This window comes from Pantherophis guttatus, chromosome 2 (genome assembly GCF_059756535.1).
Source record: "Pantherophis guttatus breed Tessera chromosome 2, ASM5975653v1, whole genome shotgun sequence".
In the NCBI taxonomy this organism is placed as follows: Eukaryota; Metazoa; Chordata; class Lepidosauria; order Squamata; family Colubridae; genus Pantherophis; species Pantherophis guttatus.
This window is the reverse complement of record NC_142064.1, coordinates 117,759,693-117,966,712: the sequence shown is the minus strand read 5'-3', so window position 1 is coordinate 117,966,712 and position 207,020 is coordinate 117,759,693. Positions and strand designations below refer to the sequence as shown.

The 207,020-nt window shown below is 39.4% G+C and overlaps 9 protein-coding genes and 2 long non-coding RNA genes across 21 annotated transcripts; 6 read left to right on the top strand and 5 right to left on the bottom strand.

Moving 5' to 3' along the window:
• Positions 1-23,781: 23,781 nt before the first annotated feature.
• Positions 23,782-27,457, bottom strand: LOC117675520 (uncharacterized). The gene is made up of 2 exons (XR_015731919.1): positions 27,362-27,457; positions 23,782-26,318 (listed from the first exon to the last, which is right to left on the bottom strand). It is a non-coding gene; the product is annotated as an uncharacterized LOC117675520 (long non-coding RNA).
• An 11,627-nt stretch (positions 27,458-39,084) lies between these two features.
• Positions 39,085-43,314, top strand: OPN1MW3 (opsin 1, medium wave sensitive 3). The gene is made up of 6 exons (XM_034434251.2): positions 39,085-39,335; positions 39,755-40,051; positions 40,441-40,609; positions 41,127-41,292; positions 41,784-42,023; positions 42,212-43,314. The coding sequence occupies exons 1-6, from the start codon at positions 39,227-39,229 to the stop codon at positions 42,326-42,328; spliced, it is 1,098 nt and encodes a 365-aa protein (XP_034290142.2). The 5' UTR covers positions 39,085-39,226; the 3' UTR covers positions 42,329-43,314.
• A 372-nt stretch (positions 43,315-43,686) lies between these two features.
• Positions 43,687-72,094, bottom strand: TEX28 (testis expressed 28). 6 transcript variants are annotated; one of them, XM_087888627.1, is made up of 7 exons: positions 71,653-72,094; positions 50,243-50,314; positions 48,562-48,641; positions 46,648-47,300; positions 45,152-45,287; positions 44,285-44,375; positions 43,687-43,927 (listed from the first exon to the last, which is right to left on the bottom strand). In XM_087888627.1, the coding sequence occupies exons 3-7, from the start codon at positions 48,634-48,636 to the stop codon at positions 43,914-43,916; spliced, it is 969 nt and encodes a 322-aa protein (XP_087744753.1). In that variant the 5' UTR covers positions 48,637-48,641; positions 50,243-50,314; positions 71,653-72,094; the 3' UTR covers positions 43,687-43,913. The 6 variants fall into 6 exon arrangements, with proteins under 6 accessions (XP_087744753.1, XP_034290140.2, XP_087744752.1 ...); XM_034434249.3 differs by lacking the exon at positions 50,243-50,314 and adding an exon at positions 49,670-49,814; XM_087888626.1 differs by lacking the exon at positions 50,243-50,314.
• TKTL1 (transketolase like 1) lies at positions 54,049-72,160 on the top strand. Its single transcript, XM_087888624.1, has 14 exons — positions 54,049-59,152; positions 59,715-59,832; positions 60,039-60,152; positions 60,761-60,858; positions 61,067-61,258; positions 61,340-61,467; positions 61,550-61,743; positions 63,956-64,120; positions 64,209-64,365; positions 65,269-65,399; positions 67,709-67,792; positions 69,260-69,356; positions 69,469-69,588; positions 71,138-72,160. The coding sequence occupies exons 1-14, from the start codon at positions 59,043-59,045 to the stop codon at positions 71,308-71,310; spliced, it is 1,881 nt and encodes a 626-aa protein (XP_087744750.1). The 5' UTR covers positions 54,049-59,042; the 3' UTR covers positions 71,311-72,160.
• Positions 72,161-74,566: 2,406 nt separating this feature from the next.
• Positions 74,567-103,914, top strand: LOC117675657 (protein bicaudal D homolog 2-like). 2 transcript variants are annotated; one of them, XM_087888622.1, is made up of 9 exons: positions 74,567-74,955; positions 81,194-81,413; positions 81,537-81,749; positions 86,712-86,864; positions 88,914-89,330; positions 95,926-96,699; positions 99,843-99,994; positions 100,932-101,133; positions 102,271-103,914. In XM_087888622.1, the coding sequence occupies exons 2-9, from the start codon at positions 81,201-81,203 to the stop codon at positions 102,274-102,276; spliced, it is 2,130 nt and encodes a 709-aa protein (XP_087744748.1). In that variant the 5' UTR covers positions 74,567-74,955; positions 81,194-81,200; the 3' UTR covers positions 102,277-103,914. The 2 variants fall into 2 exon arrangements, with proteins under 2 accessions (XP_087744748.1, XP_087744747.1); XM_087888621.1 differs by lacking the exon at positions 74,567-74,955 and adding an exon at positions 77,065-77,149.
• Positions 102,907-107,977, bottom strand: LOC117675527 (uncharacterized). The gene is made up of 2 exons (XR_004594226.3): positions 107,557-107,977; positions 102,907-105,906 (listed from the first exon to the last, which is right to left on the bottom strand). It is a non-coding gene; the product is annotated as an uncharacterized LOC117675527 (long non-coding RNA).
• On the top strand, positions 106,635-130,562 carry LOC117675524 (5'-nucleotidase domain-containing protein 2-like). Its single transcript, XM_034434252.2, has 14 exons — positions 106,635-107,237; positions 112,962-113,146; positions 115,536-115,610; positions 116,204-116,259; positions 116,908-117,001; positions 118,206-118,334; positions 119,906-119,966; positions 121,830-121,932; positions 122,675-122,776; positions 124,404-124,485; positions 125,352-125,438; positions 125,578-125,718; positions 126,024-126,088; positions 129,554-130,562. The coding sequence occupies exons 1-14, from the start codon at positions 106,967-106,969 to the stop codon at positions 129,813-129,815; spliced, it is 1,713 nt and encodes a 570-aa protein (XP_034290143.1). The 5' UTR covers positions 106,635-106,966; the 3' UTR covers positions 129,816-130,562.
• Positions 130,563-132,527: 1,965 nt separating this feature from the next.
• Positions 132,528-138,674, top strand: LOC117675526 (uncharacterized). Its single transcript, XM_034434256.3, has 4 exons — positions 132,528-132,773; positions 133,684-133,813; positions 137,983-138,121; positions 138,241-138,674. Exons 1-4 carry the CDS (start codon positions 132,620-132,622, stop codon positions 138,532-138,534), a joined length of 717 nt encoding a protein of 238 aa, XP_034290147.2. The 5' UTR covers positions 132,528-132,619; the 3' UTR covers positions 138,535-138,674.
• A 378-nt stretch (positions 138,675-139,052) lies between these two features.
• EMD (emerin) lies at positions 139,053-155,842 on the bottom strand. Of its 4 annotated transcripts, none has more exons than XM_034434255.3 (9): positions 155,454-155,842; positions 151,814-151,903; positions 150,124-150,216; positions 149,973-150,053; positions 149,435-149,512; positions 146,699-146,779; positions 146,355-146,458; positions 145,226-145,284; positions 139,053-139,815 (listed from the first exon to the last, which is right to left on the bottom strand). In XM_034434255.3, exons 2-9 carry the CDS (start codon positions 151,893-151,895, stop codon positions 139,485-139,487), a joined length of 909 nt encoding a protein of 302 aa, XP_034290146.2. In that variant the 5' UTR covers positions 151,896-151,903; positions 155,454-155,842; the 3' UTR covers positions 139,053-139,484. The 4 variants fall into 4 exon arrangements, with proteins under 4 accessions (XP_034290146.2, XP_034290145.2, XP_087744746.1 ...); XM_034434254.3 differs by having other exon boundaries at positions 139,053-139,876; positions 155,454-155,829; XM_087888620.1 differs by having other exon boundaries at positions 139,053-139,876; positions 155,019-155,472.
• Positions 155,843-160,229: 4,387 nt separating this feature from the next.
• On the top strand, positions 160,230-163,913 carry TREX2 (three prime repair exonuclease 2). Its single transcript, XM_034434257.3, has 2 exons — positions 160,230-160,320; positions 163,114-163,913. The coding sequence occupies exon 2, from the start codon at positions 163,116-163,118 to the stop codon at positions 163,788-163,790; it is 675 nt and encodes a 224-aa protein (XP_034290148.2). The 5' UTR covers positions 160,230-160,320; positions 163,114-163,115; the 3' UTR covers positions 163,791-163,913.
• Positions 163,914-175,306: 11,393 nt separating this feature from the next.
• On the bottom strand, positions 175,307-202,141 carry SYP (synaptophysin). Of its 2 annotated transcripts, none has more exons than XM_034434259.3 (7): positions 202,044-202,141; positions 196,644-196,709; positions 187,908-188,032; positions 186,735-186,933; positions 185,278-185,469; positions 181,973-182,273; positions 175,307-177,992 (listed from the first exon to the last, which is right to left on the bottom strand). In XM_034434259.3, the coding sequence occupies exons 1-6, from the start codon at positions 202,059-202,061 to the stop codon at positions 181,977-181,979; spliced, it is 897 nt and encodes a 298-aa protein (XP_034290150.2). In that variant the 5' UTR covers positions 202,062-202,141; the 3' UTR covers positions 175,307-177,992; positions 181,973-181,976. The 2 variants fall into 2 exon arrangements, with proteins under 2 accessions (XP_034290150.2, XP_087742689.1); XM_087886563.1 differs by lacking the exon at positions 202,044-202,141 and adding an exon at positions 201,565-201,622.
• Between the last annotated feature and the right edge of the window lie 4,879 nt (positions 202,142-207,020).

Here is a 207,020-nt window from a genome sequence, read left to right as displayed (position 1 = left end):
AAACCCCTGTATTAAATAGTAATGAGTAGGACGTAAATCTGCATAAGATTTCATCTGCCCACCCTATTATCCCAGTTTGCAAATCTGATAAAGGAAACAGCTGAAGAGTCAGATTTTTATATGCTGAATCCAACCACAGGGAGTAAAATGCTGGTTTCAGTTGGGCCTTCTCATGTTTGGGTGCTATATTATAAAAAAAAAACAACAACTATACCACAGTTGTAGATGAGGAAAAAAAGAGGACAATTTATGTATTCCAACATTTCAGAGATTTTAAAAAAAGTTGTATTACATCTTTAAAAACAGAAAATTTGTTGTAGCTGTCCTTGCCACATTGTGTATTATTAAAAATAAGGTATTCATAAAATGTGAACAAGTTTATTCTAGTGAACATATACATTTGTATCAATTTTTGATTTTATAACTAATACGTTTCAACCATTTAGCATGTGATAACAAAACAAGTAGTGAACAAAAAATACTAATGTTGACTTTCTTTAGCATAACTTATTAAAAAAAAAAACCAAAAAGCCTGCATTTATACCACACACTAACCATATACCATTGTTTACAAGCTCATTAGCTAGGTTTATGAAAACATTAAACTACAAACATGACATTTGGAATCTCACATGCTAAAGAATTAACAGTGGTTTATATAAACCACAATTGGCTGGATTTGCGCAATAAATTTAAAAATACAGTTCACAAGCCAGAAGGGCTAGGTTGACACAACATTATATCAAACTTAAAACAATACAACTTATACAGTTGCATGACTCAAGTTATTCTGGCACAAGCTTTATAACTAGTACAGTCAGGCACTGAGTTTGCTTGTAGAACACAGTCCTATACATCTGCATCATGTCAGAAGTTGATTCAAATTTATTTGGGATTAAGCTCTACTGGAGCTTTTCTAGCCATGCATCCTATTACGCTCAGGCTGAATTCATGTTAGTGTTAAACACTTCTAATTATGGTGAAATTATTTTAAACAGGCATGTGATCTAATCAAAAATTCTTTTCATAACAGAAACATGGATTAATTATCACACTCTGCTCATATAAATCCCAAAAGCATGGTTTCTGATCTTCCTCCAAGTTGTAGGAGCTGCTAGCTGTGCTGAATACTACTACATTCTTGCAATATAACAGGATTATCTGGCCCAGTAGGTAGGTTATGAAAGTTATCTGAGCCTCACTTTGATAAGAAATGTAGGCAGGAAATAACGCAAAAAAGAAAAAGGTGCAGAAAACAGCAGGAAGTTATAACTCCCACATCCTTGACATCCCATGCACATTAGTTATAGTTGTATCTGCCCCCTAGTGATGCTAATGCAAAAGTATACAAAAATGCATTTTATCAACTTATTATATAGCTTCTTGCTAAGCAATACATGCACTACATAGCAAATCCAATTAGAAACTGGGATCTTTGATTAGATCATGTTTGGGCAGAGATTCAAAACAGAAAAGATCTGCAATCATAGGAGAATTCTATATATTTTATGCAAAATTTTTGAATAGAGTTATTTAATTTATATGCTACCATTCTCACTGTTGGGACTGGAACCTCACTAAGCAATGCAACTGGTGAGTTGCACTTGATTTTATTACTTTTTTGCCACAGTCATTAAACAAATCACATGGTTGTTAACTGAATCCAGCTTCCCCTATTGACTTTGCTTGTGAAAAGCTGCCTGGGAAGGTCACAAATAGTGATCACATGACACCCCACCCAAGATGCTGCAACTGTTGTAAATATATACCAGTTGCCAAGTACCTGAATTTTGATCATATGATTATGGAGACACTGCAACAACCATAAGTGCAAGGATGAGTCATGTCAGTTTTTTCAACACTGTCATAATTGTGAATGGACATTAAATAAATGGTCATAAATTGAAGATTATCTGTATTTATTAGAGTTTAAAATAGACTTTCTATCACTAGTTTGCAGAAAAATAAATATTGTTGTTTAGTTTATTTTTTCCCATGTTCATTTGCGAATAATAATTTTCTTTGTTTGCTGATTCTCTTTTGTCCAACACCACCCAAAGTTTTTCTACAAGGTTTTTATAACTAACACGTATATGACAAGACTTCAATAGGAGAGATTTTTCCAACAATAAATATGGTCAACAGACACACTGGATGTATCACATAGCATATCACACAAACATTGCTATAAAAAAAAGGAAGGTACAACCTAATCTCATATACATTGGTACAACATCATATATTTACAAATCCTTTTTTTTTCTTACCAAACCTGAAGTTATATTACCTAAGCCGCTATTTTTACATAAGCCCATGTCACTGTCAGTGATCTCTAATACATTGAGACAATCACATGAGTAATATGTCTTACATATACCTCAAAATTTGATTTTAGTTTGCTTAAGTGATTTATATGAACATGCAATTTTAAACCAAAGGTATTTCACAATCCAGTACTCAATTGTATACTTATGTTATGCAAATTTTAATAGAGGTTTCACTGAGTTCAGAGGGTCTTTCTCCTAAGTACCTTCACAATAAAAACTAATTGAAAAATTCTTTTGTGAATACTTCCCTCTTAGTAGTAATTATATATATATTAATCTTTAATGTGCCACAAGACTTTTTGTTGTGCCTGTTTCAACTTCTGCCTACCTCTCTTAAATTAATCTTCCCACATAATAATTAAATCTGTATCTTTTTTGGGTGTACATACATGTAGAAAAGCTAGGAGTATTGGGACAAGAACAATTTGTTTTTTCCATATCTGTAATGCAATAATTCTTTCTCTCACTAGTGCTACATATGGGTACAAGAGGTAATTTTTGATATAGGGTAAAAAATAAACCCTACAACTACTTTAAATTTTGAATAATCACTTCTCTCAGGATTTGAGTTTTTTCATCCAATATCTTGCAAGATTTCAGGAGAACAGTACAATTTAATTAAATTATGAAAATTAGTAAAGTCACACAATTTCATTGTGTGTTTTATGTCTTGGTAGCAACAATTAAGAGATAACACGTGCATTGCCAAACTTTAATGATGTCATAATTAATCTAAAGGAAAAAGCTGGGATGAATTCTGTAAATTTGTTGTAAAATTGTCTATATTCACATATGGTGTTAATTTCCTTTCCTACATTAGCAAAAGTTATCTATATTTTAGATCATATTCAGCTCTAAAAAGATACAGGCAGATAAAAGGGATTTAAATACATATTCATTTGTAAAAAAAAAATCCTTAAATATTCTTTTCATTAAAAAATAATATCTAGATTTGTCAGTTTAGATAACATAATGCTTATTATAGAAAGTTCCTGCACTTGAAGGGTATTGAGTGCTTTGCTTACCATTCTGAGACGCCCATATATAAATAGGGGACAATCCATATCTGTAACAATAGAAAGCTGCTTCCAATCTGAAGAAGACAGAATAGAAATCTAAACTGGAAGACAATATATATGCCTAACAGTAAGAATATAGAGGTTTTATTAATCCAAGGAGCTGCAATTGCATATTTTACATTGTTGTTTACAAATAACAAGCATAATATTTTACTTATTAAAAGTTATAAACATCCACCAATTAAATACAATATTAATATATGAATAATGAAAATCTAAGAATGTTTACAAGATTTCTGAAATGAAAACTTCAAATACCACAAGAATTCTAAAATATTTCAAACCAAAGAAAAATATAGTATTAAAACAGTGATGATCAATTAACTAGTTGTTTCTTTTTCTCAGACATGTATAATTTGTGTATAAGAGCAAATCAAATACTTTAAAATACTTCTTGTATAAAGAGTAAATTGAAAATGTAAAAAACTACAACTGTAAAAAGATTGGGAAAAGTTAAAGAAAGTAATAACAATTCAGCTAATATTCATCCAGGATAGTTTGTACATGAAAGATGTAAGCAGGTGTTTCACATATGGCATAATTCTATAATTTTGATTGTTCTATATTGGTCTTGTTTGTGGACTTTTAATATTTTATTATGAATTCTAGTAGCTGCAACCATATAATACACAGTTGCTTAATTTTATTCTTTGACTGAAATAAAAAAACTTTTTCACGGTATCATCAGATGCCAAGTATATTGTATGTTTAGTTTTCAAAAAAAGCCTCAGAATTCCAACATGCCCATAATTCAGAAAAATTGTTGAGAATTTAAGGAAATAACTTTCTGGAGAAAAAATATTTATATGCATGAACAATTTTCAGTGTTGAAAAAGAGTTAATTCTGAAAGAAATGTGATGTACCGGTATATACTCATATCAGAAATTATTTTTTTAAGACTCAATGGAGTTATTCCCCTTCTAAAGGCTCCACTCATACAGCCTCCTAATATGCAACCATGAGTTTTTATAAATAATGGATTTTTTTAGATTCAACATTTAGCATGAAATGCAATACTTTAAGATTCCAATCCTATTATTATTTAAATTTGGGAGTAAGCTCCACTACGATTTAGTTCTGAGTGAATATATTGTAGTTCTGTGTATAGTGGTTCTGCAGAGCTACAATCACTAGAAAATTATCATTATATGGACTTTGAAATTGTGATAATAATATTATTTGGGCCATAGAATAGAATCTACCATAATTTTATTGGTGCCTTTAAAAAAAGAGCTGATTGGGAAATGCAATGTTTGAAATAAATATATCCTAATTCTTGACAGCTATAAATTAGGTTAAAATCTTAATACATAAAATCATCATTCCAGTTAAATAAAAAATTTCATATAACATGGTTAGAATAGCACAGTACATCCAAGCTCATAAAAGCAGATTACATAATTTTGTTTTCTACCATGCTTCATTAAAATTGAAACAAAGGTGCTTCTAGAAAGATGCTCATATACTGATACTTGGATATGAAATACCATGAAAAAATGTTACAACTGTATTTTAAAGGATTATGAGAGAGAATCCTTTTATTCATTTCTGATATTGTAAGATGGTAGGTGATGGAAACTGAAGCAGTTTATTACTATTTTTCTATTATTTTCTGCATTGTTATGCTTTCATTATGCTGTAATATTTTTATTCAGAGCATACCTAAATTTAATTTATTATTTTGAAGTTAAGTTTGTTTTACTATTTTATAATGAAATATATCATGTACACTGGAATTTAAGTTATAAAATAATATTGTTTGATCTATTTTTTTCAGAATGCAAACATGAGTTAAAAATATACTCACTGCTACAGTCAATACAAAAATTTCTGCATCCTAGCAGCATACTTTAATTTTTGCTAGTGAAAAAGTAGGAAAAAATTGGAGTATTTTTTTTAATAATTGAATATCATTTACATTGTAATATACAAAGGTGGTTTATTATATGTGTCTGAAAACTTTCAATATAAGAATTAATTTAGTTAATTTTCATTTAGAAATGGAAGAACTATGTTTTAATGACAATAAACTATCAATCTGTTAAGGGTTTATACTATTTTTCCTCAAAAATCTCGTTAAAAAACCTAAAATGGTCAAATATTTTTTCTTAAACATTTGGATATCCCCCTCCCCAGGCTGCATACCCTTATACATGTATAAAATAAATATATTGGTTATACCGTATGTGTTACAGATCATAGAGTCCACATTTTCCAATTTGTTTTATGCCCTATCAAAATAATCTTATTAATTTCATGAGACTAAAATTCATACATATATGGGAAAACCCAAAAATATAGTAATTTATTATATTCCACAGATAGTATAAATGTTGCATTTCTGAAAAATAAAAATCAGATGTCTCTGATTCACTATAAAATTTGAAATATCTGATGAATTATGTTAGAAAAATAAGCATACTGTAAATGTTCATGTAATTCTTAGTTTTGATCAAGTTATTGTACAACCTTAATTCCTTACAGTATTTTTCCTTCAGCTCTCCACTGACCATCTAAGAACTGAGTATTCTAATCTAACATTGTGTTTTATATGGGTGCTAGGAGAATCCAGTATAGTTGTACTGTAAAACTATATGTAACAAAATTAAAACTTCGAACCCCAAGCAGTATCTTTGTTAATATCTTCTGAAAGAATATAAATAATACCGGCAATATAATAAGCTAATTTATAAATAGCAATGGCAAATACGGAGTTAGTTACTCAGATAGCATGCCATTCAACATTTTAGTGCCACCTTTTTAATTTGATCAATTATATTTTTTTTCAATTATAGGGCATACATTAGTTTTCATAATTTATATACTATAATTCAGTGAAGAGAGAAAATAAAATATTTTTGTTTCTCTAAATTGACCTAATTACAAAGTCTGAGGATGCAAATTATTTTCAAGAAACTTATGCTTACCTGGAAATATAATAAAGAAAAAGACTGAAGATTATAGAGTTCCTACAACCACAGACATATAAAAGATGAATATTTAGCCTCTTGAGAAATATGTTACATCTTCTCTATGGGACGGATCCATACAGAAAGAAATAGTAAAGCAGGGGAAAACCTACTCAGCTGGATTCTCTCATCCATTTCCCCCACAAATTTCAGTAGATCTACAGGGATTTTTTTTCTTCATTTGTTTTAAATAATTTTAATTGTATTTTATTTTAAATTCTTCACATTGCTTATAAATCACTTTGAGAGATTTGTTATCCTGCAAGATAGGATAGAAATAATAACTAAAATGTAGAAAAAAATGAACCAAAACAAAGAATCTATTATTGACAATATAGTATATGAAAGATTGTTCTTCAAATCCAATCACCCCAAAAAGAAGAACAAAATCTAGCAATCAAAGTGCAGTCCAACAAAAATATATTACAATACATACCAGAATTCAAACTCGGTACATGAATGGAAATAGCAATTATGTGAAGAAAATACTATATCCTATATATATTACAAACTCAATCACTTTATTTTATTTTATTTTATAATTTTATTTATTTTCTAACTACATTATTAAAATATTTCAGATTTCATTTGAGTCTGTAAAAGTTAAATCAGTAAGTGGAGAAGACATGCATTTTGTAGATTTACAAATAAGACAGCATGTAATGCATAGACTGTTATATTACAGCAAGATGGACTAACTTTTAACTGGTAAGTGCGATAATATTAAAATGTATTTTCTATGCCAATTTTGACAAAAAAAATTATTGTTGATAGTGATAGAATCTAGTTAAACATTCCTTTTAAAATAAAAGAGAAATGTTGTAATCAATTTACTAAGAAGTTTCCACACTTTTCATTCTCAGGTGAATAATATTATCTTAATTTTTTAATAATTTCAATGAATTTTTCACAAAAGAAATTCAAAATATAAGAGCCAGAATGTGAATTATTATTATGTATGTTAATGGCAGAGATATTGATTCACAAATTTGCATTAAGAAGCCATTTTTCCATTTTAGTTAATTTGATTAATGACTAAACTTGACAAGTATATATCTGCATATAAAAATACAATTTCTATATTACAGTTTTTCAACAAGTTACTCAGTTATCTGGATTGGGTCAGTTCCTTGTTTTTTTGTCCTAATGATGGTGGTGCCTACTAATGCAATCCACCACATATTTACCAAAAAAATGAATTCCATTGATTTAAAAGGGTAAATTACGAATTCCATTAATTAAAACTTGTAAGTAGGATATATGATATTATATTTGGTGTTTGTTCATCTTACAACTAATATTATTACAAGAAGAATTGTTATTATTTTTGTTAGAAATCAGATTTTTAGGTTTAAAAAAACCAGTTCTACCTTGGCTTTTTTAATTGCTTCAGTGAACTTCACCTCATTGTGTTGTAATTAAAAAGTCCAATTTTTTTATTCTTGCTATTTGATAAAATAAATGTGCAGTTGCTACTATGTTACAAATGATGTAAGAATCTTCTTTCAGCAGAATATTTTTGTTTTCGGAATGTTACATTTTTCCAATAATGTTACGTTTCAGTTTTTGTTTTTCTTTGGGGAGGTATTACTACGTTCATCCTATCAATTTAGTATACAAGTAGGCAAATTAGTACCTTTCAAATGTTATGGATGGTAATTACCTTTCACTCCAGCCTGCATGGGTAATGGTCAGAAACTTTGGCAGCAGTCCAAAATATCTCTCATTTAGTACATAATTTGTGTTTTCAAGTTCTGTATTGGGTGATTGTGCTAAAGACCATTAAAATGTGTACAGGCAGTTCCAGTAGAAAATCCAAATAGACATCCACTCTGATTATTTAAACAAGATGGCTATTCCACAGAGAAGTTCTCCTACACATGATACATTGAAATGAACAGAGTAAGGATAGTTTGGGTTCCATTGACCATATTGTAATTATCTTCTCTCTACTTTGCTGTTTTGATGATGCCTAATATCTGTTGCCTTGGGTAGTGTTGTAGAGATTGCCAGGTTGTGCAAGGTGAAAACGAAGCCTGGTTTTAACAGTAATAACTGAAACCTTGGAGGGATACTGGCAGCATTGAATAGCAGAATCACATAGTTGCAGGAGATCAGAACACTGGACAGCTCCCTTAGGGAGCAGGTATCACAGCCCAGATGTAGTGCAACCACAAAAGCAGGCTTCCTCTAGTAATTGTCTATTCCTACAACCAAAGTGTTCCTCTGAAAGAACAAGTAAATGCGGTCTAAAAGGGACACAGACTATTTTTAAGGTATTGATTTAACAGGTCTAGAGAACTTCCAGCTGCCTCTGGCCGTCAAATTAAAGGGACAGGTCACACACCTGGAATAGAGAGACTCTTGAGGACTTTAAAAAGGATGGCAGAAGGGATAGACATAGCAGCAGAAATCTCTAGCAAACTAAGCATTCCAACTGTTATCTTTCTGTCTCTGAAAATAGTTCCAGCCCTTTTTGTTGTTCTACCGTATCAAGGTTCAATACCCATTAGATTAATTACTGTACAACAATTAGGATTTACTAAGTTTTAATTATGGAAATTTGTTTTTTTCAACAGGGAGTAGCAAAAGCAAAAAAGCAATTTAAACTCTTCTTGTCAATTGCTTTTCCATTCAAAATCAACTACCACAACAGCTACTTTCACCCTTCAGATGACCAGATGTGTATTATAATTATGTATTTAGAAGCATAGGAAGAATAAGAGCACGTAGATTGATTTTAAAGCAAAAAAATCAACCAAAATAGTAAAGATTAAGCAGCCTCATTCTGTCACTCTTTCCAGCCTTCTTTTATAGCCATAACACCGTAAGGTTGGCTTTCTTTTGGGGGGGGGACAGATTCACTACATATATTTTAATGCAGTTTTTCTCTCTGATTAACCAGCATTGTAATAAATGGCATTATTAGTCCATTATAATTGTAGACTTACAAAACTATGCACACATGAATATATCTAGAAAACTTCAATTAATACTAAATTTGCTGCACATCTTGCCATAGAGCTACTATAGGTAGCTTATATCACAGTAAAAAAATAAAAAAATAGGAAGTTTAAACAAAGCAAAAGTAAAATAATAGAACAATAAAATAGAACAAAAAAAGAAAACAGCAACTTGATCTTTCAGCAAGAGACATGAGTCCAGGAGGATCCCCAAGTTTTGAACTGGGCCAGACTCAGAACCAGGGTCCATTATTGAGCCAGCTTGAATATTCAGTTTGAAAATTAATATTGATAAGTAGACCTGCATAGAAATGGATTAAAGCAGAGCCATAAATGGTTTGGCTAGCCCCTTCAATAGTTATTTTTAGTCTGAAATACAAATGTTCTTTCTTCCATTTTCAGTATGGCAGTGTCGTTTCTTTGAGTTCTCAATCAAGGAAGGAGTCTGCTGTGTCTTCAATAGAAAAATCAAATCAAATCTGGATTGATAGTGTAAACTCTATAAGGGAAAGCAGTCTATGATTTCCTCTTTTTCTTGATTAATATAGAATATGTGACTAAAACAGGTTAAAATATGAGATTTTAAAATGTAATTCATTAATTGGCATCACAATTGGCATCTGTCAGATGAAATCTTGAGGAAATTGCAGAATTTAGCATCATATAAACCTGCTCAGAAATGTTTCAGTCTTAACATTGAAGCCTTAGATTTTATTTTAAAAAACCAAAAACTGCTTAATGTAACCTAACTGACTGAAATACTACTACATTAACAGCAACATTTTGTACAGCTTGAAATGGCAAATAAATTTTATCAATAAATAACAGTGCAAATATTAGTACAAGATAGAAAGATTGTTTGAAACTGAGTGATTGGGCAAGAGAATGACATGTGAGATTTAACATTGTTAAGATCAATGCATGTAGCTTCCTAACTTATAAAATGAGCACGTCTGCACTGCAACCTCTATAGGGGGAAGAACTGTGAAATATAGCGCATCAAACAATCTTGGATTTTTGAAGTTTTGATCCTGTAGAAATAGCAGTGGTCAAGGACTGCATATTTTATGGTGAAACAGTGATGGCAAGGGGCAGCCTTTATTAATTATCTTAGATTTCTTAATTTTATATTTCCCTACATCCTAGTTTTTGAATTGTCCCAAACTGATGAAAACCTTTATTGGGCAGATGTGGAAGGAGAAATTATTTCCATAAATCCAAATTAATCTTAAAAAACATTTTAACAGTGAAAACTTTGTTTTAAAAAATGGGAAAGCATATTAGAGAAGTACTTTCTAGTGCATTTTCTCCAAAGCGATTCCCTATATTTCCATAACAATTTTAAATCCTTTCAGAAGGAAAAGAGAATGTTAAAAACATAGTATAATAATATTTCAAAATAATATATGGATGGATGGGTAACTAAAAGTTTATCCCTCTTCCAGTACAAAAAGCTAAAAATATGAAACCAACCTCTTCCAGCACTGAAGAAAACAAATTTGCAAATTGCAAGTTGGCAAAGGGAAGCAAAATTATGAACACAAGTATTTTTATTGTTAGCTATTATTACATTATATTATGCTATATTATTTATTCAAAAGTGATATAGCTACCCAACTCCAATGAAGTCTGGATGGTGTACAGAACCAGAATATAGTAACATTTTATCATAATAAAATATATATTATACTACATAATAATTCACATAATTATATAGTATATTTTTGTAATAATAATAAATAGAAGAATTGTTCAGAACTGCACTAAAGTGTACTAATCAATATAGATATCTTGTCACTACATTATGTGTTTGCCAGCCGAGCTTCCATCCTAAGACTTATGGTAGCCTGCCAGAGAACTTTATCATGTCTCTGTAGCAACAGAGATAAGACTGTCTTGTGATTTTTGAGCTACTACGCATGTCCAAGCTTAAGGAAGAAACTTCCTGACTTACTTTTTTCCTTTGTCTGTCTGTGTGATAAAACTGCCGGTAACGATGTAGTTAGTAAGTTTGTTTTATTTCTATATAATAAAATGTTTCTTAGAATATATTTAGGGTTTTCTTTCTTTAAAGTATACAGCATGGAAAACAAGATCCATCCATCTCTAATTAAGTGCAATTACCCCAGGGGAGTATCGAAGCTGATTTACGCTCTGACATATCTGTTAAAAAAGACTTGTACTCTAGGATTTTAGATTTGTAGGTAATCCTTTCTCTTACAACTGTTTGTTTACTGATGGTTCAAAGTTATGACAGCCTTGGAAAAAGTGAGTTACAACCTGTCCTCAAAATTTCACACCACCTAAACAGTCACATGATTGCAATTCTGGCACTTGGTAGTTCCTCACATTTACAACAGGTGCAGCGTCTTGTGGCCATGTGATCACAATTTGTGACCTTCCTAGCTGGCTTCCAATAAACAAAGTCTGTTAAGAAAGTTGATTCACTTAGTGACCATGTGATTCATTTAACCATTTAACGACCATTGTAAAAATTGTTGTCAAATCGGGTCCAGTTATGGGTTGACTCGTGTTATGACTACACTGACTTAATGATAGAAATTCCAGTGCCAACTTCAACCATAAGTAAAGTGCTACCTGTAATGATATGTGGGAATGACCTGGAGGGATGAAGGAAAATGATGTTGCATAGGGAATGATCAGAAAAGAGAAGGAGGAGCCCATAATGGTTTAAATGTCAAAGAAAGAGATTTAGGAAGGACCTGACCTAATTGGTCAGGCTGTTAAAAGTGATGTGGGAGATTTGTACTTTCAGACTTAGAAGATCTGTTAATGTAACCTTACAATAGAGTAGAACTCATTCATCTGGTCATATGGCTTGCCAGGGAAGACTGATATTAAATTATTAATATCAGTTAATATCAATAATTATTAAATTATTAATTAGATATTTTAAAAAACAATACATATATCAACCATTTTCAGATTTACAATAATAGTATACTGTAAAATTTATTTTATTTGTTATAATCACTTCTATAGTAGGTAAGAATTAGATACATTTGAATTGATGAATTCATCCACAATTATATATTATGACTACTAAAAACAGCTCTTTCCTGATTTGATTCTTATATAACTGGATACTGGACACTGTAAAATTGGTTATCAGGTTGGTAAGAAATCTAGCAGCTATTTCCAAAACAATAAATGGATGCAGACTGCTTGGTCCTTCATAAAAGAGACAAACTTCCCCTCTTTTACATAGAAAGCAGATAAGAAATATAAGCATGATCTTCCTATCTAACCATACATAGGTTCCATATTTGAAATTTTATTAATCAGAGCTCAAAGAGATTTGTTTGGGAGATTAACCATTCCCATTCCAGGCTGTTTCTAGAAGCCTACCCAGAGATGAATTGGAAGGGAAGAATATTGTAATGTTTTTAAACTTATTTTTTTGTGAGTGCCTTGGGTAAATCTGTTCTCATGCCAGAGAATGTACAGTACTTAGAGGCAATTGTATTTGTAGCCTGTTCTGTTTCCCTATTCCATAGATCAACAAGGACATCCACAGGATCACTGTCTGTTGCTTCTGGAAAATCCCTCAGAGCATTAAATAATTAATTGGATTCTGTAAATCTCCAACGATTTAAGATGCTCTTCACCCTGCAAAATGAAATAATGCTATGAAATCAAACGTCATCCTTGGAAAACATACTAAAACATAAAACAACTTTTAAAAAAGCAAATAGAATAGAAGCAAGAAATATACTGTATTACAGCCGCAGTATAAACAGGTTTTTGCTACAACATATTCACATATTAACAATAAGCACTTAAATGATTGTTTCACACTTGTTAATTTGCAAGATTCTAAATGCTATCACATGCTTGTGACACATGCAGGAGAAAAATCAACTGCAATAAAAACAGTCAATGTGACATTTGTTTAATTAATTCTGTGGTAATAGTATAGAATAAACACAACATTTTATAAGAAAAAAGCAGAAGAATACAACAGTAATTTAATTTAATTCTAAAAAGTTGGAATTTAAAAAAAATATATAGCCTAGATAGACAATAAAATAGTTTATGGGCTTTCCATCCCATAACATTGGGGATACCATTGAAAAAAGCTGCTATGCAACCCAAGAGATCTTAAATAGAAAAGTTGTAAAGTGGAGCAGATCCCACTGGCCCAAAGAGATGAAGAGACTAATGTAGGAAAATGTGTAGTGGCAACAGTCATGAACTCCACTAATGCTTATACAGACTCAGTATTAACCATTGGCTTTGGGGTGAAAGTGCTATGTTAGCTCTTATACCACATTTTTTTCAGGTTTGACAATAGTTTGTAAATCCCTTTTGGATAATTCTATTTTATTAATGAAATACATGTCTATGTTCGTGTTTGTGTATGTATGAGACAGAGAATATGTGTACGTATAAGTATTTGTATAGCATTTGTACTTTATACTGCTATTCAAAGTTTATATTATCTAGATTTTAATTTTAATTTTAATTTTTTCTTGCTGTATCTGTGTAGCCTGAGCAAGACTTTTATCTAATATTCCAATTTAATAGTCTTTTAGCCAAAAATGTTTGCATGTATTTTTCATAACTATCCTGACATCCATTTAGTTTTGGATGTTTTGAATATTTGAATATCAATTCAATTCTCATGTGCTGGTTAATGCCCACAATAATTTATTATTACCATTGTTATGTTTGCTTATATAGTTGATTTTTCAAACTGCCATTTAAAAATTAAATTGCTTTGAAAGATGTTATCTAGGAACGGGGGCCTTAAAGCCTGTTCTGCTTGCATCTTTCCTTGAGATTATCATTATTACAATTTTTGTTGTTATAACTTAGTCCATTTCTGGAGATTATGATTGGTTTATGGTATAGCAGAAAATAAAAATTAATCAATGATACAATTATAACTAATCAGTCTAATATGCCACCATTCATGGTAGCATATTGCCTGTCTCCAAATGTCTTGTAGAGCCATGTTTTCACAGCTATCTTAAGCTATCTTCCTCTTAAGGAGGAAGTGGTCCAAGTATCTAGGGATCAACAATTCCAAAGGAGAAGGGCCATCATGGGGAAGATTCAAGCCCAGGGGCACTGAAAATGGCATTTCCTCAATAGTAGGACCCTCAACCTTTTCTCACAGATGGTATTGGATGGGTAGTTTGAGTTTAAATAAAGTGGTCACCAAAATATCTTGGAGACATGGAGAGCTTTGAAGGTAACTATCATCACTTTAAGTTATATCTGGAAGCCAGATATAGCTCCCATCATAATGGTGTTACATAGACAAACCCATAACTACTTGGGTCATTGGATGCTGCAATAACCAATCCTAACTCTCCAATATGGTATTTTCTGAGTTATTAATGTCATTTCGCTCTCTGATAAGGATAACAGCAAAATTTTGGCAGAAAGTTAAATCTATCTTTCCTAGTTTCTTTTGCTATAACTGCTTGAGACTTCCTTGAGAATAAGCTTACTTAGATCTTCCAGTCTTAAAGGCTGTGACGCAGGGGTGAAATCCAGCAGGTTCTGACAGGTTCTGGAGAACCGGTAGTGGAAATTTTGAGCAGTTCGGAGAACAGGCAAATACCACCTCTGGCTGGCCCCAGAGTGGGGTGGGAATGGAGATTTTGCAGTATCCTTCCAGTGAAGTGGGGTGGGAATGGAGATTTTGCAGTATCCTTCCCCTGCCACGCCCACCAAGCCCGCCCACAGAACCGGTAGTAAAAAAAATTGGATTTCACCATTGCTGCAAGGACAGAAATGCTGGAGTTGGAGAGTAAGGGACTACTCATTTGTAGCTGTACCAGAATATATCTTCAAGGATCCCACCCCCCTTTCGTATACACTCAAGTCAGTTTTTCACTCCTGGCAACTGCCTGGACTACTCCCTGTAAATTTCTTGGCAAAATTTCCAAAGAGGTTTGCCAGTGCTTCCATCCTAGGACTGAAAGGAAGTGGCTTTGTGCCTAAGGCAGAACTAGAACTGCGAGTTTCCCAGACTCCCAATTTCTAGCCTGTTGTCTTAACCCAGGGGTCCTCAAATTTTTTAAACAGGGGGCCAATTCACGATCCCTCAAACTGTTGGGGGGCCGGATCGGTTGGGAGGGCATGGCTATGTGGTCATGTGACTAGGTGGGTGTGGCCAGGTCATGTGACTGGGTGGGCGTGGCCAATTTAAGAGTCCATTGAACAATGCACCCAAATTAAACTTTTATTTGTTTTGCTCCTGGGGGTGTTTTATTTGCTTTTGTTTGCATGTTGCTCTTTGGGTTGCCTTATCGTTTTACTAGATCGTTTTTTCAGTTCTTTAGGAGTCTAGTGATCCACTTCAGGAAACTCAGTTTTGCAGCAATTCTTCCCAGCCCAAAGGAGCTTGAGAAATCTCTCTCTGTCTCTCTCTATCTTTTTGTCTCTCTCTCTCTCTCTCTCTCTCCCTTTTTCTCTCTGTCTGCCTGTCTCTCTCTCTCCCTTTCTCTCTCCTTCTCTCTGTCTCCTTCTCTCTCTCTCTCCCTCTCTCTCCCCTCTTTCTCTTTCTCTCTTTCTTTCTCTCTCTCTCTCCTTCTCTCTCCCTCCCTCTCTCTCTTTCTCTCTCTGTCTCTCTCTTTCTTTGTCTCTCTCTCTCCCTTTCTCTCTCTGTCTGCCTGACTCTCTTTCTCTCTCCCTTTCTCTCTCCTTCTCTCTCTCTCTTTCTTTCTCTATCCTTCTCTCTCCCTCTCTCTCTCCCCTCTTTCTCTCTCTCTCTCTTTTTCTCCCTCTCTCTTTCTCTCTCTCCGCCTCTCTCTCTCCCCCCTTTCTTTCTCTTTCTCTCTTTCTTTCCTTCTCTCTCCCTCTCTTTCTCTCTTTCTTTGTCTCTCTCCCTCTCTCTCTGTCTCTCTCTCTTTCCATCTCTCTGTCTGTCTCTCTTTCTTTGTCTCTCTCCCCTCTCTCTCTCCCTCTCTCTCTCCTTCTCTTTCCCTCTCTCTCTTTCTCTTTCTCTCCCCCTCTTTCTCTCTTTCATTCTTTCTCTTTCTCTTTCTTTCTTTCTTTCTCTCTCTCTCTCTATTTCTCTCTCTCTCTCTCCCTCTCTTTCTTTCTCTTTCCCTCTCTCCCTCTCTCTTTCTGTCTCTCTCTCTCTCTATCTTGTGGAGGCGGTGAAGGTGAAAAACGGGCCGTTTTTGCCTGGTTTTTTTGCCTTTTCCCCACCCCCACCTCCACAAGCATTCTGCAGACTAAAACCAGGCAAAAATGGCTCATTTTTGGGGCAAAAATGGGCCATTTTTGCCTGGTTTTTTGCCTCTTCTAACCCTCCCCCCACAAGCATTCTGCAAGCTAAAATTGTTGAGCTTACCTTTTGGTTCCAGCCTGCAGGTCCCCCAAAGGCAAGTCCTGCACTCTGCTGAAGGGTGGGTGGGGTGATGTGGGCGGGGCAACCTCATGGTGCTCCACAGGCCAGATTAATTGGTTCAGTGGGCCGCATGCAGCCCGCAGGCCGTAGTTTGAGGACCCATGTCTTAACCACTATACCAAATAGTCTCCTGAGAATGCTTAATGTATTAAAAATACACAATAGACTGTATACAATCAGTCTGTGTTTCATTACTCACTCACTATGATGCCTTAAATTGTCAGAATAGTTATGATCTTATGCCAACTAGAGGCCAAAGAAATCAAAAAGCAAATTCTGTGTCCTTTTTTAAAATATCTTGAACACTGTATCATTTAGTTGACTCATATGTAACTGTTATCAATTCCACTCCATGCAATTTTTTCTGGTCTTTTTCTTGAGTCTATCCCATCTATTCAATCTTATATATAATGTACATCTTATAGTTCTTTCAATCCTCCACTTCCTTCTGCCATGTCCCTCCATTGTAATCCTGACTATACAAAAACGAATTTATCTCCATTATTTATTTATTTATTAGTTCAATTTATATGCCACCTTTCTCCGGAGACTCAGGGCGGCTTAATTTTTCTTCATTCTGATGCTCTTTGAAATTAGCAATATCAACCACTTCCTTGCTCCCCAAAAGCTTAGCCCACCCAGATGAGTTGGAGATAACAGGAACAGACTTAGATTCTGATACTGGCAATCTCTAAGGGCATCAATTTTCTCACTATCTTCCATACCTTCAGGTATAAAAAAAACTTTGTTCCCATCTCAGCTACATCTTGCATCATCAAGAGGTGCTAATAATCTATATTGGCTCAAACTCTGTCCTCTACAACTAGTGTAGTAGTTATGCTTTTTTAGTGTTTCCTAACAAATCACTGTGAAATTCATCTTAAATTGATAATGCTAAGTTTCAGTCACCTTGCCCCACTCCTGTCTGGACCACTGAACCTTTCATGGCCATGGCTATATATGAAATTCTGCTTTTTGTGTTTGCATTGGAAACATGCTGCTGAATATTACCTAATTTCCTTAGGAACATCTCCAAAGAACTACTATGCTCATATGGACCAGGCTGGTCTATAACAAACAAATTAAATAATGTTGTATGTGCTATTCATTTTCTTCTGCTGTTTCGGAGTCTTATTGTCTATTATTGACTTCTTATACAATTATCTTCTCACCTTAGAGCAGAGGCTACTAGTACTATATTTCTCTTGTCTTCTATTTCCCGTCCTCCGTGAGACATAGCATTTTTTAAAAAGGGCAGCAGATAGTACAATCTTGAGTAAAAGTATGCAGAATTTTAATTGCATAACCTGAGAGTTATGTCTGTGGAAAATTCCTCCTGTTCAGTGCATTTTAGTTCAACAAGCATTATCTTCTCCTAGCCCAACTGTCAGATATTCTTTTAATAAGAAAAGCCCAGGGACCAATCTATACCAGTATTCTTTCCAATCAATAACCTCTAGCTCACTTGTACAGCACATAGTATATTCCCCAACCAGTTTTTCTGATGCTATTTTCCCCATTTGTTTCATTTCCCACAAGTTCTTCATTATTTATTTTAATCATTGCAATTTCCTTATGCTATGTGTGATGTATGTTCCTGGGTCATGATATTACACTATTTACCAATGAGAATAGTTTAAAGTTGTAGATGCTGTTCAATACTTTGTCTATCTTTTCCTTTGTCCTCAGGTGGAATGGAGAGATACTATATTTGAAGGCAAGAAATCGATGTGTTTGCTGCGGTTGTTATTTTTAGGGTATTTTTTTCATTATGCACATATACAGCTGTGCAATCAAATAATGCACAAAGACAGCATAAATCAAAACTAGAAACTGAATGCATTGAATGTTCCTCAAAAATGAGTTGTCTACACAAAACAGCATTATTCTTCCATGGTTATTGAGGTGCACATGTTCTTGTTACTGTAGTTCAGTGGTGGGTTTCAAATTTTTTTACTACCGGTTCTGTGGGTGTGGCTTAGTGGGCGTAGCTTGGTGGGGTGGTAGGGGAAGGATACTGTAAAATCTCCATTCCCTCACCAATCCAGGGGAAGGTTATTGCAAAATCCCCATTTCCTCCCGATCAGCTGGGACAATAGATGCAGACAATAGATGGGGTTGGGGCCAGTCAGAGGTGGTATTTACTGGTTCTCTGAGCTACTCAAAACTTCCGCTACTCTCCAGAACTGGTCAGAACCTGCTGAAATCCACCTCTGCTGTAGTTCTATAGGTAGCTTATGGCAGGTAGTCCCAAAGGTACTTTTCAAAAGATAACTGAACTTTCTTAGTTTTTTCCTTGAAAATATTTTGCGTCTCATTCAAGAAGCTTCTTCAGTTCTAAACTAGGAACTGTTTAGAGGAACTGTTCAAGGAAAAACTAAGAAAGTCCAATCGACCATGGTATCTTACTGCGCCGGCTGGAGGGGTTAGGAATAGGGGGCACCGTGCTTCGGTGGTTCTCCTCCTTCCTCTCTGACCGTTCGCAGTTTGTGTTGGCAGGGGGGCAGAGGTCGACCTCAAGGCACCTTATTTGTGGGGTGCCGCAAGGGTCAGTCCTCTCACCCCTTCTGTTCAACATTTATGTAAAACCGCTAGGCGAGATCATCCGTGGTTTTGGGGTGAGTGTTCATCAGTATGCTGATGACACACAGCTATACATCTCCACCCCAGACCACCCCAATGATGCCCTTGCTGTGATGTCCCGTTGCCTGGAGGCCGTGCGGATCTGGATGGGGAGAAACAAGCTCAGACTCAACCCCTCCAAGACCGAGTGGCTGTGGCTTCTGGCGTCCCGGTATAGTCAGCTGGTACCATCACTGACAATAGGGGATGAGATCTTGCTCCCCACAGAGAGGGCCCGCAACTTGGGTGTCCTCCTGGATTCACGGCTATCTTTAGAAGATCATTTGACGGCCGTGGCCAGGGGTGCCTTTTATCAGGTTCGCCTGATCCGCCAGTTGCGTCCCTTTCTGGATCGGGATGCCTTGCGCACAGTCACTCATGCCCTAGTTACCTCCCGTATGGACTACTGTAATGCTCTCTACATGGGGCTCCCCTTGAAAAGCACCCGGAGACTCCAACTGGTCCAGAACGTAGCCGCGCGGGTGATTATGGGCGCAGCTCGTTACGCCCATGTAACACCTCTCCTATGCGAGCTGCACTGGCTCCCGGTGGTCTTCCGGGTGCGATTCAAGGTGTTAGTTATCACCTTTAAAGCGCTCCATGGCTTAGGACCTGGGTACCTACGAGACCGTCTTTTGCCACCAATAGCCTCCCACCGACCAGTTCGTTCTCACAGGGAGGGACTACTCAGGGTGCCATCAGTCAAATTATGCCGACTGGCGACTCCCAGGGGGAGGGCCTTCTCTGTGAGGGCTCCAACCCTTTGGAATGAACTGCCCCCGGAGATACGGAATATCCCTGATCTCCGTGCTTTCCGCCGTGCCCTCAAGACCCTGATGTTTCAACAGGCGGGGCTAAACATATGAACATGTGAATGATTTTTTTTTTTTTAAATGTTATCTAATTCTGGGTTTTATTTAATTGACCAAACTAAGTAATAATTTTAATTAGCAATTTTATGATGTTTGTGTGTCTATATTTTTCTTGACTGTACACCGCCTTGAGTCCTACGGGAGAAAGGCGGTATAGAAATATAATAAATAAATAAATAAATAAATAAATAAATCAATAAATAAATAAAATTGCCTTTCAAAAAACACCTTTGGGACAACCATGTCCTAGATCAGTGATGGCTAACCTTTTCCAGATGGAGTGCCCAAAGCACATGTGCGCCCAAACCCCCCAAATGCAATACGCACACAGCCCCCGCACAAACAAAGCACAAAGTGTGCCTACAAAACAACAGAGATCCAGCATAGAAAATGCCTTGAAGTTAACAAAGGAACTTATCTATGCAAAACATCTATTTTATCACTAAACATTCTTCTTATCACTAAACCTTGTTCTCTTTTGCAGAGGAAAATTTCATACCAGATTAGAAGTAATTGTCTAGTATTGTATGAGATATGAGCCCATGCCTGTGATTTCCCGAGGCAACACTTTTGATCTCTGCTTCACAGCTGCAGGTCAATGCACAATTTTTCTGGGATAAATTAAATACGTTGTAAAAAATATACATGCATTTTAAGGTGTAGGATTTCTCCATTCAACGTAATAGTTACAGTAATACCTAATTTTATTTATTTATCAAATTAATTAAATGTATATGCCACCCATCTCACTGTCAAGCAACTGGGCTGCTAATTATATTTATAAGGAACAAAGGTGGATCATTTTATTTTATTTTTATTTATTTTATTTTGAATTTGTATACCGCCCTTCTCCCTGAGGACTCAGGGCGGTGAACAGCCAAGTAAAAACATCAAATACAAATATTAAAATACAGTTAAAAGATATAAATAAATTTGGCCCCATTAATTAAAAACGATAAACATTTCTCCCATCTATAGCCTAATAGAAATTCTGTTCCCTAAACCCACATGCTGTATGTTTTTTTGTAGAGCAAAAGTAAACAACTTTTGATGCAGGAATCTGGAAGCCGAATGCACGCACCAATTGTGCAAAGTGCCAAGGACTCATGGATGAAGCTTGGCTTTTCCATGTTTTCTTTGCCTGCTAAATGGAATTTGATTTTTTTAAAAAAAACTTTACTATGATGTTTAGACTGTTTTAGAGCTTATTCGACCATTTTTGTGAATTCACTGCCTCAAAATAATAGGAAATAGAATCCTGATTTTTCAAACAATCATATCCCCAAAACCTGGTGGTATAGTCAAGATATGCTTCCAGGGATTATATACAGGACCTCTGTTCAGGGGCAGGCTTTCCAACTTTGTTGGAGTCTCGTGGAACTTCTATCAACTTCCAGCAGGAAGGAAGGCAACATTCCCCATATTAGGATGAGGATTTAATTTACATCCCTTCTCAGGCCTTTCTTATCCATTCCAAGAGTTCAGTCTTTGCCTATGTTTAGATGAAAAGGAAAGTAAGGCTAAGTGTCTTTTGTATATTAATAAAAGCTCAATCCACATCGTCAGATGTTTTCTCACAATAGTTTCATGCAGATGCAAAGCAATAATCTCCCACCCTGATATTCTCACAATGGCCAGTCAAGTTGGAACAGAATTGCTGTGAGTCAGTACCCCAACACAGAAAGTTGGTCCAGAAGGATACTGTGGCTGATGATATTAAAAGCTGGAGGAACAATCAAGCAAATCATCAGGGTTGCACTCCACCACCCACTCTATATCTCAAAGGAATAAATATGTAAACATGTAAATTTGTGCCAGTACTTAACCCAAGGCTGTGATTTCTCCTTTGTTGTTTCCCCCTCTGCTGGCTATTGCAGAAAGTACAATGAAAACTTCTGAAGGAAGTAGAAATGAGAAAGAGGTTGATTGTGGAATACTCAAATATGAGAATTAATTTTTAAATAGGACTTATGAAAAAGAACATCTCAATGAGCTACAGTATATATGTATTCTACTTAAATGTTGAGATAGGACAGTTTTTCCAATCTGGAGTCTTTCAGATATGCCAGATAAAAATTTCCAGAATTCTCTCCCAATGTGAGTGAGAGTATTGGGAGTTACAGTCCAAGAAATTAAAAGCAGAGGAGGTCTGAGATAAGACCATAATATAGGTTGATTTAAAAGTTAGATAAACATTCTGAGAGTTCCTGTAACAGAACCCGTATGAATATTACATCTTGATGACTTTGCAGAAAAGATTGGAATAGCAAGTGCATTGTGACAATTAAAATGAAGCCCCATGCCCAATTGAGATCATGCCCATTGGAGGCATCTCTAAAACATTGGTCCTTGTACTGTTCGGTTTGTTTCATATTGTGTGGGTTACCATCAACAGGATAATCCCTATCTAGTGGGCATTCTGACACCTGAGCCTCAGTGACTCGCATCCATAGCTAAAAAGGAAAGAAATATGTAAAGAAATGACTTCCCTCTTCTTCACAACATGTATAAACCATTTTAGTAATTTATCATCTTCTCTCAAAATGTAACAACCATTAAAGGATTGACTTGGCTCTGGTTTCCTATCCCAAACTTTTTATATATTTTTATTGCTGACTTTTGGCAGTATCACTGTAATTTTAGTATCAATACTCACTTTTCTTTCTTTTTTATGATATTTTTATTTTAAAAAAATCACAATTAAAAAGATAAAGACAAATTGAAAAAGAAAAAATAGAAAGTGCAGAAAAGAAAAATAGAGAAGGAAGGAAGAAGCACATAATATAGAAAAAGAAATTAAATATATAAAGAAATGACTTCCTCCATCACAAATAGAAACAATTTTAATAACTTATCTTCTCTTAAAATACAATGAATCTTTGTCTTCCCATATCCTATAATATAAGACCTATATCTTATTCTTAAACACATCCATAAAAACCTTCTGCTCAGCAAAAGTCCATTAAATATTTTTTACAGAAATAACAATATAATTATTTTAACCTTAATCAAATAAATCAACTTTAGATTCCTTTCTTTTATTTTTAACAATCTTGATTTTTAGTCCCTTCAAATAATGTCCTAAAGCTTGATTTCTTTTCATTATTTTATTTATCCTCACAAAAATCTTCAAAGCTTTAACAAGCCTCTTTTGTAAATCCAATACAGGAAGATTATCCAGGTCATTCTCTTGGTTTGTTATTTGTATATCCCTTTTAATTATTAAGACATCAGCCGGCTTCTTTTGTATGTCCAGTGTAACATCTTTTTCCATGACATTCTTGTAGCTTGTCATTTTAAAATTCATTTTCATATCAGTCTCATTCTTGTCCATTAAAATTTGTTCCGCTTCCATAACAATTTTTAAACCCAGTCTATTTATAGAGATACCCTTAAAATTAACTTCTGCATCCATTGTTTAAAATATCCTTCAAAATGTCAAATGTTAAAATATTTTGTTCCATTATGTATTGGTAAATCAAATTAAGTTTTCTCATTTAATGGTAATCTTCAGTTCCTTCTAGTTCCCTCTGGTATTCAACCTTCAAAATTCCATCCTTTTTTTTTTTTTAAGAATTCAATAGAAATTTATTTTCCCACTGGAAGAATTTTTATAATTCCAAAATTATAATTTCAAATTATATGGAATTAAAATCATTTGTAACTTTTGTCAAGTGCTGACAACTTTCTTGAATCACAAATCTAATCATCTCTTTTTTGTTTATTCCAGAAAAAAAATCCTTAAACTTATACTTAAAACTTCTTTCGCTAAGGTTTGAAGGAAATTCACCTAGTGTGGTAAAAGTTGTTGATCCAAAGATTGCTAACAGTTGAAAAGCTGTTACACAATTTCCAAAAGTGATTACAAAAGGAAATATGCAAGCCCAGTGTCCTGAGTGCCAACCACGATTTTAGCAAGATGGCTATTCCCTTGTCTCCTTCTGCAAAATGCTGTTTCCCCTTTCCTCCCCTTCCCTTCAACCTTCTAGAAAATGCTGTCTTGTGGTCTCCCTGTGATGAGCAATTGCCTGGAGCACTTGCGGGCAATCTCAAGTTCTCTTCTTGTCCAAAGAGGAATTACAAAAAGCTGGTCTATCTCTGGTTCTTCATTATGCTGCAGTCTTCAGTTTTCCACTTCTTTTGCTGAAGCCCTGATCAGCTTCAACTGGGTTCAACCTTAGTATGTACTTCTTCATGAAAAATAATCAACCTAGACAGGAAGCAGTTAAGAATAAGCCAAACACAGCAGGAAGACAGCGGAGGATTCCCAGTATATCCCACTGGCTATACCTGAAGTAACTTAAAATCCTAGCATTCATTTGTTATTGCCCTAAATGTAACTTTCCCCCCATATTATTACTTTACAGAATGGGTATCAAACCCCTTGTTTCATTTATATATCAATCTCTATCTATCTATCTATCTATCTATCTATCTATCTATCTATCTATTATCGTTCCCGTTTCTCAGATCCTAGCAAAATAGGAAAGAAACAGAAAGATGGTTCATAATTGTCTTCCAGGTTTTCCTGAAGGCAAACTCTCCACTGCTGCCTATCTTCCTTAGCAATGTTCAGCCATTGGAGAATATTAGGCTTATTCTCAGTTCACACAGACTTACAAGAAGTCTGAGAAATACAGTATGATCCTCCATAGCAGATCAGTTGGTCAAATAAGGCATTCCATGAAGCCTGAAACCCAAATCTTGGTCCTTGATGTTTCCTCTGGAACTATTGTTGCACATTTCTTAAGCCTGGGCTTCTTGTGACAGCAGAATAATGTGATAAGAGCCTTGGTGGCGCAGCAGACTAAAGTGCTGTTAAATAGCACCAGCTGCCTGCAATTACTGCAAGTTCAAATCTCACCAGGCTCAAGGTTGACTCAGCCTTCCATCCTTTCGAGGTAGGTAAAATGAGGACCCAGTTTGTGGGGGCAATAAGTTGACTTTGTATAAAAAAAAAAACACTGCTTAGGGGGGGTGCTAAAAACCCTACTAAGCAGGTATATACAACAGTATGAAGACTATTGCTTAATGCATTGTAAGCCGCCCTGAGTCTCCGGAGAAGGGCGGCATATAAATCAAACCAATAAATAAATAATAATGCTTCTGCTGACCACCTCTCATATGTATTGCCATTTGGGCAGGCAGTGCTCACTCTACACTACAGTATTATCAAAGGGGAAGGGAATAAAAAGTGCCATTCTGTCCTGAAAGATATTCGATGAGTTCCTCCTTGGGATAATACTCTAACTAAAAAACGAAGACAAAAAAGAAATCAATGTACTGGTAGTTCAGCTGGCTGAATATGGCAGAGGCAGAAAGAGAGAAGAGGAAATAAAACATTAAAATATAGAAATGGCAGAGGAGGAGGATCTCTGCAAAGAGTACTAAGGAAAAGCAGAACAGAGTGTAGAGAAAACCCAAGGAGAAGAAAATAATAGAAAGGGCAAAGGAACACAGGGGTGACTACACAATGATCCCAATCCAAAACTCACCCTTTCTCTCACATGTTATAAATAGATTTCTCCACCAAACCAAGAAACAAAACCCTTATATGTTTGCTTTCTTTTTAAAATTGTTTTTAATATTTGTTTGCATTTTGTAGAATATATATAGCCATTTTATTCTTTGTTATGTTTAACTTTTATTATATATTATAATTAATGTTTTGTCACCTCTGTAAGAAAATAAAAACAGACTCAGAAATGACGTTATGGGAACTATACATTTATTAAGGGTATACAATAATCTTTGTTGACCCTAATGCATCACGAAGGCAATCATTTGAACTTTGGGTACAATTATTCACAAGTTCCCCTCTTCTCTGTAGCTTGAGCATTTAGCTCAATGCTAAAAAAATCTTAAACATATTACACTGAAGGATATCCTTTCCATCCACATTCATATCCAGCAAATTATGTTCCAAATCTAACAGTCATCATCAACTAACCTTGCAGATAGAGAAAATAAATAATTACCAAAAAGTTTGGCCTTTTGAAGGAAAAAATGGATTCATAGTTGATCGTCAAAAACAGTATATCATTTCTCCATGGTTGTTCAACCAGAACTCCATCCATCCAGGAAGAATGTTGTCTCTAAAACAGTGAGAATCCTAGTGTTTATTTTTAAAATAGTTTTGATACTTAACTTTAAACATTAATTTTGCCCAGATCTGAATAATTTACATTGCTTCTTTTCATGAATATTCATGTAGCTCAGAGAAGAAGGTAGATAGAATGAACAGCTAAAGACTTTGCTTGGAAAAGTTCAAAACAGGTTTCAACGTTCATAGGGAAATACTAGAGGGAGGACTTTCTCAACCTGTAAGGGAAACCATTGATCTGTGCCAGAATTAATTAATTTTAGCAGAAAAATGATGAAATAAATGAAGCATCCCATAAGTAGCACACAAATACTTTGCACTGAGTATGCACATTTGTGTTGATAATTCCCATTTATATATTTTATACTACTTCATATAAAATATCCTGGAACAGGACTAATGTCCATTAATTTCTTGCCCCTGCTCAGGCATTTCTAAAAAGTACCAAGGAAGAGAAAGAGAGCTCATCCCACTATTTCCAACAGCATGGGATTAGCTATGTCTTTGCTGTTAGAAGATATAAAAGATAACCACAATAAATGCTCTTAATTCCTCCCCCCCAAAGTTGGTCTCAAATTCTTCCAACAACAGGGAGATTTTTCTCTGAATGTTTCTGCCTTCAAAAACATCCTGAGATGCCACTTCTGAACACACAAATTAACTTCTTTCACAAGTCAGAAAAGCACCTTCATTGCACTGAGACGCCCAGCAGCTCAATGTGCAAGATGGCATATTAACAAGTCACAAAGCACTTTCCCCCTCAGAGTGAACAATCGCCGAAACAAATGGATCTCCCTCCTTCTTTGGCTAGGTCATAAATGTGCATCCTGCAAACACCACCAAGAAATTCTTCCCCCAATCATATCACACGAAAGTGCAAGGATTAATTAAATTTTCTAGCCTAACGTTCATCTAATTAAATTTCCTCATTTTCCTTCCTCCTTTGTTAAACTTATATATTGCCTTGTATGTTGTAGTTTTTCTTTCTTTTTGTATACTACATCAATAAAACAAAATAAACTAAACCCAGAGTACCTGTGGGCTCTGGTCCCTGCAATGGCCCTGCTGTTGCTGGCTTCCTAGCTGTCTGATTCTGGCCATCTCACTCTTCCAGAGTTCTGCCCTTCTTCCATAGATGGGAGATTAAAGTTTCCAGTGTCACTTAATTAGGCTTCCCCAAGTGACCCCCAAATCCCATGGATTAGAGGGGGTCCAAGCGGTGGGTGTCACCTCATAATCAGCTGAGCAGCTTGGAAGCTCAATGCAGTTTAATGGAGCGAAGGTGGAGGAGAAGAATTAGGGCAAGCTTGAGCCTGTATGGCAAAGAAAGGTGATCTAATGCTGTCCACTATAGACCAGCAATAGCAACTCAGGCCTTCACTGTCATCTCTAACTGGATAACTGCAGTCCACTTTATATAGGGCTGCCTTTGAAGTCTACCTGGAAACTACACACATAGAATGCAGCAAGATCCCTATTTGAGGCAGCATGGGTGTGTTGGGTGGGGGGAGGGGGGAGACATTTCTACCAAATAATGCTGATATTGCAGATACTACTGCCAGTAGGTTCCCAAATACAATTCAAAGTGCTGGTTTTAGCCTATAAAGCCATATAAGATTTGGCTTCTTGGTATCTCTATAGCCATACCCCATGCAACCGGGTAAGACTGAAGAAGCAGGACCTACAGAGATTTTTGGAAGGTCTTTTTAATGCTAATATATGCTAATAAAATGAGACTCTTGGAAAGTGTAAGAATAATTTACTACCCTCAGTTAGTTAGTTATTAAATTAATGAGTTAGTTAGGATAGAGTCTTATGATTTGAAGATGCTTGTTCCCAGGTGTTTCACTTGGATTAAAGTTGCCTTTTATGAGATAAATTGATAACTGACATGCTTGCTATCTCTTGTCTTTTCACAGCCTTTCACATACTTTCCTCCTAAACTGAATCTAATTAACCCATGTTGCCCATCTAGGAAGAGAATGTGCTGGATTCCTGCCTTTCAAGAGGTGCATGTGAAAGAGAGGCCTAGGGGCAGATCTTGCTTATGACCCCATTCCATAGGGGGCAAAGAGGTCTAGAGTGGGTCTACTTGTTTCCAAGTAGAGTGGATTAGATTTGTGTAGAAGTCTGAAGACAGACAGGGCTGTCTTTCAGGAAAATGGTGGAAATTGTTTTCAGAAGGCCTTCTGACTGATTTGATAACATCTAATGTCTATTGTGACCTGGATAGCTGAATTGGCCTCCAAGGAGGAAAAACTGGCAGATTGGGGTACAGACAGTCCTAGTGTGCCCCGTGCTTTCCCAGATTCACCTGTGTAGACATCCTTTCAGCAGACATGAACTTGCAAGAAGACTATAAACACTTCCAGAACCTGACACTATTAACTGCATTGTTACCAATAACAGCTGGGGGAGGTTGTACAGTTGTGTGAGCCTAGATAGTTACTAAACCAAGCTGTCAAAGATGCCCAGTTGCTGGAAATTATCCCACATTCCTGTCCATACAGTGAATCTGACTCAGACCTTATTCTAAAGGATACAGTTTTCTCTGCTCCATTGACTCAGACTACCTGATCATCTCCTCCTTAGTTTCAGAAGAACTTTGCATGCAAAGGCACCCACACAACTTTCCTTTCCCACATTCTCCATTCTGGCAACTCCATATGCAGGCAGACGGATAAAATGCTTGCCTAATTCCTGCTCTTTGTGGTGTCACCTCCATACGTATATGCCACACATCCACTCGTATCTTCTTCAATGGGCATTTCAGCACCTTCTGTAGTTCCCTATGGCTGGACTATGAAATCATCTTAGAGGACATTGTTAGATATTTTTCATCATGATTTCATTTTTTATACTTTCACACAATTATTAGATAAACTTTTATTTAGTGTTTTTATTTACCTGTAATAAATTGCCTGGAGTCATTTTGAAATACAGAAAAAATAGAAAGATTTGGGTGTCTGAATTCACCCCCTTATCTGCTACCATGAAGAAATGCAGTTCACAGTAAGAAGGGCTTTTCCAAAACTTCCGTTGAGAGTAGCCATCCAGCATTAATACTGCAAGTTCTTAGTCTAAATGCTGGTTAGTGCTTGAGTCAGAATACACATCTTCTCTCAGGCATGGGATATAGCTTATGGATTCAGGAGAATCCCTCAGCTTCAGATTAAGCAGAAGCTTTATTATTGCAAAAGACAAAGGCAGAATTCTGGGTATAGGAAAGAAAACAGCAGCTCTGATAAATGACCGGTTGTAAAGATCTGTGGCATGACTTTGGGAGACAGGAGGAAGAGCCACACCCAAAACAACTATCATGCAAAAGGTATCGCAGTTCACAGGAAAAAAGTGATATGGGAAGGATCTCAGAAGGAACTCTCCTTAAATTTTGGGAAAGTAAAAGTAAAGGAGAGGAGAGTCCTCCCAAACTTGCAAGATTAATGTCAGCCCTTCAAGGCAATCCAGACAAGGAACACAAGCTATGAATACTAATACTACTTTTAGGTTACTTACTACTACTACTGTTAGGTTACAGTAGCAGAATCCTTCTCTGGGCTGAGCTTCCTTTTGCATGACAATTGTCTAAGCTGTAGTATAGGCATGTTGCAGATCCTATTGGCTAAGGAGTTCCATCTGGCAGCAGGAAATGAATTTTTTCTGTTCTGTGCCAGCCTCTGGAACCTCATCCCACCTGAGGTGAGGTTACCCTCAAAATGTTTTTTTTTTTCATCAGACCTTGGGACCCATTGGCAGCAGAGAGTCTGTATGTTGATTGCACCAGATACATGTAACCCTTTCCTTGTGACTGGAATGCAGCCTGCTCATTACAATTGTAAGTTGTGACAGCCATAAAGCGGACCCAAGTTATGATAATTGCAGGAGTTCTACACATTTTCTAGATAGTTCAGTCTTTGGAAATTTGCATGGTAACTTACATTGCATTGCTTTTAGTGTCAAGTTAAAATTGATTTGCCTCAGAACTAGTATGCCGGACTGAGACTGATCTGCTGTACCCTAGTAATTTGGGAGAAAGGCAAGTTAAGAATATTATGTATAATGAATGGACAACTGAATAGATCAAAGAAGGACCTACGACCTTGTTACTATGACAATCTCAGTTCAGAGTTAGATCATTTGACAGCTTGGATAGTTTGCAATCCTTTCACTCAGAGGAGCTCTAAAGGAAGAATAGTTCACAATCCAGAAATAGATCCTAAAAATCTTTTTTATGACTTTTAGAACAATCAGGAATTAGGCTGCTGAAATATCAAGGCAAGCCACTAGACAACCAAAGTATAATTTTTGTCTGATACAGTATTTGGAACATTAAAAAGGTACAAGAACACAGCTTTTAAAAAGTAGAGAATATGCATGCATACATTCAACACGACACACAGAGAGATACAGGCCCACCTGGCAAATGCCTTAAAAATTCTGATTCAATCAATTTGGGTAAATGAACTTGTCATTCTCTGCAGTGCTCTGAAAGTAACTGCATTCCAAAAACTACATCCATCAGCCACCCAAAATTGTTGGTCCCGGTTGCTTTTGGGATAAATGGGATAAGTGTTTTAATTGGCAGAAAGAAAACAGGCACAATTCCATTCTATCTACTACCCATCCAATGGAATTAGATATTTAGGAAATAATTCACACTCACAGTAAAACAGAAAAGAATATACGAAAATATGAGAGGGATATTAAGCATTACATAGCTGAGGTAATAACAGGAAACATTGGCTATCGCAACACTTTGTCAATAGATCCACTCATGTAATTTTGTAATTGCTTTTTTTTTTATTGAAAAAGTTTTTCAAATACAAATTCCCCCCCCTTTTCCCCCCCTCCTCCCTAACCCCCCTCCCCCTCCCCTCCCCCTGTGGCTTCTTCATAATAAAACCCAAATTCATAACAGATTATATAATACTTTACCATCCCCTTACTCCATCCCCATATGCTGACCCTTTCTTTCTAATAATATTATTATATCCCCCTTATACTATACATTTCAAAATGACATTCTACTATAACATTATATAATAACTCCTAATTTAGCATAATATTACTATATCTCCCAGTTTAGCGATTTCTGCTCATAATCTACCCTTTTTCTACCCCCCATACATATATCTCTTAAATCAAATCTTTTATGTATATTAATATAACATTTCAAAGCAACCTTCCGCTATAAAACTATATAATAAATCCTAATTTAACATTTATTCAATTCATAATCTACCCATTTCCTTCACCCCTATCGATATATCTCTTAACTCAAATCTTTTACATATATTCATATCTAAACATAATATCCCTTTTCTTAAACTAAACAATCAATAAACTAACCTGTCTCCACCCACTTTCCTACAAGACTACCATACTTAATAATTCGTAGTATCTTTATTCTTCTGCCCACACCACTAAAAAATATTCCCTTATGTAAATAAAATCCTCTTAAAAAAGACTTTAAGCTTGTAATCCATATGATATCTTCTGTAATGACTTTCAGCTGGATTGTTAACTCCATCGCCCATGTTAGGGTAACATCACATCCTAATTCCAACAGTATGTTCGGTATCTTCAATTACCATCTGCCCCCATCAATAGCAAATATCTTCATAAAAAAAAAACAACAACAACCACCCGAGTGACTTTATATTTGTATTCCATATAGTGTCTATAGAGGTGTCTTTTATCCAAATTATTAATTCCAACCACCGTAATAGGGTAACAGCCAGATCATCTGCGTGCCCCAATTCCATAGCTCTCTTGCCTTGTAGCTCAGCATAAACGTAGTATATTTATCAAAGAGTCCAAAAAAAAAAAAAAAAGATAGTTCCAATCATTTCAGTTTAAGGCCCTTTTCACATCCCAAAAGTACAGCACTGCAGAAGTCTATCACTCTCCTCAGGATAATATAAACCAATACTTTGCCTCAGCTATCTTTTCATGTATTCAATCATCTCTTAAATAACTGGCATTACACTGTTGTTTAGTTTAAAAAATTTTGGTTTTGTGTGACCTGCTTCTTCTTTTCTTGACTTTTTGTGGGTTAGATCTCCATCCTGATTTCCTTTCTATAAATTGTATATCAACTTTGGCTTTCATGCTGATCTATAACTTGATCCTATTGGTTTTGCTTTTGTGGCTTAAATCTCCATTCTGGTTCTGTGAGTTTTATATCAACTGATTGATTTCCATGCTGGTCTGTAACTTGATAAGTCATCATTTTAGAATCCAGAGCCGCCTCTCTTGTATTTATATATAGTCCAGCTGAGACCTCTGAAGGAGAATCCAGAAGCGGCTCATCTACAAGGACCTCTGTAACTTGTTGTTTTTCCATTACTTCCACCTCCTTTTGCTTATCTTGAATTTCTATCTCTTGTTGGTTTTGCTTTTGGAGAACCTTGTAGTAAAATTCTTCCGCTTTTTCAACAGTATTTAGCTGATATCTTTCTCCTTGATATCGCAATATTATACCAACTGGAACGTCCCACCTGAATGAGATATTTTGTTTCTTTAGCTCAGTCACCAAAAATCCAAATTTCTTTCTATCTTTTAGAATCTTAGGCGGCAACTCTTTATATATCCAGATCTTTCTTCCATACAATTGTAGAGTAGAATTAAAAGATTTTTGCACAATATCATTTCTTATTTCTTTATCTGTGAAGTAAATCACCACATCTCTAGGCAATTGCCTTTGCTTTGCAATCCAAGAATTTACTCTATAAGCCTTGTCAATCTTACAAGATACCTCCTCAGGATGAACCTTTAAAATCCCGGCCAGAACTTGAGCAGATATTTTTCTTAAATCATCTCTATTATTTTCCTGTAACCCTCTCATTCTAACCGCAAATTCCGTGAGCCTGTATTGCATCATTGTAATTTCTTTTTCAATCCCTTGCTTTATATCTTCTGCATTGTAAATCTCGTGACCAGCTTTCTTTTTAGACTTTACTTCTAAACTATTGTCTTGAATATTTATCAAATCATTTTCAATTATTTGTATTTTATTGTCCAAATTATAAATCTTATCATCAACTTCCTCCATTTTAGACTCTAATAACTTGATATTTGTATCCATCTTTATAACAATTTCTGAAAAAGCATTAGTCACTGTTACAATCTTTGGTTGCAAATTATCATACTTTAATTGTATCATTTCTTTAATTTCTTGCCTAAATTTTTCAAGTTTCTGGTTCACAGTCTCGTGATATCTTGCCATTTCCTCCTGGAGAAATTCTTTTAAATTAAAGCCATTCTGCTGAGTCTGTAAGCTCAGAACTTGTTCACATAATTGTAAATGGGGAAACACCCCCCCCCCCACTGCTTGTTTATCAGGCTTTATTAGTTTTAACGCCATCCTGCCACACAAACTCTTTTTAAAGAAAGAAAACTTTTCCCCAAGCAAGATCAAGTACAAATCTCCAAGAAAAAAGAAACTTAAAATAGATATTTTTCTTCCAGATTCTAGCCAGCACTGTTTATTCCGCTACTTTGTAGCTTGTTACAGAAGGACTTTCACTTTCGGCTTTCTTCTTCTTCTCAAGCCTCAGCAGTCGCCATTTTAAACTTTTTTTTTCCTTCACTCTGAAATGCTTGTAAAATCATTAAAAATACTTGCGATTTAGGGTCCCAAGTCCAAATCTCGTCCTTTTTAATTAATCCATCTGTTAGTTTCGTTGATTGGTCCGGTTCCAGCGCCTGGCTCTGCAAAAAGGCAGAGTTCTCCCGAAGCCCGGAGCAGCGGCGAGCAGAAATAGGGAGCCACAACCTGCTCGTCCCCAAGAGTAAAAAAAAGAACTCTGGGGACTTCGCAGAGGGCTCTCCCTGCCCTTGCCTGCTCTGTCTCACATTTCCTTCAGGAAATGGAGTTTTTCGAGCCGCCTTTCAGATGTAAAGGCGGCTCTTTACAGGCAACGGGGCTGGCGGTCTCAGAGGACCGTCTGGCGGCGACGGAAGCCAGACCGGAAGCCGCTCTTTTAACAAGAATATTCTATATTGCTTTTCATGTGAATTGCACAGGAAAGCAGCCGGAGTACCACAGAGACCTGCAAAGCCTAAAGTAAAAGATTTATTATCTTCCTTTGAAATTTAGCAGTCATAAAATTTAAGACAAACTAGAAAAGCTATTCATACTGTCAGTAGCTTGGACCAGTGATAATGAAATAGATGCTGCACCACTTTTGTTCCAAAGATATGAGGAATCTCTGGTTCTCAAGATATTGGTGACTTGCCATTCCTAGCATATTGGTTGTAAACCATGATTTACACATTGCTTCAAGTATGTGTCTGCATGTGTGGGGAGGGGGTTCCTGTCTCTAACTACCTGTCATTTAACATATTACACACAAAGAACAAAACCAAAATGAACATTAGTGTTGAATTGTACCAGCTACAATATTCCTGTCTCTTTTTCTTTCTCTCTGCTCCTTTCTCTCTTTCTTCCCTCTTCCCCAAATGTTTTTATATTTCTTTAAACTTTGGGTTCTTCCAAATCTGCAGTCACTTCCTACCTGAGCACTGATGGTAGTATTTAGTAATGAGTTTCCTATTAAAATATATTCATATATGCCATATATCAAAAGGCTGCCCTGAGATTTGTTTCATTTATCCATTGCAAATACATTGTGAATCCCCAAGTTAGCTCATAATTTTTAAAACCAGATTTTTGTATATGCAAAATAACCTCAGGCAAAACCACCAGGTTTAATGTAAAAAATTGTTTCTGAAGTCAGTTAAGATCAACAGAATGGAAATTTCTACATAAAGTTCGTTGGCTCTCAGTCTTGGGTGGTATTTGTGTATCCAAAATATCTGAAAGGGAGGAGGGCTCCCTGTAGGCCCATCTGCTGTGGGAATGTTGTCATCTAAGACCATGGGGATGGATGTTCTCTGCTGGTACCCCCCCGCCCTTCTTTGGAACTGCATCCCCCCTAAAATTAGACAGCAAATAATTTTCTAGGGGTTTAGTAAGCCATATGATGGATCCCATTCTACACAGTTCTTTCCTTTTTTTTCCTATTGCAGATTTGTATTGTTGCTTGGCAAACCATGTTATGTGAGAACTGTTGTTATTTTTATCATATTTATTGCTTTTAATCTTTTCTACTGGAACTGGCCACATAATCCACGTACATTGGTTCATGTTTGAAGCAGCCTGTAAACCAGAATAACAAATATATTAAATAAGACTTGTTTGCCTTCAAGGTGAAAATAAATTTTTGGATAGACTTGGTCACAATGGAGTTGTGTAGCCAATGAAGTATTCCCTCTTATTAAGGTATGATACAATTTATAGAGAAAGGAAGAGTACTCTTACTCATGTAAACAGGGTCTAGTCTCACAAAGATCTCTGTGGACTGTATACTACTCAGATTTTTGTTCCAATGTACATTCCAAGTCAATTCCATTTTGTTTTTTGGAAGGTTAAGCACATTAAAACCAAATTAAATTACTTCCACCACTGCAAATGTAGATATCCTATTAGCACTGTATGCATGCACAAAATGTAACCTAGCACAGATCTACCATAGTTTATATACCCTGTTTTCCCCAAAATAAGACATCCCCTGATAATAAACCCAATCAGGCTTTTGAGCGCATGGCAATAAGGCCAAGCGCTTATTTCAGGGTTCAAAAAAATATAAGACAGGGTCTTATTTTTGGGGAAACACGGTATGTGTGTGTGTGTGTGTGTGTGTGTGTGTATAACTTTTTTCATCCTCATAGATGCTTAGCAATGTTAAATATTCTAAATATATATTTAAACCACTTATTAAATTAGACAATGTGCAGTATAACAGAATGAATTTATAATGGGCAGAAAGGAAGACTCTAATGAGAGAAACACAACCAAATTCACCCAGTTCCCTTATTTATGTGGAAGTGTATCATAAGCATGCAGAGAAGAGCACTGGCTGCTGGAAGCCATTCAAAGAGGCAAAAACCTTTTTGCAAAACTTTTACCTAATGTTTTTTAGTAAGATAGAGACAGTGTAGGCTACATTACCAACCTTAACTATGTCCATGCTGCACATAGCATTCCCAGTTAACAGTAAGGACAGTACCAATTAGGTTTGGGCATATTTAAACCCTAAGTCACAAGTAAGGACCCATTTTACCCCAAGTATATTCATAATGTTCTGTGCAAGCTAGGATCTCTGATTTAGAAACTATCTTGCAAACCAGTTTATTTTATATGCTACATTCCCTCAAGTATGAGTGCTAGGAGTATACTCAGGATGTGTTACATTCAGGATGTACTACTTAATGTATTATGTTGTTGTTGTTGTTGTTTTAGGAGACAGGTATTTACAGAATTTTCTGCCTAGCAACAAAACTAACTTGACAGCCTGGGACTTAATGTATCTTGACTAGGGATTAAGGGATGATGACACTATTCTGCCGGTTGGTATCAGGCAGAAAAATGTCTCGAGGAGGTCTTAGCTATTTAAAGGTTAAGGAATTGAGGGTTTTTTTTTCCAAAGAATCCAGAAATCTAAAAAGTTTTTTCCTTTTTTTAAGAAAAAAATTCAGGGAATTTTTTCCCTGAATTGGGAATTCTGAATTGGGAATTCAGAATAGGCTAATTTTTTTGCTAAATCAAAGAGAAATACTTTTTTTTAGAAGAGTTGAAGGATGTCCTCAATTCTGAAATAGATAAACTCTGGTTGTGGAGAGCAAATTAGAGGGCTAGAGAGGATAGCATGAAGCATCTTTGTTAAATGGATATTTTGAAGCTGATAGTACCCACCGTGGTCACTATTCTGTGTAGGTACACAGCATCTGCTTCCACATAGATCTGCCACTTAGTATGCTCTCAAATTTCCACTGGCCTAAAATGTTAGTTTTTCTTGTAAAATGTTTGTTTCTTACTTGTAATATGATGGTTTCAATATAGATAAAGTGTCATTATACATATGATCCCTGTAGAATCACTAACAAGGTAGAAGAATTAATTTAGACTTAGTTGATTTCAGAGGATATGGAAAGATGCCAAGATGCAATCATAAGCAACAAGTATGAAAATGTTAGACAAAACAAAACAAAAGGCATTTCAACAGATGTCTAATATTTTGAAGCTAGTGGCCATGATACCACTTTGAGAAAATACCATGATGCTGATGCATGTGAGTCTTTCACAAAAAAGACATTGATGCTTTGATGGGATTTATCTTGTTATAGAACATCTGTTGAACAGAGGGCAATGTGATAAAGATGAAAAGGCAGCATTTCCAAGAATATTTCTTTACTTATCTTGAATGATCTCCCTTTTTTATTTCTTAACCCTATTACTTCATGTACAAGATCCAGTTATTTCTCTCTCTCTCTCTCTCTCTCTCTCTCTCTCTCTCTCAAACACACACACACACACACACACACACACACACACACACACACATACACATGCCCCCTTGATTCTTCTCTCCCTTCTTTCCACCATCCTGCCTTCATAAACATTTCCCAACATCACCTTTTCATCTTATTAGATCATCCTATCCCTCTCTTCTTACTGCCTGACAGGCAACAACTCTGGGTCTATCCTTTCTTATTTCTTAGTTTGTGGGAAACTGGAAATGTTCAAATCAAACTACTGACCTCCACTTGTTCACTGTCGTCAATTCCAATTATCCCTGGATTTATGAGGATACAAAGTGGTATAGAATGAAAGATGGCAGTATTGAAACATACATTTTGCTCTGAAGAACTTCCATCTCAAATTAAGAATAACTTGAAAAGTTAATATTTAAAAACCACAGGTATCAGCCAGGATTTTGTAATAAAGGGAGACTTGCCAACATGCACAATGAATTACATTATTTTTATTTACCTCATAATTTCAATTAACTCTCTGTAAGAGCAATGCATATATTGCAATGAGGTTAGATTTTCAAAAATTATTTGCTAGGTCTTTAAATTGATTGTATGTCAATCAATAATAGTAGTCTCTTGAGTATGCGTTTAAAATTTCTTGCTGATAAAGATCCTGAAGACCCCTCAATAGTTGTTGGTCTACGATATAATTAGTATCTAGTGTTGGGAACGAGAAAGGTTACTTTGTGCTTGATGTGATGAGTGTTTGGACATCATTTGAATAGGCTAGGGATAATGCCACTATACTTGACAAGTTATGTCCATCTAGGACATTTGTAGGTCAGGCTTGAAATAAGTGGTCCTTGGTGAACTTGGTTGTTTTCTTGCAGATGTTTCATTACTCAAATTAGGTAACATCTTTGGCTAACGAAATGGCTGCGAGAAAACAACCAAGCTCAGAAAGCACTAAAGACCTCTCATCTATATTTGTAGATCTATGTAAAAAGATTTTGAAGTTCATTTCTTGGGATAGTTGCCAGGGCATTGTCTTTGGTAGAAAAAACACCACTTCTGTTACAGTAAAGTTGGAGTAAGGTACAAAAATGGGACATTCGGAAATTGGAAGGAAATTCCATTCTGAATCAGCTTAGTGGAGTTTGACTTTTGACTCTCTAATCCCTCCATCATGCTCATCTCTCACCTGAAGTGTCCGGCAAAGATACCATTGGTGATATAGGACACGTGCAAGCTGTTAATGTGCAACCAACAGAGCAGGGGAGGAGGGGAAGAAGAAGGAAAGAAGGAGGGGAGAGGGCCAAATTGTAGCATTGTAGCCCAATTAAGGGATAAAACGTTTAAGAGCTTTGGGGGATCTTGTTCTCCAAGATGAAAGCTTAATCTTCTGGGGGGGGTAGATATATAAATGGGTAGGACTTTGAACCTTATCATAGACTATTGGATGGGAGAGGCTAATCAAGGGCTGAGAGAAAGAGCAACAAGAAAGAGAGAATTGAGAAAGAAAGAGAACGTGGGAGAGAGGGGCAAGAAACGCAAACAAGAGGGAAGACAGTAACCAAGGCCATGACAGAGGCCTGGAATGTGGCAGTATTTGCTGCTCGGCGGCACCATGATGACGAAGATACCACTAAGGAGAGTTTATTTGTTTATACCAACAGCAACAATACCCGTGGTGAGTTTGGCAAGGGCCTCAGAACTGGGGTAGGTGGGCAGGCTAAGGTTGATTTACAGGATAAACTTTTACAAGAGCAGGGGAAGGAGGTGGGCTTTATCCAGCTGACTTCAACCTTGGCAATTAAATGCTTTTGGAAGAGGGGTCCCAGAAATGGAATTTGCTAGTTGCCGCTGAAACGGTTCTGGATAAGGAAGGGCTCAAAATGGTCCCAGTAGAAGGATGGGAGTGATGGTGATGGTCTTAGTATACTGTAAGTCATAAAGAAGTATATACTTTCCTATGGATGAACTGTTGAATTATTTACAAGAATAGGGACTTTAGTCTTATTTTAGCAGAATGCTAAAATTGATTTGCCCAAGATGCTATTATGCTTGCTGAGATCCTCCTAATATTTAACTTTGTCCATCTTCTGGCAGACCCTTTTGAAGGTCCAAACTATCATATTGCACCACGATGGGTTTACCACTTAACTTCACTCTGGATGATCTTTGTTGTCGTTGCCTCAATCTTTACCAATGGTTTGGTATTGGTGGCCACAGCCAAATTCAAGAAATTACGGCATCCGCTCAACTGGATTTTGGTGAACTTGGCTATAGCTGATTTGGGTGAAACAGTTATTGCTAGCACTATCAGTGTCATCAACCAGTTCTTTGGCTATTTCGTCCTTGGCCATCCTTTGTGTGTTGTGGAGGGTTATACTGTCTCTGTTTGTGGTAAGAAGTACTTATTCATCATGTTTTCTGCTTGATCCCTTTTTACCCCAATCCCTTCCCTCCAGGTCATAGTTTTATCCTCTTCCCCCTAATATAAGCACATCCTATAATCCTGTTGTCCTCAGAGATCACCCATCATGCTGCTCCTTTTCCCTCCATGTCCCTGAGTTGCTTCCCTATTAATCCCATGGACACATCTGGCAGAATATTTAGTAAAGGTTTCAGTATAACCATTACAGCTTTCTGACCCTTGATGCTATTTTATATAAATGTTTTAGCAGGCCAGAAACTGAATTTCTACAATGTAATGATAGATTACATATAATTCACACACACACACATCTAATAGAACTATGTCATTATTGTCCTCTTCTGCTCTTCCTTCCCAGGCATTACAGCTCTCTGGTCTTTGGCCATTATTTCCTGGGAGCGCTGGATTGTTGTTTGCAAACCTTTTGGAAATGTCAAGTTTGATGCTAAAATGGCTATTGCTGGTGTTTTGTTCTCCTGGATATGGGCTGCCTCCTGGACAGCACCACCAATCTTTGGCTGGAGTAGGTAAGTATAAGGAGGGGATGGTACAGAGCAACATTCCTGGAAACAAAGGAGCAGGGTGATGTCCTTCAGGTGTGTTGGACTAAACTCTCATCATTTTCAGCAGCTTTCCAACATAACTAAAAAATAAACTTACGTATATGTTTACATAAAGAGTGGCTAGCTTTCATCAAGAATGCTGATAGGGAAGTGTCAGTGATTTGGCTTTCTTTCAATGAGAAATGAGTTATGTGGATCATTGATCTTTTTTAATCTACAAGTCATTAAATCTTTCATTTGGCATTTATTTTTATGAGATGAAAAATGAGCAGGATATGTCTACAAGGGTACTCAGGTGTTGAAGCCTGAAGCAATTTTGAGTGCTTTGTCATGTGTATGTCAAATCTATCTTAGTCAAAATATTGTGTGGCATCAGAAATTCTTTTGTTTTATTTTATACGAGCAAACATAAAACATGCTAAGAGGAGTCAATAGGTTATTCAAATCTCAAATGTGAAAATGACTTTCTTCTCCCAACCAGATACTGGCCCCATGGTCTGAAAACGTCATGTGGTCCAGATGTATTCAGTGGCAGTGAAGATCCAGGTGTCCAGTCTTACATGATTACCCTGATGATTACTTGTTGTATAATTCCCCTGAGCGTCATCATTATCTGTTACTTGCAAGTGTGGATGGCTATCCGTGCGGTAAATACACACATTATATTATATCACAGATGTCATGTATTCTTCCTTTCCTCCTTTGTGTCCTTTGTGACTGGATCTCTCTTCCTTATAAAGCACACTTTCTCCCAAATTAAAGTATCACTGCTATAGTCTCTAATTGAGAGCTATATAGAGAATTAACCTTTTGTTAATGGATCCCCAATTCTGTCACTGTACTTGAAAATCCTTAATCACATTGCAACACAAATAAGATCTCCTCACTATCAATATATACCTAGCTAGTTTCCCTAACGTGATCTCCACTTCTATAAAAGTCCTCTGGCTAATCTTTGTTTCCTAATAAGGCCTTTGCCAGGAATGATTCCCAATTTTCCTTAGTTCATCTTCTCCATACTAATTTAATCTGGATCCAATTTCTATGGTAAACTTCTTTCTCTCTCTCTTGTTCCAAATCACAGCCTAGGGATCTGAGAGGTACCTTATTAACCTTACTTCTTTCTTTTCTCTTATAGGTTGCAGCCCAGCAGAAAGAGTCAGAATCAACACAGAAGGCTGAGAAGGAAGTGTCAAGGATGGTAGTGGTCATGATCATTGCCTATATTGTCTGCTGGGGACCATATGCATCTTTTGCCTGTTTTGCTGCTGCCAATCCAGGCTATGCCTTTCACCCTCTGGCAGCTTCCCTGCCTGCCTTCTTTGCAAAAAGCGCCACCATTTACAACCCAATTATCTATGTCTTCATGAACAGACAGGTAATTTGCTCTGACCCCAATGGAATAGCTAGAAATTATTGGAATTGAGATAGATGGGTGGATTAAGAGTAATGAACAGAAAGCAACTGGGGGATGTGGATTATATCATTTGGGGATGATGTTATGTTATGTGGTGGAAAAGGGTAGAACTTGTAAATGCTTATTGACATTTGTCTATCTCCTGGCAGTTCCGTAATTGCATAATGCAGCTCTTTGGCAAGAAAGTGGACGATGGTTCTGAACTTTCTTCTACTTCCCGCACTGAAGTCTCATCTGCCTCTAACTCTTCTGTATCACCGGCATAAAAGCTATTTCTTGATAGATATCAAGACAGTTCTGCGTCCCAGGAGAGCCCTAGTGAGAATTTCTCCTTCTTTCCGCAGCATATGGAGTCCCTATGCATAGCTAACATATTGGGCTGCTATTGCACAAACCCGTTCCTTGGACTTAAGACTGTGACCCAGGTCGGGTGCTTCTATTTCTCCTAGGGAGAGGGAGGTGTTTCTGCTTTCCTTTCAGAATTGTTTAGGGGGTGGCAATGAAAAGTTCATATCTCTATATTCAAATATTCCATCAATCTGAAATTTTCCTGGGGCTTCAGGGGTTGTTTTGATTGTTGTTTTCATCCCCTATCATTGTATCTTTAATTAATCTTTCACTTATCCTTCGGACTGCAAGAGAGGCAGAACAAAGGGGGCTCCTGTGGAAAGTTTGTGACTTTTGTGAAGCAAGTCTATCCCATATTTTTTTTATATAGAGAATCCACTCATCTTCAAGATGCCACTTCCTATGAATGGGTAGATAGTTTGATGTATCCACAAAAGCTGATAATCTAGACATCAGCCACAGCAGTTCTGTTTTGATTATCTTTTGCTCTGCCCCTCTTATGAAGTGTTTGGGTGGGTGCAGGGAGTCCATTGAAAGGAGGCTGGAGAATGAAGTTGTTCCCTGCAATTTCTGTGCCTCCGCAGGTTTGGAGATACTGATTTCTAGCTATGCCTAAGAGGAAACATAATTCTGGCAGAAATCATAAATGAGAACTTGCAGTAGCACTTTGGCCATTCTAGAGCGCTATATATCTCCTCAGCATGGCTCAACAGGACCCACTCTGTACATAGTATTTGATATTAAAATCATCCATGTTCCATGGGATATTTAGCTAGAAATGCAATGGATAAAATTATTTTAAAAAACCTTACAGCAGTGAGACAGAATAAATTAATGTATAAAAATGTTTACCTTCTGTATAAAAGCTGAGTTTGTATCTTACAAATGATATTGCAAAACACTACATTTTGTCCACAATGTGTATTGCTTGAACTGTATCCAGGCATGTGGTAATTTGCCTTAGCTGCCAGTATAATGAATGTGGATTAGTGGAAAAAGAGAAATATCAAAATGTAATTTTAATTTTTGACAATGGATATCTGTAGAAATCAAGCAGGGTGAAACTGGTTGCTCAAACTGAAAAGTATGGGTCACCCCTGACAACAGAAAAGTGTGAGAGAAACAAATCTGAGCAATGAGATAAAATATTTGGGAAGTTTTCTTGTACAAACCTTAACTGATGAGAAGAGCACTGAAGGATATAATTTCTGTTATTATATATTATTTCCTGTCTCAGGTACCAAAAAAATTGTGGGCTGAATAGCTTAAACAAGGATTTAAATCTATCAAATTCCATTTGTTTTCTTTCATGTGCAATCATGCTTTCAAATACACAACATATGTGCATGCACGTGTTCCTCTCTTCCTCTCCAAAAGTTGAACCTCCATACCAGACATAAACACCAATCCTCAAGCTTCCTGCAGTGTTTTTCAGCTCATTTGGGATGCTAGAATTCAGAGGTGAATTGTCATGTGGAGTTATTTTTCAAGCAGTTTTGTAATTTAGTTCTTCATAGCTATAGAAACAATCAAGGAGAAAAGAAAGAAGAGAAAGAGAGACTACTTTTTTATTTTAATAAACAAATAAATAGTTATATTGTTGAGAAGCTGCAGCATAGGTGCAGAAATAGCAATGCCAATGTTGTCTGACTGTCAAGATGAAGGAAGCCATGTTTTCCATTCTGACTCAGTAAGGTCAGGGAAGTAATTCCATGCAAGAGTTATGGTGGTGATCACAAAGAGAGTGGACAGGGCCCGCATACGAGTATGCAGAAGAGGAACTATAAAAGCTGAAATGGTTGAAAAAAACACCAGGATAATGGCAGCAATGGTCAATAGGAGGTTCATGAGCTGTCCATAAAGCTTATACATACTGGCCTGTGGCATCTCCATTGCCTCCTGTTGTTGGGCTTGCTGCTGCTGTTCCAGTTTGGCAAGCCGGGTCTGGTAGGAATCCAGCACCTCCTACCACAAAGACAAGGAAAAGACAGGAGGTCAGGACAGGACCAGCCAGTTTCCAGACACTGGTTTAGTTAATCCCAGGTGGATTTCCACAGTGTTATTTTTCACCTGCCATTTGCAGGTTCACATGCTCTAATTCTTTGATGGATCTATTTATATCTATTTATATCTATTTATAGAGGAAGATCAGTTTTCTGACTCCTGGGTAACCCAAATGGCACTATCTAGACAAGAAAGACAGATGCCAACAAGTTCAGAAGGCTGCCAGGGTTTACAAATGCACAGAGAGGAAATACTTTAGAGGGAAATGTTGAGGGCACTCCAAAACAGCCCAATTAATACTATGCTCATTGGTCATAGAATGCTGATTTGTACAAAAGGGGAAGGCACAATGCAATATTTTGTTGTAGATCCCACTTATGTGCATTACTAATGCTAACTTGCTGGTGTTGCAGTATGTGCAAAATCAGGTTCCTGGTACCAGTGTTTGTACCATTCATAACATTGTTCTATAATCCTTCATCCTCTGAGTTTTCTGGCACCCTACATTGACAGTCATTGCAACCTTCATTTCTTATTGCAAAAATACACTCTCTCTCTCTAAAGACAGTTGTCGTACCCTATTGAGTAAGATGGGATATTATTACAATTTTTTCTTTTGTTCCATTTCTATGCACTCTGTCAAGCTAGCTACATGCAACCTGTTCCAATGACCTGTTCTTTGCTGCCAGAACAATACTGTGCACAGCACCCATGCATTTAGTTAAGCAATCTCTTACCCAGACATCCCGGGACCTCTCATAAGATTGATACACCATCTTCTCCTCAGTACAGGCCAGATCATGTTTGAGGTTGGTGATTTCGTTGAGATTTAGCTGTACCGCATCATTCACTTGTATTTCCAGGTTATAGTGCCTGAAGAAGGGTGGCATTAAATGAGGTTCTATAATCTGATCCTCTGTTCTAAGTCTTTTTTCTCCCCCCCCCCACACCTCCCAGCCAACTGATCTTGTTACAGTCACCACTTTAGGCATTGCTGTAAATGGATTATGATGAGCTGGCTCTGCTTCCTGATTTGACACTTCCAGTACAAGAAATGGGTGACTATGCTCATCTTGGATTGGGAAAGGGAAGAGAGAGGATTACAAATATCCAATGCCATCTGGGTTTGGGAATGTGAAAACAAAAGAAATCAAACATTCTGGGGTACATCAAAGCACTGAATCTAATACTGGTGGGGAAAAATACTTTTGGGAGCCCAGTGAGGATTGGAACTAGAAAGGCACTATTGCTGCCAAAGATGTGACAACAAGTAGATGAACAATTTGGTAGGCTGAATTATTATGTTAAATATGCTTCTGAACAGTTCTCTACCAGATATTCTTTTATCTAAATGAATTATCTGAAAGTAAAAATAGACATAATAAATATGAATTCAAATTTCTTCATTTGCAATGATTGACTTCCTTTTGGTTACATAACAGAAATGACAGAGATATTTACTAGCAAATGGAATGGTAACTCAGCCTTCAGTCTAGTCTCTTATTTCATGCTGTAGGTACATTATTTTATTGTTTTTTTAAAGAAAAATATGAAGAATTATCTGTTCCTTCATTGAAATTACTTTTTTACAAAGGAATCTTTTAAATAGTCTACTTTAGTTATAATCGAATCGAATCAAATCGAATCGAATTGAATCTAATTTAATGATTGGAGGATTATGGGATGGGAAATACCAGCAAAAAAACCAACCTAGTACTAGTGTGTTTTTGCTTTGCTCTGAAATCACATCAATAAATGTGGAGTGACGGCAGTGAAGATATCCCAAGTGAGATTAATTGTTGTAAAAATTTTCTCATTTTCTATATGCTTTTGCATAGAAGATGGATTTTTTTCTAATAAAAAATATTGCAACATTCCTCCTAGCTAAGGAGGTTGTGGCTATGCCCTTTTCATATTACAAGAAAAGCAGGAAGTTTCTGGGTAATGTCAATAAAGCATGGAGAAGATCAGAAGAAATAGGCAATTTATAATCTGTATTGTGATACTACATTAGTAACACAAAGGGGAAAACTGCTTGCTTTTTTTTGTGTGTGTAGTATATGAGGCAAAGAGCTTCATATCCAGGAAAGACATAGTGGATTTGTCACTAAAGACAAAGCTGTTATGTTCTAAGAGAATGACTGTCAGGAGGAAACAGGACACCAGGGGCAATCAAGCCTTCAATGGAAATGGAATACTGGGAACCACTGTTCTCAAGAATTTGGATGCCCACCTTTTCTTTTCCTCCTGTAGGAGTTCCATAATTTGCTTTTTATCAGCTTTCCAAGCTTCGTCTAACATGTTCCTCTGATTGTCCAGGGCTTTGTGATATTCCTTTAGCTCCATGATCTGGCTCTTCAGCTCTTGAAGCTTCTGTTTTGCCTCCTCTTCAAGATACTGTTTTGGGGCTGCCTCTATGATAGACTCATTTTCTGTGCTCTCTGGGATGGAGCATTCTTCTATTAGAGGAGCTTCTGTAGGGCGGAACCTGAATATGTTATATGGCCCTTGATGGGCCACATTGACCTTGAGAGTTTGGGGCGGGGGAGAAGAACTGCTCTCTCCAGGTGAGAAATTTTTCTGCTCTAATCTCTTCAGTTGGGCTAAGCAATCCTGCAGACGCTGTTCAAGGTGAGCAATATTAGCCGAGGAGCGTTGGTTGATACGTTCAAATGCTTGACGGATGGAAGGTGCCTTTTCCCGATCAGCTTTGCTTACCAGTTCCACATAAGTGGAGAGGTTCTCATCACGATTGGCCTTCTCCACCCGCAGCAATTCAGACAAGTGCAATATACGATGGCGTAGAGCATCTTTTGGACTTCGGTAACTTGCCTGGGAAGTTCCAGAAGCAACAGAGGTCCTGCGGTTCCGACTGGAGTCCACCTGCTACAAGGGTGGAGCAGGAAGACAGGAGTATCAGAGAAAAGTATACTAATTTAAGTTACCTTAGAATTGTCATATTTTACATGGAGCTCCCATTAGGTAACTAACAATGTACTTATCTTGAACTATCCCAGAATGTAAAGCCTTATACTATCTATTTTGTATTTACTCCCATATTCTTTGCTCTGCTTTCATCTAGAATAATCAGTTTCTCTTTCTGTAAAGAAAGATGGAGTGCTCTAATTTGGAGATCGTGAGAGGAACAGGGATGCTGAATAAGAGATAACTGTCCAATAACTCTCTTTCCAGGCAAACCTATGGCAACGTATAACTCTGGATATTGAGTGCTAGTTCTTGCTGTCCCCTTAGTTCAAATTTCTAAATTAAACAGGATTCCTAATAGAATTATATTTTGAACCTTGTTCATTCTCTTCCACCTGATTGCCTCTCTTGCTTCACCAGTGGATTTAGGCACTGATTCCTCAGCATATCTCAGTGTGTACAAGCACACTCACATTTAATTAAAATCTCTAATTTCTTTATTGGGGAAAACCAAGGTGTTTGGTTTCAGAGAAATGTTCAGCAGCTGGCTGCCTTTTCAGTTTTCTGGTGAACTTCCCTTTAACTCAACTACCCTGTCTCTTAAAGCATCCCTTAACAAAAGAGAAAAAGCATGGAGAGATTGGCTATATATGGTACGCACTGCTGTTCTTGGGAGACAAGGAAGTGGTCAGAAACCTTTTGAAATGCCTTCTTGGATTTGAGGAGAGATGATGAAGTGTGGGTATAATGCTTAAGGGATGACATTCTATTTTGGTCCTTTTTGACTGGCTGGTAAGGTGCAAAAATACTAGTGTTTCTTATCTTTTGCCCTATCTTCTGTTCTGTTCTGTTCTGGAAGAGTACCCTTGCACAGAAAATTCCCTTTCATTAGAACAATGCAATGACATCATATATCATTCTCCCTGAATCATGACAACTGCCATTACAATCAGGGGTCCTTACTGCTTGGAATCTCATTACATTCTGATAGACTGTGTTCAAACTTAGAAATATTTATTTACCCATAGTTTACCAAAGTAATCCAACTTTTGAGTTCATCTGATATGCTATATATATGGATTGGTTTATCAAAACATCTTAGGCTACAATCTAATTGTGATCTAGATTGTTATAGTTTGTGGTCCAGAATGTCTACAAGAGAGCCACGTGCTAGATAAAATGCATTTTGAATGTGAAGAAATGTGTTTTATTGGTCACTCACTAAATTGGGAGCTTGACTTGTTGATGCTTCTGACTGCTGGGAAGGTTCTCCTTTGGTTAAATTAAAGTCTACCATGAATGCTGCATGGAAATAGACAAGTGCACAAAAGTAACATTAATTTGTGACCTAATCTTTTTATATTTGTTGTTTTATTTGATTGTTGTAAGTCAGCCAAAGTTGCTTTTGGTGAGATAGACAGCTATACAAATTTGACTAGCAAAGAAATAAATAAAATTGTCCTTTGTTGAAGCTAAATTGTAACTTCCTCTAGCCTACTTAAAAATGGTGTTAAGAGATAACTTTTATGACTTTCTTCATCCTTCTTTCTAAAGAGGTTTTTAAATTAACTAAATAAAAAAAGAAAAATAATACACAAAATTATAACAGAAGAAACAAAAATATTTATATGTCTCGATAGAAAAACACTTTATATATATAAATAAATTGTGGCCATGATTCCTTACAATCATCCATAGCTTATCTATATTAATCTAATCTATAGTAATTAATTAAACCACTGAATAGTTGGAGCCATTTGTTTGTCTTTCAGATGCTGAACCGTAAGTTATTTGACTGCAAATCTATACTTTTTGTCCAGGAGTCAACTTTCATGTGAGAATACAGAGCATAAATATCTAAATATATTAAATCTCAAAGTTAAGTAAATACATGTGATTGTTTCTTACTGAAATGTTATCATATATTTTAAAAGAGCATTAATTTCACATCATTTTCAACAGCATAAATGCAATGAGGTTGTTTTTAAAATATTATTTCTTGTTCAAAAGGATGTAATCTAAAATTTATTATTTTTAAAAATCTTGTTAAGTAAAACATGCAGGCAAAAAGAAAAACAAACATACTTAAAGAATTTTGAAAAAAAAATGAAAATACAAACCAAATTAAAAAGAGTTTTAAAAATACTATAAAATTGCATTCTAGCAACTCCTCTCTCTTTTTTCTCTCCCCATCTGATTGCTACTTGAATATTTTTATATTTCATTTTGGACATTACTCATTTCTGTTTGAATTATTTTGTTATTATTATATTTTAAAACTGTATATTTTTCTTCAAAAACTATACTCTTAGTGCCTTAGTTTGCCTTACTGTGTGGTACAGTTTGTTGCATATAATGGAATCACTCCTGTTGAATTTGATTAGACAACTCCTGTAAATGTACAATTTTCCATTGCTGCATACTCTTCAATGTACTGACAGCAAGATTTCTCTTTTCCAATGTTGTGGCAGACAACTGCAACATAAATCTTAATAAAATAACTTTCTTGGATAATGCCTAATAAAAATATTTGTGGTTTTAATTTTATTTTCAGAATTTTCTCTATGTTTTGTAATAATTTTATTAAAGATTACATTGTACAAATAAATGTAATACAAGATATACAACATAAAATTGTGTGTATACACAAAATAACAGACATAAAGTATAAAGGAAAAAATAAAGAAAAAAATTAAAAAAAGATAAGTAACTTCATCTCAGCAAGTATAAACAACTTCAACAATTCATCACCATCTATTAAAATACAACAAACCATATCTTCCTCCCATGTCTTACCTCATTCTCTATAAACAAATTTTTAAACCTCAACATCTATCCTAATCAGTAAAAACCCATTAAGAGTTACCAAAAATAACAAGTGTATTACAATCTAATAAACTCACCTGAATTCCTTCCTTTTACATTTAAATCTCATTTTCTATCATTAAACAAATTCCTCCAAATCTCATCCAAATCTAGTCAATAAAAATCCAATAAAAGTTATTAAAGATAATAACACAATTTACATTGTAACCAGATAAATTAAAAATACAGCAAATGAACTTTTCCCCATATAACTCTTATATATATAAACAAAACTTTAAAATATAATCATCTTATCCTGATCAGAAAAAAAATCATTAAAGGCTTTCTGTTTGGTTTCCGCCGCCACCGGATGGTCTTTCAGGACCGCCAGCCTCGCCGCCTGTAAAGAGCTGTCTCTACAGCTGAGAGACGGCTCGAAAAACTCCGTCTCCTTAAGGAGACATGAGATAGAGCCGGCGAGGACAGGTAGAGCCCTCTGCGAACTCCCCAGAGTTTTTTTTTTACTCTTGGGGAGGAAGCAGAATGTGGCTCCCTATACAGCTTGCCGCTGCTCCGGGCGTCGGGGGAACTTTGCTTCTTGCAGAGCCAGGCGATGGGACCAATCCAATCAACAAAATCTAACAGATTGTTTGAACAAATAGGATGAAATCTGGACTTGGGACCCTAAATCGCAAGTATTTCTAACAAATCCTATGAGTGATTTTAAAAGTGAAGAAAGAAAGTTTTTAAAATGGCGACTGGCTGAGGCATGAGAAGAAGAAAGCTGAAAGCGAAAGTCCTTCCGTTTGAATAGCTTAATATGCTACAAAGTATCTGAAGCAATAGCGCTGGCTAGAATTGAAGAGAAAAATTTCTATTTTAAGTTTCTTTCTTCCTGGAGACTTGATATTGATATTGTTTGGAGAAAAGTCCTTTTTTCTTTTTAAAAAAAAGAGTTTGTTTGTGGGGCAGGATGGCGTTAAAACAGACAAAGCCAGACAACCAAGCTGTGGGGGGAGGGGGGTTCCCCCATTTACAAATCATATGAGCAAGTTTTGAGCTTGCAGATTCAGAAGAATGGCTCAGACCTAAAGGAATTTGTTTTGGAGGAGATGGCAAGACATGATGAGATTGTGAACCAGAATCTTGAAAAATTCAGGCAGGAAATTAAAGAGTTGGTACAACGAAAGTATGATAATTTGAAACAACAGATTGTAACAGCTTTCAAAACTTTTTCAGAAATAGTTCTAAAGATGGATAAAGATACCAATTTATTAGAGTATAAAATGAAGGAAGCTGATGATAAGATTTATAATTTGGACAATAAAATACAAAGAATTGAAAATGACTTGATAAATATTCAAGACAATAGCTCAGAAGTAAAGTCTAAAATAAAGGAAGCTGACAATGCAGATAATATAAAACAAAGGATTGAAAAAGAAGTTACAATGATGCAATACAGGTCCATGGAATTTGCGGTCAGAATGAGGGGACTACAGGATAATAACAGAGATGATTTGAGAAAGATGTCTGCTGAAGTTCTGGCTGTGATTTTAAAGGTTAGTCCTGAAGAGGTATCCTGTAAGATTGATAAGGCCTACAGAGTAAATTCCTGGGTGGCAAAGCAAAAGCAGTTGCCTAGAGATGTGGTGATTTACTTTACTGATAAAGGAATAAGAAATGATATTGTGCAAAAGTCTTTTAACTCCACTCCAAAAATGAACAGAAGGAAGATTTGGATATATAAAGAACTGCCGCCTAAAATGTTGAAAGATAGAAAGGAATTTGGATTTTTGGTGACTGAGCTAAAGAAACAAAACATCCCATTTAGGTGGGATGTTCCAGTTGGTATAATATTGAGATACCAAGGAGAAAGATATCAACTAAATACTGTTGAAAAAGCGGAAGAATTTTACTACAAGGTTCTTAAAATGGATCCAACATCTTCACGTATGCCTTCAGTGTTAGGAACACAGGAGGGGAATAAAGAAAAGCAAAATGAACAAGAGATTAAAACTCAGGCTAAGCAGATGGAGATGGAGGTAATGGAAACAACAAGTTACAGAGGTCCTTTTGGACGAGCTGCTTTTGGATTCTCCTTCAGAGGTTATAGCTCGATTACCTATAAATATAAGAGAGGCGGCTTTGGATTTTAATGTGATGTCTTATCAAGTTACGGACCAGCATGGAACTCAATTAGCTGATATACAAGTCCTAGAAAGGCAACTAGGATGGAGATCTAAACCACAAAAAGTTAAGAAAAGAAGAAGCAGGTCCTACAAAACTAAAAAATTTTAAACTAAACAACAGTCTTATGCCAGTTACTTAAGAGACTATTAAATATAATAAGCGGGATTTATAGATGGCTGATACATGAAAATATAGCTGAGGCAAATTATTGACATAGACTATTTTGAGAAGAATAACAGATCTCTGCAGTGCTGGTGCTTTTGGGATGTGGAAGATGGCCTCTGATTGAGTGGACTGGAACTTTCTATTTTGGACTCTTTGAAAAATGGATTACGTATATGCTGAGTTATAAGGCAAGAGAACTATGGGATTGGGGCGTGCAGAAGATCTGGTTGTTACCCCAATGTGGTGGTTGGAATTAACAATCTAGATAAAAGACACTACAGAAGATATCATATGGAATATAAATATAAAGTCACTCGGGTGGTTTTTTATATACGAAAATATTTATTATTGATGGGGGCAAATGGTAATGGAAGATACTGAATATACTGTTGGAAGCTGAACCTGATGTTGCCCTAACATGGGCGATGGAACTAATAATCTAGTTGAAAGACGTTACAGAAGACACTATATGGATTATAAATTTAAAGTCATTTGAGGATTTTATTCATATATGGAAATATTTTTTTAGTTGTGTGGTGTGGGCAGAAGAACAAAGATATTAAAAATATTATGTATGGTACACCTGTAGGAAAATGGGTGGAGATGGGTTAGGTTATTGATTGTTTAGTTTAGGAAAAGGGATGTTATGTTTAGATATAAATATACGTAAAAGATTTGAATTAGGAGATATATGCATGGGGGAGGAAATGGGTAGATTATGAGCTGAATAAATGTCAAATTAGGATTTATTATATAGTTTTATAGCTGAAGGTTGCTTTGAAATGTATAGTATGGGGGGATATAATAACAATGTTAGAAAGAAATGGTTAGCATGTGGGGGGTGGTGTAAAAGGATGGTAAAGTATTATAGAATTTGATATCAATCTGGATTTTATTTTTGGAGAAGCCATGGGGGGTGGGGAGGGTGAGGGGGGGTTAGGGAGGAGGAGGGGAAAAAAGGGGGAAAAATCTGTATTTGAAAAACTTTTTCAATAAAAAAAAGAGAAAAAAATCATTAAAAATTCCAGAAATAACAACTTATCTATTTTAACCTTGATCAAATAGATAAATGTTATATTCCTTCCCTCTGTTTACAATAATCTTAATCATTAGTCTCTTCAAATAGTGTCCACTTTTTTTTCTTTTTTTTCCCTTTCCTCTTCTCTCACAAGATCGTTGATAATGTAACAAATTCTTTTTCAAAATCCAATGTAAAAAGATTATCCAAGACACTCTTTGGACTATTATTTCTATGTCCAAACATCAGCCTGGGTTTTTTTCTGTATTCAATATTTCATCTTTTTCCATATCCTTCTTATAGCCCGTCATTTTTAATTCACATTGAAATCAATTTCAGTCTTGTCCAGAAATGCTTGTTCCTCTTCTGTAACATCATTTAGTCTATCAATAATTGCAGAGACCTTTAAAATTAACTTCTGAGTTTATTGTTCACAAATAGTTCTCAATGTACCCATTGATGAAGATTTTGCTCCATTCTGCATTATTAGATTGAGTTTAAGTATGCTTCTCTTTCATTATAACCTTTATTTCTTTCTTGTGTCCCCTAGTGTCCAACTTTCAAAGTCCTATTTTATCATGTTGTTTTTCTTCGAAGTGCAAAAACATGGATAGTTTCCCTCGGGAAGGATTTTTCAGAATGTTACTAAATCCATCTGGACCCTTTATAATATTCTAAAATTAACTCTAATCCCCCTTTTGCTATTAATTTTTTTAAATTAAATCCTTAAACTCATACTTAAAACTTTTTTGTAAAGGATTGAAGGAAATTAATGCAGCGAATACTATGAAACTTGCCATTACAGAGGTTCTGAATATTTAAAAAACAATAAAACAATAAAAAGTAATGCCAAAATGATTATGAAATTAGATTCATGGAACTTTTCCCCCCATTCCCAGTCACTCAACACACAAGCAGATCACAAAAATATTGGTTCTTGACACCTACTCACAAAGAGCCATTATCCAGAATACATGTGGGCAGGCACATGATTTCTCCTTTATCCAGAGAGATTTCACTAGTCCGGATCCCTATGCAGCCGGCAATTTCGGTCATAACTTCATCCCCCCTTCTTCAGGGGTATCTTGAGTTTGCCATATCCTCACCAGAAGTCCAGAATGTTCTGAATATTTTGATATATTTCTTTCCAGTATTTTGGGGAATTTGCCTAACTTAGCTGATGTTTTTTGTGAAAAATTGCTAATAGAGATTTTTATCCCATTTTTTTTCAGAAGAATCAGAATAATAGAAAGCCTAGAAATATAAACATATTGTTTTTTATTGTGCTGCTAAGAATTAAATTACATTTTCAAATAAAAAATGTTGGTCTGTTACAGTTTTTGAAATGAAGATACTACCTATATATAATGCAGTTTCTCCATCCCACTAATTAATATGGACCTATGTAAATTAATAGGAATCACAGACAGCTTTTGTGAACTAATGGGGTTAGTATAGCCATCCCATTTAGATGAAGCAATTGCTCTTCCAATGGGATTTTTCTACCAAGAAGTTCCTAGGAGATAAATCTATTAGTTAAAGAATATCTTCCATTTGATTACACTTGCTATTGCCCCAAAACTCCTGCCTGAAATAACTACCTCAACTGCTCTTACAATAGACCCCTTTCTGAGTGAATGAGGCACATATTGTAACTGTAATGTGCTTCCCATTATCATATCCTTAGAGATTGTTGGATGCAGCTGCTCCAGAATGCAGCCTGAAGTAGTTAGATGTGTATCTCAGTTTCTGCATATCACACATCCTGTCTGAGATAGTTACCAGTTGGCTTTCAAGTGCAATTCAAGATGCTGGATCTCATTTTAAAAGCCCTTTATGATTTAGGACCTAAGTATCTTTGGAACTGCATGATCTCAATTACGGTATATTTCCTCACCAAATGATATCAGGAAAAATTAGTTCTTTTGAGGTTTTGTCTCACAGGGAATCCCATCAGCAAGATCCACAAAGCAGCCCTTGTCAAATGCTGCCCTCTGCCCCTCATTCACCTTGTCTGTATAGTCCTGTATGGTCCTGATGCTGCTGAATTTTGGAAGGCAGTTAAAATCTGACTGTCCTAAGGGCTTGGGATGGATATGTTTTAAGGTAGTTCTCTCCTGTAGTGCAAAGCTATTTGTTGTAAACCATCTGCAACCCAAAAAGAGGCTATACATTTCTACTACCCCTGTCCAGTATTTATTTAATGGTGCAGTTGTTCATTGACATATTGTATAGCTTGTCCTGCTTAGTGACCACTCATTCAGCAATCCTTTGAACTTACAAAGATGCTGAACAAGTTGTACCTATGTCTGGTCCTTAAAATTCTGGCCTTTGCAGCATCCCTTCAGTTATACGATTGTGATCTGACATACGGTAACTGGCCCACAATTATGACATTGCAGCATCTCACAATCATTGGGAAGCTGGACAAGCATAATTAATGGAGAAGTTGGCAGGAGGTAGCAAATGGTGACCCCATGATGTTGCACTTAATGATGTAGCAGGATTTGCTTAACAATAGCAGATGCCAGAACTGCCATCATTAAGCAGCATGTTCACATGACATCACACTTTACCACCATATTGGAATGGAAACTCTGCTCCCTACTGTTGTTGTTAACCAAGGACCGGGCACTGGTTGATTGTTAGGATTGATTTATTCCTGGTTATTTAAGGTATGGAAGCTGCTCGAGTTGATTACTATTGGAGAAACATATAAACTCAATCATTTATATAGAAACCTATGCGTTGGTGGGAGTGAAGAACCAGTACTTGAACTGTATTTGCAAAAGTGATCAACCACGTTATATGACCAAAATTCAACCACAGATGGCAGGCAGATGATGTCACTTAATCTAGGAAGATCGAAGTAAATATGACTTTATGGATGAGATTGTATTTAAAATGTTATCTGATAAAACCGTTGCCTAGTCAGAAATCAAAGATGGCACTGAAAATAATGTTTTCTCCTCAGGCAGTGTCAAGATTAAGGCCATAGTGAAATCCAATCGCATCCAATTCTTTGTTTGTTTACACCTAATAGGCAGAATCTTGCAGTCCACATCTAGAATAATCAGACAGTGAGTTTTACTGTTAAACATGCTATCTAACACAATGTTTTCTGTGAAAGTAATTTTGTTGTGATTTTTTTAAATACATTGTACAAAATGAGTACACAATATAATCCATTACTCCTAAGCATAGGTCAATAGCCCCGAGTAGTCTTTCTCCTCAACCCACCTTTCTATCTGTTATTATTATTACTGTTTATCAGCCAGATGTTTAGACTGGATGTAAGTTGTTCCAAGTACAGTAAAGCTGCCTTTTGCAATTGACTGATGGAGGCTTTATGGCCAATGGTGTTCAAGTGACACTCCAGTTGTTTTCAGATTGCACCCAAGGAGCTTATTGCTATTAGTACTATCTTTGCTTTCTTTTGCCACAGTCATTCTATTTCTATTTACAAGTCTTTGCATTTTGTGATTTTCTCCAGGTGTCTCTTCTATTCTACTATTGTCAGGTACTGCCACATTATCAGACTAATATTATGGTTCATCAGTCAGCCAGATGTTTAGACTTGATTTGGCATTTTTATCCACCTATTGTTATTGTTAATTTTATATTAAATTAATCAGGGGCTGAATTAATATGTCTTGCAAGTGCTGTACCTGCATCTTGCATTCCAAATCTTGAACGGAGTAGGAGGTTACATTTACAATAATATTTTCATGGAAAAAAAGGATAAATCTGAAAAGGGAGCAAATCTGGCAGAAGTCTATAAGGATAAAAGATGTTTATAACTTTGTTTTACAAAGGAAAATTCAACAGCAAAACCACACAAATAATTAAATTAAATCTAAAGAGCAATTATTTGAAATAAAGGACAGATAATAATAAAGGACATATAATCACTGTTGTCATATGAAATTATCTCTGATTGCTTCACCTTCTAATCTTTATTGCCTTTCGGTAGCTATGAAAATAAACAGGGATCCATGATGTGCTTGGTGTCTTGACATGAAGGCAGAAACATTTCAGAAGACTGAGAGGATCATTACACAAATCTAGCTCCTACTGGCACAAGCAAAGATAGTTCAGGACATTTTGATGTCTTATACAGAAAGACAGTATCCACTAAAATTAATACAAGTTGTAAAAGAGCATAGTGTTATGGTTTGTGGGGAGTGGGAGGCTCTTCCATGGTTTTTGCTCTTTCAACTGTGGCTTGCCCAGGACTTTCAGACCCTTCTATGTTCTTAAATGTCTGTAATGGCACAAAATATTACTAATAATGATGGTTTGCCGTCACAGACGGCAACCATATGTGGTGGATCTGTAGCAAGGTAGGATGTGGCTGACTAGTTTGCAATTTTGTGTAGGGCACAATCACAGCCATTGCAGCCCAACATTTCCTCCAAGGTATGATAACTTACTCCACTTTAGGGTCCACTTTAATAGTCAATGGTACAAATAAAGATGCATGTGTTTAGCAAAGTAATTATACTTCTATATTCTAACTTAAAAAGGAATGCTATAATTATGGCACAAGATAGAGTGACATATTCTTTCTTCTCTCTCTTCTCATATCTAAAAACGAGGATGGCATACAAACAAACTTGAGGCCAAGCACTTTGTCTAAGCATGCTGTCAAGTCTCTTGGCAAACAGACACTCTGGGCAAGCTGCCAGTGGCATTCTTCCTCTTCTGCAATGCCAAACCTGCAAGACTACACATAGAGAACTTCCAGAGAGGAAGTTCACCACATTCCAGGCTGCCTGATGTTTCTGGACAGGCCATATGTCAATTCCTTCTTGAAATTAGGCTCTTAAGGTCAGCTCTGCAGCCCTTGCAATTTGATTGGGTGAATATTGCGTTTTGGTATTGAGCTCAGCAAGAATTATTCCCCAAGTTGTAGGTAGGATTTTATAGTCAGTACCTGGGGAGGGGAAAGGGAATTCTTTCCTGCAATGTCAGAATGGGGAAATAATTTTCTCCTGCATCCACACCTCTTTTAAAAAAGGTGCTCATCAGAAACCAGCCTATGAAAGGTAAGCGGCACTCCTCCGACGTCCTGTGTGAAGTTTCACACAGACGGAAAACATTTCTTTCATTTTCGAGCACAAGTAGTAAAAAGTATGGATCCCATTCAAGCACCCTGAAAAAGCTGCTTTCTTCAGTCCAGTCTAATGTAGCGACGTCGGAACAAGATTCTCGGGCTGTACCACATCTAATTCACTCCTCGTCCATTCGGCTCCCACCCTCCGCGAGGGTGGCTCCAGAAAGCAGAGGGCAGAACCTGGCGAGTATCATGTGAAGAGAAAGTGCCCAACTGAAACTGATGTTTTAGCACGCCCTCAGGCCAGGCAATTGCTTTTACGCATGGGGTGACCGACGCAAACCCCACTCCTCGCCAATTTCCCCAGCCTCTGAGCTCACTTCCTCTTGCAGGCGGAGCGCCGGCCAGCCGGATTAAAAAAAAAGAGAGCAAAACGTGCTTAACGCATCGGGATATTAGGAGGTTCATCATGGCCAGCAGCTACGTTAAACCGAAGGAGAAAACGCTGCAAAACCTACGAGATATTGCTAGTCGCCTTCGGATTCACTCTATTCGGGCAACTTGCGCTTCGAACTCCGGGTAATCGAAGAGAAGGGATGCGTTGCACTCTCTTTTCTGAGGGAGCTTGTGATATTCCCACCATTGTCCTGCTCCGGGGATTGTATTTTCTTTTTTGTTTCTTACATCTAAATGTAATAATGGGAACGTTTCCTGGTACAATATATTGCCATCCTCTCTTAGGTTCGCTTGCAGGGAGGGGGCAATGAAGGTTTTATTGGGTTCCAGTCTCAGAAGGGCTAACTAGCGGCTTCCATCAAATGAGATGATGAAGCCAAGAAATGTTCTTAATTAGTTTGCAGAAATCCATTAATTTGAATCGCTTTTTTCTAGGTCGGTTAATAGCTTTACTTGAAATTTATGGACTACTGTACTCTCATTAAACTAGTCTTCCTCAGACTATGGGTGATGTTGTGAGGCCTATCTGTAGATTTTTTATTGCTTCTGGTGAACACAGAAGACACGGGTGTCTTTTAACTGAACATTATGCTCTGAATTGTAAATTCAATTCTAATAGTAATTTTGTATCTCTCTGTGGGTAGCTCCTATTCAATTTTTGTCTCTCTGCCTTTTGACCTTGCAGACACCCAACATCATGTTGCAGTGCCGCAGAGATCATGTCTGTGTTGTTCTTTCATACCATGCGCTACAGGCCAAATGAACCAGGCCACCCCAGCAATGACCGCTTTGTGCTCTCTAAGGTGACAGGAGTGCGAGGAGTATGGGGGAGGTGGTCTTTGGAGAATGGGACTGGATTATAATGCTCAAGTAAGGCCACAGTTTATTTCTTCCTAGCTGAGAGTTCGACTCAGTTCTTTCTGCAGCACCACATCCAGAGTAATCGTCTTAAAAACTAGAGAGATTACAATTTCATGGTTGTGATGGCTACTTTGTTTGCCCCTCGCAGGGCCATGCTGCGCCTATACTCTATGCTGCATGGACAGAAGCTGGTTTTATCAAGGAGTCTGAGCTGTTAAATTTGAGGAAAATAGACTCTGACCTGGAAGGTCACCCAACGCCTGTAAGTACTTTTCTAAGAATAGTGCTGGGAATTTTGGGGAGCTTTGAAAAAAATAATAACTTGACCTATCCAGTCAAAATACATACATACATATATACGGATAGATAGATAGATAGATAGATAGATAGATAGATAGATAGATAGATGATAGATAGATAGATAGATAGATAGATAGATAGATAGATAGATAGATAGATAGAACTTAGATGGTATAAAAAATTTTTTAAATTAATTGTACAAGATCAGCTTTTTAGGATGTAACAATAGTACTGTTGCTTCTTTCATGAAGACATCTGGATCCCTGATACAGAAGCTTAGCCCATAAAATTGGCTTTGTTCTACTGTGCAAACTAGTATTAAACATATGTATAACAAAACTGGAATTTTATGATAGAATTACAAACTGGAATATATTTTGTTGGAATACAAAGGCACTAAAATAAGGTGTGTATTTATATATTTATATTGGAAAAGATCCAGATTGTGTTTCTGTCCAGAAAAGATAGAGGACAAAGGACTAATTTCATAAAGACTGTTTTCAATGAAATACCTAACAGATTGTATTGGTATTTATTCCGTTTGTAAAACTCTTTCTTTTTGCTTAACAGAGACTTCCTTTTGTGGATGTGGCCACTGGTTCCTTGGGGCAGGGCCTGGGAGCTGCCTGTGGAATGGCCTATACAGGGAAATACTTTGATAAAACAAGGTGAGAAATCTGGCAAAAGTCCACATAATGAAGCCTGTTGCTTCTTTCACAAGAAAAGTTTCTTGCTTCTTTTTTGTTTTTTGTTTGCTTTATTGCAAAGTCCACTTGATCAGAGAATGGCAAAGAATGTATGGTAAAAGAAACTTATCCTACATGCATGCATACACACACACACTTGTTGGGACTCTTGTGTCTTGCTATCTTCTAGTTACCGAGTTTACTGCCTACTGGGTGATGGTGAATCTTCTGAGGGATCAGTATGGGAAGCCCTACAATTTGGGTCTCATTATCAATTGGATAATCTAGTGGCCATTATTGATGTGAACCGGCTGGGACAAAGTGAAGCAGCACCACTGGGCCATGATACAGATGTTTATCATAAGCGCTGTGAAGCCTTTGGGTAAGCATTGCTGGCTGTTTTTGTTCTAATTCTGGTAGGAAGCCTGCTGCCTTTTGCCCCAACCTTTTCCTCTTCTGCTAGATGGAATACCTGTGTTGTGGATGGTCATGATGTGGATGAACTATGCCAGGCTTTATGGCAAGCAAGTCAACAGAAGGGGAAGCCCACCATGATTGTGGCCAAGACTTTCAAAGGACGGGGAATCCCAGGTGAAAGTAGTCTCTGAATCTTGGGAATGGGAAAAGGTAATAAGAGTCCTTGAATGTCACTTACTAATGTTCTCTGTTTTAGATGTGGAGAATGCTGACAATTGGCATGGAAAGCCCATTCCAAAAGATAAAGTGGAATCTGTTATCTCTACCATTCAGAGTCAAATCCAGACTAATGATGTTCATACTATCCAGCCACCTGCTCAAGATGTGCCTCCAATCAATATCACGGATATCAAAATGCCTTCTTTTCCTACCTATAATAAAGGAGAAAAGGTACTGCATGGGCTAAGCAGATTTTTCTTTCAGTATTGCCAATTCTCTAACTACCATATTTTTTGGAGTATAAGACACACCTTTTCCCCCCTAAAAGGGGGTGGAAAATTTAGGTGCGTCTTATACACCGAATGTAGCCCTGCCCACCCACTGGCCCCCACCCTTTGGCCTCTGACTCCCAGCAGTTTACTTCCTTGCAGCAAGCAGCAACAGCTCGTTTCAGCTTCAGCACAGCCTAATTAGCACAAGTTGATTGGATAGGCCTCCTGACTCTCAGCTGTTTTGCGCAGGCCTCTGCTGCTTGCTGCAAGGAGGTAAATTGCTGGGAGCAGATTTTTTTTTTCTTGTGCTGATCAAGCTATGCTGAAAATGAAAATGAAAGTAAAGCAGGCTATTTGCTGTTTGCTGCAACGAGGCAAAATTGCTGGGAGGCAGAGGTAGATTTCTTTTTCTTGTTTTCCTCACCAAAAAAGGTAGGTGCATCTTATACTCCAAAAATGCTGTATTTTTCTTCTGTCCTTTTTGTGCCATGCATTTTTTTCAAAAGGTCTGTGCGACATGGATTTGATGCAGAACACTCACAAATTCCATATAATTTTTTTTCTCTCTGAATCCATAAGAAAGGACTAAAGAAGTCCATAAGAATGTTCTGTTCAACTTATTTATTGTTGACATTTTGATAACATGCATCTTCAGTGTTAATTTGGATACTGAGCTGAAATCGACTTTTCTCTTTCTGTCACATTCCATTTTCCTAACCCTATCTCCTTTGAGATACCTTTCCTTTCGTCCTCAAATCCAGTTTGATAGTACCCCTTATCTGGTGGTGAAATCTAAAATTTGTTACTACCGGTTCTGTGGGCGTGGCTTGGTGGGGTAATGTGACGGTGGGCGTGGCCATTTTTTTTTTTACTTTTAAAACCATTTTTTCTACAACCTCTTCGGTGAAGAGGTTGTAAAAAAAATGCTTTCAAAAGGCTCTAACGATCCAAGCTGAGTTGCCTGATTGGTAGAGGCTTTTTAAAAAACCTCTGCCAATCAGGCAACTCAGCTTGGATTGTCAGAGGCATTTAAAAGAAAAAAACCCCTTTTTTCTTTTAAATGCCTCTGACTATCCAAGCTGAGTTCCAAACTGAGTTAAAAAGCCTCTGCCATCAGGCAACTCAGCTTGGATCGTCAGAGGCATTTAAAAGAAAAAAAAATGGTTTTTTTCTTTTAAAAGCCTTTGATGATCCCAGCTGAGCCGTGAGATCATCAGAGGCATTTTTTTTTACTTTTAAAAGCATTTTTTGGCCAAAGAGGTTGTAGAAAAAATGCTTTTAAAAGTAAAAAAAAAAAAGCCTCTGATAATTGTGCGGCTCAGCTGGGCATGGGGTGGGCAGGGATTTTTGCTACCGGTTCTCCGAATCACCTGCCTCCATCGCTACAGGATCGGGTGATCCGGTCCGAACCGGGAGCATTTCACCCCTGCCCTTATCCCACAGAGAAACCCTGCAAAGGACCCACAATTGTATGTGAATTAAGTAAGCTTTATGCAAGACAATAAGCCTGTGCATGAGAATAAAAGGCAAATTAGTATATTAATTTGGAAAATGAAAGCATAACTTAGATCAGGATTTGCATTCATTTTTGGAATAGGAACTACACTTAACCAGGGCACGCACACAAAATTAGTTGGAATAGATGGGATCTGGACAAAAATGAGCTTTAATTAAGTAAAAGTACTTTATTATTTTCCATGTTTGCAATAATTTCCTGCTTTTATGTAACGATTAAAAGGGTCAGTGCAGGAGATTCTAGAGGCATATCCAAAGTGTTTGAGGACTGCATGCAACTCTGAGCCTCAATTTAGACAATTTAGAAATACTGTATAAATTTTAATGCAAAATTTTAATCTCTCCTAGTACAGGAATTTAATATATAATGGCTGTATTCTAATGTCAATCCTCCACTGCTTTTCATGCAGTGACTTCTTGGAAGTTTTTCCTAGCTAAAATAAATGGAGTTTTTCCCAACTTGTATCTAGACATATGATAAGAAGAATGAAGATGTTTATAGAAATAAATTATTAATAAATAAATAAATAAATAAATAAATAAATAAATAAATAAATAAATAAATAAATGTAATATTTATCAAATGTGATTAGAATGTCCTTTTGACTTGGTGGTAAATTAAATGACCTGCAATGAGATTTTCTTTTTTTTGTCAGGTGGCTACCCGCAAAGCCTATGGTTTAGCCCTGGTAAAACTGGGAAAGACTAACAAACATGTGGTTGTTTTGGATGGGGACACTAAAAACTCCACTTTTGCTGAGTTTTTCAAACAAGCCTATCCAGAACGCTATATAGAGTGTTTCATTGCTGAGCAGAACATGGTGAGTCTGAAAACATGAAATGGATTGGTGAATCTTGTGGCATGACCCGTTCCAATGACATTTGTGTGTGTGTGTGTATGTGCTCTAGGTAAGTGTCGCTCTGGGCTGTGCTGCTAGGAACCGCACCATTGCATTCGCCAGCACCTTTGCTGCCTTTTTCACTCGAGCATTTGACCATATCCGGATGGCTGCTATCTCCCAATCAAACATTAAGCTTTGTGGGTCACACAGTGGGGTTTCTATAGGTATGTTCTGCCTGATATCTAAACCCTTTTACTTTAATTACTATAATTAGACTTAAAGATTCTTGTTTCTCCAGCAGGGTGAGAACCATTACAAATTGTTCTTCCTGTTTATCATTACAGCAATCCTATACTATAATTTGACCCAAAGTCATTCAGTAAGCAGTAAATGGGAATTTGAACATAAATCTTTATAGTCTTCTTGACTATGATGACCATGCTGATACTTTCCTGTTTATTTACATAGCCTGCAGTTGATCAAGATATTTAAAAACAGAACATTGTTATTAACTGAAGATCAAGAGTATGATATAGCAAGGAATCCTGACTTTTTCCCAGTTCATTTGGTTTTTCTTTCTTCCAGTGATCTTGGACATACATATTTGGGAATCAGCTGCTTGGGCAGAATGCTAAGTTGTGAAAAAATGTTGGCTTTAGTAGTCCAAATACAACATAGTCATCCTAGGAAAAATCTACTTTTATGTTTATGCTAGCTGTACACCAGAAGTGAAGACTGGTTATTATTAATAATTCAATTTAATGATAATAGTTAAGTTTAATGTTAATAGTCTAATGTATAGGGAAAGTAGAAATTGTTTAGATGGAGTGCTTGAAGTGTTTTGGGATTTCTGCTTTATTCTCTTTGCTGTTCATCTACTCAAAATACCAAATGCCTGAACTCAGCTAGCTCTACCTGAAAGAGAGATTTTGATTTGTAAATAATGTGATTAGCCTTTTGTCGTTTTCATAAAAAACTAAATTAAGCAATTGTATGCTAAATCTCAGTGGCCTAATATTGGGATAAGGTTGGGGTATTCATACTCTCAAATGCATAGTATATAGTGTTTGAATGCATTCTTTTCTGTGACATGGCAAGTGTTTTATTCAACTGCTTCTTCATCCCAGGAGAGGATGGGCCCTCTCAGATGGCTTTGGAAGATCTAGCCATGTTCAGAACTATTCCAGGTTGTACTGTGTTTTACCCAAGTGATGCAGTCTCCACTGAGTATGCTGTTTCTTTGGCAGCAAACACCAAGGTATGTGGATAAAGGATATTATCTCAGGTATTGGTCTTGGCCTGTCAAGATTGAGGTATTATCATTAAATTAGGGAAGTAAATTGTGGTGTGCTAGAGTAAGAAGTCACAATTTGCAATAAAGCTTCTTGCTTATAGCATTTTCTTTTACCCTGGCCCTCATTTTCTTGCAGGCTATTTCATTTATTTATTTCAAGCTGTTTTACACCATTTGAAAACAAATCTAAGCATTTTAAAAAAGTTATTTTTTAAAAAAAATTTGATTTATATGCCGCCCTTCTCCGGAGACTCAGGGCGGCTTACAATGCGCTAAACAAAAATTCATAATAATACATCCAAGTAACAGCAGAGACATATTAAAACATTCAACAAATACATCCATATATCAGAAAACAAAAGTTGTAACAATTGTAAAACCTTATTAAGCATTAACTGCATACATTCTAGATACATACTTCACAGAATCTCTTAAATGGCCAGAATTTCACAAGCTGATTAAGGCTATAGCAACTTTTCCAAATCAATGTAGATTCTTACTGGTTGGCATCCTAATGTTTTTGTCAATTTTATTTTTTATTTGAGATTATAATTAACACATATCTTTCGTGAATAGTTCCTCAGGGTATTCTGTATATTTCCAGTGTGGTATCGTTCATTATTTACTTGAATTATATATAATACTGTGATATTTATTTATTTATTTAGCGTATGGCTGGTCATACACAATATTAAAACACTTCCTTTTTACAGGTTAAAACAATTAAAACAATTTAAAAAAGCAGTAAGAAAACCTAAGAAGAAAACAGAAATAACATTTCAGAGTTTAATGTCGAGTTTGGAGATCCAGTCAGTAGCTGTCGTTGTTACACAGAGGAAGTCCCTAAAATCTCCTGGATACCTTCTGTTAGAGCATTCCCTCACTATATGTTGGATAGTCTCTCGGAGGCCTTGCAGTCGCATTGTGCTGAAGGTGTCTTTCCCCATTTATACAAGGAGTCGGCACACACCCCATGAGTCGTTCTAATTCTATTGTATGTCACCCATATGTGTCGGGGTAGATTAAATCCTGGAGGTATACTATTAGGATTAATATGCTCAGAAATATCTTGGGGGGCATAGCTACTCCACTCTTCCATCCACTTTTGTGTGGTGTTCGGATGATCGGCCAGCAGCTTAAGCGCTGTCAAGAGTGGTGGGTTTCTTGACTTTAATCAGCATTTTAAGAGATCAGGAATGTAGCCATGAATGGGTAGAGAGGAATTTAACAGGATCTTACTATACTCCCGAATGAGAGCTTCTTGTCATCGTAAGTGCGGGGGGAAGTATGTGACTAAGAACTGGTAGCCAGTAACTAGGTGTAGATTTTATGCACCCAGTAATTAGCCTCATCGTATGGTTGAGTTGAACATCAATAAGTCCTGTATGTGAGCTGTTTATCCATACAGGTGTGCAGTATTCCGCTGCACAGTAGCAAAGCCCGAGGGTTGCACATCGAAGAGTTGGGGCTGAAGCTCCCCAAGTTCCGCATAGTTTTTGTAGAATGTTATTTCTGCTGTTAACCGTGGCAGCCATATTCTGAATATGTTTTTTAAAAGACAGAGTCCTGTCTAAGGTGACCCCCAGATATTTTGGTGTTGCCTCATATGGGAGCAGTTTGTTGTTTAGGTATACATTGAGTTCTCTTTTTGCCAATTTGTTGTTAAGGTGAAAACATGATGTAACTGTTTTACTTACGCTTGGGATTAACCTCCATTAGTGGAAGTATGTACTCAAAATTCTAAGGTCGGCTGTAAGTACGCCTTTTGTAGCTTCGATGTCCTTGTGGCTATATGCTAATGCCAGGTCATCAGCATAAGAGAACTTTGTTGATAGTGTGGGTGGTATATTGGAAATATATAAGTTAAATAGAGATGGGGCCAGCACGGAGGCAAAGTTACTCGCATCCGTGGCAATCCTTAAGCCACACGTGCCTCCTGGGTAGTGCTAAATGAGTAACAGATGGACTGGTAGCCAGACATCTGCGAGGATCTCCTGGCTTCACACACAATCTCTCAGTCCTTTTAAAGACCTTTTAAGTACCAAAAAAAATAGCAGAAACAGCAGAAATAACAGAAATTCTGTGATAGCATTGCACTAAAAAATGGTTAAGATGCTTTGCATAAATTTAACATGTTTTATATTGCTGTGTTCTTTAAATAACATTTCAATACAATTATTTAAAACCATTCTATGTTCTATAATGTTTAATTTTGGTAAGATCTCTGTTTCTTCTTCTGAGTATTCATATTCTTCTTGCATATTGCTCCTTAGGGAATATGCTTCATTCGTACCAGTCGTCCAGAAACTCCTATCCTTTATTCTCAGGAAGAAAAGTTTGAGGTTGGCCATGCCAAGGTAAAGGATTTGAAACACATGATTTCTGGTTCTATTTCAGCTTTCAAAGATCCGAAGAAAGAACTCTGGTATTAGGCAATTTGGCCTATAATGGTAGTCGAACATTTAGTATTCCTTTGAATGGTGCCCTATACCATGAACTGAAATGTGCTGAGTAAGAATTATGGCATCCAAATATTTTTTTTCCCACGTAGGTAGCTTGGCTTCAGATAAAATACAGAACACAGTCTTAAATTATTTAGAAATGTTATGAAATAATCAAAGGAGATTATATACAGAAGAGCGATCCTATTTCTAAAGCTAAACCTTTAACATAGACCAGTGTTGGCGAACCTTTTCAGCACCGAATGCTGAAACGGGAGTGTGTGCATGCATGCATGCGTGCTGGAAACTGGAAGACCAGGTGGCCAGCATGCATGTATGTGCCAGAAACAGCAAGATCATCTTCCTAGCGCGCGCATGCACACCGGGCAGCTGCTCTTCCAGTTTCTGGTACTCCCATGTACTTGAAGACCAGCTGGCCAGCACGCTGGAACCCAGAACAGAAACAGGTGACGGCTTGTGTGCCTGGAGAGATGGCTCTGTGTGCCACTTTCGGCACGCGTGCCATAGGTTCGCCATCACTGACATAAACCATCCTTGCCTGCCTGGCCAATCAAGAGAATGTAGAAGTTATTGCATCAAGTACTGTAGTCTACCATTAGATGGCAGAAGACTGATACTATTCTGACAATAAGAATTTTTACTTATCCTAGCATCTATAGAGACTTTCAACAAATGAGAAGTGAGTTGAGTTCCTGTTTTTCCTAGCTGTAGAGATAAATCCCTGGAATTTGGATTAAGATTTAGTTCAAACAAAGCAATATTAAAGAGACTGCATCCAGTTAGCAACTGTTTAAAGGAAGGCAGTTTAGTTGTCTTGGGTGGAAAAAGAAAGTTGATTTTTCAATATTTTCCATTGTTATCACAATTTTTTATCATCTTGTTGACTTCAAAGTTTCATTTTGTGCATTTTGGATCAGAGATGAAGTCTAAGGATTAAGGGCAAGTTGTCCTCCATATGCAGTGCACTTTCTCATAATTATTTAGAATTTGATCTTGAGAAAACAATTTCTTTTTGGATTGGATAATAGTCCTTTTTAGGGATTTCAATGTTGCTATATCTCTGCAGTAGAAATAAACCTACTTAGTGGATCAGTTGTGAACCATCAGGCCTCTTTAGGTAACCTTTGATGATACGCATGGAGAATTCTTGGTAATGGCGTTTGCAAGCAAGTATATTAGGGAAGGTACATGTTAACAGTGGAGTTCTGTCTATACTTGTATTTTCTTCATACTTGCTTAGAATACATTAATTCTCAGATCTAAAATACTCCCGCTTCCCTTATTCTGTATGATTTTAGTTTAGTATGTTAGTAGGCTAGGCATCTTCTAAAAATGCTTATGTCTATTGATTACTTTTTATAGGTAGTTCGTATAAGTGATGCTGACAGAGTAGTTGTTATTGGAGCAGGTGTCACACTTCATGAAGCCCTTTCAGCTGCTGATGAACTAGCCAAACAAGGTACTGGACACTGAAGCATTGGAGATTATAAATCCAATTATATGTCGACTTGATCAGCAATTTTAATAGAATTATCTTTCATTCTTCTCATTAGTATTTTGCTTTTTTCTAGGGATCTATATCCGGGTAATTGATCCATTTACAATCAAACCTTTGGATGCTGATACCATCATTTCCAATGCCAGAGCCACTGGGGGACATATCATTACAGTTGAGGATCATTACAAAGAAGTTAAGTAGTTACCTAAGAACATTTTTTCAGACATTGTTGAGAGAAATTGGATATGGCTAAAGATGCACTTGCCCAGATCCCCTATATTAGTAACTTTTTTTACAAACTAGTTTTGCTTCTGCTATTGCCAAGATTGATTATATGTTGTTCCTACCACTTTTTCATGTGCTGCTCAATAGTTTAGAAACACCTATTGCTGTGCTTTGTAGAGAAAAATTATACATTGGGAGTACAACCTACTATGGCCTATGAATGATTGCCTGATGGTCATTCAATTTCTGTTAAAACAAGTGTGGTAGCCTGTTTATATATGTGGGCTACCTGTGATGCTAGTTGGTGGGTCGGGGGCCATATATCCTTTTCCTCATGTTGAGATCCCCAGTGCAATATGCTTCCCTGCATCTCACCAAATAGCTAGTCAACAGGCTCTTATAAATGTGATATCACACTCTTCAGCTTTAGCAGTATATATTTCTCTCATATCATAAACAATAGAGGGCTACAATCAAGACAACAATTCAACAGCCTGCTTATCAGCCATTTGTCATATGCCTAAAGTGTCATTAAATACAAGAGCTCACCACACATTCTTTCTGCCCACCAAATGGTTGATTAGGAAACTGTCAAAAGTGAGACAGTAATTGGAATGGGACAACTTGCCATGGGACAATTCAACATGGGAAAACTCAGAAGAGGGACAAGTAGAATTGTAGCTCATCCCAGCCTTGAGGACTACTGACTTGAGAAGGGTCAAACCTAAAGTAAGACAAAGCCTGCTGAAATTCACTTGTGCCTCTCTTGAGTTCTCCCACTTTGAATTGTCTTGTGGCAAATCAGCTGGAGCAAGATGGCTGGGGCATATTGGCCACAGTGAGTTGTCCTAGTATATATTGGATACCGGTAAATAATACTTGTAGACTATACTGGAGCCTTTTGGATTTTAGAAAGGCGGTAATTTTTCCTTCTTGTGATTTAATATGAAACTGTAGATCTCTTTAACATATGAATTATCTGAACCCTATGAAGTCAAGTTGAGCTTAATTAATTGGCATTCATGCTGTTTAAGCTTGCAGCTTTCTCCTATAGAAAGAAGCACAATCTCAACTGCTCTATAAAAGAAGCTACTGTATTTGTGTGCTTTTATTTGTTCATAGAATGCAAGACAATGCATGGGTAAAAGAGCTTCTATACAGTGGAAAGAAAAATTAATGCTTTTCTTTGAACTCTCGGCACCAAACAAGAAAATAAGCACATCTTTATAAACTCCCTGTTTTAATATTTCTTGCAATTCTGTTTCTCTGAATTTCTCTGAATGAGAAAGACAAAAGGTAGATGTCTGACTGCTGCTAAAATACGCAAACCTATTTCTTGATGAGCTTAATTGATAAAGGGAAGTGCATATGTAACTTTGTAACTTTGAGTTACATACGAAGTACATGTACTTTGTAACTCAAACTTTCATATGAAGTTGTTAAAGGGAGCAGATTGCACCAAACATGCTCTGAGTGAAAATCTCCATTTATGACCATCTTTTTCCTTCTCTCTCTAGGTGGTATTGGTGAAGCTGTAGCTGCAGCTGTCTCTGGAGAACCTGGTATTTTAGTCCAGAGTCTAGCTGTGTCAGGTGTGCCTCGGAGTGGAAAACCTGCTGAGCTCTTAGATCTCTTTGGGATCAGTGCAAAACACATAGTAACAGCTGTGAAGAGCACCTTTGCCAATTGATTTGACAGGGATGAAGGAAAGAAGAGTTATGAAATTATGAAAACAGATTCTGAAGAACAGAGTGACAACTGTTGGTTTTCTAGGTAGTCAACCAAAAGTAACCCCTTATGAATCCAAAACATGCATTGTTTAACTTTTAAACTTTTAACAATTGCAATTAATATTAATTTCCTGGGTTTTGGACCAGATTTTGAGTGCAAATAAGCTTAAATTGTTTTGTAACACAGTTCTCATCCCATCAGTATGTCATTCCTTCTAATTTTTATCTGTAATTACACATTAATTGGATCTGACTGTTCTACATGGACCAGTAATGCTCATCTTATTGGAGTTTATGGTTACCTTTTCGTGTGCTTGATTCCTATCCTACTTGACTTTCTCCTCTTCAGCCTGACATTCCAAAATTGAGTTGGGTAGATTTTCCATGGGCTATTTCCTGCCTGAAAGAGTTCATGCGTAATTAGTTTTTAATTTAACAAAAATGCAAGTACCTCTTATGGGAATGTGATCATCTAAATTCTTCAAATATATATTAATAATGGTATTGTCTTAAGATATCTGATGTAATTATTAAGTATGGAGTGGTTCCAAGGAGATGCAGGCTTAAGTCCAGCTTCCTCTACAGCAGCTCACAGTGATTTGGGTCCATTCATACTCTCTCAACCCAACCTACCTCACAAGTTGTGGGGAAAATGGAAACAGGAAGCTGCTTATATGCTGCTATGAGTTCCTGAAGGAAAGGAGGATATAAGCTTAACAAATAAGCAGACTTAAATGTGACCAAAATAATGTTTCTGTATTACATGTGCTTTTACTGTCATTAAGGAAATCAATAAACTATCATTTCTTGCGGATGATTTGCATTCATATTGGAAATACTTGTGTGAAATATTTGTGTGTATTTACACATACTTGCATAAGTATGTGTAAATACACATACTGCCACCGGTGGTGGGATAGCCTCCCACCGTCCAGTACGCTCCCACAGAGAGGGACTCCTCAGGGTGCCGTCGGCCAGACAATGTCGGCTGGCGACCTCCGGGGGGGAGGGCCTTCTCTGTGGCAGCACCTGCCCTCTGGAACGAACTGCCCCTGGAGATATGTAGGATCCCAGATCTCCATGCTTTTCGCCGTGCCCTTAAAACTTTTTTATTTCATCAAGCCGGGCTGGCTTAACCCCTCCCCCCTTAGATATTTTTAATTAATTGATTTTAGTTGGGGTGTTTTAAATTTATTGGGCCAAAATTTGTTTAATTCTTTTTATAAAAAATTTTAAATTTTGTATGCAATGTTTTTAGTCTTGGCTGTTCACCGCCCTGAGTCCAGTGGGAGAAGGGCAGTATAAAAATCTAATAAAATAAAATAAATAAATAAATGTGTGAAATAGTGTGCAATAGTCTTTAAGACTGAGTAATATTTTACATGCAAAATTATTACATTTTTAAATGTTTCCTTTCTCCCTAATAGGAGCCTCATATTTCAGTCCAGCTTTCTAAAACCTTTAGAATTTGTTCTAAAACAAATGTATACATTGTTTCCATTTGACTTCCTCAAATGGGAACAGCAAACAAATGATGCAAACTCATCATTTTCTGAACTTCTGATTACTGCTATTAGTGGACTAGCAGCTAATCTTCAGTTGAATACATTGCATTGAATGAAAATATTGAGGAATATACAAAGCACAGTAGCTCATGGTATTTACATGACTCAATTTTCTGGGTCAGAAAATTCTGGGCCATCACAAACTGAACTATAAACCATGTAGTTTGGGAATACAAAGATAAATTGTGGTTGTATAGACTATTTGTGATACAATCTGTGTACCTCACAGGGCAGAAACCATTAACCAATTTTGCATGATAAAACACATCAATTTGCAAATTATACAAGTGGAGCCATGTCTGGTTATTATATTATGGATAATAAATGCTTATATCATAAACCTGTCTTTCTATAGGCCCTTTTTTATTTTGTATACTATATGTGTTGTATTGATGCTGTCACTGTTAAAGGATATGATGCTCTTAAAATGTTAAACTACTGGAGACCTACTACGTGATGCAGAGTACTACATATTTAATATTCTGGTCTGATGCAAATCTGCTAGGATAAAATGCTGGGTAGTTTGTAGTTTTGAATGTTGTGCTAATTCATCCACTAGCTTACACTCTGCAAAGTCAAGCAATTAGGCTAATAAACAATTCTGTTGCGAGTACACTCTCAAAACATACACTTACTGTTATGTATTTATATTCTTTATATTTGCAAGTGGGCAATTAATATTTCCTTTCTCCCTAACTATCCAATTTGTGAAAACTAATTTAAGTAAAGGGATGTTTAATTAGGAGAGCAAGGGAAAGATCTTGTTTCACAGGATAGCACTTTTTCAAAATAGGAACGTATAATAGTTTATAATCCTTTGTACTGTATATGCTTTTGAGTGGTTTTATAGTTCTCTACTTAGAGCAGAGGTCACCAACCAGTGGTCTGTGGACCACTGGTGGTCCACAAGAAAATTTTGGTGGTCTGCAGAAAAATTATTTGCATTTTTTATGTTGCACTAAATGCTATTTATCTTTTTTAAAAATACACGTTAGTGGTCCACGGGATTTAAAATTATGAATTTTGTGGTCCCTGAGGTCCGAAAGGTTGGTAACCCCGATTTAGAGGGATTTCTATGAAAAAGAACATTAGTTAATTACAAAAAAAGGCATACAAGATCAAAAACTGGAAATTTCAATTAAAACGCTAAATATGCGCTTTGATCCCAGACAAGTTTACAGAAAGTAAACATCTTCACCATCTGGAAAACTTTAAAATGCCTTCCCCGCAACATACTACAACCCATCTACTTCAACTAGGCTGCTTTTCTCTCTAGGGGGAGAGTCATCACCACTCCCTCACCTCGCTCAAATTTTGCAGGACAGAGCACGAGTAAGCTTTCACTAAAATCTCTTGCAGAAGTTAATCTGTTAAAGGTAGAGTCTCATTGGATAACGAAACTGTCAGTCATTTGCGAACCGTTAGAAAAAAAACCGCGAGGCAGGAGAGAGGTGGGATAACAGTTTTTCCAACCGATAACTGAAAGGTGGGACCTATTGGTGGAACCCTTTAGGAGTTCAGCCAAACAGAAAGCAGGAGGGGCGGGATTTCAGAATCTGTAACGATTTCTTAACCTATTAGATGAGAAAACGGTCAGTCTGTTAAAAAAAAAAATCCTATCCAATTAGAGCTGCCCCGAGTGTCGTAGACCAATCAAAGTCTCACTTCTCACTCTATATGTCATATAACGGACAGCAGAGTGTTTCGTTTAGGCGCGCGAGGAATTTCAAACGTGCGGGGAGGGGGAAGGAGCGGGGTTTATAAAGAGAAGGGGGCGGGGTCGGATGAAAGTGAGCCGCATATTTTATTGGCGGTGGCTGGTGGGGCTAGTCGCCGGACGCCAAAAGCGCGAACGCGTTTGATCCGTAGACTTTGGAGGAGAAGGAAGCTCTGTGGCTTAAACACGCCCGAGTGGACGGTTGCTCTGTTTGTGCCGAAAAAACAGAATTGAGCCCAGATAGTTTTTCGGAAATTCCCTTCCCGCTCAATGGGCTGTTACTATTGGCGAAGGCGAACCCCGCCCCTTTTCTGAAAAGAAAGGTGAGAGAAGTTTTGGCGTGGCGGCTGCTGGGTGGGGCGGGCCGGCGGGAGCGGGAAAGACCGTCCATTTGGGTTGACGGGAGTCGCCTTCCGCAGCAACAATCACGTTACTCATAATTGTCAGCGTGTATCCGGAGGGTGTTAGGCTGCGGGGGCGGAGTGTAGCCTTGCAAAAGCAAAAAAAAAAAAAAAAAAAAAAAAAAAAAAAAAAAAACCCGAAAAACGCCATCCAAATCCCGTACAACTTGAAAGGACTTTGGCTTGAATGGAGAATTCTGTGACGGAGTTGACGGTGCATTGGGTTATAGTTTGGGATTTACAACGTTTTAGAGTTTTGTTCGAAAACCTCTTTCAAGCAAATCTTGTGTTTTGCGTTCCGGTGAAATGAGAGGACTCTGGGCACTTTTTAAAACCAGCGAGCAAATTCTGCTATGTGAAAGCCCACTATATATTAACAGCGGAAAAAGGGGTCTTGGGAGCTTCACCACTTTCAAGAAGAGACTGGACTGCCATCTCTCAGAAATAGTGTAGGGTCTCCTGCTTGGGCGGGGGTTGGACTAGATGACCTACAAGGCCCCTTCCAACTCTGTTATTCTGGAGTCATCTAGTCCAACCCCACCCCCTCCTCCCTTATTGCAGAAATCTGCACTCCAGCGTGAATGCTTCTCTTAGTTATGTTGTAGGGAATGTGAGGCAGCATTCTTCAGTATCATATAATGGTGCAACCATTGTTGATTGTTCAAACTTACTAAGACTTCGTTATTTTAACAACTATGGCTTATCACATGTTTTTGGTGAAATGGGTATACGGAAGATTCAAGCAGAAGATACGGGCAGGCTGTTCTGGCTTCAGCTATTTTTTTGTATTTATTATGAAAAGCTATTATATCGAGTTTGCCAGGTACTGCCTTGTTCCAGTCGTTCTACTACTGTTATGGTCTGTTTGCTTCAGATATTCAGTTCTTGACTACAGTAGGTTTCCCTACATAGCAAACGTAGATCATGGCTATGTTAGCTCATATTATTTTCATCCCCAAGCGCATGCACACACCCCACTGTCCATAATTAGCTTTTGGGAAAAGTTTAGGCTGACATCATGCTAGCTAGGAATGATCCATTGGGAGGAAATGCTGTGTATCGGGAGTATTTTCACATCTGAGACCATTTCCTGACATTTTGAATTGCTACAGTCTAGTTCTACCATCTCTAAATGATAGGCCTTTGCCTACTTAACACTGTGTTGCACTTAGTCTTCAGATACAATACATTTTTGTTCTTTTTCCGGTGGACTGACTGGAAAAGGAAGTGATTTGCCTCTGAAAGCAGAAATCTTTTTTAGAGGTTCTAAAAATGAAGCAATACTGTAACTTATTTCCCTATGGCTAGTTCTTAGCTAACAGTTTGGCAACACAGTTGCTTTTCAGGAGGCCATGAATTGTAGAAGATTTTGGCCTTCCCCTCCTTTAATAAGGAGCTCCTCACCTATTTCTGAAATGGTAGAAAACTTTTACCGTAACAAGCTATTTGTTCCCAGTGACAATTTCTTAGGCTTCTTCAGGAGATGCTAAAACTAGAAGCAGGATTAGGTAAGTGGGTTGTTGTTGTTAGGAAAAGCTAATGAAGTTGTTCCCAAGGAATTGCAGCAATTGTTATCTATCACAGGCAAGCTGGGTTTACAGATAATCTCAATTTATGACCACAATTGGGACCAGAATTTCTTTTACTATGCAAGGTGGCTCTTAACTGAGTCATGCCCAATTTCATGAGTTTTTGCTACAGTTATTAAGTGAATCTGCAGTCAAGATAATTAGGTAGTTATTAAACAAATCCAGCTTCCCCTATTGACTTTGCTTGTTGGAAGCAAGCTGAGAAGGTTGCAAATGGTAGTCACATAACTTGAGTTCATAAATACGTGCCTGTCGCCAAGAGCTTGAATTTTGAGTATGTGATCATGGGGATACTATGACTATGAGGGTGCTACAACTGTCATAAGTGTGAGGACTTGGTTGTAATTCACTGTTTTCAGTGCCATTGTAATTTTGAACAATCACTAAATGATTAATTGTAGATCAAGGACAACCAGTATAGTGAAATCAAGGCTCAGATTCTTGCACTTTTTTTTCTGCAGTGCAACTAACCTGAACATTTTCGTTTGGGGGACTGGAGAAGCAGTTTATACCTGCTGCTTGTTGTGGTAGGGGAATTATCTGGATTCAGACAGTTTATTATTGACATTGTCATAATTAAATTTTTACACAGTACTGTTGTGTCTCTATTGTGTCTGATTTGACTTGCTGATTACTGATGTCCAGATTTTGCATGTGCAGAGCACGTTAAACAAAGTTATTGGTTATACCTCAGCTTTTATTGTCCTCACATGTACTGTACATCACTGTACATTGTAGTAAACATTCTCCAATCCTGTTCTCCAATCAGGACAGGAATTGAGTTTGTGAGGGAGATACTTTGATAGCTGGTTAGTGGGCTGTGGACAGCTGCCGAGTGCAATAGTGCCAGCCACAGTGCTTGGATCTTTCTGTGGGAGAAAAAAGCATGGCAGCAGAAAAGATGTTGAGCGTATCATGTTAGATGCAAGCAGAGAAAGGTCACAGGTTCTCTGTTCCAGAGCCTTCATCTCTGGCTCTTGGCACACTTACCACTTGCTTCAGTTCCTATCCCTGGATAATTTAGTTTCTTTCATATTCTTGGAGCTAAAAACGGGCCCGGTGGCTCAGCTGACTGATAGCATTGTGATTAACACCAGCTGTCTGCAATTACTGTAAGTTCGAATCTCACCAGGCTCAAGATTGACTCAACCTTCCATCCTTTCTAAGGTAGGTAAATTGAGGACCCAGTTTGTGGGGGCAATAAGCTGACTTTGTATAAATATACAAAAGTATGAAGGCTATTGCTTAACGCATTGTAAGCTGCCCTGAATCTCCGGAGAAGGGCGGCATATAAATCAATTTTTTAAAAAAATAATAATAATTGGTTCAGGCTGGAGGTGGGGGGTAGAGGTGCAGCAAAGTTTTTCCTAATCTGCTTTTGCAACTTGGTCGATGTCCTATGTATATTTATCCTCTTGCCCTAGATACCGTATGTACTTTTAAGAGTTGCATTCCTAGATGGAAAAACAAACTAATGGACTGATACTTTTTCCACCTGGTAATGTGTTTGCAATTCATTTATTTAACTTAGTCTAATTCTTTATTATGTCTTATTTATGCAATTCTTTGGACTAATACAGTTTAGTTGCTGCTACTATCTTTTCCCCCTAAGTCAGTGTGTGTGTGTGTGTGTGTGTGTGTGTGTGTAATTGTTAATTCCCATAATGCAGTTTTTGGCGGGAAAGCCTTAACTTGACTTTCATCAAGGTTGGGTCCCCATAATGATTATTACCTCTGGAGAAAAATTATCTTTTGTGTGTTAAGATAAGCAACTTTCCATTATAGGTTAAGGTTAAAGTTAAATCTTAAATTTAAGTCATAAATTTATGTCTAATTTATGTATGCTGTGGGTTAATTGCTTAGGCTTGAGCATATTTTTGTGTAGGTCCTGTCAAAATCAAATGCACTTACTATATGTGTAATTTAATTCTCATTAAGTCAATAGTTGTTAGAAGTTTAGAAATCAAAAAGCCTGAATTAAGCAGTAGAATAAACACTAAACAGAGAAATCAGATTGGAGAAATACTATGGATATAATTTACTTGGACTTCATTTGATAAAGTAGACTACAACCTACTATTTGATAAGATAGAAAAATGTGGGATAGACAGCATCACCACCAGATGGATTTGTTATTGGCTGACCATTTGCACTCAACATGGAACTGCATCTACATGGAGGGAAGTATGCAGTGGGGTACCCAAAGTTCTGTCTTAGGCCCAGTACTCTTCAATATCTTCAACAATGATTTAGACAAGGGGATAGAAGGAACAACATCAAGCTGGCAGGAATAGCCAATATTTCAAAAGATAGGCTTAAGATCCAGATGAATCTTAACAGACTTGAATACTATGTAACAAAACAAAATCCAATGGTGAGAAAGGTGAGGTTTTACACTTAGGTCTTGCCCCATTTTACAACCTTTTTTGTCTCAATTGTTTAGTGAATCACTGCCATTAAGGGAATCTGGCTTTTTTCATTGACTTTGCTTGTCAGAAGCCAGCTGGGAAGGTTATATATGGTGATCACATGACCCCAGGACAATCATAAGTTGCAAAGTGTGTGGATTTTAATCGTGACCATGGGGATGCTGCAATGGTCATAAGTGTGAAAAGTGGTCGTAAGTCACTTTGTTCATTGCTGTTGTAACTTCGAACAGTCACTAAATGAATGATTTTAAGTGGAGGACTACTGTAATTGCACAACCTTAGTAATTATCTGTTAATAGATAATGAACATCTTTGTTTTAAATAAAAGGATTACAATAAGACTAAAAATAATAAAACAAACACAAAGTATTATTTTACTTAAGAGGAAAATGAATATATATTTCTATCTGTATATGATGCATTGTAAAAAAAACCTAACTGAAAACAAAAGAAACAAAAAAGCAATAATATTATAAGTAAAGAAACTTGTGTAGATTAGAAAAAGTAAGTCAGGGAACATGATATTTCTCTTTCAGGAAGTATATTTTCTCTTCCTTTAACCCTTGCAGCAGCCTTGTGAGAGAAGTTAGCTTGAGTGTGTGTAATCAAAACAAAGTTTCCTAGAAATATTTGAATTTGGCTACCCAGTCTTAATGTGAAATACATCCATTAAAGAATGACTTTTATATTTTTTAATCAAGAACATTAAGAAATAAATAACTGCATTTGTGCCTACTTCTGCTTTTCTGCCTGCAGTTTTAACTTTGCTGAGGAAGAAGAGGAGAAGCTTTGTGTGCTGCTAAGTTTGTACTGAGTGCTGCAGGACTAGAAGAAAAAGTTTTCTTTGCTAACATAAGAAAAAAAAATCTGCAATCCAAAATAACATCCATGGAATATTTGACTTTAGGCAATTAAGAATTTGTGAGCTGAGAAAACATACTGACTTAAAATTACCTACCAAAAAGATCTACATTTAGTTGAGTTGATTTGCTGACAGTGATATCTGTTAATTTATTCTGCTCAAATACATAAATTCAAAGTTTGCATATTTTCCATGTATACAGACAGACTATGGATGCTGATCCCATGTCTTTAGTTGCTTCTTTATTTCATATTGAATTCGAAGCTGCACTAATTAGATTACAGTGTGTTCCACAAATCAGGTTTCTAAGATATAGTTTTATAAAACTTCAAAATAATCGACTCTTAACATCCCTGAAAGTTCAAATGACAAGCATTCAGTATTGTTGTCTAGTTGCAGTGTCTTAGGATGATCCACAGAATAGGAGTGCTCAGGGAAACATTCTCAATGAATATGCAATAGCTTATTTTTCCAGAAGTCCTTTAAGGATAGAAGCAGTGTAGGATACATGTTAACTTGCATATCTTTTAAGGGCAGTCTTGTCTATCGTTTAATCTGGCTCCTTTTTGCCATTAATTCTTAACATTTGAAAGTCCTGGAGGAACAGATAGTGCTAGTAGAAGTTAAAGTTCATGTTGTATTTATCTCAGATGTAGGTGTAGCCATGAGCACAACTTGGCGTAGCAGCTATTGCTGTATTATTGTTATTTTTTAAAATATTTCATTTGTTTATCATATATGCCACCCATCTCATAGAAAAATGACTCAGCTGCATACAATAAAGCCATTAAAGACAGTAATTATAAAAACACACTACAATTAAAACTTTATTATAAAAAGGAAGGAATACGGAGCCAAGGACTCCACCTAACATTTATTGAAATGGCAAAGTACTTCAAAATGGGAGGCTTGCATCATAAGGTGGATAAGAATAGATGAAGGACTAAATAGGACTATTTTTGGACATGTTATGGATTTTCCCCCAATTACTGCTCTCTTAGTGTTCACAAATCATGGCAATGGTTCTCACCACTGGACTGCAAGTTGCCCTCCTTGGGCTATATAATAAGTGCATTAGTCTTACATGGAAAACTGGTCACTTAACTCTAAGGTTGACTAGGTTAGAACTATAAACACTATAAATCTGGTTTGGGCTGTATAGGGATCATATGCTTGAAATTAAAGGGAATTGTTTATGCTGACTACTGGATATCTCCTTCATTCTATCTAACTTGTATTTATTATTTCCAATCTCCTACCACATTTTCATTTATCATTAGGTATAGCATGTCAGAAACTCTCATGGACCAGGATTCTACAAAGCTGCAAGCAGAGGTGGAGCGTCTAGCAGCTGAGCTGCAGGAGGCAATCCAAGAGAATGTCCAGGCAGCCCAGTATGGGCTAGCTGTGCTGGAGGAGAATGAGGAGCTCAAGCAGCGCTGTGGAGATCTGGAAGGTCAACTAGAGGTCCTACGTGTAGAATTGGCCTGCATGAAGGAGGTACATATACCTATACACTTAGTGAACAATTTCCCTGCTCTGCCTTGAACTTTTAATATGACCTAGGCTGGGCAGTGAGGATGCTGTTTCTTACAATGTCTTCCATCTTCTTTTTTGCCTTAGGCTTTAGCAGAATCTCATAGCAGCCATAAACGAGCAGCAGTTGATGGGGAGAACCGGGAAGAGTCTCTACTCAGGGAATCGGCTTCCAAAGAAGCCCATCTGACTCAAACCATTGAGGAGTTCCAAAGTGAAGTGAAATTCCTGAAATCCCAGCTTGACAATACAGGGGTGGAAAATGAGCGGCTCAATGTAGCTCTGCGAGACTTAAGGAAGGTAATTTGGGCAAGGCCTGATTAAGGAGGGATATGCTTAGAAGTCTCAGAATAAAGTAAATCATATAAAGTTAAGTGCATTCATATTAAGCAAATGACTATGTTCTGATACCCTTACCAAGAAGGAAAAACTTGAAATATGGACACAAGTTTGAAAGTATTATAGCTGAGGATCTCATTACTGCACAGCTGGTTCTGTTTTTATTTGTCTTGAAATTTGACCAGTTACTGTCCAAGTGCTTTAGAATTTCTGCTGCCATAAGACTTGGATAGTCTACTTTTCATTTTTAAACTGGACCTTAATTGCTCCATTTGGGTTTCCAGGATTTATAAATATACTAGTGTAATGTCCTGTTCATTTAGGAAAAAGTGATGAAACCATCTCTCTCTGCTCCTTTTCAGACTTAAAACTGGGGAACAGTGTGGGAGAAATAATTCAAGCATTTAAATTTTCACTTGAGAGCTTCTCTTAAGAACAGAAAAAAAATGTAATAACAATTTTCCTACAGAAAACACCTCTGGAAGGAGGCCATGTTAATTTAGTCTCATATCGCAAGAATCTGAAATATATTTTATCCATACAATTGTACTGTGGTTTCCATCTGCATGATTCAAAGTAGTGGTGGGTGGTAGTTCTGGAGATACTTCTGGTATCTCAAAAGTGCGATGCAGCAGACTATTTCTGGCCCTTTTTCAGTCTTGGAGCTGGAGTCAGTTCTGGGTCCAGTGCGGCATTTCTGAGACACTCAAAAGGTCTGTGTAGCCACAAGTTGGAGATAAGCATTTGGCTTTCTGTTGGGAAATTAATATTCATGTGTCTACTTACCGTATTTTTTGGAGTATAAGACACTCCAGACTATAAGATGCCCCTACCTTTTTGGGGGAGGAAAACAAGAAAAAAAAAATCTGCCTCTGCTTACCAGCAATTTGCCTCCGTGCAGCAAAACAGCAAACAGCCCGTTTCAGTTTCAGCACAGTCTGATTAGCACAAGCAGCTGATTGTCTGTTGGATTGGCCTCCCGAGGATCAGCTGTTTCAGGCTGCAGGGATTGCCATAGCTTATTGTCACCTCTGTTTTCAGCCTCCACGCGCCCCATTCTCTGCTTGTTCCAGGCAGCGGGGATCAGAATGGGGTGGGGGGAGTGTGTCTTATACTCTGAAAAATACAGTAATTCTTTCTTGAGAGTTAATTCAGCAATAACTCTATTCTGTGAACTGGGGGAGGGGGTTACTTTTCCAATCATGTTAGCCTATGCTCCTTCTGTTCCATCCCTTAGGGAATAATGCTTTTTGCCCCTTTTCAGAGACCAATCAAATATGCTAGTGTATTTGCTGTTTGTATTCCTTTCTTTTGCATGCTTCTCTTATAAAGAACAAGACTTCCCAGTGCTAGGTTATGTATAATTAGGTCCAGTTTAGAATGCTGAATTTATTTTTAAGGGAAGCTTTTTATTCTACGTAAATGAATAGCAATGTTGTTGGTTTGCGCTCCAGGCTTGGTGATTTGGTTGCAAACGTTTCATCCCCATTTGAGGAGACATCTTCAGTGCCCTTAGGATTGTGCTTGTCTGGGAGAGCACTGGCCTTTAAGTACCTTTCTGAGTCCTGGTCTGATTTCAGGTTGTGTGATTGGCTGTCTGTAGTTGCTGAGTCATAGTCCTTGGTTTTAGGTACTGTTTGTGTGATGTAAATTAGTACTGGTGTTGTTGTTCGGATGTCTTCTGATGATGTCATGGTCTGGTTTCGGGTTGATTTGATCGGCTGCATGTGATGTGGTCTGATTTCTTGTGATCTGTCGAGTTATAACTTTGTTTGCAGTATGGTTCTTCGTTGGTCTTTAAATGCCCACATAGTTAATATTAAATGCAAAACAGTTCCAAAAAACAAACAGATTTTATTAAAACGGCTCAGAATTAACTCATTCTCATCTTACTCGAAATTAAATGAAAGCAAAGTTCTCAAAACACCTTCAGTTTATTATTATTATTATTTATTGAATTTATATCCTGCCCTTCTCCCCGAAGGGACTCAGGGCAGTGAACAGCCGAAAATTAAAATAACATACAATATAAAAGTTAAGATAACTAAAAATAAATTAACTTAATCGGCTTCCCAATTTAAAACCCCAAGCTATACAATTAAAAAACTAACCCATAAAACCTATTCAGGCCAGGCCGGCTTGCTGAAATAAAAACGTCTTCAGGGCCTTACGGAAAGTGCGGAGATCCGGGATCAGCCGTATTCCAGGAGGTAGCTCGTTCCAGAGGGCGGGTGCTCCCACAGAGAAGGCTCTCCCCCTGGGGGCCGCCAGCCGACATTGCTTGACCAACGGCACCCTGAGGAGGCCCTCTCTGTGAGAGCGTATTGGCCGGTGGGAGGTTATCGGTAGCAGAAGACGTCTCGTAAATACCCTGGCCCTAAGCCATGGAGCGCTTTAATGGTGAGAACCAACACCTTGAAGCGCACCTGGAAGACCACCAGGAGCCAGTGCAGCTCGCGCAGGAGAGGTGTTGTATGGGAGCGCCATGTCGCTCCCGTAATCACCCGCACGGCCGCATTCTGGACCAGTTGGAGCCTCCGGGTGCTCCTCAAGGGGAGCCCCATGTAGAGAGCGTTGCAGTAGTCCAGGCGAGAAGTGACGAGAGCATGAGTGACTGTGCATAAGGAATCCCAACTCAGAAAGGGGCACAACTGGCGTATCAGGCAAACCTGATAAAAAGCCCCCCTGGCCACGGCCGTCATGTGCTCTTCTAAAGACAGCCGTGTGTCCAGGAGGACGCCCAAGTTGCGAACCCCCTCTGTGGGGGTCAATGACTCGCCCCCAATAGCCAGCGATGGCACCAGCTGGCTATATCGGGATGCCGGCATCCACAGCCACTCGGTCTTGGAAGGGTTGAGTCGAAGCCTGTTCCTCCCCATCCAAACCCGCATGGCCTCCAGACATTGGGACATCACTTCAAGGGCATCGTTGGGGTGGTTTGGGGTGGAGATGTACAGCTGAGTATCATCAGCGTACAGATGGCACCGCACCCCAAATCCATGGATGATCTCACCCAGCGGCTTCACATAAATGTTGAACAGGAGTGGCGAGAGGACCGACCCTTGTGGCACCCCACAAACAAGGCACCTCGAGGTCGACCTCTGCCCCCCTGCCAACACAGACTGCGACCGGTCGGAGAGATAGGAGGAGAACCACCGCAACACGGTGCCTCCCACCCCCAATCCCTCCAGCTGGTGCAGCATGATACCATGGTCGATGGTATCAAAAGCCGCTGAGAGATCTAATAGGACCAGAACAGAGGAGCAACCCCTGTCCCGTGCTCTCCAGAGATCATCAACCAACGCGACCAATGCCGTTTCCGTGCTGTACCGAGGCCTGAAGCCGGACTGGCACGGGTCTAGATAGACGGTTTCATCCAGATACTGCGGGAGCTGTTGCGCAACCACACTCTCAACAACCTTCGCAATAAAGCGAAGGTTGGAGACAGGACGGTAGTTAACCATAACAGCCGGGTCCAGAGAAGGCTTCTTAAGGAGGGGCCTCACCACCGCCTCTTTCAAGGCAGGCGGCAGGAAACCCTCCCACAGAGAAGCATTTATAATCCTCTGGAGCCAGCTTCACGTAACCTCCCGGGTAGCCAGTATCAGCCAGGAGGGACACGGGTCCAGTAAACACGTTGCGTTTAACCTCCCCAGAATCCTGTCCACGTCCTCAGGAGTCACAGGGTCAAACTCGTCCCAGATAACATTCTCAAGACCTGCCTCAGCCAGCCCGCCGGAATCTACCCAGTCAGAGTCCAGGCCTTCTAGAATCTGAGCGATTTTATCGTGGAGATACTGTGCAAAATCCTCAGCCTGCCCTTGCAAGGGGTCCTCCCGCGCTCCCTGAAGGTCCTTATCTCTGACCTTGGGATAATTAGGCAAACTGCCAAAGGCTTTTCTTGGCAACAGTTCAGGAACAGAAGACGCTGACAAGAAAGAAATACATCCAAACACGAAACAAATCTCTCAACGGTTGTTTTCCGGCAAAGAGGCCAAGAGCCGTTGCTGGTCTTTTAAGCCTTATGGGACGGACCAATCATCTCTTGGCCCTACTCCTGAGTTGTCCTCTCTGCTTTAGCTATTCCTGCCTTCTGGCAGTTCTTCTCATACATGCACTAGGAATAGGTTCCTCCTGTTTCTCTGCCCTCTACTGTCAGCCTCTAGAGGCTCCGAAGTCCACGCATCACTCCCCGATGGCCCCGGCCCCATCTCTGCCTCTGACGCAGAGCCCTCATCGGGCCTTCCCCAGCCTCCAGGACTGGCCCATGTTCTTCCTCAGCCTTATCACTGTCTGATTCCGCTGCCAGCTCCACAGGCTGCTGGCGGACCACAACAGTTTTCAGGATCGTGGTTGATGTTCTTTTGTTCTAAGTGATGGGTAGATTGGGCTGATGTCAATGTGTATTGATTTATTGGTGGAAAACCAGGCTTCTAGAAATTCCCTTTCTCTCTTTTTCACCTGGGTTACAACTGTGGTCCCAGTTAGATTGAATTTGTGTCAATTGTGGGAATGAAATGTTTGCAACCAAATCATCAAGCTTGGAGCTCAAACCAACAACATAACTACCAACCCGAGCTACTAATATTCAAATGAATAGCAATAGCACTTAGACTTATATACTGCTTCATAGTGCCCTTCAGCCCTCTCTAAGCGGTTTATACAGAGTCAATAAGCATATTGCCCCCAACAATCTGGATCCTCATTTTACCAACCTCGGAAGGTTGAGTCAACCTTGAGCCACTCAGGATCGAACTCCTGGAATGAGCATTGAGTTAGCCCTGCAGTACTGCATTCTAACCACTGTACCACCACTGCTCTTGTAAACATAATGGGCAGCCTTAAATTGCTTTTGGTGTTAGTTCTGTTTTTATTTTAGGAAAGGAATAACTTTACCATACCCTTCTCATAATTCCTTTCCAGGAGTGCCAGACTCTGGAGTCTGAAAAAAATCAATTGCGTGAGGAGATGAAACAAGCTAAGTCACGGGAACTTCGCCAGTTGCAGGATTGTGGAGAGCTTGAGGAAGAAAATATTTCCCTGCAGAAACAGGTCTCCATCCTCCGGGGAAATCAGGTATAGCGATGTCCACAATGTGGATACTTGGCATTAACCTCATCTGTATGTATGCATGTACCTTTCATTGTATCTATCTGTTATGATAGATCTACTGTTGATTTGATATAAAACAGGTTATTCGGTGCTTAATTCCTATATTCTAAGGATGCTATTCAGATGTCTACAACTGTGTGCTAAGTATGCAATTTCATTAGCAATATTATCCTTGTCCTGCGCTAGCATATAATTGGAGAGAGAGAGAGAGAGCTGACTCAGACATTTTTCTGTGCATGGAGAGTATCTGTTTTCATACAAGATGAGATTTGGAAGAAATTAATATAGGAAGAAGGTTGAGTGGAAATAAATAGTGGATCCTTTTGCAGAAGCAAGGGCCTCTTGAATTTTTAACTGGTCACTTCATATCCTGCTCTTCTAGCTTTCATCCTCATTGCATAGTTTACCTGTTGTTCCCTGGGCCTCCATGAGTAAGAAATGCCTCAGTTAGTTCTTTACTTGAATAGTGTACAAGACATGGAGAAGGTGTAAATCAACCTTCTCCAGCCTCTGCAATCCAGGTGTGTGGAAACTACAATTCCTAAATGCCACAGTGGTTAGAAATTTTAGGAGTTGTAATCCCTATAGTTTAGTGAATAATTGTATATTGGTGGGTGGGGTGGGAGATAAATTTCCCTTTTCTTTAAGAGTATTGGTGGTTTTGGAAGATTTATTCTCTACTGCAGCACCCGCCTGGTAGAATCTTCTCCCTCTAGGAAAAGTGAGATTAGATCCATCCCTCTCTACATTCTGCAAATCCCCAAAATACTATGTTATCAGGCCTGAGGGGATCAGAAAGATTTTGCAATGGCTCTCTTACTGCAGTTAATATCATCTTCTCCTCTTTTGATTGCTTTCCTATAATTATTTTTAACTGATTATTTTTATGTGGTTTTTTTTTTTAATTAAGTGGTGTATGCTGTGCAGAGTCACTTTCATGTGAGATGGATAGCTGTAAAAATGTGATAAATAAAATCCCTTTATATCTAATGCAATTATGTTCTAACTGGCAAATTCCAGGTATGTACACTTCAGCTTCCACAATTCTCAGTAATGTTCATGCTGGCTGGGGAATTTTGAAAGCTGCTCCACGTATCAGGAAGGCGTCATGACAGAAATTTGCCTTAAGAGCTGTTGGTGTAGTTGGATATGACAAAAATTCTTAACAAAAGAATTTTTAACAAAAAATTCTGGAGAATGCTTCTTAACTGCAAAGGGTCAAAGCTCCTGAAAGTTTCTATGTATATGAAGACAAGGTGTTAACATTATTCAGAGCATTAAGAAATTAATATTTTCAGAAAGCATTCTGAAAAATCTAACTCCTCCCTCATTAAAAACTGCAAATAGATACGGTTTTAGTAGACTAGTTCATTCTTTCCCAACTTGTTTTCTGATCTTTTCTTCAGTTAATGTTTACTTGCTTCCATTTCTTGTTCATTTGTATCTAGATTTATGATACAGTTACTTAAAGTAATCTTTATAGTTTTCCAATAATACAGAAATTCCTACAATGTTTATCAACTTTGTAGACAATTGTAGACAATTTAAAACAATTATGATTGTTTTTAGAAAATAGAAAGTTTTTTCCTTGTGTAGGTCATAGAATAAATATTTTCAAGACCCAAACCTATCCATTAATGCATTTTTATTAAAGTTTTAAAAATGTAACCTTATCTTCCTCATCCACATTCTAAGTTAAACTTTGACTAGTGTAAGATCACTGAGTTCAGATACTTTGTTCTGCTACTAATGGGTCAGGCAGTGAAATTCCTTGAGAAAGAATTATACAAGAGGTGCTGCAAACAAATGTTTGACATTTTTTAAATGGAGTAAGACCTTAGTAGCAGATTTTAAGAACAGTGTTATTGGCCCAGAAAAAAAGGCATATGCTATCCATCTTACTATCAAGAGTGACCTAATCTAATTGTGTATGAATGAAAAGAGATATAGACTTTACAGTGTGAAGTGGAATGCAGTTGCGGTGCCAGTACTAAGTCCCTGTTTCATCCTAAGGTGGAATTTGAGAGTGTCAAGCGTGCCCTAAGGTGCCATGAGGAAGAGCTCATGTTGGCTGGTTCCCAGCTACAAGAACTGGGTCGTCTTCGGGATTTGGCCGAACAGCAACTTCAGGAGGCCCTTGAGACTGTCCAGGCTGAGCGTGAGCAGAAGCAGGAACTGCGGCAGGAGCTAGCCGTCTATGCTGGGGGCCGTCATGATTCTCTGAACAGCTTGCAGACCAACCTGGAGGAGCTCAGCCACAGCCACACCACAGAGTGTGAAGAGCAAGACAGTGGTTTTGCCAGTGGTAGCAACATAGGGGGCCTGACATCCACACCTCACAGCTTTCAGCCTGCACCTGGTCTTGTTGCAGACCTCTTCAGTGAACTTAGCTTGGCAGAGATTCACAAGCTACAGCAGCAACTCCAACAGGTATGATAATCAAAGCTTTGGTTAGGGGTGGGGAACGGGGACTTGATAGAGTAATGATTTGCAGCACTGATTGTGTTCTTATTGAACAGAAGTGAGCAGATTTGTTTCAGTTGCCAAGAAATTACTGATGACCAGGGTGGATAAAAATCAATGATTTTTTTAAAAAAATCAAAAAAATCAGATTTTTTTTATTTAAATCGGATTTTTTTTTGATTTTTATCAAATTTATTTTAATAAAAAACTTTTGGGGTAAAAATCTATCATAAGATAGTTTTCTATTTAAGATACATAAATAATTTAGTTTATTCAGCATGAAATGGAGCTTAGTTATGTAGCATGAGGCTGTATATTCTGCAACACTGGGACTATCGGTGAGTCAACAGTGGGTCAAAGGAGTAGCAGAGATGACAGTTGCTCTTTAAAAATTATGATTTAAATTGAGTTGATTTAAATCAAACCTTTTTACTAGTGATTTAAATCATGATTTAAATCACTAGTAAAAAGGTTTGATCATGATTTAAATCAACTCGATTTAAATCAAATCCACCCTGCTGATGACCAACAGTGTTCATTCAGATATACCACTTCAAATGAATTAAAAACAAAGGTGAATGGTCAGGTTATTGTAGAATAAATTAGGATAATACAGAGAAAATTCTAGCCAAGCTGTTCTGAGATCTGGCAGATTTGAATATTAAGGCTTTTTCATTTTGATGTGATTCTCAAAACACCCTGATATCTCAAAATCCATCCCAATAAAACTCTAGTGTAGGCATGAGTTTCTGGGAACATACAAAACTGTTATCTGATCATGTGTCCTTTAATGAAGGGTTGAGATGTTGGGAAAACACATCTTTCCTACAGGACTGTTGTCGCTGCAAATGAACTTTTTGGTTTTTGATCTCCCTGGTTGCAGCCCGGAAGATTAACTCCAGTATCTGATAATATCATTTAGAATTATAGGTAGTCCTCAACTTATAACCGTTTGTTCAAAGTTATGATAGTGCTGAATAAATGGATTTATTACTTGTGCCTGAGATTATGGCCATTGGCAGCACCCCCTACAGTCACGTGATCAAAATATAGGTGCTTGACAGCCCATCTGCACTTACAATTACATCTCCTCCCATTATGGCCTTCTGACTACCTTGCACCCTTCCTTGAAGGATGGCAAGCAACTGCAAAACCACACAGCTCTGGGGCTGCTTGCCATGCCTTGTGAAGCTTCGGTTGCTGCAGCCCATAGAAGCAAGCTGCTTGTATGGGCTGCAGTTCATACAAGCAAGCACCTACCTGCCTTCTCTCCCAGTTCCTCACAACAATCTTTCACCTTTTGTGACCAGCCACTGAAGCAGAAGCGCCTTGCTGCCTTTGCTATCTCCAGTTTGAATCTGCAGTTGCCATGCTACCCTGGGCCCTCCTGCTTCTCTGTTGAATGCTTCCCATATGTAGCTCCCCAGCTGGCCCCAGGAATGCATCACCAGGCCACAGTGTCCGTAAAGCGCCAACACCCATGAAGCGCCAGGAAGCATTTATTTGTCCAGCTGCCTTCTCTCCCAGTTCCCTGAACTGACCTTTTGCTTTTGTACCAAGCTACCGAAGCAGAACCACCTTGCTGCCTTGGTTCTCTTTTTTTAGACCCAGGTTCTCCAGTGAACCTTTCCTGCATGTGGCTCCCTGAGCCTTCAAAACACTCTGCTGTCTTGGGAAGGACAGAGTGGCATTCCAAAGGCTATACTATCTCAGGAAATGAATGAATGCTGGCTGGAGTCAGCTGGGACAGGCTGAGGCAGTTGGGGCTTCATGGAGCATAGCAAGCAACCCCACAAGGCAGGATGCATGGCAGCCAAAGAGCAGAGATGGTGGGGAGATGGGCAGGTGAGAGGCAGTCCCTTACCTTTCTGAGGCTCAGGGCTTGGGGTGAAGAGGAAACAGCCTGGAATGGCTTAGATTGGGGTGGGTACTCAGCAGGGGTGGGTTCTAAATTTTTTTACTACCGGTTCTGTGGGCGTGGTTTATTTTTGTGGGCGTGGCTTGGAGGTCATGTGACTGGGTGGGCGTGGCTAGCTGGTCATGTGACCGAGTGGCCATGGCTATTTGTATAGGGACTACTCAGAGAGCTGAAAAAAGTCATTTCTGACAGGTCCTCGCACTATTGACTGGTCCTCACACTTATGACCATCCTCACATTTATGCCCGTGCAGCATTCTTAACAACCATGTCACTCATTTCACAACTGCTTCTCTTCACCGTGGTGATAAGATAGGGCAAAAAACGTAAAATGTGAGGACAGTCGTAAATTCAAGGACTGGTCAAAAGTGCGAGGACCAGTCAAAAATAACTTTTTCAGCCCTCTGAGTAGTCCATATGCACAAAAGGACTACCCAGAGGGCTGAAAAAAGTGATTTCTGACAGGTCCTTGCACTTTTGACCAGAGATGCGCACCAGAGATACGCACGATACCAGACCTCCGGACTTTTTGTTGGGCCCTGAAAACACATTTATTTCATCTAGCCGGGCTGGCTTGATCCCATCTTTTCGGTTTTAATTTGTAATTGGTTTTAACTGGGTTGTTTTACATTGAGGGCCAAAATTATTTAATGTCTTTTAAACTGCTTTTAAATTTTATATGTTGTGTTTTATCTTGGCTGTTCACCGCCCTGAGTCCTGTTGGAGAAGGGCGGTATATAAATAAAATAAAATAAAATAAAATAATAAAATAAAATAAAATAAAATAATAAAATAATAATATAATATAATATAATATAATATAATATAATATAATATAATATAATATAAAATATAATAAAATAAAATAAAATAAAATAAAATAATAAAATAAAATAAAATAAAATAATAAAATAATAAAATAATAAAATAATAAAATAATAAAATAATAAAATAAAATATAAAATAAAATAAAATAAAATAAAATAAAAAAAATAATAAAATTTTGACCGGTCTTCGCACTTATGACTGGTCATCATTTATGCCCATTGTAGCATTCTTAACAACCATGTCACTCATTTCACAACTGCTTCTCTTCACCATGGTGACAAGATAGGGCAAAAACATAAAATGTTAGGACCGTCGTAAGTTCGAGGACTGGTCAAAAATGCGAGGACCAGTCAAAAATAACTTTTTCAGCCCTCTGAGTAGTCCATATGCATAAAAGGATACAGCAATAGAGAGGGATGAAGGAAGGGAAGGGAAATTAGAGTAGGAGTGAGGGTAAGAGGGAGGAAGAGAAAGAGAAAGGAAGAAGAAGTAGGGAGGAGAGGAAGAGGGGAGAAGAAGGGAAAGTAAGAAGGAAAGAAAAGAGAGAGGTGGTAGGTTTGAGGAGAAAGATTGCTGTACAATAAAAAAGATGAAAGGGAAGAAAGCCAACCCCAAACAAATATAAAGATATTAAGATAAAGAATGAATTGTTAAACTTTAAAGAATAAAGGAGAACAAATATGAATAAATAGCAATAATTAGAAACACACGTACAAACATACAATGTATTTTCTTTGAACAGAATATTTGGCCGGTTCACAAATTTAAACAGTGTTTAGTCATTTCAATTAAATTTACAATTTCTATATTTCCTTTTTGCCATATTTATTCCTCATCTATTTTTTTTAAAAAAAACAATATTACCCTTCATCCTCATCTCTAATCTTAATCAAATTCAATTTTTCCCTTCTATTCTATATTATACCTCTTCCCATTGTCATCTATTTTTATATCCATCCTCACATTGGTTAATTATGTAATATTACAGTTGTTTAATATAAATTCAACATTTTAATATAAATCAATTAGTTATATAACTATCTTTTTTGTATATTAATCAATATGAACATGAATATTCCAATTATTTCCATGCAATCCAATTTCTTACAAATCAATTAATTATATTTACCAATAATAATAAACTAAATAATTTCCCCCATATATTCCTCCAAACTACAACTTAACCATTTCTGCTTTCAACACAATATACAATTAATAGTATCTCAATTATTACAATTCCCTAGTTAAATAGAGCTTTTTTCTTTTGTGTTTTAAAATCTTGAACCCTCCTCTTTTGCCCTAAATTTCCCATTGTTTGCAGTTTTGCACCTATCTTTTTTGGTGAGAAAAAAAGAAAAAAAAATCTCTCTGCCTCATTTTGTCACATTGCAGCAAAGACCCTGCTTTACTTTCAGTTTCGTTTTTTCAGCATAGCTAGGGGGAAAAAATCTGCTCCAGCACTCTGCAGCTAGCAACAGAGCCCTGCCCAAAACAGCTGAGAGCAAATCAGCTGAAAGTCGGGAGGCTGATCTAATCAACTTGTGCTAATTAACCTATGCTGAAGCTGTAAGGGGCTGTTTTTTCTATTTTTGCAGGCACCGGTCTACTCATTTGCTTTCTTTTAACACTGATCAGCTGTAGGGTGGCCCTTTGAAGCCCCACAGCAAGAGTTTAAACAGTTTTTTTCCCTCTAGCCATCAGCTGGGACTTGGGAAGCAGCAATAGATTGAGAGTGGGGGGGTAAGCGAACCGCGACTGGGCCGGGAAGCGGTTCAGAGGCGTGGCCAGCCAATCTTATTACCGATTCTCCGAACTATTAAAATTTGTTACTACCGGTTCTTGCGATCCGGTGTGAACCGGGAGCAACCCACCACTGGTACTCACTTAATGACCCACAGTCAGAAGTGCCTGGATTGTCATTGTAAGTCAGTGCAGTCATGTGACATCTCGTTTTATGACTGCACTGACTTACAACAGCAGTTGTGCTCCCAATTATGTTGTAAGTTGAGGACTACCTGTACAGGCAAAGAATACAGAAGTTAATGTACAATTAGCGGGTTGCAATGAGATTAAAACAATTAAGTCCTGTAATGTTAAATCTAACTCATCAAAGCTTAACATATCACAGAACTCCTGTCTGGAGATTGAGGGTCAGAAGAGCCAATTAAAGGCTAGAGATACTTAAAACGTTTTAATCAGGGAGTTACAGATGAAAATGACACTTTGGTACCACGAATTGGCACTCTGTGCAAGAAGTGATTCTGATTGTGAGCTTTTCAGATGTTAGTAATTACCTTTTCTTGGACTATATAATGCAATTTTTTAGATTTAGGCGCATCACTGTCAACTGTAGAACTACCTACTTTGTTTAGTTCATGTTTGCCTGATTGGGCTGCTTGACTACCTTGTGCCAAATATTCACCTTGTGAAACAGGTTCTTGAAAGATGGTTTACACTTCCTCCTCTGCTGAGTATGTTTCTCCCCACTTTCTCCCCATTTAATAGTATACCTAGTTTAACAAAGAATACTGTCAGGGAGTTTATTTCCAGCTCACTATGGCATCCCTATCTTTGTCTTTGAGTGAAAATTAACCTGTGGTGGCATATCAAGGTCTGAAGCTCAGTGCTTTTCTGTCTGAGTCAAACACTGGTTCTGGGAAACCCAGATGGAAATTTGGCAGGACAGTTAAGGAGATGGGAGATCCTCTCCTTCCCATCTCAAGATGGGTCAGAGCTTAAAGACAGAAGAAAACAGCCTTGGTCTCAATGAAATCAAGACAGCATTTGGTAGTTATGTATTTTAATTTATCACATTTAAATATCCTCCCTGAAGCCTGAAGTTCAGAGCCTTTCCCTGTCCCTGTTACCACCTGCTGTGGAGCTTAACATCAATCTTATTTTAAATTTTTTTTAAAAAAAATTGATTTATATGCCGCCCTTCTCCGGAGACTTAGGGCGGCTTACAATGTGCTAAGCAATAGCCTTCATCCTTTTGTATATTTATACAAAGTCAGCTTATTGCCCCCACAACTGGGTCCTCAATTTACCTATCTTAGAAAGGATGGAAGGCTGAGTCAACCTTGAGCCTGGTGAGATTCGAACCTGCAGTAATTGCAGGCAGCTGGTCTTAATAACAGGGTGCTTTAGACCACTGTACTAGCAAGGCTCCTTGGTACTTTTGGGACTTAGCATTTGAAAGAACCCAGTGATATTCCAAACAAAAAAAACTTTTTGAGCAAATTTGAGCTAATCTGGGATTCAGAATATGGATAGATTGCCTCTCCCCTCTGCAGTCATATATTGCATTAAGGCACAATGTGGTTTGTTTTATGCTATCTTGCTTTAGTCTGCCGTGCCTCGTGGTGCGGCAGACTAAAGCACTGTTATTAACAGTTATTAACATCAGCTGCCTGTAATTACTGCAAGTTCAAATCTCACCAGGCTCAAGGTTGACTCAGCCTTCCATCCTTTCTAAGGTAGGTAAAATGAGGACCCAGATTGTGTGGGCAATAAGCTGACTTTGTATAAAAATATACAAAAGTATGAAGGCTATTGCTTAACGCATTGTAAGCCGCCCTGAGTCTCCGGAGAAGGGCGGCATATAAATTAAAAAAAAAAAAAAATGTGTTGCATGAAACCAGTTATTGTAGTTTGTTAAACCAGTGTTCATGGTCTGCTGTGATGAATCTAGCCAGTGTTTCTTATTGAATAAATTATTTTTAATACATAATATCTTTAATGCATAGTATAATATGTAAATCCAATTTAACATCTTACCATAGGAAATTATGTCCTTATCTTTTCTTTGTTCCCATAGGTAGAAAAAGAAAAAGCTTCACTAGCTTCAGATCTGCAGGATCTCAAAAAACAGCTGACGAGGACTAAGGAGATCTTGGCCCAACAGCAGTTGTGCAACAGCCGTCAAGTAGATCAGCTTCCAGCCCCAGAGGCTAAGCCTAGCGCTAATAACGGTGGAGATAGCCTGTCACCCAATAATAGGGAATGCTACCGTGAGGAGCTGGACAGGGCCCAACTGGCAATCCGGCAGGAGAGAGAGGCAGCTGCCCACTTAGAAGCTGAGTTGAGAGTTGCTAGACGGATTACCAGAGAGTGTCAGTCACGGCTGGCTGAGACTCAGGAGGAGCTCCTTATTTTTTCTGAGGAGATGGCAGCTCTCTACCATCACATCTGTGCCTGCCACAACATAACCCCTCACCGTGTAGTATTGGACTATTACAGGGAGGGTCGTGGTGTTCAAAGTGTGTGCAGGAGGCATTCCTCCAGAAAACATATGTTCACAGAAATAGAGACAACTAGCAGTGGAGACAGATCACCAGTCAGTAGCCCTGGCTCCCTGTGTGGTTTGGAACCTCTTTATGTCACTAATCTGACAGAGATCTTGAAAGAACAGCTGGGACATCTGGAGATGGCACTGTCCATTGCACATCAACAGAGCCCAATGGGGCACAGAGCTGAACTGGAACGTGATAAAGAAGTTCTGGTAGAAGAGGTGCTGAAACTGAAGTCCATGTTGAGCACAAAGCGTGAACAGGTTGCTACACTGCGCACAGTGCTTAAGGCGAACAAGCAGGTAAGTGCAGGAAGTCCTAGTTGCAGTACAGATCTCCCGTGGGCTAGCAGGATGGAAAGTGGTCCTGAGAGTCAGGTTTGGGAGCATCCAGTCCCATGCTCTTTAACATCTGTATGAAGCCACTGGGAGAAATCATGTGACAGACAAGTATGGCACTGAACATACCCAGCTTTACATGGCAAATTTAGGTTATAGGCCAGGGATTGGCAAACATTTTCTGTAAAGGGCAAGATCCCAATCCTTTTCCACCTCTGTAGGTACAGTTAGCAGTTCTGCAGACTAAAGTCTGTGCTAGCCATCGAACAAGGTTGATCTACGAAGGAGGCTGCCAAACCACATTGGCTGAGACCCTTAGCTAGTAGGCCATATGAAAACAGGCAGCAGGTTGGATTTGGCTCATGAGCTGTAGTTTGTCGACCCTTGCTCTAGGTCATCCCTTCATCCCCATCACTAAACATATAGGTAATCCTCAGTTTATGACCATTTATCTTATGACCACTCAAAGTTATGATGGCACTGAAAAAAGTGACTTACAATTGATTCTCACATGACCATTGCACCATCACCACAGTCACATGGTCAAAATTCGGGTGCTTGGGAAGAGTTCCAGGTTCCAGAATCATGTGATCACCATTTGCAATCTTCCCAAGAGCTTCCAACAAGCAGTCAGTGGGGGAAGCCAAGTTTGCTTAATGGCTATGTGATCTGTTTAACAATTGCAGCAAAAAAGGTCATAAAATTGGCCATGATTTACTTAACTGCATCATTTAGCAGAGAAAGTTCTGGTCGCAATTGTGGTCATAAGTCGAGGACTACCTATAATTCACCTGTTTTGGAGAAAGTTAAACCATTATAAAAAAATAGCTCCCAAGACCTCTGCAACCAGTTTAATAAGTTCCATGGTCTATGGCAGGGCTGTCAAACTCCTGGCCCATGGGCCAGATGTGTCACACACTGGCCATGTCCATGCCCGGTTTAGCAAAGGGGGAAAAAGTCCATATACTTTACGTGACGACGCAAGTTTGACACCCCTGGTCTATGGTATTGAAAACTGCTGAAAGATTCAGAAAGGCTGAGAGAAAAACACTATCCTCATCCAGTCCTGATATAAGGACTCCAGGAGAGCAAACAATACTGTTTCCATCCTATACCTGGGCTTAAACAGAAACTAAAAAGGTTACAGATAATCTAATGTTTCTTGGGTGCTACATAATTGGTCCACTACCACCATCTAAGCAACCTCCCCTTTTTGAAGGGAATTTTGCCCAAAAATTATCTAAGACCATTGGATCCAAGACTGGCCTTTTCAAAGAAGGATGCACCACAGCCTCTCTCAAGACTGTTGACAACTCCCTTTCCTATAAAAAGGAATTGACAGTCATACTCCAGAATCAGTGAGGATCCAAGCTACAAGTGGCAAAGTACTGTCTAGATAGCGCTCTGTCCATTTCTCAGATTTTACAGGCCAAAAATGATCCCAGATGATTCAGCAAGTCAGAGTATTGGTCACCAATGAAGTTTGCCCATGAGGAATCAAGGGTTTGGTGAATATAAGTTATTATTTTTTTCAACAAAACACTATTGGTCACACCGGCCAAGAAGAACACAATATTGATTTCTCCAAAGGGGGATGTGTAACCTTAAGCAAGGCAGGCAGATGGTAGGCTACAAATGGAATATGAGAGCAGTGAAAAAGCTTAGCTTCCAGTGTGGGCCCAAACATGAGCATATACCCATGCTCAGTTAGATTCGCTTTTCATCTTTTTCTACCGGTGCTCCAGGCATCATTTCTATCTTTTCCTTTTCCTAAGAGCCTCCATCAACCATGGCACCAAACAAGATCAAACTCCAGGGAAAGACAGCTCAAATGACTTCAAATACTAATGTTGCCTCTTGTTCCCAGAAATACACCAAGCTGTTTTCCAGGGAGCTGGGAAAATCCTCTGGAAACAATTGGATCCATTGGGCAACTGATACAATAACCCCCATTACATGGAGGTTTAGATCAGGGTATGATCAGACCATGGCAATAGGGTAATGGGAATCGCAACTCCAGATTCCATGACATTTAGTCAGAAACAAACATGAGGTTCAAGGTGTGATCATCTAATGTGTCAAGCCAGGGATGTGTTGTCATCTTGTGAATTCTTGTGTGTTGTGTTGCTCCAAGTTTAATATTGTACATTAGCTGTCTTCGGATTTTAATTATTTTTGTATTGCAGATGTTTTTTCTTACTGGATGTTTTATATTTGTTTTTGTATTGTGATGATATAGAAATTTAATAAATAAAAACAGAAAAACTAGATCCTTATCTCTCATTATATTATGACTTTTAAAAGGTTTTGATACAGACCTTCCCTGATATTTTATGAAATAAATTTAAACAAAAGAACAATATAACTCCTCTGAAAGGGCTAAATAAGGATCAAATAGAAGTCATCAGAAAACCAAAAGGAAAGAAGTTAAATGGGTTTATTCAGGAAAGTTACAATAAAGCTATGTCCATGGTTATAGGACGTAGGATGCTAGTTACAGTTCTGGGCCTTCAAATATTGATGCCATAAAAAGCATGTCAGTCTGTCCAGACCTTAAGAAAATGCATTCCTTAGCTTCCATCAGTTGTGTCAATACAATTTGGATGGTAATCATGATAATTGTGTATCTCCTTTTTTATTTGGAAGCTGTCTGCTGCATCTCCCAATATCTCCTCCCATCCTCTTGTGCTTGCTGAGCCCTTCTGTTGCATTTTACTGTTGAAATTCATGAGGTCTTCCCATTTGCAAATATACTAGGTTGTATCTGGAGTACAGACATGTCTTTTCCTGCCTATTTTTAAAGCCAGCAAAAGCCAGAATGAATGCTTCCAAGCGTATAACTGTAGAAATGGGCAGTCAATTATTTTCTGGGAAAATAATTATGCAGATGTTGTCCAATCTGCTAATCTAGCAGCGCAGTTGCCCCTCAAGGAGTTATTAACAGACTGAGCTTCCCAGGAAAACTTCATACACCCATGGTTGGAGTGGCATTTGCAGGGTGATCCAGAAGATTTGGGGAAGCATTCAGCTTCTAGGTTTTCTATAAATGATGCAAATGAAGGAGGATATTTGTGTATCATGTGAATGTGTACAACCTTTCTTTGCAGACAGCAGAGGCAGCCCTCTCAAATCTCAAAGGACAGTTCGAAGGTGAAAAGGTGCTGGTGTCAGAGACCATGATCAAGTTGCGTCATGAGCTCAAGGCCTTGAAGGAGGATGCTGCTACTTTCTCTTCCCTACGTGCCATGTTTGCTAGCAGGTTAGAAGCAGGGTCTGCTCAGTGAGGCAAGAAATGAGCCTGTTTTAGAGTAAAGAGTCAAATAGGATTGGATCAGTTCTTCCATAGCTACCATTGTTCTATAATGTAGTGCAAGGATAGGGTGACTGCGAACTACACGGAACAGCCAGTAGCTTTGCTGGATTTCGTTCTTTATTGACTACGAAAACTCAGCACTGAATTTTGATGGTAAACTGCTGTAAAAGAATCTTTAGTTACTGAATACAGGGTTAAGAGGAAAATTGAGAAACAAAAATAATGGTAGCATGTGTCCAAAACTAGTGATGAATTTTATATAAAGTTAATTTCAGAAATATTTTGGAAATGATTCATTTTTCTTAGGTTGCATCTTTTTATCTTTTCCAAATACTTTATTTAATACTACAGTGAGATTAGCATTTTAAATATTTAAATATTTATTTTTGCCACTTATTTATTTAACATCAATGTGCATTTCTTTTCTGCTCTAGTGTGTTTTACCCTGGTTTTTTTCTGGCTATGCCTGTGCACTCCTTGATAGAGTACACAAGACTACCAAAAGCAACAAGGGCCATTTAAGCCTTTGAAATGGTACAGCAGAAGGAACTAGAGTATATACTTTAAAAATGCACAAGATACTGAGACATGAAAACATAACATAATCTGTTATGAGGAGCGGCTAACTTTTTAGCAGCCTTATCTTGAAAACCATGTTCTAGCTCTCTGGCTTCTGAAACTTTATCGAGCATGAAATTTCTAAATATGCCTTTAAACTATTGTACATCTTTTCTTCCTTGATATAAAACAATCTGAGATGTACCATATTTCAAATGAGATTTCATGCTGTTTCTGGCATTTGAAGGGCCACTGGATATTAGCCTTGCAAGGAATCGTTTCTCAACATATACCTGAACCTATTGCCTTCATTTTCTGTCCCCAGGTGTGATCAGTATGTGAGCCAACTAGACGAGATGCAACGGCAACTGGAAGCTGCAGAGGATGAAAAGAAGACTCTAAATTCCTTGCTGCGCATGGCGATCCAGCAGAAGCTGGCACTCACACATCGACTGGAGGCTCTTGAACACCCAGTGGAAGAGTTGCGGAGCAATAGGAGGATACTCAGAGCAGCGAAGAGTAGTGCGGTAAGAATAAAAGGGACAACTGAGAGATGATGGAGGAACAAAAATCACCCAATTCTTAAGTTTGCAATAGATGTAACATGATTCACCTGGACAGGCTGTAATGGACAGCGTTCCACAGCCCTACATACTCATCTCTCTTTTTTGTTCTTGAATGTAGTATGTAGGTCTGTGGCGCCAGGCAATGTTTGTGTAGAGTTGAGCTGAGCTGTGTTCATACCAAATCTAATTTGCAAATCTGCTTCTATGCACACTTTCTGTTCATTAGTTAAATGTACAAATATCAACTGACTTAAATGTCTAAATTTTAGTGGACTGTAGCAATCTCATTATTTTGCAGAAATAGGAGCTATGGGCAAATTATAAAAATTATGACCCTGGGAGGAGCAGATGCAAATTGTTATTGTAGATGAAGCCACTCAGCAAAACACAAAAATTATTTTGTCTGCGTGCTTGAGCATTTCTGAAATGCTACTTATTTTTTAACAAAATATTTCCCACAAGCAAAAGATGATGTTTTTAAGAAATAAAAGGCACACAGGATTTATAAGAATCTGGGGCAGTCAAGTAGTCATAAGCATAAGTGTACCATAAGTACAGTGACCATATTTTCTTGGAAAAAATAAAGGACAAATCTGAAAAAAGGTCAAATCTGAGAGAGGTCGTAAAGATTTTTTAAGATGTGTTTATTTTTTTAAAAAGGGAGCAAAATTATATTTTTTATAATAATTTCATTATCAGCACATTTTTCTGTTATCACTAGGATATTGATTAGCTGAGCAGTTCTTATCTCACAGAATTCATGACAATATATACAAGAGCCAAATTTGTATTGCTATCACAGGTTGGAGAACTGGGATGTTACAGATAAAAATGTTTCTTAAAACTAAAACTGCATGCACAGATAAAACTGTAACTGCATGTTCAAGAATTGGTCATATGGTCTTAAGCAAGCCTCCACATCTAACCTCCTTAATATAGGATACTAATCTTGGCCTATTTAAATGTTAAATAAATGTCACGCAATATGGTAATTAAATCCATGCCATGATCAGCATAAAACTCTAGAAAATTGATGAGATTATATGGATCCTCCTGATCTTTTTTTCTTCTCCCCAATTCTTCTCCTCCTCCTTTCAGAGATGAGAGTAATGGGATTCGGTACAGGATTTCTTGGTTATTCGGGATGCTCTGTGACGACAGGACTGCAATTCTCTTGTGTAACCAAAAACACTCAGTACCAGCAACCTGCAGCCAATCAGGAAGGAAACTGGATAAGGAGACTCTAGCCCGAACATATGTCTTAATTCCCCCCTCTTCCTCCTTTTCCTTACTGCCTTAAGAAATCCCAAAGATATACTTTTTCTCTAAATATTTCTCTGGAACTGTTTTGTAAAGCACCTGTAATACCTTTTTAAAGCTCTGCTCCAATAACAGTACTGTCAACCTTGAATAAGGCTACACACTTAGTGTTAACTGGTTGAAAGAAATTGTGCAGGGATTGCTTTTTTCACTACCCCGTATTTCCTTCCCCCCCCCCCCCATTGACCCACCATTTATTCTGCTTGTTTGCCACAGGTTTTACAGGTAATTTGAAACAGGTGTGCAATTAATGGACAGGTAACAATGAGATGTGTTGTCAGATGAAGATATACCTGGAAGAAATTTTGCAGCTTGGAGCTAGGCAAGCCCCTGGTTTCCCTTAAATAAATTATGTCCCCTGGTTTCTAATCTCTTTTTAACTAAAATCCAGGAAATAAACATTGCATAACATAAGGAATATCAAAACACTTTATAGTTCTAAATAGATATATGTAATTAACATACCAAAAAAGATTATCCTTCTTTACAGTTGCCCTGTAATTCTGTCCCAAGATAGTCTGAAGCCTTTTGCAGAGTCTTATCACCTGATCTTTGACATTTTTTGTGCCTTTTCATCATTTGTTAATTCTATTCTTGATATATTTCCATTGTTCTAAAAACACCTACCCATCTCTGATAGTTTCATAATATATTTTTTCTCCCTCCCATTTTTTACTGACATAATGTGTATGGTATTTAAAGGGGAAGAGTGTTACTGAAATGAATGGGGGTCTATATTTCCTGAAATATTTTCTTATTTTTTTCTGATCACAATGAACCAGAAATAGATAGTATTTATTTTTTGCAATATCTGAATGTCAGAAATGTCTCGGTAATATAGTTCAATTGGGAAAGTAATATACCGTAGAATGGTCAATCACTAGTTTCCTGGGCAGTTTTCTCTGTGCTAAGAAGATGCATATAATTACCCCTTCCCCCTTTGGCTTGGATGCAATTGTTTTTGAAAGCTATTTCAAGGATATTGTGCCAGGCACTGGAAGAAAGGCAGAGAAAGATATTTGAGGCTTTGTTTAATTATAATATTGCCAGACAGAACAGCATTGTGTATGGTTGGGTGATGCCCCCTTCTGGTAAAAATTGATCAGTTGGGTAGTATAATATACTTATTTAAAGATGGGTTTTGATCCCTTCTTGACTATATACTTGATAACAAACATTGGTTTTATTGTTAAGTAATATTGTCTGAAATTTTCCTTCCCCTCTTAACTGAATGATATCTGGGAATTTGATAAAAGGAAGGGGGCTAAGAAATAAGAAAAAAAATGACCATGCCTTTGGATTAAAAAAAATAGAATGTTAATATATAAAGCTTATTTTGTGTTTCTCAATAAAGTCCCTGTAGAATAGTATGCCTTCATCCCTCAATATGCAATAATAAAAGTATGTATTTTTAAAAATTAATTTGCATTATCTATTTTAGCTACTGTAAAGAAGAGCTTTTCATTGTTCCCTATATCATTCAAAACACACTGTCAGCAGACAGGGGAAAGTTATGCTTGATTCAGAGAGACAGAAAGCCATGGCTACTTTTGTCACATACTGTTTAATGCAGGAATTTTCAAACTGGTTCATGATATCCTGGGGATTTGTGAGCAAATCTGGGAGGGGTTGCAAAGTTTTTTCACCATGCACAGGAAAAGCTGGAGCCTATCAGACTATACTCCTTCTCTGTCTAGGTAAGCTAGTTTATCCATTCATTATCTGGCTGATTGTTTTGTTGCCACAGTGGGGCAGGCCCTGGACATCTAAGATCTTGAGCCTACCCTGCCTAGTACTAAGGACCCCACATTTTAAAAATTTATTTAAATTTATTGACTGCCCAACTCCAGTAGACGCTGGGCTTCGCACAAAACTAAAAAGACATTAAAACAGCTAAAGATATTAAATTACATTTAGATGGTGATCATGACAGTAGATATAGAAAAGAGCTGAGCAAGGCTATTTTGAACTTTATTCTACATTGATGCCCAAAAGGGGAATACTGTGAATCACAGATAGTCCAGGGTACTCAGCTGCTGCTCTGTTGATAGGGGAGGGAAAGAAAATGTGGCACTAGACAGGACAAACACAATTGGCTTGTCCAAGTAAAACCGGACCACGTTCTGACAGAACTCGTTTTGCATATGAAGAACTAATAGTTTGTATAAAGAATTGGCTGGTGCAAAACCCCCCAAACTTTAGCTGCATTAGTTGTTGATACACTTTTCTTTTTTCTCCTCATTTATAGGGGACTATATATACTGTATATTTATTCTGGGAAGTCATAGATATCACAAAGTTTAAAAACAACTGGCTTAGTAAAGTAGTCATTGACTACCAGCTGTGGAGAACTTGAACACTATCCATAAAGTCATAGCTAGTTTTAGTAAGGCCTATACACAAAGTTAGGGGAGGTAAGAGATGATCCTTTACTTCACTTAATGGGACTATGTGACAAATTTATGACCCTGAGCTCTGCCTTGGACTTGATCATTTTCCTCTTAAAAATAGCATTGATATGAAGCTGGGGCCATTTGGGTTAAAAATTTATGAACCATCATGTATATCTTCTAAAATTATTTATTCCTAAACTATAGTAGTTTTACTGAGCTATCCACACACAAATAAAGGAGGTATGTAAACAACTGCGTGGTTCTACTCCCTTCCTCCATAAAGGGAAACTGATAATACTGTAGCTTAATGAATAAGTATATATATTCTTGCCAATGCTGGCTGTTGCTGAAGATGTGCTGATGGCAAGAAGTTAGTCTCTGTCATTAACAATGGCAATGCCATATCCTTTGCACTGGCAAAAGCAATCCAGAGAAGGTACATGCGAAACAATGTGACACAAATGAAGGACTGTATATGGAACTGTGTGATGCTTCCAAAAAAGGTGCGATGGAATGCAGAAAGATACAAAAGCACTTGCCTACCTTTAATGTTTATATCACATGAAGGGAAGAGCATAGATAGAACTGAGTGAAGATACTTTTCTGGCTGAGGTGGTGCCCCTTCCAAAGTCAAAAGTGCAGAATATATACATTAACTATGATAACTGAAAATGGGAAATTCCACTATCATCACTTAATAGGAGTGAAAGGATTGGGCATAAAAAGTACTGCCCTTTCATGTCACCTAAAAACTAGGTTTTTGCCTCAGAGATCAAACCAATACTCCCATCCAACATTGATTCTGAGAAAGATGGTTTAGAGGATCATAAGAATTAAAATGGTGTAACTTTACAAAATCTGCATACAGTAATGTTCAGATGGAGTAAGTACAATTCAAGGAAAGGATAAGGTAAAAATTATTGATGTCCAGTTTAGGTCTGGCTGAGTCACTCATCTTTTCAGTTCTACTTCCAATGTTGCACCTCATGTTTTTCTCTCAGATATCTTCATTGAAGTGACACTGAGGAAACAGTACATATTTAGGCTTTCATTGATTCTTTCTCCAAGATTTCAAAGAGCAGTAGTGATAAACGGCTTTAGATGAGGCCCAAGAAAATTTAGAATTTGCTCCTATCAATAAGAACAGTACAATTTGATTTCACTGCTTTTGTAATCTTTTGTCAGGGGAGGACAATCTTTAGGTAAATAAAATAGTTTTATGACACAAGTCCTGATAAATAATGCAAACTAGCTTAACCATAATCTGTTATAGTTTACTGTGCTGTGTGAATTCAGTAATTCACTCAACAAACCATGTCTTTAGCTTTCATAATACAGAAGAATGACTTAAAAATTATCTTGGCCTCTAATTTGAAAGAATAAGCCAAACCCTGGTTAAGGACAATTCTGACAACGGGACTGAAAAACTGTTGGGTCATTTTTCCAGCCACTTTTAGGGCAATGGTCGACAGTTCAGCAGTATGCCAGAGGAAAAATGAACAAAAGTCGCAGGAAGGATCTGGCTGCATTATATTGACCATCCTTTAGTTAATCCAATGTTATGGGTGAGCTATGAACTGGTCGCACAGGCTGATTGGATTCCTGGGCTAAAATACGGCTGGGTAGTTGTTTACTACTCAGATACGGCTACGGGGTTCCTGACCAAGCAGGAACAACCAAAGGAAGGGGAAACCCCAAGGTCTCTGCAACCACCATCCTCACCTTTCGCCGCTTTTCTTTACTATGTTTAAGACCCGACGCCTTAGACCGCGATCCCATACAATAGATTCTTCTCCAGGAGAAAACGCCTCCCCTGAATCTCTGCTAATCGTTTTCCAATAGCCCAGCTGGGGTTAAGAGCGAGGAAAGACTGAATTCCAAGCAACGAGGACAAGCTGAGGCTACACTAGAATGAGGTGGGAGGTGGGGCAGCCCATCCGCGGCCACGGGCGTACGAGCGGGTCGGGGGCCTGGAACTAGGCCCTTCCCTCTCGCGGGGCGGAGCGACCTCCCCCTGCCCAGCCTCTTGGCTGCCTTTTTCTTCTCCCGCGGAAGGTGGCTTCCCAGACGCTTCTTGCAGCATGGCTGGGGCCGCCGTGCGTGCCGGATGGTTCGTGCGCCTGGCGGCCCCCTCCGCTTCCTACTGCACTCGCTTCGGGACCGAATTACCCGCCGCAGCGGCGCAAGCCCCGCAACCTAGCCCACCCTATGGCAGCAGAAAGCCACACGCACGGCGGGTCCCAGCAGACGAAGACCCGGCCGCCCGAGCTTTCTCGAGCGCTCCAGCTCCGGGGCCGGACAACAAGAGCTTTCTCTGGGCGCGCTACGGCGAGATGAAGCGGCTGGTGCAAGGTGGGTCTCCGAATAGAGCGAGACCTTTCCCCGCTTTTCTCTGCCCCCCTCCCCAGCGGGCAACGGAGCTTGTCGGTGAGGTAGAGCCCCTGCGGAGGTTGCTTTGGGAAACCGGGGAGGTCCTCCCGCCCAGAGGGGCTTTACTTCGCCTCTCTTTCCGTCTCCCCCGCGGCAGGGCTGCTTCATTGTCCTCTTCGGTCTCCCAACCTTTGGTAACCCTTTTGCACAAGCTCCCGTTTCGGGGCGTTAACTTCCGAGATTTCTCCCTTCCTAAAGCTTTCAAAGGGGCGATTCGTCTCCGAAACGCCATCCGGAATACCTCGGTGATCCACGTATTCCGCTTCTCGTACTCCTGCGTGCCAAGTTGGATGCCAGACTTTGTGCGCACGCACCAGCTTGCACGTCGAAGATGTTTTTGGGTCGTTTCTTGAGCCCCCATTCCTTGTTTTGTCGCTTCCCGCTTGATCAAACAGAGCTTTTTTTTGGGGGGGGGGTTGTCTTCGACGGAAGCTTTCTTCTCTCGCTCCCCTTAATCTGCTTTCGAGAATTGAACGCCGGCTAATTCGTCGCCCCTTTAAATGAGAACTTCGGCTTCTCCTGCACACCATTGTGATGAATCTGATTGCTTTCGCGTCGCTCCTCTCCTCCTCCTCCTCCTCCTCCTCCATCTGTTTCTGGAATTCGTGGTCTGCTCCGGGGTCTGGTATTTTTTCCCCGGCATTCAAGCTGGGATATACCCCCTCCCTCCTTTCCCCCTAGTTGGCAAGGACGTGCTGGAGGTGGGAGGGAGTGATTTGTAGCAAGTTTATACAGTATTGCTTTGTGTCTGGTTCCTAGGGAGGATTTAGTGGGAAGAAGAGAAATGACAACAGAGAATCCTATGGGGTGTTGAAGGTCAATTTTCTGTGATATGTTCCCACAATCTTACTTACATTGTTTTTTTTTTCTGCTGACTATATATAACATTTCATCCATCTAATATCTCCAGCTGATGGAGTGTTACAAGACTCTTGATATTAAGGAATTGTTTTCTAAGGTGCTTTAAGTGTCAGTTCTGGCTGCAACAGCTTTTCTTACTGCATCTAACCAATGACAACATTTTTTTCTTGCTGCATCCAATCAGGTTCCCTTGATCTCATCTAAAGCCCACCAGAAATATATTTGTTCTGCTTTCAAGTAGTATTTTCTCACTCCAGTGCCATTTATTTTAAGAGTTTCAAAGTGCATGTACGTTGTTCTGCAAACTGAAAGATGGGTGAGTAGTGCTTCAACTCAGCAGTAGAGAAAGCCCAGAAACTGCAATTTTAGTGGACTTTTCCACTGAGGTTAGCACTCTTTCAACAGACTAAAGTCTGCATGCAAAACAACAACAATTTGGAAGGGTATATGAAAGCACATTATCTTTGCTTTGCGAAAGCTGGTATGTCTAACCATCCTGTAAACACAGGCCTGGAAAAGGAGATCCCACTTTTGTGGAAGGAAAGCCTCTTCTAAGATGATAGTTGCTAGACCTGGGTTTTGAAAGCATTTCTGTTATTTTATCTCTTTATCGTCTGTTGTCTGTTATCTAGAACAGGGATATCCAACCTTGGCAACATTAAGACTTGTGGACCTTAGTTCCCAGAATACTCCAGCCAGCCATGATCTAAAAGTTTGGAATGTTCCCTCTGTGTAGTAATCCTAATCTCTACTAGAGCAAAGGAGATTCAGATTCCTATGTAAACAGTAGAGTTTGGCTTCAGATGTTGGTTAGGGATTATTGAAGTTATGGTCCAAGTACATCTATCCAGATTAAAGAAAATTGCTCCAAGTGCTTTGAGAGTCTACTCTATCCAGAACACAAGTGGTCAACTTTTGAGGAGTGTTGGGGACTGCACTTAACCCTTAGAGTGGGTGGTGCAAAATATTTCAGTTAATAGGGCTGCATTATGCAAGGGACAATCTCTTCCATTCTTACTTGTTTTACCGAAATGTAGTTTTCTACTTTTTTGGGGTGAATAAAGTAGTAAGTCTATGTACTACTTTTTTCTGGATTTCCCACCTGACTGGTGATAAACAGCACTAATATGGTTGGGGCCACTGCCAAATTGCAGTGGCACAAAGGGCCTAGGATGGGAGTAAGGATTACTAAAAAGGTGTTTGAGAAATGTGTGATACTGAGATTATACTTGCTGTAGGTCAGCCCATGCTCTGTGAGGGTGCTGGATAGTTAATGCAACCAACAAAAGGAAAAAGAATACACTTATGTGCTCCATAGTTGTTGCATGATAGCTGTTATCATACCCAGCCAACACAACCTAAAGCTAGTGACACATGTTATGTATGATTCTGTATAAGGCACCATCTTAATGTTCCTAATCCGTAAGAATTATCTACAAGGCTTGACACTTCTCAGTTCCTTTCTGATATAGCCATGCCATGAGGGAATCATATTAATGCTGGGTGTCGCAGCAGTGATTTTTTTTTTAATTACTATGCAGTGAAAGAAAGTTGATTGGTTTTAGTTCTGTGTGATCAGATCAAAATATTTATTTTGGAAATCCACAATTATCCAAGTATCTTCCTTATTTGCTGACTTCTTTCTTTCTGGCTGCTAACAAGTGTGCCACGTCTCACCCACTCTTTTCTCCTCCTTCTGCTCCCTCAGCATTGCATATGTATACAATATCTGCTTCCTTCCTACATATTGCCAGTTCTTTCCCAATATGCTGTGCCATCAACCGTCTGTATAGTATTGCATTGTCACTGCCTGACTGCCTGACCCAGAAATTTCTGATTTGTCGGGAAAAAGATCTTACTCATCCTAGGGGTTGTTTGGGGTTTTTGGTTTAACTGAAGAGACTTATTTTCAGAAAAATCTATTCCAGGGAGTAAAGCGGGAAGGATTGAGAAAAATTCCCCCTGGACTCTGAAATTAGCTGACTCATCAAATGGCAAATAGCAGCTTCTGTTATTAACGGGTCTGTTTGCATATGAAAAGCCAACCAGTTCAAATTTCCAGTTGCGGAATCACAAGACAACAGAAGCATCAAAATCTATGCTATGTTAGTAGTCTGGTGTCACTAATGATGTGTAGGTAGCTCATCCTTGAAAAATATAATTGCCTTGATAAATTAAACTAAAGTTGGATTTTGATTCCAGCAATGACTATCCAGTTTGGAGGAAGAAGCAAGAATTTTCAAGCAAGTTCTGAAGTGAGGGGAGGAGAATGTTCCAGGAAGGAAAAAAAAAAGTTTAGGAGAAATAAGGAGACAAAGTCCAATATTAGGGAAACAAAGATTAATTCCTGTTCCATTCATCTTTAATATATCATGCCTGAGAACTAGTAGAAAAGAAAATAATTTGAGCTATTACCTGCTTTTTCTTCAAACTATCTCTACCCCAATATCCAATATTCCAGGAGAAATGAGCCTATATGTGAATTTTTAAATAAATAAAGCAACAAACATTGCATTTTGGCTATTGCCACTAAAACTTAGTAGTAGGTTTCTCCCAGCAAAAGATAATTCTGAATTATGTAAAGAAATAATTGTTGTTGTACTAAATTAAAAGTCTTTTTTATTTTCACTTTTTTATTCCCACCATTTAAAAAAGTCTTTTGTAGCTTTGATCATAAACAACTTTTCACAGGTTTTTAAAAGTTATGTGACCAGTTCTATACATAACTGTCTAAACCTGTTAGGCTACATATTCATGTCTTTTCATGTTTATTTTTAATCTGTTCCTTAATTCCCAAAGAAACAGAATTGCTTCCAAAGAACTCTTTTTTGTTGTTCTTGAAAATTGATAGATATTAATAATTTTGAACATTGATAGATATTAATAATTTTATTAATAATTATTATTTACAAGGGGAGTGCATTGATACTATTTTAGGAGGTCACAATTTCATATTACTGATTTACAGATAACTCAGATCTGTTAAAGAGCCATTGTGGTATTTCTACATATGCATGGAATCTGCTTGTTTTATTTACTTAGGAGAAGACCTGCTGCAATTGATGAAAGCCATATAATTTTGTATGTTTCAGAAAATGTAGCTGTGTACTAAAAACAGATTCAAGGATTATGATAAAGCCCTACAGCAGTGATGATTTCTAGCTATCAAATGTATCAAACAAATAAATTTCATAATAAATTATTGGAATGAGAAATGATTAGAAGGTGTATCTCTGTATATTAAATGCTAGCCTATTTTGTGGGAAAGCTAATTAGAAACATCCAATTTTCTTTCTGGTCATGACTTGATTTTATAAAAAACAAAGGAAAAACTGTTCTAATTTAACATATCTTTGCATCTTTTCTTCGTCAACATTCTTTGCAGTAGAGAACTCATAGAGTGACTGCTGATTATTATATAGTCACAAAGGTGATATAAATGTGCTTGGGGATAAATAGGTAACTATAACCAACAAGGGCAGCATTTTTTAAAATTGATGGTTGAAGGCCACAAAGGCAGGGGCACAATTGTATCATTGAGCAGGTTCAAAATTTGTAGATTAATATTTGTTAAAATATAAGATATGCCTGTGTGCTGGCCTGAGTATTTTTAAAACTGAAGTTGACATGCCTGCCCTTGGGGGAACCATGAACTTTGCCATTTTAAATAAGAAAAACACATTATGTATACCCATTAAGACAAGCAACCAGTCTTACAAGAATTAAATATATTAATTAAAAACAAAATGTAGGTTGAGAAACACTGGAAGGGTAAACAAAGTTATATTTTGGACTAAAGCTCCATAAACCCAAGGCAGCATGGTCGGTGGCCAGGGATTACGGAAGTTATATAGTCCAAAATATCTAGAAGGACCCTGGGTGACTCTCTGAATTAGAATATTCCTGAAGTGTTTGGGGATAGATTTCTATTTACCACAATATAGTGTACCATGCAATATTGTTGTTTTTGTTGACCATTTTTCTACTTGGTGAAGGAGAGGACTTGAGATCACCCACACGTGCTCCAGACAGTTGCTCCTCCTCCTGTTGTCTGAGACAGCAGAATCTGGCAGCTTTAGAACTCTGGGAGACGAGAGAATAGCCATTTTGCTCAATCCATAGTTGGCACCTTTGAAAGAACACTAAGTTCACATACTTTTCTCTAATTACATTAAGAAATCATTGCTAGCTGCTATTAAGAATCTTGGATCAACAGGTTTTATAGAACCAGGCAAGTTTCTTTCTTTCAGTCCTTAGCAAAACACATTTTAGTACAAGGTTAAGAATTTAAAACATATTTTGGAATAAATAGCAGAGGGGTGATTAAAACTTGGGTTTTACAATGTTAGAAATGGACTAAATAAATTTGAAATGAGATTTTGGAATTAATTATAAAGAAATGATTCCAAGGGAAAATGTTTTGAATTAAAAAAACAGTATAAGATAATACTTTAAAAATTAGTCCCTAGAGGGAAATAGAAGAAACTAATGATTACAATTAAAGAATATTTACATTTGACTTACTGACATAGAATGGGGCAAAATACCTTAACATTGGACATATTGAAGCATATGTTTAAACTATTAGGGAGAAGCCTGAGTCACTTCCAAATGTTATCTGGTTGTGGATTTCAAATAGGTTTTGCCCTTTTCACTTTGGCAATGGAACTTGTGTAATTTAGTCAAGATCATCTTCCTTATGTCCTATGAAGCCTTAACCAAACTGGCTTGTAGCAACCATATGCTATCATAGCTTGTCCTCCATACTTTTCTTTCTTGATTTAGATTTGCTCCCACCTGGTGTCTGCAACCTTCTGAATCCTTCAACCATCTACGCCAACAATGAGATTTCACTGAATACCATCGGTGTGTACGGCTTTGATTATGACTACACCCTGGCATTGTACTCCCCTGCACTCCACTCCCGCATCTACAATACTGCTAGGGACATCCTAGTGGAGCAGTATAAGGTACAACCTGACCTGGGGTTGTTTTCTTCTTGTTGACAGAATATCAAAGCAGTTAGGATTCTGGTGTACTTAGCTTAGAAACTGGACAAATAGGGAGCAACGTTTAAACAAAATTTTAAACTTAGTTTTAAAAGCATTATAATTGTAATTATAATTATAAAAAATATATACAGTAATAATATAACAATAACACATATCTATCTTATACAGTAATTATATAATAAGCTGCCTGTTTTACAGTAAATCCTACATAATAATAAAATAAGTGAAAGAAAGCAAAAGAAAACCTCAACTAACTAGAATAAAAAAGGTGCTAATAAAAAGAAAAACATAAGTTTAAAAAAAGGCTATTACACAATGCCACACAAATAAATGAATGTAAACCGGGAAGAAACCATTTTTAATTAAAATATCAGGTTAATCAAGTTTCAGAATTATCCTACAGTTTTCAATCACATTGCTACTATTCAATTTTTAGACAGTGAATATAACCTAGATATATGGAATCATACTGTCTGGTCTGGTCTGGTCTTTTCAAATATAACTAATTGAAAGACTGACAATTGACAGTTTTCATTCATCCATAACATGAGCACTGAACTTCCTTTAAATTTATTAAATTTCCAGCATAAAAGGAAGACAACCAGCCGAGTTTTTCAATCACATGCAACATATCTGACATTCCATAAAACTTGAAATCATTAACTGGGCTTTTGTGTGTGTGGAGGTGAGTGGGCTTTGACTGCTGGCAACTGCCTTGATAACTCCCTGCAGTTTTCTTGGCAAGATTTCCGAAGTGCCTTTCCATTGACTTCTTCCTAAGACTGAGAGAAAGGCACTGGTCCAAGATCAAGGTATGTAATAAGATGGGACTAGAACTCACAGCCTCATGGTATCCAGCCTGATGCCTCAAAGTGGCACTCTAATTGGGTAATATAGGATACTTCTAATTCTTTGTTCCAGTTCATGCATATTGTCCAAATTTCTATAAGTGACAATTGCAGTAAGTGTTAAACTCATTAAAAACCTTCGGTATGCTCGGTGCTTCTAGGGCTGTAGTGGGATCAAGAGCAAACAATAAAGACAGCAAGCACTATATAGGTAATTCCCTACAATGCCTGTTGTCATAGTTCAGTGAAAATTGTGGCTCATTAAGCAAGCACCTCCTCAGAACTTCTTTGCAGTGGGGAAGCTGATAGGAAATTGCAAGTTCCAGATGGCTTGCAAGCAGGGTAGCAGGTAAGTAAGTGGTTGTAGCTGGGTGGGAGAGGGAGCAAGGAATTAGCACATGGTGTGAAGGTATGGCATGAGTGCAGTGGGTCTTGGGGTGGCTGCTGCCAATTGGGAGAGAATGCAGAAGTGGTTGGGGAGATGCAGCACAAGTGCAGAGGCACTTGGGGAGAGGGAGTGGGTGGGGAGACCATAAGTGCAAGCCAATTGCTAAATGCCAGTTCACGATCACATGATTGCAGCTGGGAATGCTGGAAGTTGGAACCAGATGTAACCATTACTCATTCAGTGCTGTCATAACTCTGAATGGTCACTGAACAAGTGGTTGTTAACCCAGGACTACCTGTAGTTGTATTTGTTGGCATTTAGCCATTGTAGGCAAATTATATTCCTTTTGTAAAATCTCAAAAGTTTATTACTTCTGAGATTAGAGCTGATTAAGAGTAATACTGTTTTTAAAATCACATTTTCCAGCCATTTTAACACAAGAATTCCTCGAACAATTACTTTCTTGTAGAAGCAAAAATAAAATAAGGTTTTGCCCAGTGGAACTCAAATATGTGTAATTATCTTCAATACTAAGAAAATGACCAGATTCTTACTATAAATAGAACTAAGAATTATACTGAATGACAGAGCTTATATAGACAAATAGTCATTATCATTCTCCTTACACTAGTAAATAAAGTTAGAAAGTATGTGAAGGAAAGTAGCTTGAATGCATTAGGGCCCGGATAGACGTGATAGAGCAATATTTGTTTGCTTACACGTCCACATGTAAACTGGTCATTTCTGTTCTAATGTTCTGGTTTTTATGTCAAAAAGAATGTTCAGATAAAGAGAAGCTCAATCAGATGAGATTTTTGACTATGCTCAAAGGTGCTTTTCCCCCTTAAATGTACAGTACTTCTTCCATGTCCTTTTCAGTGAGAGAAGAGATCCAAAATGGTTGCCTTACTTGATTCTTCATGCACATTCTCAATTCCCCTATCACTCTGTTCATGGTTTGGTTTGGAAGCCAATGATTATGTGCCTGATAAAACTGTAGCCAATGGTTCCAAGCAGTTTGCTATGTTGATTGTTCAAGAAAAAATTGTTAATTTAAATTTCTTAGAAGATTGCACATGGTGACATATTTCTCTTCCTTTCATCACATCAGTATCCAAAGGGCATCCTGAAGTATGAATACTGGCCTAACTTTGCTGTTCGAGGTTTACATTATGACATTGCAAAGGTGAGAGAGTCTTTGTCATTTGTGTTTCTGGGGTTTAGCAAATTTGTCTAGCAGGTCGGAGGTCTGTGTGTGGTTGCTTGATTTTTCTGTGAACTCCCCAGAAACTGTTAGTTCAAGGATCCAAAATGGTGGATATCATAGGTGGAGGGGTGGAGAATGGGAAGGAATAAATCCATGAAGCTCCAAATCTGGTGCAGATTTATTTCCTGGAATGAGGTTGGAGGATCTTACATTTCAGAATTCTATAGTACTTTGGGGGCTCTTTGCATAAATGTAAGAATATTCAAAATATCCAACCCAAATGCTACAGGATTACAGTCTTAAGTCATGTAAATATTACTACCTTTATTATCCAGTAGCTACTTTTCTGAATAACTATTACATATATAAGTCATCAATTGAGGGTCCTTTGTAAGCTTAGGACAGAAAAGTAATGTTCCCTTTTTTTTCTTGTGGCTGCCAGTATAGAACCCAAGGGATATTGTTGAATGTGAGCTAATCACCTGAAAACATTTGTAACATTTATTTGCAACGATTAGGAATCCTAAGGTTTCTATGTGGGTGCTAACTCCACTTTCCCCTGTCCCCTATAGGGCTTGCTCATGAAGATAGATGCATTTCACTACATTCAGTTGGGTACTGTGTATCGGTAAGTATTCATCATGTTGGTTTCCAAATGGCTGGGTTGGCCAAGTTCAGACCCTACCCTAGCTTCTGGCAATTCATGGTTTGCAAGTTTATAATTGGCCTTGGGAAATGTTGGGTTGTGTTTCTTCTTTGCCTGGCTTACACTGATAGTATTTAGCAGTAATAAATACGTGATCAAACAAGGCAAGGGAAAGACGAATTTCTTGTTCTGCATGAAGTGGGCTAGAAGCATTGATATAATGTTCTGGCTTCTAATTTTCAAACTGGTTGGCCTAATGACAACATGTTGGGTCAGAATTTAACTTAGCTGTTATATGTCTGCATTGGAATGTATTTTATTATACCTGTGAAAGTTCTTGTCCTTTTGTAGCTCACATTTCATTTTGTGTGACCCAAGAATTATGTTGAGTTGCAAAATGTCTGATCCCTGCTGTGATGCTGTTACAAGAATACTTTAGATATTGTTATGTTCTAATTCAGTGTCTCTCAGCCTTGATATATGGACTTCAATTCCCTAGAATTTTGGCTCGGGAATTCTGGGAGTTAAAGTCCACACATCTTAAAGCTGCCAAGATTGAGAAACACTGATCTAATTGCTAAAAATACTGTTAGTATAATTCTAAGCACCTCTTTTCTAAATCTTGTGCAGAGGCTTGAAACCTGTTCCAGATGATGAAGTTCTGGAGATGTATGATGGCACCCATCATATTCCCTTGCACCAAGCCAGTGGCTTCTATGGAAAGGTAGAATTTCCCAGCGCTGTCTAAAGCTGTTATTCTCATGCTGAGTTTCCATTCCCAGACAAGCTGTGTGATTGGATGATAGCTGGGCTGATTGTCTTTATTTAATCTTCATATTAATAGTGTGCATGAAATGGAAAAAATATATTCTTTTGAACCAGAGCAAAATGTATATCATGTTCTAGAAATTTGGATTGCTTATAGTTAGGCAGAGCCAAACCTGGGATTTTTTGATTGCTGCAGATATTGAATGTAAGATGAAGCAAGTGGGTCAAAACAGTTTTGCCTTACCCCTCTTAGTCTTATCTTTTTTAAAAAATTCAAAACAAAAGCATTTTTGCATGGGAAGGATTCTTTATAATAAATTCCAAAATCTTATTTCAACTTATTTGGACCCTTAATTATTTTCTAACTTTCTAAAATCAAAGTTTTAATCACCTTTTTTTGCTGTTCATTCCAAAATAATTTTAAGTTCTTAAACTTAACCTTATTTTGCTAAGGATTGAAGGAAACTCATCTGGTTCTGTAAAACCTGTGGATCTAATGATTCCTAATAGGCAAAAAGCATTTACCAAAAGTGATTAGAAAAGGAAGTATGCAAATCTAGTGTCCTTTCGAAAGGTGCTGACTGTGGTTTGAATGAAGATGATTTTTCCTCATCCCCCAAAGCTCTGAACTCATCATAGACCACTGTTTTGTGGTCTCCTTGCAAGGAGCAACTGTCTGGAGCATTTGTAGGCAATCTCAAGTCCTTGTGTTTTCTGGGGAGGAATAGCCTAGAGCTGGCCTACTCACAGTTCTTCATTCCACCATGATTATTAGCTCTGCTTTTAATGTAGCTGTCTTCAGTTCTCATTTCTTTCCTGGAAGTTGCTACTCACTTTTCTTCTAATAGCCTATATCTAATCTCTCTCTCTCTCTGCACTTTCCTTCTAATCTATCTTTGTCCAAATTCCAGATTGTTTTGGAACAATCTGAATGTTGACTTTCTTAATTCTGCTTTTTAAAGGTTAATGATGTGTATGTGTTTTTGCTAAAAAGCCAGAGTTAAACTGAGTAACCTTTAATTTCTACAGAAATCCTTCAGAGTTAACACTAAATGAATGAAGATCAGAAGGCGTTCTAGTCTTGTCTTCTTATTTTAAAAAGGAAGGGCCTAATGGTCTAATAATTTGTACCCCTCTCCTTCTTTCTCTTTTCCTTCCAGGGCCCTGCTGTTAAGCAATTCATGGACATCTTTTCTCTGCCAGAAATGACACTCCTGGCTGTAGCCAATGACTTTTTCATCAGCAATGATATTGATTATGACCCCATCCATCTCTACAAAGATGTTACGGTATGTACTTCATCCCCCTTGGCAAGTTTCTCCCTTTTCACTCTTGTTTGTCTGGGAGAACTTTTGTGTTGAAAGTTAGGAGAAGGAGGAAGTGCTGTTGGCTGGCAGTTGTGTGTTTTCTTCCCAGTTCTGAGTGGGGGTAGGATTCTGGCAATTATTTTTGGGAGGTTTTGCAGGACATAGCGTCCTGTGTGATTTGTCCTACAACAAAATGACAAGATTTTAGGGCCTGGAGTTCTAAAGACCTGCATTAGGTCTGTTGGTTCCCGATTCTGTTTTTAAATAGACCTTTATTATAGAAGATTGTGACGTATCTCACCAGAGAGGAACAGGCTGTCCCGAGCTGGAGGAGGACTTGGGACGTGTTGCCTGCAAAGCTGCCAGGAAGGCTTATCTGTAAGCCCAACTGCTCCAAGGCGCACGTATTGAGGGCCCCTCAGCTTGTTTTTAGCATGTTTTTTTTTTTTTTTTTAAGTTAGAGACCAGAAAAACCATCTGTTCTGGCTGTTTGCCTCTCTGGAGGCTGCCCAGCCCCTGATTTTGAGCAAGAGGTCAGAATTGGCATTCTCATAAATAATGTTTTTGATCCATTCTTTTCTGCTCCTGTCCTTTTCTTCAGCTCCCACCTGCAGAACCTTAGTCTACCACCGGAGAAATGTGAATGGCAATTCTGAAGTTTACTTAACATTGAGAGGTTATCATTTAACCTCTGTTCGTGTGTATATGTATGTGTGTGTGTTTGTGAGAGAGAGAGAGAGAGAGAGGGAGGAAGGGGGGAGGAAGGGGGGAAAACAAGATCAGGTTACATGCTGTGCTTACAAATTTGGCTAAACTCTATAATGCCTTTTTTCCTACATATTTTAAAATGATTAGAAACAGCCTTGGGGGTTTTTTCAGATCAAATGATCCTTCTCAGTTGTCCCACAGGCTGCTATTTGCACGTGTGCAAAACATACAAATACAAGTTGCTTAATGTTTTGTTCCAGAAGGACAGATGAAGGTTTCTTTTCCAAGCCTTTTGCTTTCAGTTCTTTCTAAGATTGTATTTGTCTGTGTGTTTTGGTACTATTGTTATATTCTGATATCGTTTTAAAGGTTATATCTATTTTAATGTTTTACTTTGTGGTTTTAATTGTTACTTATGAATTACCCAATTACTTTTTTTGTTGATGGAACGTGTATAGAAATACTGAGAGCAGAGAAATAAAAAAAGATATATTTGACCATTATCCACAAAGTAGAGTTACGGCGAAGAGTTACTTTCACTCCCTCATACCACAGTTATCTACTGGTTACCCAAACCACAAACACACAATCATTACTGCTATTAAAAGTATTTTAATTTTTAAAGAGGAGATCAGATCACGAACCTTGAGTATTGTTTTCTGGTTTATTCTTTAGAGCATAACCAAGAAATAAAAAGCAGAGGTGAGACAGAAGGCATAACACTGATGTGGTCTCCCTACTCATGTTGTATTTGAAATGCAGCCCAGAGGTAGAAATGTCAAGGCCTACAATGTTAACATTTATTTCTGGAATTCATTTCTTTTTTTCTCCCATCATTTCCACAGGATGCCATCCGGGATGTTCATATTAAAGGTTTTATGTACAAGTGGATTATGCAAGATCTGGGTGAGTTGTCTATCTGCTATAGCAGTATTTTTAAGCCTTGGAAACTTTAAACTACATGGATTTTTTAAAACTACATGGACGGTGGGGCGGTGATTAGAATGCAGTACTGCAGGCTACTTCTGCTGCCTGCCGGCTGCCTGCAACTTGCCAGTTCAAATCTCACCAGGCTCAAGGCTTCCAAGATTGGTAAAATGGAAGACCCAGATTGTTGGGGGCAATATGATGACTCAGTAAACCGCTTAGAGAAGGCTGTAAAGTGGTATATAAGTCTTAAGTGCTATTGCTATTTCAGCTCCCAGAAATACACAGCCATGCTGGCTGGGAAATTCTGGGAGTTGAAATTTGCACAGCTTAAAATTGCCAGGGTTGAGAAACAGTGATTGATATAGGAAAAGCAAGAAAAGAGCCTGCTGGTGTTCAGCCCACAGGTCTGCCCTTATGGCATACAAGTAGTTAAGCCGTTGACTTAGCGACAGCAATCGGGACCAGAATTTTGGTTCCTAAGCAGTGAGATTGAAAAGCAAGCTGTTGTTTTACTGCATCATTTAGCGACTGCAATCCTGGCTTTCTCAGCAGACATTGTTATGTGAGAACCATGTGTTGTTAAACAGAGGGAATTCTAGATAAGGAGTGAAGGGGTGCGTCGGGGAGGGGGAAGCCCTGGAAAACTAGGTGCAGGCCATATATGAGTTGGGGAGTGCTACAGTGCAGTACAAAGCTGCAGCCACTCCTGGAAACCTTACTCATCCCCAGCTCGGCTCAGCAGTGTGGCATAAAGCGAGCGCACCCCAGGAAACCTCAACTGCCCACTCAGCCCAGCAGCACTTATGAGTGCAAGGGCACTGCTACTCTTCCATCTGCCTATCTCCCTCCCCCCCAAAAAAAATCTATGCCCTTTTTGTCACCCTGCACAATGGCACTCATCAGTGGTAGCACTGGAGCTGGTGCTGAAATAGAGGCCCAGAGCCTTCAGCAGTCTCAACCAGCTGTCCCTGCCCCCAGATCTCTACTTCAGACCCAACACTGCCCCTGTGTTGGGGGGCAAGGGGGCAATGATGGGACTTTGCAAAATGCTGCTGGCATGGCTGGCCACAGTGTGGGGCTTGAGGTTGCATTTCTCAGTGGCAACAGCCGCTGGGGCTGAAGTAGAGACCTAGGAGTGATGGCAGCTGGCTGAGACTGCTGAAGGCCCTGGGCCTCTACTTCAGCACCTGTTGTGGTGTTGCCTCCGCCAAGTGTCACTGTGCAAAGTGGACAAAAGTTATAGATGGAGGGAGATTGGCAGGTGGGTGGGAATAGCAGCACCCTTATGGTCATGGGCCACCAAACACCCAAATTTTGATTACATGACAGTGGGGGTGCTGCAATGACTGTAACATTAAGCATGGGTCACAAGCAGTGGTGGGTTTCAAAAAATTTTACTACCAGTTCTGTGGGCGTGGCTTGGTGGGCGTGGCAGGGGAAGGATAAAATCTCCATTCCCACACCACCCCAGGAGAAGGATACTGTAAAATATCCATTCCCACCCCACCCCACGGGAAGGATACAGTAAAATCTCCATTCTGTCCCCAGTCCAGGGGAAGGTTATTGCAAAATCCCCATTTCCTCCTGATCAGCTGGGACTCAGGAGGCAGAGAAGAGATGGGGGCGGGGCCAGTCAGAATTTTTACTACCGATTCTCCGAACTACTCAAAATTTCTGCTACCGGTTCTCCAGAACTGGTCAGAACCTGCTGAAACCCACCTCTGGTCACAAGTCCATTTTTTAATGCTGTCATAATTTCAAATGGTCACTGAAGAAATGGTCCTAAATCGAGAATTGCTTGTAATTCTTAAAGGCGTCTGTCCATCTTCCTTCTTCCAGAGCAATATATCCTGCACGGGGATGAGACCTACGCTGTGCTGCACCGTTTGGCCAAAAGTGGCAAGAAACTCTTCCTCATCACCAATAGCCCCTTCAGCTTTGTGTGAGTTTCAGCATGCCCGGACTCTAAAATACGTCTGGGCTATTTGGGATTATTTTTGTTTTTCTTAAATTACCAGAGATTTAACATTTTTTTCAGGAGTTTAACTTTAGCTTTAGTTTGGCTGGTGAGTTGGATTGCATTCCAACTTTTTTATCTGGATGCAAGTTTCTTATTTAATTATTAGGTTTGCACTCATCAAATCCATTTACCTGGCTCTTTTTTATCAGCGTTATGCATTTTTATGTTGTTAATGTTTTTATGCCTTTTGCTGTATACCCCAGAATATATAGCAAGATTATATACTAAATATATAATATTAAGAGTGAGATGGGCGGTACCCAAATTTTATCAATAAAAATCAGTTCTCCCTTTCATTCAAGAGTTCAAGATTGCATACATGGCATTGCCTTTTATCCCCACAACAACATAGGAGAAAATATTTAAGGTCGATTAATTAATTAAACTGTTTTAATTTAATCATTTAATTATTTTAATTTAATCTAGATGGGCAACGTTTTGAGGTGCTACTGATAGCACAACACCCTCAGGTGTCTTGTTGCCAGCTCTTGTCTAGCATTTCTGAACCTTTGGAACTTTAAGCTCAATGGACTTAAACTCCCAGAATCCCCCAGCCAGCATGATAGTGGGAGAGATTCTTGTTTCACAGTTGCTCCCTACTCTGTACTTTCGGTACCAAAATACCCCTCCTAATTCTCTTCCTTTTTCTCCCTGTTTCCCCTAGTGATAAAGGAATGCGCTACATGGTGGGCAAGGATTGGCGAGACTTCTTTGATGTGGTCATAGTCCAGGCAGACAAGCCTCATTTCTTCAATGACTGTGTCAAGTGAGTGTTGCATTTCCGCATGTGGGGATGAGCTAATGAATGTCCTGAGGGCATTTGATACCTTTCTGGTTAATGGAACTGGCACACTGCTGCACGTACATTCTGCTGAATTACACCCGAGTCAGCAATTTGTGGGCTATGTTTAGCCTCCTTGACCCCTTGTTTTGTGATATTTAGAGCCCCTGAAGATTGTGCTGCAGAAATGCAATTGTACACCAGGATTAAAAAAAAAAAAACATGCTAGGAATCTAGTTCTCCCCTACTGCATTTTAAAAAGGCAGACAGAAGATTGACTTTTCAATCCTGCCTCTGCCAGTAATGTCACTGTGTCACCATCATGCTCCCTACAGTTTTTTTTAAGGCATGGTCTGTGACTGCAATATTGCAAAAAAAAAAAAAAAAAAGGTAGTGTGTTTCTCAGTCCTGCCATTGTTGCTCAATTTCTGTGGAGAGTAGACAGATCAGCGCATGTTGTGTACTGATAATATGTGGCTTTGGGGGAGTGCCCTGAGTAGATTATAGCTCAGACCTGAAAGCACAATGAAAACTACTCATGCTAAAAATGAGGGAGTTGTTCCTTTAAGACCATGAGAGCAAAATATCCTACCTCTGACTATTGGCAGAGTTCTTTGGTTGCAGCATTTCATTTGCTGGTTGTTAGAGAGGATTTTTTTTTTCTCCTGCATATATTTTAACTTCTATATTCTAGCACTTCCTTTGTTTTTCTTTCATTTTTAGATATATTTTTTTTGTCTCTCTACCCTAAATCATCATTGGTTTCTTTTTCTGGCTACAATAAAAAGTAGAAATAGAAAATTTGACGAACAATTGCTGACTGTATGAGAGAGGCTACGATGAACTATACTTGAACTCTGCATATCCTGATTTCCTTTCCTGATATAAATTTACATCACTGGCCATTACGTAGGGTTTTTTAAAATTCTTTGTGCAAGACTTATTTAAAATGCTGTACCATGTCTTTTCAAACCTCTAGATATGTCAAAGGATTGTGTCATGGGTATCCAGCATTCCCGGAGGGCACTTGATTGGGGGAGGCTGCTGAACAAATAAATTATAAAATCAAGATTCCTAATTTCCTTTAGACTTTAGGCAGGGGTGGGTTCTACTTACCTTTACTATCGGTTCGCAATGGAAGCGTGCATGCGTGCTTGCTTTGCTCACACGCACGTCTGTGCGTGCACAGAAGCTTCTGCGCATGCGCAGATCACCCTTGATGATGTCAGTGCGGATGGGCGGAGCCTCCCGCCGTTTTTACTACCAGTTCTATAGAACCGGACAGAACCGGGAACAACCCACCACTGCCTTTAGGATCATTTGATACCCACCTGAAATTTGCAGAAAATGTGTACATAGGTGTAACATACAGCAGTGTTAATGTTTCCTATAGAGTAGTGTTTCTCAACCTTGGCAGCTTTAAGATCTGTGGACTTCAACTCCCAGAATTCCCCAGCCTGCATTAAAGAATTTGTGCCTATGTGTGTGAGAAAAATATCTCTGGATTTTGGAGTCAGATGTTAGAACTCCTGTGCTGCCCTCCCCTTGTATAGTGGAAAGCAAAAGGCCTTCCTGGCAGCCTCTCCAAACTGATACTCATTTTTCCTTCCAGGCCTTTCCGGCGACTGGATAGCAATGGAGATCTGCAGTGGGACAAAATAAATAAGCTGGAGAAAGGACAAGTGTATAAACAGGTAGGGAACATTGACATTAGGTGGTCTGTGTTTTTGGAGGAAGCAAGGTAACACTTACATGCGATATGATTTTAATGCCTTGATCCTTGAGTGTGACTAACTCCATCAGCATAAAAAAAAATTAAGACTGCTGCTGATACTTGATGGTGTCTCCTGCTAAATTACTAATTATCCACCTTCAACCTTCTCAACCCCTTTGAGCTTCTTTGCAAACTTTGGAGGGAAAGTAAGTCAGAGATGTAATGAGATGAAGGAGGAATCTCCACTCTAGTTGCTGTACTGAAAGGGCATATTACCCAGTTAGCCCGAGTAAAATAAGCTTTGAATTATATATGCTCCCCACTTCCTCCTTTGAGATTTGCCCTGTGGGTATAGAGACGAGAGAAGAAGCACATGAGGACATGTTTCAGGAGTGGCAGTACTGGGCATCTGTTGTGACCTACTTCCAAGAAAAGTGCCACCTTCCTGGAGTCTTGGACCTCCTCCTACTGCTACTGATGTTCCTCTTTCCAAACACCCAGTCTACCTACCATCTCTGTCTGGGACAGAGGGTGAGGTGACAGAAATAAGAACAGCTGCCAGCTCTTGCTTGGGTCTAATTATTTAAGTTTGAGGTGGAGACTTGGCCAAGGTTGGATAACTAGGTGAGAGAAAAGGCAAAAGGGGGATTGAGTGTTATATGGTAATTTGCTCAGAGGTCTCTTGAGTCCTGGAGACAGTGTAGAGAGCCAGCTTTTCTGTACCTGCAAGATATGAAGGGGAACCTTCCCTTTTTCCTCTGTGATATAAAATATTGTCTAGGAATGTTGGTCTTGTATCCGTGCAGTTCTTCTAATCATTCTAATGCAACATTTCTACAATCTTAGGGCAACCTTTTTGACTTCCTCCGGCTCACAGGCTGGCGTGGATCCAAGGTGCTCTATTTTGGGGATCATCTCTACAGTGACCTGGCGGTGAGCACTTTGGGCATAATCTTCTGGGTCACCAAGAGAGGGTTGTGGGGAAGTTGGGTCTTCTAGATTTTCTTCCCAGCCCTGTAATGTCTCTCGTGATCCTATAAATCTTACCCATTATTATATCTCTCTGCCCCAGGACTTGATGCTGAGGCATGGCTGGCGGACAGGGGCCATCGTTCCTGAACTAGAAACTGAGACAAAAATGGTCAACACAGAGCAGTACTCCCAAGCACTCACTTGGCTACAAGCCTTAACTGGATTGCTAGAGCGAATGCAGGTACAGATAAAAATTAGGATGCTTGCTTGGCTGCTGGGAATGGAAGGGGGAAGGCCCCAAATTCTTGATGGAACCAGTGTGGAAGAGAGGTGCTCCCTGAGTAACGTAGAGCAGGGAATACTTAAAACAGCATCGCAGTCAGTCGCTCTCAAGCCAGTTAACTCAGAATAAATGGGACCTAAGGGACTAAGCAGCTTCAGGGGAAGGTAAAATTGGTTCTAAGAAGCTAGTTTAGTGAGTTTTGGGAGAAGGGGGAACAGTAATTACAGGGCTCTCTTAACTTTTTGGTTCTTGTTCCTAAAAAGATGTTTCAAGATCCCGAATCCCAGCAGGTGTTGCAGGACTGGATGAAGGAGCGCCAGGAACTCAGGTATTTTATTTCTTCTCCCTCCTTTTCAGGGACTTCAGTATGCTAGTTCAGACTTACAAATTAGTTACTTTCCTGCTTGCCCGATTAACAAATAGGAACTGCCTCCATCCTACTGAACATAAAGATTTTTATTTTTTCTTACGAAGTGAAATTGTATGCACATACTCTGTTACCCTTTTCAGAATTAAAATAAAATTCAGGCCTCTAAATTCTGCAGAGTTAATTGGGACCTTAATTGGTGGTTTTGCCTATTTTTAAAAAAAATCTAGTTCCTTTTTATTTTGACAATTTATCACTGCTTTTTGGTCTCTTCACCTCCTGGATTCATGATTTTCCACTTCAGCTTTGTTACAGGTGGTATAATTTGAACCCCACTGAATTAATTGATTTAATTTTTTAAAAAGTTACTTATCTTTAATTCAGCTTAGTCAGGATTCAACCCATCATTCTCTCTATCCTGTTGAAACAAAACTTAGAATTTATTGACCTTTTTCCATTTTCTCTCCCCAGCATCAAATCTACATTTGAATTTATCTTGGATGTAGATTTACCTCAACATAGTGTTACTTTGTAAAGTATTACAAAGATTTATATTACAGCATTGTACATTGTCCAGTTGTGCTTAGGCTGAAGCTCCCATCATCCACAACTAAGCATCCACTCCAATAGAAAGAATAAAACTTTATTTTGGTTATAGACCACTCAGCAGCAAGACGTAGTTTTTGCTCTTCTCTCTGGTATTCCTTATTTTCTAAAACACATTTGATTAGCAATGTGGGAAATAGAATTGTGAATGAGATAAGTTTCACGTAAAGTTTTAATAGACTGGTTTCAGGCTGGTTTACACAGGTCCAAACATGTCCTTTATTGCATACTTGTAATTCCCTCATGGAATTCTGTTTTGTGTTTACTTGACTGACTCATTTATCAGCCTCATTGACTCTTTCTTGATGGGCAAAGCCATGTAAATAGAATCTCTCATTGTTCCCTTAGAAGCTAAATCACCAGTTGCAGTATCTTGAAAAACAGAGCAAATAAATCTTCTATTAATCTGGAGCATCTAATTTCTCCTTCTCTGCAACAACTACAGTGAGCTATTGGCCACAATAACATTGTCTTCTTGGTTCTAATGATTCCCCCCCCCCCCCCTGCTCAACCATGTCTGATTCTAAAGAGATTGCGTGGATAAGTCTCTGCAGTTTTCTTGGCAAGATTTTTCAGAAGTGGTTTGCCATTGCCGCCTTCCTAGGGCTGAGAGAAAGTGATTAGTTCAAGGCCATCCAGCTGGATTTGTGCCCAAGGCAAGACTAGAACCCACAGTGCCTGGTTTTGAGCCTGATGCCTTAATCACTGCATCAGGGTGGCTCTTATGACTTATCCTTTGCCAGATTCTATTACAAAGCCAAGCCGTAAGTGGCTAGACATGGAATCCTGCTTGAGCTCCAGAAGAGAAATCCTGAGTTGATGGGGATTGGAGAATGGGGAGGGAAACATAAATTTCATCTCAGCTCGCTTTTTTTGTAAAGCACGCATTAAATAGTCAAACAAAGCCACCTTTGATGTAAAAGTGAAAAAGTGACAAGAGAGGCAACAGATCCTTTTTTGAAAATAGTGTTCCGGCTTCTATACAAAGATTCCACAGCAGAGAGAATGACCTTCATACTGTTTTGGGAATTCTTTTCTGCCTGTTCATTTTAATATAGCTTCTTAAATGGTATTGATAACATCATTTGTGAGTTCCCTTAGTGCTGTTCGGAAGCCTGGGGAGTTGCTATTTGTTTAAAAACTATGTTCTGTTCCTGCTGTCCTTTGATGCTTGGAGCTAGTTGAAATGTCACAGATAGTTTAAAATAAATATACATTAAAGAAAATCCCAGGCATGATTGACAGTTTCAACAGCTCTGCTCCTGCCTTATGCTGAGAGTAGTTATTTTGGTATGAGCAATAGCTTCCTTTTGCACATGTGCACCTTGGCACGCACAGACACTGACAATTTCATGAAAGAATTGCAAGCACAGGCTTTGCTGTTGAGAATCATATCCCATTTAATAAAGGTAGGAGTTTATGTCTGTAGACTTGCCCTCTCCTTGGGACTGTATGCTCTAGGCATGACATAAACTCTTTTAGATTATAGTAAGGCTTCGTATTGTTTTAACCTCTGAGTTGCATGGAAAAAAAACCTAGCTCAGATTGTCTAATAATAAAGCAAAGGAACTTAAAAACTATAATACAGAAAATACCTTATCACAAAATATCCAAGTTTAATGATACAATCGCTTGGTCTTATTGCCATGCGCTCAAAAGCCCGATTGGGCTTATTTTTTTTTTTTTTTTTTTTAATTTGATTTATATGCCGCCCTTCTCCGGAGACTCAGGGCGGCTTACAATGCGTTAAGCAATAGCCTTCATACTTTTGTATATTTATACAAAGTCAGCTTATTGCCCCCACAAACTGGGTCCTCATTTCACCTACCTTAGAAAGGATGGAAGGCTGAGTCAACCTTGAGCCTTGGAGAGATTCGAACCAGCAGTAATTGCAGGCAGCTGTGTTAATAACAGGGTGCTTAGACCACTGTACTATCAAGGCTCTTGATTATTATCAGGGGATGTCTTATTTTGGGGGAAACAGGGTAATATGAAATGGAATTCTCTGATGTACTGTAAAAATAACAGTGCAGAATTGATGGAGATAAATGGAAATGTTCTATCTGCAGTTTTGTAAGGTAAAACATTTCTTTGATTCTATTTTACTTGGCTATGGAGAGGAATAATATGTTTTATAAGCTTTGTCACTCCATACCTCAATCCTATTCTGCAGCAACTTGGTGTTTTGAATATTCAGGTGTAATGTCCAGACCTTAGTAATCTTCATAACCATAAAATAATGTTAGATCAATTCTAGAAATTAAAATACAGTTTGGATCTGAGGGCAGGCAATGTATAACCTTAGTGCCCTCCAGTATTTTCTTTTAAGAAGAAGCTATATATTGCGAGATAAAATGCAACCTTCTGTCATCTTCATTTGGAAAACAACCACTGGCCACACTGCAAGATTGTTAGAAAATAGATGCTCAGAATAAAATAGGAACACATACTCATACACATATATTTGCTAGGAATAAAATAGGAAAATTAGTTGCTTGATAAATAGAAACTTGGTGGAACTCAACCTTCTGATGCTGGATATGCTATTATTGGCTATGTCCACCCTAGAGACCCTGAGAATACCTAATCTACAGTTACGGCTTCAAGGTATAAAAATAATGCACAGTAAAATCTTGCATCTTAAATATTTATGTTAAATTCCAACCTCGATTCTTAGAAAATTCTTTAATATAATCTTTGTAGTATTTTATTCAGATACTCCACCTTGCCAACTGAGTCATCTCTGGAGAATGAAATTCCAGCAATCCTGATTGTTTGATCACTTTTTCTTTTTCTTTCTCCTCCTGCATGCTCTTTCAGGGCACTCACCAAGAACCTCTTCAACCCGCAGTTTGGCAGTATCTTTCGCACGTGCCACAATCCCACATACTTCTCTCGCCGCCTGTGCCGTTTTTCGGATGTCTACATGGCCTCCCTCAGCTGTTTGCTCAATTATGATCTCAAATACACCTTTTACCCAAGACGTACCCCCTTGCAACACGAGGCTCCCCTTTGGATGGATCAACTCTGCACTGGCTGCATGAAGACTCCCTTCCTGGAAGAGATGGCACATATCCGCTAGGGACTAATTGGGGAGATGTTTGCAGGTGTTCATGCTCCTAACTTTAGGGCAGTGATGGGATGGATTTAAAATCTTACATGGTTCTTCGTATTAGAATCAAACCTGTGGTCTGTGGTTACATGTCAGATTTACAAAGCAAGGGGCCTGCTAAGCTTTAATGATTGCTCTTTGGCATTCATTTTTGCTTATGGATTTAAGACCTTTGTGGCTCACACCGAGATCTAGCAAGTCTGGCCCATTGTTCTTTGTTGGAACATCAGCAGCTTCCCAGTGAGACTGCAAAAGTTCGAACAGGCCCATTAATGGAGCATTGTCTGCCCTTGTTGCCAGCTGTGCTGCAGAATTTGGAATTTCCATGTACACAGAGAGAAGGGGCTTTGAACTGGCCCGGAATCTGTTTGTTGGTTCTCCCTTAGGGTTGGGTGCTTCTCCTAGACCTAGACAAATATGCTTAGTATATGCTAGGTGGAAGACCTTGGTTTTGTAGATCGGTACACAAAGTTCTCGTCCCTTGTAGAAATACATATATTTTGTAGTGTTTGAAGTTTACATTCCCTCCCCAACTGTAAGGTCTTTTTTTGCTTGGAGCGGAGAACAGGGTGGGAAAATGGGGCAGTGGGGTGGGGGGAGTTTCCTGTCCTGTCTCCCCATTGAAATGGGAGGGATAGGAGGTGCTATAGAGGGGATGGTATTTTTAGCTGATCACTGGAATTTTATAATGTTAATAAAAGAGCAGTGTGAAATCCATGACTGATTTGTGGTGTGAAGTTAAGGAATGAGAGCAGGAGCTAAGTTTGGCTTGCTATCGTGGTCGTCTTCTTTCTGCAAATTTAAATTTTTATCAAAATATAAAATACAAAAATACAAAAAATTGAAAACAATGGGAAATTAGGGGAGGGAAAGGGGAGGAGGAAAAAGTGTAGAGTAAAATGGAAAAGAAAGAAAAGCATTGACTTTTGAGTCCTTTTGGCACAGTAGAAAAAGGTCCTAACATATAACCTTGATTTTTTTACTTTTACATAATATATACTAGCCATTTCTATAACAACAAACCTATCTAATCAGCAAAATGTAAAATCAAAGATCCCCTTTAACACCACAAGCACAAAGTCCAAAAACTGTTTCAAAGTAGAAAAAAAATTAATTGTATTCTTTTCTTTGGTCAAAGCAGTCAATTTCATCACCCATGGCTAATTCCATCAGCTTTTGCAGCCATTCATCCATTGTGGGAATGAAAACATCCTTCCATTTTTGTGCATAAAGTATTCTTGCTGCTGTCAACATATATAACATCAAAAATCCAATTCTTTTTCAAGTTCTTTATCCATCAAGCCCAAAAGAAAAATCTGGTTATATCGTTATATTCATTTAAGAATTTTCTGTATTACGATATGAATCCTGCTCCAGTACTTCTTTGCTCTGTTACATGTCCATCATAAGTGATAAAAAGTTCCTTCTTTACATTTACAACTTTCATATGAAGTACCTTTATACATTCTTGACAATTGGTTCAGTGTTAAATACCAACAGTACATCATCTTATAAAAATCATACAATGCTTTACATACTCTACATACATTTTCAGAGTGTCTACAGGCCTATAATGAAGACCTATATAGGATTGTAATGCCACCTACTGGTTATATGTATAATTTACAAGCAATATCCATATACTGGGGAGAAAGGTTTTATTCTTAAACCCTATTAAAATCTCATTTGGAATTACGATATCTTCACTTTGTATTCCATTTATAACTTATGATTATCTATCTCTAGATCTTAGTAATTTGTTTCATGGCAAGATTGCTCGTAGGCAGTGCAAGATGATTAGGAAATCATTGCATGCTATATCATTCGCCAGAGCCCAACTCTTTGTACAAACCTGTGACTACTAGATAGTAAAGGCATAGTAAGTCAATTGATAGCTTTTCAAGTAGGTGGATTTGATCCTGCATCCAGTTAGCAAAGTTAGAAGGGTGCTTGTTAGTTGTTATGCAGTCATATGACTGCTGTCTTAAATGGGTTTATGTTTTAAAGTCTCAAATTATTTTGAATAAAAGCATCTTGCGCCTATGCTTCTAGCAAAAACATATATATCTCTTTGGCTGAGTCCTGATCCAACTCAAAACAGTCTTCTCCCATCCTGCTACACTTTATACCAAAAAAGTCAATAGCTTTCTTGTTTATTTTTTTCCATTGCTTCCTGTGGATTTTTGTTCTTTTGCAACAAAATAAGGAAGCTTGCACTGTTTGGATCTAAAAACTAAAGTAAAACTGAACCTACCATCTTGAACTCAATACTGCAAGCTTTATTGCCTGCTGTGACGTATAGAATCAAAGAGGTGATCAAAGACGGAGCTCACAATACGAATCTGTGCATTGTACTTAGCACAGTAGTTCTAGAAAAGCTTTAAGGATGAACTGAAAATAATAGAAATTTTATTAAGTCATTTGACGATATCAAATCAAATTAAAAGATGCTAGTTCCCCTCTTGGAAAAAGACCCTTCCAACTTGGTGGACACCACCTATTGATCCCCAGTGGTCACTTTGTATTCAACAATAGCTATCTACCTGCCATCAGTCTTAGCTGTGATCTTGCCCTTGCAGCAAGAGGCCTGAGGCAGGTTTCTGGACTGATCATCTTTAGCAATCCTGGCTCTGTTTCTGCTCGGTTGCCTAGAGTGGGATCTTGTTTCACTCTTGCTGGCTTTCTGCTCCCCCAGCACATGCTGGGGGTGGCAGACCAGAAAGACGCAGCAGGAGAGACAATTGGAGACCATGTAATTGTTTCACTTGGTTGGGATGGCAGCATCTGGGCCACCCAATCTCTTTGTGGGGGAGATGGGAGCTAGGGAGCTTCCAAACCTCCATTTGCCTGGATCCCGGGTGGAACAGACAAGTAGTGTGACATGGCAGCAGGACACGGCCGGCAACTGGACACGCCTGGAAGGGTCTGGTGAGAACAACCAGCTGTGGATTGGTGAGGTGGATGCTGTTGCAAGGAAGTAGCTAAGAGGATGGAATGATATAAGTATAGTTTAGTGGCTAAAAAGTTCGTAATTGTTTTTTTTTTAAAGAGTATCAAAGTATGTCTTGAGGGAAGTTTAAGAAAACATTTTAAGTGGGGTTGTGTTAATTTATTTCCTTACCCCTTCACCTCTACCTAAATAAATTTTTTAACATTACCAAGATTCATTTAGCAGAAGTGAAACTGAAATGAATACTTCTGCTTTTAAATAATATTCATGTCTCTTGGGTATTTAAGCCACTATAATTTTTTCCACTCTTCAGTAGCAGGGAACCTAATTTCACTCACAGCTTAGATAAATATAGTAATGTACTTCTAAAACAGAAATCAAAAACATAAGCATTAAATATATTTTCTAATAAAGAAATATAGCAGTTTGATTGATTAAAATGGAAAATATCATGTAAGAGCACCATGCACCAAGGGATACTGACACTAAGGTTTGAGAAATACACATGCTTTGAATCCAATTTTTTAGTTAACCAGAAGATGTACAGGTATTTAAGGAACTAAAACCAAACAGGTGACTCAGGTGTGGTCCTAATTTTAAAAAGAAGCATGGTGGTACATAGGAAAAAAAAAAGTGAGAATGAAGCCATCCAAATGAGGAAAGGTTGACCTGTCCTCTCCCAGGAAGAGCCCTGTCCCCCATTTCCTCCCCCTCATTAGGACTTAGGCCAAATCTCAGGTCCTGGCTTTGCATCCCCCATTCCACAGCATGAAATCCATTATTTATGGTGAGGGCTTGTTAAGGTGTGTGTATGGGGAGGGGAGTCTAGAAGTAGTCTCTAGCTTCTACAGCCCAGTGAACTCAATTCCGCTTCTCCCTTCCTTCTAGCTACTCGCTCAGAAACCACATCCAGGGGTGCTGAGGCTCAGCCTGTCACCACTTTGCGGGTCACAAACCCCAGCAAAACCGCTGGAAACCAGCAGCACCTACACCGGGAGTTGCTGTTCACCCATCGCAAGTATGGCTTGCAGCTCCAGGCTGCTATTGCTACATAAGCTTTTCAGAAGCTGGACAGAATAACTTCTCTCTGGAAGCTCTGGCTTCTGGGGACCTTTGTTGATGTATTCCCTAAGACTTTTGCAGATTGTCTGGGTACTTTCCCTCTGAAATAAATTACAGTTTATTGTTGGGAGAAAGCTTGATACCCTTGCTGGAAGAAATCTATTTTAATTATTCTAAAAAGGTGGCATTTTGCTGCTCAGAAAATTCCATTTGTGTCTTGCTCCTCCAATTCTGTTTACTCTTTAATTTAAGACATTGTGCAGGTGACACAGAGGAATTGCCCCCCACGATTACCAACGCCTCACTTTCCTTGCCACTCTTGTAGAGGTATCCCTAAACAGTTCAGAACTGCTTTAGTTTAACATTAGGCCAAAATGCTGTATACCTCTTATCATGTACTGCTGGGAAGCCACGTTAGTTGGCCGAAGCAAAAACATCAGTGAAGCTTGCATGTTGAAGACCAAAAAAAATATGTTCAGTTTTATAGCCGTATATTTTCATGAACTATCATCCACATTATCCATTCTGCCAGCTTTTGCCAGAGCAAGGTTGCTACTCTTTAAAATGCTACATTTTATACATAAATATTTCAACTTGTTTAGGGGTCAATGGTCTGAGTTTTGAGGAGATGCATGTAACTTTTTTTCCTCCTTAGCAATGGAGAAGATGTACCAAATATGTACCTCATGGGGAAGTACTTTTCAAAGTAAGAAACCTGGCATGCTCTTGTGTAAGCTGATCAGACCACTCCAAGCCACCATGCAGTTATTATTTGAAGATGAAATGCTCTCTCCTAAGATATCACCAAAATATCAGGGCATCCACGGAGCCTATTAAAATAAAAACAATAACAATGTACTTTCTGCAAGAGAGAGTCTTAGAAACCATGGTATAAGGCAGGAGTCAGCAACCTGCAGCTCTGGGGCCGCATGTGGCTCTTTCATCCCTCTTCTGAGGCTCCCTGTCGCCAGTCAGCTCCACAATTGATAGGGCTGTCAGTTAGGATAGATAGAGGAAAAAGGACGCCGTGCTAGGAGGAGACACTATGGTGGGGGGAACTGGACTTCCGGTTGGCTCCAGAATTGAACGGGGAGCTTCTGGTTAGAGCCTTTGTGGCTCTTTGAGTGTTTAAGGTTGCTGACCCCTGGTATAAGGTAGCAGAGCAAATATTTTGGCAGAGGTGAAACAGACAAAAACCATTTTCCTTAGGTAATTGCAGGATAAATAGGGTTAGCTGGCTCAAAGTCATCTAACCAACGCCTGTGCATAATGGAGGAACTCAATATCCTGGTTTTTAATCCGACACCTTAACCATTACATCAAAAGGTTCTGCAACACGATTGCCCCAATCACTGAAGTACCACTGATGCCTAAATGTATTCAAATTGATCCCTTGTTTCAGGTGAATATATTTTACCTTGTGTTTTCAGTTCCCACCCCACCCCCTACATTGATATAAATAATGAACAAGGGTTATCCACATTCCTTATCCACATTTGTGTATCATGTGTGTGTGTGTGTGTGTGTGTGTGTGTGTGTGTGTGTGTGTATGCATGCACATTTGTGTTAATACAGCATTAATAATATATGTGCCTGGAGGAACGTTGTCCATGGGGTTGCAATGGGATGGACACAACTTCGCAACTAACAACAAATATATGTGTCTAGTAGGTCCTTCAATTGTACAGTATATATGCCTGTTTCTATCTATGAATGTCGTTTCATCCTCTCCAAAGTGTTAACTTCATATTCAGGATGGCCATATAGGCCAAATAATGCTCTTTCTACCCACAAGATCCTCCCAGTGTCAACCCTATAACCTCCACCCTGGGAGTAAGACACCCCCCCCCAACACAGTCTGGACTTACTTCTGACTGGACGTGCATAGGATTACATGAATTGTAACTTGACTCACATTCCCAGCCCATGAGACACAGTGGGAGTCACCTTTCTTTCCTTTGCTGGCCTCCGATCAACAGCAGGTTTTTCAAGCCTCCTTTGCTGGCCTATTTCTTGAGGTCTAAATAGAAAGGACAGTTTTACATGGATGTCTGTTCTGCTACTTCTCTGTAGAGGGAGGGAGACAAACACAGCCAAATTCTTATATATCCCTTCCCCCTTAAGGCAGAATAACACATTATTTCTCCGTTATTTTGCTTCAACTTTGTTCAGTCACTGAACCCAGCAGTAGATAAACAAGAGCTAAAATGTAAAGCAATGGTGGTAGGACATTTTGTTTTTTTCCCACCCTCATAAACCCCATTTGGTGTAAATAACAGGCCTCTCTATCCTCCTGCTCCCTTTTTCTCTTCCTGTGGACTTGTTTAGTAGAGGCAGCAGGAACCATCTGCAACCACAGACTTTCATCAGCTCTCCCTGCTTGTTAATGCTATAAGGAGAAAAAAAAGACAAGGAGCTGTCTTTTTTTTTTTCTGTGGAGATTGTCAACCAACCAGGTCATTGTTGTCCCAAAGGTGCTTTTCCAAAGACAACTGGACCTCCTTGGTTTTTTTCTCTGAAAACATTTCGCTTCTCATCCAAGAATCTTCTTCAGTTTGTGAAGAAAAAGTCCAGTTGTCTTTGGAAAATCGCCTTTGGGGTGTCCTTTTATTTACAAGTTAATTCATCCACTTGGTGGTGGTATCATTCTAGAGCAGGGGTCTCCAATCTTGGCAACTTTAAGCCTGGCGGACTTCAACTCCCAGAATTCCACAGCCAGCTTTGCTGGCTTCTGGGAGTTAATTCCGCCAGGCTTAAAGTTGCCAAGGTTGGAGACCCCTGTTCTAGAGCATCAGGTAGACACTCTTACAAACCCAAAAGGAGGCTGGCAATGGAGGTAGACTGGTGGTGGTAGGTAATGGATGGAGCAGTAAGCTATCAATTCTGAAAATTCTGAAGCCAGCATCAAAGTTGGAGACTCCACTATAGGCTAGATTAGGTTAGTCGAAAACTCATTCTGGATGAAGGCAACAGAATGCCACTTGCTTCTTGTTTTTAAGAAATTGGACAAATCTAAGGAACCAACAGGACAATTCAAGGGAGTTGACATCATGTTGCAAATGAGTGGCTTAGATACCTGAAGATAGGTTGATAGGTTTGCAATCTTAGCGACAACAAGGTGAGATTTGAGTGCATGTGATTGAAGGAAAAAAATCCCATGTAAGATGACCAGTTCTTGAATACCTTTAAGGCACTTCAGACCTCGGCTGTTTATTCAGAAATAAATCTTGGTCTTTGAATGGTAGCTGTACTCAAACATTAAATGTACACGTACCAATTGCAGTCCAATTTGTAAGAACGCCAAAATACATAGCAAATTTCCTCACAATCCATAGCAGGTTTAAAGCATTTTGGACTCAGGAAGCCAGACAATAATTATTGTTTCTTGTCTTAAAGAAAAATGGAATATACATAGTAGGAAGGGAAATTTATGTTATTCCACCAGTTTCAGTACCAGATCTATTTACTGTTAAGTTATAAAATTAACATTATCTACATATCCACTTTGTGTATTTTTAAAGGGCTGGAACCATAAATTGATATAAAACCAAACCCAATGTTTGTTGATACATCTAGGAACATTTCTTCTTTTCTTAGCATGCTCAGTTTCAGCTTAGATGGACAATGGTTTTCAGCTCCCACCAAAAAAACCTTGTGAATCATTGTTTTGTGAGAGATAATTATGTATTTTTAAAATATGACCTTATTGCCAATCATTCTTTACATCTGATGATTTTGAGAATTCTGAATGAGTTGTTCACCGACTTAGACAATATATGGAGTGATTATCCTGAAATATGGGAATCCTTTATTGAAGCTTCATATAGTACGTACAGTATACACACACACACTCACACACAATTTTCTTCTCTTTGTTCTGGTTGCTATAGCACTTTTCTGCACTGTTCCCAGTCTAAAGTGTTACATTAGTAGGCAAACAGCCTGACTGAGGATGTTTATTGTTAAAAGGAAACAACCGTTGTCTGCTTTTATGCGGGTTTTCCTGATTTCATGTATATATTATCTTGTTGATGGGCTCAGTGAAGGTGGATGCTTGTCACAACCATTTATCTGTGCAGGTTAGGATGAATGAAATCCCCGTATTGTGTCAATCTCCCTTCTCAGAGGCCTGAGCCTTCGATCAAAGCCAGAGCTGCTCCAGGTTCTAGAGCATCGGAACCGGCGCCGGGATGGGACAGAGAGTGGCTTGAAACCATCCCCCCTTGAGCAGGAGCTTCTGCGCTGGCAGCAGAGACGGGAACAGGTAAGGGCCAAGCCACCAGGATGGTCTCTCTACTACAGTTCTTATAGGCAGCGACAGGAAATGCCTTGCAGGTGGACCTTTCAAGGATATCTGAAAGGAGTATTCTTTCTTATCTGCAGCATCAACAGCAGGAAGCAACAGGAGATCCCGGTGGGAGCCAACCAGAGTTCGTAAAGGTCCGGGAGAAATTACGAAGTACACAGCAACGGGATCCCTCTCCCCAGCATGCATCCCCTTCCGTGATATCTGTTCCTTTCCCACGCCTTCATCACCCCAACAGGAAGCCCACTCAGTTCCCAGTCAAGCACTCTCCTGTAGCCCTACAGGCTGCAGCTTCACATCCTCTGAGTTCCCTCAAGGCCTCTAGTCTTCCCTCAGTCCCATCAAAACATTCCCTTGCCAATAATACATGACTGCCTCCCACACATGCCCCTTCTACCACGAATGCCTCATCAGGTGGTTAAACACATAGCACGAAGCTGCAATATGTTCATGTTGAGGTGAGGGGCTTATTCAACAAGCTTGGTTTAAAAACTTGGCGTAGCATCACATGGGAATGCAACTCCTTCCTCCTGTTCTTCCAGATTTGGGGAGGGAATCTCAGAAGGATGTGAACTTTGTCTCCACTCACATTTGTGAAAATAGAAAGGAAAAAGGTTGGTCAAGTGTGTGAATTCCATTTCTTTCTTTCTTTTTTTTTTTTTTGTGATCTATGAAAGAATTAAAAAAAAAAAACCATACACATTAAAAAAAACTTCTGGTTTAATGTCGTCTTTATTTACATGACTGGCCAAATAAAAATGATATAAACTATGGAGAAACCCTTCAGCTATTTGACCTTAAAAATATTTGGAATTATGGGAGGGTGAGCAATGTCTACAAAGAAATGGTGATTATCTAGACTGAGGTAAAATAATGAAATAAGACAACCTTAAAAAATGGGAAGGTTTATTTAGATATTCCATACATTTGTATATTTAAAACAAAGTAGTTGAAAGGCTACATTTCTTCCCTCCATGCCCGCCCACCCCCTCATAAGAAGCCACCCATTCTCTTGATATAAAGACGAGCTTATAAAATCAGCAGATAAAAATGCCCCATGTTAGCTGGTTTCAGGAAGGGGATGCCCCCAAGTATGGAGAGCAGCTTTATCTCTGGAAAGTTGGTAGAAACCTTTCCATCCCTGGCCCTCAATATACCACTTCCTTTTTTTCTATTAACTGACAAGAAGGCACTTACTGTCAAAAAAACATTCTACACCCCTCCCCCCCCAAAAAACCAAAAAAACAAAAACAAACCCCACACAAAATTCTAGGCCACACCTGGCCATTTTGGTGCCTTCTGGCTGGGTTAGGACTGCAAATCACAGCATGTCAGCCAATGGGCTGTGATTTCTGGAAATTACAGCCCCAACCAATCTGAAGGGAACCAGGTCAGCTAAAACTGGCCTAGGCTCTTGGGGAGCCATCTTAGTAATAAAAGCCAAGACTTTACTGACTAATGTACTTGACAAAGGGGTTATCATCAGCCCCTCCCTGTAAGAAGTAGATGAAGGCCAGGAATGCAGCCAGCAGCCCAAACACCAGGAGCTGGAGCCAGAGGGGGAGGTATCGCTTGGTTTCTCCACTGCTCCCCACAGCCTTCTCCGCCGCCTGGGCCTGGCGTTCTGGATGTATGGCACGGCGGGGCTGCACCTGCAGCGAAGACAAGCCAGATGATTTTCGTTGGAAAACGCTCTGGTAGGAACTGCTGTCTCTGCAAACATAAACCCAAAACAGAAATGTAAGTGCACATGCCAGCATCTTCTTTAACTAGAGCTCAAGGCATGTCCAATCCTTCTTGGCCCCGTGGCCAGTTAAATCTCCCTGATACAATCTATGTTAAAACTTGGTTCTTAAGGTATGAAGAGATGTCCTACATAAATTTTATTAAGCTCTTGGAGAATCTCTTTAATGCAGTCCACATTATGAATTCTTTTTCACTGTAATATAATTTTCTGGCAGAAGCCCTAAGAAATCGCTATCATAATATAAATACGCAGTCAACTCTAGACGTTTAATAGTCCTAATATAGGCTTGCTCATATTGCTCATATTTAAGTCTGCTGCTAAAAATGACAATATTTGCTTGCTTTCTTTTACTGGAAAATACTGTCATCCACAAGAATTGTTATAGGAAGGTATAATGACTGGTATGTGGGAATGACCTTGGGAGGCAGAAGGAAGAGCTGCAGCCTCAAATGACATTTGAGCCTGATGGAGGAGAGGGGGCAAAAGAATATCAGAAGATTGATGTCAGCCTTTCAGGTTAGCCAGACAAGAAGCACACCAGGAGTACCAACTCTACATTTATTGTAAGGTTATATTAACATCTTTCAAGTCTGAAAGTACTCCCATTCCTTACTTTTTCTCTCCTGAAAAGGAGAAGGAGGGTTCCTTCTGAGATACTGTCACCATCCCTCCTCCTTCAAGCTCAAATTTTATCGAATTATGTCTAGGCTGCAGTTTTTCCTCTTGTCTCCCAAGGTCATTCCCACATACCAATACAGCAGGGCATTCAGCCTCTTCTGCTCTCATCTCAGAGATAGGAATTCATTGCATTCCCATGGGGATCAATTTGCCTACTTACATACACCTGGGTACCCACTTGCCTCCACATAGCTTTAATTATTTCTGAATATTCACAATGTTAAGCTAGGAAAAAGTGACATTTTCTTTTTGATTTACAAGAATCCCTTGGGAACCCCATAGGCATTCTTGGCAATCAGAAAGATAGCTGTGGTCCATTGCTTCGTCCCCAAATGCAGCTCCCCAGGTCAGAGAAAGATCAACAGGGATAGAGAGCACTCTGGATTGTTAGAGGAAGTGTCAGAGAACACCTTCACTCCTTTTGCCTTCTGGAAAATGGGTGCCCTGTGACTGGCTCTGCCCACTGTGGCAATGTGGCACTACAGGTAGTTGTTCTGCCCCAGCTATGGATCCCAAAGAACACAGCACACACAAACTCTGAACAAAACTTAGTTTACTCAAATAATGCAGTTTTATCAAATGCTGGCTGTTAATAAGCGTTCTTAACAGCCTGCCAGAATTCCACAGATAAGATAGTCAGAGTCTTACTGGAGTTGGCAGAAAGCCCAGAAGCAAGGTTGCAGAGAAATCCCAACGCGATGATTAGCGAACTAAAGTTGTTTCCTGCAGCTTCTTACAAGCTGCGTTCTTTCTTAAATAGGCTAAGGGAGTGGCCAATTAGCTCCAAGCCTTACTCTCAAGGAGACCTCCTCCTGAGGAACCACTCCTGCCTTTTGGCAGCTCTGCGTGCCCGTGCATTGAGAAGAGGCTCCTCCTCTTCATCCTCTTCACTTAAAGAAGCCTCTGGAGGTTCTGAAGGCTCTGACTAAATCCCTGCCTCTGGCACCACATCTTCTTCAGCCTCCTCGCTGTCCGACTCAAGCGATGGCTGCACAGGCTGCTGGCGCAGCACCACACCAGCCTCCTCATCGTCGGGATCAGCAACAATCTGCGCAGGCTGCTGGCGGGCCACAACAGTAGTCCTTGATTTACAACAGTTCGTTTAGTGACTGTTCAAAGTTACAATGGCACTGAAAAATGTGACATATGGCCATTTTTCACAGTTACAACCTTTGCAGCATCCCTATGATCATGTGACCAAAATTCAGATGCTTGGCAATGGATTCATATTTGTGATGGTTGCAGTGTCCCAGGGTCATGTGATCCCCTTTTGCGACTTTCTCACAAGCAAAGTCAATGGGGAAGCCAAGTTCATTTAACAACCGGGTTACTAACTTATCAACTGCAGTGATTCACTTAACAACTATGGCAAGAAAAGTCATAAAATGGAGCAAAACTCACTTAACGAATGTTTCACTTAACAACAGAAATGTTGGGCTCAATTGTGGCTGTAAATTGATGACTACCTGTATGTGGTACTGTGGCAACAAGGGGAAATTTCCTGACAAGTGACAGCAATCAACCAGTGGAACAGCCTGCCTCCAGAAATTGTGGGTGCTCCATCACTGAGGTTTTTAAGAAGAGACTGGACAGCCACTCAAATTGTATAGGGCCGTGATGGCGAACCTATGGCACACGTGCACAAGCGGCACATGTAGCCATATCAGTGGGCACCCCAGCTCAGCTCTGGTGCGCATGTGCGCGCCGGCCAGCTGATTTTCTGGCCTTCTGGGCCCACCAGAAGTAGGGAAACGGGCTGTTTAACAGACTCCTAGAGAGGCTCTGGAGGCTGGGGACAGCAAAAAAGTCACTTCTTGTCCCACCGGGAGTTGGGAAATGGGCCATTTCAGGCCTCCGGAGGGCCTCCGAGGGAGTGGGGAAAGCTGTTTTTGCCCTCCCCAGATGCATAGAGAGGATCTGGAACCAGGTGAAAAAGAAAAACAGGCCTACCTGGCCAACGCGTGCCAGGAGCAGGGGGGAGGGGGGGTTGTGCACGCATACGCAGGGCGGGGCGAATAGAATTATGGGTGTGGGCGTGTGCGAACCTCCCCCGCCCCCCCTCCTGGCACGCGATGGCAAAAAGGTTAGCCATCACTGGTATAGGGTCTCCTGCTTGAGCAGGGGGTTGGACTAGAAGATCTTCAAGGTCCCTTGAACTCTGTTATATTGTTATTATCACTACACTGTTACTCATATTGCTTCTGTAAATAACCTCCTCCTAGTTACTCTTTCCATGGCAATCACTACTGAGAGCTCCCATGACACACTCCCAAAATGCAAAATACTTTTCCGAATGGAGTAAGAAGCCCTTTTGTCCAATCAATGTATTTTTAAAATAAGAGGGTAGTCTTGGATTTACTGAGAATGCATGTTAAGATTTCCCCCCACTGCTTTGGTGGTGATAGGCAACCATTTTAAATTCCAAGTAAACAGAGTCTGCAAAGTCAAATCCTTTGACTTTCCCTAAATCCAGGGAATATTTCTCTCTTTTGAGGTTCCTCTGTGACTACACAGAGCCAAAAATTTGTTTTCCTAAAATAAAGCCTTCCAGTGATGCTGGGAAATTAGGTTACGGAGAGAAAGAGAATGAGCAAACTGTTTCATGCTAAAGACTAACTAGTAATTTGTTGTTATATTGAGACAATCTAAAACATTTGGATGACTATCAAAAGACAAAAACAAACGCTTTGTCTTTTCGCCTTAATTAACACGAAGTAAACCATTGCTGACAAGATAAAACTCCATGGAAATGAAATGCAGGGATGCAGTTCATCTCAGTGAGTGCTGTGCAGAAGAACCTTATCAACCGAAGGCACTGCGATTTAAGGCCTCCTAGATTAGATTTTCTATCTGGCATGATACGAAATTTCTCTTACTTTCACCTGATCTCCATGTTGATGCTACCTTGCCTTTCACATTTTTCACGAAGATTGCAAACGATTCTCATTTTGATAATTGCACTAATGCTGATAATTCTGGTGGTGTTTAAAACCTTTGCTACTATATATGTTGACAACAGCAAGAATCTTAGATGCACAAGGATAGAAAGACAGACTAATTCCCACAATGGATGATAAAGATGATGGAGTTGGCAAAATTGATTGTGTGGAGATGGCAAAATTGATTGTGTGAATTAAAGAGAATTTATCTAACTGGTGTTTTCATTTGGAAACCGTTTCTGGTTTTTGAACCAAAACTGGAAAAAAATGAAACTTTAGTTTTAGGTTTTATTTATTTATTTATTTAATTTTGATTTATATGCCGCCCTTCTCCGGAGACTCAGGGCGGCTTACAATGTGCTAAGCAATAGCCTTCATCCTTTTTGTATATTTATACAAAGTCAGCTTATTGCCCCCACAACTGGGTCCTCAATTTACCTACCTTAGAAAGGATGGAAGGCTGAGTCAACCTTGAGTCTGGCGAGATTCGAACCTGCAGTAATTGTAGGCAGCTGGTCTTAATAACAGGGTGCTTTAAACCACTGTACTACCAAGGCTCCTTTTGATGATCAGAATGACTTTGTTGTTATAGAAATAGCTTCAAACATTTTAAAATGTAAAGCAAAAGACTGAGGTTGCATACAAGTAGTCCTTGACTTACAACAGTTCATTTAGTGACTGTTCAAAGTTACAATGGCACTGAAAAAAAGTGACTTATGACCGTTTTTCACGGTTACGATCTTTGCAGCCTCTGCCATGATCATGTGATCAAAATTCAGACGCTTGGCAACTGATTCATATTTATGACTGTTGCTGTGTCTCAAAGTCATGTGATCAACTTTCGCAACCTCCTGTCAAATAAACTGAATAGGGAAGCCAGATAACTTATCAACTGCAGTGATTCACTTAACAACTGAGGCAAGAAAGGTCATAAAATAGGACAAAACTCACTTAACAAACTTCTCACTTAACAACATAAATTTGGGGATCAATTGTGGTTATAAATTGAGGACTACCTTTATTTTTGTTTTGTATTCTACTATACTGAAAAAAAATCAGAACACACTATTTTTTCCTTTTTTACCTCTTTCTGCACTTGTCTCTTTAAGGTTCCTCAATTTTTGTTTCTCTTTGTATCTTATAATAAACTTTAATAAAAATCCAAAAAATAAAAATCCTGACGATGCTCAAAACTCACTGCCTGAGATAGAAGGCTTACTTTAGCATAATAGCCTTCATTGGACTGGTTCTGTCAAAATGTGCTCGGACTGCAACTTCTAACACTGACAGCTGGCAGCTATTCTGAGAATGGCAGCCCTGATATATCAAGATGGAACCAAATTGGGGAAAACCGTCTCAGCTGATGGGAGCTTTAACATCAATTTTTCTTTAAAATCAGAAATATTTGGCAACACTGAGAGGATTCCCCATTATAGATAAGGCTGTGCAGCATTTCCAATTCAAAGTCTACAAATTATTTTGGTGCACAGAAGTACGTGGGCACAGAACTTCTTTAGGCAACTCTTTGAGGTAGCTCTATCTGGACTTAACATCACCTGCTACCCTCAAGGTCATCAAATCATGCATTTTCCGAAGGAACCACAGAAAGGCATCTACCCACAAAGCAAATAATCCATTCCACGAGACGTTCCTGGGAATATTTTTTCTTACTGATGCCTCTGCACTGACCCTACTTACCGGTACTTCTCAGCTGTCGTATCCTTCTCACTGGAAGAGTAGGGATATGGCTCTGCAATCTGAAAGAAAACATGGGTAGTAGTGAGTATACAGGTAGCCCTTCACTTATAACTATTTGTTTAGCAACCATGTGAAATTACAACAGTACTGAAAATAATGACTTATGACCGGTCCTCTCACTTATGACCATTGCAGCATCCTCCCTGGTCACATGATCAAAATTTGGCTGCTTGGCAACCCATTTGTATTAGCAACAGTTGCAGCATCCCGAGGTCACGTGATAGTCATGTGTGGCTTTCCCAGCTGGCTTCTAAATACCAAAACCAATGGGGGAAACTGGATTTGCTTAACGATCACATGATTCACTTAACTGCAGTAATTTGCTTAACAACGGTAGTGAAAATGTTTGTAAAATTGGGTGTGACTCACTTAACAACTTCCTTGCTCAGCAATAGAGGGGCTAGTCCCAACTGTGGTCATAAGTTGAAGACCATCTATACAGAGTTGTAAGGAGGAATCTTTCCTTGATTGTTTCGGATGTTAACCCCACCTGGATAGCTTTCTTGTTCTGTCTAGGGATGTGTGATGGGATGTGTACCTTGGGGAGACTGTGCAGCCCAAGCTGGAGGGGGAAGAGGCTCAAGGTAGCCACTCCCTAGAATCTCTCAAGCTATATCTAGTAGGCTAGAAGCTTATAGCATTAGTTTGGCAAGATTCTCGGTTCAGTGGTTAAGACACTGAGCTTGTCGATCAGAAAGCTCAGCAGTTCGGTGGTTCGAATCCCTAGTATAGGTCTCCGGCGTGAGCAGGGGGTTGGACTAGATGACCTACAAGGTCCCTTCCAACTCTGTTACTGTTATTAGGTATAAGCAAGTAACAGATTGGATTCAATTAATGTCATGCGCCAGGGAAATCATGAGATTCAGGCAGAATCTACAAGAATCTGACCAACTAGCAGTCAAGGGAAATGAGCGGGAGATAAGAAAGGCATTCAAGGTAGGTTGGACTTAGATCTACTGGTGACTTATAACACATATGATCCCTCCCTTGGGCTCAGCCTGGTCATCTCCTACAACTAAGAGTTCTTTGTGTTGTCTTCGGTCTTGACAGCATGTGAGGAACAACTTACTGGTTGGCGGGCGCTCACCGTCCCCGGAGATGTAGTATGGCTTAATAAAGATGAGTAACTCCGATAGGAAGATCTGGAGGGCTCAGAAGTGTTCACATCCTTATCTGTCATAAAAGAGACAGGTTTATCAAAGACTCTGATGGTATGGCATATAATTTTTGTTATATATCAATATAAAAATAATAATAAAGGCAAAATCAGATTTCTCTGATTGGGTGCTCTCTGGATGGGTGTTTTCTTTTGTTCCCAGATTTCTCAATAATTATCAGTTTGACCAAATGTTATGATTCTAATCTTACAGGGTTTGTGAATTTTCAAAGCCCATTTTGCACTTTTCTTCCTACCTTCTGATGCATATGAAGAATGCTCTTCATGGTGGGGTAAACTGTAATTATAACTCAGATACGACTTCGTGGGACTGGAATCTAGGAAATCACAGGAAAAAAATTACTTGAAGCAAAAGCTCTTCCTCTTTCTGGAACATATGTGTGTACATGTATTTATAGTAAAAATCAAATTGAGCTATTTAAGTTGAGAACATGTTGCAAAGGGACAAACAGTATCTGCAAATGTTTTTGGATCTGTTTGGCATTCTGTTGCATATGACATAACACAATTAAAGGTAATCCGAATTTCACAACATAATTGGGATCAAGCAATGCAGTTGTAAAGCATAACATCATATAACCATGCCACTTAGCAAAGAAATCCCAGAATTTCTCATTGCCATTGTTAAGGGAATCACTGTGGGTTGTTAAACAAGGACATCACGTGGCCACTATTTGCTAACCCCTGCTGTCTTCTCCATTGATTTTGCTTGTAGGAAGCCACGAAAGATCACAAATGGTGATCATTAGTCCAAAGACCAGTCATAACCATCATTTGTTCAGCACCATCTTAAGTTTGAACAGTCACTGAACAAGTAGTCATTAAGCAAGGACCACCTGTCCTTGCAGAATTCATTCCTGAGATAAGAACACAACATTCCAGAAATTCTGACATTTTAAAAAATAAATGATAACTTTCATCATAATTACCAAAGCAACATTATAAATATTTCAAAGAAATATTTCCCGCCTGGACTACTGCAACACTCTCTACATGGGGCTCCCCTTGAGGAGCACCCGGAGGCTCCAACTGGCGCAGAGTGCGGCCGCGTGGGTGGTAATGGAAGCAACATGGCGGTCCCGTGTGACACCTCTCCTGCGTGAGCTGCACTGGCTCCCGGTGGTCTTCCAGATGCGCTTCAAGGTTCTGGTTACTACCTTTAGAGCGCTCCATGGCTTAGGACCTGGTTATTTACGGGACCGCCTACTACCACAAGCAGCCTCCCACCAGCCGGTACGTTTTCATAGAGAGGGGCTCCTCCTCCTCCTGCCGTCAGCTAAACAATGTCGTCTGGCGGCCCCCAGGGGGAGGGCCTTCTCTGTGGGGGCACCCACTATCTGGAACGAGCTCCCTCCAGAGATACGGAGGATCCCGGATCTACGCACTTTCCACCGTGCTCTTAAGATTCTTCTATTCCAGCAAGTCGGCCTGGCCTAATTTTCTCCCGTTTTAAAATTCTTTTACATCAAAATTTTAATTTGTTTTAAATTATTGGGATTTTTTAATTGTCTTGGGCTAAATTATTTAATCTGGTTTTAATTATATCTTTTAACTTTTGTATTTATGTATTTTATTTTGTGCCTGTTCACCGCCCTGAGTCCTTTGGGAGTAGGGCGGTATATAAATCTAATAAAAGACAAAGACAAAGACAAAGAAAGAATAGTGAATCAGAACAGAATTCCTGCTAAAACATTGTAGACCTCTACATCTAGCCCAGGGATCAGCAACCTGCAGCTCTGGAGCCGCATGTGGCTCTTTCACCTCTCTCTGCGGCTCCATCACTCAAAATATGTGTCACAACCGCCAATGTGCGACACCCGCCAGCACACGATTTATTGATCTGTTCAACCCCTGGTAGGCCAACCATGGATAAATCCAAGAAAAGAAAAGTTTCAGAAGAAAACAGAACATTTAATTCAACTACATATGCTAGTTTTGTGGCTGCTCAAGAAATAGTCAGACACAGGAAGGGTTTTGTGGCTCCTGGTGTATTCTTTTCTGTGTGAAATGGGTCTAAATGGCTCTTTGAGTGTTTAAGGTTGCAGACCCCTGATCTAGCCAATCTATGGACTGTGGAGATGTTTGTATTCCTGTCGATATTAACTTGTATGAATTACATTAGGTTATAGTAAGTAAAGACAAACAAATCAAATGACTAATTCCAAACTAATAGAGAAAGTGGAAGACCTTCTTTAATGTTGTTTAGTGTTCTTTAATTTTTGTACATCTGAGTATAAATCTCCCCTCCAAAAAATGCTTATAAAATGTGTTAAGGAAAAATAGCATTCCAAAAGGTATAAACACAGGGAAAGAGTATTTTGCAAAAACACAAATGTTAAGGGCAATATATACAAAAATGTATATGAATGTTCAGGTGTTATGAAAATCAGCACTGAATTAAGTATATGTTATATAGATTTTTTTTAAAAAAAAAAATCACAGTTTGTTATGAAAATAGGGTGGAAGTGACTTTTGCCTGAAAAAAAGCAAACATCATAGAAAGCAAAAGGGATCTATCCTCATGTTCTTAAAATGTACCTGTTTGTGATGTAGGGTATTAATTTTGGCAGTGTCAGTGACAACAAAGTTAACCTTGATGTCAAAATGCCCCAAAAGCTCAAAAATCAACCTTATAGGACAAATACAGCATTGATTGCACACAATCTCTGATTTTAAAATAAAATCCCATCAATCTATTTGTGATTTTAGGCTTAACCAAACCAGGTTTACCAGTATATAGAAATCCTTGTTTTGGGAGTTGAGTTCCAAATATGAACAAGACTGAGCATAGTTTGACATTAATTATGTCATTTTTTTGGTGAGAGAATGCATGCATTTCTCTTGCTATAAAAATACCAATAAAATATATCTTCTTCCCAAATGAAAAACTCCCAGCTTTTCAATATCCTCATCCCATGTCCACGGCCCATAATCCATCTTCCTTCAGTCAAAGACTTTCCTCTCACACCTACCTTCATCTCTGTACTCAGAATAGTATTCCTGTCTTGTTGGGACATATTCTTTGAAGTAAGTTCTTGTGGAGCCAAGAGCTGCAGGGTAGAATGAATGAGAAGGTATTTAAATTTGATCCAGCCTCAATAGGAAGTCAGTACCTGGGTCACCTTTTCTAGGCTGGGAAACTAAAAAAGGTTGGGTCTGTTTAGTATTGTTACAACATACCTGGCCTGTAGACTAGACTGAAAAGTTGCAAAACACTCTCCAAGGAAAGCAATGGCAAACTATTTCTCTACTGTTGTCATGAAGACAGCATGGATATACACCCACGTAGTCACCCAAATGTTGATCTCAAATCAACGGAGATTTTCCCTTTTTAATTTAACTTGGATTGTTCATTTCCTTAGAGCACCAAGAACACACATGCCATTGCCCCGCTAATTTTCACCTGTTTGCTTGTTTGTTTCTTGGGTTGCTCATCCTTCTAACTAACATCTTTTGATTCTTAGTCCAGGTCTGTCTTTTACTCCTGTCTTAGCAATTCATTTCACTCACCTTCTCGTCCATAACTGAAGTCTTCCCTTTTCCGTGGACTCACAAAGGTCTCTTTTACGTAGCTTTGGCTGGTGGCTGGCTCTGTGTGGGTGAGAAAAGAGGTTAGTGCCTGGCAGGGAGGCCTTTCTCCCTTGGGTCAGTTTCTTCTTACCTGTGTGGGACACATATCCTCCAGGCGAAGGATATTGAGTCCGCTCAGTCTCATATTCATAGATTTTCTTTTCATAAAGTTTCCGGGTAGTTCCTGGGAAACAGAAACCAGGCTTGGGTTATAGCTAAGCAGAGAACAATATACAACCCTTCAGCCTTCTCCATATGTTCCTTCTACTCTTCTATTAATACTTCCAGATATCTTTACTGATTTTGCTTTGAAGTCTTGCCAACTCCAAAGGAAAGCTCATTGCTTAACCTGTCCTAAATATCTTTCAGAGAGGACGTTAATCTGTTGCAGTGGTGAAATCCAAATTTTTTTACTACCGGTTCTGTGGGCTTGGTGCTTGGTGGGCGTGGCAGGGAAAGGATACTGAAAAATCTCCATTCCCTCCCCACTCCTGGGGGAAGGATATTGCAAAATCCCTATTCCCACCCCACTCTGGGGCCAGCCAGACGTGGTATTTGCCAGTTCTCTGAACTACTCAAAATTTCCGCTACCGGATCTCCGGAACCTGTCAGAACCTGCTGGATTTCACCCCTGATCTGTTGTGAATACACGCCCAAACCACACTTGTCCAAGATAAATATGGGTTGTATATTTCACAGGAAAGCAATTCCTGGCTAGGTGTGCAGCACTCCCTTTAAGCATTTTAAGACTCTTGACTTTTCTTCTTCTTAAGACTCAATGAACGTATCCACATTTGTTATTTATGCATGTTTCCCCTCAGCAGAGAGGCAGAATTTTATCCCCATATGCTCCATCACTTCAGGCAGTTCACTGTGAAATTAGTGAAAAACTGGAGGAAGGCAAGAGTGAGGGGGCAAATAGAATCTTCTCTTATACACTTATCTCTTCTGCTGTAAAAGCCAGATGCACAATTTTTATGAACTAAGAACTATTCTTGGCTTTCAGTTCTGTGCTGAAGGGTGGGCCTGGCTATGCTCCAAAAGGGAAAGGATCCCGAGGAAAATAAGTGATTAGAGGAAAATGAATAATAATAGCCTTTATTGTCATTGTACTTCAAGTATACAATGAAATTGGTTTAGCCTCTACTGGTGCAATCCATAACAGAACTTGATGCAATGTTAATTAACTACAATTAATTAAGGGTAATCTTACATCGAATCTTCAATATTTTAGTAAATTTCCCACCCAGCTCATTAAAAATTACATTTTGGAAAAGGGGGCTTGCACATAAAGTTTGGGGAAAATAAATCACCTTTGCTATAAAACTTCATCTTTTTTGCTTATTTTGCTTCCTCTCTTAGCTTGCTACTTCCCCACTTCCAAATTCCAAGGCATATTTACAGACAGTCCTCATATTATAACAGATCACTTATTGACAATTTGAAGTTACAAAGGATCCTGAAAAAGGGAGTTATGCAAAGTTCTGATATTTGGGGCCACTCACATTTATGGCTGTTTGTAGTACTCTGTGGTCACATGACAGCCATTTATGAAGTTTTTGCCAGAACCTGGCCTTTACTTCTTTCCAACACAACCCACCGCATAGCAAACAATGGGTTCACTTAATCACCACCACAAAAAAGGTAATAAAATCAGGTGTGGTCACTTTGCAACCATCACAATTTAGAGCCAAAATTGCAAGCTCAATTAAGATCATAAGTCGAGGACTACCTGTACTTATTTTTTCTGCTCTGGGTAAAAACATTGTCACAACACATACCAACAACTGGCCCATGGGGGATGCTGTATTTTTTCAATCGTGCGATAAGTTCCTTGTCTGTCATGCCTTTATATTCATCCATGGTATTACCTAGAAAATGCAGAATCAGGGTGGGGAGAAATAAGTTGCAGCCAATATCCCTAAATAACAATTAATTGTGCAATCAGAAAACACTACTTTTAAAACTAAATGAAGATCTCTCACACATGATCACACCAACCACTAAAATACTTTATCTTAAAAGCATAAGTAGCTTCAGTACCAACATTGCTACAGGTTCTCTGCAGAGAATTATTTCAGTAGAAGCACATATTTTGTTTTGTTTTTTTCCGAAGGGGATAAAATGTAATCAAGCTGTTCCTAAACGAGTTACATATGAAGGGAAGAAATGAGATGGGGAAGCAAAACCCAACATAAATGAAGTCAATATTTGGAAGTGATTATATCTCCCAGAATAGGAAAGGACTAAGGACAATGTGGTCTGTTATAACAAGAGGAGCTAAGCAATAACAGTAAAGGCAATGTTGCCTCAACAAGAGCTAATGTTCTCAACCTCTTACAGCAGGGGTGAAATCCAGCAGTTTCTGACAGGCTCTGGAGAACAGGTAGCGGAAATTTTGAGTAGTTCAGAGAACCAGCAATGCCACCTCTGGCTGGCCCCAGAGTGGAGTGGGAATGGAGATTTTGCAACATCCTTCCCCCAGGAATGGGGATTTTGCAATATCCTTCCCCTGGAGTAGGGTGGGAATGGAGATTTTGCAATATCCTTCTGACATATCACCAAGCCACACCCACCAAGCAATGTCAGGTCCACCAAGCCACGCCCACATAAACGGTACTAAAAAAAATTGGATTTCACCACTGCCTTACAGTTCTACAAAACTGGCCATGTCTGTGAATAGTTGGGCAATGTTGGATTAAGCCAGGCAAGGCAGTGGTGGGCGGATCTAATCCAGTGCTAGACATTTACTAACACAGGATTGCTAAAGCCTCCAGGAGGGGCACATAGTTTCCCAAAGCACAGTTGCCGAGTATGGGAAAAGAGGATTATGTTCTTCCTACTCCTCTTGATGAAAAAATAAAATCAAAGAAACCCATTTGGTGACTCCCTCTGAATCAGGATAAAGATGTTATTCCATTACATGTAACTTACAATGAATGCACCCTTAGGATTACTGTCAGCAACAAATATTTTATCATGTGTACTTATTTTAGTCAGGTTTTATTTAATGCTACAGTCTGCATTTTTGTGTATCATTTCCTTCTACACTTATGTGTACAGATTTATTTTATTCATTTGAATTTATTATTGCTGCCCAACTTCAATACCTGCAAACTTTGGATAACTCTTAATGCAGCTAATAATATTCAATCTAGTACAGTGGTTCTCAACCTTTCTAATGCCGCGGCCCTTTAATAGAGTTCCTCATGTTGTGGTGACCCCCAACCATAAAATTATTCCTAAAACCATTGAAAATATGTGTTTTCTAATGGTCTTAGGCGACCCCTGTAAAAGGGTTGTTCGACCCCCAAAGGGGTCCCGACCCACAGGTTGAGAACCACTGATCTAGTACATAAACATATAGGCCTTCATAAATCTTTAAAAAGCAACAAGCTTTTTGCATTTTTGCGAGATTATAACTTTGGCAAAAGAACCTGGGGGGAGGGTGTCAGACAAAAGAATTATAAGCCACTCCTTAAGTTTTTCACCATATTCTTTGCCTGAGCATGAATACAGAAAAATTTCTTTTCAGTCACAAGAGGCCATTTAAACAAATTCCCCGCAAAATCTTCAGACCTTATTTAATCAGTACAAGCCCCAAATGGAATTCATGCATTCTAGATACGTATTACAATTACGTATATGTCTGATTAGAATCCACATGTTGTACAAAGTTATGCATTGTTTTTATCATGGTATGTCGAACAGCCGTAAATTACATCAACATATTCAATCACTTCTTATTCTGGGTCTTTGTCCAATTCAAATTCTCCTAAAACCCAACATAACTGAAAAAAAAAACAACAAGACAAAAAGCAAAACTTCAAGTAATTATTGTACTTATTAGATTTGTCTGAAATTCTGTTTTCAAAATTCAGGTTCTATCTTATGAAGAAGAAATGGAAAAACATTCAGAGCTGGGGCCTGAATCAGTATCAGACGTAGTTTGCAAATTTGTTTTGTCTCAGATGCCTGGGTGTGCCTTGGCTTTCCCTTGAATTCCCCCTCCCCCCAAAAAATCAAAATGCAGACGGAATACTGTAATTCTTTTTTCGCCTAACAATTTGGGATAGATAGGGCTTTGGAACACATTTATTCCATAACAATGAAACCTATTATTACAGTTGCATGCTTCCTATGCCTAAGATTAAATAACATTTTAAAAAATAATTTAGGCAAGCAAATGATCACAGAGAAACATTGTGCTAATTAGGAGTTTCGGTGTGTAATAACCAACAGTAGAAGTCCTGTGTTCCTTTTTAATTTGGGAACAGTTAAATAGGGACAAGGGAGAGATAACCAAGAGAGTCAGTTTGGTCTAGTGGTTATGACACCAGTCTAGAAATCTGGCTGGATGACTTTGGGCCAGTTAGTCTCTCTCAGCCGAACTTGTCTCAGGAGGTTGCTGTTGTGAGGAAAAAGAGCATTAGATATGCTCACTGCTTTGGGTTATTTATAACGCAGGGGGGAGGGGGGGCTTTATCAATCAGCAGCTTGCATGCCTGAATTAAGCTGCACAGAAACAAACCCTTGGTTATGCTTTCTTTCCAACTATAAATGGGGTGAACTGAAGTCTAGATCGCGTTGAATGGAAGAAGCAGATTCACGCGGGAAAAGAAGGAAAAGTCAAGCCAGCGTGTAAACTGAGCTCCTGAGTAAATTTAGCAGCGGGAAGAAAGTAACCCCGCCCAAAGCATACTTCAGGGTCAGCTAAGGAACCCGAAAACCTATCCCATCAGCCACTACCTGCAGTCCTCTTGCAAGGAAAGCAGTTTGGTCGAGCTCCAGACCCTCCAACACTACCCCATCCTCTGACGGTACAGCAAATGCCGTGGGCGCGAGGGTCAGAGGGACGGACGGAAGAGTCAAAGCTTGACAGCTGCCAACTTTCAAAAGGCCGGGGCGCTCCGGGCTCGGCTCTGCCTTGCCGACGGAGGGCCAAAGCGGCGGGAGACGCGTCTAAAAGGGCCAAACGAAGGTTACCCTGTCGCCCGGTCGGTCCTTAATCCCCCTTCAACTCCTTCATCGGGGCCCGCCCTCTACTAAACGAGAGACGTGCAGTTGCTGCCCCGGGCAGGCTCGGCGTGGGCGATGCCTTCCATGCCCTGATCCTACGGCCCAACCTTCTTTCGTAACACGCGGATCAGACGATTCTCTCTACTCCCCGCCACGATACATCCAGTTGGCGAAGGGAAAGGGAGGAAAAAAAAAAAAAGGCGACGGAGCCCTTTCTCCAGTCCAGCTTCAGGGGGGAAACGAAGCTGGCTTTGCAACCGAAAAGAAAGCTTTAAAGAGGGCCGGGTGGGGCCGGGCAGAACTTCTCCTGGCGGCCAGGCTGCAAGGAAAAGGAGCAGGGAAGCCCCTCCGCGGGAAGAAGGCAGGGTGGGGGCACAGAGGGCAGCGGGGGCTCGTTCCTACCTGCTATTCCGGGCGCACTGGGCTGGGCACCGTAAGGGAAGTGAGTCAGGCTGCGCGGGGAGGGAGGGCCCGACAGGCTCTGGATCTCAGCGCCGCACACACCCTCCTCCTCCTCCTCTGTAGCTGCCGGGCGGGTTCGGGGCGGGTTTCCTTTTCTCGCTGGCTCTCGTTACCGGCCTTTTGCGTTTCAGATCTTTTCACTTCTTGACACTGGTAGCGCAAAGTAACGACGCGCGTTTGCGCGTTTCCAGGCTCAGGAAACGGAGGAAGCAGACGTTATAGGCGAGGCGGAATCCCTCGGATGTAATGATGGTAATAATAATTAACACCGCCAGCGATCAAGCTATCCCAGATCCTTGGGAAGGACTCCATAAGTGGATACAAATGCCAAATCCAGTCGTCTAAACATCTGGCTGACTGTCTGGCCATCCATAATAGAAGTAGAACGTCGGTGGCAAAAGAAAGCAAGGACAGCACCGATTGTAATAGAACAAACATTCTTTTATTGGCCAAGTGTGATTGGACACACAAATATTTTGTCTCCGGTGCATAAGCTCTCAGTGTACATACAAACAACAAAGTAATACCGGTAATCGTAAGATATCAATAGGAGAAGGTAATACGAAAGATAAGGTATAATAATGCAGCCCTGCTACATGGGTAAATATCCTTAGACATAAGGCAGTGCTGTGGGAATTACTGGTAGGTGTTTAGTAGAGGGATGGCATGAGGAGAAAAAACGTCTTTGTGTCTAGTTGTTTTGACATGCAAATTCCTGCAGTGGCGCCCCGAGGGGAGGAGTTGAAACAGTTTATGTCCAGGATGTGAACGGTTTGTATATATTTTTCAGCCCTCTTTCTGGCTCGTGCAGTATAGTATACAGGTCCTCAATGGAAGACAGGCTGGTTGCAATTGTTTTTTCTGCAGTCCTAACTAGCTGTTGAAGTCTGTACCTATCCTTTTTGGTTGCTGTACCAAACCAGACAGTTACAGAAATAGAAATGGCAGACTCAATAATTCCTTTGTAGAACGGTATCAACAGCTCCTGGGGCAGACTGAGGTTTCTGAGTTGACACAGGAAGAACATTCTTTGTTGTGCCATTTTAATGATGGTTCTAATATTATATGTCCATTTCAATAGACAATAATAAGTGCTTTGGGTGCAATTTTAAAAGATCTGGAGCAGCAGTTGTATACAATCAGCATTGAGAAAATTACCAATAGTCAATTACAAAATGTAACTTTATTTGGAACACCTTACATCCTGCTACAGTACTTTTGTATTATTAAACAACATCATATCCCAGGTTCTTGGGAAGGACTCAAAAGGTGGACAAAAATGCCAAATCAAGTCTTACATCTGGCTGACTGTGCGACCAATCATAATAATATAACTGACCTGAAATAATGCAGCCCAATCATACAGACTGATTAAAAGGCATGATTGAGGCATTTATTTTATGTGTTTTTTATTGCTTTTGTTTTTATTATTGTTGTTAGCCACCCAGAGTTACAGATAGACCTTACAACCAATTGTTTAGCAACTGTTCAAAGTTAAAACACTGATAAAAAAGCCTTACAACTGATTCTTGTATTTACAACCATCACAGCAGCCCACCACAGTCAAGTGAACAAAATTCAGGTGCTTGACAATTGGCATGTATTTAAAATGATTGCAGTGTCCTGCAATCATTGCAAATATACATCATTTGAATTGCCATTTGCAATCTTCCTGGTGGCTTCCAACAAGCAAGGTCAGTGGAGGAAGCCAGATTCACTTAAAAACCACATGAATCACAACTACATTGATTAAATTAACCATGGCAAAAAAAAATTGTAAAATCAGGCACAATTCACTTAACAATAACCTTGCTTGGCAATGGAAATTTTGCTCTAAATTGTGATTGTAAGTTGAGGACTACCTGTATATGCCACAGGATGGGTGTTGATAAAATTTTTTAACACAAATGTTAAAAATATGATTCAGCCATTTTCTGGAAATATTAAATCACAGACAAATGACAGTGAAACTTTCTCGGATTTTAAACATGCTGATGGATACTTGATTCATAGCACACCAGACATTACTGTGGTTGGACACAACCATGTTGGGTTTATTGAGGATTTTTTTCCCAAGAGACAGTAACATTGAAAACATGGAAATGGACAGGGTTATAAAATACCAAGATTTGCGATTAGGATTGGTTCCAAATCTGAACAGATTTGGGGCAAATTATCTTCTGGTTGACCTCTCCTTACTCAAATGGCTCTGCCTGGCTAAAGGTGGCACTGCTTCAAAAAGTTGGGTGGGTGGGGCTAATCTTACACTTTTTAGATTTCCCACATTTCCTCATAACTGCAACTCAAGATTGAGAGCAGTACAAAGAATGTAAAATGACTGATGTTGCCAAAAGCGCTGAAGTGGTATATCAAGCCGAACAGGGTACTTGCTAGGAGGCCATCCTCTGTCTTGGTTTGCCTTTTGCTTTTGTCTTTAATTTTTTGGCCTCTTCCTCTTCTTTGAACATTATTTGCGAAATCATTAAATGGGCGGTAGATGTGAGTTCAAGAAAAATTATCACTTTTCTGTTAATATTTAACATTTTTACTTCAGCTAGGAAAAAATAGTTAAGTCGTTGCCAAGTTAGCAATTTTTGAGCCATTTGATAATCCCATCAGTGTTCCAATGAAGATGGATACCATACTTTGAGTGTGAGGATTAAACGCAGTGATTTTGAATATCTAAATGATTGCTGGTTCAGCCCAGTTACTTCTTTTACTCACTTTTCTCCTGCAAGATGAAAAGGGGAGAGTATTCCCATTCCTTTTCTGATCCTAAATGGTGGCTTGCCACTGCCACCATTGAAGAGGGGCAAGGTTTAGGAAGGCTAATTTATTTATTTTTATTTATTAAATGTATATGCCACCCGTTTCATTATCCAAAATGATTCTGTTTTAATATAATGAGCCAACCTAGTCAATGGTTCAACACCTCAGTTTATATTTTGTTTATTTGTGTTAAAGTAAGCACTACTTAGGGGATGCAGTGGCTCAGTGGCTAAGACGCTGAGCTTCTAGATCGAAAGGTTGGCAGTTCAGCGGTTCGAATCCCTAGTGCCAGGTAACGGGGTGAGCTCCCGTTACTTGTCCCAGCTTCTGCCAACCTAGCAGTTCGAAAGCACGTAAAAAATGCAAGTAGAAAAATAGGGACCACCTTTGGTGGGAAGGTAACAGTGTTCCGTGCGCCTTTGCCGTTTAGTCATGCCGGCCACATAACCATGGAGACGTCTTTGGACAGCACTGGCTCTTTGGCTTTGAAACGGAGATGAGCACCACCCCCTAGAGTCAGGAACAACTAGCACATATGTGCGAGGGGAACCTTTATCTTTTAAGTATTACTTAAACTTATGTCTTCAATCTTACTTGCTAAAATTGGGGAGTGTTCAACTTTACAGTTTCCTCCAGTTTAATACAACATGCAAACATTTGGGGAAGCTTTTCTTAGATTGATACATTCTTAATTAGTTGATGAGAAATCATGAAATAAGGATGGATTCAAAAGAATTTGGGCTGTACTGATGCAAGATTGCCAATAGTGCTGGAGATCCTGAAAGTTGTGCAATACTTTGGGGTGCACCAGTATATAAATCTGGCAATCATATAATTATCTTCAATTAAACTCTGAAGGACCTGTTTGAAATTGATTCTAACAGCTCTACTTTATAACACATTCCTTTACATGTCTACCAGCAAATAAGTTCAAATCTTGCAATCTACTTGAAGAGAATAAGCTTCACTGGCCTCAGCAAGATTAATTTCTTAATAAATGTATTTAGATTTGCATTATTTTGTTTTGTTTTGACCTCTCCAGCTTATAATGCATTTTCCCAAATCTTATAAGCGATAAGCCTGAAGAGAATAATTTGGAGGTGATAGAGCAAGTGAAATGTGTAATATGTAAAATCTTGGGCTAAAATAAAATGTATGGTATAATTAATGGGAAGTTTTCCTCATGATTTTGGGTGTGACTGAAATATTTCAGCTGTTCTTTGCTTGTATCAGGTTAGTAAATAAGCAACTTGTCTAGCAAATATTGATTTATTCACACATTACACCTAATCAGTTTAATGAATCTTCCCCAACTCAATATGTTGGGACTGTATCTCCAGGAATGTCCAGACAACATGGGGAAAGTTTATATTACTTTCTAAAGAAAAGTAAGTGCTGATAGAGTTACCAGATGACTTGGGAACACAAGAAAGGCAAGCCCTGTTTGCACAGCTCAGGGCCTTCAATCTGTATCAGGAAGTTTTAAGTATCTGAGCGTAACACTCTGTAAGGACACGCGATGGCAGCATAGACACAAAGAAACCTTTAGCTCCTTGCTGTCATTTGATGGTCGTCCAGAATTTTATGGACCAGATACGGTAAGTAGGCAGCCCTAAACGTTTCTCTTCTCGTGGTCTTCCTCTGCCGGCACCGGCTATGAATCCAGCCAGATATTGCGAACGGAGCTTCGACACTACAGTATTAGTTGCATCCTCCATGAGCCCAGTCTAGTCTCAAAATGGGCCCTTGCGATTTGACGCCAGGAAACAGGAGAAGCCGCATCCCCTCCAGAAGCTTTCGGCGGACAAAGGGAGGCCGAATTGTAAGAACACCTTCCATTGAGCAGAAAAGACTACATCTCCCATCAGACTCTGGGCTGGGAAAGACTGCCCTTCCCATCTCCTTCGCCCCTCCCACTGGACAGGAGGATCTTGTCCAGAACTTGCCCGGGCATGAAGCTTTCAGTTTCTCTAGAGAGCGAGCGAGCGAGCCGGGAGTTCAAGAGTTGCTGCTTCTGCGCCTGGAGAATCGCGGTGAGGTGAGATACATAACGCTTCTCTCCTGTCCATTTCCAGCATGTGAGCCGGGGAGATGTTTTGTCTTATTCAGGAGAGAGGAAAAAGACGCTTCCCCTTTTCATTTTGCCCCTTTCCGTGAGTTTGAAAAGCGAAGGACCGAAATACGGCAGTGGCGCTGACGGGCGTTGTTGTGTCAAGCCATCGGACACTCTTCCCCAGTTATTGCAGGAGGAGAGCCGGGTCAGTTTGTGGGGGTAAAAATCAGGAGGAGTCGGATGACACCTGTTACGACTGACAACACTATTAAAAGCATCCGCTTTGGCGAACTGCAGCTCAGTTCATCGGATGCAGAGAGTGCGAGGGTGATGTGGGATTTGTTTTTTGCAGATTGCAAAATATGACTTCGGCAACAGAGTGGTCAATGCCTGGAATGCACTACCTGACTCTGTGATTTCATCCCACAACCCCCAAAATTTTAACCTAAGACTGTCTACTGTTGAACTCACCCCATTCCTAAGAGGTCTGTAAGGGGCTTGCATAAGAGCACCAGCGTGCCTACCGTCCCTGTCCTAATCTTTCCTCTATTTGTATCTATTTTATGTATCCAATCTACGTTTATACTTATTACCTAATGTGTTCTTGACAAATGAAATAAAAAAAATTAAATTGGGGGGGAGGGGGAGAAATAGATGGTTATGTAGGTGCAGGATATATGCGAGAGGGGTTGCAAATATCTCACCCGTTAACAAGCGTGAAGTGTTACAAACTCATTGTATTTGTGGAGACCTTCTAAGGTTGCCTAGAAACGTTTTGATGTGAGTTCAACCATTTCTCACTTGATGGTGCTGTTAAAGTCCCGCTTTTGTAAACTAGCCACTATGAGGTCTGCTAGGGAAGATCCAGGAGAGCTAAATGCTCTGATATAACATGGTTCTGGTTTTGAGTCCTGATGCGAAACCTGTGTCCATTAATTCTTTTGCACAAAGTTTACCCTGTCTGGCCTACTTAAGAACCCAAAGGGGCATTGCTGGCAGATGTCACATTGAAAGAATTCACATTATTTCCCCTGATTGGGAGAGTAACAGGATAATGGAAATAGTCTTTATGGGTTGAAAACGCTTTTCTAGACCATTCCTACAAGCTGATGTTCTAGCTGTAGTAATTGTAAGAGTACAACATGAACCTGAGGACTTCTCACTTATTGTTTGCCTTGCCATTTAGAATCCAGTTTTACCTTGTTTAGAACAAGATTTATTTATTTATTGTCTGCCTTTCTATTCAAAGGAGTGCTCATATTTCCTCTTTTGAGTCATTGACAATGGCATATTGTAAGCTATTGATTGTGAAACTTACATTAGTGGAACAGCTCACCTCTGGAAGTTTTGAGTGCTCCAAAACTGTTTTCAAGAACAGACTGGGCAGCCATTTGTCCAGAATGATACAGGATCTTCCAGCCCTATCATTCCATGTTCTGTGTTCTAAATTACGGTATATTAATAGAATTCTGGTAATATGAGAGACAAAGATAATTTATTTCTCTGTCCTGTAATTTTATAAATTTCTTGTTTCCTAAGTTTTATCCACTCCACTTATTTTTAACCCCAGCATTTTTGTTATTCACTATATAGAATCATAACCTAACATTTTTCTTTGCATCTGCTCATCCTATAATGCCTGTAGAGGGGAATATTTGGACTCTGAGGTGCATCCTGTATCTTCAAGACAGGAGAAGACAACTTGCAACTTGGCCTGCAAATTATTACAACCTCTTTTTCATGGCCTTAGAAGCCCCTTTGATCACAACTTGTGTCATGATTTCCTGTTACAAAAAACATACAAAAACTATGATGTAAAGTTTGAAAAAAAAAACACAGAACTTTCAAAATCTCACCTCAGCTTTAGGAAACAGAAAGTAGAGCAATGCCCTTTGGTACATTTTCCTTCTGTAATTTTTTAAAAATAGATGTCTACTCATTGGTATGCAGAGCCTTGGAAATAAAATTACTCAAAAAAAAAATTCAGAACTGGAAAACAAGTCACTTCATAACTTGTGTAGGCAGAGCATGATGAAAGGTTTATCATGAAGCAGCAACATTCAGTTGCTTTATGAAATGTAGAGGAGGAAGAACATTTATCTGGCTATGTATGCAGTTTTAAAAACAACCTCAATTCTAGTCCAGAGAAGACATTCATGTCATATAGCGGTTGACATCCTGGATTTGTGGTTATAGAGTTGAACCCAGTTTGAGGCTGACTTCAGGCATGAAAGCCCTCTGGGTGATTTGAGGCCAGTGTCCCTCCCTCAGTCTAACCCCCTTCACAGAGTTGTTGTTATGGGGGAAAATTGATAAGAGGAAGTGCTGTGTGTCCATCACCATGAGTCCTGGACGAAAGGCAATAACAGGAACCAATAACAAAATTCTGGGCATCTTGGTTTAGAGCAAAGAATATTAAGGTCATACTAGGCAACATGGACTGTTTTGTCAAAATGCAATATGGATATGAGTTTCTCCTACCTTACAGGAAGGCCATTAGCAATATTAAACCATGATTTGTTCCTAAAGGGAAATCTCACTTGTACAATTGAACAATGACTTTCCTCTTTTGTGTGTCAGACTGTGGAGCATTATTCATTAATATGAACATCTGAGTGCGAGGCGTGTCTTTTCAGATGATGATGATAGTAGTCAGGGGCACTTTATGGCACTTGGGAATACAACCCAGACAGGTTCTTGGTGGATGAAGCAATGCTTGATAAAGCCACTTAATTGTTGCTAACAGTGATTCTAACACGCTTTGCTTTTTTGTGCCAGCCATGACTGAACCTTGGAACTACTACCAAACTTTTGTTTTCCTTGATATTGAGTCCACCGGGTTGCCCAGGGACCAACCATGCATAGCGGAGCTGTGCCTCTTCGCTGTTCACCAATCTTCCCTGCAGCCTTCTCCACAGACAAAAGAACTACAGCTCCCTCGCATCATAGACAAGCTGACCCTCTGCATCAACCCCCAGAAACCTTTTACTGTGGGTGCACAGATTATAACTGGGCTCAGCAACCAAGAGCTAGAACAGAACTGCAAGCCGGAAATCAACCGTTCTTTGATGGAGACCCTGAAAGGATTTTTAGACCGGCAAGCTCACCCCATTTGCTTAGTGGCCCACAATGGTCTCCGCTTCGACTTTCCCCTGCTGCGTAAAGAACTGTTGCAAATAGGCACTGACTTACCTGCAGATACAGGATGCCTCGACACATTGCAGGCTTTGAAGAATGTGCTTAGAGAGCCAAACCTGAGCTATAATCTGGGAAATCTGTACCAGTACTTCTACGGAGAGGAACCATCGAGAGCCCACACAGCTGAAGGAGATGTGCTTACTCTTCTGTTCGTGTTTCTTGCTAAGGCCAATGTGCTGAAGCATTGGGCAACCTATGGGGCCCAGAAGTGGGGGGAAATTAAACCTATGGATTTCCACCACTCAAACAGATTCTGATCTCTGGCCGGGGGGGGGGGGGGGAATTATCCTATCACTGCCTGTCTTCCATTATATTGAACCATGATTTTTAAATGATGATTTATTGAGTAAACCATACCCTATAAACTTGTTCTTGACAAACCAAGCTCTTTTTCTTTCCTGGATGTAGAAAACCACAGCAAGGACCATGGAGAAGATATGCTGTGGCAGTTAGAAAAACATGATTTAAGCCTGGAACAGGAAGAGAACACTAGAAAGAAACTCAATCTGATTCTGCCTAAACTTTCTTTGGTATAACATGGAGAGAGACAGGGAAGGAAAATGCAGTTAACTTTCAGGATTTTAATACTAATACCTATATCAATAAATTAGAGTGCCAATAAATCTTGTGGGCTCTGCCGATCTGGACTTGAAGAGGGTGACACTTGGGATCATGTGGCAACTGTCTGATCCTGGGAGAAGATGCAGCTGCTTTAATAAGTGGCCAACACATGCTGTGTAAGGTCCCAATGAAATTTTGCTCTTCAAATCTGAAATGCCACGTGATCCTAGAAATTCCTTTTCATTTGCACATTTACGGAGTTTTGTCTAATTCTACAAATTTTCATCATTACTTTTGAGCATAATGTACATAGTTGCCATAAGGCTAAAATTTAAAGATGTGTGTTTCAGTTTCTTAGTCAACTTTTCCAAGAGCCTTGGTGGCGCAGCCTTAAACTGCTGTTAAAGTAGCACTTAGCTGCCAACTGCCTACAATTACTGCGAGTTCAATTCTCACCAGGCTCAAGGTTGACTCAGCCTTCCATCCTTCCGAGGTAGGTAAAATGAGGACCCGCTTTTGACTTTGTATAAAATAGAATACCGCTTAGGGTGGGCCAAAAAGCCCTACTAAGTAGGTATATACAAAAGTACGAAGGCTATTACTTAAAGCATTGAAAGCTGCCCTGAGTCTCCGGAGAAGGGCGGCATATAAAATTGAACTAATAAAAAATAAATAAATAAATAAATAAATAAATAAATAAATAAATAAATAAATAAATAAATAAATTTTAAAGGAAAGGGATTCTCCTGAAGACATATATTTAAATCTACTTTGAGACAGATCTGGATTTTGAAAATATTTGGAAGGAAACTTCAGGAATCCTTTTTATGTGCTCTGAAGGAAAATAAATTATTGGTGATAAGAAGAACAAGCTTTAGATAACAAATCTGCCACTAGAGTTCCATTATTTATTGAAGCTATGTTAAATTTTGAGGATTTGGATTGTTTATATTTGCTCTGGATACAAATGCCAACTCCCCTCCCCACAATGTATCCTGAAGTAAGGTTGTTAAGTGTCTGTTCTTCAATTATTGAATGCCTTTTTAAATTATTATTATTTTTATTATATATTTTCCTTTGTTATACATAACATTTCCATTTGGCAGTGTGCTATCTGTATCAAATCTCTTGAATACACATAATTTTATATACCCCATAATTATAACCGTTATTCTCATAATACTTACAATATAATCTTCCCTTCTAATCGCCCTATAAAATTTAATCTACAATCAAATATAATCCAGTAATAATATTGCTTATGGTATTTTTGATTATATATATATTTACTTTTATTTGCATTTGCATTTATTTTATTAATCATCCTTAATTATAAATTACTAACTTCTGCTTCTATTTTTAACCATTTATAAAATAGGTCCCAAGTTAAATAGTATTCTGTTTCCTCTTTATCCTTAATTTTCATTGTTAATCTATCCATTTCGGCATAGTCTAATATTTTCTTTATTACATTTTCATCTATAGGTATATTTTAATTTTTCCAATTTTGTGCGTACATAATTCTCACCATTATCACATATAATATTAAATATATAATTCTTTTATTGTATTTTCCCAGTAATATACCAAGTAAGAACAATTCTGGTTTTAGATCTATTTATTGTGTTGTCATTTCTTCAAATCACCTTATCTTTACCCAATATTTTTTCGCCATTGGACAGGTCCACCACATATGGTAATAGGAACCCGGTATTTGTTTACATTTCCAGCACTCTGGCGATATGTTTTGGAACATCTTTGCCATTCTTGCTGGTGGCAAATGCCATCTGTAGAACATTTTGTAAAGGTTTTCTTTATTTATTGTTGACATCGTTAGTTTGTAGTTTCTTTTCCATGTTTTTTTTTAATTTGGTTTATATGCCGCCCTTCTCCGAAGACTCAGGGTGGCTTACAATGTGCTCAGCATGTAGTTTCTTATTCATTGTGATGAATAAGTATTGATGAATACGGAAGTAGCATTTCTAAATAATTTTGGCATAAGGAAGTAGTTTCCTAGCACAGTACTTATTTAAACTCCCACATGCTTGCAATAACTTGTGAAAAAAAATTCTAAGTAAACAAAATGTGTTGTTCTAGGAAGTACTTCCTGTTGCTTATTTGTTTATCTCTTAATTATCAGTTACATTTGATGGACTGTTTTGTTATTCTCTTATTTTTTTATTTTTAAAATCCCTTTATTTGATATATGCACAGTTACGTAAAAAAAGAAGTCAGAGACTGAAAGGTACAATTGGTGAATTGGTTAGTTTAAAATTGTCCCCTAATTAAATTGGCCACATATATTTTTTTTACACCTAGTAAAAAAAGTAAAATTTACTTTCTTTAAAAAAATTATAAAAAATTGGCAGAGGTTTTCTTAAAAGAAACTTTTCTCCCTCTCTCATGCTGGAAGATGCAGCTTCGTTGCTACCTTCTCCAAATGTGTGGGATACACCTCCTTGGATGCGGCCTAAGACATCAGTAGGAATTATTATTCTGCGTGCCACAGGTTCGCCATCATGGGCTTATACAATAAATTGGTCCCAAAATCATGCAAAGTTGCCTTCTTTTTAACTATCATAGATTGAATTGTACACCATAGGGGGGGAGGGGAAACAGTTCTTCACCTGTGAAACTTTCCTCAAATTATATAGTGACACTCCAATTTGTTCTGACTTTTTAATAGAATATGATTTAATAGATGAATGTATCTGGATGGATAATAATCTATGGGTTTTGAAATGAATTATCAATTCTTAGTTAATTTAAGGGTTTGTTTGACTCTATGTATCTCAAAAATTGGTAATTCTTTAGAATTCTTTAGAATCATTGTGTAGTATGAAAATTGCATATGGTACTTTAGTGTACTAACTGCTGGAAAAAATAAATGAATGAAAGTACATATTTCAAGTAAACTTGTGTATGGAGTTTTCTTAATACAGTACAGCAATACTTGCCAAACTTTTTCCTTCATTCACTAAAATACTATGGTATGACATACTGTGAAATAACTATGGGGAAATGCTGAAATACTAAAGCTGATTTTCAACAAACTTCCTGCTTGAAGAAATTATTCACACAATTGTAGGAACACAACAAATTTGCTAAGAAAATCAGGAGAGATATATACCCAAATCTATATTTAGTTATGATGTTCAGTTAGTTAGATGGGATCATCACTTCTCACCTACCTTTCAATTGCCATGTGAGGATAAAACAGGAAGTAGTACAAATCCCATTTATGTCAAGAGTTTCTCTGTGGACTAGAGAAATTTGTTTTCTTTAGGAAACATTTGTGATTGACTTTTCCAATTGAGATTATCGCAGTGAAAGGTAAGATTTATAGACCTATTCTGAAATTTTCTCCCTCATGTCCTCAAGTTCTGAGAACCTACCTTAGCTATAGGCTGCCATGTACTAGGTCAGCGGTTTCAAACTTAGCAACTTTAAGATTTGTAACTATAACTTCCAGAATTCACCATCCAGCAGAATTCTGGGAGTTGAAGTCCACAAGTCTTAAAGTTGCCAAGTTTGGAGACCCTGGTACTAGATTTATGTGGACTTAACTGGAGCAAAGTTTGAGCAGAGCATGTGCTACACAACAAGATAGCATCCCACACCGAAGATAGCATTCTCTACAGCAGGGATGGGGAACTATGGCCCCTTTATGACCTGTGAACTTCAACTCAAGTGGAGTTGAAGTCCACAGGTCATAAAAGAGCCATAGTTCCCCATCCCTGCGCTACAGAGAGAGATATGCTACATGTTTCATCTTGCGCTCCTCAAGCAAGCCTGCTTTTTATCTAGCAGTGATGCTCTGTTTCGTCACCTCTCCAAGCAGCTCCTGTCATGAGGTGGAAAGGAAGTAAGGCCACCTTGTCCTTCACCAAAAGTTGCTTGAGGTGGATCTGCCTGTGCATGTTCTGACCTATAACTTTCTGGAGTTTGAGATTAAGGAAGTAGTTCTTGCCCTGAACAAGCAATTTGGCAGAGGAATTGTTCACTGAATGATGAACAAATGAAGAGAAGCCACACTAGCAAGAAGGAAACCATTTAAAATGGAACATACCTACTCTTACATGCTATTTTACCAGTTATAACAGGCTCCCTTTCTTCTAATAAAATGTCCTCCAGGACAAGTGTACAATATATGTTACATTTTATTGAGTGGGAATCCTGCACATTTAAGAATTATTTTCTCAACATCTTTTCTGCATGACACAAGCGAAGATTTAAGATGTTCCTCTTGTGAATCAACAGGGTACAGCTTGTCACTCATGATAACAACATACTGGTTAGGAAAGTTATCGCGGATGGGTGGCATTTCCCAGAACCAGAGCAGTGAACAGGAAGGGTATTGCACAGAAACTTAGTTGTGGGGTGTTAAAAACTTTTGACTCTCAGATGCCAAAGCTTTAAAGATCTTGTTTACTCTGGTGATCTTTCATTGCTTTTCCTTATACATCAGTCCTTAACTCACAGTCTCCAGGGTTGCTCTGAGTCCTGTTGACAAAACTGTGCAACAAAAAGGAGAACATAAGTCCCTTGGTCAGAAAATGCAAAAATGCCTTACAGGTAGTCCTTAACTTACAATCATTTGTTTAGTGACCTTTTGAAGTTATACCAGCACTGAAAAAAGTGGCTTATAATCAGTCCTCACACTTAACTGTTCTTAACTAACATGGTCATTTAATCAAAACTTGGGTGTTTGGCAACCAGCATGTATTTACAATGGTTGCAAGGTCCCGGGGGTCATGCAATCACCATTTGCAATCTTTCCAGCTGACTTCAGACAAGCAGTCAATGGGAGAAGCTGGATTCACCTAATGACCACGATTCATTTAACAACTGCTGTGATTCACTTAACAACTAGTGAAAAGGTCATAAAATTAGGTGTAACTCATTTAATAAATACTTTGCTTAACAACAGAAATTATGGTCTCAAATCTGGCTGTCAGTCAAGGACTACCTGTATTTGCTTGGGCTTCTCTATTTTTCTTATTTGATTTATTTATTTATTTATTTATTTATTTATTTATTTATTTATTATTCAAACTTCTATACTGCCCTTCTCCTTTCGGACTCAGGGCGGTGAACAGCCAAAATAAAAACATCTATATATAACATTTACAGTTAAAAATGGAGTTAAAATAATTAATAAATTTGGCCCGTAATTTAAAACTTGTCAATTTAAAATCAATATCAAAATTTTAAAACTAACCCTAAAATCAAGACAGACCGGCTAACTGAAAAAAGCAAGTTTTTAGGGCCCGACGAAAAGTCCGGAGGTCGGAGATCACTCGTATCTCTGGGGGTAGATTGTTCCAAAGGGTAGGTGCCACCACAGAGAAGGCTCTCCTGGGAGTCGCCAGCCGGCATTGTCTGGCCGACGGTACCCTGAGGAGGCCCTCTCTGTGGGAGCGAACCGGCCGGTGGGAGGCTATTGGTGGCAGAAGGCGGTCCCGTAAGTACCCCGGCCCTAAGCCATGGAGCGCTTTAAAGGTGATCACCAACACCTTGAAGCGCACCCGGAAGTCCATTGGAAGCCAATGCAGCTCGCGCAGGAGAGGAGTCACATGGGAGCGACGGGGCGCTCCCATAATCCCCCGCGCGGCCGCATTCTGCACCAGTTGGAGCCTCCGGGTGTACCCCAAGGGGAGCCCCATGTAGAGAGCGTTACAATAGTCCAGACGAGAGGTGACGAGTGCTTGAGTGACCGTGCGTAGGGAGTCACGGTCCAGAAAGGGGCGCAACTGGCATATCAGGCGAACCTGACAAAAAGCCCCCCTGGCCACGGCTGTCATGTGCCCTTCTAAAGACAGCCGTGCATCCAGGAGGACACCCAAGTTGTGGGCCCTCTCCGTGGGGGCCAATGATTCACCCCCAATAACCAGCGATGGCGTCAGCTGGCTATACCGGGACGTCGGCAGCCACAGCCACTTGGTCTTGGAAGGGTTGAGTCGAAGCCTGTTTCTCCCCATCCAGACCCGCACAGCCTCCAGGCACTGGGACATCACTTCCAAGGCATCGTTGGGATGGTCTGGGGTGGAAATGTACAGCTGAGTATCATCAGCGTACTGATGGAACTCCACCCCAAAACCACGGATGATCTCACCCAGCGGCTTCACATAAATGTTGAACAGGAGGGGCGAGAGGACCGACCCTTGTGGCACCCCACAAACAAGGCGCCTTGGGGTCGACCGCTGCCCCCCTGTCAACACGGATTGCAACCGGTCGGAGAGATAGGAGGAGAACCACAGCAAAACGGTGCCCCCCACTCCCAGTCCCTCCAGCCGGCGCAACATGATACCATGGTCGACGGTATCAAAAGCCGCTGAGAGGTCTAATAGGACCAGGATAGAGGAATAACCCCTATCCCGGGCCCTCCAGAGATCATCCACCAACGCGACCAATGCCGTTTCCGTGCTGTACCCAGGTCTGAAGCCGGACTGGAGCGGATCCAAATAGACAGCTTCATCCAGGTACTGGGGAAGCTGTCGCGCCACCACACTCTCAACAACCTTCGCAATAAAGCGAAGGTTGGAGACTGGACGATAGTTAGCCAAAACAGCCGGATCCAGGGATGGCTTCTTGAGGAGAGGCCTCACCACCGCCTCTTTCAAGGCGGCCGGCAGGACACCCTCACTCAAAGAAGCGTTGATAATCCCCTGGAGCCAGCCTCGTGTAACCTCCCGGGAAGCCAGCACCAACCAGGAGGGACACGGGTCCAATAAACATGTGGTCGCGTTCAGCCGTCCCAAGATCCTGTCCACGTCCTCGGGAGCCACAGGATCGAACTCCTCCCAGATAACACTCTCAAGGCCTGCCTCAGTCATCTCGTCTGAACTAACCCAGTCGGCGGCCAAGTCTTCCCGAATCTGAGTTATTTTATCATCCAGATACTGTACAAAATCCTCAGGTCGGCCCTGCAAGGGGTCCTCCCGCGCTCCCAGATGGAGAAGGGAGCGGGTCACCCTAAACAGGGCGGCTGGGCAGTTATCTGATGATGCGATAAGAGCGGCAAAATAGCTAGATTTCGCCGCTTTTATCGCCACTAGGTAGGTCTTAATATGAGACTTTACCAGTGTCAAGTCAGATTCGGAACGACTGGCCCTCCAACCGCTCTCTAGGCATCTTTTCCAGCGCTCATCTCTCTCAACTCCTCGGAGAACCAAGGAGCTAAGTGAGTTCGGTGCCGGGTCAGAGGCCGCAAAGGCACGACCCGGTCCAAAGCCCCGGCAGCCGCTCTATCCCAGGCGGCCACCAGGTCATCAGCCGAGTCATGAGCTAGAGTCTCAGGAAATGGCCCAAGCTCCATCTGGAACCTATCAGGGTCCATCAGGCGCCTGGGGCGGAACCACCTGGTCAGCTCCGCCTCCCTGCGACGGGGTGTGGCGGTCAGAAAGTCAAGTCGAAGGAGTGAGTGGTCAGACCATGACAAGGGTTCAATATCTACATCCCCTATATCAAGGCCACTCAACCACTGACCAGAGATAAAAACTAAGTCCAGAGTGTGTCCCCCCATATGAGTAGGGCCGTGAATTACTTGGATCAGGTCCATGGCCGTCATGGAAGCCATGAACTCCCGAGCTACCTCAGATGTTTCACCGATGGATGGCAGGTTGAAATCCCCCATGACCACAAGTCTGGGGGTATCAGCCGCCACCTCAGCTATAACATTGAGGAGTTCGGGCAGGGTCATTGTCACGTGGCAGGGAGCCAGGTACATGATCAACAGACCCATCTGCACCCCATGACCCCACTTCACAAAAAGGGACTCACATCCGGCTATCTGAGGTACAGTGGTCTCCCTCGGATCAAGACCTTCTTTTAAAATGACCGCCCCCCCCCCCACCCCTGCCCTGAGCTCTCGGCTGATGAAATGCACGGAAGCCTGATGGGCACATCTCCACGAGGGGAACTCCCCCCTCATGGCCCAACCAGGTCTCCGTGATACCTGCCAGGTCCACTCCCCCCTCCTGAATAAGATCACAAATGAGGGGGGCTTTATTTACTACGGACCTGGCATTACACAACATCAGCCGGAGACTCGGGCCCTGAGACTCTAAGCAGCCTGGGGAACGGGAAGAGCTAAGGGGACCGGGGCATGCAATCGCTCGGAGATAGCGAGCACGTGTCCCCACCACATGATACGGCCCCCTGCTCCCGCCATACCTGCCCCTCCCACTCAGCGTATTAATAGAGAAGCCCTCATTAGAGGGCATTCTAACAGTCCCCTTTCCCCCAGAGTCCGTACCCCCTATGGCACCATTAATAGCAGCCGGACTAGTCTCCAACCCCCGTGGGTTTTCCCCCAAACCCACGTAACCTCCCCACCCCTCAGAACCCCTTAAAAGTCTATTTTAAAATGTCTTTAAAAAACCCCTCAATCCCCTTTTTGCGACATGCCACCTCTCGGGGTCCCAAGATCCGTCATTAAGGTGGGCCCTCGATAACATAGAGGGCCAGGCCTGCGAAAGGGGGGAATCTCGCAGCGCAAGATTCCCCCCTCTTGCAGGCCTGCTACCTTAATGATAGCAGAAGGGCCAATTAATTACTGGCAGGCTATAAGTACATACAGGTAGTCTTTCAACTTTCAACTGTTTAATGACCATTCAAAGTTGCAATGGTACTGAAAAAAGCTTAAACTCCCTTCTTTTCAATGTATACATTAGCGATTGGAGAAGGGCATTAACGGTCCAACTGGATTATAACCATGCCCCCAGATTAGCTAACTACAGGTGTCCGCTCCTGCTCTATGCGGACGATGCTGTGATTCTTTCATTCTCTTGGGTGGGTCTTTCCAACTATTGTTGCGCCAACCAAGTGTCTATCAACCATTCTAAGTCTAAGATTATGATTTTCTCAAGAAGCAGGAAAAACTATCAATGGAAGCTCGATAGCATACCAGTGGAACAGGTCCATAGATTCCAATATTTAGGCATTCTTTTCCAATCTAATGCCATGTGGCTTGCACAGGTCAAGTCCCTCCGCACCAAGGCCAAGGCCACTACGCATGCCCTTCTGCAATTCTTTTACACGGAGGGAGCCCAACATATTTCCTCAGTATTAAAAGTATATAGGGCAAAGGTGATAGCTGCCATTACATATGGCACCCCCCTTTGGGTTCAAACAAATATTTCCCTCCTCGAGTCAGTTCAAAGCCAATTCTTACGCCGTCTAATGGGAGTCCCCCCATGTGAGTAATGCTGCAATCCGCTTGGAACTGGGCACACCATCTCTCACTACTGTTCTGTGGAAGTGTGCTATTGGCTACTGGCTGACCCTGTGGATCAGACTTCCAGACTACTATTTAGGCCAGTGCTTATGGCGGGACGATTTCCACAGTTCTTGGGCCCGCAATATTTACACCAAACTTATGAAGATAGGTATTCCCCCTATTGAAGCCCTTGTGCTTGGCCCAGATGCAGCCAAATCACTGATATTCCAGCGATTGGATGATATTGAAAGACAACAGAATCTGGCACTTGGTGCGGGAGTATGTTCTCTGATTTCTCTTGGTATTACTCCCTGAATGCACCCTCCCAAATATCTCTCTATGCTATTCTTTGTTAAATACAGGTTGGCCTTTCTAAAGGCACGTTTTAATGTGATCCCCTCGAATGTCCTAGATAGCAGGTGCTCGGGGTATGTGAAATTCACCCACTGTTCTTGTGACGGTCGATCTCCGGAATCGTTGGCTCACATCGTATTTACATGCCCCATTATCGGGAGGTAAGGTCAGAACTTATCTCTCCCATTTGCCAAAGATTTCCTGGATTATCTGAAAATCTTAGTCTTCGCTTCTTACTCCAAGATACTGATTCTTAGATTACACTAAAGGTAGCAAAATTTTTTGCTGCAGTCTTGGGATGTAAGAGCCGGGGGAAGGATGGGCTGGACCCACTGACTGAGGTCAGCTCTATTGATCGTCAGCGGTTGAGTTAGCTGGTGGTTGTATAAAGTGCCAATGTGTGGATTTTATGTAAATTGCAATATAGTATTTTCTACCTATGTACAATTTTAATCGACTATAGTCCATATTGATTGGAGTTAAAAATTTAAAATACATGAACTGTGAGTTTGACAGAGTGATTTTCTCCACTGATCTTGTTGCCGTTTTGCACTTCAGTCTGGTTGTGTGCCAGTTATGTGTCTTGGATGTTTTGGTTTTTTTGGTCTATGACCGCAATAAAGTATTCTTATGCTTATAAACTTAAGCTCTCTGCAAGAATCTGTACTACTAACGGTGTCAAAGCAATTTGGTGGTAGATAAGAAATTCAAGGTAGGCTGGACTTAGATCTCTTGTGGGTGCAGCCTGATGATGCGTTTGACCCTTCCCTTGGACTCAGTCTAGTCCAGTAGTTCTCAACCTTCCTAATGCCACGACCCTTTAATGCAGCTCCTCATGTTGTGGTGACCCCCAAACATAAAATTATTCCTAAAACCGTTGAAAATATGTGTTTTCCGATGGTCTTAGGCGACCCCTGTGAAAAGGTCGTTCGACCCCCAAAGGGGTCGCGACCCACAGGTTGAGAACCACTGGTCTAGTCATTTCCTGCATTAACCTTCTCTTAGCAAAACAGCAGGTCTGGCTGGCTGCCCTATCTCTGGCTCTTTGCAATTATATTAGGTTCCTGCTCATCCCATAATCTTCCTTCCCACATTAGTTAATATGCTAAGAAGCAAACAACTAAGAAAAGAAAAGGCCATGTTTATAAAGGGCTAAGAAAAATTCTGTGACTCTAATCAATGGCAGATGACTCCTTTTTTTTTCTGAACTGATGTGAAGTGGTTGGGAAAAACTAATTTCACAGATTGCGCTTTTAGCTTGAAGTGAAATCATTCAAGAACAATTTAGAAAGCAGATTTTCCTTAGTTTGGGGTTTCAGACATGTCAAGAAGATGCTGTGGCATTCTTTTTTCTTTTCTTTCCCTTGACAATCCTGCTTAGCCAAGGGAACACAGGTGCTCATTTTCAAATGCTAACTCTTAGTTTAATAATGTAATTTCCCCTAACCAAGTCAGCTTTAGTGGCTGGGATTTGGAGAGTTACAAGCCCTTTGATGATCACTTGGATTTACATGTAAGGATAAATAAATCTGGAATACACTGTGGGGAGTGGGGAGCTTTTATCAGTCAAAAAGATACATGACTAAAATATGTAGCTAGGCAGCATGATTAAAACATCAAATAAAGACACATCAAACATTTACTTTTAAATTCATTTTCTTTCTGTTTTTATTTGGTTTTTATCCATTTTTTCTATAATTTTTGGGGAATAAGGGGGCATTTTGGGGGAATAATGCATATTTTTCTGAAGTTTTGTTGCTGTTCTTGTTGGTTGGTGTTTTTGTTTTTTTTTTGTCATTTAAAGATGGAAGAAAAAATCACACAATATCGACCGGGGCAAAGAGCTGGACAAACCGAAACGCACAATTACGGCACAATCAGATACACAGACACTGAGTAATATATAGTCAGAGTGCCACTGGGGGTGGGGAGGGGGAGAATGAAGGGGTCTGGGCTGAGGGGGGAAGCTTTGGCTGGTATGGAAAGTGGAGCAGTTGGAGGCCAGAGGTTTTAAAGGGAGAAAAGAGGAGCAAGAATTAGGGGATGGCCTAGAGAGGATAAAATGAGTAAGTGAGGAGATCCATGTAAACGGTGAATAAATTTAAGAAAAGTTAACAGGGCTAAGGAAAGGGGAGAAGTCAGTGGTAGGGCTCAGATTAACAGAATGAATTAGAGAATGTAAGAGCAAGTGGAAAAGAAAGAATCTGAATGATAATGCATATTTATTTGGAAACAAGCTCACACGGAATCAATGTTGTTTATTATGCTAAGAGCTACTACCTGATACCAAACACTCCAGATCATATTGTATAAGCCTGTATTGATTAGAATGATTTCACATGCAGCATGTTTGCAGTTGATTAAATTCTGCCAATTGATCTATAACTTCCAGCCTTCAGGAGCTTGGTTTGTGAGAGAATGTGGTATATCCAGCATGTGGGTGGTTTTCTGAAAACCGCAGAGCTCAGAGATGGCATTTGAATAGATTTCTTTCTTACTCTTGGGTTTGTGTAATTTTGGACCACCATGGTGATTGCTGAGAGCATGGCAGCTGATAGATGCCCTGCGTAGACAGGGCTCTTGGAACATGCCACCATGTAGGTCTCATTGGCTTCTGAAGCCTGAGGGCTGGTTGATACCCCTGTCATAAGCAATCATGTATGGAGGCTTCTATGTGAACCAGACTGGAGACAGCCCTGATGATTGAAAAGGTTCAGCGGTTAACCATCCCGATGAGAAGTATGGTGTCTGGATGGATTAAATTACCATATCTTAAATACAGGTTTTAGGAGAGAGAGAGAGAGGGAGAGGGAGAGGGAGAGAGAGAGAGAGAGAGAATGCAAATTAGGAAAAGCATGGGGAAGGGATGGATGGATGATAGTGGAAGCCTCCCCTGCAATCTCCCCGTCCCTTAACTATAGACCCCTGGTGCAACAGCTCACTAGGAATATGTCCCCCACCCCTGTTTTGCTCTTCCCTCCCAACTGGGCTAAAGCCCTCTAAAGAGATGGTCAATACACATCCCTTCAAAACAATAATGAGCACCCCAATGCTGTGGATCTTTCTGAGGCTTCCCCATTTTAGCATCCCTCCTCCCCTGATGTAATGGGCTGTGAGAATATCCTTGAGGAAGAGGAAGAACAGCTGCAGCCAAGGTAATGGTCAGATACGAGAAACATAGGCCCAAACTAGAATTTGGGAAAGCATCTCAGACTCTACCCTCCCTGGTTAATAAAGAATAATGGCGGGGTGGTGGTGGGGGGAGAGAGAAGGCACAGTCAGAGGTGCAAGATTCTATTACTGTAACCCTAAAATAAAAGTAGCTTCAGTGTTCACGACTTTGGTATTTTAGTCAGGTCTACCTCAAAGAGCTAAGATCAGTCTTGCAACTCTGAATGTGCCTTCACTCCTCCCCTCCGCTGTGCCTTTTATCCTGAAGAGAACTAGAGAGAATAAAGTCTGGGATGCTTCCTTAAATTCCATTCCTGCTTTGGACTCAGATTTCTCTTATCTGGCTTCTGCCTTGGTTGAGGCTCATCCTCAAGATTATTCTCACAGCCCATTATAGCTACCTGGACTCACCTGGAAGGAAAGCAGGGGATAATTTCCCCCAAATATATTTGCCCTCTATCCTACCCCATAGATCAATGGGGTGAAGTCAGGAATGGAGGGTATGTTTTTTAAAAAAAACTTTAAAGTGCTGCTAGAGGATTGAACCCCCAAACCTCTTAAACCCCAAACCTGCCTGGCATTTGCACACTCAAAAGAACAACCCAATTGCCCTCCACCTCATCCCCTTCCGGCCCATCTTCCGGCCCATTTTAGAGACATGCAGAGGAGAGAGTGAGGAAAGCTTGGCATCAGATGAGGGTCAAAGGAAAACTGAAGTCCTGGGATGCCTTCCACTATACAGAAAGCATGGGATGGGGTTCAAAGTGAATGGCGAGAGAAAGGGTACTTCCGGAGGAGATCTGACAACCCATTTTGGCTGGAGAGTGTAGGAGATAGGCCTGGAGGGGCCAAAGGTCAAGAAACTGTCCTGGGGAGGGCAATGATGTGGAAAAGTGTGTTATGCATGAGGCATTGGGGCAGTGGGAGAGGGAGCGGTCTACCTCTAGTTATAGTTTCTCATATATATATAATATATATGTATATATAAACAGCACAAACATCTACATTCATCCTGGGGGGTTGGGAGGGCTCCACCAGCCACCTCCCAGTATGAGCACCCACCAGCCCTCCCTTCCCCCGCACAAGGGACATGGGGAGCCAGGACGGGATGGCTGCTTCCTTCTCACAACGCCTTCTATTTGTGGGTAGGAACCTGTGGAGAGAAAAGGGAGAAAAAAGAGCCAAATGAACACAGAATGAGTGGCATCATCCTGCAATCGATGGACATCCTGATATAGCAGAGAAGGACAGACAGACATCTTAGCCAGATCTTAGCAGAAATCTGTAGAAAGAGGCACCATTCTCTAGCACAACAATGGCACTCCTCCAAATGTTATCCTCCATCCCCAGCTCTGGCAATTGTCTTGGCTCAAGAAGACTATGAGCACTATGTCTGTCATGGGGCCTGCCTGGCACTGCAGACCAGAAGAGAAAACCAACTCTACCAAAAGACTGGAAAGGGAATGTACAAATTCCCACACGCAATGATAACAATTTTCTTTCCTTTCCATTAACTGTTGCTTGCTGCGCAAAGTTAGGCATGCAGCAAAAAGAAATTAGATGGTTTGTTAACTCACATTCCTCTGGGAATTTGTTAGCAGGACAAAACAAACCAGATGCAGCACGAGTAACTGATCAGGTGGTCAGTTTTAAATGGGGAAACTCTAGCATCCTGGTCCAGATACAGCTTGGGCTGTGAATAAGTTGGTATTCAGTTGGTATGAATTGCACACAGTATAATTTAAATACAGGTTTTTACAGAATCGTGATACAGTTTTGTATAATTATATAGCGTGAACTATTTTTTTGTTTATATACTTACACCTATTATAAAAAAATGTGATTTTATCAGAGATAGGCAATCAGTTGCCATCCATATGGTCCCAAACACTAGTTCCAGTGTCCTTACTCTGGCTATACTTTCTAGGGATATTGGAAGTTATGTTTCAGTAACATTCAGAGTGCCATAAATTGCTTATCACTCCTTAGAAGATTGATAACAGAGAAGTGGTTTCTTCGTTCCATGAGCTGAGGAGAGCATAAATGTTTTTCCCTTGGAAAGAAAAAAGACTTTAGCTACATTTTGTAAGAACGGGTACTGCAAAATGAAGTTTGGGGTTCAAGAGGAACCTGAAACATTTGGGTTAATGTATGTAGTAATGTATCTAGTAAGCAAACTAGCAAATTTCCTGTATGCAGATCTCACAGCCCAAACATTGATCTTACTTACTTCTTTTCCACAACTTTTTAATAGCATTTTATTCCCAATTGCTGTCCTCCCACCACTAGCAACACAATCTCTCTTCTCCCAACCAGTGGACTCATTATTGTGCCCAAGAAGCTGTCATTCCCCGCTTATTTCAGACAACAACAACAAAAAAAAAAAAAAAAAAAAAAAGGGGGGGGGGGAGATAAAGCATGATAAAATGATTGATTTCTCACTTTTTCACTCCTTGTGTGGTGGTGCGAAGACCGAAAATTGAATCTGACCAACTATGGAGTGGAAGTAGTTTAATCTTTGTAAGACTGAATTTAAGGCTAAAGCTAAACACATATGAGTTAGTGACCAGGTTAGCTAACACCTTTTCAGTTATCCTTGGGTACCATTAAATATGTAATGGGACAGGATTGCTGCTGAAAACTAGTTAACCAGTTGGACTATGATTACTAACCATAATTAACATATCACAAAGGCTGTGTTCATATAACATGCTAAACCAAATAAACAACAGCTTAACAGTTGATCTGATTCATTCAACACCTTGTTTAATTTTAGATTAGCTACTGCATCTTATAACCCATGGTTTATGTTTTAGTTGTGGGAACACAGCCGCACTACTTTCCTTTTAGTGTAGGCACAATCTAAGGGCAACTGTGGTGAGATGCTGTCATGGATTGAATTATTGCACTACTTGGGAGCTTAATCTCTGGGCATGGATCAATTTTACTGTATGGTAACAAGCCCAAACTCTAAATGCAGGGCTGCAAAAGCTAAAATAGGACAGAATGATAGGCAGAAGGATAATACAGCTGAACATGCTGCATGAACCATTAAAACTGTTCTGCATAGATGTAACTCTCCTGAAGTTACAACCTCAGTCTCTGTGTATATGTACAGCACGTATCAAAATGATGATAGGTAATGAAGTTATAATTGAACCCCCATCCCTTTTGTACAGAGGTGCTATATTAATCCAAGTATAATGGGAAGAGCTTTGTTCACAATACCACAGCTGCCATTTTGTAGATTTTGACCCTTCCCATAGACACTACTAACCACTATGCAGAGTTATGCTGCATAATATTGAAACTTAGACTGGTTTCCTGTCTCTCAATGGAGCCCCTTTTGTACTTTATCAGAGCTAATAAATCTTGTTAGCATACCCCTCATCCTTTCAGAATCATTATCTAGGATTCTCTCACATCCAGCTATTGGCTCCTTTCTCCCCAGACGTAAAGAAAATAGCAATAGCAATAGCACTGTGCCACCATGGCTCCTAAAAATCCCCTGCTTTCCTTTATTTCTCTCTTTTTAAAAAAAAAATTGCTTGTATACAAATACAGTTTCATAGTACTTTACAGCCCTCTGTAAACGGTTTACAAAGTCAGCATATTGCCCCCAACAATCTGGGTCCTCATTTTAATAACCTCAGAAGGATGGAAGGCTGAGTCAATCCTGAGCCGGTGAAAACTGAACTGCCGAACTGCAAGCAGTCAGCAGAAGTAGCCTGCAATACTGCATTCTAACCACTGCGCCACTATGGCTCTTAAAAATCTCCTAATATCAGGGTTCCGAGTAACAGCCCCAACGAAAGATCCAATGCAAAAGATGGCTTCCAGGCCTGACACCTGCTTTCCTTTATTTCTCTCTTTTTTTAAAAAAAATTGCTTTTATGCAAATACATCCAAGCAAAAATCCAAGCCAATAAATGATTCCTACAGAGATGTTCCTTGTGATCTTTGATTGGGACTGGACTCTGTCATCTGTGTTTGCCTGATGCTGGACTCCTATTTGCATGAGGCTTACAATGTGTAAGACATGTTGAACCTCATCAACAGTCTGTATGCCATCATTTGGAAGTGCTCAAATGCTAATTCTAAGGCAGTTATGAAAACTTAACACATCACAATGAATAATAAAAGATTTTCCAGTTATTGCATACCTGTACAGATGTTACTACTTGCTTCACATCAATTGTATGGTAGCTACAGATGTCACTATGCAAGCCACCATTTCCACTTAGCAGATACATATTTCTACAGAACTTACACATTTATTTGTAGGATACATGGCATGGCATGCAGACAAGCTCAGATAAACAGTGAATGGTCTTTGCTGCTACAGAGCACATATATAGCTTATCACATCTCTATAACAAAACTGTACTGAATAATGCCACATATAAATAGATTCTATATTTCAAACATGATTGGTTTTAAACCAGTTTTTATCGTTATTTTTTCCTCTGGAATTGTTTGAGCTTAGAAAGTTCTGGGGATTTTCTTTTGGTAGTCCTCTGTGAGGCTACTGGATTTGTGAGGATTTGATCCTGTTAGGAAGACATGTCACAAGACGGGGTAACTAGGGCTGAAACAAACTTAGAATAAAGAAACCATATATTCTAGTTAGATATGGTAATTGGAACTCAACTACTGCTATCCTTATATTTATTGAACTGGAACGTTTATGAGCAACATTAACTATGAACAAATTTATCTGCCAGTATAATTCTAACAAGGCTCAATTTAAAAAAAAATAAAATTCTGTATTTGCATACATCTATATGAATTTCTATGGTCCTGCCAAAGGACAAAAAATGTAGAGTGTGGTAGCATATGTAGAATTCAATCTTCTGAGAACTTTGGATAAAAGCCTGTCCTTGGGCATTGTCAATATCTGTGGAAATTTGAACATGAGGGAACATGAGGGAACATGAGGGAAGAAAGCCAGTAAGATTCCTTTGATCAAATGGGATCAGGCTGCAGAGCCTTAAATCAGTCCTTGCTTATCCACAGGGTTAGCAGAACCATAACCTATCATGCAAAATCTTATTACATGTAACATGGGATGGATCAACACAATATATACAACAACTACACAATTCCATTTCCCCGTATGTTTCCATGACTCACCCGCCTACATCTGGTTTGCAAAGGAAGTGGGCCCGCCTTGGACATAACCACCTTGCTGGCCGAAGTCTCCCTGCTGACCATAGCCTTGCTGGCTGTAGTCAGGCTGGTAGCCACCCTGCTGCCCATATGTGTCCTGTTGTCCATATCCTGGAGCTTGGTTGTAGCTATCTGCATAGGTATCAGGAGCTGGCTGCTTCTCCTGGGCTGGTGGGTACTTCATGAAGGGGGCACTCCATCCAGTCTCTTTAAAGACGAACCATAGGTTTCCAACCCAAAGCACCAAGTTCAGAAAGCCAAAAACCTATGGACAGCATGAAGGTAAATTGATGAAAGAGCTGGGAATGTACAGCCTTACCTGTTAAAAACACTGCATGGAGCATTTAAGCAGAATAGCTCAGCAACCACACCAATCTAGAAAGCATAGAATAACTCTGAGGAATAATGGCTTCATTCTTCATTGGTCAGACTCACCTCAAGTGCTAGGTACGGTTTCGGATCCTATATTTTAAGAAAGATTCCCACAAAGTAGGATGAGTACTAGGATGAACAATATGAACTATCCAGGCAACAGAAACCTATACTAGAGTAGATGGAAGGAAGTCGATGCTGGATATTTTATCCTGAGGAAAAATAACTGTGGGGAGTCATGTATCATATTGAAAATTGTCATGGCTTGTCCTTTATTATCCCAGAGATGCAAAATAATGACTTTCAGTTACAGGAAGGCTAATCATTCATTCATTCATTCATTCATTCATTCATTCATTCATTCGTTTATTTGATATCTGTAGAAGTCCATCTCAAACCAGTGACTCTGAGCAACAAACAATAATAAAAACAGTTAAAATGCAATGCAAAAAAGGAAGTTAAATACAAATAGCAGCCAAAAGATATCATAATCAGTGTCAATATAACCAGGAAACAGGGTCTTCAGGGCCTTCTGAAAGGCCAGTAGGGTCAGGGCCATCCTAATTTTAGGGAGGTTATTCCATAGGGCAGAGCCAATGGTAGAGAAGGCATGTGTCTTGGTTCCCCGCCACCTGATATTTCTTGGCTGACAAGACCCAGAGGATCACTGTCTCAAAGCCAACTCTCAATCTCTTTTAATCTTAATTTAGGAAGTGGGGAAAAAACTGTAATGGCCTAAATGGCACCGTCCAACTCTCTTATTCTATGCAGCTGTTGTGCCCCCTTGCACACTGACAATAGAGATAGGCCAAATAACTCAATCCACAGACTGAAGAATTGCAAAGGAAAATCCTAATTCTGAATTAGCTTATATCTACGTCTTTTTCAAAGTTTCTGCAATCATGGATCATTAAAAAAGAAATTGAAAAATGCTGGGACCACCCAGTTAAATAACCCCATCTTCTTAACTTTAAGTGCAAAGAAGGGTCATGATTTTTAGTGGATAAGACAGTACTTAAACTGGCGCAATTACTATATCTCTTTCCCTGGTCTCAAATAATGTCATTTCCCCTATAAAACAAACAAACAAACAAACAAACAAACTAGTTCCAAACTTACAACTCAACTCACAAACAATAAATTACAAATTGTTCCATTACAGTACCCTAGAATAGGCCCAAATTATCCCCTTAGGGATAATTATCCCCAGTTTAAGAACCAGTGGAGTAAGATAAATATAGTTAAATTTGTCTATGCCTTCCTATTTCCTCCAGATTAAAAAGCTTATCTAAACAAAATTTTGTTCTGAAAACGTATAGTAATTAATTAACAGGGTTAAATGCAGGGAATTGTGCACTCATAGAAGATCGCTTGTGTACCAGATTCTAAGGGTAGTTCGATAAAATTTATCAAATCTCAGTTTTCAGATTAGCTTTGTATTAAAGAAGAGGCCAAATTGGACAATATGATTCTGAATGGCGTAGGTTTAATCAATTGTTCAAAAACTGAATCATAATGATGAAATTGAACTAATATTATTTGAATATTATATTTTCTTTTTCTTCTCCTTTAAATGGTATATTCTCTATATATTTAGAAGTAAACTGCATTTTGGTTTGTACAGGATTGAGTTTTTAATTTTGCTTAGTTGTGTTTCTTGTTTGTTTTCTCTGCTCTTTTCTCCTTTAACTTTTCTCCCCTCCCAGCCACCTAAATTAGTATCAGGTCTTTTTCATTTTTTTTTTTACCATATGGGTAAGGTTTCTTTTTAAAAGTTTATACTTTTTATGTAATGCTTATTTGCCTTGTAGTTTCTATGTAATATTATGTAACAATTAAGCACTTTTTGTAAAAATCAAAATGTCAATTGAAATGTTTTATAGAATTATGTTTTAAACTCATCTTCATTAATCTCACCAGAAAACCACTGAGAAGCTCCCTAGGACCTCAAAAGTTCTCTGATTGCAACAGCAATTTTTTAAAAAAACATTTGTTTGTGCTGTGCAGTTCTGCTTAGTCATGAATAGATATGCAAACAGAATGCATCAGTTTTACTCTCAGGATAGGTCAGCCATATGGGCAAAACCAAACTGGAATTCTAAAAATCAGCTTCAGGAGTAGTTCAACAGAGGAGCAGCTTATTCTGTCCTGTGGAACAAGTGTTTTCTTCTTAATGGCCATGTGCATTTGTGCACATGAAGAAGGATAGAAGAAACGATGAGAAAATACAAGAGGGCTATAAACAGGATGTGAGAAGAGAAATATATTCCTCTTTGGGTTTTTTTATTGGGGTCTTTTGATCACAAGGAGATAACCTCACCTGGAGCCTCTCACAAAATTCAAAGAAAGAGGCAGGATGGATTGCATAATAAAAAAATTATCTAGTAGCATTCTGAAACAAAAGGATTATGTCTGGCTATGAGACCAGAAAACAGAATTGTGGGATTTATTTGATAACAAGTAGCTCTGATTTGGATCAGCAAATGGTAATATGACACTTGTGTAACACAACAATTAAGGTTGTTTCCTTGAAACTGGCTCATTGTAAGACACTTACCAGCAGAGACATCACCCCAAGTTCAGACACACAGGCATTTTTATAAAGCAACCTATAAAGATGCACAAAACACCAACACATCCATGTAAACAACAAACTTGTCCTGGTACAGAGTTCATTAATTGAAAGCCAGAAGTGCAAATAAACTCTTTGAAAATATAGAAAACAGACTCATATGGAAACAAGACACACACAAAAAACAGATACTGCAAAACTATAGTCAAAGAAAGCTAAGAAACACAACTACAAAATGCATGTTCAGTCTCCAGGAATAGACCCTATATGAAAATCCTATCTACACTCTAATCATATTCCTATGACAGTAAGTTGGAGGACTTACCACAGAAGTGTTGAGGCCAGAAGTGACAGGTTCATATTCCTCCTTGCATTTGACCTCTGTTTCCTTACACACAGACATGCCTTCTATCACATTATCAGGGTCAGTGGCCGCCTTGACATCTGAAAGCCCTTTGGCCCAAGCACAAGAGCTCACCAACCACATGAACACAAAAACAGCTGTGACAACGAAATCCTGCAGCAAGAAGAAAAAAACCCAGTGAGGTTATAGGAAAGATTACCCAATGTGTGAAGAACAGTAAGCCTCTGGGGACCTCATCAGTGAATATCATAAGCCTCTCTTGTATCCAGAGGATCCAGAACCAAGATCCTGCCGTGCTGTCGCAGCACACCCTAACCCTGATTCACTATAGGTAGAAGACTTTGCGATAGTGGCTTTCTGTAGCTTGGGTGTAGGGTGAGGATGAAGGCTCAGCAACTCAATGACCATGTCAGGTCTGTCACTCAAGCCCAAGATTTTAAATTGGCTAATTGATAATTTAAATTTCACCTCAGCTAGAAGATCATTAGGTGGTTTCAGATAAGCCACTATTTTGAAATAATAGACCCTGGTAGTAAGTAAAAATTGGTTTCACAAACCTTGGAGGAGCCCCCACCTTGACAGTAGTGTTTGCAATGGGTCAGAAGTGGGATACAACTATATAGATAATCCTCGATTTACAGCAGTTTGTTTAGTAACCGTTGGAAGTTACAATGGCACTGTGACTTATGACCATTTCCACACTTACAATTATTGCAGCATCCGGTTGGTCATGTGATTCAAATGTAACCGTTTGGCAACTGATTCATATTTATGACAGCTGCAGTATCCCGGGATCATGTGATAATCTTTTGCAACTTTCTGATAAGCAGAAAAGTCAATGGGAAGCCAGTTTCACTTAACAACCGTGTTAATAACCGCAGTGATTCATTTAACAACTGTAGCAAGAAAGTTTGTAAAATGGGGCAAACTCACTTAACAAATGTCTTGCTTGGCAATAGAAATTTTGGGCTCAATTATGGTTATAAGTCGAGGACTACCTGTAGTATGCTAAACTATAGCACTATGGCAGTATTCAAAATAAAGAAAGAACCCATCATGTAATATTTATTTTGTTCAACATATTTTAGACACTGTGACTCGTTCTATCATCAATTAACTTCCTGTTCCTAATGAACATCTAATATTTTGATGCACAAAACAGGGCATTCAAAAGGCACTCTTTATTCAATCAGTTGGGGGCACGAACAACCTGAATGTAAAGTTATTATTTAATGGTGGATGACGTTTGACCCTTCTCAATGGATTTAGAAGGTTTTCCAAATGCTTGCTTGCCATTCTAGGTGTCCTCTTCAGAAGCAACTACTCCTGCTGGGGTTAATTCAAAGGGTGCTAGTATCAGGTGTGACACATGTGCCGAAATGGCTTGTGCAATGCTATCATCCTATAATTGTACTCACAACCATGGGACCTTTGTTGTTCTCCCTGTATTTATCCTGCATGAAGATGTAGACAACAATCGCGGCTAGAGAATAAAGGAAGGCAAAGACTGCAATGGTGACAAAGAATTCAGCAGAGGAAGAGTAGTCTCCAATCAAGAAAACCTTGTCTTGTTCACCTCCTTTACAGGTGGGAGCATCAAAATACACCTGGTGGAGCCTGGAGAAGAGAGAGAAAAAATCTGTAACAGGAATTCACAGAAAAAAGGCAGCCAGTATGGTTGAACATCGGTTACACTGAACTAGATAGATGTTATTGGGTTGGATTACAGTTCCCAGCATCCCATTTGGGAAGTGTTACATTAAAGTAAACTGCCTAATACTACGGGAGGACCACAAAGAGCAAGAGAGAGCAAGCGAGAAAGAGATTTTTCATCCTTTCTCAGTACATATGAAATCAAGACCATATTCTTAAGAACTAATATCAGGAGAAGCAAAACCATGGGGATTACTGCCACAGGATTAGACCCTGATTACGAAAAAGTGATTAGCAAAATTCATAATGGAATCTACTTCACGATAGCAGTTGCTATTAGCCATGACAGTGGATGGATCCTCAGGGTTCAGGGAAAGTATAGTCCTCAATACAACAAGTTAAGGATTAACAATTGTGGAGGTCCATTTGCCATATGCTCTGCTAATGGGCTCTTTGGGTTTCTCTGCATGACTGTTGGAAAAGCAGACACACATAGACATGCATATGTGCATGCCTCTACCCACCACCCATCCACGTATATATCAGGAGTTCAAACTTGTCTTCTGTCCTTTATCCAGAAATGATAACATTCCTTTTGTATTGACCCTACTTCCCGTGTCCTATTGTTTTCTTGGCAGCAATAAATAGTGGTTTGTCATTCCTTTCTTCTTGGATATTTGTTGGCCTACAAACATTCCTTGATGGTCTTCCATGTAGTAACCTAGTTTGACCCTGCTTGGCATTTTGGGAATCCCTAAATTCTACCTGGTGTTGGACATTGACTGTCAAAACCAGAAGTGCAGGCCACTGGTTGGTAGCTTATTTCTTGAATGTGCTGTGTACTGATCCATAAACAACATCTTGCGTGTAAACCTTTGCCCACTAGCAGTTTCTTTACAGTTTCTTCATTGAACAGCCCCAACTAAGTTTTAACTCACCGGAAGGGGTAGGAGAATTCCACCTCTATATTGAGTTTGCTCTCATTTTTCATGGGACAATTGACGCTGAGGCGGAATTGTCCAGTGTAGCTGCCACACGTCGCAAATGCAAAAATGGAAAAGAACTGGGGAGAAAAAGAAAAGGGGAGCAAATATGAGTGACATTCACAGGAAATTTGGAAATCTACTCAGCAACAATCCTATTTATTGTGCTACATATCAGAAGTGTGGCACCGGGCAAGCAAAAAGGCTGGCAATATTACAATATGGTACAGATTTCACAGATATTTAGTGGCCACATGTAAAATATTATACACTCCTGAAAAAAATTGCAATGGAAGTTATTTGCTACATTAGAGAACTGAAATTTCCTGAAAATAACTTAATGGAAGGTTTTGGAAAAAAAAATAGCTTGATTTTTTCATCGTGTTGACTTTTTATGAAATATTTTCTGTTTGAAATATTCAATCTGGATTTTTAAATATCTCTTTCTATATTGAATACCTTAATTTTATAAGATGTCATTACTGTGTGAGAAGAGGAAAACTGGGTTGTGATTTGCTAAAATTATGTAGGCCTCAAAATGATAATAGGCCTCAAATGAATTGCTATATATTGGAGTACTAACTAGAATGATTTCCTAAGAATAACGTAATCTGCTATGCTAAAGTAATTTTATAACATGTATTTGCAAAGTAAATAGTTTCAGAGGCCATTTTGGACTAGGAATATTAGAAGCATTGAAAATAAGGGACTGAAAGTAGCAGATGGTAGATTTCACATGTACACGCAAGTGTGTGCTAATTGATGGTCAATATAAAGTACAAGGAAGTAACTTCAGTAAAATTCCACTTACTCAGGGGCTGTCTGAATAAGGATATAAAAGAAGATGGGTCTCAGGTCAGGGCCACTGGCCATAGCTATTCCTTGCCAGACCTAGCTATCGTCTCTGGACCTATCGTCTCTGGACCTCATTGCAATGGGTAATTGATGTAAGTTGTGTTATTATGGCTTTTCATGTTCCAAATTACTCATGAAATAAACCTCTGAATCTTAAAGTAAGAATTGTTTATTGTATTACTGTCTCCCCGTTTTTTTATTGGGATATTTCTACGACAACTATAATGCTAATTATATTTGCGATGTTGAGTTCCCTGCCTCCCAAATATTTTAAAGACCTTTCCAACAAACATGCCAATTAATTTCTGGCCCAGTGATCTGGTTAAAATGCTGGAACCCGGAGGTAGATGGCTTCTCATTGGTACCTTATCCTGGTTCCTTAGAATGATAGATTAAGATGAGATCATGTTTTGTGAGCTCTGTTAGATAATGATTGAGAGATAGATGATGGATGGATGGATGGATGGATGGATAGATAGATAGATAGATAGATAGATAGATAGATAGATAGATATGGCAGGGACATAGATTGGTTGCTGTCATTTGTCCTCCATGATTGATCAGCTGAACAGTCCATTAATAGCTCATGGCATAGAAAGGCACGTGGGGCGGGGGGGGGGGGGGGGAGAATAAAATGTCCTGAGATTTTTTTGCTTGCAAGAATTTGGGTGATGAAAATAGTGAAATAGCTCTTAGATATAATCATTTTTTACTATTGCATATTTAAATATTTTAGTTCCTTAGTATGATTTTTTAAAAAAAACAATTGGTTGGATTGACTAACTCAAGGATCTGAAGGACAAACTATTATATTGAAAATACATGCAATATTTTCCCCAAACAAGCCTTTTAAAAAAAGAAAAAAAAAGAAACAGATTTAGCAGGCTTCAAACAAGAGTGAATGTACTTAATCTTTTTTTCTATAATTCTTTTTTTCCCTAGTCAGAATCCCCTCAAACTACTTTCTCCCCTCAATAAGGATTAGCATTTAATTTGAATTTTTATTTTAAAAGGACCACATTTTGAACAATTATTGCAGTTCAGTTAAAAAACAACATTGAAAAGTTACAGGCAGTTGCTCTACTTTATTGCAAACATTCATCAAATTTATACAATTAAAAAAAAATAGATTCCAATGAAGGAGTCTGGGAATTTTAATTTAGTGAAGGCTATATTGTCTAGGTTTAATAATATATGAAAGGACTGCAGTAGTTGTGGATTCATCCTAATACAATGTAAATTTTTTCTTTGAAGAGCTTTATATAATTTTTATCACTATATTTTATTGTATATCATTGCCTTATTTTTTGTCTGTTAAATGAGACAGACATTTAAAACATTAAAAAATGTTAGTCTCCTATTATTTTAGAGGTCTCTTAGTAAGCTAAGAGACCAAATATGGGGATTCCCAGGTTCAGAGTGAAGAAATACATGTTAAGCTAGTTATGTTTTTACCTGATTAGAAATGAATCATAAGTCATAGGTGGAGTTTGTAGAATTCAGAAGAGTTTAATCTCATCTCAGTTTTTTTCATCCTATGTTATACAGCTTCCGTTGTTATGCCTATGACAATTTTTGGTGTACAGAAATTGCCTAATGTGGCACCGCCCAGTTGTAAAAGGTACAAGCCAGTTGCAGATTTCCTACCTCAATGAGAACTAGGAACTTGAAATGAAAATTAGTAGGCATTAAGCACCCATCATTTCTCCAAGCCAATTTGAAGTACCATATGTTTGAGTTGAGGCATATAACACTGTATTCTGCTGAACCTTGTGCCGCTTTGTGTGGAAATATATTTTTGAAACATTTTATGACCCCAATGTGGCTTCAAAAGATTTTACCTCTCTGCAAAGCACATCTTTTCTCATATGTGGACCTTTCTTTCAGTTGATGCCAACGCATCTTTTTCTCGCAAGGCAACCTCTTGATAATGAGCAATGCCTGCACCCATGTGAGTCACAGGGCTATTTCAGTCTTCCAGAACATTAATGCGTGGGGGTGGGGATCTAAATGCTGTTGGGTTCACTTGGGCCAGCAGGGGGCACTCTAGGAAGAAAACTGGCAAATGAAGGGATCATCTTAGCCTTTGCTTAGGATGGTGGGGTGGCAGGAGGCATTTGGTTTACTGTCATCATGGATCAGCTGAGAAATCACTGTGTGATCATAGATATTTTTAGAGCAAAATTTGCCATAGGAAGAGCTGGAGAATGAGGGTAGGAGAGAGCGTGCCTGATCCCTCTCTTAATCTCTTCCTCCCAGCATCTAATCAGGGAGGGACCAGATATTAACCCAGCCCTGACCCACTTTGCTCTCTACCATCCAGGGAGGCACCATTTCCTGCCTGGGCTCAGCCCACAGAGCAGAAGAGCCAGCAGAGACGTCTGCATTAAAAACCTGCTATATGGTGATTGCTATTGGAAGGCTTTTAAATTATGCCGCTATGAATTAGATTGTGAGGATCTTAAATCCCTTTAATGAAATGGCTTCCAAAGGCAGAGGGCAAGTAAAGAACTGCAATAAAAAGGAACAGCATGCTATTCAGGGTTCCAGCCAGCTGGCTGGGGTTGTTTTTCCTGGATCCTCCATTCCATTGTACGGCATTCAGTATCTATTGAATGTGTGCAGTCCTCGTTAATCTGATTTGAAATCCCCCCCCCCACCAGAATTTCCTTCCCCCAAATGGTTTTGTGCTGGGGTGACATGCTCCCTTGGAATACTGATAGGGCAGAAGGGTCCATGCGACAGAACAAATTTACTAGAGGTCCCGTAGACAAATAAATACAAATGGTGAGAAACTGGTTCAAGATAATGCAGAGCTCATCTTTTTGTCTGTGTATGTCTGCACCCCTGAGTTTCTAAGCTATTTATATGGCTTGGTGTGAAGTTCATGTATTAAGGTAGTTCAAGTTTACTAACTCAGAGATAGTTTCAACTAAGCTGGCAATTCAAGCTTGGGGCACAAGTGGAAGATTGTGCCATTTGAAAGTAGTATGTCAATCTTTTTTTCCAACACACCCCACTGCAGACAACTGTGAGGCTGGCTAGGAAAAACAGCTAGGTAGTCACCGTCAAGACACACAACTCCTGAGTTTGCAAGTGCCACGGAAAGCTTTAGCTAGAAAAATGTGGGGTGCACCACTGCAAAATAGCGAAGTAATGCATCTTTAAGGAAACAAAATAGAGCCTTTGGTCTGAGAACAAATCTGTTTCAAAGGCTGATCCCCTTCTCTGTGGAAAGCTCTGGAGACAAGGGGGAAATCTGCTAGGGTCTCCAAAGGCAGGACTTCGGAGCACTTCACAAATCACAGTGCAAATGTACTTCCAGACTAGTCTTTGCAAAATACATAATAAAAAGTGGATTAAGAAGTGCTGTGAACCTGACAGATAAAGGGATTTGGGATTTATTTAAAGCCTATGAAGCCAGGATATGCATCTAAGAATTAACCACCAGAGGAAGCTGGCTTTGAGGTCTTGGTATGCTGCAGGCTATGCTGGGAGAAGGGTTTAGTCCCGATCCATCCCTGTGTCTATTTACTACACGTTCCATAAAATGTCCCAGAGGCAACAATCTGCACAACATATTTCTTTGAGCCCAACAAGCTATTACATTTAACCTTTTTTCAATCCATTATCTTTAAAAAAAAAAAAAAAAAAAATTGGAAGCCTATATGTTGCAGAGCAAAGCATGCCTTAAGCATTATCTGTATTTTCAATGACAGAGGCATTCTTAGAAAACGGGATGGTGAGGAGAGCTGCAGGCAAGTTCTTCGTTTGATTTTTAGTAGATACAAGTGTTTGGGTCTGGCCATATCTCCCATGGTAACCATTGTTCGAAAAATGCCTGCATATCCAAACATGCCCATTGACTCCAAAGGCTGGAATCCTTGATCTACCTTAGAGGTGGGGAACAATGGCCCATTTATTTATTTATTTATTCATTCAACTTGTATGCCGCCTTTCTCCCAAGACTCAAGGCGGCTTACAATGCATTAAAAGCCATATATAAAAACATTAAAAATTAAAACAATTAAAACCCATTCACACCATTCATGGCCGGATCTCGCCAGATTGCAACAGCGAGATCAACGGCCCCAGGCCTGCTGGACTTTTATGACTTGTGGACTTCAACTCCCAGAATTCCCAAGCCAGCCAAGTCATAAAGAGGCCATCATTCCCCACCTCTGCTCTATCCAGTAGAGAATATCTGACCTCCAGAATTTCCCAGGAAAAAATATCCCAAACTGCCAAGGTCATATGGAATCATATTTTTCAGCTACCAAAATCCAGGATGGCTTCAACCACAAGGGTCTTATATTTGCATTTGTGTTCCATCCCATCAATGGCTTCCCTGTTCAAAATTCTGTTCATAAATTTTTTTTGTGTGTGTGTGTGTGTGTTATTGATGATACCAAAAGAAAATGTTTGTAATGGGTATGTTCTTATACAGGAATTGAAATAATTAGGTTAAGTTGAATGCCCAAATAATTGTACAAAGCAATTTTCATGAGCCTGGAGCTCTCCAGATATATTGTAACATGAGGCCCATAATCGCCAGGCACTGTGAGAACTGTAGCCTAACGTATTGGGAAGGCAGTAGGGAGAAAGCTACTTCAATGTGCTTAGCTACTGGGGTTTGCCGGGGGAGGTGGGGGGAAGAGGGGAAAAGTAAACCACCTGTATCTGAGTGGCAAAGATCTGCTCAGTCATTAGATGACAGCAATGAGAGCATAAGAAGTTTAACTCTTGGCTGCCATCCAATGGTTATCTGTGGTATTACAGCCCATGTATGATGGAGGGGAGAGTTCTAAAGCTCCTCATTTTAACACACACACCTGCCCCTTTATCTATCTATAGAGCACTCTTTTCTCTCCTTCCTCTTCAATCCTCCAAACTCACTTTTTAAAAACTGGATATTGGTTTTTTTTTGGTGTGTGTGTTTTGTTTACCTGAGTGACTTTAAGTGTTACTCTACATTCTTGGTAGTTAACCTATATTTTATAAAAATAACTGGACTGTCTTAATATTTCAGGTAAGGGTTGTAATTCTTCTGAATTTCAGATGGACTTACTTTTGAATAGATCCACCGCTGCACTGGAAATGTAATTCCTATTGGCTCAGTGGTAGTTTATACTGGTATCTTTATTTATTTATTTATTTACTTATTTATTTATTTTTCATATTTGTATACCGCCCTACTCCCGAAGGACTCAGGGCAGTGAACAGCCATAATAAATACAAATACATATAGAAGTTAAAAACTATTAAGAAACAGATTAAGTAATTTAGGCTCAAAGATTAAAAACATCCAAATTTATCTAAAGAGGTTTAAAACCCAATTTAAAAGCCAGTTTAAAAGCCAATTAAAAAGGGAGAGTTAGGCCAGACCAGCTTGTTGGAATAGAAATGTTTTCAGGGCACGGCGGAATATGCGTAAGTCTTGGATGTTTCGTAACTCCGGGGGAAGCCCGTTCCAGATGGTAGGTGCCCCCACAGAAAAGGCTCTCCCCCTGGGGGCCGTCAGTCGACATTGTTTGGCTGACGGCACCCTGAGGAGTCCTTGATATATATCTTGTGATAATACCATACAATAGCATAACATAAAAAGATAAGTTCTTTTCCAAATCAGTTTGGAAAAGTTTGGCTCACTGTGACTTCATGGACACATCCTGGAGGCAGCAATACGGAAGTGAATTGGTGCCGCTTACAGAGTGTTTTAATTTTCCATTCTAGCCCTGGGCATTCCTCGAAATCTCTAATTTGAATACTAACGAGGCCTAAAACCTGTTTACCAGATTTCAGAGGCACAGAGATATAGAGAAGGTATTTATTCTGGGCACCAACCAATGTTCCTGCACACATTCCAGTTCTTATTGTGTTCTAAGATATCTAGCAACGTTGCAATAAAACAGGCAGATTCCCTATGGAGTGTGCTCTCAGTTAATTAGGGGAAGCATCTGAATTTTCCATCTCAAGTGCCCTGACTGCTCCTGATTTTTCTAAAGTCTGTTTTTATTTTAGATTTCATTGTGTGTGGTCTAAAATACTTGCTGTTTCTTACAACAGAATTGAATGAAAGGGGAAAAAATGGTACTCCTGTCATGATGGCCAATAAGATGTTTGAAACTACTAGCTTGTTTGCCTATATGTTTGGATATTATTCTCTACGTTATGCTTTAATGGTCTAGAATCGTCACTTCAACTTTTAATGTAGAGCACTACTTTTTCCAATTCCAGTTGACTCTTAGATTTATGCCATGTTGACATTTATTCATTTGTTATAGTTATAGCCTACTTTTCCGCAAGGTGGTGTATGGAACACGATCTTCCCCATTTCTCCTCCTAACAACAACTCTGTGAGGTTGAGTTGAGAGAAAGTGACCTGAAGTCAATCAAGGAGGTTCTCTGCCTGAAGTTAGAGTAGACCCGAGTGTCTCCAATCCCAACAGTTTAGTTGGTATACAATTCTGGCTGTTATGATTATTGCTTAATATGCATTCATTCCGGCAACTGTGGATTTGTAGTGAGATCTAAAGTGATATAATAGAGTGTCGGACTAGGACTGGGGAACAATTGGAAAAGCTTCCTCAAGTTGTGTTCAACTCCTGATGTCTTGCATAGCCATATCCACAAAGTAGAGTTTTCTTGGCAGCAAAATGGAAGTGGTTTGCATTGCTCTTTAAAAAAAAAAAAAAATCTTAATGGCCTCTTTTTCAAGTAGTAACTAGTTTCAGGCTGGCTTAATTGTGTATGGATATTTATGTGGGAAGCAATGGTCAGATAGGTGGACAGGATAGGAGAGTTGCAGATTCAACCTTTTAATCAACAGCCATAGTTTCAAGCATTTCCCCTAGTTTCTGTAACAGGTGACATGATGGCACCTGCACAGCAAGCACATTTTAATACTGTATCATCATTTACAAAAACCCTTAATTCAGCAGGAACTCAAGGACAGTAAGTTCTTAACTGCTGTGTGATATTTGGTTCCGTGAGCGTTGTGTGAGAAACTCTCCGTGCATATTGGCCCATCCATTTTATCTCACTATCTTTCCCAATTACCTAGTTGTTGGAATACATTTTAATTAGATAGACAGATGATGAGAGAGAGAGGGAGGGAGAGAGGAGTGGGGGAGAGAGAGAGAGTATTCTGCCTCTCAGGTTGGACGTAGCTTGGACTTCCATTCTGTTCCTGGCAGAGTACCCTTCTTGGCCAGTTTTCTATCTGAGCTAGGGAGTCTCTCTTTTGCACCATCTCTTCTGATGCTGGCATCATCACTAGCAAATCCCAGCACTACAGTATCATGATAGCACTTTCTCCCTGTATCCCTGCCTTACATCCTGCTAGTTTGCTATTGTCACAGTGGTTGTGATGGGGAGAATTTCCAGATGATTGGAAGAATAGACTGCCTGACCTGGTTCAATGCTTCAGCAAACAGGCTGTGTTCCAACCCATTCTTGTAAGGTCTAGGCTAGGATTGGTTGGCAACCCCCAGTAATTCTGGAGATAACACAGGGGAGAGTGAGACACTTCATCCACACGTGAGACCATCCAATGTTAAGCAGTCAAATCCTGCTGGGAATAGCACCCAGGAGCTTATCTCTCAGCCCTAGACTTGACTTCACATGCAGCTGGAGCCCAGCCAGGGCTCAGGAGCAGACTATAACTGATCAGATGCCAAAGAAAGCAAACCTTCTCCACCTTTAAGAGATGGATGCAACTTTGGGAGAAGGAACAAGCAAACACTGTCATCTCTGGCGCATCTGTCTTAATTCTAAGCAGGATGAAGACAGGACTTAGACTCCTCTTGACTTGCAGGAGTGCTGGTATGGTGGACTCACCCATTCTAGCAACTTTACAAATCCCAAGGGCTCCTTGAAGATCCGGAACTGTCCAACTGCCACAAGCTGTGAAAAGAGAAAGGAAATTTAGTTTACAAACCTGTGAAATATATGCATTTAAGATGCTGCATTAAGCAGAAACCTGTACTGGTCCAAAGTCACAGACCTTTGACGTCTTTCAGCAGGATAAGCTGAAGGTGAATCTGGAATCTAATGAGTACGAAGGATAGGTATGGCCATGAAGCTCCACCCCTTGTCCTGTCTCCTTTTGTCTCATTCAGAAAATCAAAAGGTTCCATCCCCCACTCTCCACTGCTTAGATCAGTTGGGATCCACCAAACATGTTCAAGCAAAGCAAACATGCTAAAGAACAGAAGCTATAGTTGGAAGCTCTCTGCCACACTTCTCAGAATCATTTGTTCAGTTTGCTTTTTTCTAAGCATTACAACAAAAGAGAATAACCTTGGAATCACACAGGACAATGGCCCAGAGTGTCTTTCTAAAGTCGGGCTTCCCCAACTTGACATTATCTGGATATGTTGGAAGGAAATTTCAAGAATCATGGGAATTCTGGCAATCCCAGTCCCAACACATCCAAAGGATGCCAAGCGGAAGAAAAGGTCTAATTGGATTAACTTTGGCTTCCCTTGTAACCAATACTCAGGAAACATACCGCAATCGGTATACCACAATAGGGTAAGTTAAATGACATTTTTCTTTAATTTTCTGGGCTGTTCTTTTGCTCTTTAAAAAGGTGCTGGCTCAGATATGTTTTTTTTAAAAAGCAATTATAAAACATAATGAGAGCTTCTTGTGAGCTGATGGTTGGAAAGCAGAGAATATATCATCGGAAGGAGAAGTAATTTAAAAAATTTTAGATTGTGCAGAAATGAATAGATTAACTATGATGATAAAGGAAAGAGAAGATTCAGAATATTTTAAGATATGGAATAAATTTTACTATTGGTTAGAAAAGAGATATAAGTTTTAAAACAGACTGAAGAAAAAAAAATGTTGTAATTAGAATATTATACTAATGGAAAACCTTTGTAATGGACTTGGTGAGATTGAAGACAGAAAAGATTGAGAAGAGAAGAAATTTTTGAAAATAACACCGAAATGTCACACGGAAGAAATGAATGATGTACTAGGTTTGTTTATTTTAAAAAATAAAAAAAAACTTTATTAAAAAAAAACATAATGAGCGCTGATAAAACCATAGTAGAAGGGGCAGTGAAGAGAAGGAAAAATAGTTCAAGACTGTTGACAGAAAAGATAACTAGTTTAGAATTTGCTAGGGTATCTTAATGGAGATAACCGAAAGAAGCACATTCAGTAATGAAGCCCTGTCATGATCCCCAAATGCCAAACCAGGAGAGACATTGTGATTGTGATGGCCCCTCTTCCTCACAAAGCACCTTCCCAGGGAAGTGAGGGCTAACTTATTCTCAGCATCAGATAGGTTTGGGATTGCATCAGGTCAGGGAAGGCTGTTTGAGACTTCCACCACTATTCTGGAAGGCGAAAGAGACTGTCCTAGAAACAGGTCAAAAACAATGCATAATCGGTCATCTAACATGGCTTTTCTCTTAGATAGATCTGTTCCTACACCTCAGGCAGCACTCAACAAAGGACAAACATATCAGAGACCTTAAAAGGCTCATAAATCTCTGGTGTGTGGGGCACATGAATGCTGCAGTTTTCTGAATGCTGAAATCTTCCAGCTATATATATTATGTAGCATTTTCAAGAATCAAAACTGCTTCATATAGCTAATCATATAGATTAGCTCAGTAAAGTCAACACACTAAATGTTATTATCCGCGTGGTGTCCTTGGTTTCATGATATATGCCAAAAATATGTCTTATGACACAGACTGGCACGATAGTCATTATATCCTCTGGTGCACTCTTGCATATAGGTCTGGCCAAGGCACATCAGTGACACAGATCCTTTCTTCATACACATCTATGAGTAGGTACATCTGCCTATACTGCAAACCACTCCACAGTTTTCCACCAGTTTAGATGATCCCACAACTTTTTTGTCCCACATTTGCCCATCTTACACTGATGTGCAACTGAAAGCCCTGCTCTCTTATGACACACACATCTCTGACTTGTATAGCCTCACACAGGCAATGTGATACCACTGCCTTCGCACACCATCCAAAAGCTGAACTGTCCTGCAGGCAATAGAGCAAAACCTCTTATCTTGTTCACAAGCAGCTTGGACTAATTCTGTTTCCCAGCATCTCCTGCCTTGCATGAGAACATGCCTCGAGATAATTCACTTATCGACAGTGAAAAAGCCAGGATGTTCAAAAGCGTTGGTAGCGGCAATAACATTCCCCTCTCTGAGAAAGTTGACTGATTTGCATTTATAATTTGATCTGTTCTAGAAGAAATGGACAGCTCCACATCTAAAAAACATAAAATACATAAACATTACATTCAACTGAAAAAGAAAGAAAGAGTTAAAAGCCAACAGAATCAAATACATTTTGTCCTGAGGCTCACAAAAGCCAAATAAAAGACCACAATTTGCTGATCAAACAACCACTGGGGTTGGATGGAAACATCATCACCAGAAGCCCTCTCATATTTTCCTTTTTTCTTGTAAGATCCAAGGGAAGAAACAAGGATTGAGTGAGTCTGCAGTCCTAAGCTTCCTTATTACCCAAGGGGACTTACTTTTGAGTAACCATCTTACAACTGAGCAGGTAGAAATGTAATGCGACAATCTTCTCTGGAATATCCCCAAGTCTACCCTTTGCTCTTCAAGAGCCTTAGTTAGGGCTCTTCCTCATATCCCCCTAACCAGGAAACCAATTTGCCCTCTTAGCCTTCCCCATTGCCACTGTCTTTGTCTCATTTCCAGCTCACAGCAAAGGCAGCTTAAAGTCAATATCAGCGGTTTGAAATTTAACATTGTGTTTTCCCTCTTGTCCCACCATAATTTTTGCCAAGGACACAACCTAGCACATTTGATCAATAGGAAGCTGGTGGTGTGATCAGGGATTGGGATATGTCCAGTTCCTAGCCACTTTGGACTGCTGTGAGCACCACTGCCACCGCCACCCCCCATCACTGAATGCTGCTCAGTGTGGCCATATCAGTTTGGGCTCTAGGAGACACCAGAGATGTCGCTGCTGCAGAGGCATTTGCTTGCCTAATTCTTGGCCAGCACGTTCTGAGGTTTTGTATCAGTCTTAGGCAGGCTCTTTATATGTACAGGTCTAATGCTCTTTTGAAAGAGCACTGGATATTTGTTCAAAAATAGCCTGGCTGGCAGGTACAGACACGAGAGTACCTGCTTCTGACCTAATATAGGCAGCTGATTAAGCCCACCATTCAAAGGACACCATCTACACTAATTCAGTTATGCTGAGAACAATTAGTGGCTAGGTTTCCTGCTGGCAGGTAGTCCCAGTGAGAGGGGAAATCTAAGCAAACTGTAGGGATGTTTTTCCACTGGCTGGTGGACGATACTTTCACACGGACATCTGGCTGTTCTCTTAATGCTTCTTCTTATGCAAAGAACAGCTCAAAATCCCACGTAGGAAAAATCTACATTTCTCCCTTCCATTTTTCTGATCTGTTTAAAGCACTCTGCCCTCAAGATACTTCAGTTCCCCAGTGACACTTCATCCAAAAAAAAAAAGAGGGGGGGAATACAAAGTTCATGACAATCCATGGGGCTTCCTCAAAAAATACTTCCACTGCATTGAAATATGACTCCCACAGACTGTGCAACAACGTTGCTTGACTGAACCTCCTCCATCAGAAAATTAGAAGCCACCTTCATTCCCAAGGGGGAAATCACTTCCTTTTGCAAATCGTCCCCTCCGCCTGGTGCATCTTGCTGCAGTTGCTCTAGGGAACAGGAATTAGAAACTGCCCCTAAGCGACAGATCTTATTTTGCCTGTTCTCCGTTTCCTCTAGTCTAGTATCTATAACTACCTCTCTCCAACCAACCCATTTTACCTACTGACATCCTTCTCCACTCAAAATATGATCAAATAAAATCTCATCTCATGCCTCTCCCTCCTTCCTCGCTCTTCTTCTCCCTCCTCCTTTCTCTGGCTTGGGGTTATTCCGCAACCATACTGACAAAATCCCCCTTCCATCCATCATCTGCTGCACCCCGCAAAGAGAAGGGCTGCCCCTTTTATCCTTTGTGTTCACTTACATTGCTTGCCTGGCCACCCTCCTTTTGATAGGAAGCACCATTATTTATTTATTCATTCATTTGGTAGAACTCCAAGGAAAAGAGAATTGTGCATATGAGTTCCGTATTATCCTGTTAATCTGTTTTTCTCTTCCCTGCAATCAGCTTGCCCAATTTCTATGACATGCCTAGCTCCAACTCTGCCAATCCTCTTTCTCCCAATTCCTAGTTATGGTATTGCGACTAAGCCCACCCACCTCTTCAGTACTTGCAGACACTTTCTGCATGCATCGGATTCCCAACCAACAGTGCAGTGATATTGATTGCCATCTCTACCCCACCCCCACCGTCTGTTTACTGTTGTCGTGCTTTTTCTTTCCTCCCCCTCCTCCCCCCCCCCAAAGATCCCCAACTTCTCCCCTGCCCTTTGGCTCCCTAAATACAGCCTAAGAGCCTATTTTATATTGCGCAGCTTTATTGCATCACCCCAGCCATTTTGGTTGGCTGCTCTTCCTTCTCACCCACTTTCCTCCCCAGTCTGCTGCAGTGACAGCAGGCAGAATGCTGCTATGCCTGTACATTACCCAGGGTTGTCAGCTACAATCTAGAGCTGCTGTATCAAATTATAAGTGGAAAAGGATGGGGGTGGGGTGGGGGATTATGAATGACCTCCATCTCTCCCAACATTAATCTCTGGTCTGTCATCCATCCATCTTGTCCATCTGTCCATCCATCCATCCTCTATTTACCTATATCATCTTGAATCTGCCTTCTCCAGAGTCCCCATTTCCCATTTCCAGCTGCTTCACTGCAGCAACTTCACAGCCTCCTCTCTTCTCCTCTCCCCTCCCTTCCACCCAGGATGGGCTCAGTGCAGCTCCTGCAAATTGCTGCAGTGGGTGATGTGAACTCCCCGCGTCTCCATTAGACCGCAACTCTGCACCCCCACTTTGGGAGGCTGCTCACCTAACTAAACGTGCTCCCACCCCAACCCCATTTCTCTAAAACTGAGGCTCTTGTCTCGCTGCACCTCGCAGATGGTGCTGCACCCGGCGCATCTTCTTGCTGGGTTTAGAATCAATCTCGATCCAGGCAGGATGGGATTAAAGCGGGAAAGCGGCCATTGGAAGGGTGGGAGCCAGTTTAGCTGATCAACATCCCAATGTGGGGTTGCACGCTAAGAAGGCTATGGGGAGCTGTTCCCGGTGTTGAAATCCTCAGCGCTTACCTGATTGACGACTTCCATCTTTGCTTGGGGAAAGCGAGGGCGACGCAGCAGAGCGCAGGGGAGGTTGGGGCCGGGGGGGGGGACTTTATCTGGAGCAGCCTTAGAGGGAGGGGCGAAGAGCGTGAGTGGGGGGCAGAGTAATAGCGGTAGGGAGAGATTGGAAGAGCCGGGAGGGATGACGTCAAAGCTACTGGCAGGCGAAGCTAGGATGAGAGCCATGTTCTTTCTGGGCAAATGGAGAACACTTTTAGAGGGGGAAATGGAGGTTAAGTTGATGCTAAAGTTAAAATTGCTTTTCTGCTCTGATTTTTGCCCATGTTTTGCTATTGCAACCCGTAATAAATAGAACACCCATTTTGTATGTGTGGGTTGCCATACTGTATGTGTCATACTATGTACATCAGTGTTTCTCACAATTTTAAGATGTGCGGACTTCAGTTCCCAGAATCCATACATTCTGCATGCTGGCTAGGGAATTCTGGGAGTTGGTCCAGACAACTTATATTTGTTAATGTTGAGAAGCACTGCTCTACATAGTAAAAGTAATGCTAGGCCTCTAACCCCAAAATGCAGGAATGCTACTGAAAGTGAAGGAAGCTGATAGGCAGGGCAGCAGGGAAATTAACATGTACAGGTACAACTTTAGAAATAATTAATATGAATGCAATATATTTCACCATAATAGAAGATGGCAATTACAGTCTTTTCCCCAGAGGCTGAATGGTTCATTTTAAGCCACTTTTCTGGGAGGACTTTAGATTTAAAATCAGATATGGACTGGAAGCCCTTCAAAGAGATGCCTTCAAACAGAATACTGTGTTCTGATATTCTTAAAACAAAGGACTGTCTTATTATTCCTTTATGTTCCAGTTATTATTGTAGCCTCAATGGTTTTGTGTATCTTGTATATATAATTATGAAAAGTCTACAGAAATATTGTTTTAATTTTGTGCCACTTTTCAAAATCAGAGGATTATTAAAAAAAAAGAGAAATGACAGGTAGAGGTATGTTATTGACTACATGAGTGAAACCCATAATTTTGATTAACTGCGATTTTAATATATATCTTTGTTAATTGAACAGTAACTTCCATATTTTTCCCTAGAAAGGGGAGAACATAGAATAATAGAGTTGGAAGGGACCTTGGAGGTCTTCTAGTTCAACTTCCTGACTGACAAGAGATCCTATACAGAGCCATCTCTCTGGGCACACCAGCCATCACCCATTGCTCTTCCGGGTTTCCAGGAGCGCCAGAAACCAGAAAAGCAGCTCCCTGGTGCGCATGCGCTGGTGTTCGCGTGCCATAGGTTTGCCATCAGAACTGCTCTTCCGGTTTCCGGTGCTCCCGCACATGCACGCCGGGGAGCTGCTCTTCCGGTTTCTGGTGCTCCCCCTGCACACATGCTCCCATTTCAGCACTTGGTACTGAAAAGGTTCGCCAATACTGTTTATACCATTCCAGACTTTCTTTGGGCTTGGGTTGGGGTCTGGATTGGAAGACTTTCAGTGTCCCTTTCAACTCTTATGATTCTATTCTGTTATTATTCTATGATCATGGGATGGATACATGCGATCTAGAAAGAATAACAATAACAAAACAGAATAATTAGAGTTGGAAGGGATACTGAAGGTCCTCCAATCCAGACCCCCACCCAAGCACGGAATAAATCATTTCAGACAAATGGCTATACAATCTGTTCTTAAAAATGTACATTGATTGAGCACCCACAACTTCTGGAGGCAAACTGTTCCACTGGTTGATTGTTCTCGCTGTTAGGAAATTAGTTCTAGGTTGCTTCTCTCCTTGATTAGTTTCTATCTATTGTTTCTTGTCTCGTCTTCTGTGTTTGGAGAATAAGTTGACTCCCTCTTTGTGGCAGTCCCTTAAATGTTGTTGGAACACTGCTATCATGTCATCCCTAGAGTCCTTTTTTTCACTAGACATATCCAGTTCCTGCAACTGTTCATGTTTTAGCCTCTAGACCCTTAATTGTCTTTGTGGCTCTTCTCTGCACTTTTTTCTAGAGTCTCAACATTTTTTTAATATTGTGGTGACCAAAACTGGATGCAATATTCCAAGTGTGGTCTTACCAAGATTGTCAGCTTTGGAAGCCATATTAGGCTGGAAGCTTCCATGCTGCCACCTTCTCATGTTTTGTTTTTTTGTTTTTATTAAATTTATATACCGCCCTACTCCCGAAGGACTCAGGGTGGTGAACAGGCACAGATTAAAATACATAGATACAAAAGTTAGAAACATAATTAAAACCAGATTAAATAATTTAGCCCGAGACAATTAAAAATCCCAATAATTTAAAACAGATTAAAATTTCGATTTAAAAGAATTTTAAAAAAGGGGAGAAAATTAGGCCAGGCCGGCTTGCTGGAATAGGATGGTCTTAAGAGCACGGCGGAAAGTGCGCAGATCCGGGATCCTCCGTATCTCTGGGAGGAGCTCGTTCCAGATAGTGGGTGCCCCCACAGAGAAGCCCTCCCTCTGGGGGTCGCCAGTCGACATTGTTTGGCTAACGGCACCCGGAGGAGCCCCTCTCTATGAGACCATACCGGCCGGTGGGAGGCTGTTTGTGGTAGTAGGCGGTCCCGTAAATAACCGGGAAATGTGTGGGAAAGTAGGAGGGGGGATTTAGTAGAGAGGTTATCTGTAGACATAATAGCATTCTTCCTGTTGGTCAAGGTCAGGCCGATCCTGCATCTGGAGGAGTGGTCAGAGTGCTGTCTCGAGATGGGACGGATGGTGATTGGAGCATGTGATCGACTGAGGAGTGAGGGGATGGTTTGGGGAGTTTTGCTTTACTGAGGGAAAACCGGACCTCTCAGATTCGGGTTTTCCCAGATGTGCCAGTTTACCTATTTTAGTAAATAGAACTTTGAAAAATGCTTGCTTCAGAGTTTTTACTTGAAGTTGGGGGGTTTTCTGGAACGCTGACATAGATATCATAAAGTGGTACTAACACTTCACATGGTCTCTATCCCTGTTAATGCAGCCAAGGACTGGCTTTTTTTGGGGGGGGGGGGCTGCAGCAAACTGCTGGCTCATATTTAAGTGATTGTTCCCTAGGACTCCTAGATCTTTTTGCAGTTACTGCTTTTGAGCTGGGTTCCACCTGTTCTATACTTGTACATTTGGTTTTTCTTGCCTAAGTTACTTTTCTCACCACTGAATTTCATTTTTTTAAGATAGTATTCAAGACAGTTGAGATTCTTCTGGATCTTGAGCCTATGTTCTGGGGTGTTGGCTATTTCTGTCAGCTTGGTGTCATCTACAAATTTGGTATGGTCCCCTTCTATTCCCTCATCTAAGAACTAATAATTAATTTGATATACCTATAAATTTTAGCTCAAACTCTAGTGGTTCTATATACTATAGAAAGCTTATTTAAAATGTTACCCACATGATTTTGTAAATTTCAAGGGACTGTTAGCGTTACTCATGAACATATTTTGGATCTATGATAGGCTTATGTGAACTAAATATGCACAAAAATTGGGTCTTTGTCCTTAGATAGCAAACTTACGCCAGAATAAAGAACTTTTAATCTGTCAGTACTCTCCTTCCCTCATAGGTCACCCATTAGAAAGGGTTCTGTGTGGGTAAATCCAAAGCTAATATAGGTTGGATTGAATTCAAAATGGTGTCATACTGCCTCTACCTTTCTCTTCTGACTCTCTGCCTATCTTGCTGCCTTGGAAGGGACCTCTCAAGCATTTGAATTGAGGGCTTTTAAAACCTGGGTCAGGGCTTTCATACAGCACCCATGTTATCCATATGTCTTTTGATGGTAATATAAAAGCTACCTAGCTCAAAGGCCTCTGGGATCTGTTGGTAATAGAGACATTAGCTCATCAATTAAACATTGCAAAAAGCCAACCCAGCTGGAGGACCTCCTCTCACCTAGGGTTACCAGAAGTCTGCCAAAAGGAGGGCACCAAGCATAGCCTTAAAATCAAATATTTAGGTTTCTGAATATCTTGTTTTTTAAAAAAAACATTTGTTTTCACAATAATAGTAATTCAAAATTTGATGCATTTTGACCATGTACGTTGTTTGCTTCTTGGCTTGCCTTGTCTGTTAACAGACTTGGCAGCCTACAGTTATGTTATTTATTCACCGATTTCTGCAATTGGCTTCAATCCAGCCCCTTCAAATCTATGACCACTGTAGTCAGAAAATCTCATGACCAGTCATACATTTTTATGGAGAATTTCGAAAATGTGTCGTCACTTCTAAATTATCACTAGATAATAATGTCCTTGAAAATAAAGATTGATTAGAAAAATATTGCAATTGAAAAACTGGCCTTTCTGATGCTGGAAAAAAAAGTAATTTCATATACATGTAGGCCTAAATAACTACTCTCCTCCAGATTTCCTTTTACATGGTTTCAGAAGCAAACAGGGAAGAAATATCAGCGTACCTGCCCCCTTCAGTGCTGTCTAACTATATTGCTTGGGCAATATAGTGATTGATGCTGGGAATTATAATGGTTATTATAAGCTGTGGAGGAACAGGTTTCCCCACTGTAGGCGAAAGAAGAAATTCCATCCAGCTACAGCAGGAAAAAAAAAAAAAGGAAGCAAAACTACCCTTCCTCAGCTTTACTGGCATGTTTATTTTTTTCCCTTCATCTTCTCCCTGAACTGTTTCCATCCTGCTTGATCATTAAAAACATTCAGTATTTTCTCCTCATCCTTAGAAGTAAAATAAGGATGAGAAAATAAAACCAGATTCAGATGAAATACAGAATATTATGGCCTGTCTTTCAGTTTCAAGACCTGAAGCTATATGCACTCTACAAAAATATTCAGGGAGCCTTTCGAGCTGAATAGGGAGATAAAATGGTATTTTAAGTATATCCATTTAAAAACAAAATGTAAATGTGTGTTTTCAGGGGACTCTGGTCCTAAGAAAGCAATTCTACTTTGTTTTGCCTTGCAAGGAGGAAATACAATCTGTT

Coding starts and splice junctions, on each gene's coding strand:
- SYP (XM_034434259.3), bottom strand. Junction 186,934..187,907: donor GAATTCTCCTACCCCTTCCG/GTGAGTTAAAAC, acceptor TCTCTTCTCCAG/GCTCCACCAGGTGTATTTTG. Junction 185,470..186,734: donor ACAACAAAGGTCCCATGGTT/GTGAGTACAATT, acceptor TTCTTGCTGCAG/GATTTCGTTGTCACAGCTGT.
- OPN1MW3 (XM_034434251.2), top strand. CDS start 39,227: ATGACAGAGGCCTGGAATGTGGCAGTATTTGCTGCTCGGCGGCACCAT. Junction 39,336..39,754: donor CAACAGCAACAATACCCGTG/GTGAGTTTGGCA, acceptor ATCTTCTGGCAG/ACCCTTTTGAAGGTCCAAAC. Junction 40,610..41,126: donor CCAATCTTTGGCTGGAGTAG/GTAAGTATAAGG, acceptor TCTCCCAACCAG/ATACTGGCCCCATGGTCTGA.
- LOC117675657 (XM_087888622.1), top strand. CDS start 81,201: ATGTCAGAAACTCTCATGGACCAGGATTCTACAAAGCTGCAAGCAGAG. Junction 81,750..86,711: donor CTCTGCGAGACTTAAGGAAG/GTAATTTGGGCA, acceptor ATTCCTTTCCAG/GAGTGCCAGACTCTGGAGTC. Junction 89,331..95,925: donor TACAGCAGCAACTCCAACAG/GTATGATAATCA, acceptor TTGTTCCCATAG/GTAGAAAAAGAAAAAGCTTC.
- TREX2 (XM_034434257.3), top strand. CDS start 163,116: ATGACTGAACCTTGGAACTACTACCAAACTTTTGTTTTCCTTGATATT.
- LOC117675524 (XM_034434252.2), top strand. CDS start 106,967: ATGGCTGGGGCCGCCGTGCGTGCCGGATGGTTCGTGCGCCTGGCGGCC. Junction 117,002..118,205: donor CCAGTGGCTTCTATGGAAAG/GTAGAATTTCCC, acceptor TTTTCCTTCCAG/GGCCCTGCTGTTAAGCAATT. Junction 119,967..121,829: donor GTGGATTATGCAAGATCTGG/GTGAGTTGTCTA, acceptor TCCTTCTTCCAG/AGCAATATATCCTGCACGGG.
- TKTL1 (XM_087888624.1), top strand. CDS start 59,043: ATGGCCAGCAGCTACGTTAAACCGAAGGAGAAAACGCTGCAAAACCTA. Junction 61,259..61,339: donor AAGCGCTGTGAAGCCTTTGG/GTAAGCATTGCT, acceptor CTCTTCTGCTAG/ATGGAATACCTGTGTTGTGG. Junction 61,744..63,955: donor CCTATAATAAAGGAGAAAAG/GTACTGCATGGG, acceptor TTTTTTTGTCAG/GTGGCTACCCGCAAAGCCTA.
- LOC117675526 (XM_034434256.3), top strand. CDS start 132,620: ATGGCAGCATCTGGGCCACCCAATCTCTTTGTGGGGGAGATGGGAGCT. Junction 133,814..137,982: donor TTGCTGTTCACCCATCGCAA/GTATGGCTTGCA, acceptor CTCCCTTCTCAG/AGGCCTGAGCCTTCGATCAA. Junction 138,122..138,240: donor GGCAGCAGAGACGGGAACAG/GTAAGGGCCAAG, acceptor TCTTATCTGCAG/CATCAACAGCAGGAAGCAAC.
- TEX28 (XM_034434246.3), bottom strand. CDS start 49,691: ATGCAACAAACTGTACCACACA. Junction 47,301..48,561: donor CAAGTCAAGCTCCCAATTTA/GTGAGTGACCAA, acceptor CCACCCTTGTAG/CAGGTGGACTCCAGTCGGAA. Junction 45,288..46,647: donor CTACAGGAGGAAAAGAAAAG/GTGGGCATCCAA, acceptor ACCCTTCTTCAG/GCACTATAACCTGGAAATAC.
- EMD (XM_034434255.3), bottom strand. CDS start 151,895: ATGGATGAATATAAAGGCATGACAGACAAGGAACTTATCGCACGATTG. Junction 146,459..146,698: donor TTCTTCATATGCATCAGAAG/GTAGGAAGAAAA, acceptor CTTTTATGACAG/ATAAGGATGTGAACACTTCT. Junction 139,816..145,225: donor ACGACAGCTGAGAAGTACCG/GTAAGTAGGGTC, acceptor TCTTCGCTGCAG/GTGCAGCCCCGCCGTGCCAT.